Genomic DNA, 284,033 nt, shown 5'->3' with positions numbered 1-284,033 from the left:
AGCCGGAGGGCGGCAGGCCGGGGAAGGCCCGTGTGGGCTCACGGTGGCCAACCGGAGGCCCCTGGAAGGACCTCGGATGAGGCAGGGAGGAGGTGGCCGCCTCCGAGCGTGGCGCCTCCCGGCTTGGCTGGTAGGACTGAGGGCCACCAAGGGACCCTCCCCCCCGTGGGCCAGCCGGCCCCCTTTAGAGAAGCCCCTCAGCAACTGCATCTCGCGCGTGTGGACTTCCTAGCCAGTGGCATGGCCCTCGTCGGGCTTTGCTCTTCTTTCTTTCCGCCAGTCAGTGTCCCGGGGTGACTCTGAATTCTAGAGCTGTCCTTGCCTTTGCCTACTGTGGCGTGGCTGAGTGGCGCTGGACATGCGCGCTTCTTGAGGGTAGGGCTCCTGGTGGGAACTCTTGCACATCAGGAGCTAGCTGCCTTATCAACTTCCTAGAACCAGGACGCGCAAAGTGCCTGCCCTCTCCTGGAGCCGCACCACGCTCTGTGCCACAGACGTGGCATCTCCGCAGCCAATGCCATTCCGGCTCCTTTTCCTCCCCCCCCCTTGCATCATCCCACCTGTTGCAAAGGTCATGTTAGGTTTGCTGGGACGGAGCTGTGTGGAGAGCTGCTGCCAGTCACCATAGACTGTATTGGATAAAATGAACTGGGGTCTGACTCAGTAGAGCAGGGGTGCAGAGCCTCTGGCCTGGGGACCCGATCCAGCCTTGCAGAGTTCACCAGGCAGCCACACCCCTTTCCCCCCAGCCACAGATGGTTTGGTGTTTTCCCACCTGTTGTGCCATCTCCCCCCCACCCCCAGTTTGAAATGCACCTGGGAAAATGCTTCTGCTCATATATTGGTGAAGGGGGGAGGGATCCATGCTCTTGACAGCTATAGGGTCAGTCCCACAGCACATATCCGCCTCCCTTTTGTGGCGCACCTGCTGGAATCCGCGGGCCCGGTGGTGGTGAGAAGCAGAGGCATTGTTAGACTCGTGCCCTGCTCTTCTTCCGGCTTAGGTACATGACTCCCAAGGCAGTCCATCTCCCGCCAGGCTGTGCGCACGATGCCATGTGCCCTCCCTGGGCAATGTCTTTACAGGGCAATCAGCTGATGACAGACTTCCTTGAGAAATTAGTCTGGCGTTTAACCAACAAATTGATTAAGGTGGCTTTTTGAGGGTCCCAAAGATAGGCAAATTCTCCTGACCGTGAGGTATCTGCGGTTAAGTCCGTGTCAGTTTGCCGCCCATCATATTAGTTCTGCCATCTTTCATGTTTTCTTTTCCTCCAGATGGTAGAGCATTCACTGTTATGAGGTGGCACGAGAGCCAAAAGGGTTGCAAAAATAAATAAGTTCAAGGCCTATTAGCCCTGTGGTAGGTTTAAAAGATACATCGGTACTGGTTTCCGTGGCACACTGTCCACCTCTGGTTCTCACTGTGGGCAGAAAAGACACTATCAATACCCAAATGTGTCCCTGGCACCCCCACCCCACCAGTAGGGAAGACCTTCGTCCTTTTTCTCTGAAAGGCACATGGGGGGCTAGCTTTGAATATAAGCTGGAAAGGGAAAGGTTGGCTTGTCTGCACAGCAGGAATCCTGGCCAGGATATTGCCTTGCAGGGCCCCACTTATTCCTTGGTTGATTGCATTGATAAGCCACACTTCAGAGTAAAAATACCTACCGATTCAACAGCTTACTAGAGAAATGGGTACTGTTTAAGTGTGTCAACCCCTTGGCACTTTTGCCATTCTTGTTGGGGTCTGACCCGCTCAGGGGGCCATGCTGTGGCTCTGAGGCACAGCTGGTGTATCTTGGTCAGTTTCCATGGCCAGGCAGAGAAGATACTCCAGTGCAAATAACTGCAGTGGGTGGGCCTGCCTGGTGAACACACCCAGGCGCTGATCCTGGATGGGCCTGAGTCTGGTAGCTGGATTGGGTTGCTGGGATGCACCCGGGATCACCTTTGCGGGGAGGCAATTAATGGGCACCTCGAATAGGTACCTCCAGAGCCAGTCCTGGCAGAAAGTAGGAGCCTTCTATTAGGAAGGAAGGAAGACGGGCGCCTCTTTCTCCACATTTTGTGCCTGCGACATATCCCTCCGCTAACCTCTTGCTCACAGCGGTCCCTCTTCTTTGTCTCTCCCAGAAGATACTCTGCTGGAAGCTGCCCGGATCAACAGTATATCTGAAGTGGACAGGTGAGACACCCTTTAGGTCAGGGGTGCGTAATCTCAGCCCGTGGGCCAAATTCCATTTTGGAGAAGCTTTGAAGAAAAAATGGGGTGGGGGCAAAACACCAAAATACTCCAGCATATTTTAGCTTGAAGCTTTCCCTGCCAATGGCCGAGTAGCCAGACAGATGGGCGGCTAATAAATCAAATAAATAAAATGAAAAATAAATAAAAGTAAGTATGCCTGAGGGGAGGCATTTCAACCTTTAAGAATGTGGGGAAAGTGCACAAAAGCCGTGAAACCTCCCAATGAAAGGCGGGGGGGTGGGGGAAGGGGGGGCCTTCTGGGGAATCCCGGAGGGCTGTATTGAGTCCCTAGGCAGGCTGGATTTGGCCCGCGGCCTGAGGTTCTGCGCCCCTGCTTTAGTTACATTGCAAGCACTCTGAATTAGCCATGCCAGTTGTGTGAGGCATGCCTGTGGGATCACTGCTGGCTGTGTATACTCATCTCAAAAGGCAGGATGGAGTGTGTGTGTGTGTGTGTGTGTGTGTGTGTGTACAGAATTTCTCAGTGTTGGATCTGACTGATCACTGTGTGGAATTGTCCCTAGGACAGATTGGCTGGTCATGCTGTGGTGGGCTTTGCCTTCCCCTGAAGCTTATGGCTTGGCTTTTTGCTCCAGTTATTTACTTGTAGCTGGCTCTGATTTCTGTTGGCCCCCTTTTCTCCGACTTGTCGAATGCCACCCCCTTCCTCCTTCTCACATGCAGTTCCTTCTGGCTACCCTTTTTCCAGACAGACCCAGTGCTGCTGCTGCTGTCACCTTCCTGAGGCAAGGTCCCCCTGGCAGAAGGCACAGCAGCACACCCCTCAGAGAGATTGCAGGTGCAGTGGTAGCTCTCCAGTATCACCGTCTCCAGCTCCACATAGCTTCATATGTGACATAGCTGGTCCAAGCCACTCAGCTGCTTATGGAAGAGCTGTGGCTCAGTGCAGGGGGCCCTGCTTGGCATGCAGAAGGTCCCAGGTTCAATCCCTGGCATGTCCAAGTAGGGCTGGAAAGGATCCTTGTGCTAAAACAGTGGCTAGAATTGGCGGGGGTGGGGTGTCACTTCCATCTTGCGCAGTCTACATTTTGTTTTCTTTTTTTACGTGGAATCCCCATCATCCACCAATGTGTTGTAAATTTCCAAAGCAAGCGTGCCTGCTCAGAATCTCTTTGGTAGTCCTGATCACGTTCTCTTGCTTCCGAACATAGGGGGCTCCTTGCTGAAAGGATCTGATCGAGGTCCTGCACTCTTTGCAAGGATCCAAGCAACCAGCAGGCACAAGGTGGCCCTCCAGAAATGGGCCAGCGGTCCACCAACAGGGTAATACCAAACAGCTACCTGGGCCAGAAGGGAGGCTGAGAGAGGCTCCCATTTCATGATCAGATGTTGAAGTTCAGCATGAAGCCCCCTAAGTGTGAGTGTTTGGGGAGAGCAAGAAGGCGTGATCTCCACGCACTGTGGAGAGCAGCCTTTTGTGTCCCTTGTGCTGTCCGGTGTCTTCCACTGCCCAGCAACTGGGCTCCCTCCATGCGTTTCTCTAAGCCTCTCCACTCCTCTCTCTCATTCATGAGCCCCTGAACCTGTTCTCAGCCTCCTGGCCACGGCCACAGGCATCTCTCAGGAAACAGCCTCCTTATGGCGCAGCTGAGGTCTGGCCTGCATCACAGCTACTGATGGGCAGTGCACTGGCCCTTGGCAGTAATTGCAGGAAGCAGCATTATCTCTGAGTCAGCCCAGGTCCCTTGGCCTCCCACCCCAAATGCTCTGGCTTTTAACTTTCCCAGCTGGCACTTTTAGTGCGGTTGACAGACTGGCATGCCATTTCTCTTGAGATTGGAGTGGGGGGGGATCTCATTCTGTAGCTGTTGCTGACTTCTTTACAAAACCAAGGACACCTCCCAAGAAGAAGGGAGAACGTTTCCTAATGCATCCGCCACCCTCGCTGTTAAACAGTCACATATTGGGAGGGGAAGCAGCGTTTAACTGGCTGCCAGGAACAGAAGCTTTTGTTGTGGCCAAAAGTTCAAGTTTCCAGCTTCCTCTTCCTCCACCTGTCAGGGGGGTGAAGCAGTGGGCCCAGCTTGCAGACGCTGAGCACAAACTCAAACATGCCCTTTGGGCTCCAGCTTTTAAGCAGAAGCAACCCGGAGTCGCTCACCCAGAACTCATGGGATCGGCAGCTTGAATAGAAAGCCCATATGTCTGGGGGGGTAGTGGGGGAAGAAGCAGAGTGCCTGTGCTGCAACAGGAGATGCCCCAAGACAAGCGACTCGCTGGGTCGTCTGCCTTCACTCTGAATGGGGGGTGGGGGGTGTTATCAGGAGGCAGAAGCGCAGCTCTGCCTGAGATGCAGCCCTTTCAGCCGGCTGCCAGTACAGCATTTTGAACACCTTGTAAGTGGCCCGTCGCCAGAACGCTTCCTCTGGGTGTTGGGGGACTGTCTCTCTGTTGAGTAGCATTGATTTGGTGAGGTGAAACCCCCGATGGGGAGAGGCATGGGCCAGGCAGTGGGCTAGCCCTGCTTGAGGGCGGGAAGCCACTCCCGCTTCCATTCTCTCTCTTCCATAGACCACCTAGAGCCCCTGGGAGGCTTTGTCCAGTTGCCTTCTCGCGTGGTCTCGCTCACTCCCTTGCGTCATCGGGAGCTCTCTGCCCCGCAGACCCTGTTCTCCAATGCGGAGGGGAGATGAGCCCCTCCCGTTTAACCACGCCCAGTGAGGGAGACCTACCAGCCTAGTTTGTTCATTGAGTAGATGGCGGGGGGGATTTGCCCTTCCATAGAGTGGGATTGCGTGGGTTGGTCTGTGAGGGGCAGGCATCATCATTTGTAGAGTGCTCTGGAATAGCCAAAGCATTGCACGTACAGTACCCTGTTGCAACCATTGCAACCATCCTGTAAGGTAGATTGGTACTGTTATTTCCATCTTGCGGATGGAGTGGTGGTGGACCGAGGCTGTGCGGGTGTGGCTTACAGCCACTGAAGCAAATCATGGCAGAGGTGGGATTCAGCCCAAGGACCCCTTGATTCATAGTGCGTGCCCTTAGCTGTGTAGCTGCACCAGCTCTCATGGGGGCGGGCCTTCCTCCCTCCCTTCTTAGAGAGGGTTTGGACTTTACAACTATTTGGTCTATTCTCGTTTATTTCATCAAAGCCCAAATCAGAGCTTCCCCCGATGTGTGGAACCCAGAGCCTGCCTGGGGTTGCCTGCCTCCTGTTCATACAGGGGTCCTTGTGCAACATGGCCCTCTGCATTGCGAAGTTCATCATTGGCATGACCTTGAAGAGCAGGTCTCGCTGTACCACTGCAATTTACAGTGCAGCGAAGGGTGTTCAAGCAGAAATTTTGCCTTCCTGTCGGAATCAGTGCCACGTGCAGGTGGAGCTGGCCCTGTGCCATTCTCCTCCCCACCTTCCCCCCGCCCTATACCAGATGCTCCTGGGAAGCCCACAAGCAGGGCATGGAGCCAAGGGTCTTTCCCCATTGTTTGCCCCCCAGCAAGTGGTATTCTGAGGTGCTTCTGAGCATGGACGCTCCAGGTTGCTCCTGAATTTGTTCCATCCCCTTTTGAAGCTGGCTAAACTAGGGGCCACACCCTCTGGTACTGAGGTCGGGAAGTTAACTCTTGATTACATTGTCTGGCAGGGAACCTCCTTTTGCCCTTTTTGAACCTGCAGCTGATCAGTTTCATTGGTGACCCTGAGATCTAATACTATATGAGGTAGAAAAATCTCTCCATGCCATTCATAATTTCATAAGCCTCTATCATGCCTCCCCCTCCGGTCATATTTTTCTTAACTAAAAGTCCCCATGTGCTTTAGCCTTTCCTTGTAGGAAAGGCAGTTCAGCTCCCCCTGATAATTTTGGTTACGCGTTCCTACACCTTTTCCATCTCTGCTTTTTAGACGGGGTAGCTGGAACTGTACGCAGTATTCCATATGCGGGTGCGCCGTTGCTTAGCATAAAGGTATCTTGATACTGCCCATTTTATTTTCAGTTCTTTCCCTAATAATCCTAGCAAAGAATTTGCCTCCACCCGCCCCCCCCGCACACACCCTGAGTTAATGTTTTCACTGAGCAAGGTGGCCCACCCGCAAGATCTTTTTTTCCTGTTACGGAACTGCCAGCTCATTCCTCATCACAGTAATTCAGAGTCTGGGTTTGTTTGTTTGTTTTTGCACAGGCAGGCATCGCTTTACCTTTGCTTACATTGAACCACGTTGGCCATTTGGTGACCCATTTGCCCAGTTTGGAGAGATCCTCTTGGAGCTCTTCACAACCAGCTTTGGAAGCAGTGGTGTTGCGACAGCGGGAGGAGACTGAGGTGATGCAGTGAGGAAGGGCTTGAGAGAAGCAGACCTCTAGTAGGCCATGAGGAATCTACCAACCCTTTCTCCTCCTCCCTCTTGCCCCAGAGGAATTCTACTAGAGTCAGGTCCTGAGCATTTATGCAAATGGAGTTCCAAGCGCAAGACTCTGCGAGTCTCCAGTGCTCTTCGTTCTGTCAGAGCTGTGGACATGTGATTGTAAACACTGACACAATCATTAAATAGATTTAGGGTGCAATCCTTTGCATATTTAGATATGCAAAAAGCTCTACAACTCCCAGCATGCCCCAGCCAGCCATGTTGGCTGGGACATGCTGGGAATTGTAGGGCTTTTCTGTCTAAGCATACATAGGATTGTGCCCTTAATCTTTCGCTTGCAGATTCCTGATTCTAGAGTTTGTGTTGCTGCTCTACGTGTGTGTGTGTGTGTGTGTGTGTGTGTGTGGTTCTGCGAGTCTTTGGATGCCATTTAACTGAGCTCCTTGGGCCTTATTTGGTTAAAATGTGGATAAACATCCTTAAAGATTGATCAGAGAATTTTATTTAATTAGCAATAAAATACCCCTGCTGGTAAATACATTTGGTTGTCTAGGAGCTGAGCAGTGGTCGTCGCTTTATTGATTTGTTGTGATTAAATCAGGCTGGGAATATATTAATGATGATCACAAGTGCCCCGAACATAAAGTTCAGCCGTTTCACAAAGCTGCTAAGTTGCTCAGCACCAACGCGCTGATTTTAAAAAATGCCCCTAATTGAAATGTCGATGCAAGTTGTGCTCCTCGATGGTGTGGCGGTTGTCCTCCATTTGTGCTTTCTCAGTTCATCATTCTAGAGAGCCTTAAGCAATTTATGTTCCATTTCCATACATGGACCCTGTCTTCTCACGTGGTTTCTCTTGCTATTGGTGATAGGGGAGGGTTTGTGGTTGCATCTTGCTGTGGTGAACAACAAAACCTATCCTGGAACATCTTCTAAAGCATAGCTGATCCTGTCCCAGTCTTTGCAAGCTTCTCCACCCCCAACCCCCAGGCTGGGCTGTTCCCCCACTCCCACCCCTTTCCCCAGGTTTGTGCTGTTACGACCCTTCCTCTTCTTTTTGGGGATCAGTCAGTTGCCATAGGTGAACAACTTGCTGGTAGGGGAAGGATGTGAAGGAAGCACTTTCTAGTTTCCTAGCAACAGCAGTTGGTACTCATTGGGTAGCCAAGTTGGTCAAAGCAAAACCACATGGGTTCCTGTTCTGCATTCATTTCTGATAGCGGCTTCTCTGAAGACAGGCTGTTTGGTGGGAGCTGGAACTTTGGAATTGACCTGATAAATCTTTAGGCACCCATCGGAAATGGTTGCTGATCTTGTTCCATGTGTTAGGACCCATTGTCCTCGTTGCTGGTTGTCAGGCTCCCTTGTCAGCAGGCACAAAGTCACAGTTTCTGCTGGGGGGAAGGCAAAGCATGGACGTGTGGCTGAGAAGTCTGGGCCACAGCTGGCCTGAAAGGAAAAACATAGGGATGCACGAAAGTCACTTACCTGGTCTCGCAGCTTGCTTCGCGGTGGGGGGGAGGCGCTTTGCTGCTCCCCCTGAAGTTCAGGCCAGGGGGGGGGGGGGGAGGCTTCCCTCATCGCCCGGCCGAAATTCAGGCTGGGGAGAAGCGCCCCGTCTCCCCGGCCGCGAACTTCAAAAGAAAAAAAAAACAACAACGCCCCTGTGATAGGCTACGTAACGATTAACGTAGCCTATCACGGCTAGATTTGCAAAGTCAGCCGTGATAGGCTACGTTAATCATTACGTAGCCTATCACAGGGGCGTTTTTTGGGGTTTTTTACTTTTCTTGTAATGGTGGCGGCGGCAGCCGGTCAAAAGACCGGCTGCCGCCCCCGCCCCTGACGAAGACCTGCCAAACCGCCGCCGGGAGGGACATTCGTGAAAGGTAAGTCCCATCCCGGGGGGGGGGGGGGCAGGGGGGCGGAGAATTTCTCCCCGAACAACCTTCGGAGGACCGAATGTGTTGGCACTCGGCCCCCCGAAGTTTCGTGGAGAAATTCTCCCCCATCCCTAGAAAAACGGGGGCAGCTCAAGGACACATCGCATGCTTTGCATGCAGTCACCTGCATCTTGGCTGGCAAGGCTGGGGAGGGCCATGCACTGGCTTGGCGTCCTTCGATGCCGAGGGTTCCTGGCACGAGCCGTTAGACGCCCCAGCCTTGCTACCCAAGATGTTCTGCCCTTTTCTTCTTAACAGCTTCTGCAGTCCCTGACTGGAGATAACAACAGGGAGTCTTCCACACACACTCCTCCCAGCAGGGGTGGGGAGGGGCCTCTCCACCACCTAGGGGGCAGGTGGCCCAGCCTGGTTCGGGCAAGCTTGGCCCATGAGCTGGAGATTCCCCATCTCTGTTTTAACCTCAGCAGTTTGCTTTCTGGGAAATGTCTGTTTTGTGACTGGCCGAGGCAGCCATTTTGTGAATGGGCAAGCCCCCTGCATGGTGGCCATTTTATGAGAGTACCCATGGCACTCTCCCAAAATTCCAGATGCGCCCACTGTCCCAAAAGGGTTGGGGACCGCTGCGCTATGCCAATGCGGTGTTTGAGGTTATAGATCTGATCTCAGGATGCCAAGCCTTGGAGAAGTGGATAGGAACCATTTAGCTGCAGTATCTGCAGTTGCCTCCATTTCCCTCCCCTTCCTCTTATTGTTCCCTGGTGTCTATTTTTAGATTGTAAGCCACTTGGAGCATGGATCTGTCAAACCATTCTTTGTAAAGATGCCACAGATGGCACTATAGAAATAATAAATACATTTTAAAACATGAATTTCCAGGGCAGAGACTTTCCACAAGAACAGATATTCTTTTTCATCCCTTTCTTATGTATGTATTTATTCGAAATATTTCTATACTGCTTCTCATTTGCGCAACTCCCAAAATGGTTTACAACAGCACAATAAAACACCCCCCCCCCCCCAACAATCCAGTATTAGGGAAAATTTTGAACAGCTTGTGGTGGGAGGAAAAGAAACATTTTCAATAAACCCCTAAAACACACCAGCATTGAGGCTTGGCGTTCTGCAGAGGGGAGATCATGCCACGGGGCGGGCACCACCGTCTCCTTGTCACCACCAGACAAATCCGTAGGCTGCGGCACAGACCTCCCCTGAAGGTTGCAGTGGCCTAGGAAGCCAGTATAGCGGAGACATCCCTGAAGGTAACTTGGTCCCAAATAGTTATTATTAATAATGCCTTAATGGAGAGAGATAGTTCAAGGCATTTCAAAACGGTTGGGAAATACAGGCACGAGGGGTTAGTGAAGAGCCAAGAAGGTAGGACTGGGCTGGGGTGCAAGCTGGATTCTTTCTCTTTTTCCACTGGGAGTACCAGGGGGACAGACAGACAGACATCATGCAAGGAAAGCAGGAAGGATGGTTGGGAGAGAATTGTGAGAGAGGCTCAGAATGTTTCTCTTTTTGGAGATGTGATCACCAAAAAGATAAATGAGCCATGGCTGTGTATTACCAGTATGTGCATGTGGCAGAGGGCTGTACTCAGTAGCAGCAGCCCCTACCAGCACCCCCTCCCCCCAGCGTGATCTCACGTAGCTGAACTTTGCAAGCTAAAAAGAAGGGGGAAATTCAGTAAAATTTACCGAAGGGAGAGAGAAAAGAAATGATTTCATTCATAATCTGAAATAGAGGATACTATCAAAATATTTCAAGAAATATTCTCTCTCACTGATATATTGAAACATTCTGTTCATAAGAATAAGAAAGTTGTTTCTTTTCATGCAGTTTTAACCATATTTATGCATTTGCGATGTAATTACTAACTTTCATCTTGCTTGCATCTGTTTTGTTTGTAACTAATAAAAGTTTTTTAACACAAAAAGTCGAGGGCTTTTGCATCTGAATATGTGCATGAGCCTTGAAAATGTTGTAAATGTGTAAAATAAGATTAAACACACATGCTTCTTCTTGCATTAACCATTATTAAGTTTTATAGATGTGCAAGGATCACTGCTGTATCAGTATTTTAGCCAAATACATGCTGAAAATGTTATCCCTGTGGTCCTACACTGTTGTTGTTGTTGTTGTTGTTCAGTCGTTCAGTCGTGTCCGACTCTTCGTGACCCCATGGACCATAGCACGCCAGGCCTTCCTGTCCTGCGCTCTCTCCCGGAGCGTGCTCAAGTTCATATTCATTGCATCCGTGATGCCATCTAGCCATCTCATCCTCTGCCGTCCCCTTCTCCTTTTGCCTTCAGTCTTTCCCAGCATCAGGGTCTTTTCCAGGGAGTTTTCTCTTCGCATTAGGTGGCCAAAATATTGGAGCTTCAGCTTCATTATCTGTCCTTCCAATGAGCACTCAGGGTTGATTTCCTTTAGGATGGACTGATTTGACCTCCTTGCAGTCCAGGGGACTCGTAAGAGTCTTCTCCAGCACCACAGTTCGAAAGCATCAATTCTTCGGCGCTCAGCCTTCCTTATAGTCCAGCTCTCACAGCCATACATTACTACTGGGAAAACCATAGCTTTGATTAGACGGACCTTTGTCGGCAAGGTGATGTCTCTGCTTCTTACTATGCTGTCTAGGTTGACCATAGCTTTCCTCGCAAGGAGCAAGCGTCTTTTAATTTCATGGCTACAGTCACCGTCTGCGGTGATCTTGGAACCCAAGAAAGTAAAATCTGTCACTGCTTCCATTTCTTCCCCTTCCATATGCCAGGAAGTGATGGGGCCAGATGCCATGATCTTCGTTTTTTTAATGTTGAGTTTCAAACCAGCTTTTGCACTCTCTTCTTTCACCCTCAACAAGAGGCTCTTTAGATCCTCTTCGCTTTCTGCCATTAGGGTGGTATCGTCTGCATATCGGAGGTTGTTGATAATTCTCCCGGCAATCTTAATTCCGACCTCTGATTCATCCAACCCGGCATTTCTCATGATGTACTCTGCATATAAGTTAAATAAGCAGGGTGACAATATGCAGCCTTGTCGTACTCCTTTCCCAATTTTGAACCAATCGGTTGTTCCATGTCTGGTTCTTACTGTTGCTTCTTGACCCTCGTACAGGTTTCTCAGGAGACAGGTAAGGTGGTCTGGTACTCCCATCACTTTAAGAATTTGCCACAGTTTGTTGTGATCCACACAATCAAAGGCTTTAGCGTAGTCAATGAAGCAGAAATAGACGTTTTTCTGGAATTCTCTTGCTTTCTCCATGATGCAGCGAATGTTGGCGATTTGATCTCTAGTTCCTCTGCCTCTTCGAAACCCAGCTTGTACTTCCGGTAATTCTCGGTTCGCATACTGCTGAAGCCTAGCTTGTAGGATTTTGAGCATCACCTTGCTGGCATGTGAAATGAGCGCAATTGTGCGGTAGTTTGAACACTCTTTGGCGTTGCCCTTCTTTGGAATTGGAATGTAAACTGACCTTTTCCAGTCTTGTGGCCACTGTTGAGTGTTCCAGATTTGTTGGCATATTGAATGCAGCACTTTAACAGCATCATCTTTTAGGATTTTAAATAGCTCGGCTGGAATACTGTCATCTCCGCTAGCTTTGTTGTTACTAATGCTTCCTAAGGCCCACTTGACTTCACTCTCTAGGATGTCCGGCTCAAGTTCAATGACCGCACTATCATGGCTATCAGGGACATTCAGCTCTTTCCTGTATAGTTCTTCTGTGTATTCTTGCCACCTCTTCTTAATCTCATCTGCTTCTGTTAGGTCCCTGCCTTCTTTGTCCTTTATCATGCCCGTCTTTGCACAAAACGTTCCCTTGAGATCTCCAATTTTCTTGAAGAGATCTCTAGTCTTTCCCATTCTGTTGTTTTCCTCGATTTCTTTGCATTGTTCATTTAAGAAGGCCTTCTTGTCTCTCCTTGCTATTCTCTGGAACTCTGCATTCAGTTGGGTATATCTTCCCCTTTCTCCCTTGCTTTTCGCTTCCCTTCTTTCGTGAGCTACTTGTAAAGCCTCATCAGACAGCCACTTGGCTTTCTTGCATTTCTTTTTCTTTGGGATGGATTTCGTTGCTGCCTCCTGAACAATGTTACGGACCTCCGTCCATAGTTCCTCAGGCACTCTGTCTATCAGGTCTAATCCCTGAAATCTATTCCTCACCTCCACTGTATATTCATCAGGGATATGATTTAGGTCATACCTGAACGGTTTAGTGGTTTTCCCGACTTTCTTCAATTTAAGCCGAAATTTTGCAAGAAGCAGCTCATGATCTGAGCCACAGTCAGCTCCAGGTCTTGTTTTTACTGACTGTATGGAGCTTCTCCATCTTTGGCTGCAAAGGACATAATCAATCTGATTTCGATATTGACCATCTGGTGATGTCCATGTGTAGAGTCGCCTCTTGTGCTGTTGGAAAAGAGTGTTTGCTATGATCAGCATGTTCTCTTGGCAAAACTCTATTAGCTTTTGTCCTGCTTCATTTTGTACACCAAGGCCATGCTTGCCTGTTATCCCGGTGATTTCTTGACTTCCTACTTTAGCATTCCAATCCCCTATGATGAAGAGGACATCTTTTTTTGGTGTTAGTTCTAGAAGGCGTTGTAGGTCTTCATAGAACCGATCAACCTCAGCTTCTTCGGCCTCAGTGGTTGGGGCATAGACTTGAATTACTGTGATGTTGAATGGTTTGCCTTGGATTCGTACTGAGATCATTCTATCATTTTTAAGATTGTACCCCAGTACTGCTTTTCCCACCCTTTTGTTGACTATGAGTGCTACTCCATTTCTTCTAAGGGATTCTTGCCCACAATAGTAGATATGATAGTCACCTGAATTAAATTCGCCCATGCCTGTCCATTTGAGTTCGCTGATTCCCAAGATGTCGATGTTCAATCTTGCCATCTCATGTTTGACCACCTCCAGCTTACCTTGATTCATTGATCTGACATTCCAGGTTCCTAAACAATATTGTTCTTTACAGCATCGGATTTTCTTTTCACCACCAGACACATCCACAGCTGAGTGTCCTTTCGGGTTTGGCCCAGCCGCTTCACTCTTTCTGGAGCTACTTGGAAATACCCTCTGCTCTTCCCCAGTAGCATATTGGACACCTTCCGACCTGAGGGGCTCATCTTCCGGCGTCATCTCGTTTAGCCTTGTGATACATTCCATGGGGTTTTCTTGGCAGGAATACTGGAGTGGGTTGCCATTTCCTTCTCCAGTGGACCACATTTTGTCAGAACTCTCTGCCATGACCTGTCCGTCTTGGGTGGCCCTTCACGGCATAGCTTATGGCTTCATTGAGTTACGCAAGCCCCTTCGCCACAACAAGGCAGTGATCCATGAAGGGGATCAATGGCTACTATGCATGATGGTATTTGCTACCTCCTACACTGTGCGTGTGTGCATAAAAATTACATACATAAAGATTCATAGAATAGTAGGATTGGAAGGGGCCTATAAGACCATTGAGTCCAGCCCCCTGCTCAAGGCAGGAATCCAACTCAGACTTACGATTCAGACATCATAACGGTATAAAAAGCATTGAAACAGGCAGAAAGCTGACCTTTCGTACGGGTAGAGTCCAAGATGCACTGATAATGCCTGAAAATAGGATGTTCTTTATACATCTTTCTCTCAGAAGAGGGAAAGGACGAGAGTCCCCAGATAAAGTACTTCCACACCACCAAGAAAGCTGAAATGTGGCATGCACATAGCTCAAGTCATCCTTTTTGTTGGGAAAAAATCTGAAAAGGATTTACACCTAGTGGTGAAAACCTGGGGCATAAAGTTTTGCCTCATAATAGAGGCCAGACTGGAGCAGAATGTTGAGCCCTGGGAAATCTGTTGCTGCTTCCCACACTCGATTTGTGCTTGGACTCAGTGGGAAGGGGCATCCAGTAGCAGCCAGGAAAGTATGACTCTGCTTGCAGAAGGCAAGCTGTCACTGCTTGTAAACTATAAAGACACTTGGATTTCCTGCTTCAAGCAGGAGGTTGGATTAGATGGCCTGCAAGATGAGGGATCTCCAACTGGATGGTTCTGTGGTTGGGCTTTGCAGACATGGGGGCACGCGGGAAGTATTGGAAGGGCTTCCACAGCAGATGGAGGTCAGAAGTTCGGCCCATGTGTTGTTCAGGATATCCTGTTTACTTTCAAAGTCAGAAAACTCAGTATGTGAGTCTCCTGCCTGAGCATCACGTCATGATGTCTATAGAATCCGTACAGTGTAATATGGCCTTCCCCTACCGGGCTCCCTGCAGATGTGTTGGACTGCAACTCCTATCACTGCCAGCCAGCATGGCTGTGCTGGCTGAGAATTATAGGAGTTGCAGGTCAGCACATCTGGAGGGCATCAGCTCGGGGGAGGCTGAAGTAATGAATACCTTTTGGCAGTGTGGCTGTTTCTTTAAGGAAAAGAAGCAGCAATTGGCATCGTTGTGATGGGAAGCTGCCTATTCCCGAGTCACACCCTTGATCCATCGAGCCCAGTACTGCCAGCACTGAATGGCAGCAGCGGGTCTCCAGGCTTTCAGGCAGGAGAGTTTTCCCTGCCCTACCAGGAGATGCTGGGGGTTGGACGTGAGGCCTCCTGCATGCATAGCATGTGCTCTACTGCTGAGTGCTGTGGCTGGTACAATAAGAGCAGAGGCCAGCAGGATAGAGCAGTGCAGCCTGAATGAATGTGTACAGCACAGTCCTCCGCACACTGATGTGGCAGTAAGCCTTGTTGAAGTCAGGGGGTCGAGTAAACTTGGGTAGGGTTGCTCTGACAATGGGTAATGAGATGCGGACCAAGAAGACTAGACCTGGATAGGCAGCCTGGTGCCATCCAGATGTTTTGGACAACAACTCCCTTAAGCCCCAGCCACCATGGCCAACAGCCAGGGATTGTGGGAGTTGTAGTTTAAACATCTGGAGAGCACCAGGTTGCCTACTCTTGCTAGAGACAGCCAGGCAGGGGGAGGGACCTTTGCAGAGCTTCCAGATGGAGCAGTGGTGTTGGTTCGTGCTGTGGGCTATGCTGCTTTGTGCAAGACTCATCCAGCTGCAAGGCGCTCTCTTGTTACTACTGTAAACACAGCCCCATCTGCCCAGTTGACACCCAGTGTGGCCTTCCAGCACGCCGATGCAGCTTCACTGGGGTTAGCCTGTCACTCTCAACATGCTCCTTACTTTTTTTGTGGACAAGAAAAATGTGTTTAGTTTCAGCAGTGATCTGGGATGATGGGCCGCCCTTCTGAATGGGCAGCATCTGGCGATGACACAGAAGCCAGAATGGGGCTAAACTGGAGTTCTCTTCCTGGCAGAGGATCCTTGCCCCACAACCTATAAACCTGAATAGTCCAGTCCCTCCTCTTTCTCCCCCTGCCCCCAGTATTTGCCTAAAAATATTCTTAATATTGTTGAAACCTGGCTCTGGGAAGCAGAACCTGTTATGCATTCCTGTATTTACATCGTTGAATTATATATAAATAAATTACACTGTTATTATTGTGTGTGTGTGTGTTGTGCCATAAGTGTCTGTGGCCCTTTGCAGAGTTACAGATGGGTTCCTGACCCAAGGAGCTGATAGTTTAAAATTCAACTGTGGAAGGAAAGAAGCTGGGGACAAATATGTTCATGTTCTGTTATACATACATAAGCTTGGTTTCACTGTGTATGTGTGGGTGGGGTATCTTCTTGATCCTGTTGTATGCACGTTTTTAGTGAAAACATTTAACCGTTCCATCACACAATCATGGTTAAACAGTACCTGGTGTAGCTCAATGCCTAAGAGATTAGTGGGCCGGTTCACACGTGTCAGTAAACCATGGTTCAGTGCTATGTTGATGAGCCAGAATGAGCCCCAAACTAACAGTAGTCAGTGGCTAAACAAGCCAGTTGCAATCCATGGCTTCAGAAACGGGCTTCTTTAACTAGAGTGTCTTTTAAAGCAGTATTGCTGATTCAGATGTAACACTACACCAGGATTCTTTAAAAGTCAAACTAAACTGCCAAAGTTCGCCATGCACTGGCTGTGAGGGAGGAGGAAAGGGTAGGGGGAGTGCGCAAGCCCGATTCTTTGCCCAGGCTCTTTCAGGCTCGTCAACATAGCACTGAACATTTGGCGTTACATGGAAACCAGCACATAGACTCACTGGGCTAATGGGCATGTGGTGTGTCTGTCTTTTTGTTCAGATTGTTGCAGGAAGGAGCCAGTGTGAATGCCCGGCACAAACTTGGCTGGACAGCTCTGATGGTAGCAGCTATAAACCGAAATTCAAGGTAAGTGCTATTTATGTTTCCCTCTGCCACCTTTTTGCCAGTGCTCTCAGGGCAGTTTCCAATTTGAAATATTAAAACAAAACAACTGATAAAACGAGGCAGGGACCTTTTTTGGCTCGTGTGGTCTCCTAAAGTGCTTGTCCTCCATTCATATTCTCTCTCTCTCTCTCTCTCTCACTCACTCATGCATACAGACTCATAAACGGAGTGGGCTTTGCATGCTCCTTGCCCAGGCGAGCAGCGGGTGAAGCTCCCGCTGCTGCCATCTTGTGGCATGGCTCCTCAGGGTGCTGGCTTCGTCTAGCTCTGGCTTTGTCTGCCCCCACCTTCCTGGACTGGGGAGGGTGAGCGGTGGATGAAGCCCTCTGAGCCGAGGCCTCAAGGCGCGACTCCTGGAGGTGTCAGCTCAGATCCAAGGCCAGGGGCTGTGGTTTCGGGAAAGGGGTGGACTGGCAGAGAACAGGGTCAATTGGCATGGCTGGTGTGTAGCAATCCAAAGGCACAGTGCTTCTGACTGCCCCGCTTCCAACCCCCACCCCTTCAGCAGAGTGAGATCCCCCTGGGCAAGAGAAGGAGCGGTCGCGCTGCTCTGGGCATCCTGCTGGTGCCGAGGCGCTTCTTGAGGAACTGTCAGAGAAGCCCAGAGTTGGAAGGCGCCTCAGAGGTCACCTAGTGACCATCCTGCTGCCAGCTCCAGAAATCCACTGCAGCAACCCTATGTGGTTCCAGCCCAGTCTATCTTAAGGAGAGCTTCCAACAACTCCAGGGATGCCACTCAACGAGGTCAGCCTCAGTAGGCCTTCTATCTGTCCTATCAGCTAGGACAGCCAGGCTGGTGAGGCCTAGGGAGAGGGCCTTTTCTGTGGTGGCCCCCACTCTATGGAACTCCCTCCCTAATGACCTCCGCCATGCCCCCTCTTTGATGAGCTTCCGCCAGGCTTTAAAAACCTGGCTGTTCAGGCAGGCATTTGGGGTGGGTTACAGTTTTTTAGAGCAGTGTTGTTTTGGTATGTTGTTTTGTTCAGTTGATTATGTAAAATCGTTGTATTTCCTGTTGTTATTGGGATTGTACGCTGCCTAGATGGGCAGCTAATAAATCTAATAGATAATAATAATAATAAATAACAGCACCCATGATAGGTGGCCATCCAGCCTCTGCTCAAAGACCTCGAGAGAATCGTAGAGATGGAAGGGACCATCTTCCAGCAGAATCGCTTTAGTTAGAGATTGTAGAGCTGGTGTAGGTAGGTGCCAGGGATAAGGTGTGGAGGCAGTTTTGAGGCAATGGGCTACAACTGGGATGGGGGTGTTTCAGCATGGGGGGAAATCCAAGAGTGGCCATTGTAAGGCATCTAGTCAGTTACCAAGGTTATTATGGCAGACTTGACTTCTTTCTATTCCAGTTTCTAGCCACCCATTACAAATGTTGTAACAACACATTACAAAGCCAGGTATATTTGACAAGATGAATCAGCCAGTTAAAATAAGAAAGAGTGTGGATGGAAAAGGATCGAAATTCCCACCGATCTGCTTAACCTTAGTGTTTGTGATCCCTGCCAACTGTCCAGACTTTGGAATGCACCTCCAGGCTCCAGCTCTTGTGAGCTTTGGCAGAGAGGCATGTCGCACCTGTGAAGCACCTGCTAGATCTCTCCCTTGACGTGCCCTTGATGCCTGGACCTGGTGAACATGTGGCACTGTTCATCACAATGCTTCTTAACCTTCACAGTCCCAAGGATCGCACGCCCCAGGTTGGATTTGATTCCACAAACGACCGTGCCTTCAGGCCTCTTCTACAGCCGCCAAATGGAGGGGAGGGTCCAGCAAGCCAGCCTTTGCCCCCTGAGCCTGTGATCGAGAGAAGATCCATGCAGACGGAGGGAAGCACCCTCCAGCCTCCACCGCAGCTGATGGCAGGGCTAAATGTAGTGGCAAGCTGCTTTCCAGTGGAAACTGCGAGGCTTCCCTTTCACTGCGTGGAAGAAGCGTTCCTGGCTCTTTAGCACTTCCTTCTGTGGCTTTGAGTGTGGTCTCAGGGGCCTTCTGTTTAAGAGGATTTTCCTGGCCCGTAGTATTAGAGCAGTGGTCGGCAATGTGGTGCCCATGGACACTAGTGCACCCTGGGGCACCTTTCTTGGTGCCCGCCAAGGTTGTCTGCTCCACCTACTTTTTATTTCTCTTTTTTCTCCTAAATATCATAATGTCTTACTGGCAACTAGGATCACCACAAAGCAAAGTGGGAGCTCCTGGCTGCTCCTGGCCTCTTCTCCCATGAATGCCTCTGGGCCACACGTGAGGCTCCGAGAGATTCTTAGGAAATGGGGATGGCAGGTCCCTGCAGGCCGATGCTTTAATCCCCAGCGTGCTAATTTTGTGTTGGTGCCCAGGACGGTTTCTCAAATTGTTACATGTGCCCATGGGACCAAAAAGGTTGCCTAACCTGCATTAGAGTTTGCAATAAAACATCGGGGAGGAAGCAATACCTGAGGAATAAGGCACCCAAGTGACAGGAACTTTGAATAAGTTTCAGAGGTGTTGGAGTCTAGGAAGCTGCTTTCCACCATCAGCCCATTGGTTGGTCCAGCCCAGTGTTGTCTACATGGACTCTGGGTTGCTCCCCAGAGCTTCAGGCATGCATCCCTGGGATCGAACCTGGGACCTTCTGCAGGTAAAGCATGTGCTCTGTCCCTCAGCTTCAGGACAGAGCACGTGCCCCCCCAAGGCCTCTCCTGGGAGGCCTGGATGCCAGATGATTGGTACATGTCCTCAGTTATGCACCCCAGCCAAGAATCATAGAAACATAGAATAGTAGGGTTGGAAGGGGCCTATAAGACCATCGTGCTCAATGCAGGAATCCAAGTCAGAGCATCCCTGACAGGTGGCTCTCCAGCTTCATCTTCAGTGCCTCCAGTGTGGGAGAGCCCCCCACCTCCCTAGGCAATTGGTTCTATTGTTGCATTGCTCTAACAGTCAGGAAGTTAGAAAGTTAGGAATCTGGCTTCCTGTAATTTGAGCCTGTTATTCTGTGTCCTGCAGTCTGGGATGATCGAGAAGAGATCCTGGCCTTCCTCTCTGTGACAACCTTTCAAGTACTTGAAGAGCGCTATCCTATCTCCCCTCAGTCTTCTCTTCTCAAGGCTAAACATGCCCAGTTCTTTCAGTCTCTCTTCATAGGGCTTTGTTTCCAGTCCCCTGATCATCTTCGTTGCCCTCCTCTGAACCCTCTCCAGTTTGTCTGCTTCCTTCTTAAAGTGTGATGCCCAGAACTGGACACAGTACTCCAGATGAGTCCTAACCAGTGCTGAGTAGAGAGGAACTTGTACTTCCCAGGATTTGGAAGCTATGCTTCTATTAATGTCACCCAAAACAGCCGTTGCCTTTTTTGCAGACACATCCCATTGTCGGCTCATACTCAGCTTGTGATTGACAACAATTCCAAGATTCTTCTCGCTTGTAGTATTGTTGAGCCAAGTATCCCCCATCTTGTAACTGTGCCTTTGGTTTCTTTTTCCTAGGTGCAGAACTTGGCATTTATCCCTATTAAATGTCATGCTGTTGTTTTCTGCCCAGCGCTCCAGTCTATCCAGATCACTTTGAATTCTGTTTCTGTCTTCCAGGGTATTAGCTATCCTGCCCAATTTTGTGTCATCTGCAAATTTGATCAGCATTCCGTGCACCTCATCCAAGTCATTCATAAGAATGTTGAAGAGCACTGGGTCCAGGACTGAACCCTGCAGTACCCTGCTCGTTACCTCTCCCCATTTTGAGAAGATACCATTGATAAGCACTCTTCGAGTCCAATTCTGTAGCCAACTGTGGATCCACCGGATCGTTGTTTCATCTAGCCCACTTTGAGCTAGTTTGCTCATCAGGATATCATGGGGCACTTTGTCGAAAGCTTTGCCGAAGTCGAGGTATATTATGCCCGCAGCATTCCCACAGTCCACAAGGGAGGTTACCTGATCCAGAAATGAGATCAGATTCGTCTGGCAGGATTTGTTCTTGACAAATCCATGTTGGCAGCGAGTAATCACTGCATTGTTTTCAAGGTGCTCACAGATGGATTGCTTTATCATCTGCTCCAGAATTTTCCCAGGGATTGATGTCAGACTGACTGGTCTGTAGTTTCCAGGTTCCTCCTTTTTGCCCTTTTTGAAGATAGGGACAATATTACCCTCCTCCAATCATCTGGCGCTTCACCCATCCTCCGTGATTTCTCAAAGATAATAGACTAAGGATAAGAGGCTCGTCAACACTTCTCACCTTTTTGGATTTGAAATGGGTGTTGCCTGCTCTGGGCTTAAGAAATAGGATGGGATAGGAATCAGATCCACAGTGATCAGAGTTTGCTGGTCGACCCTCCATATTCTGTGGTGTTGCTGTAAGATGTGTCCCACAGAGCAAATTTGCATTTGTGTTTTGTGCCCTGCTTTTCTGGAGCGAAAGGGCTCCGAGCACTCTGCCCTAACATCCCTGAGGTTCCCAGGCCAATCGTTGTGTCTTCTTGTAACCTTTAAAGGCAGCTCCTCAATGTGTTCAGTCTACAACTAAATTCAATTAGTTTTTATTTAAAGATGAGGCAAAAGGAGGAGAGAGAAATCCAATTTTAGGAAACGTGGGACAGCCAGTTGGAATGGGCTTTGATGTTACAACCTCTCAGGGGCTCTTTACTTAGTCACAAGTTCATAAGCAAAAAAGGCCTAATTATTTGGGAAAACACAGGATTAAACGGGCGTACAAAGGCTGAATATCCGCTCTCGGGCGACACGATACGAATCCATGTGCCGAGTTCGTGTGTGGTGCAAACTTTGATGTGTGCTATGACAAGCTGAAAGTCGTGACCCCCTCGGGGAGCTCCTTAAAGCGGGCCAGGAGGTGGGGGCCTGGGTCTGTTTGTTTAACTTTGATGTCCGAGCAGCAACGGGCTCCCTTGTTTGCACCACTGCGGAGGGATGGGTTTAGCGCCCCCCGACCTTTGCTGATGGACAATGGCCAGCGATGGAGTGTGACGATTGTTGACCATTCCGAGTGACCAGTGGACCAGAACAAGGTTTTCGGAGGTGCAAAGATGTGGAGAAGACAAGGGAAAAGGCTGTTCATGGTACAGTAATTGCCCCAGATGGTTCTTGATCCCATCCTTTACCCAATTTTAGTCCCTTTATCTGCAGAAGTGGCTGAAAAGCTGCCTCTGAGCTAACCCTGCCTGATCGAACCAACGTGGTTCTTGCTTAAGAGCTGGCACAAAATGTTTATGGGAGTGGCTTTTAAATCAAATTACCTTATAATTTGTTCTTTTTTTAAAAAAAAGGAAAGAGTCCTTGAATAAATGGCATTCGGTGGGGCCAGGCTCTGAGAACATATTGGGAAGCTGATGAAGCCAATGAAATAGTTTCCCTCTTAAAGCCAGAGGAAAATGACTGGCTCTGCCCTTCTTCCTGGTCTGTTGATATCCCTGGGATTCTGATGATTTTGCTTGGGCCCACCTTCCCATCTCTAGTTTTATGTAGAACCTGGCCGGATTCCCTGGGCTTGAACTGTTCCTGTGAAATGCACTTTCAGTTTGCTCTTGGAAGCTTCTCCTAAAAAGGGATTCCCACAAGTTCTCTGGTTAGCAGCTTAGTCTCTTGCACAGCAATTTTTCACTGTAAAAGGTACATTGGTTTTTCTTACTGGCTGTCAGCTGGGAGAGAGAAGCTTTTTGGAAATTCCTGTTCTTCCTAATAATTCATTGATGCACTTCACATCCCATATCTCAGAATGTTTACAGCAACGCTGTCAGGTAAGCCAGTCTCCTCTCTCCCTTACAGACGGCGGGGCTGAGACAGAGAGTGTGGCTTTCCCAGGGCCGCCCAGCTTTATGACTGAGCTGAGATCGGAGCTGTGGAAGTCAAGCTCACAACTTGTGCTCTTAACCACCAGGAGACATCAGCTGACAACAAAATCATCCCCTCTGATGTGGACTCCTTTTGCTTAACACATTTCTTTTGCGACAGCCCTGTTCCTCAAAGGGCAGCTTGAGCACACATGTGTGCGCACAAACACACACACACATACTCTGCCCTTCCAAGGCTCAGCCTCTTTGGCTCTGCATCCTATCCCAGAATTGGGTAGCCTTCTCTTCCCTGCCCCTCTGGCGTGCTGCATCTCCATTGCTCTGGCTCTGCTCGTGACAGGCCGCAAGCGAGTCTGAGCCACCGCAGCGTTTAGGAAGCATGGATCCTGCAGTGGATTAAAGGAGTAAGACAAGATGACCATCCAGTCTTATCATTTCACACTACCTGACATGAAATGCTCTGGACCTCCAGGCAGTCAGGATAGGACCAGGACTGGACTGTGTACTGGGCTGATGTTTCAGAGCACAGGAGAATAGGACATCGCATGGCCCCTGGGATTGAGTGGGTCATATGTAACCTTACTCCCCCCCCCCGACCCCAGCTTTTACACTGAGCACTATCTAAAGTTAAGATACAACTACATGGAGGTTCTTTTGCGGGGTGGGGGCATGCAGATCTGCCACTGAAGCTCTTCATCTACCTCGTGCTTTTCAATTGGGGTCCACCTTCTTCAGCTCCAGCTGCTGTGTCATCAAGGCTCTGGAGCTGCTTCCCTCATATGCCCAGTCAAGTCCAGTTAGCACATCCCAAGCTTCTATGTGAGCGCCCGCCCCTAGCACCCACCGAACCACTCAGCAGAAAGCACTTACCATCATTGATTTAACTGCCTGGTGAACTTTAGTTAAAGGCCTGCCCTCTGGGGTCAATGCAGATTTATATGTGTGCACATGTGGAGTCTTGTTGCTAATACAATTAAGACCTGATCAGCAAATTAAACCCCTGGTTGGGTGAGGCGATGGAGCACCAGCTTGATCTCAACTTATTAAAGCTCACAAGGCTGCCTGCTTAGTAATGTATTTAGTGGGGGCCTATTACTGGAGGACTTGGCAGTCTGTGTTGTTGGATGTATCTGTCCAGGCAGTCACACACGTGCGTGCACACACATGCACCCCGTGCCGAAGTTCCAGGTCCCAAAGCCCTGTGGGACTTCATGCATTGTACAAGAACGTAAGAAAGGGGGACATATTTTTTCACCTAACCCCATGTATGTTGCATGTATGTGTACGCACTGAAGGGAGCTGTGATCCCTGTGGAGGAAGCATGTGGCCAAAACTGGGGTGTTCCTCACATTTCTGTAGTTGAACTTCTCAGTTCTCCTGAGCCAGCACTAAAGAGTATGTGCCCATTTTACAGATGACGAAACTGATGCACAAAAGATCCCATTTGCACTGCTTCTTTGTTCTTGCTGGCAGTAATTTGGAAGCACGATTGTTTCTTGTCCTTTGTTTAAAATGGGCCAGTGTTTTTAACCTCCAGTGAGTAGAGGACCAGGCATAGGCTACTCTAGAAGAATCAGAAAACTAGACACAAGAAGGGAGTAGAGGCTATGGAAGGAAAAGACTCTCCAGTGGTGGTGACCTGCGAGGTGTGTGCAGTGTTTGTTTTCTTGCCTGGGAACAACATGGCCTACCCGTGCAACAAGTGCAGGTTGATCACGCTGCTGGAAGAAAAAGTAAAAGGACTGGAGCGGCGAGTGTCGACCCTCCGGGGAATAAGACAAGACGAAGAGTTCTTGGACAGAATGGGGGGACTACAGCAGCAAAGGGAAGACCAGAAGCTAGAAGAGCAACAGCAAGCTGAGGCAGAAGAGGAAACTGCTGAGGTGAGGAAAAATGAAGTCAAGGATACTCCTTGGAAAAGGGTGACAGTGAGGAGCAGAAGATCTAGAAGACACTCGGCACCAGTGGAAACAATGGAGCTAGCGAACCGATTCCAGGTACTTGCGGATGAGACTGGAGGACAGCCTGCAGAGGAAGAATTACAGGGGAACCTACATGAGTGCGAGCAAGAGGCTGAAGGTCAGTCAAGCAGAGGCGATAAAACCAAGGCCTACAACAACAAGAAGAGAAGAGTAGTGGGAGTGGGAGATGCCTTGCTGCGTGGGACCAAAACCCAAGGATGTCGCGAAGACCCGTGGACTTGCCAGGTATGCTGTCTCCCGGGAGGATGGATTAGAGACGTGACTGAAGGGTTGCCTGCACTCATAAAGCCCACTGAGAGGGATCCGTTTCTTCTCATACATGTGGGAACAAATGATGCTGCCAAGCGGCGCTATGAAGAAAACACATCAGACTTTGAAGCTTTGGGAAGGAAACTCCAGAACTTTGGGGCCCAGATAGTTTTCTCATCCATCGTTCCAGTAGTTAGAAGAGGGATAGAAAGGGAACGAAAAATACTCCAGGTGAATGACTGGCTACGAAGTTAGTGCCGGTGTGTTGGATTCTAGGACCATGGGCTATACTTCCTGGAAGATGGACTGATGGCAAAGGACGGGAAGAATGTGTTTGGCCACAGCGTGAGGGACTTCATCAGGAGGGCTTTAAACTGAATCCTACGGGGGAAGGAGACGTAAAGTTGGGGGTAACAATGGATGAAGGCTCAAGCACCACAACGGAGAGAACAGCTCTAATAGCGCCCAAAAATAGTCTTCAGAAATGTAGGAGGAAAGCCAGACTATAAAGCACATGGTCTTCAATGTCTGTACACTAATACCCAGAGTATGGGAAACAAACAGAACGAACTTGAACTCTTAATACGAGAGAGAAATTCTGACTTGATAGGTGTAACTGAAACTTGGTAGGATGACTCCCATGACTGGAATACAGCAATGGAAGGATATAACTTGTTCAAAAAGAACAAAAGGAACAAAAAGGGAGGTGGGGTTGCACTGTATGTGAAAAATACATAACTTCTGAAATGAAATAAATAAATATAAATAAATAAAAAACAGCAACTGGTATTGTGGACTGCATTAATAGAAGCATAGCTTCCAAATCCCAGGAAGTACTAGTTCCCCTCTACTCAGCACTGGTTAGGCCTCATCTGGAGTCCTGTGTCCAGTTCTGGGCACCACACGTTCAGAAGGATGCAGACAAGCTGGAGAGGTCTCAGAGGAGGGCAACAAAGATGATCAGGGGACTGGAAACAAAGCCCTATGAAGAGAGACTGGAAGAACTGGGCGTGTTTAGCTTTGAGAAGAGAAGACTGAGGGGAGATCTGATAGTGCTCTTCAAGTACTTGAAAGGTTGTCTCAGAGAGGAAGGCCAGGATCTCTTCTCGATCAACCCAGAGTGCAGGACACGGAATCATGGGCTCAAGTGACAGGAAGCCAGATTCCGGCTGAACATCAGGAAAAACTTCCTGACTGTTAGAGCAATACGACGATGGAACCCATTCCCTAGGGAGGTGGTGGGCTCTCCCACACTGGAAGCATTCAAAATGAAGCTGGACAGCCACCTGTCAGGGATGCTGTGACTTGGATTCCTGCATTGAGCAGGGGGTTGGACTCGACAGGCTTATAGGCCCCTTCTAACCCTGCTATTCTATGATTCTATGATAACTAAATAGTTTTTTCTCCCTTTAAGCTTTCTGGTTGTATACTAACATTGTTTTAATTGCTTTGTTGTTGCTACATTCTTATAAGCCACCCTGGGTACCCATTGAGCCCTGTGGCAGAATATAAATACAATAGATAAATAAAAATGACTTTTTAATGGCTGGTTTGCTCCTCATTCACCTTTGCAAAGGCTAATTTGCTTGAAAGTTGGAGTATGTTTTGTTACCTGCAGATTGGACAGGGGCAATCAATATCTGTGATCGCTCAAATGTCAGACTGGCTCCGTAAAAGGGAAAGATGGTAACGTGAGCTGCCTGGAGGGGATGGCCTGCCATTTTGCGGGGATATTAGACTGAAAGGCAATTGCATGCGGAGGGCTTGGCTGAAGGGTCATTTATAGGCCCTGGGACTGTAGATCAGCGTATTCCCTTGGCGGCCTCTTTACCAAAGTTTGTAAGGAGTGGGGTTTGAGATGCGTGGCAGGGTGCTGAGTCCAGATCTTCGCATGCCACAAGCAGAAGCATCGGTGCACCCTGCCCAGGCGCCTGTGTAACCAAGGGCTCCCAATGACTCAAGCGAGCAAGCCAAGGAGCATGCTGCAAGGGGAGGCATAAACTATCACAGAGCCTCTCATCAGACTGACCTGGGTTCAGACAGATTGTACAAATGACCTTGCCAGAGCAGCCTAAGCCACCATTTAAAAAGAAAATCATTTATTGACTATATCAGAAACCAATCCATTAAAATGTTGAGGCAATTTAGTCCTGTAAAATAATGTTTAAAAGAGATAATATCAGCATAATAAAACTACTACAAGTATTATCAATCATTACTGATATCAGTTGTGAACCTCCCAAAGAGCTTCAGCTATGGGGTGGTAGAGAAATACAAGAAATGAAATAAAATGAAAAGCAGCCTCCCAAAAAATCTATTGGCTCTTTACGTTGAAATAGGAAGCCTTCTCTCTCTCCCCTCACTTTCTTAAAAAAATTGTCTTCATCCTTTGGTGGTCTTCTGTGAAAAATGAGGACTGGTTCTACAGTGTAGTGGCAACCACAGAAAAGTCCCTGCCCCAGTGGCACTCGCTCTGCAACAGCAACTAGTTGGATTCCCCTGGGATGCTTCCACGCAGGCAGTGAGGATGATGTCCTTTCCCTGTTGCTTTTCCCCAGGCTGGAGAGGAGAGCTGCTTAATTGGCTTGCATTTAACAGCTGTGGCAAATAGCCATTGATGCTGCCCTCATCATGGAACATGCCTCTTCCCTTTTTGGGAAGCCCCCTCAGCTACTGGCTGCCACCACACTGGGTGGTAGTGAATTCCATACATTTCCATAAAATGAATTTTCCAAGACTTTTCTCTGAGGGGAATTTTACTGGGGACAAATCCTTGTTGGTTCCCACAGGAACATACACATCAATTCAGTGCATTTGGCAGTCATCAAAATAGGAAACACCTTAAAAATATTGGGTTGGATCCAATGTTAGTCCTACTTAGAGTAGACCTATTGAGATGAATGGGACAAGTTAGACTAACATTGGATACAACCCATTAAGATGAATGGGACAAGTTAGACTAACATTGGATACAACCCATTGTTGATCTTGGCAGTGTCTGGCAAAGTTTTGCATTTGCTTATTATATTTGGAGGGGAATTCGCTACCATAGGAAGTAGTGATGGCTTCGGAGACACTGCTGAACTCATCTGGGCTCAGCTGAGCGCCTCCTTGGCTGCACAGAAATTGGTTGACAGTGGCAAGGACTAATCCCAGGTCCTCTGGCCTCCATACCTGAGTGCCAGATTTGGACAAGGGGGCGGGTGGGTAATGCATCGTTATGCCATCTTTTGGGGATCTACAGTATGCTCCATCCTCCAGTGTTCCCGGCTCCCCTCACCCCAAGGGATCCTTTGCATAGCTCTCCCTGAACAAGATCCCATATATTGAAGAGTATTCCACAATCATCTCTCTAACACCGTGGGGCTCTTGGCTGAAATGATGGGTGCTGGTGGAAATTTTTTGGACCTGTGTGTTAGATTCTGGAGTTCTTTGCTGTGCAAAGCCACAGGTGTCTCTGTTTTTCCATGCCCAAGAATAAAGCAAGCTGCCCCTCCCCTGCTGTCTAACCTAGTTTTTTCCTCCATCTCCAACTCTCCTTGAGGACCTCGTGTAACTGACACCACCGTTCCTTTTCATTATTCTTTTCCAACAGTGTGGTAAAGCTCTTGCTCACGGCTGGCGCCGACCCTAACCTGGGTGATGAGTTCAGCAGTGTCTACGAAACCGCCAAAGAGAAGGGGCTCCATTCCCTAGAAGGTAACGAAGCCCCATTGCCGCTATTGTTTTCCTGCTACGCTTCCTGGGACAGGGTTCACTTGTTGTTCTCCCCTCATCTCCTTTAACACCCCATTTGATATTGAAAATGTACCATATCTTTATAACTAGTCTGCAGTAAAAAGGATTTGTTGAAATCCCAGCCTTATCTGAGGCCCCAGCCTTATCTGAGGCCCAGGTCAGGATCCACAGGTTAGAATGGAGGCCCATGCTAGGCCTGCACACCAATTAGCATTCAGATTCGGAACTCCGAAGCATGGCAGCCATTTCGTGTAGTATCCACCATTTTTGTGTCACAGTCCTAAGGAAAAGGACTCCCCCTACCAGAGGGGAAGGAAAGAGAATTAAACCCAGTCCTCTCTTAGAGCCATAAGAACATAAGAAGAGACATGCTGGATCAGACCAAGGGTCCATCTAGTCCAGCATTCTGTTCACACAGTGGCCACCCAGCTGTCAACCAGGAACCCACAAGCAGGGTATGAGCACAACAGCACCCTCCCACCCATGTTCCCCAGCAACTGGTGTACATAGTCTCACTGCCTCTGGTACTGGAGGTAGCACATAGCCATCAACACTAGTAGCCATTGATAGCCTTCTCCAGGAATTTGTTTAACCCCTGTTTAAAGCCATCCAAACTGGTAGCCATCACTACTTCCTGTGGTAGCAAATTCCATAGTTTGCGCTGTGTGAAGAGGTCCTTCCTTTTATCTGTCCTGAATCTCCCACCCATCAGCTTCATAGGATGACCCCATTGGGTTCTAGTATTTTGAGAGGGAGAAAAATGTCTCCCTATCCACATTCTCCACACCATGCATAATTTTGTAGACCTCTATCATGTCTCTCCTGACCCTCCTTTTTTCCAAGTTAAACAATCCCAGCTGCTCTAACCTTCTCTCATAGGGAGATACTTCAGCTGTTTGATCATTTTAGTTGCCTTTTTCTGCACTTTTTCCAGCTCTACATTATCTTTTTTTAGATGTGGTGACCAGAGCTGGACGCAGTATTCCAAGTGTGGTCGCACCATAGATTTGTACAGGGGCAGTATGAAGGGGGGCAGGGGAGGTGGATGAGGGGCTGGCAGTCCCTATTCCACCCCTCGAACTTAGCAGTCATGGAATAAGAGGAGGGGTCCTCTTATGGATCAGTAACTGGTTAAAGAACAGAAAGCAGAGAGTAGGAATAAATGGTGAATTTTCCCAATGGAGGGAAGTAAATAGTGGGGTCCCACAGGGATCTGCATTAGGACCAGTGCTTTTCAACTTGTTCATAAATCATCTGGAATTAGGAGCAAGCAGTGAAGTGGCCAAGTTTGCTGATGACACCAAATTATTTAGGGTGGTTAAAACAAAAAGGGATTGTGAAGAGCTCCAAAAGGATCTCTCCAAGCTGGGAGAATGGGCATCTAAATGGCAAATGCGATTATACGCAAGTATACGCAAGTATAAAGTGATGCACGTTAGGGCAAAGAATCCCAACTTCAAGTATAGCCTGACGGGATCTGAGCTAGCAGTGACTGACCAGGAAAGAGGTTTTTGGGGTTGTGGTGGACAATGAGGATGTCAGCCCAGTGTGTGGCTACTGTAAAAAAGGCAAACTCCATGTTAGGCATAATTAGAAAAGGGATTGAGAATAAAACTGCCAAAATCATACTGTCCTTGTACAAATCTATGGTATGACCACACTTGGAATACTGTGTCCAGTTCTGGTCAGCAAACCTAAAAAAAGATACTGTAGATCTGGAAAAGGTGCAGAAAAGGGCAGCTGAAATGATCAAGGAAGGGGCTGGAGCATCTCTATGAGAGAAGGTTAGAACAGCTGGGATTGTTTAGCTTGGGAAAAAGGAGGGTCAGGGGAGACATGATAGAGGTCTACAAAATTATGCATGGTGTGGAGAATGTGGATAGGGAGACATTTTTCTCCCTCTCAAAATACTAGAACCCAACAGGGTCATCCTATGAAGCTGATGGGTGGGAGATTCAGGACAGATAAAAGGAAGGACTTCTTCGCACAGCGCAGAGTCAAACTGGAATTCACTACCACAGGCAGTAGTGATGGCCACCAGTTTGGATGGCTTTAAACAGGGGTTAAACAAATTCCTAGAGGAGAAGGCTATCACTGGTTACTAGTCTTGATGGTTATGTGCTACCTCCAGTACCAGAGGCAGTGAGACTATGTACACCGGTTGCTGGGGAACATGGGTGGGAGGGTGCTGTTGTGCTCACGCCCTGCTTGTGGGTTCCTGGTCGGCAGCTGGTTGGCGACTGTGAATAGAATGCTGGACTAGATGGACCCTTGGTCTGATCCAGCATGGCTCTTCTTATGTTCTTATGAATTACAAGGATAGCTCCCAACAATATATTCTTGAAAAATCCCTGTTACCTCCAACTGCTATGAGGATTGCAGCGAATCTCAGAGGGAACAGGGAAGCCAGAATAGGGTGGCAAATCATGCTATAGGCCCTGCTAATCAAAAAGTTGAAAAGCTTCAACCCTGCGTGCCCTGTGTCTCTGCTACACCAGTGCTGACAACTGAGAAGCAGATGAGATGGAAGTCTGGAGAGTGAATGGAGCTACTGCAGAGCACAATACATATGCATTAGAGGTTTTTCTTTTTCTCACTGAATTCCCCCTGCCCCCTTTCTTGGCTGTGCAATATAGTTCTGCTCCAGAGTTTAACTCAAGCAGCCTTCCCCAACCTGGTGTCCTCCAGATGTGTTGAACTACAACTCCCAGCATCCTCCAGACAGCCAGTTTGGGGAAGGCTAAACTAGAGCCATTAGGCATCTGTCACACCTGAATTTTTTTCCCTGTACCTGGATGTATTTTGCACATTTTGAACATACAAGATATGTGCAAGTCTTCGTCCATATATCACCTTGCATTTAGCAAAAGTTATTTTAACTGGTTTTCAAGGGAATTGAGGTATTGTGTACAGCCCTGTTTTTTCCCTAGTAGCCAAGGATCTGAGGTTTTGCAAAGTACTTTGCTTTGCTCCAGCAGTGTCACTTCTTTGGAAAACTCACTTGAGTTGCCATTAATTTAAGAAATACCAATGAAGGTTAAAAGCCAAGGCCAGAAATGGAAAGGAAGAAGCCTGCACCACTAGGCCTGTCAGCATGCATGCGCGTGCGCACACATGGGCAGCAGATCTCTGTAGTACTAAATGCAAAATGCATAAAACAACATTTTAAAACATGGAATACCGATACATAATGCATCTTGCTAGACTTTATTTAAGTCAAAAATATGACAACCAATAAAGTTCAATTTTTTTGTCTGCATTCTCTGCCCTTGCAACCAGTATATATTACTTTTGAGCTGAGAAGGGGAAGGGAGGAGAAAAACAGCTGGAGTGGAGGAAAATAAAGCCACTCAGAAGGAAGTTACATTAATTTTGGGGGGGAGGTTTGACATGTTTTATTAAAAAGAATAAATCCAGTTGCATTTTTTAAAGAGATCACGTGTGCAAGAGAGAAAAACTGCCTTTGTTTTGCAGGGTTATTTTTTAACGATTTGCATATTTTGTGTATAAATTTTTTTTTTCATAAAAACATCCAAATTGAGGGAGCCACACGACACAGCCGCCACCGCGCATGCCACACAAAATATATTACAGACATTTATATGGATGGCAGGGAGGGGAGATGGAGAGCTGAAAATTTCCAGGCTCCCCATGATGGATGGCGGACGAGGCCCCCCTTGACGCTTTATTGAGTTTCCGATGATTATCTCTCGTGGAGACATTTTTTACAGATGACGGCCAAGCTGTCATGGTGGACCACGGGGGGAAAGCAACCCAACAATAATAACACTTTAATCTTTTTACTGCACTGCTCCCTAGTATCTCAGATTCATCTTCCCTGACACCAGCCACTTGATTATCCTGCTCTTCCCTGGATAGGCAAAGGAGGGAAATAAATAAATATACATATCCCACCCCATGCCAAGCATGCTCCCCCAAGCATTCTTACACCAAAAAAAACCTAGATCAGAAAGGGAGGGTAGAGTCTGTCACACTGATTGGTGTTGCTGTAGGTGTTGAGGTCTATTAGCTGTGATGCCATTCTGGGGAGGGACTAGCTATTCATTACAGTATTTTAGATTTGGCTCATAAGATCGTAACTTCTTTTTTTAGGATCCAGCAGCAGCCACAGGAAGGTGGTGTAGCCGCCCTTAGCTGCTGAGGAGCCATGCTCCATTGCTGTTTCCTCCTCTTGCTAACTGCTGTCCAGTCCCAAGAACGGTGGAGGAGGAAGGGCTCAGCTTTGGGGACACTGCAGATGTGCAAACCAGTCTTAAGTGGCATTAACTGCCACTGCTCCTCCAAGAACCATTTTATGGACAGTCCCAAGGATGCCTTGTTAATTATCCCTTCCCCTTTCACAGAACGGCAGCTTCTGGAATTCCTTGGGGGTGCTTGAAGAGTCAGTCATAATAGTTACTCTAGTCTAACTCCAGTGGCAGCCTTGGACAGGGGATGGAGCATGGGGGGAAATGATGGCCGACCCTCGGACGATCTTCTTGTTTTAAGAGTGTCACGAGGGGGAGGACTGTGACTTAACGGTACCTCGTATGGTTTGCATATGAAAGCCAACAAGACCGAAAAGGACCCCGTCTGAGATCTTGGCACTAAAGCAGAATGGACCGTTGGTTTGTCTCTCCGTATATCCTGTCCTAAGATCCCTGCCCCTGTATTCCTGGCCCAGGAACTCAAAGCCATGGTTCTGCCCCTTAAAAAGAATGAGAAGCATTTTGCGTAGGAATTAAAAACACCAACACTTGGCTTCTTTTTATTTGCCCCGCCGTCGTGTGTTCAGATTTGTCTTTGCAACCATGAGGACTAGGAGCATTAACTTAATACCTGAAGTCTAATAAGATACCTGGAATTAAAAAAATTCCATCTGATAGTCAAAGAGCCACAGCTTCATTATATCTGGATCTGTTCTGTGCTTGGCTCCTGCACTGGACGTGGCTTTGTTAATTGTGGCATGTTCATTTCTGACATGCAACCCCCAAGCAATCTGGTTACATTAGAGGTGTGTGAAATGGTAGTGTGAGCAAGCCATGATCTCTGTCCAGTCGAAGCACTGTGGTGCTGGAAACTGTCTGGTCCCACCATGTGGCCTGGGACAGGACATAACTTTGCCTAAAGGCAAAAGAAGAGTAGTTGCTCATATGGAATTTGCTGCCACAGTACGTGGCGGTGGCCACTAGGTTAGATAGTTTTACATGCAGGTTAGATAGATCCATGGAGGAGGAGGAGAGGTCTGTCACTGAGTATTACCATTGTAGCTACGTGGAACCTCCATGTTCAGTGGCAATGTACTGCTAAATTTCATAGAATCATAGAATAGTAGGGTTGGAAGGGGCATACAAGGCCATCGAGTCCAACCCTCTGCTCAATGCAGGAATCCAAGTCAGAGCATCCCTGACAGATGGCTGTCCAGCCTCGTCTTGAACGCCTCCAGTGTGGGAGAGCCCACCACCTCCCTAGGGAATTGGTTCCATTGTCGTATTGCTCTAACAGTCAGGAAGTTTTTCCTGATGTTCAGCCAGAAACTGGCTTCCTGTCACTTCAGCCCATGATTCCGTGTCCTGCACTCTGGGATGATCAAGAAGAGATCCTGGCCTTCCTCTCTGGGACAACCTTTCAAGTACTTGAAGAGCGCTATCATGTCTCCCCTCAGTCTTCCCTTCTCAAGGCTAAACATGCCCAGTTCTTTCAGTCTCTCTTCATAGGGCTTTGTTTCCAGTCCCCTGATCATCTTTGTTGCCCTCCTCTGAACCCTCTCCAGTTTGTCTGCATCCTTCTTAAAGTGTGATGCCCAGAACTGGACACAGTACTCCAGATGAGGCCTAACCAGTGCTGAGTAGAGGGGAACTAGTGCTTCCCGGGATTTGGAAGCTATGCTTCTATTAATGCAGCCCAAAATAGCATTTGCCTTTTTTGCAGCCACATCACATTGTTGGCTCATATTCAGCTTGTGATCGACAACAATTCCAAGATCCCTCTCACTTGTAGTGTTGTTGAGCCACGTATCCCCCATCTTGTAACTGTGCCTTTGGTTTCTTTTTCCTAGGTGCAGAACTTAGCATTGATCCCTATTAAATGTCATTCTGTTGTTTTCTGCCCAGTGCTCCAGTCTATCCAGATCACTTTGAATTTTGTTTCTGTCTTCCAAAGTATTAGCTATCCTGCCCAATTTTGTGTCATCTGCAAATTTGATCAGCATTCCCTGCACCTCCTCCTCCAAGTCATTAATAAAAATGTTGAAGAGCACTGGGCCCAGGACTGAGCCCTGCTGTACCCCAGTCGTTAAAAGGTAAAGGTAAAGGTGTCTCCAACCAGTCGTGTCCGACTCTAGGGTGCGGTGCTCATCCCCATTTCTAAGCCGAAGAGCCAGCGCTGTCCGAAGACGCTTCCGTGGTCATGTGGCCGGCATGACTGAACACCGAGGTGCACGGAACGCTGTTACCTTTCCCACCGAGGCGTTAACTATCTACTTGCAATTTCTTGCTTTCGAACTGCTAGGTTGGCAGAAGCTGGAACTGAAGACAGGAGCGCACTCCGTCACGCAGCACTCGGGTCTCGAACTGCTGTCCTGCCGACCTTCCAGTCTGCAGTTCAGCGTCTTAACCACTAAGCCACCGTGGCCCTACGCCAGTCGTTACCACTCCCAAGTTTGAGAAGGTACCATTGATAAACACTCTTTGAGTCCGATTCTGTAGCCCACTGTGGATCCACCAGATCGTTGTTTCATCTAGCCCACTTTGAGCTAGTTTGCTCATCAGGATATCATGGGACACTTTGTCGAACACTTTGCTGAAGTCGAGGTATATGATGTCTACAGCATTCCCACGGTCCACAAGGGAGATTACTTGATCAAAAAATGAGATCAGATTCGTCTGGCAGGACTTGTTTTTGACAAATTCATGTTGGCTTCGAGTTATCAGTGCATTGTTTTCAAGGTGCTTACAGCTGGATTGCTTTATGATCTGCTCCAGAATTTTCCCAGGGATTGATGTCAGACTGCCTGGTCTGTAGTTCCCAGGTTCCTCCTTTTTACCCTTTTTGAAGATAGGGACAACATTAGCATTAGCAGCATTTTGAAGATAGGGACAACATCCAGTCATCTGGCACTTCCCCCGTCCTCCATGATTTCTCAAAGAGAATAGACAGCAGTTCTGAGAGTTCTTCTGCCAGTTCCTTTATTACTCTGGGATGCAGTTCATCTGGCCCTGGAGATTTGAACTCATTCAAAGTAATGAGGTGTTCCTTGACCATATGCCTATCGATCTCAAGCTGCAATCCTGCCCCTTCAGACTGTACTTTGCCTTTGCCAGGGGGTCATAGACCCTCTTTTGGGAGAAGACTGAGCCAAAGTAGGAATTGAGCACTCTGCCTTTTCTTTGTCATCTGTTATCGTTTTGCCATCCTTATTTAATAGCTGAAAAACCATTTCTTTCCTCTGCCTTTAACTATGCACGTAGCTGAAGAAAGCTTTTTGGTTGTTTTTAGCATCCCTCACTAAGCTCAGCTCGTTCTCAGCTTTAGCCTTCCTGACACCATCCCTGCAATTCTGTGCTACCTGCCTGTACTCTTCCTTTGTTACTTGTCCTTCTTTCCACTTCCTCTATGTGTCCTTTTTTGTTTTCAGGTCATCTCTAAGCTTTTTGTGAAGCCACATTGGCTTCTTCTGTTGTCTTCCACCTTTTCTTCTTGTTGGAATTGTTTGTAATTGTGCCTTGAGAATTTCCTTTTTTAAAAGCTCCCACCCATCTTGGACTCCTTTTCTCTTTAGCGTCGCTTGCCATGGGACCTTACTGATCATTGCTCTGAGTTTATTAAAATCAACTTTCCTAAAATCCAAGGTACACGTTTGGCTACACTCGGCTTTTGCTTCCCTTAGAACCAAGAACTGAAGTACAACATGGTCGCTTTCCCCCAGAGTTCCTGTAACTGCTACTTTATCCTCTAAGTCGTCTCTGTTGGTTAGGATCAAGTCAAGGATAGCCGATCCTCTAGTTCCTTCCTCTGCTTTCTGTAGGAGGAAGTTATCCGCCACACAAGTCAGGAATTTCCTGGAGGGGTCATGTTTTGCAGAATTTGTCTCCAAACAAATATCGAGGAAATTGAAGTCCCCCATTACTACTACATCATGCTTCCTTAAAACATTGGCTATTTGCTTTTCAAAAGTTTCATCCTCATCTTCTCCTTGATTGGGTGGCCGGCAGTAGACTCCGACCACCAGGTTCCTTTTATAATTTGCTCCATTTATTTTGAACCAGATGCTCTCGATGGGGCTACCAAGCTCCTCCTCCTGTCTTTCTGTGCAGAGATATGTATTTTTCACATACAGTGCAACCCCACCTCCCTTTCTGTTCCTCCTGTCCTTTTTGAACAAGTTATATCCTTCAATTGCTGTATCCCAGTCATGAGAGTCATCCCACCAAGTCTCAGTTATACCTATCAAGTCATAATTTCCCTCCTGTATTAAGAGTTCAAGTTCGTTCTCTTTGTTTCCCATACTCTGGGCACTAGTATATAGACATCGAAGACCATGTGCTTCATAGTCTGGCTTTCTTCCTACATGTGTCTGAAGACTATTATTGGGCACTATCAGAGCTGTTCTCTCCGTTGCAGTGCATGCGCCTACGTCCATTGTTACCCCCAACATCACATCTCCCTTCCCCGCAGGATTCAGTTTAAAGCCCTCCTGATGAAGTTCTTCATGCTGTGGCCAAACACATTGTTCCCATCCTTTGTGAGGTGCAACCCATCCCTTGCCAACAGCCCATCTTCCAGGAAGTATAGGCCATGGTCCCAGAATCCAAATCTCTCTCGTCGGCACCACCTTCATAGCCAGTCATTCACCCGGAGTATTTTTCGTTCCTTTCTATCCCTCTTCTAACTACTGGAACGATGGATGAGAAAACTATCTGGGCCCCAAAGGTCTTGAGTTTCCTTCCCAAAGCTTCAAAGTCTGACGTGGTTTCTTCGTAGCTCCGCTTGGTGGTATCATTTGTTCCCACATGGATGAGAAGAAAGGGATACCTGTCAGTGGACTTTATGAGTGCAGGCAACCTTTCAGTCACATCTCTAATCTGTCCTCCTGGGAGACAACATACCTGGCAAATCCACGGGACTTCACGACATACTTGGGTCTCGATCCCACGCAGCAAGGAGTCTCCCACTACTACCATTCTTCTCTTCTTCTTCTTGTAGGCCTGGGTTTCATCGCCTCTGTTTGACTGACCTTTAGCCTCTTGCTCACTCTCATGCAGGTTCCCCTGTGATTCTTCCTCTGCAGGCTGTCCTCCAGTCTCATCCGCAAGTACCTGGAATCGGTTCCACAGCTCCACTGCTTCCACTGGTGCAGAGTGGCGTCTAGTTCTTCTTCTCCTAACTGTCACCGTTTTCCAAGGAGTATCCTCTATTCCATTTTTCTTCACCTCAGCATTTCCCACTCCCTCGTCTTGCTGTTGCTCTTCAAGCTTCTGGTCTTCCCTTTGCTGCTGTAGTTCCCCCATTCTGTCCAAGAACTCTTCGTGTTCTCTTATTCCCCGGAGGGTCGACAGTCGCCGCTCCAGTCCACTTACTTTTTCCTCCAGCAGCGTGATCAACTTGCACTTGTTGCAGGTGTAGGCCATGTTGTTCTCAGGCAAGAAAACAAACATGGCACACACCTTGCAGGTCACCACCACTGGAGTGTCCTGTCCTTCCACTGCTTCTTTTCCCTTTTTGTGTCTAGCTTTGTGATTGTTCTAGAATTTCAGCCGCTGGGAAGCAACAACAGGGGAGGGTCCCTGCCTTTGTATCCTCCTTGTGGGCTTCACAGAAGCATCTAGTTGGGCACTGTGGGAAGGATGCAGGATGGTGGGCTAGAGGGACCTTTGGCCTCATCCAGCAAGACTGCCCTTACGTGCTAAAGCACCCCTAGCAGTATTTTGCACCTTGCCTTGAAAATATCCAGGGAGAGCCTACAACTTGCTGAGACGGCCTGTTCTGGGTATCTGGAACGATTCCTCCCTTTCAGAAATCTCAAGAGGAAGCCTTGATTGTTCTTTGGACAAGACTGCTTATGCACCACCCCAGTCCCACCACTGCCTCTGGTGCCCCCCATTTTGAGAAACTCTGAGCCAGGAATCTCGGCTCCTTTTGCTGCATTCTGCAATGTTAGTGACGATCCGTATTGGTATTCCCCCACCACCCCCTTTCCTCTGCAGTTCTGGTCACCCGGGAGGATGACTTCAACAACCGTTTGAACAACCGGGCCAGTTTCAAGGGCTGCACCGCTTTGCATTATGCTGTGCTAGCTGATGATTACCCCACAGTCAAGTTGCTTCTAGATGGAGGTAAGAGGAAGAGCTATAGCTGTTGGGAGCTGGGGTGGTTGGGGGCTTGTCTCTCACTCTGCAGTTGCTTCGTGGGGTTTTAAATCCCTTATTCACTGCATAATCTGATCACTGCTGCAGAATCTTCAGGCTGTACTTCCATTTCTTTCTGTTAAAACCCCCCACCAAGTTTCTAGTCAGCATGGTTAAGGGACAAAAATGGCACTGCGAAAGAATGTGGGTTGCTTTTGCAAAACTCTTAGCAATTCCAGGGGCTCGGGCAGGCTGTCCATAGCTCTTGTGTGGGGCTGCTCCTTGGGTCCTCATCGTGGCTCCATCTCTTCTCCTCTTGCTCCTTGTTTCCGCTTGTTTTATTTTACTGTTTTCACCCTTTGATGCATAAGGAGCAGTATGCCAGGCTCTATGTTGAGTAGGCTTCAGAGGCACCCCCTTGCAGCGGTGGTGTTCTCTGGCTAATAGTGTGCAGAATGCCATTCTTTTCCCTCTCTGGGGGCTTCGATGTCCAGCTTTTCAGGTTTTCCTTCGTCCGTGGTGTGAAACATAGAGCTGCCAAAGAGCAGGCATTATGGCGGGGAAACCCTTTGGGGATGAGTGAGGGCTCTTGGCTGTCTGGGGAAGGGCCCACTCCCCCAGCACCCAAAGCCCTGCTGCAGTCCTATATGAAGGAGAGCAGCAAGGGGCTGGTCGGGGTTTTCTTGTAAATTAATCTAGAATTCTGTGTTGCCTACAGCCACCGTGTTCAAGAAGAACCCTGGGGAGCTTCGGGGCAAGCAGCCTGTCCTCCTCCTGGGGTTCAGCAGGGACTTGTAGCTGCTTGAGAAGGTGGCCTGGACTTCCCGAACAGTGTGTGTGTGGGGGGGTTGGGGCTTTCTGTTATTAGAGCCCTAGACACAGTATTGTGGGAGGGGGGCAGCTTGGAGCTTTGCACGAGGGGGCAAGCTTTGAAAACATGCTATAAACATGATAGAGGTATATATAATTGTGCACAGTGTGGAGGAAGTGGATCTCGTAATACTCAAACCAGTGAGAGCCAGTGTGGCGTAGTGGCAAGAGTGTTGGACTAGGAGCTGGGAGATCCGGGTTCTAGTCCCCACTCAGCCATGGAAGCTCACTGGGTGACTTCGGGCCAGTCACAGACTCTCAGCCCAACCCACCTCACAGGGTTGTTGTTGTGAGGATAAAATGGAGAGGAGGAGGATAATGTAAGCCGCCTTGGGTTCCTTGCAAGAGGAAAAAAGGCGGGGTATAAATGCAATAAATAATAATAATAATAAACTCAGGGTCACCCCAGGAAGCTGATCGGTGGGAGATTCAGAAAAAAAGGAAGGATCCACCCAGAGAACATTGGTAATTGGGTGGGTTACAAATGTAACAAATACATGAAATAATTAAATAAATGAAATTACTTATTCATACAATGGAGAGTTAAAACTATGGAATTTGCTACCACAAGACGTAGTGATGGACCCTTGGTCTGATCCAGCCTCAGAGCTCTTACATCTTATGTACACTTTGCGGGGGGTGGGGGGAGCAGTTTGGGTCCTCTTTTAATGTATGTTTGGAGAAGCCTTTAGTCAAACAGACATTTGATGGACTGGGGTTAGCATCACAGGCCTCCTTTTGGGGGCTTGTTTAGTTCAGTGTACTAAACTCCACATTCTCATTGCCCTGGTCTCCCAGGCAGACTCTAGCCTCTGCCTTTCCTTTGTCCTAAATTTGGATTCCCTTCTTCAGCCACGTGTGCGCACGCACGCGCACACACACACACACACACACACGTGCGCGCACCCCTCTCCATGCCAGTGGTACAGTGATCCTAGCCAGGCACACATTCTTGTGTTTTCTCAGAGACCCTATGGGCTTGATGGCCTTTTAAAAGCCTGCTGCCCTCCGGCGCCTTTGTGAAGATAATGTGGCCATGTGCTGTGCCTTTGACATTCAAGCACGGGATGCTTCCTCTGCGCCTGCACTGAACAGGCGCCCTTTGCCCTCTCCTTTTCCACTCCTCCACACCTGCCTTTTTACAGAGTGCCCTCTAGTCTGGCCAACACTTCCTCCTCCCCCGCGGCTTTACCCTGGGGGCCAAAGCCATTAACCACCCAGGCTCGTCCCTTCCCTTCCCCATGCTTAAACAGCTCTCCCGCCCTCCAGTGGGGGTTCCCTTTCAGCCCTCTGCCTGGCTAGCGGCAACCTCCTCCTCACCCTTAACCCCACTGCTCTGGCCTTGGGCGGCCTCTGTGCTGAATCACTTGACCCTTCCTTGTGGTCAGTCTGTGTGTGCCCAGCAGACCGAGAGATGCAAGTCCCTTCTCTCTTGTCCTTCTCTGGGCCGCTCACGGTCTCCTGAACTGAGCTGACATCATTAGGAGCCGGGCCATCCTCCGCGCAAGGCATTATTCAGGCGTTACTTGGCCGGTTTCATGCTCAATCGATCCAGGGGTTTTGTCTTCCTTTTATTGGAAAAGGGGGCCTAGAGTGACCAGCACGTTGAGGTTGTTGAGGTTTAGTAATACAAGCTGCCTTTTGAAACCAGGCGTTTATTATTATGGCATTTCCATGGTTGGGGCGCCAAAGTTTTGTCCACCTTCTTGCTCTGGGGCATTTCACAGCCAAAGAGATGGAAGGGACTGTGAGAGGGAGGGCAGCATGTCCCAGCTTCATGAGGCTGAGTCGCTCTGTTCCTCATGTTGCAAAGTCACCATCGATTGAATGGGGCACAGGGATCTTTGATGTGGCAGTCTTGGTCTTGTGAATTGCTTCTGCTGCTGGTTGTCATTTCTGTAGCACTGTCCATTTTGCAAAGTGCCTTTAGGTCATTTATCATACTCCTATTACTCACTTGATGCTCTTTCTGTACATTCATATGGTATTTTGCAAAAGGCCTGTTCCCTGGTGTGCAAAAGTCATATGATTATCTGGCTGGGAGAAGCCTGAAGGCCGCCTAGTCATTCCCCCTCTCCAAAGGCAGTACACCGAACTGACTCCCCCATCTCATTTATGACTCAAGCAGAACTGGAAGAGTAGAGCAGGAGCAGGCATGCCAGACTGCAAGCCAAGGAAGAAAGGCTGTGTCCTCATTCGTCTTAATGGAACCATGCGCACCAGATGGTGCATAGATCCGCTGCTTCTCCATCCACACAGGGTGAAGGCCACTTGTGCACATCCCTTGATGCTGCTTCCAATTCATCTAAGGCCAAGGCAGCTAAAAGCCGTCCCCCCCCTCCCCCCCCCCCGGCTTAAGGGTCCTAAAAAAGGAATGGGAAGGGGCTTCAAAGGTTATCTAGTCCAATCCCCTGCTGATGCCAGAAGTCTGCTGTTACATCATTCCTGAGAGTGGCCATCTAGCCTCTGCTGAAAAACCCTCTAACAAAGAAGAGTCTGCCACCTTCCAGGCAGGCTGTCAAACAGCTTGTATTGTCAAGGTGTTCTTCCTATTGTTCGGTCAAAATCTCTCTTCTTAATTTGAAATAATTGGTTCAGGTCCTCCCCTCTGGAGCAGAAGAAAACAAATTTGCTCTAGCATCTGACTGCCTTCAAATACTTAAAGATGGGTATCGTATTACCTCTTTTCCAGGCCAAACACACTCGGATTCTTCAATCTTTCCGCAGAGCGCTTGGGCTCCAGGCCTCCCACTGTCTTTGTTGGTCTAGTGTGGACACGTTCCTCTTTGTCGATATCCTTCTTAAGCTGAGGTGCCCAAAACTGGATGCAGTACTCTAGGTGATGCCTGATCAGAGCGGAATAGAATGGAAACATGACTTCACGATCTGGACCATATACTTCTGTTGATTCGGCCTAGAATTGCATTAGTCTTTTTAGATGCAGTATCGCACTGCAGACTTGTGTTTAGCTTGAACTTTACTTAAAAAAAAACACCAACCCCACATCCATTCCAAATGTCCTGCTGTGAAGCCAGGTGTTTCCCTGGCAAACATAAAGTCATTTTAAACTCAGGGAGGGGGGTAAATGGTGTGGCACTCCTGCTGATGTAGGAACAAAGCATAACCCACCCACCTTGTAATTTTTCTTACCAAAATACAGAACTTCACTTTTATCTCCTTTGAAATTCATTTTCTTTTGACCCAGTTCCCCACCCTGTCTGCATCATCTTGAATCCCTCCCAGTTTGGTGTCATCTGCAGGTATCATGAGCATCCCCTCTACTTTGTCCAAGTAATTTATAATGATGTTGAAAAGCTCAGGACAGAAGCGTGCAGCACCCCATGGATGCCTTTAGGGCACTGAAAGTCATACAGCCCCCTTCTGTGCGAAAAGGCCAGCACACAGGATGGACCTCTCTGCTTCCTTTGAGGGCAGCTGGGTTAGCTATTGCCCCAAGGATCCATGCCATTCACCTCTGGCCAGGACACAATTCTCTCTTCGCCGCCTTTTAATTGGAAGGAATTGGGCTTCAGCGGATAAGTGTCTAGTCAAGGTGATCTCTGGGGAATGCGTGATGGGGAAACGAAAGAGACTACACGGTGCTGGCTAAGAGGGGATTGGGTACTCAGGAGGAGATTTCTGTCTTCCTCGCTTGTCTGTGTGCTATAAAACAAAAAACTTTTTTTTAAAACTGGGAGGCCCTCTGCAGCACCGTCTTTATTTGGGTTCAAAAGAGTGGCTTTATGTTTTGGAGCTCAGACCCATCTCTGCCTTATACTGAGGTTCTTGCACAAGGTACTTTCAGTCTCAACAGTTTGCAATCTGGGCAATGAGTGTTTTCTGACCAGCCATGCCCACCATGGCAGCCATTTTATGGATCATAGAATAGTAGGGCTGGAATGAGCCTATAAGACCATTGAGTCCAACCCCCTGCTCAATGCAGGAATGTAAGTCAACGCATCCCTGACAGATGGCTGTCCAGCCTCATCTTGATTGCCCCCAGGGTGGGGGAGCCCACTACCTCCCAAGGTAATTGGTTCCATTGTCGTATTCCTCTAACAATCAGAAAGCTTTTCCCTGATGTTCAGCCAGAATTTGGCTTCCTGTCACCTGAGCCCATTATTCTGTGTCCTGCATTCTGGGATGATCGAGAAGAGATCCTGGCCTTCCTCTCTGTGATAACCTTTCAAGTACTTGAAGAGCGCTATCCTATCTCCCCTCAGTCTTCTCAAGGCTAAACATGCCCACTTCTTTCAGTCTCTCCTCATAGGGATTTATTTCCACTCGCCTCCTCTGAACCCTCTCCAGCTTGTCTGCATCCTCCTTAAAGCCTGGTGCCCAGAACTGGACACAGTACTCCAGTTGAGACCTAAATATTGCTGAGTAGAAGGAAACTAGTACTTCCCAGGATTTGGAAGCTATGCTTCTGTTAATGCAGTCCAAAATAGCATTGGCCTTTTTGGCAGACACATCACATTGTTGGCTCATATTCAGCTTGTGATGGACAACAATTCCAAGATCCTTCTCGCTTGTAGTGTTGTTGAGCCAAGTATCGCCCATCTTGTAACTGGGCCTTTGGTTTCTTTTTCCTAGATGCAGAACTTGGCATTTCTCCCTATTAAATGTCATTCTGTTGTTTTCTGCCCAGCTCTCCAGCCTATCAAGATCACTTTGAATTTTGTTTCTGTCTTCCAGGGTATTAGCTATCCCAGGCCCAATCTTGTGTCATCTGCAGATTTGATCAGCATTCCCTGCACCTCCTCATTCAAGTCATTCATAAAAATGTTGGAAGAGCATTGGGCCCAGGACTGAGCCCTGCAGTACCCCCGTTCATTACCTCTCCCCAGTTTCAGAAGATGCCATTGATAAGAGGCCAATTCTGCAGCCAACCACGGATCCACTTGATGGTTGTTTCATCTAGCCTTAGTTTGCTAATCAGAATATCATGGTGCACTTGGTTGACAGCTTTGCTAAACTCGAGGTATATTATGTCCACGGCAGTCCCACAGTCCACAAGGGAGGTTACCTGATCCAAAAATGAGATCAGATTAGTCTGGAAGGATTTGTTGTTGACAAATTCATGTTGCCTTCGATTAATCACTGCATTGTTTTCAAGGTGCTTACGGATGGATTGCTTTATAACTGTAGATCCACCAGATCGTTCTTTCATCTAGCTCAAAGTGGGCTAGATGAAACAATGATCCGATGGATCCACAGTTGGCTACAGAATCAGACTCAAAGCGTGCTTATCTATGGGATCTTCTCAAAATGGGGAGAGGTAACGAGCAGGGTACTGCAGGGCTCAGTCCTGGGCCCAGTGCTCTTCAACATTTTTATGAATGACTTGGAAGAGGAGGTGCAGGGAATGCTGATCAGATTTGCAGATGACACCAAATTGGGCAGGATAGCTAATACTTTGGAAGACAGAAACAAAATTCAAAGTGATCTTGATAGGCTGGAGTGCTGGGCAGAAAACAACAGCATGACATTTAATAGGGATAAATGCCCAGTTCTGCACCTCGGAAAAAGAAACCAAATGCACAGTTACAAGATGGGGGATACGTGGCTCAACAACACTACACACGAGAAGGATCTTGGAATTGTTGTAGATCACAAGCTGAGTATGAGCCAACACTGTGATGTGTCTGCCAAAAAGGCCAATGCTACTTTGGACTGCATTAATAGAAGCATAGCTTCCAAATCCTGGGAAGTACAAGTCCCCCTCTACTCAGCACTGGTTAGGCCTCATCTGGAGTACTGTGTCCAGTTCTGGGCACCACGCTTTAAGAAGGATGCAGACAAGCTGGAGAGGTTTTCAGAAGCGGGCAACAAAGATGATCAGGGGACTGGAAACAAAGCCCTATGAAGAGAGACTGAAAGAACTGGGTATGTTCAGCCCTGAGAAGAGAAGACTGAGGGGAGATACGATAGCGCTCTTCAAGTATTTGAAAGGTTGTCCCAGAGAGGAAGGCCAGGATCTCTTCTCGATCCTCCCAGAGCACAGGACACGGAATAATGGGCTGAAGTGACTGGAAGCCAGATTCAAGCTGAACATCAGGAAAAACTTCCTGACTGTTAGAGCAATACGACAATGGAACCAATTCCCTAGGGAGGTAATGGGCTCTCCCACCCTGGAGGCATTGAAGACGAGGCTAGACAGCCATCTGTCAGGGATGTTCTGACTTGGATTCCTGCACTGAGCAGGAGGTTGGACTCAATGGCCTTGTAGGGCCCTTCCAACCCTACTGTTCTTTGATAATCTGATCCAGAATTTTCCCAGAGATTGATGTCGGACTGATTGGTCTGTAGTTCCCAGGTTCCTCCTTTTTACCTTTTTTGAAGATAGGGACTACATTAGCCCACCTCCAGTCATCTGGCACTTCCCCCGTCCTCCATGACTTCTCAAAGATAATAGACAGTGGTTCTGAGAGTTCTTCTGCCAGTTCCTTTATTACTATAGGGTGCAGTTCATCTGGCCCTGGAGATTTGAACTCATGAGTAATGAGGTGTTCCTTGACCATATGCCTATTAATCTCAAGCTGCAATCCTGCCCCTTCAGACTGTACTTTGCCTTTGCCAGGGGGGTCATAGACCCTCTTTTGGGAGAAAACTGAGCTAAAGTAGGAATTGAGCACCTCTGCCTTTTCTTTGTCATCTGTTATTATTTTGCCATCCTTACTTAATAGTTGAACTACCATTTCTTTCTTCTGTCTTTTATTATGCATGTATCTGAAGAAAGCCTTTTTCTTGGTTTTAGTATCCCTCACTAACCTCAGTTCATTCTCAGCTTTAGCCTTCCTGATGCCATCCATGGAGTTCTTTGCTACCTGCCTGTTCTCTTCCTTTGTAGCTTGGCCTCCGTTCCACTTCCTGTATGTGTCCTTTTTTGTTTTCAGGTCATCTCTAAGCTTTTTGTGAAGCCACATTGGCTTCTTCTGTTGTCTTCCACCTTTTCTTCTTGTTGGAATTGTTTGTAATTGTGCCGTGAGAATTTCCTTGTTTAATAACTCCCACCTATCTTGGACTCCTTTTCTCATTAGAGTCGCTTGTCATGGGACCTTACTTATCAGTGTTCTGAGTTTATTAAAATTGGCTTTCCTAAAATCCAGGGTACGCATTTGGCTACACTCAGCTTTTGCTTCCTTTAGAACCAAGAACTCAAGTATAACATGGTTGCTTTCCCCTAGAGTTCCCATCACTGCTACTTTATCCACTAAGTCATCTCTGTTGGTTAGAATCAAGTCAAGGATAGCCAATCCTCTAGTTCCTTCCTCCACGTTTTGTAGGAGGAAGTTATCAGCCACACAAGTCAGGAATTTCCTGGAGCGGTCATGTTTTGCAGAATTTGTCTCCCAACATATATCAGGGAAACTGAAGTCCACTATTACTACTACATCATGCTTCCTTGAAATTTGGCAATTTGCTTTTCAAAAGTTTCATCCTCGTCTTCTCCTTAATTGGGTGGCCGGTAGTACACTCCAACCACCATGTTCCTTCTATTCTTTGCTCCATCATTTTAACCCAGATGCTCTCAGTGGGGCCACCAAGCTCCTCCTCCTGTCTTTCTGTGCAGAGATATGTATTTTTCACATACAGTGCAACCCCACCTCCCTTTCTGTTCCTTCTGTTCTTTCTCAACAAGTTATATCCTTCAATTGCCGTATTCCAGTCATGGGAGTCATCCTACCAAGTTTCAGTTACACCTATCAAGTCATAATTTCCCTCTTGTATTAAGAGTTCAAGTTCGTTCTGTTTGTTTCCCATACTCTGGGCATTAGTATATGGACATCGAAGACCGTGTGCTTCATAGTCTGGCTTTCTTTCTACATGTTTTTGAAGACTATTCCTGGGTGCTATTAGAGCTGTTCTCTCTGTTGTGGTGCATAGCCTTCACCCATTGTTACCCCCAATTTTACATCTCCTTTCCCCATAGGATTCAATTTAAAGCTCTCCTGATGAAGTTCTTCGTGCTGTGGCCAAACACATTCTTCCCAGCTCTTGTGAGGTCCAAACTGTCCCTTGCCAACAGTCCATCTTCCAGGAAGTATAGCCCGTGGTCCCAGAATCCAAATCTCTCGCTTTGGCACCACCTTCGTAGCCAGTCTTTCACCTGGAGTATTTTTCTTTCCCTTTCTATCCCTCTTCTAACTACTGGAAGGATGGATGAGACAACTATCTGGGCCCCAAAGTTCTGGAGTTTCCTTCCCAAAGCTTCAAAGTCTGACGTGATTTCTTCATAGCTCCGCTTGGCGGTATCATTTGTTCCCACATGGATGAGAAGAAAGGGATACCTGTCAGTGGGCTTTATGAGTTTAGGCAACCCTTAGGCAGGTTCCCCTATAATTCTTCCTCTGCAGGCTGTCCTCCAGTCTCATCCTCAAGTACCAGGAAACAGTTCCATAGCTCCACTGCTTCCACTGGTGCAGAGTGGCGTCTAGTTCTCCTCCTCCTGTCACCTTTTTCCAAGGGCTATCCTCGACTTCATTTTTCCTCGCCTCAACATTTTCCTCTTCTGCCTCAGCTTGCTGTTGCTGTTCTGACTTCTGTACTTCCCTTTGCTGCTGTAGTTCCACCGTCCTGTCCAAGAACTCTTCATCTTCTCTTATTCCCTGGAGGGTCGCCACTCGCCACTCCAGTCCTCTTACTTTTTCTTCCAACAGCGTGATCAACTTGCACTTGTTGCACATGTAGGCCATGTTGATCTCAGGCAAGAAAACAAACATGGCATAGACCTTGCAGGTCGCCACCACTGGAGAGTCTTTTCCTTCCATAGTCTCCATTCCCCTTATGTTTCTAGCTTTCTGATGGTACTTGGATAGCCCGTGCTTTGTCCTCTATTCACTGGAAGCTAATAACAGAGTCCCACTGGTATGGAAGTGTGTGTTGCAAGAAAAAGATATTTTAAAAAATTGTTAGGGACCTCCCCCTTGACTTCTTCTGCCAAACTCCCCTTCCAAACTCCTGTTTGCTCTCCCTGTTTGCTTGCTCTGATCACTCGCTCTCTGGGAGCTTGCTTCCTTGTATAGTCCCTAGACCTTCCTCTGCTCTGCTCTGCTGTGCTGTGCTGTGCTGTGCTCAGTTGGGAGTCAAGAAACAACCCCCTGGGATGATCAGCCACCTCATTCCAGCCATTTTGTGGCAGCCATTTTGTTAGAGTGCCCACGACACTCTTTCAAAGTTCCAAATCCCCAAAACGGTTAGGGACTCCTGCATTGTCGCATTTGCCACACTGAAACAGAGATTTCATTTGACTCTCATATATGTGCCCACACATGAAACTTGAAGCCATTCAGAGCTCTGGGGGAGCGGGGAACATGGTGTGGCACTCCTGCTGAAGTAGAAACAAGCCAGAAACCCCCATTGCTGACACAGTCAGGTGGTCCCAAAGTTAATGGCATGCTAACTGTTAACATGTCAGCAGGAACACACGCACACTTGTTGCTTTGGTCTTGTGTTGCATCCACAACTCACAAGTCTTAATGGAACGTGATAAAGACTAATTTCCAAGGCTCCTTATCCAAAGAGATCACCATATTCTGGCTAGGAGTAGGATGTCTTGCTTCCCAAGTGCAGTTGCTGGTTGAGGCCCCCCTGAGGACCAAGCTGCTAATGTCACTCTTCCCTTAAAATTGGGAGCATCTGCAAAGGCCCCTCCAACCAGGGCCATCAGACATTTCCTGCTGTGTGCCTGGATCTCTCCCTCTCATTCTGCTCATATTTACAAAAGAATGTGATAAATTCCGTATTGATTCCTTCTGTTGCACTGTAAATTTTGCAAAAGATGATTAAATAGTGCAATAGTCTGCCTGCACCAGGGCTCAATATGTTGCAGGCCGGCAGTATCGACCCCCCATATCTGAAGGCAGTGAGCTCCAACGCCAGCAGCCCCAGACCAGTAATTAAACCCCTGCGAGACCAGGATGTAAAAGCCAATCATGTCACGGCACCGAGGGCTCCGCCGTCCCGACACAGGGAACGCAATAAGTGCCCGGCCAGCAGCAGGTTTATGTCTGTGTCGAAGCTTTTAAGAAGAGTTTCCCCACAGGGTGGGAAAAAAATGGAGCCCTCGAAAGTCTTTCTGGGCACAGAGGTTTTCACACTGACACAACCATTTGTAAAATATTTAATAGCACTACGTCAAGAGAGAGGGCAGCAGTACGTATCTGTCTGAAGGGCAGCAAAAGTAGACTGTTCTTTAGCTCATCTTTCCTTGCCCCACACACTGGGCCAAAAAGGAGTTGATTCAAACACAAAGGCTGTGGAGGGAGTGAAGGAGAGAAAAACACCTCCAGGAACTTCACTGCTGTGGAGTGGGGTGGGTGGGATGTTTGAACCCCCCTGCACTTCAGCATTCTACTAGGCCTGGAATGTTGACATAGAGAGACAGCAAGGCTCAGATCCTTCTCCCTGACATGCTTGGTTTCCATGGGCCAGGGAGTTTCCATTCAAACACCTTATCCCCTTGCTTGCTGTTTGGAAGTGGTCCAGTCACAGAGGAATGTATTGCATTGTTTTCCTGCACATGTGAAGGTCAGGCCAGCAGAACAGTGGGATGGGACATCATGGTGAGGGGAGGTTGAAATCTAACCCTTTGTGATCTCCTACCCCCACCCCCCTCAGGGGGATCTCTGTGCTACAACCACACACCCCTAAGATTTCAGATCAGGGGAGAGAGGAGACCAGAGATCCACTCCCTTCTGTAGTGCCCAGTGTTTCTTGGATTTTCTGCTTCCGAGATGGGGGGCCTTCAGAAAAGATAACTTGCCTTCTTCCTGTTCATTAGCCGTAATCACTAAATGGGAGCTCTGTTGAGAGGCAGCATTCCAGATTTTGGGGAGCAAACAGCTGAGGCGGGGGGAGGCCATTGCCTTCCTGCCCAGCTGGTGGTCTTCTTGGAAGCATCTGGCCGGAAACAGAATGCAGCCCTAGATGGACCCTGGGTCTGATCCTGCAGGCATCTCCTAATGTATATGAAGCCCTTGCTGATTTAGAGGCAAGACTATTCCCAGGCTACCTCCCATCTCTGATGGGTCATCCTAAGCTGAATGAGTCTCCTGTTGCCCAGGAAAATGGAAATCGGCAGTATTTCCCCCAGGAAGCCCTGGCCTTTGTTAATTTCACAGCTCTTCTCCACCTTCTGCAGTTTGTACTTGGTTGGATAACGCCCATCCTTGCCTTCCTTCCAGCATCCATTGGGAGTGCACAATAGTACTCAGCAGATCCTGGAAGGCAGTATTAAAACATGGTGGGTGGTGAGACGGAATCGTAGGCAGATTGAGAAAATTGTGTCAACTTCCATGAGCCTCATTTGCAGTCTCCACGGTAAAAACAGCCTCTTGGTGGTGCCCAAGTCCAAAGTGATGGAACATCGAGATGGGCTCTCCTAGTGGCTGCCCCCAGCTTTGGACGTTCCTTCCTTCCTTCCTACCTTCCTGAGTTCTGATACAGCTGAAACCTGAACATTTTCTAATTTAGGTAGGGGATAAGCAGAGCCTTTTTTTGTGTGAAATACCCGTCAAAATTAAAGCTGCAATCTTTATGCAGTAGGTTAATGGAAGTTTACTAAAGCATCAATTGAATATCTGCCAATTTTACCGGTGGAGGGGAAATTGTAACTGGTGGGTCTAAGAATTCAGGACAGGTCTGTTTATTTTTCAGGCTATTTTGTTGCTGGTGTGTTGCTGTAAATGAAAACAAAATATTGAAGGTGAATTTTTCTTCTAATAAATATTAGTAGGCTTTGTTTATTAGATTATAAGCGATTTCATATTTCTTTCAGGATTTCAGAGAAGAACTTTTATTGAGGATTTAGTAATATCAAAACTTATTTCAATGTAACCAATTAATTAATTTATCAATCAGTTAAAGGGCAGGTGACTAATTACCTAAAAATTCTTCAACAGGATGTTTGCATTAATAAAAATGCAAAATACTGAAAAATGAAAAAAAATCCATATCAGTGTAAGAATGTGAGAAGAGCTGTGCTGGATCAGGCCAAAGGCCCCTCTAGCCCAGTGTCCTCTTTCCCACAGCAGCCAATGGGATGCCCCAATGGAAAACCCATAAGGAGGGCCACAGCACCCTCCTGCTCATGCCTGGCATTCAGAGGCTCTGGTCTTGGACTTGATCTGCTTGAGCATTGGGCACTGAATACCAGCTAAAATGAAGGAATTAAACAGGAAATGTTCAGGCTCAGGCTCTTGTGAGGATCTGGTGGACAGGGTTCTACAGCTGTGGGCTGTTTTTGAAAACCCTTCTCTGCGTGCCCCTGCCGTATGTATGTATTGATACTGCAGTCCAGACGGTGTTCCCTACTCATCCTAAAGCTTGTGCCTATTAATAATGATCTACCTTACAGGTTGTTGTAATGATTACAGTAAGATAATATCTGAAGTGCTATATAAATAATTACTGCTATTACAAAAAACTTCCCTAAGGTCTGTGACTTTTGCACCTGGCTTCAGACTTGTGTCAAAATAGCTAGGAAAATAGGTGTAGACAAAAGAGAAGACCTCAAGCCTTTTGGAGCCAGTTTTAGGGCATCTAGTGCCCTAGGTATCTAGCCCCAGGACAGATGTGAAAATATACTTAGAGGGACTTTACACCCATCATCCCCAGTTGAAATAGGTGACATGTTGGCATGGGTGGAAACCATTACAAGCGTGAGCTGTTGGCAGGGAGAGCTGGATTTCTTGTGGAGCTAACACTCCCTCTGTTTTAAGAAGCTACCTGTGAAGTATTTTTGCTGCCCCGTATTGGAAGCACGTTTATTTTACTGGAAAAAAGGGTGATCATGTTAATTCAATCATGGTGAGGCTCAGGAGGACAGGAGTCTCTTTCTATTACTTTAACTAGCCATGTAGAGCAATAAGGATGTCGGGCCTTGTCAGAGATGATGGCTGATGACACAGCGTCATTCCTTGTACAGCTGCGAGGGCGGCTTCCTGCTGGCAAGTGCTGGACTGTTTTGGTGCTTGAGACAAGTCCTGCTGGCGGTAGCTGACATTTCACACGTGTGTGTGTGTGTGTGTCTTTATGCATACTTGAGAAGAGCTGCAGTGGCTTCCAGTGGCTTCAAAAATTGCACTCAGTTTATTCCTTGTAACTGATGAATGCCATTGCTGCTTTTGATATTTCATTTATAAATCAGTTTTTCCATGCACAGTTACTTCTGGAATCATGGAGCTGGGAGGGAGCAGAAGACCACCAAGCGCCACCCGCAAGGGGGGATTGTTCACCCACCAGAGCTCCACAGACCGACCCACGCCATCCAGGCTCCGTTGCACCACATGCCAGGCATACTGCAAGAGGCACCTGTTACCTCCAGCTGAGGCCAGCAAGGTGTTGCTGTGGAGTGGATCGCTTGCCACGCTTGTTTGAGTCAGCTGGACCTGTTGTTCCGTAAGTGAACAGAGCAATAATTCCAGCTGACTTGAGCAAGTGAGCCAAGCTGCATCCTTCATGCACATGCTGTAGGGCAGGTGGGGGCAACTTGTGGCCCTTCAGAGGTTTTGGCCTACAACTCCCATCATGCCTCACCATCGGCCATGCTGGCTAGGGCTAAAGGGAGTTGTAGGCCAAACATCTGTAGGGCCATAAGTTGCCCAGGGTTACTAGCCAGCATGACCCAGGATAAGGACAATCTTTAGTCCAAATAGGACGGTGTGATCCATTTTGAGCATAAGCAAAACCCATCCATCAGATATGCCAAAGAAAGCCCAACTCCATACCACTTGGCTCCCCAGTTCTGTACAATCCTTTCAACTATCACAATCACTTAAAGATTCAAAGTGCTTCTCATATATTATCTTTGTAATCTTTATGACAGTCTCAGAAGGCAGGCCAGTGTTATCACCTACCTGTTGCAGATAGAGAAGGGGCTGAGATGGTGAGAGCAATTCACCTAAGGCCAGTAAGTTCATGGTGAGGCAGGTTTGGACTTGAGACCTCTTGGTTCCCAGCTCAGTCACTTATGCTTCATTCATCTATTTGCTGAGTGCTCTTTAAGGCCTCTTTTTTGATAGAAGGAAGATGGGCAAGGAAGAGACAAGAGCTTGGTGGGCCGGTTGTGAGGTGCTGCTGCATCTTGTTGTTTAAATTGATCCCCTGCCTTTCCGCACTAGGTGCCCAAGGTGGCTGACAGCATTAATTTAGAGGTACAAAATAAAAGCAAATGTGGCAAACCAAAGCCAAAGTAAAAGCAGCAGCAATTAAAAACTGGAGCAGATACAGATGAGAATGGCACATTAAAAAGCAACAGTCAACAAAACTGAAAACCAGACTCCTGTCACATAATGAACATGTGGCAGCCTTCCCCAGTCTGGTGTGTTGGACTACAAAGCCCAGTGTCCCCCAGCCAGCCCTGCTAGCTGGGGGACGCTGGGAGCTGTAATCAGACACATCTGGAGGGCACCAGGCTATGGAAGGCTGACATATTGTGGCAATGGCTTTGAAAAGAGATTGGACAAAAGTCAAGGCAGGTTGGTCAAGCCACAGCTATTCTAAGCGGAACATCCATGTTCAAAGATAGCGCACCCCTGAGTAACAGATGCTAGGGAGAAACCATCACTGTGGGGACGGAGGGTAGGGGTCTGCCGCCATTACGGCCTGGTGGTGGTCTTCCTGAAGGCATCTGGCCGGCCACTGTTGAGGACAAGAAGCTGCACTGAGTGGACCTTCAGCCTGATCTTAGGCTTGTGTCTTACTTCGTGACACAGATTGGCACGCAGCCGTCTCCCATTTTTTGTATGGGCAGGGGGGTTGACAAAGTACCATCCCAGCAGAGTCCTCCTGCATCAGCCACTCTCTTTTTCGCACATGGTCCCGTTCTCCCTCCCCCTGCCCCCTTTCCTTGCCCCAGAGTTATTAACAAACCAGCAAAGTCACATCCATCCATAATCCCTTCCCTCTGCCTCTGTATTGACAGTTATCTGGAATCTGAAGGAATTCAAGACAAATGATTAAGAGGATAGAGTTAATAAAATTTGAAAAATTGAGACCTGTCACTCTGCTAAACTTTTTTCAATACCACCGACAGAAACATATTTCCCCAATGAGTGACCTTATGCAGCTGCTCCGGTTCTGCGTGGCTGCAGTGGTGCTAGGAGTGAGTCCGCTTGCTATTTATCAAGTATTATAAGTCGGGGCCTGCTAATATGAGCAAAGTTGGGAGTGGGGGGTGAGGGGGCCGGATGCGCGGATGCCTCGCACAGCCTCGGGCGTTGCCCAGGTGTTGATTCTGTGCCAGAGACAGCTAGTGGGAGGTGACAAATTGCCTCCCATCATGATTCTTAAAGGTTGGAGCCCTCTCAGCAGGCGCACAATAGCTCGCCAAGCCTGTGGCTGCGTTCAGGAGGGCTTGGCTCCTTGGGGCCAGCTGCCCTCGCCCTGAGGTCAGGCCAGGGCTCTTAGGGAAGGCAGTGGCCACCTCTGCGATGGGCTAGCAAGCAGCCTGACACCAAGTTATTTATTAAAGTATAATATTTTATTGTCGTTGGTACCAGAGGTGAAGATCGACCGGTTGTATGAGTCTGGTTCTATCAATTATTGCAGCAATTAGTCAAGTCGTCAAAGCCATTAACAGGGGGATTAGACCAATATTGGTTAGCCATTATTAATAGATCCACGGCAGGAAATTTAGGTCTTCTAAGATGAAGGCAGAGTTGGCCTCAAGGATGCCCTCCTGTAGGGGCAGAGAAAACTTTCTCCTCCTCCTCCTCCTCTCAAACAGTGCAAAGTGATGTGTAACAAAAGAGCTGGGGAGAAAACTGTGTTACGTGCAGGTCACTGTCTCTTTAAAAGATATTGAGTGGTCAGGGCAGGCAGTATATATTCTCGCCTGTTCCAGTCATATTCTGTATTGGATGCGACAAGGGCTCGCAACAGAAATTACTCTGTGTCGGATGTTTATGGAGCACATTTTTCATTCTGTAAGCAAATATAGATCTCTTTATGCTGGATCTTGGAAATGGCTAATTTCTGTCTGTCTCTCGCTCGCTTGCTCTTTCCTGGCTCTCTTGGGTTCATAGTAGCAGATGAGCCAGCACTGACAATCCAGTGTGCCTTACACAGGACAACAAGGAGAGCAGTGTTGTGGTTGTTTGGGGGTTTTAAATTTGCACGGCCAACATCATAAATCTTCAGTGGAAGTAAATGCAGTCCCCATGCCTCCTGTTGCTAATCCCCAAGACCTTTGGGATTATGAATATCTGAAGCTGTATCACACCAGAGTCAGGCCTCGCTCCATGGAGTGCACCAGGATTTCTTCTGATCTGCAGTGGAGAGAGGCCTTTGCCAGCCTTCTGTTTTGTTAATCCACGTCATTTAATCCTTTCAGTGCCAGATTAACTGGAAATGCTAGAGATTAAACCTGGGATTTCCTGCATGCAACACAGGGGCTTTGCCACTGAGCTGTGCTCCCTCCCCTAGAGTCATAGTAGATGTCTCTGAGAGAGTCCCCCCACCCACTTGTAAGCATGTGCTGGAAACATGCTCTTTAAAGTACGCCACATGCATGTTGAGTGGTATGTGTGAACTGCATGGTTTCTCATGGATGATTCTTGAGCAGTGTGTGACAAATACAGTCCTCCTGAGCAGCAAGAGGGGGTAAGGGGCCTTTCCTTTATCACCCAATTCTCAGTGCAAGCAAGGCAAGCTGCTACTTCTGTTTTTGTACTCCTGGGTGTATCAAGGAGGAGCAAGAGTAGCTTGGGCTCGCTGACGTGGCTCTGTGCGCAGCAGAGAAGGAGCTCTTTTACTGCTGATGTGAAATGCGAGTGTACATTACAGCCAGTTGCAAATACACTCTGGCACACATGTTGCTGTTTTCCAAGCCATACCTCCTTCTTCACCATCATTATCATCATTTATAAAGTGCCTAATATGCCCCAGGTGTTGAACAGAAATATACAAACTCAAGTCCCTGTCTGCAGGCTCACAATCTTAAAAAAAAAAATGAGACAAAGAGAGGGGACTTGGACAGAAATGGGAAACTTTGGGCAAGCTGGGAGATGGCAAGAAGGGGAAAAAAGTTAAAGAATACAGTCATTAACCTTGGAATAGGAAATTTAAAAGCCAAATAATACATCAGGAGGAAAATACAAGAGAGAGAAGTGTTTAATGTTTTCTTAAAAGTGAGACAAAGAGGAGGGCCACTAAATACTTAAAGCAGGGACAGGGCGCCTGCAGGCCTCAAGCTCACAGGGGTTCCCCATGCAACCCAGCAGCTTCTCCCCACCACGGAGGGGAAGGCTCTTATCTCTGATCAAAGATAAGTGCTTTTCTGTGGTTAGTACTGAAAAAGGCTCCCTTTCTCATTGCTTAGTGGGGGACAGCACTTCTCTCCGATCAGCTGCTGATAGGAGATAGGAGCTTTTCCCCACTGGGAAGAGGAGGTGGGACCAGCGGAGGAAGCTGCTGACTGATTCAGTCCTGCTTCTTTCTGAGCCTTGTCCTGCAGAGGCTTTTCCTACTTACTTCTGAGTAGTCATGCGGAAGCTTGCCCTGCTTACTTGCGAGTAGATAGGATGCTCATGCTTACTTGTGATTAGACATGTAGAGGTTTAGAGTTTGGAATGCTTTTTTAAAGTGCTGCTGAGTGATTTTTCTTGCTTACTTGTGAGTAGACATGCTTACTACTATAAAACTTTGTCTGTGGCCCTGCCCAGCACTGGAACACAATCCCCGAGAGCGTCTCTAAACTGAAATTCAGCCCTTGGGGTGAAAAAGATGTGTTACCCCTGATTTAAAGGAAATTTGATCCATGCATGAGTGTGGGGAGGCTGAGTTAAGAGGATTAGTGTTTGATGAACAGAGGGACTGAGGAAGGGGATACAGAGAAAGCAGTAAAGGGAGTTGCTATGGGGCAAGATGCCCTGCACGCACACAAGCACACGCACACAAGCACATGCGCACACGCACCGCTTTTCCAGTTTCCATTTGACATGTTGGGTATCACATGCCTCATGGGAGCCACCCTCAGGCGGCAGGAGTGCTGTCAGTGCGTGGAGGGATTGCTTTTCTGATGCTGCGTGGTCTCTGTCTCTCTCTCACGCCCACATAGCTCCTGTTCTTCCAGCAGCTTTTCCTTGCCAGAGCCCATTGTTCCTGGTGACATCTCCCTTTTGTTGTGCCCTTTGACAGCCATACGTATCGCCCCCGGTGCACATTGTCCCTTTCTGATCCAAGCCCTGCACAGAACAAAGGTTAAAGAGGACCCCAGATAGCTTAGAGGCTGTGCACTGCCCATCACCTGATTCTGTCCCACATGTTAAGTTCAGTTTCTTCCTTTTCAGGTGCCAACCCCCTGCAGAGAAATGAAATGGGACACACGCCCATGGATTATGCCCGGGAGGGAGAAGTCTTGAAGCTCCTGAAAGCTTCTGCAACAAAGGTGAGGGTTCAAAGATCCAGCTTTTCTGAGTTTCTCTCTCCAGCCCTAGAACTGGACTCTGGGGATGGGAGAAGAGCAGTCTAGGCTCTGGTCCTCAGAGAGGATCTTGCAAATGGTCTAAGTGCTCTGCAGGTCATCAGATCATCTTTGGAGAATGTTTTCTAGTGTTATTTGCTGTGTAAATCCCACCAAAAATCATTTCAGGTCACCCCTAATTGTATGTCTGAATAGCTGTTCTGCTGCCCTTTAAGTATCGTGGCGTGGAGAGGCAGGCAGCAAATAAAGCTGTCTTGTTGTCCAGCTCAATTTCTGCTGCGTCTAGACAAAAATACAGTGAAATGGAAATGCAGCTGCATTTTTTGAAACCGGCCAGATTTAAGGATGTTAGAAGGGCACTCCAAATACATACTGGACCCCATTCATGCAGTTTGGATGCATCCATAGGTCAAAATGGTTGGGTCCACCATGCTGCTTTGGGCACGAAAAGCTTACTCATTGCTGTGGCAGCTGGCCCCGCCATTGTCCCTGGGCGTGAGCATTGAGATCGTGGAGAGGCATGCTCAGTGGCAGCTCCCTAGCAGCTCAGTCTTCTCGGAGCAGAGGTCGGGTCTTATACCAGCGCTCTTACTGTTGGCCAGTAGGTTTGATGGGGAGCACTGTGGGTGAAGAGCAAAATGAGGAGGGCCTTCATGCCATGGCATAAATCACGGGTGGGCAAACTGCGGGGTGGGGGTGGGGAATAAACCCTGGATTGCGCTCCATCGCAGCTAGGGAGCAGCACTGGTTTCTGAACAGATGGGGGTGGGGTGTGGCGAGCTGTATGCAGCTTCCCCTGGCATAAAGGAACTGCAGCGATCTCCATGCGTCTTGGGGGACCTCAGAAAGGAGGGGGCAGATTGCAGAGGGTCTGGTCTCCCATAGCCCTCTGGAACCTGGGCTCCTAAACAGCAGTTCTTCCCCAGTCTCCCTTTTCCCAGCACTGCACGAGGACGCCAAGATCTGAGCTCTCCCCTTTGTGGAGAAGAGGTGCTCATCTGTGGAAGATCTGCTGAGTGTGCAGCAACCCACACCCATCAAGGGATAGACGGTTTGGAATGAGTTGTTGCCACCGGGACACTGTTTCAAATTTTTATAAAGGAAATGTCAGGAGTTGCCCTCTTAAATCTCTATGAGGAGAAGGGAGAGCAAATATCTCGGTAAGTTTAACGGGTCTCTGGAGCCTTCCTCCATCAAGCAAAGCAACCCTTTTACTTACAGATGGTTAGAGAAGCCACTTCGGCTTTCCTGTGTAAACCCTTTGGATGATGAGGAGAGGAGGAGTGCACAGACTCGTGCGTGGAGCACTGTTGCGGAAGGAAATGGCACTGGGTGTGCATAAGACGTAACACTCTTCAGGGCTGCTCAGGGATGAATACACTGCTGAGGAGGACATGGCGGCAGCGGCAGAAGGGTTGCCGGTCTCGCTCCCCAGTTTGCCAAGAGACTCCTTGAGAATCTTTATTGCCCATTTTAATCACTGCTGGAGAGTGAATTGGTGGCACTATTAATGGAATAGAAGTCCCATCTGTTTTATTTACATATGCTGGTGACAGAGCAACAAGGGGTGTTCATATATGAACTCAGTTTGTTTTGAGGAAGGGTCTCCTGCTCGCTGGTGCCAGGTGGGTCTCGCTCTCATGAACAGCCACGCTAACCATTGGAACTACCTGCCCTTGGGCACAGAAGAGCTGTGAGAGGCCCAGTGGCTTCCCCCACTCCGTCTCACCGTTGTAGCCAGCTGAGAGCCTCTGGCCAGCTGCCTGGCCTAGGGGGTCTCAGGCATGTGGTGGGCCATTGGCTTGCTCTCTTGGTGCTGGGTTTGGTCCACAGTCTGCTAGTGGCCTCCCACTGGTATAAGGAGTGTGTTCGTGCCGGGCAGTTTTCACTGGAGATGAATGGCCATCACTTTAGAAGGGGCCTGGCGGGACTTTTGGTCTGCCCTGAGATGGTGCCCATGCAGCCGCAGATCATTGTCTACAAGCTGCTGGAAGATCATAGATAAAAGTAGGTGTTCATCCTACCTCTCTTGTCTTGAGGCTTTTTGTAGCTCACCTAGGAGGCAAAGGCCCACCTTGCATCTTTTCTGGCTGCTACTCCAGCGGCAGCAGCTGCATCCTTTCCTCCTTTAGGAGATGGAATCCTTCCTGGGCAAGATTATACATTACTTAAGCTGCATTTAGCTTTTTCCTTGCTGCTTTGCAGTATGGATGTGTTAAGGCTCATTATTTGAGCTCAGGGTGCCCAACAGATAATGTTCTGGAGGATCTTGTTTCAGACAGCTTGCCCTTGCTGTGAGAATGTGACTGGTTTGCTTCCTTAAGCCTGAAAGAAGTGCTTTCAGATTCTAGTCAAGAGACCACAGGACATTTCTGTAGCTCATAGCAAGTGACAGGCCCTCTCAGTACCACATTACTCTTTGGCCTGTGATAACTCTGAGGACTTGCATGGTAACAGTAGCTTAGAAACATGGGAAGCTGCCTTATCCTGAGTCAGATCATTGGTCCATCTAGTCCAGTATTTTCAACACTGGCTGGCAGCAGCAGCTGTCCAGGGTTTCAGGCAGGATTCCTTCCTAGCCCTACCTGGACGTGCAGGGATTGAACTTGGGACCTTCTGCTTACAAAGCATGTGCTCTACCACTGAGCTGTGCCCCCCTGCCTAGCTGCTCAAGTATGAGAGGACATAGTGCCCATATTTTCACCCAGACAGCTGGCCACTAGTTGCAGCCTCTGTTGACAGTCTGCAAGCCTGTTGGAATTCTAGATACACTCATGAACGTTCACTCCCGGAGGAATAGCCTGCTAGTCTGTTGCAGCTAAAATAACCAAGAGTCCTCTGCGAGCATCTTGAAGACTAACAGATTTATTGTGGCAGAAACTTCCCCAACCTGGTGCCCTCCAGATGTGTTGGACTACAACTCCCAGCATCCCCCAGCCAGCTTAATGCACCTGGTGCATTGTGAATTTGAAGACCTTCTCAAAATGAACCTCATTCCAAGAGTCCTTTTTATCTGTTCTGCACCAGAGTAGTTTTGCTTGAGGAGAGGATGTTGAGGTAAGGGGTATCCATCCCAAGGCAGCTAGAGCAGTTCTTCGCCCTGTACATAAAGGACTGGAAAAGAAGCAATGGCTTTAAATCACAGGGAGAAAGACTGAGGATAATGTTAAGAGCAATGGAACAAGCTCCCTAGGAAGATGTATAACGAATTTCCTTACTTGATGGTTTTCATGAAAAGCCTGGATAGATCAAGACCTCTTTCAATTAGGGCATCCTGGGAGTGATCCATTTGTCTCTTTGCAGTCTAGCTGCAAATGTTACAGAACTTTTTCTAAAAGTTATTTTCTCTTCAAGGAGGTTAAAGGAGATTGTGGCCTCTGCATACCCTGATTCTTTGCAAAAACGCAATGAATGTGCTTTTCCTCCTCTTCTCTCAGCAAATCTTCCCGTAAATGGAGCTGTGACTGGGAGGGGTGCCAGGGTCATTGATGAGTATAAAAGGCAGAGAGCACAATTGCCTGGCCTAAGGAGGAGCTTGCTGTGGCTGTCTCAAGGTGAGGCCTCCTGGCAGAACTGACAGAGCGTCTCTCCCCAGCACTCCAGTAGACTTGGAATCTCAGTCAGAGAGGTTGGCTTCAGCTGTTGCACGGAACACACTGAGTCATACTCTTGGTCCCTCTAGTTCAGTACTGTCTACATGGATTGGCTCTCCAGGGTTTCAGACCAGGAGTTTTTCCATCCCTACTTGGAGGTGCCAGGGGTTGAACTGGGACCTTTTGCATGCAAAGTGGGTGCTCTGCCGTTGAGCTATGGCCCCTTACTGGGTCATCAGTGCCTTTTGTACTGCAGAAATGGTGACAGCTGTACTTGAGCTGACCTAACTGCTGTCTCCTTCTCTCTTATCTCCAATGATCTGGAGAACTACCCACCAATTTCTAAATTACTGTTTATGGGTCATTGAGTGGGTGGTGCCAAGTCATTTTCAGGTGCTTCTGGATTATGTTGATTAACTGAGTCCTCTTCAGTTTGGGTTTCAAATGACCTTCAGGACTGTGACACTATTTTGTGGCACTGATTGACTATTTTCCCCTGGTAAATGATAGGTGTGTGTGACCCTGTTAATTGTGGTGGACCTATTGGCAGCTTTTGGTTCAGTCCGTCATCAAGTTGTCCTGGGATGCCTGGATGGGCATCTGCTGTGTGGTGTTTTCTAGAGGGGCAGCTGTGTTAGTCTGATGCAGCAAAAACAACAAAGAGTCTTGTGGCACTGTAAAGTCCAACACATTTATTCCAGCATGAGCTTTCATGGACATCATCCACTTTATCAGATGCATGAGGTCTGATGAAGTGGACCATGTCCATGAAAACTTTGCTGCTTTTGCTTTGCAGATCCTTTGACCTATCTGGGTGACGTCTACCCAGAGAATTGTTATGGGTGACGTCTACTCAGTCCCATGGAGTGTGCCCTGCAGAGTTGCTCAAGGATCCCGCTTGCCACCACACTGTTTAATGCCTCTGTGAAGCTGGTGGGAGAGATGGGTTGTCCCTTTGGGATTAAGTGTCCTCGATCTGCTGAGAACACCTACCTCAGCCTTTTTTTTTGCCTAGTCCGAGTGCAGTGGTGGCCTTGAATGCCTGCTGGAAAGCTTCCTTGAATTGAAGGAGAGCAAGCCATCTCAAACAGAACCCAGACAGAATGGAGTAGTTGACGAGGGGAGGGGAGAGTGCCTGTCCTTGACAGTACCATGCTGTCCCTGAAGCATCAGGTTCACAATCTGGGTGTACTCCTAGATCCAGTCCTGCTCCTAGGAGGCTCAGGTGGCTGGAGTGGTGAGGGGGGCATTTTCTAATCAGTTATGTTGACTTTGCATCCTTCTGGAGAATAGAAAATGGGGCCATTATCATTCATTCATGGGTCATCTCTTGTCTTTCTTCCTGTCATGCTTTCGACATGGCGCTGCCTTTGAAGACAGCTTATCAGTGTCAGAAGTGCAAAATACAGCTTGGGATCCAGGTGTGTCGCGCTTATAGTACACCTATTTTGGCTGATCTGTACCAGCGGCCAACTTGCCTCTGGTCAAAGGTGCCGAAGATGGCCTTAAAGCTTTGTACGGCTGTGAGCCACCTGAGTCCCCTTCATGTGCTGAGGTCATCGCGAGAGGTTTTCTCTGAGGGCCTGCCGCCTGCAGGAGGTTCTCTTCATGAGCTCCCCAAATGTAGCAGCTTCGGTTGCAGCACCCAGATTAGGGAATTCTCTCCCCTGGTGGCCTGTCAAGCTGTGTTGCTGAATTCATGTTGGCTGGTTGTCAAGACATTCTTAATTTTGCCAGGCCTTTTACTCTTGGGAAGGGAAACGGGTTTGGCTGCTCTTTTGCAAGTTTGGGGTTGTTCTGCAGTAGAGCTGGGAGGGAGGGAGGGAGGGTAAGGTTCTAGGATTGAGGGTTTTGTTTTTCAGTTGTTTTATTGATTGTTTTTAGATTTTTTTGTATTGTTTACCATACAACGCTTTGTGCACCTTGAGTGCCAATAAAACATTTGAAGAACGTGGTTCTGTATGTGGTTCAGAATCTGGTTCTGTACAGGCACACTCAGAAATAAGTCTCACGGGGGCTTCTTCCAGGTAAGTGTGCATAGGATTCCAGCTTACCTTCGGTATTCTGGTTGCTGTCGCAACTCTATGTAGCAATGAGTATTGCAGCTTGATTGCACATTTTGCAAAGAAGCCAGCCCTCAGAGTTTGCCTGTTGGTTTTTGTATTTCGGGAGAGATTGTGCCTGATTCCTAAAAATTCAGTGTTTGTCCATTTCTGGAACTTCAGAAGACTCAGGGAAAGGAGGGGCCATTTTCTCACTGACGCAGACCTGCTCTTGAGCTTTTCCGTAACCCACTCATTCTCTCCATCAGTATTATCGGATAATTTATATTACAACTGAACTGCATTTATGTATTACTTTCTTTTTCAAAATGTAAAAAAAGAAAGGCAAGGGAAAAAAGAATTGGCCTATATATTTAGAAAGACATAGATGCATCGATGGGGCTGGAGTAGTTTGAGGCTGGTGATATATACAGAGCCTGGGGGAGCGACACCATTGGCGCTCTGGAGTCAGTCCCGCAAGTGCCATTCCGTGGGGATCAGCAAGAAAGTTATTGCTCCATATTGAAACATCAGGACTGATGTGGTGCCTCAGTTACACAGCAGACAGATAACAGCAGCCAAAATTGGATAGGTTGCTTCTTTTCTTTTTTTTTTACTTCTGTCAGGGTCACTACCAGCACAGGAAAACAGTAGCAAAACGGCCGATGGATTTTGCTGTTGGTTTTGAAGCTGGAGAAGCGTGGTGCACTTCCACTGTTTTCATGACAAGTGCCAGTGTTGGTTACATCACTGAGAAGGAAGAATTGCCATGCTGGATCAGACCAGGGAGGGTCCACCTAGACTGGCGTTTTGAGTCTGTCGGTGCCCAGTCAGATGCTTCTGGAAAGCATGGAAGCGACAGCCCTCTGCAGTTGCTTCTCCGCAGCATCTTCCGTTCCAAGGAACGCTACCTCTTTGGCCAGCAATAAGTTTTAAATCAAGAGGTTCTGCAGCTCAAGCTTGCCTGGCAGTCACAGCCTCTACCATGGAAGGACTGCTTCCTAATCCCACCAGAGTGGGGGCTATCTGTAATCATTCAGTAGGAGGTACACTTTGCACTTGTTCAAAGGCACTCTTTTCTTTACTTCGCATGTTCCAGGACTGAGCCCCTTGCACTGAAAACAGGTTTTGGGGTTAAGTTGTGAAGAGCCCTAGCTCAAATTAAGCCAAGCATGCAGGATTGTTCAGGAGTTGAGGTGAGGCTAGGATGCCATGAAACTTGCCCTGAGGATAGGGCAGGAAAGAACCCTGTTTAAATAAATAATCTGAAACAGGCTTTCGAGCCTTGTCACGGAGCTCTGTACAGTCAGGCATCTGGGAACTGGGCTTTGCCTGACACTGCATCAGACACATTTAGCTATCTTGGTCAATAGCTAAACATTGCTAGACGACTTCTCCTCCTTCATGAATTTGTCTCATCTGGGGGTACCGCCCTTTTTGGGTCTGTGGGGAACATGGAATTTTCCAGAAATGTTGGCACAATGGCTCCCACAGGGTGTGTGTGTGAAGTTCCAAAATGTTGGGAGTGCCCCCCCCCCCAGACACACACTATGACATGTCCCCAGGCTCAGCAACACCCCAAGGAGGATTCAAAGTCCAATGAGGCACTGGTTTCCCCACTTCAGGGAAAACCCTCTGCACCTGCTCATATACCTTCCATAGCCTGCCCTTCAGCCTCCGACTCTGAGGATGACTCCTCCCACAGCCTCTCCTGCCCCTCTTCCACATAGGAGCATGATGCTACAGAAATGGCCATGGGCCCTGAAGGACTATAGCCAGCAGAGGTGGAGCCTCCGAATGTTCTGGGCTTGACAGCCTTCTTAAGGCCTCGGTTGCTTGCAGTCTCTTGCTGGGACAACAACTCGCCCTTGCCGAGAAACACTCCAGGCAGTATCCCCTTCAGTACACTGTCCAGGGTCCTGACCATTCTTTACTCTCCTGGACCTGAGCATTTCCAGATGTGATCCCTCTTTACTTGATGCTGAAACTTCCATCAGTGCACATGCTCTAGGCCAAGGGTAGGCAACATGGTGCCTGCGGGCACCAATTTGCCCCCAGACACCTTAAAATATATTTTTATATTTTCCTTCTGGCAGCTGGGATTGCTTCAAAGCAAAGTGGAAGCCTCTAACTACTGCTGTCTTAATTTCCCATGAACACCTCTAGGCAGGTGACTTCTCATGCCCACCCATGGCAGCCATTTTATGGTTGTGCCCAGGACAGTTACTCAATTTCCAAATGTGCCCACTAGCCCAAAAAGTTTCCTACCCCTGGGCATCAAGCCAAGTCATTATCTAGACCCATTCCAGTCTGGGTTTTGATCTGGTTACGGGACTGAATCAGCCTTGGTCACCCTGATGGGTGACCTTTATCTGGAAGGGGACAGGGGGCACAGTGATGCAATGAGAGATCGGCTTTTGATACCATTGACGATGGTATCCTCCTGGATCAACTCCATGAGATGGGTATCGGAGGCACTGTGTTACAGTTGTTCCAGCCCTACCTACAGGGCCAATTTCAGAGGGTAACGTTGGTGAGTATTCCTCGGCCCCTTGGCAATTGAGCTATGGGGTGCTGCAGGGTACCTACCATCTTGTCCCCAATGTTGTTTTAACATCTCTATGAAGCCGCTGGGGGCGGTCATTAGGGGATTTGGAGTTAAATGCCATCAGTGTGCTGATGGCATGCAACTGTATCTCCTTGTGACATCTGAATCAGGAGAAACTGTGCAAGTCCTGGATCAGTGCCTGAACTCGGTAATAGGCTGGATGAACCAATAGACTGAAGCGGAATCCTGGCAAGACGGAAGCCCTGTGGGTGAGTGGTTTCCAGGTCCAGGAGATGGGCTCATTGCCTGTTCTGGATGGGGTTGCACTCCCTCTGAAAGATCAGGTCTGTAGTTTGGGGGTACGCCTAGATCCATCATTGTTGCTGGAAACCCAAGTGGCCGTGGCAGATTGGAGTGCCTTTTACCAGCTCTGGCTGGTTCACCAACTACGGCCTCTCCTGGACAGGGATAGCTGACCACAGTGGTATAGGCAATAGTAACCTCAAGGCTGGATTACTGCAACGCGTTCTGTGTGTGGGGCTGCCCTTGAAGCTGGTCCGGAAGCTGGAGCTAGTGCAGAATGCAGCAGCTTGGCTGTTGTCAGGAGCTGCCCCTTCTCAGAATGTATCTCCTCTGCTGAGGGAACTGTACTGGCTACCTATTTGCTACTGGGCCAGGTTTAAGGTATTAGTTGTAGTGTACAAAGCCCTAAACAGCTTGGGACCAGGATACCTGAGAAAGCGCCTCCTTCCTTACCAACCTGCCGGGTCACTGAAGTCATCGGAGGGCATGTCCGTGGTGGTTCCACATGGACCCATGGCCCAGTTGGAGTCCACCAGGAAAATGCCTTTAGTGTGGTGGCCCCCTTCCTGGTGAACTCCCTGCCTTTGCAGGTCAGGCAGGCGCCAACATTGTGTTGATTTTGGCGCCTCCTGCAGACATTGATATTTCAAGAGGCCTTCCTTGAGCGACCAGCCGCAGTTTATTAAGTTCAGAATCTGATTCTTTTAAAAAGTTTTAATTGTTTTAATATGGTGTTTTAATCTATTACCTCGTTCACTGCTCCGAAATGTTTGATGTTGAGCGGTATATAAATATTGTAAATGAATAAATTAAAAAAACTACAGTCAGGACACCCTGTGTGTGTTTTCTCTGTCTCTTTGTCTCTCTCTGTCACACACACACACACACACACACACACCACTGAGAGGGAGAGAGAACATGCACACAGACAGACAGACGGAATGCACCAAGAGCCCCGCCCCCAGCATTGACTTGCATATGTGGTGCGGGGAGAGCTGCACTCCTGAAAATGGCTGGTGCAGATCGCCCACCCCCTGCCAACGGCCCTCTGGGCAACAAGTTCCTTGGTGGGAGGGCTTTCTTCCAGCTCCCCAAACCATTTTTTGCAGTGCAGCTTATTTCCTATGTAAGACAATGGAGTGATTCTTCCTTGACTTGCACAGTGAGGGGAATCTACAGTGCTGAAAAATTACTGGGGGGAGAATCCTACTCCCCGCAAAGAACTCAGTTCCCCAGGGGTCCTTGGCAGGAAGCGGGCGTCTTCACCAAGACCTTTTTTAGAAGTGTAGCTTCCATTTTGCCATGCAAGTCAGTGGAGAAATTGCTCCACTAGCTTGCATAGGGTGGAAAACAGCAGCAGGAAGCAACAAGGTCCCGGTGGGCTCCTCTCATAGCCTTATGGGTGCAGTGGCACCCGTGGGCACTCCTTGGAGATAACAGGTCTAATCCTTTGTAAAAAGTCATCTATGCTGTTGGCCCTCATGACTGCACCTCGTTGTAGTGAATTCTATAAGTTAATTTCACTTTGTGTGAAGAGGTGCTCTATTGAAAACTGAATTCAGCTGCGAAAATGTAAAGATTAAAATGTAAACATGTAATGTATCCATAGTCAAAGAATTGGTCTTTCCCAGTTGTGGAACCTAAGCTTTCTACTTTCAGTAATCCAGAGCCTTCAATGGGCATTTTCCCAAGTGACACTAAAAACCACCTCTCATCCAGAACATTCAGCAGTGAATGTTTCTGTTTATAAGTTAATATTTATGCCTTGCTTTCCTATCAAAATAATTACAGGAACAGCTTGCAATGCAACATAGTTCAGTATAAGAAAGGTAAAATAAAATTACACATTCTATTAAAAAGAAAGAAAAAGCCATTAATGAAAATAACAAGAGGCACTGAGACTAACACTTCAACAAGAATATCATAAAACAGCTGGTAATTGATTAAAAGTTCTCCAGAATTTTAGAAAATCCTCTTTACTGTCTGCCTAATGATGGGCAGAGACAGAGCCTGGCGAATCTGCTGAGAAGGGGTTCCATAATATCCCCTGGGAGATTGTTCCACAGCACCGTGAAGGCTCTGTCGCTTGTACCCCCCTGCCTGTATACATATGACAAAGAGCAGGACTTGTGAAGCTGATCTCAAAAGCCAAACAGTTTCATGTGGGAGAAATGAATGTCGTTAACATGCAATAGCCACACTTGACTCAGATCTGCATTCTAGGAAAAGTAGCTTTTTCACTTAGTTCAGATATCACTTGTGAGAATAGCTTGACAGCAATGCACTAAAATGGGTTTCCTAGAGGAAAATACCCAAGGATTGGCTTATAGAAGCTTAGATTTGTTTGATGGATTTCCTCGTCTCACCTCCTGCCTGAAGCAAGTCAACTTATTCCCCAGTTACTTGCTTATCAAAGCTTTTCTTCAAACCTCAAAGGAAAGATCTCCCATGGCCTCCCCACGCCATTTGTTCTGGCACTGAAATGCCCAAATTTCTCAGCCATTTACGTAGAGAAGTATAATGTTTCCAGCAGATTGTATTATCTGGTCATGAAATTGTTTTGTTCCTTTGCATTTTCAGATGTGGGCCGCTGCTGCTCCAGTATTCAGCATGATTGCTTTACAAATTTAGCTAAAATTATGATAGCTTGGAACATGGCAGAGAAATTGAGGAGAACCCCCCCCCTTCCCATGCATTTCTCTGGTGAAATTGGTGATGCCTTGAATGGCACAGTGAAGAGGCATGGACAGCATGCAAAAGAGAAGAGTCAGGAGACTGCTGAAGGAGCATGGAGGGGGAGGAGACCGAATCTGCTCCCCAAGAAGGGTAGAGAGCATGGCGAGGAGGGGAGAGTCACTCACTGCCGAAGAGTGCTGAACAGCATGGAAAGGAGAGGGAGCAGACATAGCCAAAAAGGAATATACACACCCCCAGGCCACAGAGAAAAGAGAGGAGGCTCCTAAGGCGTAGAGAAGGGCAAGAGTGCCATCAGTATCATCCCTTTTTGGGTACCCATAGCTACCTTGCCATGCATTAGGCTCAGGCTATGGGGCCTGCCCCCCTCTGTTCTCCACCCATGCTCTGCAGGCCTCACCTATGAAGGGAAGTTAATGTGTGCGCAAAGGTTGTGCACATCTTATGTCTCTTGAACTTTTCACAGTTGTGGTCTGTAGCTTGGAGGGTCTGAAGTGCTGGCCACCCCTTCCTTAGGTCAGATTCCAACTTAGATACTGATAGCAACTTCCAACGCTTCCCCTTTTCATTCTGATGTAGTTGATTCTCCATTTTCTGGACCAAACCTGTCCAACATTTCTTGGTGTTGGATCTGATTCTCCCTCCACTTACCTTCAGAGAATTAGGTCAGTGGTGTCATGGACATTCTGAACCCTTGTCCTCAGAAGATTCGTAAACCTTGTCATCAGAAGAAAAGGCTCCAGATTTAATGGTTCCGGGAGAGGACTCAGCTGTGAAAAGGCATCCTGAAGCTTCTGCCTTCCCAGGGCCCAGTTCTCCAGAAACACCCCAGAGGGCAGCCCCCTGCATCCAGAGGAGGTCGTGTTACCATCCTCAGACTCTGAGGACTCAGGCCATACGGAAACTAGCATGCCACAGGCACTCACACGTTGTTGCAGCTTGAGATCCCTAAAGCAGTCCAGGCCCTTTAGGAGACAACGGTTGGCCCTGCCTCTGTATGGAGGCGGGGCCAACCAACCACAATGTAGCCACACTTATTTAAACCTCAGTCCTTGGAGCAACATACAGACAACCCTGTGGGGCTTCCAGCCCCAGCACCACTTGGAGCTTTCCGTGGTGCTGATCTCTTTCCGTCTTGCTTCCTTGGGAAACCTAACCTAACCCCTGCTCAAACTCTGATTCACAGCAGATCCTTGCAACCCAGGACACAGTGCACGGCCTCAACAGAACCCACAGCCTGAAATGGTGCAGGTGGATACCTAGGACAGGGTCTTCCTTTTCTGGCACATGCACACGCACACAGGCTTTGGAGCTTTCTCTCCTCTGGGATGTTCATCTGTCCCATTCCATCTTGGTTTTCTGCTGCAGTATAAAAACCTTTCTGTTTTGGAGGGCCAGATTTGTTTTTCTGTGTTCCTGTTGGTTTATTTTGGGGGCCTGTCAATGCCATTCTGATTATTTTTAATCCAATGTTCATTGTGTGTGTGCGCGTTACTCTTTTTTGTTAACTGCTTTGACTGTTCAGTGTGAACAGAAAAATGGGGTATAAATGTTTTAAAATAAATACTATGTTAATCTACGTCACTGGAAGGATTTGTATCCTGAAAGATGCAGGATATAAATAATTGTAATAAATAAATAAAATCCAGCTAACCTCAGAGCAGGTGATAAAAGGACCTTGCTTCATGGAACCACTTACGTTGTGGATGTCTGGATATCTTTTGAAGAGGACTGATGTTACTGTAGATTAGCACTTTTTTTCCTTTCCACAGTTTCAAGAAGAGCAGCACAAGAGAGAAATAGAGGAAAGGCGAAGGTTTCCACTGGAGCAGAGACTCCGAGAACATATCATTGGCCAGGAGAGTGCCATAGCAACTGTTGGAGCTGGTAAGATTGTTAGCCTGCTGCTTTATAAATCCTTTTGAGAAGCTAAAGGGGAAGTATGTATGTGTGTGCACAGGTGCATATATTTATTATTTATATCATCATTCTTATTGCACATTTTAGGACTAAGCCCTCACAAGGTTGCTCACCAAATAAAATATTTTAAGTATATCATTTAAAAAGTGAGCAAGACAAAAAAGTGAGTTTTTACAGCCCTCTTAAAAATATTCAGAGTTGAAGCTGTGCATGCCTCAGTGGGCAGAGAGTTCCGGAAGCTGGTGGCCACCAATGAAAAACCTGTTTCTTGTATGCACCAATCAACTAGGTTGTACAGGCGGACCAGTGAGTAGGGCCTCTGAAGCAGATCTTAAAGCATGAGCAGGTTCGGATGTGTGCTAGTGATCCTTCAAGCAGCCTGGTCCTAAACCATTTAGGGCTTTATAGGTCAAAGTGAGCGCTTTGGATTGGGCCCAGAAACACACTGGTAACCAGTAAAACTGCTACAGTATTGGTCTTACATGTTCTAACCACCCAACCGTAGCAGCAAAACCAAAATGGTGGCCTAAAAGGCTACATTTAGCTTTAAAGCCAAATTTGGCCTTTTTGGGCCACCATTGCGGTTTACCACCAAAATTCAGTGGCAAACAACCAATTGCTTTTAAGACTGCTGCCACCAAAATTTGGCAGTGCATGGCGGCAGCAGGGGTGCAGCCCCCAGGAGGTTGAAATTGACCCCTGGAGCCCCCATGGTTGCCCACCTCAGTGTGCAGTGTCCCACATTATACAGCCTTTTCATGCTTTCTTCACATGGCTCGCCTGTATGACCACTTCCTGTCGCTCTTCTCCAAATTCTTTCTACTCTGTCAATTATCTTCTCGAACTGGGATCATTTTCTAAAAGAAGTCTTAGCAATGCTGAAGAGAGCAGCATCGCTGCTGTGCAGGCTGTCTTGGGAAAGGCTACACCTCATCATACAGCTTGAGATGACACAGGCCTTTCTTACCATAACATCACATGATTGATTTCTGTTCTGGGTTGTTTATATATATATACACACACATAAAGCTACTGCAGCCCTAGATCTATCTTTGGGATTGCTTTGGGATAAAGTGCATCCCACTGTACTGATCAGATCAGGAAGAGGTGAAGAGGGTGTGGGAGAGAGAGAGGATCTATACACTGTATTTCAATAGTATCTACACTGTGGCGATGCCAGGGAGAAGGCTTCTCCCTTGCATGCTGGTTTTCTATGTGCAAGGTTCTGTCAGTTTCACATCATGTGGAAGGTGATTAGGTAATTTTGAGAGCTGATTCCAGCATAATGTTTTTCTGCCGTAGAAGAAATACATCCCAGGAGAGGAACACATCCTGTGAGAATCCAAAATTCATCTGTATTTTGTAGGCAGCACCCACAAGTAAGACACCAGATTCTTGTCTTCCACTCACAAAACATTCTTTAACAATATACCTGGGTGCGGGTTTTGCATTCTGGTGCAACATTTCTCCCTCTTTTTCTTCCATGAAGGAAAAACATTACATTGGGATTGCCCCTTAGAGTATATGACAGGGTCATGAATAAAGTAGAATCACAGAGTTGGAAGGGGCCATTTAGGCCATCAAGTCCAAGCCCCCGCCACCACCACCACCCCACCATCTATGCATGCCCATCCCTGGGGCCTGGTTGCTCTGCATTTGGACCCAAAGGGAGACTCTCCTGTCTGAGTGAACAGTAAGTGTGTTCTGGAACCTGTTGTAGGAGTCAGATCCCACTGTGAGACAGAGAGATCTTTGAAGCCTAGGACTGCACTAGAAGGCAAAAACAATTGAGGAACTTCAGCTTCTCAGAATGCATGTCTTAGCTCTTTCTCAGAGAGCATTGCATGGTAAAGAAAGAATATTAAAGCTCTTTGTCAGTCTTCTGTTACTAGAATTTCCTCTTGTTGCATTTATGAGACCATTAAGAGCAACAGATGGGTGTATGAAAGGGTGTGTGGGGTGGGGGAGTTATGGTGGCCCAAATGCAGTGCTGAGGAGTCCCCAAAAGACAGAGAGAAATCAGATCTGAGTGCATCTCAGCAGGCACTCATTTTCTGAGCCAGTTCACACGGTTCCTCAGCCCACTCTTTTGCACATTTTAACTATTCACACAAGCAGCCTGCTCTTCTGAGAAGTGGAGGGAACTCAAGTGAAATAAAGATCAGCCTTTTTGCTAGGGGGAAGTGCTTGAAGAATGGAAATCCCCACTCGCAGGACCTGATCTAGGCATCTTCTGTGAACACCTAAGTGTGCAAGAGAGTGTAAGATGCCTGCTGGCTCTCAGCCAGTCATTGCAAGGACAGGGAGCAGAGTGCAAAGGGAAGGATAAAATGTTTTGTTCGTATTGGAAGAAATAGTGGTGCCTAGTCGACATCCCAACCATCTTGGCTTTAATTTAGAGGTGGGGGATGTAGGTTTCTTGCTGTCCTAAGATAAGTCTGAAAACAAATAGACGGTGCTTATGAACTCCTGGAAGCCTTGAAAGGGACTGAGCGGAACTTCTCTTGGTCAGGGCTTGGGGTATCTGTATCTTCGGTAGCAATTTGCACTTCACCGTGGTTAGAAGTAGAATAAAGTAGGAAAAATGAGCATTGATGTGCAAATTTGATGAATTTGCATAATTCATAATCATATTTCTTATGTATTAAAGGCCTGAGCCGTCCTAGGCGCTGTACAAAAGATCTAATCAAAGATCTTTTGCCTAGAGGGCGAAATAATGCAAAAGCTGTCCTTTCTTGGTGTCAAATTAGCATTTGGGGGCAGGAGATGGTGGAGTGCGTTCATCAGTGGTAATTAAGGTTATTTGTGGCTCAGATTTGGTTAGGGACTCTGCCCAGACTGCAGATAGGAGAGGGGAAAGCAGAATGGTGCTGGTGGGACACTGGTGGGTAAAAGGCCTGGGAAGTTACAAATGAAACCAGCGAGCAGGTGAAAGGGAGAGTGAAAAGCTGGCGAAGCCCCTCAAGCCACTTCCAAGCCTTGATCTGGCACTGCCTTTGTCTTTTTGAGCATCTGAGAAGCATGTGGGCTGGAATCACTTTAAAAACAGAACCTAAAAAGAGCTTGGGTTCTCTAGAATTTGATGGGCCCACATGGAAAAGGGAACATAGCTTTGCAGTACACCAGGATCTCTGAGCATAGCTTCCAAGCGTGGGCCTTGGGCGGGGAGGATGAGCCTCCTGACAGCAAACACGCCATGCACTCGCCCTGGTTGGGAAGAGGCTGTGCCTGAAGGAAGGCAGGGGGGAGTGCTAATTAGGGAGCTTTGGTTAATGGCCAGGCCCCTCTCTGACACAGGTGGTGGTTGGGCCCATCAGAGCAGCTGCCTCCATGGAAGCTCCCTTGATTGAATTATCCAGGACCAGGCACTCTGCCTCGGCTGCTGCCTTGGGATATCGTGTTGGAAGAGAGACTCACTGCCCGGGCTTTTGCTGCTGTCTGCTCCTATGTTCCCACCTTGTTAAACTTAGCAGGGGGCGGAGGTCTTGACACCTCCCAAACTGCCAAACACAGGGCACATTTGCCATATTTCCTGATGCGGTGGGGCCGCAGTGCTGAAGGCCCAAATGCTTCAGTGTATGGCCCATCCTATGCCAGTTGCACATCGGGGGGGGGGAGTCCAGTGCGCAACCCTTAGCTTTTTGCCAGCTGTTTGATTCCAGTGGCAGTAAAGCACCCTCCCCCAACCTGGCGCCCTCCAGATGTGTTGTACTACAACTCCCAGCATCCCCAGCTCCAAGGTTAAAAGTCGTCTGAGGTGGTGACTTGTGAGCATGGAATGAGGGGCAGTAATGACTTCTTTACAAACTGACTAATCTGGGGTGGAAAATTCTGTTTTTGTGGATGTGGCACGATTGCTCTCTTGCTCCTCTTGATCAGTGTGGTAGTTCAGGGCACTTGATAGGGTAGACTTCCTTTGGAATGAGCAAAAAGGCCTTGTTGAGAGAGAACGGCAGGTGCAGCCGCTGCCAGTGCTGGCCAAGCTATCTCCAGGGTAGAATCGGGGTGTCTCAGAAGCTCAGGGCACCCAAGGCTCCTTCTGCCTCTGCTCACGGCAGTGTCCAGCTTGATTTCTGGGAAGCTCTTCCAAGCAGCCGGCTAGCCCTGTGCGTGAGAGCTTCTTGTTTCACTTAAATGGCTGCTTAACTTGAACTGGTTCCATTAGTGTCCAAGCTTTGACCTGGATAGCTAGAGCACCCTCCCCCAACCTGGCTCCCTCCAGATGTGTTGGACTGCAGCTTGCATTATGAGAAGAACAGGAAGTTAACAGATTGTGTTCGGGGAACCTGCAGTCTTTCACTTGGGGGAGAGGGCAACCCCCCACACCCCCACGTACCTTCCCCCCAGGATCTGTGTCGGAGATGATCATGGCCTTCCTCTGCTCTAGGGATGCAGCAGTGCCTTTAGGGCACCAGTAGCCACTGCACTAATCCCTACAGCAGATTTATTTGCATGCTGAACCAGCCAAAGGGTCAAGACTCGATGCAAACACCCAGAGACCAGAGTCGTAGCTGTGCCGCACTGCTTTCCCATTCTTTGGTCGGCATTTTGCTAGTAACAAATAAATAATGCGCATAATGGCACTTGGTTTAATGATTGGCACACAAGTTTCCCGGTCCTGAGCCAGCCAGAGGAGGTGTGGTTGGGCAGCAGGATTCTTGCTGTGTTTCTGGCGTGATCCATTAAGCTCCTGTGCCATCCCTGCCTGTGGATCTGGGCCACCACAGCAGTGGGAGAAGCCAAGCAGGCCTCTGGGGAGCCAGTGCAGTGGCTCGCTCACAAGGGCAAAGCTGGCCTTTGGCTCACGCCCGAAGGACATCACCCCTTTGGTATCACGAGCCCGGGCTGCCCAAGAAGCCCAACAGAATGAATTGATTTGATAAATGGACATTTATTACACTCACAAATTGGCTGAAACCAATTTTGGTCACGTCAACCCCTGATAACTGCTGGGGTATTGATTTGTGTAAAGTAATACAGTGAATTTATCAGTTCAATAGCAAGCTGAAAGGCCTCTTGGAGACCCAGCACCATGGCTTTGCTGTTACAGATGGCAAAATAAAGCAAAGGCTAGAAGCAGCTCTGAAGCAGCAGCCCAACATGGCATCATCTTGCTCGCAGAAACCCATTTGAGTTTCCATGGGATTTTAGCCATGGGATTTTAGCCATGGCTGTTGTGCCAGAATTCCCCCACAACCTTTCTGCTACAGTGAGAAGAGTGTAGCAAAACAGGAGGACATACTTTCCTAAAACAAGGATTGGATTCCTTGCATGACCAAGGATGAAAAATTAATGATGCAGTGCAAATGGATGTTAAGCTACTGAGATCTTCAATGCCACATCAGCTGGGGTTTGCTCTGTTGCTTTCACCTTCCAGTCCTGATGCTGAGGGTGGCTCCAGCCAATGGGACTGTTCACATGGCATGACAGGCCACCATGGGTTATTTAACCCATGGTTAGGCTGTTGCGGGGTGTGGGGGGCTGTCAGGTTGCATATTCAACCTCCACGCGGAGGTTGTTGTGTCGTGCAAACTCGGTGAGCGTGGGTTATGCGAGGGTTAAACAAGGGTTGTTTAGCCCTCTCCTAACCCACGCTTGCTGGGTTCACATGACACGCCACCCTCCAGTGGAGGTTGATATGTAATCCGCGGACATTGCAGCTCGCCGTGGGTTAAGTAACCCATGACGGTCCGTGGAGTATAGTCTGAATCTGTTTGGAGAAGACATTTCTGCATTCTTTAACCCACGGCTCCTCGTTTTGTGGGTGTCAGTGCCAAACAAATCACTATCAAGCACTTCTCATTTGCAAGATGAGTCTCACGGTCCTTATTGGGTTGTCTCGCAGCAATCCTGCAAGGTATTTTGCCCATTTTATGGATGGGGAAGTGAGGCTGAGACCACCACGACAAAGGGTGGCCCAGGCCTCACATTTGTAGCTGCTCCTGACTAACTGTGAGCCATGTTGTGTCCTTTGCTCAAAAACAGAATTCCCCACCCCCCACCCCAAGGGATCACTCTTCATTGCAGTAGAAAGTCACTTCCGGGTCTTAGACACGGTGGCCTTTTGGCCCCTTCGGACTTTGTCATTCCATGAAATCCTTTGTGACTCCAGGATTAGTCGGATCTCCATCTTGGCTTCATATGCAGCAAAGGAGAATGGCACGTGGGGAAAGAGAGCCCAGATGTTAACCTGGGCAGCCCCACTTTCCACCAGCAATAACCAAAAACAAAACCCCTTGGAATGCCTTGGCTTGCCTCTTTGAATGGCCTGCGCCAGTTGAGAGGGGAATCCAAGCAGGAGTCCCTTCTCGTATGCAGGTGTCCTGCTTGTGCCCTGAAGGGAGAGTTGATTACTCTCTTCATCTTAGCCACACAGATACAAATCACACCAGTGCTTGAGACATCTTTCTTCTTGTAAAACGGCCCACAATGGTTGACCTTTTAGGCCTTGTGGGAGGCCCAGGTTCTTGCATGTTTATCTCTCTGGGACTCTGAGTAGGACAGTCGGCGAAATTAACCGCTGAGTGAGGTGTGCTAGAAACAAGAGTGTATGCGCTCTGTACCAAAAGGAGAAAAACCCAAATCCTGCATCAAGGGGGCCTGATTTTGCCACATTCTTGAACTGGATGGATGATAGACCCAAAGGGAGAGTGCACGGACTGCTTATTGGCACAGCGGATGCTGAAGCCAGCCCTGGAGAGAAAGGCATAGAGGTGGTGTGGAGCACCCAGCCTCTCCTCCCTGCGGAAAGCCCTGCTCAGCAAGATTTTGCCAAGCTCTCCCCAAATGTTTTCACCCATCTTTCTACAGCCATAAAGGGCAAATATTTGCTTGCCTTAAAAAAAAATTTCTTCATATTCCAAATACCACAATTTTGCAGTGTTATTGTGGAGGGCACATCAAGCCACTGCTTCCTTATTTATTTATATATTTTATTATTTTAAGCATTCATGCCCCACTCTTGAGTCAGAAAGGCTCCCAGATCAATACAGTTGCTACCCTCTGGCTTGCATTCTAAGAAGACACAGCACAAAAGGAAAAGGGGATGGGGAGGGAAAAGGAAACCAAGAAAACTCGGGCACCAGTTCTTATGTTATAAGGTTATTATGCTGACCAGCTGTAATGCAGCTTTAATATGGTAACAGTGTAACGCTGCCAGACACTGTTGGTCATCTTATCACAACCAGCTGGAATGGAAAGCTCAAAGAGACAAGCCCAAAATGCCTGGTCTCTCAGCTGAGCCAATGGAGTGGCCCTGCTGGTCACAGGATTCATCTTGGAGACAAACTTTCCAGAGATCTCTGCAGGCATTTTTTCAGAAATATTAACCCCTGAAGAAGGCATAAATATGTGGTGCAGGGTCAGAATGCATTGGACAACTTCAAAGAACATCCTGAGACTTAGTCTCTTCATCCTCTTGCATTTTAAAAACAGGAATGTAAGGAATGAGCCAGAAAATCGTCAGAGATGCTCATCCTTTCTTTTGACAGAAGGGTTAGGAGACTCGCATCTTGCAAAGCTCCCAGGCTCTTCTCCAGAGATTATGTGACTCTGGGAACTCCTAAACATGCCATCCGCCTTGCCCTTCTCTGCCAGGGGCACAGTGGCACCATTTCAAGGTCCTGATGCTTCTCTTTCGCTCTCCATTCCTCATTCTTCCTGCCTTTCCCTCCACATCCGTTACCTGCTCTGGTATCACAATAAATATCTTTGCTTGTCATTTCTTTAAAGCTTGGCATTTCGCCTACTCTGAGCAGTGCTTCTGTCAGACATAATATGTTGCATTCCCAGTGTTGTGGGCCTCCGACAACTGCTGAGATGGGTCTGTGTGGAATTTAAAAAAGCAGGCTGTGCAGGTAAGCTGCACGTAGTGGGGGCCCATCATTTACAGCACAATGCCATTCTGAGTTCTCTGTGGCATCCTCTCCCTCTCTCTTTTTGCAAAAAATATCACAAAACACTTTTACCACTAGGATACCACTTTGAGAAGTGCAGTGGAAGGAAGAGGCTTTGACCACTGGGAAGGTCGTGGTTAGATGAGGCATTATTGTCTCTGTCCTTGATTTCAAAACACTTTAATATTTTAATTGGCCAGTCCAAAGAACATACAAAGCTGCCATGACACATGAAGCCAGGCCCTTGGTCCACCTTGGTTAGCTGTGCAGAGACTGAGGCCTGGGCCCTTTCCCAGCCTGGTTACCTGATGTCCATTAACCAGAGATGCTGGGGATTGAACCTGGGACCTTCTGCTGCTGGCCTTACCTTTCCGGAGCACAGTTTCACAGATGTTGCCAGGCAAGGATGGTCTCAGTATTACAACTGCAACTTGGAAGCCCGTAGAAAGAGTCTCTGGATCGTGGCTGTTCCAGGCAGTGATAGCTTGGCCACAGTGGTTCAGATATTGGTAACCTCAAGATAGGATTATTGTAATGCACTCTGCACCTGGCCTGGAAGCTGCAGCTGGTGCAGAATGCGGCTGTGAGGCTACTAACGGGCCTCTTTTGGCAGTATGTCACACCTCTGTTAAAAGAACCGCACTGCCTGTCAGTAAGCTACCAGGCCATGTTTAAGGTTCTGGTTTTAACATAGAAAGCCCGAAACAACTTGGGACCAGGTTACCTTAGAGATCACCTCACCCCTTGTGTCTCCGCCTGGTCCACAGACAGTGTTGCATGCTCCTGAGGTTCGCCTCAGGAGTACCTGTAAGAGAGCATTCAGTAGTGGAACAACCCACCCCCCAAATCTGGAACTTACTCCCCATTGACATTAGGCAGGCATCTTCAGTCTTGGTCTTTAGACTTTGCACAAGCCCAACCTTTCCATGCAAGCTTTCCCTGAAGGGTGACCCAGCCCGTATGGTTATCGTTGACTAGCAATTATTGTACTGTGCTTTTTTTTGTTGTACCTTATGTTTTCATCATTTCTGTAAACTACTTTGATAGCCCACTGGAAAGTGGTGCATAAATTTATGTAATAATATATGGAGCAGCATGCCATGGCCATGTGGAGGGCTGGCATTCCTTGGGGAGTCTCAGCACCATGTTTGCGTGGATTCTCTCCACTCCGTGTGGTCTGAATGGATCAACGCTGACCCTCCATGCCAAGCGAGGAAATACTAGGAGTTCCCCAAGGGTCAGTTTATGGAACCATTTTTTATACAGTGTGCAGACTTTTCTGGGTGATTTTGGCATATTGAAGTGGTCCCCTGAATGCTTCAGCACATACCAAGATGACAGCTCACCCCGTCCTGACTGAAAAATGCTTCTTCAACATTTTCCAGGATATGAGGAGTCATGGTCAGGATGCGGGTTGGCCTATTCAGGAGGTTGCTCCACCATGCCAGAATGACCCGGAAAAGTCACCCTGTGGTGAGTATGCCCCACCACAAGTTGTTCCCAAAATGAGGCAGATGTGGATTTTGGCTGATGGTATTCATTTTTGATCAAGGACTAAAAAGAGAGTTGGAGGATGATCAGGGGGCTGTAGGTCTCGAACATTCCAAGTTCCAGGAAAGTAGAGAACTTTGGTGGGGGAGCAGGGGATGTGCATTACATTAATGGTGCATTGCTACGATTGAGATACTGGTTAACCACTGAAAGCAGCAGGTCCCCAGGAAAAGTGACTGCCCCTGGTTGGCTGGTCAGGGGGGTGAGATTGCCCCCCCCCCCATTTTATGTGCTGCTACTATGTAGAGTAGATCTTACGTTAGGTTTTCTGAAATCCATCCCATGTTTCTCTGGCATCTCCTTTGCATCCTTCCCTCATCCTACCACCGGTATTTATGATGGCCCATGTGTCTATGACCTTGAATTCAAACCTTCCTTCCCGTTAGCATAAAAGAGGTAGCAAACTTCTCCTTGCCAGTTCTTTGTACACAGAGGTGGTGCTTGCAAGCTGAAGAGCTATTCAGCTTCCTGCGTCTCCCCCCCCCCCGCCCCCCGCTGCTTTACCTTCCCTCCCAGTCCACCCAACGGGTCTCTTTCTGGTTCATTCAGTGTCCATCCTCCCTTCAGTTTCCCTGGCAACCCTGAGTGCACATCCTGGAAAACTTTATCCGAAATCTGCTCTGGGCAGCTTTCCAAATCCATGCTAACCTGATTAGGTATCTCTGGGGGCCTTGCTGGCTAATCAAATTAGGTAGCTCTAATGGTAGCGAGGACTTTGAGTGGGCAGAGAGCAGTAAAACATAGTGTATACTTAGTGATAATTATACTTGCTGTTGTGTCATTGATTTATATGCCTTTCCCTTCTTTATGTGCCCAGATATATAACCCCTTCTTTTGTTTTTGTTGCGTTTCAATTGCAGCCATCCGGAGAAAGGAAAATGGCTGGTATGACGAAGAGCATCCTTTGGTTTTCCTCTTCTTGGGATCATCAGGAATAGGTAAAGTCAGCTTCCTTCTTTGCAGTGAGGATAGCCAAGATCCTGCCTGTGATAACACCCACTGACTTTTTCCATGTGTGGTCAGAAGAGAATGACTGAGGACATTGCACTACATATGGACTGGAGATCTCAGGGCTATTTAAGCACTCCTTATCCCAAGTCACATACAAGTTTTTCAGTCCCCTTACCTTGTCCCCCACTGTTACCCAAGCAGTAATGGTCCCTGGTTTGGGTTCTGATCCATTAGTTCTGTTGGTGAATAAGAAGCAGTTCCTTAATAGTTGCTGTGGACAACTTTTCTATACAGTTCCAGAAGAATACAAAGTTAGAAAATGGTCGTAGCTACAGTATATGCGTAAAACATAACAAATTGTCATTCCTACCCACCAAATAATTTTTAAAAGCATTTAAAAGCCTTCCTTATATCATCTCTGAAGTTTTCAGAATTGCGGCAGAGTCGCATTGTCTTTCGCACACTGTTCTCTTTTGCTGGCAGGTCGCACAAAGGATGCCACAGTAAGTCCTGTGTGTTGTCAAGGCACCCCTGGTCACACTGTGCAAATGCAGATTCTAGTACCAGCTTCCAAATTCACATCCTGAAACCTGTTTGCATTTTTTTACAAAAACAGAAGCAAGTTTGTATACCTTGTTGCAGAGGAAAGCTTGAAAAGGTAGCAATGTCTAGGAAAGGTTGAAAAACTTGAACAAGTTCAGCAAGAGCTTTCTTGGTCAAGCAAAACTGGATAGCAAGAACATGGGAACCCTATGCCCAGTCATATTCTGGGCCCCTTTCTTATCTCTGTCCTTTACAGTACATACTTTCACTTAAATTAATGTGCCAAAGCAGGCATATGTAAAGGCAGCAAAGGGTCAGGTCAGCAGTGCATTTTTAAAAAATTTATTTTATTAGAATTATACTCCACCTTTCTGTTCTGGTCCAAGAAAGAATGACAGGCTCTGTGCTCTGACTGCCATAGCCCTGGAACCTGCCCAGCTCAACACATGTTGTCATTTTGATCCATGTGATAGCCTGGTGGGGGTGGGCTTGGTTTGGTTGAAGCCTCTCATAGGTCTAAAGGCAGATTCTGTGAGGGCAGACTGAAGGTACTGGATGTGTTTCACCTAGCAAAAGAGGTGCAATTTATAGTACCTAAGAAGATCTCAGGACCAAAGTAGACATTATATTAAACATGTGGCTGATTCCCAGAATGGCACTACACACTTAGTTACACACACACACACCACTTCATAATGTCTAGGAGAATTTGCCTTACGGCAGCAGCATTCTTACTCCTCCGTCCACCCGCCCAGTGCACCCCATTGGCCACTGCTCCTATGCAGGTGTGTTATAACAGTGGGCTGCATCAGAGGGAGAGGCGAGACTGCAAGGCCAGCCGCATTGGCTTCTCCCTTTCTAGAACTGCCTCCACTTGCACTGGCCGTTTCATCATTATGCAATGTTACATATGACTTTCTGTGTCTAAACCATTTTGGAATGGAGTTATTAAAGCACCAAGTAAATAAATAATGATGTCACAGAGATGGTGACCAGGACACACAGCTGCCATTTTCAGCAGCAGCCACACACTGATGTAACACCTAGTTTGGCCCTCAGAAAGAAAGAATAAGGGGGGAATCAGTTGTTTCCCTTTTTCATTGAGAACAGGGCAAGAAGCAATGGGTCTAAAACGCAGGAAGGTAGAGCTACATCAAGCATTGGGAAGAACTCCCAGAGCAGTTCAGCACTGGAATAAAATTGTACTGGCAAGGTTGTGGGATCTCTTTTTCCTTCTCAAAAGATTTTTAAAGGTTTGGAAAAACATCTGTCAGGCACTATTTAGATATAAAGGAATGGGAGCATTTGCACATAATGCTAAACCATGGTTTAGCACAGCATGCATGAGCAGAAAGGAGCCTGCACAAAACCTCACGCTTGCCTCTCCCCTCTCTTTCTTCCATGCACCTGGGGTGGCGAAGAATAAACCAGAATTCAGACTTTAGCAGATTCCTGGCTTGTCATTACATGCAAACCAGGAAAGGTAGGTTAAAAGAATCATAGAATAGTAGGCTTGGAAGGGGCCTACAAGACCATCAAGTCCAGCCCCCTGCTCAGTGCAGGAGTCCAAGTCAAAGCATCCCTGGCAGATGGCTGCCCAGCTTCATCTTGAATGCCTCCAGTGTGGGAGACCCCCCCACCTCCCTTGGGAATTGGTTGCATTGTCTAACAGTCAGGAAGTTTCTCCTGATGTTCAGCTTGAATCTGGCTTCCTGTCACTTGAGCCCATTATTCCATGTCCTGCACTCTGGGATGATGGAGAAGAGATCCTGGCCTTCCTGTCTGTGACAACCTTTCAAATACTTGAAGAGCTCTATCCTATCTCCCCTCAGTCTTCTCTTCTCAAGGCTAAACATGCCCACTTCTTCCAGTCTCTCCTCATAGGGCTTTGTTTCCAGTCCCCTGATCATCTTTGTTGCCCTCCTCTGAACCCTCTCCAGCTTGTCTGCATCCTTCTTAAAGTGCGGTGCCCAGAATTGGACACAGTTCTCCAGATGAGGCCTAACCACGACTGAGTAGAGGGGAACTAGTACTTCACTTGATTTGGAAGCTATACTTCTATTAATGTAACCCAACACAACATTTACCTTTTTTGCAGCCACATCACGTTGTTGGCTCCTGTTCAGCTTGTGATCTACGACAATTTCAAGATCCTTCTTGCTTGTAGTATTGTTGAGCCAAGTCTGCCCCATCTTGTAACTGGGCCTTTGATTTCTTTTTCCTAGGTGCAGAACTTGGCATTTATCCCTATTAAATGTCATTCTGTTGTTTTCTGCCCAGCGCTCCAGTCTATCCAGATCACTTTGAATTCTGTTTCTGTTTTCCATAGTATTAGCTATCCCGCCCAATTTTGTGCCATCTGCAGATTTGATCAGCATTCCCTGCACCTCCTCCTCCAAGTCATGAATAAAAATGATGACGAGCACCGGGCACAGGACTGAGCCCGGCGGTACTCTGCTCAGTACCTCTCCCCAGTTTCAGAAGATCCCATTGATAACCACTCTTTGAGCCCAGTTCTGTAACCAACTGTGGATCCACCTGAGAGTTGTTTCATCTAGCCCCCTTTGAGCTAGTTTGCTCATCAGGATATTATGGGGCACTTTGTCGACAGCTTTGCTGAAGTTGAGGTATATTATGTCCACAGCATTCCCACAGTCCACAAGGGAGGTTACCTGATCCAAAAATGAGATCAGATTCGTCTGGCAGGATTTGTTCCTGATAAATCCATGATGGCTTCGAGTAATCACTGCATTGTTTTCAAGGTGCTTCCAGATGGATTGTTTTATAATCTGCTCCAGAATTTTCCCAGGGATTGATGTCAGACTGACTGGTCTGTAGTTCCCAGGTTCCTCCTTTTTGCCCTTTTTGAAGATAGGGACAACATTAGCCCTCCTCCAGTCATCTGGCGCTTCACCCGTCCTCTGTGATTTCTCAAAGAGAATAGACAGCGGTTCTGAGAGTTCTTCTGCCAGTTCCTTTATTACTCTGGGATGCAGTTCATCTGGCCCTGGAGATTTGAACTCATTCAAAGTAATGAGGTGTTCCTTGACCATATGCCTATCGATTTCAAGCTGCAATCCCGCCCCTTCAGCCGCCTTGCCAGGAGGGTCATAGACCCTCTTTTGGGAGAAGACTGAGCCAAAGTAGGAATTGAGCACTCTGCCTTTTCTTTGTCATCTATTATCGTTTTGCCATCCTTATTTAGTAGTTGAACGACCATTTCTTTCCTCTGGCTTTTACTATGCACGTATCTGAAGAAAGCTTTTTTGTTGTTTTTAGCATTCCTCGCTAGCCTCAGCTCATTCTCAGCTTTAGACTTCCTGATGCCATCCCTGCAATTCTGTGCTACCTGCCTGTACTCTTCCTTTGTAGCTTGGCCTATATGTGTCCTTTTTTTGTTTTCAGGTCATCTCTAAGCTTTTTGTGAAGCCACATTGGCTTCTTCCGTTGTCAAACAAGCCAACAACAAACCCTAGTTTGTTTTGCTGGCTTGTTTCTAGAGTTAATTTTAAACCACAATTCCTGGTTTGCACATAACAAGAACCCATGAGTCTGCTAAAGCAAAACTGAATTCTGGTTTATTCCTCTTCCCAGTCACATGGGAGGAGTGTGGGGGAAGCGCATGAGCCTGCTGCTTCACATGGGCTCTTTTCTTGTTGTGCATGTAGTGCTAAATTATGGTTTAGCATTGAATGCAAAAGCTGCCATTAGCTTAGTTCAGACAACACAATACACTATGGTTAAGGAAGGTTAACACTATGACTTGGTGGGATGTCTTGCCTGATAAACCATAGTTTGCAATCAGCCAGCAAATGAAAATCAGAAACCATGGTTTGAAGTGGATTTGCATACCATGGCTTCTGCCAACTGTGGTTTGAATGGATAAACTATAGTTACAGCCATCTCTCTGTGTCCAGAGGCTGCTGCATCAGGAAGATAGGAGTGAACTTAAAAAGCTGCAGGAACAGAAAACAAAAGCAGAGAATGAGCTTGAAACTAGGGGATTACCTACTGCATGTTCGGAAGCTCAAACCGTGCTTTGGGTTCTAAGCTTTGATTAGCACAAGCCATGGTTTGGCACAGGGTCCGAACTGCATCATCCTCTCCCGAGACTGGGAATTGAGCTAGACTGGAGGGCCAGCAAGGAGGAGTCACAGAAATTTTGCCGAGACATGACTGGTGTGGACAAGGGTTGTAGGCACAGGAAAGAAAGTGTGGCTTTTGGGGGGACTGAAAAAGATGAAGCAATGGGATGGGACAGCCCCTTGCATGTGGAAGGAGAACTTAAGAAAGAGGAGAATCAAGTGAAGGATTCTCCAGAGGGTTTACCTCTGATGTCTCCTTTAGGCCTGGCAGGAACTGGAGTGCCCATTCACCCTCAGGGCACCTGCCAGACCCCTGCAGGACAACCTCCTCCAACCGAGCACCCTCCAAATGTGTTGGACTGCAACTCCCATCACCATTCAGCATGGCTGTTGGCCATGCTGGCTGGGGATGATGGGGGTTGTAATCCAGCACATCTGGAGGGCACCAGGTTGGGGAAGGCTGCTGTAGGACATGAATTCCCCAACTGTTGTCGGGTGACATGCTTGTTGATACCATGTTGATGTAGATTTATTCCATAATATGTGTTTTGAATTATTGATTGCCTTCATGCCTAGACTTTTATGATAGATGTTGCATATAAATCCAGTAAACAAAGAATATCATGTTTCCGAGCAAATCTACTCCTTGTCAAGGACATTGCAGTGGGGAAAGGCTGGCTTGACTAGCCTGAGCAAGTTCCCACTTTTCCAATCTTGCAAAGCGCCTTTGCTGAGCAAATCTTTCAAAATTTCCTTTGGAGAGGGTGGCAGAGATCATCTTCCCTTAGAATTTTTTAAAAACAAATATATCTCATGAGCTGACAGTGCCTCGCTCTCCTTCGCATTCACTGCCCCACTCCCTCCCAACACCCGCATCAGGTGCTTTGCTAACAAAATAAAATACAGCCTCCTCTAGCACAGAAATATCTCTGGAACACAAATTGAAAACAATCAGAGACATTTTAAGAAGTTGTACAATAATTGTGCTCAGCTCTCCCATGTTTCAAGCTAGATTTTTTTGAAAACACAGGCACAATTCTAATGCTACCCCAGCAGCTACTGTGGGATATCCAGCGCCATGAAGCCCACACGGTTGCTCCTTCCCAAACAGGCATCAACCCTCTAGAAACTGGGTTGACTCTGATGTTGAAGGAAGTCCTGGTGTGGCCACCTCCCGTATCGCCCAGGTCTTCTCACATTATTTGGTGGGCAGCGTGAGAAGCAGTGGCACTCCTGAGCAAACTTAGCAGTCATGGAATAAGAGGAGAGGCCCTCTTATGGATCAGTAACTGGTTAAAGAATAGAAAGCAGAGAGTAGGAATAAATGGTAAATTCTCCCAATGGAGGGAATAGTGGGGCCCCACAGCGATCTGTACTAGGACCAATGCTTCTCAACCTGTTCATAAATGATCTGGAATTAGGAGTGAGCAGTGAAGTGGCCAAGTTTGCAGATGACACGAAATTATTTAGGGTGGTTAAAACAAAAAGGGATTGTGAAGAGTTCTAAAAGGATCTCTCCAAACTGGGAGAATGGGCATCTAAATGGCAAATCCGTTTCAACATGAGTGTAAAGTGATGCACGTTGGGGCAAAAAATCCCAACTTCAAGTATAGCCTGATGGGATCTGAGCTAGCAGTGACCAACCAGGAAAGAGATCTTGGGGTTGTGGTGGACAGTTCAGTGAAAATGTCAACCCAGTGTGCGGCCACTGTAAAAAAAAAAAAGGCAAACTCCATGTTAGGCATAATTAGAAAAGGGATTGAGAATAAAACTGCCAACACCATACTGCCCCTATACAAATCTATGGTGTGACCACACTTGGAATACTGTGTACAATTCTGGTCACTACACCTAAAAAGAAGATATTGTAGACCTGGAAAAAGGGCATCTAAAATGATCAAGGGGCTGGAGCAACTATGGGGGAAGGTTGCAACAGCTGGGATTGTTTAGCATGGAAAAAAGAAGAGTAAGGGGAGACATGATGGAGGTATACAGAATTATGCATGGTGTGGAGAATGTGGATAGGGCGACTTTTCTCTCCTGCTCTCATAATACTAGAACCCAGGGATCATTCCATGAAGCTGATTGGTGGGAGATACAGGATAGATAAAAGGAGGGACTTCTTTGTACAGTGCATAGTTGAACTATGAAATTTGCTAGCACAAGAGGTAGTGATGGCCACCAATTTGGATGGCTTTAAAAGGGGGGTGGACAAATTCCTGGAGGAAAAGACTTTCAGTGGCTACTAGTCCTGATGGCTATGTGCTACCTCCAGTACCAGAGGCAATGAGCCTATGTACGCCAGTTGTTGGGGAACATGGGTGGGAGGCTGCTGTTGCACTCATGTCCTGCTTGTGGGTTTTCCGTGAGCAGCTGGTTGGCCATTGTGTGAACAGAATGCTGGACTAGATGGACCCTTGGACTGATCCAGCAGGGCTCTTCTTATGTTGTTATGCAGTAGCACAATATGTGACTTATCAGAGCATTTCCTCCCTGAAAACCTTCTAGTTCTTTACTGCTATTTGAACAGGTAAAACTGAGCTGGCCAAGCAGACCGCCAAGTACCTGCACAAAGATGTCAAGAAGGTGAGTCCTCTGCTCTTCGTTCTCTTAATGGAACTGTTGTTTCCCCAGGTTTCCATGTATGAAGAGCAAAGATCCCAAGAGGCAGAGAGCTGGTCTCCATTTAACTTTTTCATCTATGGAACTGCTTTGGAATGATTCCCCTAGATGCAGCCTTCCCCAACCTGCTGCCCTCCAGATGTTTTGAACTGCAACTCCTATTACCTGTGGCCATTGGCCATTATGGCTGGGGCTGATGAGAGTTATAGTCCAGCACATCTGGAGGGCATCATGTTTAAGGAGTCTGCTGTGGTGTTTGATACTGTTGACTTCTGGACCCAAGGTGTAACAGGCCTGAGAATATTTTGGAATATCTCCCTTTTACACAAACTTAGACATTCAGGAAGGAGCTGACAAGTTCGTGGTGTGACCCCCAGACAGGGTGTGAATCCTGGGAAGCTGGGAACCGAACTGATGGATGGAACAGCCAAGGCTGTGTGGGGAAAAGCAGAGGGAGGTTGGAGGGGGCCAAGTGGGCAGGCACCTCATTGATGAATTGTGACCTGTGAGTTCTCGTGATGCTGCCTTGGTTCTTTTGGGGACAACCCGCTGCAAGCCCCTTCGTTGCTGCCCCAGCATTCCCTGTGTGTCGAATTAGGGGCCTGGAGCTGCTGATCCCCTGTGCTGGAAGGTGGCCTTCTCGGTGGTATTGGGGAAACTACCTCAGTTGTGGCAGACAGTGGGGGGCTGGGGTGGCGGTTCAGGACCCAAAGTCTCTAATGGAGACACATCACCTTGAAAGCATTAGGTTGAAATGGATTACTCACATGGGTTTTTCTGGAAAGGGCTGTGAACAGAACACAGATTCCTGCTGGTCTTGCTTGGAGGACCAGCCTTGCATAATCCACACAGGTGATGACCACTTCCTGCCCCTGATCCCATGAAGTCATTCCGGAAGCACTGCCAATGCTGTGGCCACCACGGAGGCTTCTCTGGGATCAACTGGCTTTAAGACGTTGCGGGTTTTGGAGCCCTCTTCAAGCAAAACTCCTTCCCTTTTTCTTTTTTCTTCACCACTGTGGTTACTGGCTCCACATCAAGTATCACAGCTGCCAAGGACAAACAGGCTGCACTAATTCATTGGCATGCACAAAACAAGCGGTTTATTAGTTCCTAATCGATTTGGTGGTTATTTAATTAATTAATGCACCGAACTGGGGGGGGGTGTCATGGAATGTGAAGAAAATTACTGAGGAAGGGTGGTGGCGCGGGGGGAGTGCAGCTGTAGCAGCAATTAGCGAATTAAGGAAGGCGTTGTCACAAAGATCTTGCTCCTGTGCCAGCGCTGAACTACTCTAAAACCATGAAATGATTCTTTTGGGTTTCTTTTTGTTTCTACAGGGTTTCATCAGGCTGGACATGTCAGAGTTTCAGGAAAGGCATGAGGTATGAAGTAAGAGAGGTGCATTCTATACTCTTGTGCCCCCCCCCCCACCTGCAGATCCCAGAATTGTCCCTTATGTTAGCAGGCTTTCTCCCCTTTACTGTTGCACGCCCCTTGGTGTCAAACACTCTCCAGTTACTTGGCTACATCCCTCTTTCCTCACCTATAAAAATAATAACATTTATACAACATGCTCTCTGGAACACTGCCCACCATATATTCCTCGCTGCCCCCTCAGATCAGAGGGAGGGCAGCTCTGTGTACCCTCTTTCTTGGATTCAAGGTTAGCTGGGACATGAGGTGGACCTTTTCCCATGGTGTCCCCCCACTGTCTAGAATTCCCTGCCTAGAGAGATTGGTCAAGCCATTTTCTTGTTCTCTTCCCACCACCAGGCAAAAACTTTTTTATACAGTTTCCCTTGCTATTAAAAGATTGGTGTAGTCAGAGAGTAGAAGTCTGATGTAGAATATAACTACATGGCTTTTTAAAGAAAGGAAGAGCAAGTCTCTCATCTGGGGGTGTGCAACTTTTTTGGGCTGTGGGGACATATCTCGCCTGTCCCTAATATCCATTCCCCCCCCTTCCATTCCTTCAGACTTGTCAGAAACAAACAAAAAACCCTGTGTGTTCTTTAAAATGTAAATTGGGGAGAAGAATATATTCTGCAACTTAAGCATCCATGTGCAAATGTGCCTAATTTGCATAATTTATTGCGATCTCAGTAATTGGATTTCCTCAGTTCTAAATGCAGTGAGTCCTGGACATTTAATCTTATCCTTGCTCCTAAATGTCTGGTGTTGTCTGTGAATTGAAATCGGATGCGAGTCCAAGTCCTTGTGCAGGCAGCTTTGCTTTTACCCACAGTCCCTTTCCCAAACAAGGACATGCACATTTGAGGTGATACTTGTCGTCTTCTTCTCTTTCAGGTTGCCAAGTTTATTGGCTCCCCACCAGGCTATGTCGGCCATGAGGAAGGTGGGCAGCTCACAAAGAAGCTCAAGCAGTGCCCGAATGCAGTGGTCCTCTTCGATGAAGTGGACAAGGCCCACCCGGATGTCCTCACCATCATGTTGCAGCTGTTCGATGAGGTAAGATCTTCTTTTAAAAAACCATCACCTCCAGGCTCCCTGAGGCCATTTCAGAGATTCACTCTTACCCCACTCTGCACTGTCAATTTGGAATCAGCAGACGTTGTCAATGTGAGATTCCAGTATACATAAGACGCTGCCTTATGTGGAGTCAGACCCTTGATCCGTCTGGCCCAGTATTGTCGACACTGATTGGCAGCAGTGGCTCTTTGGGGTTTCAGGCAGGGGGTGTTTCCTAGCCCTCCCTGGAGATGCTGCTGGGGATTGAGCCCGGGACCTTCTGCGGGCAAAGCGGGGGCTCCACCACTGAGCTGTGGCTCAGTATGATTCAGCCATCCATCCTCGCTGGCTATCTCAGATTGCTGATTCAGGGCAGGACTGTTTAATCGACCCCCCTCCATGGATACATCGAACAGGTGGAGGAGGCAGTGGGATCAGACCTGGTCCTAGCATCACACACCCTGCGTATTGTCCCCGACATCTGTGCATTCACGGCGATGTTTGAAAGGGAGGCCTCCATGCATACAGCTGTAGGTCTGTAGCTCCCCGTCACACAATTCTCAATCACCTGGAGAGCCTTTGTGTGCAGGATAGGGATGGCAGAGAATTTCTCCACGACTCTCCAGGAGGCCGAATGCCAACGCGTTCAGCCCCCCGAAATTGTTTGGGAAATTCTCCTCCACCCCCCGGGATGAGACTTACCTCCTGCGAATGTCCCTCTCGGCGGCAGGTCCCGGCGGTGTTTCAGCAGCGGGGGGGCGGGGGGGGCAGCCGGTCTTCCGACTGGCTGCCGCCACCGCCGCCGCCATTACAAAATAAAGTAAAAAAAAAAAAACATGATAGGCTACGTAACGATTTACGTAGCCTATTACAGCTAGGTTTTCAAAGTCAGCCGTGATAGGCTACGTAAATCTTTACGTAGCCTATCACGGCTGCCTTTGAGGGGGGAAAAAAAAAAGCGTGTACGCAAATGGCGGCGCCCATGGGCGCCGCCATTTGCGTAAGCGCTTTTTTTTTTTTTCAAAGTCAGCCGTGATAGGCTACATAATGATATACGTAGCCTATCACAGCTGACTTAGAAAATCTAGCCGTGATAGGCTACGTAAATCGTTATGTAGCCTATCACGTTTGTGTTTTTTTTTTCAATTTACTTTTTTTATTTCGTGGCCGGGGAGAGGGGGCGCTCCCCCCCGGCCTGAATTTCGGCGGCGAGGGATGGGGCGCCTCCCCCCCGGCCTGAATTTCGGCCGGGAGGGGTGGGGCGCCTCCCCCCCGCCAAGAATTTCGGGGGGAGAAACGGAGCGCCTCCCCCCCACTGCGAAGCAAGCTGTGGGACCAGGTAAGGGACTTTCGTCCATCCTTAGTGCAGGATCCCCGTTCAGATGTCGCACTGAACGCGCAGAGGTCAAGACCGTGCTGCAAGACATGGTTCTGCTCCCCCTCCAGTGCGTTGGATATATATGTGGAGGGGGCCAAGTGAACACTCAGAGCAGCACATGTCACTGTATTTGCACAGTGAATTCTGTTCCTCTGCCTATCAAAATTGACTCCTCTGGTATTGTTTCTGCTATTGCTTATCTATGAATGACAAAGAGGTGAGTTGAAACTCCTAGATTTAAGGAGTTATTTCCCCCTCTTTCAGCTCACTCTTTCAGCCCAATCTGCTCCTCTGGTGAAGTGAGTTCAGGGGGGCTCCTTAACTGATCTTCTAAACAAGGCCCAGAGTGGTTGTGTTGAAGGATGTTTCAAGATTTTAGCTTTGCAGCTACAAAGGCAAGAACCTTAATGTTGTAACAGTGGTGTTGAGAGACTCACTTTACCTAACTATAAAACTAGTCATGGATGTGGAAACTGATTCGTAGAAGTGAAATTCTGCATAATAATATATTGGACCTTTGGCTGAATTTGGGAGGAAGGGATCCTGGATGAGCTTGTGTCCTCTGCAGTTTAAAATAGTCCAAATTCTGTGCAAGTTTCTTTGATTGAACTAATTTAGGCAATTTTTTAAATTGTACCCACCCAGCTTCCTTTGTTTTCTGTAATTCTATTTCTGGTAGCCGGGAGGCGGGGATGGGATTGGAGCAAGAGTGCACAACCTCAGGACTAGGGGCCAGTTCAAGCCCTGCTGAGGCCCTAATCCAGCCCTCCAGGGTTCCCCAGGTGGCCACATCCACTTCCCCTTGCCCCACCCCCTTGCCCCAACTACTGGTCGTTTGGTGATTGTCTGGCTTGTGCATTTTCCCCCCATTCTAAAAGGTTGAGATGTCCCTCTTAAAGCTTAGCTGCTGGCAGAAAGAGCTTTAAGTTCATATAGGTGTTCTGGGCTCCACGCCTTTTGCCTTCGCTGTCCCGCCCCACACTGGAATGCAGCCCCCAAAAGCTTCTCTAAAATAGAATTCCGCCCTTGGGCTGAAAGAAGTTCAACACCCCTGGATTAGAGGCCTTTGGAGGGTCCTGGACCCCCATCTCCTGGTGACTAGAGGTTCAGCTTCACCCACCTCTGGCCCAGAGCTTTTACTGGACACTGCCACCATAAGGGCTACCAGCTTACACAGTTTTGGTTTTGCTTTTTGTTTCTAAAGCAAAGGATCCTAAGATGCTGCATTCGTGTCCCGCTTGTGGATTCCTGGTCAACAGCTGGTTGGCCACTGTGTGAACAGAATGCTGGGCTAGACGGACCCTTGGTCTGATCCAGCATCAGGGCTCTTCTTATGCCAAATGTCCATGGCCATGCCTGTGAGGTTTGGCATCCCTGGGCCCAAATGTCTCTTTGGGTTTGTGTGTTTGCTACTTGATCAGAAGGGTGTAGCATGCACAGCGCTGCCTTTGGGTGTCAGATGTCCGCATGCGTCTGAACTATGGGGAAGCAGAGCAGGAAACACCTCCAGCCTGAGTGGCTGGACCAGCAAGAGCAGCTGGCTTTCTCCTGGGGAAGGGTGAGCATGTGTGGATTTCACGCCCCTCCTGTGCCCACCCTTGGTTCTAGGCCACCTGAAAAAGCCGCCTGGCCTCGCCTAGTTCAGCCACTCAGACTGGAGGCATTTCTTCTCTCTGGCTGGGTTGTTCTTGGGAGGGGAGGGTGTTTCAGAGAACTTTTCTCCCAAGGATTAATAACACTGGTATTTTTCTTGCATAGATCACGGTGGCGGCCACTAAAAGCGAAATCAATTCCTGAACTGCCTGCCTGACAGAGCAATAACCGAAATGTTAATCCCAAGCACCCGACACGAATGTGTGTCGTTCTGCTGGGCACAGCTGCTCCTGGCAATGGGGTGGGGGGACTTTTCCTTTTGTTTTATCTCTCCCCCAAACTCAGTATGTTTGAAAGGTTCTTATTTTAGTGTTCTTGGGGGAAGGGAGATGGAGGAGGCGAGTGTTCAGAGTGGTGCCAATGGCTCTCCTGTGCAGCTCCTGCGTGCCTGGTGCCCTCCCCTCCGGTCAATGTGCTGTGTGCAGAATTAGAAGCTGTTATGATCTCGGGTCTTAGTGATCAGCTAGAACAATCCACCTGTACCAATGATGGTTCTTTATAGCTCACAGCAGCTTCTCAGTCAGTCTATTAAACTGGCCTTCCCCTGTGTGAATGAGCTGCCTTTCAGGAGGCACGTGCCCTCCCCAAACACATTGCTTCCCCCACCAAACCGCTGCAAACCTACATGCAGGCTGGAAGGGACCTTGGCAGAGGAGCAGATACACCCACCCCTCTTCCACAACAGGAAGCTTTGGGCCTCCCGCAGCATCCCTGACGGAAGTCTTCCAACCTCTCCTTGGAAAACAGAGTTCAAAAATAGCCTTGCAGTCCAAAGACTCAGCCATCTATCTAGTCCTGCATTCTGTCCCCAGGAGCAGCCAGCCTGATAGATGCCTCTGAGAAGCTGGCAAGCAGGACAGGAAGTCAACAGCCTTCCCCTGCTTGGATGCCCTGGCACCTGGGACTCAGAGGTGGACTGACCCTGAAGGAAGGCAAATCTTCAGTCCCTCTGCAGCAGCTTTTCCCAGGGCTCAAAGGCTTTTGTAGTCAGGAGGGGGTTCTTGTCCTTAAAGGAAAGCGTAAAATGCTGTGTCCTTCCCACAGTCATGGATAAGGTAAGGCTATCAGTGGCTCTATATTATCTCCATGGCTCTATATTATCTCCAGCATTGGGGATAGCGTGCCTCGGAATATCAGTGGTTGGGGAAAGCGAGTGGTAGGGTGCTGTTACACTTCTGTCCTGCTTGTGGGCTTCGTGTTGGGGCATCTGGTTGGCCACTGTGTGGACGGGAAGGAGGGTGGCTCAGTGGTAAAGCACCTGCTTTGCATGCAGAAGGTCCCGGGTTCAATTCCCAGCATCTCCATGGCGAGGAAAGAATCCTGCCTGAAACCTTGGAGAGTAGCTGCCAGTCGGTGTCGACAGTACTGGGTTAGATGGGCCAATGATTCAGACTCGGTATAAGGAAGCTCCCTATGTTCCTATTACCAGAGGGGCCTTTGGTCTGATCCAGCATGGCTCTTCTTACGTTCACCACCCATCCTCTAAACCTTTGAAGGCTGCAGCTGTCAAGACCCAAATCTTTTACCTTGGATGAGCATATGCAACCCTTTTCTCTATCTTTCATAAGCCTTGCCTTCTAGATTGCCCCCTTCCTCTTTCTCATCCTTGTAGCTCTCCTGTGAATCTGTGCCAGTTTTCTTACCATCCTCCTCTGACTCTCCCCAGTGCCCAGCAGAGCAGTAATGCAGATACAGCCAAGGGTGACCTTATCCTTGTCATGAGCCCTCTCGTACGCTGCAACCCTATTTTGAAATCCTAGTTTGAACTGGGATGTTTGTGGTTTTGCAGAATCTGTCCAGGGACATATCCTCTGCTGGTCATTTCTTGATAATTTCAGCTTTTATTTAAAAAAGACATCTCTGGTCCTTACGAAATATGAATATGCCCTGTACTGAGTCCAACCATTAGACCACCTGCCCCAGGACGTTTGACTCTGGTCAGCAGTGTTCCCCGGGGTCTCTGGCTGAGGCCCTTCTTCCCAGCCCTGCTACCGGACATCCTTGAACTGGAAGTGCTGGGGACTTCTGCGTGCCAAGCGCATGCTCTGCCACTAAGCTATCGCTGCGTGAAAGATCCTTACGCCACAGTTCAGACCAGAGGCTCTAATCCCCCTTCATATGATAACAGTGATAGGGGAAGGCTGGAGCAGGTCTGGTCAGTGCCTGCTAAAGGTTCAGGAGCTGGAAAGGGTGAAGGTATTCTTACCAGGCCACAGTCCTAGTCCAGTCATGTCACTTAAGTAGGGATGTACAGATTTTGATAAATCTGTTCCGTACATGTTGGGCAGATTGTCATCCGTCTTTCATTCCATGGGCTGCACGTTGACAGACTTGGATTATTTTTTACCAACATTTCATTCAACTTGCACTAATTCACATTAGTGCTAATGTACGAATTAGTTCATGTGAATTAGCAGTGATGTGCATTAGCACAAAGCCCCCTCAAAAGTGTGAAATGAGTCCACATGTCTCTGGAAGCCATGTGACTCGGAAAACCCTGGGCCGCTGCGGAACCTGCAGGCTGGATTCATAGAATGCCAAACTCATTCAAATCCATTGTGGATTCCTCCGACATCCCACACTTGAGTCCCACTGGAATGGACGAGCAAGGGCTTCAGTCCCATGGGTGCTCATTCCATTGAATTACCCAGGAACCATCCATGCCAGCTTCACTCTGCATTGTACCTCTATGGTCTTTACAGCGCCAGACTTCAGCGCTGGAGTAGCAAATGCTACATATTGGAAATATCATTATGCAAATATGGATCATGTCATCCTGACTGCAGAAAGTGAGTGTCCTTGTCTGCAGAATTAAGGGCTAATTGGTGCAGAAAAGTATTTGCAACAACCCATGGTAGCTTTGTTTTCTCATGAGGGGTTTTATTTTTATTTGGGCATAGCAAATTTAAATACGCTTTTCTGTTCCCACATTGTCTTCTCCAAACAGCTCATCATCATCATCGTTATACTTTATTACTTCTAAAGTTCTTTCAAAATGCATTGGGCAATAAGTAAAATTAAGGAGGGGCTTACAATGAATTATTTATCGGTGAGAGAAACTGAGGCACTAAAGAGGACTGTGCAACTACAAAGGGGAACAGATGTGTTGGGGTTTTGCCTTGCTTAAAACCTACCCAGAGGGCAGCATCATGAGCGCTGTCGTAAATTCCGTTGCGCTAGCGTCAGGGACTTTGAGCACAATGCCAGTAGCATTTCCTGGCATGACAGGTCTTCCAGGGAATCCCACTGCACCACCGAATGCTACTGGTGCTGCTCTGCTGGCCCCTGACACTAGCACAACAGAATCTGTATGCTAGCGCTCATGTTGCATTGCCTACTGCCTAGAATCTCACATCCAGGTTTTTCCCTTGGAGCAAAGAGACTGATACCAACGTGGTGTTTCTCTTCCACGGGATGACTTTGGAACCTCTCAGGGAAAATTGATGCAGGTTTTGCAAGCAAGACACACGAGACACACACCTGCACAGCACAGACTCTGCTCGCAGACCTTTCTGCCAGACCCATGTGGATCTCCCATTCTGCTGTCTTAGACCTGCCTTCCTCCATGGGAACCATTCCACAGCAGTCTTGGGGCAAGGAGAGAGTTAGAATCATAGAATCATAGAATAGTAGGGTTGGAAGGGGCCTACAAGGCCATCGAGTCCAACCCCCTGCTCAATGCAGGAATCCAAGTCAGAGCATCCCTGACAAATGGCTGTCCAGCCTCGTCTTAAAGGCCTCCAGTGTGGGAGAGCCCACCACCTCCCCAGGTAATTGAGTTGAGCCAGGATCAGCCCCCAGTTTTATTGCTTCAGAGGGAGGTCAACGCTTGCCCCTGGGTTTGGCAGACCTTGTCCCACACAGTGCCTAGTTGCTGTTTGTTGTCTTCTGAAGGGCCGGCTGACAGATGGGAAGGGGAAGACCATAGACTGCAAGGACGCCATCTTCATCATGACCTCCAACGTGGCCAGTGACGAGATTGCCCAGCATGCCCTGCAGCTGAGGCAGGAGACCGTGGAGCTGAGCCGAAAGAGGGTTGCTGAGAAGCTGGGTACTGTTTTCCCTCTATGCTGGGCTCCCCCATCTCATCGCCCTCCAGATGGGTTGGACTGCAACCCTCGTAATTCCCAGCCATCTAGAGGGTGCCAGGTTAGGGAAGGCCATTCTAGGCATTTGTGTTCTCCACCCCACGCCTGGTGCGTTCTCATATTCCTACCAAACCCCGGCTTCCTGGACACTTCAGAAGGCCCTTTCTGGATCAAAGATCCATCTAGTCCAGTATTCTCTTTCCAGCACTGCCAGCCGTGTCTCCCTGAGGAGCTCCAGTGCAGGGCCTGGAGGCAGTGGCCTTTCCCTCCTGTTTGTCCCCAGCAGCTGCTATCGAGAGTTAGACTGCACCCCCCACCCCCCTGCATGTGGCCATTCCATGGGGTGGCAGGGCATTGACTTCAGGATGATGCCCTCCACTATGTTAATTTTTTCAACCTGACAGCACTGTGGTGGATCCAATGAGACTTGCTGCACTTGGCCTCCGTGGCTTAGCCTTGTGAGCAAGCCATCATGTTGTGTGGAAACCAGCTCGCAACTCTCTCAGGATCCTGGAAAAGTGGACTGAGCCAGGCTGTGGTGCTGAGTGACCTTGGCGCGCAGTACAGTGGAGCTTCCAAGGGGCTGGGCTTTGCTGTCGAAACTGGGCGCAGAGCAATGCTGGGAAGTCCTGTGGAGCACAGACTGCCCAGCAGGCTTGTTCCTGAGTATGCAGCCGTGAGCACAAGAGGCGGCTCTGGAACCACAGGCTCCTCTGGCGTGGCTGCACACGGCATCTGCCTTTGGAGGTGGTGTGTGGCTTGTCTGTCTGGGGAAAAGAAAGCCCCATGGGGAAGCACCCTTCTCCTCTTTTGTAAGAGGCAGATATTGCAAGGGTCCCCAGCGGCTTTTGTAGCTGGTGAGGTGCTAAGAAGGGGCCTGGTAGAGATGGGGGCATTGGGCTCCTCTGGGGAAATATACGGAGTGCCTCGGTGTGCATTCCCATGAACTTGTGGGATAATTTACGCTCTGCCCCACGGAATACAGGGTCATTTGATCCTCGGCTATGGCCAGAAAGCCAAAGGAGCCTTACCCCTCCAGGTTGTGTAGAATGTCTGCACCAGGGTGAGTGGGAGGTGTGGGCAGGACTTACTAGTGATCTGTGGGGAGAGACCATGGGGCCCCATGGGGCTGCTTGGCCCTCTTCTCTTGCTCCTCTCTCCATTCTCCATCCATACCTGTCCTGCTTTTGGCTCAGTCCTTCCCCCATGAAAACAAACCCATTAAAGATCCTGGATATTGGTAGTAGCATAGATAGGTCTTCCCCCAGTCTGGTGCCCTCCAGGTGTGTTGTACTACAGCTCCCAACATGCTGCCTGGGGCATGCTGGGAGTGGTAGTCCAACCCATCTGGAGGGCACCAGCTTGGGCAAGGCTGGCATAGATTATGCAACAGGAGCAAGTCTGTTCAGATCTGCTTGGTTTGGTTTGCCTAATCATATACTGCCATTTTCCTGGGGGCAGAGACTCCTTGGTGGTGACCTTTATAGCGTGCCTTAACTGTCTCTTGGCATTGGATCGGCAAGGCTGTACATTTCTGTCCTCGTCTGGTTCTTCTTGAGTTCTGTGGGACCAAAGTAAACAGATCTGGGACAAGGCAAGAACACACACACACACACACACACACACACCCCGCTCCAGAAAAAAGCATGGTCAGCAAGGATGACGGACAGGCTTCTCTCTCACCCTTTGACTCCCTCCCATTGCAATGAATGTGTGCCCAGCCCTGTCCCCATGTGTGCCGCTTGCGGACCGAGAGCTCTGTTGAGCCCATCCGCTGCTCCAGAGCATGGGTGCCCTTCTGTCCCTGTCTGCTCACCTAGCTTGCCGGTAAGGAGTCTGGATCCAGGATGCAGCAGGGATCTGGGCCAGTGATCTGATTCAGGATTCCTAAAGGGAAGCGGGAGGAGGAAGGAAGAAGCAGGGAGAAAGAGAAAGCAGGACCTCCCTCTTACTTTGTTGTAGGGCGCAACGGAGCCCTGTCTTTGCAAAGTGTTTTGTTCTGGGTGCTTCCCGCGAGCGCTAGGCACTGAGCCTGCCTGTGTTTGCCCTCCAGATGACGTCCAGATGACAGACAAGATAACCATCTCCAAGCAGTTCAAGGAGAATGTTATTCGCCCGATCCTGAAGGTACAGATGGCTCTGTTTATCTCTGGCCCCACCCTTCGACTGTCTTGGGTTTCCGGAACGGAAGCTTCCTGAAGCATTGATGTTTGTTTTTAGTCATCCTCCGTGGGGCAGGGTGCTTGCATGAACGAATCAGGAGTGGAGCCCTAGTGTGAACCTTGTAAGTGGCTAGGAGGGCTTCTCAGAGTTGTCCCAAGTGAGCCTCTAGGACCAAGAGTGTTTGCGCCTTCCCAGGGGCCGGAGAAGACAAGGGCCCTGGGGCTGGCTTAGCCAGCTCCCCTCTCAGGCCAGAGATGCTTGTGGAGCCACACTCTGGGCCTTCTGGGAAAAGCCTCATGCTGCCGCACTGTTGAAGCTACGCAGGCGTGTCCCTGATCATGGCCTGGACGAGGCAGCCTCTGTGAGCTTCGTGAAGGGAGAGCTCTCCATAAATCTAATAAATAACAGGACAATAATCGGCGCCTGCTCTTTCTGCCATCCTGCTCATTTCTGTCTGCTTGCATGTGTCCCAGTCTGATTTTACCCTCCATGAAGAGTGATTTCGAAATGTGTGGTTTTGCAGAGTGCCCAGTCGTTATACAGTACCAGCCAACTCTGCTCCTCTGTCCTTTACCTTTCACAGGCTCACTTTCGAAGAGATGAGTTCCTAGGAAGGATCAATGAAATCGTCTATTTCCTCCCCTTCTGCCACTCAGAGCTCATCCAGCTTGTCAGCAAAGAGCTGAGCTTCTGGGCAAAGAGGGTAAGAACTACCGCCACCACCCAAATGGTGGAAAGTGTTGCTGGTAGAATACTTTCCACCAGTATTGCTGGTGGAAAGCAATACTGGTTTGCTTTCCCAGTATTGTTTTTAAATACTTATTATTAAAATAGTTAAAACATCTAGTCTTGAAACTTAATAAATTCAAAGACACCATTGATACAAACACAAATGTACAAACACAGACATATTGAAAAGTAACAAATGCAAAGAAATTGAATCAGGAAAATGGGAATATTAGAGAAAAGTATATAGATAGATGCAGTTCTATCTTGTTAATGAAGGTTTTGGCCAATTAGTCTTTCACATATCTTTGCACTGAATTTGACACAGTCCTGAGACTCTGAGCTTTCATTTTAAGATAAAAGACAAAGTGAGCTTCTAGCCCTCATGATGTTTGCAAATATGAAAAGGCATATTTGAAAACATTCAGTCAACTTTCTGTAAGTGGGGTCGGCATTCGGAGGGTGGAAGTTCTGTGCCCTGGCCCACTGCCTTCCCATCTCTCCTGGCCTCTTGGTACATGTCCCAATCCGAAGCCACTCTTGCCCATCGCTTCTCCATACATCCCTCTGAACAGATGGTGCTGTCACTCAGTGGGGGAGCCCCTGCTTTGCATGAAGGAGGTCCCAGGTTCAGTTTCCAGCAACAGCTCCAGGTCGGGCCAGGGGAAGCAGCTGTCTGAAAACCTGGAGAGCTACTGCCGGTCGGTGTGGACTAGTCTTCCTCAAGCTGGTGCCCTCCAGATGTGTTGGACTACATTGCTTATCAGCCCCAGCAGGTCACCAATGATGGGAGTTGCAGTCCAGCACATCTGGAGGACACCAGGTCGGGGAAGGCTGGCGTACACAATGCTGCGCTAGATGGACCAAGGCTCTGATTTAATTTACGGCAGCTTCACTTGTTTATATCAAATGGCTCTTCACATAAAACAAAAGTTCCAAAAACATTCCAGTCAACAAACAGGATCAAAATAAAACACTCAGATCAAGGAATTATATGCAGACCAAGAGCCAGTTTTGCACACAGATTTGCACACTGTATTTTGAATTCAGAATGTGGGTACTGATTCCTTGGTGTGAAGCCCAGGCATGGCGCAGAATGTTCTTCACTGCGCTGTGGAAGACTAAACACACAGGCAGCCATGGGCAGAGGCTGAGAAGGCTGCCTGAACCCTCTTGTAAAAACCCTGCTGGGAAAACCTTCACAGCTGAGGCTTTGGCACCCTTGGACGTCCCCCTCATTGACGTATTTTCTTCAGATAAATATGTGAAGTCCATCCATAATGTGGCACTGACATGATTGTGGAGGGGCAGCCTTGGCATTAGAACCTCTTCCCCTTTTGAATACACACAGCTCGATTGGCTCTGATGAAGTGGTTTACCTGGGGAAGGAAGTTGCAGGACTGTGCCCTGTATCTTCTCCTCCAACCCCCCCCCCCCCCATCACTTGTCATATAGATTTGGTGTGGGGTTGTACTTATTAAGAGGGTGCCGTCATTTCACCAGGATCATGATGGAGGGAGGAGGACATAAGAGGAGCTTTCTGCAGAGAGGCACTCCAGCTGAGAAAGTTCCTTGCCCCCAGTGAAAACTGCTACTTCAGGGAGCAAAAGGTTGGAGAATTCAAGGACTTGCTGTTTCTTCCTCCCCCTGCAGGCCAAGGCGAGACACAACATCACTTTAGTGTGGGACAGGGAGGTCATGGATGTGCTGGCAGATGGTTACAACCTGCACTACGGTGCCCGCTCCATTAAGCACGAGGTAAGTTGCGGGGGGGGGGGGGGGAGTGCTGTCTCTTGTTTCTCTTCATGTGTTGATTGAATTAGTAGGGACATACTCTAGCCTTCTGCCACAAGGCAGGGCCCTCCGAATCTCCCCATCCACCCCAAGACACACAGATCAACCTTCACAAGCCACACTACGGTGTGCCTGGTGCCATAGAGGTTGTCTGCAAAGACAAGAGCAAAAGACAAAATGGATTATACACAGATAACATCCTTCGTGTGTGTGTGAGACAGGGGGCATCTTCTGCTCTTAAAATATATAAAATTTAAAATAGATGTTCTAAAAAAAAATCTCTGCCGCCCGGTTTAATTCTGTTCATAGCCCACACCATTCTAAAGAAACAGGGTTGGTAGCATTAAACTTAAGAAGCCAAAATGAAATGTCCCATTAAAGTTCATTTAAACCACTACATAGGCCTCGAAGTCTCTCCCATCTTAGGCAACATTGCAGCAAATATATCGATGCCTCCTGCAGGTGGGAATCTGGGTAGAGATGACATGCAGGCATGGCTTGCTGATGTCTCTTTTTTGTCCGTATATGAATTTTTTATTTTGTTTCTCAATGCCGTCATTCAAGACCATGACAACACTTCAGCTTAACATATATATATAGTATACCTATAGTTACTAAATCAGTCACCTGGCTGGAACCTATTCCAATAATGTACAAATGGTATCCAACTTCTTTGGAAAGTCTGGATGGAGTTAATTCTTCCCTCCCATAAGAACTTATAACTAGTTGTTTTATTCATCACCATAACAGTCCAAATCTTCCTTCTCAGTTGTACCAGGGAAGGTATGCATGTCGATCACCAAACTTTGACTAAGAGGATCCTTGCAGCCATTAACATATAACTCACCATCTGGTGAGTTACATGTTAATAGCTGGAAGGATGTCTTTCTTGAATGTGCAGAGCAGCTCAGGCAGCAGTGACTCGAAGGCTTGATTTCTGTGATGACTCTTCTTTCTGAACCTCAGGTTGAGCGCCGAGTTGTCAACCAGCTGGCTGCTGCCTACGAGCAGGACCTTCTGCCACGTGGATGCACGTTGCGGATCACGGTGGATGACTCGGACAAGCGGCTCCTGAAAGCAAGAGACAGCTCGCCAGCCAAAGAGGGCCAGAAGAAAGGACCAACACTGAGGCTGGAGATAGTCGAGGACAGCAAAAGCCGGAAGCTGGACATTCAAGCCCCCCTGACTCCCGATGAGATGTCCTATCCCTTGTAGACATCATAGTCGCCGTGGACTGCCTGCCACCCGTGGGTGCCCACTGCAGTTTCAGAATGTGTGGTCAGTAATAAAACAATCATGAGACCTAGACAAGTTGAGCGTAGGTGGTGATGTGGGAAGCCCGGGTTTCTCTGGAGGCGCAGGTTTCCTTGTGGCTCACATCACAGGTGCAGCATTGCTGGGCCAGGGCAACCCTGCAGAAGAGAATGGGAGCATCCAGCCTGCTGCTAGGGGGAAGAAGTGGGTCATTTGTGTTCTTTCCTCAGGGGGAGGGAAAAAAGAACTTCCTCATTTCATCCAAACTGCTGTGCCTGCCTTCGGGCTCCCCCCACCCCCAAAAATGACACTGCAGAATGTGTTGGACGTTGACTCGTTGCTCAAGGAGCTGCTTTTTCTAATGCTGTCCTCAGCTATGAATTGGTTGATAAAGGTGTAGGATGTTCTTTCCAGCCATATGGGCGCCATCTAGATCTTTAATTTATTGCAATAAATGTCAAGTGTACATCACATAACCTCTCTCTCTTTCTGTACATCTTGGCATTCAGGCCGCAATCCAGTGAAAGATCTCTGCACAAGCCCCACTGAAATTAATGGGAGCTGTGCAAGAGCACAATTCGTTTTGTTGGGGCTTGTGCAGGAAAACTCCCCATTAAATTGTGCCCTTAGACTTTTCTGTAAGAGTATGGCCACACCAGCACTCTTAGTTACAGTGGTGAGCATTTTGGTTTGTCCTTCATTGTCCTTTGATAGGGCCAGCCCTGAGCCTCAGAATATCATTAGGCAGAGTGACGCGGCTGTCTCAGGCAGTGGATGCCAGGGAACTGAGAGTAATCGTGATGGGCTGGAGGACAGCGCTGTGTGCTGTGTGGCTTCCCCTGCACGCGCACACACACACCAGCTATCCCGCTGCCCTTAGGTGGGATGGAGGAAGCTCTCCCATCACCAGTCTTGCAGTAAGATTCAACAGCCAGTCCAGTTGGTTGGTTTGTTTATTTATTTATTTATTACATTTATATCCCGCCTTTTTTCCTCCTTAAGGAACCCAAGGCGGCATACATAACCCTCCTTCTCTCCATTTTATCCTCACAAGAACAACCCTGTGAGGTAGGTTGGGCTGAGAGTCTGTGACTGGCCCAAAGTCGCCCAGAGATTGTCCATGGCTGAGTGGGGACTAGAACCCGGATCTCCCAACTCCCAGTCCAACACTAGCTACTACACCACACTGGCTCTGTTTGTGGGGAGGGGGGCGCCATCTTTGCCTCCAGTAGGGATGTAGGAGGAATTTGCTTCAGTTGGTTTTTGATCAGGATTTACCCAGTTTGCACCTTCTGGACCAAACATGGACTTGGATGCAATCTGCGGTTGAAGTCCGTACTTTTCTGAGCTTGCAGTGTGACCAAGCAAAATGTGTTCAACAGCATGTGTACGTTTGAAAAATGTGCATGAAAAATGCATACTTTTGAAAAATGCACACAAATATGCTTTAATCCATGGGAGAATAACGTGTACATTTCAAAGATGCTCAAATTTGGAAAATTTGCACAAAATTATGCACGGATTTTCATGCGGGAAAAAAAAAACAGCTCACAATCTGATACGGACTTGAGTTGGAATGAGCTTGGAAATGGAATTCGGCGAACTTCATTGAGCTCGGGTTTTGCTGATTTGCACATCCCTAGCCTCAGGCCGCAGAATGTCTTGGCCAGCCCTGTGGAGGAAACTTCCTGCATTTCCCAGATGTGCTTCCTCACGTAGGATTGTGGGCTGCTCTTAAGTAAATTTTTATTGTTGCAAAAACAGTCCTGAATATTGTACAAAGATGGGAAGGAGGTCGGAGACAATGGTCAGTAAAATAACATCACAGGAACTTCGGCCAAACATCCAATGGTATAATGGTGTGATGGCTAGTCCCTCTTTATGGAAGTCCTAACCTGTGTGCGAAGATACTCAGAAATGCACCGCTTGTTGGCAATGTCAGGAGGAACCAACTGGGGACTGTGCCAGCTTTCGCACAAGAAACTCTGGGTGCAAACATGCTTTGAGTGTGGATTGATAGATTGATCGCCAGTGAGCATATATAACTGATAAGCATGCACAGCCTCAGCCTATTGATTGAGTTTGCCTCAAGGTTTTGGCTGCTAATTGGATTAGAGCCAAAGGATTGAGAACAAGGAAGAAGCGGAATAGGAATACCTTCATTATTATGAGTATTTATCAGTTTTAGCACTTTTTTGGCATCCGAAAGCACTCTGCATTTCTTATTTATTTCGTGGAGCAACAGTAGCTCGCAGGGCAGAGGATCAGCCTCATTAAGCTCAGCAGAAGGGTAACAGATTTGTCAGCCTTGTCAATGATTTCATTTGCAGCAAAAAGAAGGGAGATAATAGGACGACTTCCCCCAGCCTATTGCCCCCTAGATGCGCTGGACTGCACCTCCCAGAATTCCCAGCCAGCATGACCATTGCTGGCTGGGAATTCTGGAAATTGCAGTCCAGCGCTTCTGCAGGGCACCAGGCTGGGGGATGCTGCAATCTGAGGTTGCCCTTTGCCTTGCTTTGCTGAGAGTGGAGTCTGGCTTCTCCTGCACCCAGAGTTCCTGCCCGGATCCCACCATAAGAGTTCGTGCTCTCAGCATGGCTTCTTAAAGCAACCTCTGGAGTACAGTTGCCTGTGAAAAGTGCCTTGAAACAGCCGTTAGGAATGGGAAGAATTCCTCCCTCTTCCCTGTGGTCTTTCACCACTTCCACTGGGGAAGTGGGAACTGACACAGGAACAAGATGTTGGGGTTCATGGAGATGTGCCTCATGGAATTCTTCGTGGGATAACTCAATGGATGACATCCGATGGTTTCCAGTGTTTGTGACTGGGGGGGAGTTTTCCCCCCCACCCAGGTTAGGTTAGCAGAGGGAAGTGGGCAGCTTCCCCCAGCAGTAGCTGGCTTTGCTTGCGATGGTGCGGGTCCTGTCCAGCCTTTTGCTCCGGAAGCTGCATTAGCAGCACGCCTCTTCCCTGCTTGTGGCCCCACTGGGGCCTAAAATGTTGGGTGCTCCACAGACCCGCTCGTCTTTCCCTTGTAGGTAGCAGAGACATGCCCTTCAAGAGGCAAATTGCTAGCTGCACCCCAAAGTATTTGGCTTGCAGAATTGGCCATTCCTGCGTGTGGAATTTGCAGGTGTTTGCAGCATCAGGCTTTTGATAGTGGTTTTCCCTCTGTGAGGTCCAGAGTCCCTCTTATGCCGCTTCTTTTGAAAAGCCAGGATCTTCGCTGTTGTTTGCTGCTACCTGAAGCCTTCCTCCCACCTCACCATTCCTTCGCCATGCTTCTCCTTCACCCTTGGTCCATTCCTTGTAACTTACATTGGTAAACCCACCTGGAAGAACCAGGGCACTCCTGGTTTCTGTACAAGACTTAACACCATACTGTTAAAATTCCAGATATTTAATTAATAAATCTGTGTTTATTAAGAAAGCCATAAAGCTCTTGATTTTGGTGCTTCACTCCTCCCTCCCCGCCACCCACCCAGTCATCAGACGAAGACTGGAATCTGTGTCAGCTTTGGAGATTTCATCTTTCCCGTGGGGCTGGGGGTCCTCCACTCTACTGTTGATGAAGAGCTGTGGTATGAATGTACAGATGGAATGACATTGACCAGCCTCCATCGTCCTCTTGTTCTTTGGTCAGCTTAATGGGTGGGTCTTTTGCATGGAACGCTCACTAGGAGCCTGGTTTGAGCTCATCCGAAAAGTCAATAGCAAAAGAGTGTTCCAAGATAGAAAGGGAGGCTTACGTCACTTCTTTGCCTAGCCAGGTGATGACTACAGTTCCTCTATTGCTTTGTCTCCCAGTGTACAGAAAAGTGTGTGTGTTTGTGTATGTGAGCTCAAGGAGCTCAGAGTGGCACACATGGTGTGTCCCCCCCCCCCCCGCTTGTTTTAGCTCACAACAAGCCTGTAAAGTAGGTTAGGCTGTGAGATCATGAGTGGCCTCGGGTCACCCACTTGAGCTTTGTGGCTGAGAGGGGATTTGAACCAGGGAGTTGCCAGTCCTGGGCCAGCACTCTTAACCACTGGGGTCTTGTGGCATTTTTGTCTTATTGCCTTGTATTAGTGGGGAGGGTTCCTCTTAAAAGGTGCATTCTGCCCAACCTTTTTTGCTCAAAAGGAGTCATTCTCCACTGACACTCTCGTAAGCATCCTACGGGAAATGTAGATAAGAACATCGGTTCCTCCCGGTCTAGCACCCAGTGAGAAGTCCGTGAGCAGGGCATGAAGGCAGGGCAGCCCTCCCATTATATATCTCTCCCCCGCCGTCCCCGGCAGCACCAGTGTAGCACCAAATTGCCACAGGGCAAGGGCAACACCGTCCCCTGGCGGTCAGAACACAATCCCGCACCAATTCCGCCAGTGTAAATGTGCTTCTTGGCCCTGAAAGGAACAAAGAATTCTGCGGGGGAAGGCAATGATGTACTTGGAAAGCAGGGGACCCATTTTGAGCCCACCAGGTTCTATGCAAAGGGTTGTGCAAACTGCCAGACACCACAGTTCTGAAAAGATGGAATGGTATGGGATGCCAGCTGGAGTGCTGGGCTTGAAAAACCTGGGTTCAAATCCCCACTCAGCCACAACGATCACTGGGTGGACTCTGGTGAGTGGTTGTTGTTATGCTAAACGCATGAGCTGCTTTTGGAGAACCAGTGTGCAAATGCCTTGCCTCTATTTTTCTCCCACCTTTCCATCTAAAACTGGTGCAGAATCTCAGGCCCGGGGTCCCAATCCAGCCCTCCTGGCATCCCAATCCAGCCCTCCAGGGTTCCCTGTGTGGTCATGCCCCCTTTCCTTGGCTCCCCCCTTCCCCCAACCACAGATCGCACCACCCCTTTTGCCTTCAGCCCTGCTCACCCGTGGAATGCGGCCCCTGAAAGCTTCCCTGAAATGGCATTTGGCTCTTGGGCTGAAAGAGGCTCTACACTCCTGATCGAAAAGATGCCCAAAGCAGCTAATACTATAAATCAAAAACAGTTTAAAAACAAACTGGTGCAATTAAAAAAGAGTTAAATGCAGAGAGGGCAGTGGATCAAATGCCAGCATAAAACTAATAAATTAAAACACTGGCCAGAATAAGCGAGTCTTAAGGAAGCAATGAAGCACCAGCAAAGATCACACCAGATTGATCTCCTGGGGCAAGACGTTCTCCAACCTGGATGGAGCCACAAAGAAAGATTTTTAATACCCAAGAAGGTTCACAACATGCCGGGTCGAGAGTCTCCATGTGGCCGAGGGATGGCATGGCTGCTCCAGGCCATAGCTGTAGCATAGCTTCTCGGCTTGATACGTGTGGGCCAAGCGGGAAGCTGGCCAAGTAGGGATCTGGACGGAGCTCCAAAGCCCATGGTGACTGCCGCAGCCTCACCCAGCCTCCTGCTTTGATGAGGCTGTAGAGATGTGCTTGTGTTTTGGAAGCCAACTATCTTTAACTCTCACCTTCATGTAGGGATGTCGGAGAAATCCGGAACCAAATGAGCTTGGGTTTTTATGAGTCTGACCAGCAGATTCTGCAGTGGACCGGCTTTTCCCGTCGGGTGGATTCCACAGGCTTGTGGACCATTTTTCTAACTTTCCCAAATTTTGTACAAATTTTGTTGTAGAAAAATAAACATTTTTTAAAACCCCGGCCAAAAATATGTATTTCCCCCATAGGCTAAAGTGTGAAAATGCACATTCTGGGGGAATTTGCGCATTTTGGGGGAATGTGTGTATTTTTGCATGAGCAAATTTGCGCAAATTCACGCAAATTCAGAAACCAAAAAAACACGATTCCATCAATAGGCATACAGCAGAATGAAAGGTGCTTGATAATCTGTGAAACACAGATGGAATGGATTTTGCACAATCCCCACCTTCATGTAAGGCAGGTCGACATGGTGCCCTCCCATGCAACCAGCCCATGCAATGGAGCATCCTGTCTATTCATATGAACCTCCCCTTGTTTTGAGATGGTCTTCGGAGTCCCTGCTTCATGTGCCGTCCCCCATCTGAGGTAAAAGGAGTGCTGATGTGGGATGGGGCCTTCTCTGCGGTGGCACCAAAGCTGTGGAGCTCTCCCTTCCCTAGTGCAGTTTGCTTGGCTCCTTCCTTGCTGGCTTTTAGACACTAGGCCAAGGCAACCAAAGCCCAAGGGGCTGTTGAGTTGCCCAGATTACTATTTTCTCTGTTTCTGCTGCTCTGGTTAATTACGATTAATTTTATTGGGGTTTTTTATGTAATTGCTTGGATAAATAAGTTAACTTAATGAAGTTCCCAGAAGGGTGTTTTCCCATCCCCATCTCCAACCTGCAGACCAACTGCACCCCTTTAAAATACCTCTCTAGGGTTGGGGGGCCCTCTGAACAATGTGGGATGGTGTGCGGAGGCTGCTTCGGGGAGGAGGGGATGGGAAACTCCTTCTGGAAACTTCCTCAAGTTCATATTGCTGGGATCCAGGCTTGATTTGGGGCAACTCCTCCCTTTCCCAGCAGCCTCCCATCCTATCCCATGTTGTTCATGAGGGATGACCCCATGGAGAGGCTTTGGGGGGCAGAGAGGGGAGGAGGGGGCAGGAGCTCATGCTCCTTCCATGAGCATCCTCAAGTGAATTCACTGTAGGATCCAAGCCAGTGTGTTTTGATATGTGTTGGATTGCAAAGCTCCCATCGTTCCCAGCCAGCACAACTGGAGGACTCCAGGTCAGGGAAACCTTGTCTACCATATAATTGGAGACTTTTAATGGGCCCAATTCTCACCATTTATTTAAATATCTATATTCCCTTTTCATTAAAACGTGTGTGTGTGTGTGTGTGTGTAAGACAGAGAGAGAGAGAAAGAGAGAGAGAGCGCACACCCAAACCTCAGCACAAGTCCTCTGCTAGGTGACACAGTGAAAGGGCGCCCCATTTCTTTGGAAATGATCAGGCTTGGACATCTACGGCACCTGTTCACTTTGCACGGAGATGTGGCAAACCCAAACAGTGTAAGCATCTCTTCAGAACTAAACCAGCCCCAAACATTTGGGTACCTGAGCTGGAAAGCCCAAATGCTGCTCCCCACAGCATGCCGATTAATGTGGGGCATATGCTGGCGGGAGGTCCTGCCCATCTAGATGACCGGGAGCCGTGCAAGAGCATGATCGATTCATCCTCCTCCCATTCTGTCCCTCTTAAGCGTGCCCAAATCCAGCCCCGAAGCGGCCAACTCCCTTGCTCTCTGAGGGAGCTACCTCTGCTTCAGAAAGCAACCCCACCCTACTCCAAGCCCCAAAGCTGGGAAGAGGCCCACCGTTCCATGAATGTTGCCTCTGCTTTGGGGAGCTGTGATCCAGGAAGTCACTGATGTACAAGCAAGCTTGGCTAAGAAGGCGCCATGCATGTGTTCCCACAAGGGATGATGGCTGAGGCACAAAGCACCCACCCCGATTTGTTTGATTTGTTTTTAATTGTGTTGGGGTGGGGGTAGAAAAGCAGGCAATGGCGTGCCTTTAAGCAAACTGGCGAGGGTGAAAGGGCTCCCTGTGACAGATCAAATAAATGTGCCTTCGCAGTCGAACCAAGAAACAATAAAAACCAGGCAGAGGCTGGAGGAGAGAAACAGCAGCCTGTGACGGCAGAAATTCAATTACGGGCAGCCTTCAGCCCCGTGCCGGGACGGTAATTCAATTAGGACCAAGTAGGCTCCCACGAGCAGAAGGGGCTGTTGAGCAGAGGGTGGGCCAGCCCCACGCCAGGCGGCTTCATCTGCCTGTAAAGCAGACGAATGCCACAGAAAAGTGGAAGTGGGGGTGGCTGAGAAAGAGACCAGCACAGGCTCGGTGATGGGCCAAGTCCGCCTGTGTTAGGAGCGTGCAAACGTCTTCAGTAGCATCGCACTCACTTGTGTCTTCCTGAGATGGCTTAGGCCTGGGACAGGGCTGGAAGAGAAAACAAGAACCTTGCTGGATCAGACCACCTCCTCCAATGTTTTCCTTCCCCCAGTGGCCAAACAGATGCACAAGCAAGACATATGGGGATGATGGGGAGTGTAGTACAACACCTGGAGTGCATCAAGCTGGGGGGTGGCTGATTTGTGCAGTCCGGACACGGAGATCCCATCACTTTACAGATGGAGCTTCCCTCATCAGCTCGAGTTGTCTTGTCAAAGCAGGATGGCTTGGGTCATTTGGAGAAGCTGCACCCCTCCCACATCCTGTGGTTAGGCCCGAGAGGACACAGAGCAGAACTTTCTCTGGTGTGCCTCAACAGCCCTGCCCTGCCCCCCCCCCCCCGCCGCCACCCAGGAGATTAGGCTGCCTCCTCCCAGTACAGTTTTTGCCACCAGGTGACAAAGCCTTTCTGTTTTGTCAAAGCTCTTGATGGGGTCTGTTGAGTTGCTGCGCTGTGTTTACGGTGCTGTATCTGAATTTAGTCTGTTTTTAGTTGATCTTATTGTGATAGCTTTTAGATTGTTGAACGCTGCTTAGAGATCCTTTGTTGCTGGAAGAGTAACTAAGTGATTTTACTAAAAAAAAAAAAAGAGAGAGATAGGTCTATGTGAGCATGAGGAGGGGGGATTCCTTGTACTGGGGACTGCTCCAGTTGCTGCCGTTTTTGTGCCTATCACTGCACACTGGTGGCCATTAGGACTAACAGTGCCCAGAACAGCAGCAGCCGCTGTCCGCATCTGGACTTCTAGAATGCTGCTTCAGGTTACCCAAGTCTTGCAAAAAGCCTGTCTTTGGAACCAGCCAGGAAAAGAACCTGCTGAAGGAAGCACATACAATAATACCAACAGAGATTCCAGTAGGGAGGGGCACATCTCTCAAGCTCGATTTCACTCAAGGTTTCATGTTTCCAATGCTAAGTTTGTTCCATTCCAATTCCGTGTCAGGTTGCAAAAATGTGTACACACTTTCATGCACATTTTTTTAAATCTGCATTTTTGTTTGCGTGTTTGTGTGCACTTCTACAAATACACACATTTTCCCCCATTGAATAAAGTGTTGGCATGTTATTTTTGCAAATATACATTTTTAACGCATATGCTGACCAGCCAGTCTCTGGGAAAGAGCTAAAACCATCCACAGAGTCTTTGTTACTCCACATCTTTATCTTTGCCCCCCAGATAACTGGTTGGGAGATGAGGGCGATTGCCTGGTGATTCCAGCCCAGGAGCTCTTTACTGGGGTTTGCCCGTTTCCTCACCCACGGAAGTGTCAGGCAAGCCCACTGGGAGCTGGGCCAGACCACTCCTTATCCTGCCCTGCCCTAGAGGATGCGCTGCTAGCCTGTGCGAGCACTCCCATGCCAGCAACAATTGGGGCCCATGGCCATGCTGGGCGTGCAGAAAGAAAGAGGCCCGGTGGCTGGTCCTGGCCAGCACAAGCAGCAGAAGGGTCAGGAGCAAAGGCAGATGGGAAAGGGGTGGCCTGGGGAGTCCTGGCTGGGCTGGGCTGGGCTGGGCTGCCATGTGTGGCGAGGAAAAGGATGCTGTGCCCACCAGTGCTTGAGTGCACTGTGTAGATGACAGCGAGAGTCCTTGGCTTGTAGGAGATTCAAAACTTGTGCAAAATGTGGCAGCCAGACTGAGAACAGGGATGAGAAGGTCCAAAATATCACATTGCGTCAGGCCCGCTTGCACTGGTGCCTGTATTTTTCCAAGCCCAATTCAAAGTGCTGGCTTTGACCTATGAAACCTTACATGGCTCACAACTGCAATACCTGGCAGAGCGCCTCTCCTGACCTGAACCTGCCCGGACACTACAATCGTCATCCAAGGTCCTACTCCAAGTGCCACCTCCGTCGGAGGTTTGGAGGACAGCAATAAGGTGGAGGTCCTTCTTGGTGGTGCCCCCCCAATTACAGAACAATCTCCCCAGTGAGGCCCACCTGGCGCCAACATTGCCATCTTTCCAGTGCCAGGCTAAGCCCTTCTTCTACTCTCAGGCATTTGACAGCATATAATAGGATTTTTAATGGGTCCTGGGATTTCTTATTGTTGATCGTTAAAATAGTTTGGCTATTGGATGGTATAGAAATGTAATAAATGAAATGAACTCAGATTCCCTCTGTAGTGCCATTTATTTGTTCCATTTGCCCTTCCTCTAAAGACCTTCCCCTTCATGGATCACTGCCTTGTTGTGGCGAAGGGGCTTGCGTAACTCAGTGAAGCCATAAGCTATGCCGTGCAGGGCCACCCAAGACGGACAGGTCATGGCAGAGAGTTCTGACAAAATGTGGTCCACTGGAGAAGGAAATGGCAACCCACTCCAGTATTCTTGCCAAGAAAACCCCATGGAACGTATCACAAGGCTAAAAGAGATGACGCCGGAAGATGAGCCCCTCAGGTCGGAAGGTGTCCAATATACTACTGGGGAAGAGCAGAGGGTATTTCCAAGTAGCGCCAGAAAGAGTGAAGCGGCTGGGCCAAAGCCGAAAGGACACTCAGCTGTGGATGTGTCTGGTGGTGAAAAGAAAATCCGATGCTGTAAAGAACAATATTGTCTAGGAACCTGGAATGTAAGATCAATGAATCAAGGTAAGCTGGAGGTGGTCAAACATGAGATGGCAAGATTGAACATCGACATCTTGGGAATCAGCGAACTAAAATGGACAGGCATGAGCGAATTTAATTCAGGTGACCATATCTACTACTGTGGGCAAGAATCCCTTTGAAGAAATGGAGTAGCACTCATAGTCAACAAAAGGGTGGGAAAAGCAGTACTGGGGTACAATCTCAAAAATGATAGAATGATCTCAGTACGAATCCAAGGCAAACCATTCAACATCACAGTAATTCAAGTCTATGCCCCAACCACTGATGCCGAAGAAGCTGAGGTTGATCGGTTCTATGAAGACCTACAACACCTTCTAGAACTAACACCAAAAAAAGATGTCCTCTTCATCATAGGGGATTGGAATGCTAAAGTAGGAAGTCAAGAAATCACCGGGATAACAGGCAAGCATGGCCTTGGTGTACAAAATGAAGCAGGACAAAAGCTAATAGAGTTTTGCCAAGAGAACACGTTGATCATAGCAAACACTCTTTTCCAACAGCACAAGAGGCGACTCTACACATGGACATCACCAGATGGTCAATATCGAAATCAGATTGATTATGTCCTTTGCAGCCAAAGATGGAGAAGCTCCATACAGTCAGTAAAAACAAGACCTGGAGCTGACTGTGGCTCAGATCATGAGCTTCTTGTTGCAAAATTTCGGCTTAAATTGAAGAACGTAGGGAAAGCCACTAAACCATTCAGGTATGACCTAAATCATATCCAGTATGAATATACAGTGGAGGTGAGGAATAGATTTAAGGGATTAGACCTGATAGACAGAGTGCCTGAGGAACTATGGATGGAGGTCCGTAACATTGTTCAGGAGGCAGCAACAAAATCCATCCCAAAGAAAAAGAAATGCAAGAAAGCCAAGTGGCTGTCTGATGAGGCTTTATAAGTAGCTGAGGAAAGAAGGGAAGCGAAAAGCAAGGGAGAAAGGGGAAGATATACCCAACTGAATGCAGAGTTCCAGAGAATAGCAAGGAGAGACAAGAAGGCCTTCTTAAATGAACAATGCAAAGAAATCGAGGAAAACAACAGAATGGGAAAGACTAGAGATCTCTTCAAGAAAATTGGTGATCTCAAGGGAACGTTTTGTGCAAAGACAGGCATGATAAAGGACAAAGAAGGCAGGGACCTCACAGAAGTAGATGAGATTAAGAAGAGGTGGAAAGAATACACAGAAGAACTAAACAGGAAAGATCTGAATGTCCCTGATAGCCATGATAGTGCGGTCACTGAACTTGAGCCGGACATCCTAGAGAGTGAAGTCAAGTGGGCCTTAGGAAGCATTAGTAACAACAAAGCTAGTGGAGATGACAGTATTCCAGCTGAGCTATTTAAAATCCTAAAAGATGATGCTGTTAAAGTGCTGCATTCAATATGCCAACAAATTTGGAACACTCAACAATGGCCGCAAGACTGGAAAAGGTCAGTTTACATTCCAGTTCCAAAGAAGGGCAACGCCAAAGAGTGTTTAAACTACCGCACAATTGCGCTCATTTCACATGCCAGCAAGGTGTTGCTCAAAATCCTACAAGCTAGGCTTCAGCAGTATGCGAACCGAGAACTACCGGAAGTACAAGCTGGGTTTCGAAGAGGCAGAGGAACTAGAGATCAAATCGCCAACATTCGCTGCATCATGGAGAAAGCAAGAGAATTCCAGAAAAACGTCTATTTCTGCTTCATTGACTACGCTAAAGCCTTTGATTGTGTGGATCACAACAAACTGTGGCAAATTCTTAAAGTGATGGGAGTACCAGACCACCTTACCTGTCTCCTGAGAAACCTGTACGAAGGTCAAGAAGCAACAGTAAGAACCAGACATGGAACAACCGAGTGGTTCAAAATTGGGAAAGGAGTACGACAAGGCTGCATATTGTCACCCTGCTTATTTAACTTATATGCAGAGTACATCATGAGAAATGCTGGGTAGGGTTGGCGGAGAATTTCTCCCCAAAACTTCGGGGGGCCGAGCACCAACGTGTTCGGCCCCCCGAATAAGTTTCGGGGAGAAATTCTCTGCACCCCCCCGCACCCCTCCCGGGACGGGACTTACCTTTGGCGAAAGTCCCTCCCGGCGGCGGGTCCGGCCGGCAGTTCGTCGGGTCTTCGTCCGGGGCGGGAGCAGCAGCCTGTCTTTCGACCAGCTGCCGCCGCCGCCATTCCAATAAAAGAAAAAAAAAACGCCCCCGTGATAGGCTACGTGACGATTAACGTAGCCTATCACGGCTGGATTTGCAAAGTCAGCCATGATAGGCTACGTAAATCATCACGTAGCCTATCACGGGTGTCTTTAAAAAAAAAAAAAAGCGCATACGGATAATGGCAGCCCCCATAGGGAGCTGCCATTCCCATTCCTTATGTGGTTGCTGTAGTCTACGTAAAGGTTTACGTAGACTACGGCGAAAATAAGGGCAACGCTATTTGCGTTGCCCTTATTTTCGCCGTAGTGTACGTAAACCTTTATGTAGACTACAGCGACCAAATAAGGAACGCGATTGGCGGCTCCCTATGGGGGCCGCCATTTGTGTACGCGCTTTTTTTTCTTTTTTTTTTAAAGTCAGCCGTGATAGGCTACGTGACAATTTACGTAGCCTATCACGGCTGACTTTGCAGATCTAGCCGTGATAGGCTACGTTAATCATCACGTAGCCTATCACGGGGGTGTGTGTTTTTTTTTTAACTGTTTAGTTCGCGGCCGGGCGAGGCGCCTCCTCCCTGGCCTGAATTTCGGCCGGGCGAGGCGGGAAGCCTCCCCCCCCCGGCCTGAACTTCGCGGGGGGAGCAGCGAAGCGCCTCCCCCCCACCACAAAAAGCTTCGAGGACAGGTAAGGGACTTTCGTGCACCCCTAATGCTGGGTTGGATGAATCAGAGGTCGGAATTAAGATTGCTAGGAGAATTATCAACAACCTCCGATATGCAGACGATACCACCCTAATGGCAGAAAGCGAAGAGGATCTCAAGAGCCTCTTGTTGAGGGTGAAAGAGGAGAGTGCAAAAGCTGGTTTGAAACTCAACATTAAAAAAATGAAGATCATGGCATCTGGCCCCATCACTTCCTGGCATATAGAAGGGGAAAAAATGGAAGCAGTGACAGATTTTACTTTCTTGGGCTCCAAGATCACCTCAGACGGTGACTGTAGCCATGAAATTAAAAGACACTTGCTCCTTGGGAGGAAAGCTATGGCAAACCTAGACAGCATAGTAAGAGGAAGAGACATCACCTTGACGACAAAGGTCCGTATAGTCAAAGCTATGGTTTTCCCAGTAGTAATGTATGGCTGTGAGAGCTCGACTATAAGGAAGGCTGAGCGCTGAAGAATTGATGCTTTTGAACTGTGGTGCTGGAGAAGACTCTTACGAGTCCCCTGGACTGCAAGGAGGTCAAATCAGTCCATCCTAAAGGAAATCAACCCTGAGTGCTCATTGGAAGGACAGAAATATTTTGGCCACCTAATGCGAAGAGAAAACTCTCTGGAAAAGACCCTGATGCTGGGAAAGACTGAAGGCAAAAGGAGAAGGGGACGGCAGAGGATGAGATGGCTAGATAGCATCACCAATGCAATGAATATGAACTTGAGCACGCTCCGGGAGAGAGCGCAGGACAGGAAGGCCTGGCGTGCTATGGTCCATGTGGTCACGAAGAGTCAGACACGACTGAATGACTGAACAACAACTAAAGACCTTGGAGCAGCAAATGTGGGGTCTACCATTTTTTCTTCACAACAACCCTGTGATGTAGGCTAGTCTGAAAGAAAGATAGTGACTGGCCCAAGGTCACCCAGCAAACATCATGGCCATACAGGAAATTGGACTCAGGACTCCCCAATTACAGTTGATCTACACCAGGGAACACGTGGCCCTCCAGATGTTGGACCCTTATGATTGGCTATGCTGGCTAGGGTTGACATCTGGAGGGCCACACGTCCTCACCGCTGATCTACGCCAGGAGTGGGCAGAGGGTGGCTTGCCAGATGTTTTGGCCTTTATCTCCCAGAAGCCCCTGCCAGCATGGCCAACAGTCAGGAATGCTGGCAGTTGAAGTCCAAAACATCTGGAGATCTCCTTTCTGCCCATCTTCCTGCTGATCTATGCAGTAAGGAAGTATATCGGGGATTGGACTCATTGGTCTTATAGGCCCCTTCCAACCCTACTGTTCTATGATATGATTCGTGAATGCTCTTTACTCCATTTTAAAATGTGATTTTTGATTCTGCATAACCCAGCAAATTGTGCCCGAGACCACCCTAAGCATTGCCCAGGGGGACCATTCCCAGGCAGGTTTGGGCATCAACATCTCTTAGCCAGGCCCTCTTTCCTCACAGGTTTCAGGATAATCTTGCCCCAGTAGCTGCTGGTCACCTTTTTCTCTCTCTTGGTAGCCTGTTTTGTATTTTCTTTCCATCTTTCCATCTTGCCCCCTTGCTTTCCCTGTTTTTCTCATTTCGTCTCTTGATTTGCTTTCCCCCTTTTTTTCTCCTCCTCCTCCAATTTCCTTATTGGCTCCTGCTGGTTTGTTAATGTTCTCCAGCTTCTTATTCTTTTCCTCCTTTCTCTTCTCCCTCTCCCATTTCCTGACATTTCCCCCATGTTCTCCTATTTTTATTCCTCCCTTTCTCTTCTGTCTTTTTTTTTTTACCCAGCAACCCATCCATAAGCATGATTCATCATTTCAAACATTGCAGCTGCTATAATGCTGTTTTTTAACATTGCATCAGTGCAGCGCACGCACACAAGCAACGCCCCATATGCAGAGTTTTAGCATGATTTTTAGACACACACGCGCCTGGTTTCTAATTAGACTTTCTCCAGCTCTGACTCCAGCTGCTGGGCCTTTTTCTGCTTGCTTTCAAAAGCCCTTTAGAGCTCACTGCTTCCTCCCCAGGACAGCATTTATGCTGCCTAATCAAGTTACCTCTTTGCTCTCTCTGATAAACTAAATATGAGTTCCTTAATCTCAAGCGCTGAGCCTTCTTTTCCAGGCCTCAGACAGGAGACTGTCAAGCCCTCTGGATTTCACCGAAGGGCTCTTACCCTGAGGATGGATGCAGCACCCTGCTGCCTCTGACCAAAGGCCCAGTGTTTCCAGCTGTGGTCGTCCAGATGCATCCGGGAAGGTCACTTGCAAGCAAGCCATGAAGGGAGGAGCCCCCTCAGCATTGGTTGTCCTCAGCCCCTGCTGTTCAGAGATTCGCTGCCTCTGAACATGGTGGTTCCTTGTTTACATGTAGGCTTACTGTGTTTTGATTAATTGTAATATTGTACGTAGCAATGGGCGAGAATTCTGTTTGGCTCATTTTTTGATAAGCTACCAGAATTTACTGATTTCTGCATAAATGGGGCAGAATAAGCTTGAGATTTCTTTCAAAGAACTCAATGCAGGAGAAAGCAAAAATGACAGATTCGTTCATCCAGGCAGCGGGGCTCTGAAAGCTTCACTCTTAAAAGTCTAGGTTTGAATCCTCATGCATTCAAGCATATTTGTGGCGCTGAGGTAGGGTGGCCCGCTGTTTTTTCTGACCAGCTGCTCATCTTTAACTGCTCTAAGGCAGGCGAGTACAACATGGTCCTCTGGGAATAGCTGAACCTGTTGAATTTGGCTGGTGCAGATGGGTGAGAATTTTGTTCAGTTCATTGTTTAATAAGGACATGCCAGCACTTGCAAGTTTCTTTATGAACAGGATGGAAAGAACTTGCAATGAAAGAAAAGCAAAGATGGGAGAAAGGCAGATGGCCAGATTCATCCATCCATAATTATAAACTGTTTTCAGAGCCAATTTGGCCTGAAAAGTGATGTAAAAATGAAAGAAACAAATACATTTTGGTATCCTAACTAATAGCCACTTATCGACCTGTCCTCCTTGAATTTGTCAAGCTGGATGGATGTCATCAGGCTGCTCATTGTCTCCCTTACTGAAGTTCTGCAGACACTTAGCCTGCATGACAAATTTCAGAGGATTGTGCCATAGATCCAGACCCTTCAGAGATGTTGCTCTCTCTTGGGACTGGGAGTTTGCTCTACCAGTCTGCAGAACCTTTATGAGTTGGTTTAACCCAAGCCTCTTCATGGCACTACATACATAAATAGTAATATTAAATCTAAAACTGAGGCCTCAGCATTCCCAAAAGAATGACTTTGTAGCTGCTTTGTAGTTGTATTCCTTGAAATCTCAAGGGGTGGGGGATGAAAGGGAGAATCATCACAGCATGATTCACACAGGATTTTTCACAGTACTGGAACCCAAGGGGTTCATCGCATCAGGCTGATTGGTGGGAGATTCAGGACAGACAAAAGGAAGTCCTTCACACAGCGCGCAGAGTTAATCTATGGAGTTCACTTCCTCAAGATTTACCGCATCTCTACACCAGACTAAAATCCTGCATTTAAAACGGGGCTTTCTGCTTCCGTTTTAAATGCATGATCACAATGACTCCCTTTTTCACCCGCTCCCTTATCCTCCTCCCCTTTCCCGCTCCTTCTCCAGGTATCTGAGACTTCATAGAATAGTAGGGTTGAAAGGGGCCTACAAGGCCATCGAGTCCAACCCCCTGCTCAATGCAGGGATCTAAGTCAGAGCATCCTTGACAGTTGACTGTCCAGCATCATCTTGAATGCTTCCCGTGTGGGATAGTCCACCACCTTCCTAAGTAATTAATTGGTTCCATTGTCGCATTGCTCTAACAGTCAGGAAGTTTTTCCTGATGTTCAGCCGGAATCTGGCTTCCTGTCACTTGAGCCCATTATTCCGTGTCCTGCACTCTGGGAGGAACAAGAAGGGATCCTGGCCGTCCTCTCTGGGACAACCTTTCAAGTACTTGAGGAGCGCTATCCTGTCTCCCCTCAGTCTTCTCTTCTCAAGGCTAAACATGCCTTGAGTTCTCTTTCAGTCTCTCTTCATAGGGCTGTGTTTCCCATCCCCTGATCATCTTTGTTGCCCTCCTCTTCCATTATCTTTCACTGATCTCGCTCCTCTTCTTGCCACTTTTCCGCTTTTCACGGAGGGAATTCAAGTGGAACACAACGAGGTAATTTGATAGCTCATTATCTGCAATCTATTTAAAAACGGAACAAAGGGCATTTAGTGCAGGAGACACCTTGGAGGGTCACAGTGTCATGTAAAGAGCCTACAAACGTCCGTGAAGGAGCAATCTCAGTCACAGGATAAAAGCTCTGTGTGAAGAAAGCCATAATGACGGCCACCAATTTGGATGGCTTAAAAAGGGGTTAGACATCTGATGGCTATATCCCACCTGCAGGCCTGTAGCCAAGGGTGGGCTAGGTAGGGGCTGGCCTCCTCTACATTTTCTCTGCCCCCCTAATTTCTTTTACAAACAAATTATTAAAAAACAGTTTATAATTATGTCTTTAAAAAGCCTGCAAACCAGATAAAATGCCCCCCATACTCCCCCCCTCAGAACGTTTAGGCTGGCTACAGGCCTGGCCACTTCCAGTACTGGAGGCAGTGAGCCTATGTACACCAGTTGCTGGGGAACATGGGTGAGAGGGTGCTGTTGCAGTCATGTCCTGCTTGCAGGTCTCCCAGCAACAGCTGGTGGGCCACTGTGCGAACAGAATGCTGGGCTAGATGGACCCTTGGTCTGATCCAGCCTCAGGGCTCCTCTTTTGTTCTTAATGGTTTTTAACATGTGATTGAAGGTTTTAACACTGTTCCTTTGGATTTTAAGTTCTTAGTTTTAATTTTTGTTATTTGGTGCTGTTTGGTTTTGTTATGTAAACTGCAGAGGGGGGTTGTTAGGGCTGAAAAGCTGTATAAAAATGCTTTGTAAATAAATTCTCTCTCTCTCTCACACACACACACACACACACACACACACACCCCTGTTTGGTGCTGGATATCAAACTACTGGTCTGTGTAACGCAGGATTGCCTGCTTCAGCCATCCTGTGGGTTCTCCGGCGGAGAGAGGGCAGGAGGTGGGGGGGGGGGCTTTCACCATCACCTGCTACTTGCTGAGATCCTTTACAGGGAAGATGGGAGAGACCCAACCTGGGACCTTCCGCATGCAAAGCAGGTGCTCCTACCGTAGAGCTCTGCCCCCCGCCCTCGCCCCCCGCCCCATCTTCTCCCTCCCCTCCAGCCTTTCTTCCTCCCGCTCTTTTCCTTTGTCAGACCCCCCCCCCCGCTGCATGTGCCCAATTCTGCCCCCGGCTTTGGGCAAGCAGTCGCTCCCCTCCTTCGCGTGGCAGCCTGCTGCCTAATTAGTTTAGAGGGGAAACTTAATCGAATTAGCTTTTTCACAACTCCCGCAGCCTGACAGTCGGGGCTCTCTTTCACCGGCGCCTTGATCGAATTAGCTTGTTTAGCAACCTGTCCGCCTCCGGAGCCCGCGCGCGGGGAGGGGGCGGGGGCTTGCAGCGGGGGCTGCGCACACGTCTGTCGCGGGCCCTCTGGCCGAGGAGAGGGCTCCTTCCAGCGGGGCAAAGGACCGCGGCCCCCATCCGGGGCAGGGCTCCCCCTGCGGAAGCGCCGCGCGGTGGAAGCGCGCCCCGCGGCGCGCAGGAGCCGGGACCGTCGGCTCGGCCATCGTGGATCCGACCCCGGATCCCTCTGAGCAGCGCAGCACCGTCCCAGGCCGCCGCTCCAAGCCAGACGCTTCAGTGAAGCACAGCGGAGACGCAGCTCTCTTCTGCATCTGGTATTCCAAGATACACTGCCTCCGAAAATGGAGGATCACAGGACTGCATCAGCGCCCCTCAAAGGCCTCCTGCTAGTTTGCAGTGAACTGTCTCTCCATGCAATGAACCTCTCGCAAAAGACTAGAACCCAAAGGGGCCCTCCCATGAAGCTGATGGGCGGGAGATTCAGGGCTTCTTCACACAGCGGTAGTTAAACTTCGGAATTCGCTACCACAGGAGATAGGGATGGCCTCCCGTTTGGATGGCTATAAAAGGGGAATAGACAAATTCCTGGAGAAGGCTATCAATGGCTACTAGTCCTGATGGCTCTGTGCTACCTCCAGCGTCTGAGGCAGTGAGCCTCTGTACACCAGTTGCTGGGGAACATGGGCAGGAGGGCGCTGTGGCTCTCATGTTCTGCTGGTGAGTTTCCCGTGGGCGACTGGTTGGCCACTGTGTGAACAGAATGCTGGACTGGATGGACCCTGGGTCTGATCCAGCAGGGCTCTTCTGAGGTTCTTTTGTTCTGATCGTTCCAAGTATTCAAGGAACTCCACATACTGATCTCAGGAATCCTCACAGCAGCGCTCTATTATTAGCAGCTGATAGTATCCACCATAGTGAAGATTGGGGGGGGGGGAGGCTGAGACAGAGGGAGTGGCTGTAGCCCAGTGGCGGAGCCCCCGCTTCGCACGCAGAAGGTCCTGGGTTCAATCCCCAGCAGCATCTCCAGGAAGGGCAGGAAAAACTCCTGCCTGAAGCCCTGGAGAGCCGCTGCTGCCAGTCAGTGACACAACGCAACAGCCCACCATGGCTTAATTTACCTGCAGGGGCTGTTGCGCTGTGCTGGGCACCCACGGGTACAACTTTTGCATGCCACCCACTGGTGCCTCGCTTGCTGTGGCTTGTATCGTGTGAACCCAGAAGGCAGGGGTTATTTGAGGTTTGGACAACCTTCAAATAACCCATGGTGTATTTTAGGGTTATTTCAGGGTTGCCTAACCCACAAACAACCTCTGCTGCCTGGTTTTGCATGATATGGCAAGCTGGGGACCTGTGGGTGCTATTTAAAAATGGCATCCATGGGCATCCAGCACAATGCAATGGCCCCCACAGACAAATTAAGCCATGGTGGGCTGTTGTGTCATGCAAAGCAGGTCGATGTGGACAGTACTGGGCTAGAGGGACCGAGTGGGGCTGACTCAGCACATGGCAGCCTCCTCTGCTCCTGAGCCAATGGCAGAGGCAGGATTCAGACTTGGGACATCTGGTTCACCGCTCAGTCTCCTAACCCCTATGCTACGCTGGCTATGAATCCAGGAGGGATTTTGGCCACAGTTTCACTTCCAAGGGGGGGGATGCTGTTGTTCTCCAAACGTTAGTGCAGGAGTGGGCAGCTCCAGATGTGGTCTGCCACTCCCGTGATCCCTCAGCACTGACTGTGCTGGCTCTGGCAGATGGCAGCTATAGGCCAAAACATCTGGAGGGCGACAAGTTGCCCACCCCATGTTGGAGTCTTGTGGCAAGACTCCGACTTTTGTTTCTGGCATCAGCATTCCTGAATGGTAGCCCATTTCATCAGACGCATGGAGTGCTATTGAGAGTTTCAGGTATATGTATTGTACATGTGGTTGCGGGGAAAGAGGGAGAGCAGTCAGCAGTGAGGCCAGAAGGAACGTAAAGGCAGAAAGGACTGGCAGGGGCAATCACATCATTAACAGTAGCCGTTCACGTTGTTCCACAGGACGCCACCACATTTCTCTCTGGCTGTGCAGTGGTGGCTTATTTGGCTGTCCGCCCCCCCCCCCCCCAGCAGACAAAATCCTGAGCTGTGAGATGGGTTCAGGGCCTGACCTCGAAAGACTGTGGTGTTCTACTCAGTTCTCATGCAGCTGAGTTAACACCAGAAGGCTGCTTTAGAGAGCACTGTCTCTTCCCAGAAGAAAAAGGGGCGGAGAGAAATGCATGTACCTCCTGTCTTTTAAGGACTGGGAAGAATGCTCTGAACTTTGTTGTATTAGAAACTATGAGAGCGTCTTTCCTGTCCTTATGTGGCTCACCTGCAGAGAAAAACCTTGTTCCCTGCTCCCCTTTGCTGCATCAGAATGTGCAGAACCACCTTCCTGGCAAACCACATGCCTTGCGCTGTCAGATAGGGAAGCTCACTTTTGGCTCACCCCCTCTCTCTGGGGAGGGGAGGGAGGAGCCCAGACTCTTGGATCCTGAAAGAATGTGTGACTACATTTCTCTTTCAGTGGAGGCTGGTGACTCCAATGTCAGTGGGGCGGTGAATCCACTCCGGGTTTCAGTGAGAGCTCTGAAGGTGCTCTCCTGGGTGCTCTGCTATCCAAGAGTTCCTTTGGAGTTCTGACTGAAACTTGGAGCAGAGGCACCACCCCACTGACATCCCAGCCGCCAGCCTCACTGTTCCCTTTAGTCCCACAAGCAGACCCAATGGCATGAGAATTTTTTTCATTTTTTATTTTATTTTATTTTTAACTAACTTTTTTCCATTTATTTGTCTTGTAACACACACTTTCACACCAGTGGGACTCTGCTTTTAACCTCTACTGAGTAGAGAAACAGGCACAGGCTAGTCTAGAACCATCATAAAGCTAGACACAAAAAGGGAAAAGAGGCTATGGAAGGACAAGACTCTCCAGTGGTGGTGACCTGCAAGGTGTGTGCCATGTTTGTTTTCTTGCCTGAGAACAGCATGGCCTACACCTGCAACAAGTGCAAGTTGATCACGCTGCTGGAGGAAAAAGTAAGTGGACTGGAGCGGCGGCTGTCGACCCTCCGGGGAATAAGAGAACACGAAGAGTTCTTGGACAGAATGGGGGAACTACAGCAGCAAAGGGCAGACCAGAAGCTTGAAGAGCAACAGCAAGATGAGGCAGTGGGAAATGCTGAGGTGAAGAAAAATGGAATAGAGGATACTCCTTGGAAAACGGTGACAGTTAGGAGAAGAAGAACTAGACGCCACTCTGCACCAGTGGAAGCAGTGGAGCTGTGAAACCGATTCCAGGTACTTGCGGATGAGACTGGAGGACAGCGTGCACAGGAAGAATTACAGGGGAACCTGCATGAGAGTGAGCAAGAGGCTGAAGGTCAGTCAAACAGAGGCGATGAAGCCCAGGCCTACAACAACAAGAAGAGAAGAGTGGTAGTAGTGGGGGACTCCTTGCTGCGTGGGATCGAGACCCAAGTATGTTGTGACCCGTGGACTCACCAGGTATGTTGTCTCCTGGGAGGACGAAATAGAGACGTGACTGAAAGGTTGCCTGCACTCATAAAGCCCACTTCTCATCCATGTGGGAACAAATGATACCGCCAAGCGGAGCTACGAAGAAATCACATCAGACTTTGAAGCTTTGGGAAGGAAACTCCAGAACTTTGGGGCCCAGATAGTTTTCTCATCCATCCTTCCAGTAGTTAGAAGAGGGATAGAAAGGGAACGAAAAATACTCTGGGTGAATGGCTACGAAGGTGGTGCCGACGAGAGAGATTTGGATTCTGGGACCACGGGCAATACTTCCTGGAAGATGGGCTGTTGGCAAGGGACGGGTTGCACCTCACAAAGGATGGGAACAATGTGTTTGGCCACAGCATGAAGAACTTCATCAGGAGGGCTTTAAACTGAATCCTGCGGGGAAGGGAGATGTGATGTTGGGGGTAACAATGGACATAGGCGCATGCACTGCAACGGAGAGAACAGCTCTGATAGCGCCCAATAATAGTCTTCAGACACATGTAGGAAGAAAGCCAGACTATGAAGCACATGGTCTTCGATGTCTGTATACTAGTGCCCAGAGTATGGGAATCAAACAGAACGAACTTCAACTCTTAATACAAGAGGGAAATTATGACCTGATAGGTATAACTGAGACTTGGTGGGATGACTCTCATGACTGGAATACAGCAATTGAAGGATATAACTAGTTCAAAAAGAACAGGAGGAACAGAAAGGGAGGTGGGGTTGCACTGTATGTGAAAAATACATATCTCTGCACAGAAATACAGGAGGATGAACTTGGTAGCCCCATCGAGAGCATCTGGATCAAAATAAATGGAGCAAAGAATAAAAGGAACCTGGTGGTCGGAGTCTACTACCGGCCACCCAACCAAGGAGAAGACGAGGATGAAACTTTTGAAAAGCAAATAGCCAATGTTTCAAGGAAGCATGATGTAGTAGTAATGGGGGACTTCAATTTCCCCGATATTTGTTGGGAGACAAATTCTGCAAAACATGGCCCCTCCAGGAAATTCCTGACTTGTGTGGCAGATAACTTCCTCCTACAGAAAGTAGAGGAAGGATCTAGAGGATCGGCTATCCTTGACTTGATCCTAACCAACAGAGATGACTGAGTGGATAAAGTAGCAGTTACAGGAACTCTGGGGGAAAGCGACCATGTTGTACTTGAGTTCTTGGTTCTAAGGGAAGCAAAAGCTGAGTGTAGTCAAACACGTACCCTGGATTTTAGGAAAGCTGATTTTCATAAACTCAGAACAATGATAAGTAAGGTCCCATGGCAAGCGACGCTAACGAGAAAAGGAGTCCAAGATGGGTGGGAGCGTTTAAAAAAGGAAATTCTCAAGGCACAATCACAAACAATTCCAACAAGAAGAAAAGGTGGAAGACAACAGAAGCCAAAGTAGCTTCACAAAAAGCTTAGGGATTACCTGAAAACAAAAAAGGACACATAGAGGAAGTGGAAAGAAGGCCAAGGAACAAAGGAAGAGTACAGGCAGGTAGCACAGAATTGCAGGGATGGCGTCAGGAAGGCTAAAGCTGAGAACGAGCTGAGGTTAGCGAGGGATACTAAAAACAACAAAAAGGCTTTCTTCAGCTACGTGCATAGTAAAAGGCAGAGGAAAGAAATGTTTTTTCAGCTATTAAATAAGGATGGCAAAACGATAACAGATGACAAAGAAAAGGCAGAGGTGCTCAGTTCCTACTTTGGCTCCGTCTTCTCCCAAAAGAGGGTCTATGACCCCCTGGCAAAGGCAAAGTACAGTCTGAAGGGGCAGGATTGCAGCTTGAGATCGATAGGCATATGGTCAAGGAACACCTCATTACTTTGAATGAGTTCAAATCTCCAGGGCCAGATGAACTGCATCCCAGAGTAATAAAGGAACTGGCAGAAGAACTCTCAGAACTGCTGTCTATTCTCTTTGAGAAATCATGGAGGACGGGGGAAGTGCCAGATGACTGGAGGAGGGCTAATGTTGTCCCTATCTTCAAAAAGGTTAAAAAGGAGGAACCTGGGAACTACAGACCAGTCAGTCGGACATCAATCCCTGGGAAAATTCTGGAGCAGGTGATAAAGCAATCCATCTGTGAGCACCTTGAAAACAATGCCGTGATTACTTGAAGCCAACATGGATTTGTCAAAAACAAGTCCTGCCAAACAAATCTGATCTCATTTTTGGATCAAGTAACCTCCCTTGTAGACCATGGGAATGCTGTAGACATCATATACCTCAACTTCAGCAAAGCTTTCAACAAAGTGCCCCATGATATCCTGATGAGCAAACTAGCTCAAAGTGGGCTAGTTGAAACAACGATCCGGTGGATCCACAGTTGGCTACAGAATCGGACTCAAAGAGTGCTTATCAATGGGACCTTCTCAAACTGGGAAGAGGTAACGAGTGGGGTACCGCAGGGCTCAGTCCTGGGCCCAGTGCTCTTCAACATTTTTATGAATGACTTGGAGGAGGAGGTGCAGGGAATGCTGATCAAATTTGCAGATGACACAAAATTGGGTGGGATAGCTAATACTATGGAAGACAGAAACAAAATTCAAAGTGATCTGGATAGACTGGAGCGCTGGGCAGAAAACAACAGAATGACATTTAATAGGGATAAATGCCCAGTTCTGCACCTCGGAAAAAGAAACCAAATGCACAGTTACAAGATGGGGGATACGTGGCTCAACAACACTACAAGCGAGAAGGATCTTGGAATTGTTGTCGATCACAAGCTGAAGATGAGCCAACAATGTGATGTGGCTGCAAAAAAGGCAAATGCTCTTTTGGGCTGCATTAATAGAAGCATAGCTTCCAAATCCTGGGAAGTACTAGTTCCCCTCTACTCAGCACTGCTTAGGCCTCATCTGGAGTACTGTGTCCAGTTCTGGGCATCACACTTTAAGAAGGATGCAGACAAACTGGAGAGGGTTCAGAGGAGGGCAACAAAGATGATCAGGGGACTGGAAACAAAGCCCTATGAAGAGAGACTTGAAGAACTGGGCATGTTTAGCCTTGAGAAGAGAAGACTGAGGGGAGATATGATAGCGCTCTTCAAGTACTTGAAAGGTTGTCACAGAGAAGAAGGCCAGAATCTCTTCTCGATCATCCCAGAGTGTACGACACGGAATCATGGGCTCAAGTGACAGGAAGCCAGATTCCGGCTGAACATCAGGAAAAACTTCGTGACTGTTAGAGCAATACGACAATGGAACCAATTCCCTAGGGAGGTGGTGGGCTCTCCCACACTGGAGGCGTTCAAGACGAGGCTGGGCAGCCATCTGTCAGGGATGCTCTGACTTGGATCCCTGCATTGAGCAGGGGGTTGGACTCAATGGCCTTGTAGGCCCCTTCCAACCCTACTATTCTATGATTCTATGAGTAATGCCTGATGGACACTTCTCTTAATGGCTCGCCCCTGAACGGCACTCCAGTGGAAAGCACCGCAAGGTGGTTTCTGAACACACGCAAGTCAGGTCAAGGCCTTTGTGCCAAGCAAGAGGCCTTGAAGTTCAACACAGGCAGAATTACAGACACATGGAATGGCATCTAGGGCTGAGGCTTCTGCCTGGCAACTGAACTGGCCCCTTCCCTGCACAGACTCAAAGGCCTCAGAGCCTAGTTGCCACTACCAAGGAGGCCCTGCCTCGCCTTGGGTGGCCACCCACCATTTTTTCTGACAACACAGGGGCCTACAGAGTCAATGCAGTTAGGAGTGTCTACATCAGCCTTCCACACCTGGTTGGGGAAGACTCCCTCTCAGAACATTAGATACTACTATTCCCATCAACTCATCCCCTGAAGCTGAGTGGTGGGAGATTCAGGACAGCCAAAAGGAAGTCCTCCTTCATACAGCACAGAGTTAAACTATGGAATTCACTCCCACAAGACATAGTGATGGCCACCAAATTGGATGGCTTTAAAAGGGGAGTGGATAAATTCATGGAGAAGGCTATCAGTGGCTACAAGTCCTGAAGGTTTTATGCTACCTCCCTGATACTTCTCCCTTGTCAGAAGCAGTATGCCTATGTACACCAGTTGCTAGGGAACATGGGCCAGAGGGCTCCTGCTTGTGGGTCCCTGGTCAACAGCTGGTTGGCCACTGTGTGAACAGAATGCTGGACTAGATGGACCCTTGGTCTGATCCAGCAGGGCTCTTCTAATGTTCTTATGTACATCAGTGCTCACATTGGGGGGGGGGGGCAGATGGGGACTGTCTCTCATTGTGACGGTCCCCTTAGCTATTTTAGAAGGCTATAGGGTATATGATTTGGCTACAATTTAAGAAAGTGGAAGTGAATTTATGAATTTCATTAAGGGGGGTCCTGAAAGGGAGCCAGGGGTCACAATTTGCTGGTAACATTTTCTGTGCATGGAAATGAATGGGAACTGAACAAGCACACAGTAGCACCCACTCCTGTCATGTGGCTTATTTTATGTATTTGTTACGTTTATATTCCACCTTTCCTCCAAGAAGACCAAGGCAGCATACGTGATCCTCCTCTTCCCCTCCATTATATCCTCACAACAACCTTGTGAGGTAGGTTAGGATGAAAATCAGTGGCTGGCCTAGTGAGCTTTGTGGCAAAGTGGGGACTAGAACCAGGATTGCCCAAGTCCCAGCCCAACACTTAAATGACTACACCACACTGGCATACACAGGAGAACTCCCCCAGACTGCACCATAAATCTCCCTTCTTTTGAGATGTCCAAAAGTCCAACAGGAAGTAGTGACCAGGTTGTGGTTTTGGTCCTGAGCTTCGGTCAACCTGATTTATTCTCTGAGTTGCGACATCTTCTCATTTCTCTGGATGGAGAAGTAGTGGTGACTTGTTTGTGTTTGTTTTTGCCTGTTACGCAGGTGTTAAGGGTGCACGAGCTCTACCCGACCCCCAAAGAAAATAAGTTGGCAACCTGCAACCTCCCAAATTCTCTTAGGTGCTTCCTAAGGAAGAATTGCCCCATTGAAGCCTGCTGACAAAAGATTCCAATGCCAATTAGAGTTTTAAATCCTCTTTAGTGAAAGTGTTTGTCTTGAAAATGTCCTTAATCCTTCTGCCCTGCCCCCACCCTCCACTCTACCTTCTCATGTTCCTCAAAAGCAGGAGGGGGGTACTTGGACTTTAAAATGCATTAATACCCAGCAGGGCTTTAGTGGGGGGGGGGCTTTTACATTCATGGAGGAGGTCTAGATAAAGGGGAGAGGCAAAGAGAGCACAGTTCCTAAGACCATGGTGGGGTGGGGGCAGTTAGATATTTTAAGACCTACCACACCCTTCCCAACCTGGTGTTCTCCAGATATGTTGGACTGAAACTCCAGCAGCCATTGACCATGCTGGCTGAGGATGATAGGAGTTGTAGTCTAACACATCTGGAAGGCCCCAGGTTGGGGCAGGCTGACCTGTCATGACCCACTGGCCATTTCATCCCCCACATCCAGCAGTGAGTCTCCAGGTCCCTGATCTGGACAAACAAGAGGAGGGGGGCACTTTGGCCGCCCCTCCCATGCCTTTTTCTGCCCAGGAATGGGAGGTGCTCGAGCCTCGCATGCACCTGCTCGTTCCCACGTTGATTGAGTTGCCGGCACCCGCCTCCCCACTTCAGTGGGAGCGCTCAAGGCACCTTGCAATGCAGAACACACCGAAAATGGTCGCGATACACCAAAGGGAGCCAGAGCGTAGCAAAGCCATCAGAACACGTAACAGGGAGGCTGAGCGAGAGAAGCCGTGGAACGGAAAAGGGCTCACTTGACAGCAAGGCCATCGGAGAGGGGCCGCGGGGAGGGCGGCAGTGCCCTTTGCCCTTCTTCCCGATAACTAAACCTGAGGTGGGGGGCACAAGGAAAGAACTCTCCAGCAGCTGACGGCAGGACCTTGCGGAGCAGAGCTGCTGCCAGCCTCAGGAGAGGCATTTCAACTGTGCGGGGGGGACAGGACTGCACAGCAGCCTGGAAACCACCAAAGGATCAGTGACACCCCAAGGGGGCTGGGTTTGGCTCCAGGCCTGAGGTCCCTCGCCCCTGATGCAGAGGGATGTGGCCTTGAAGGTCCATGGTCCAGAGAGGTCCAAATGCTCTCAGTTCAGGGATCCTTTGCTTTCTGCGTGGATGTCTCTGAGTCTACCACAGAAACTCTGCATCTTGCAGAACCTTGTAGGGTGGGAGGCATGAGAGGATGCATGGCCTGTTTCTATGGTGTGCTGGACAAACCTTCGGGGCTTCCCAGCTGCCTCACTTGGGCTGAGATGGGGTATGGAAGTGCTCCCTCTAGGCATTGCAAAAGAATATTTTCCTTGTTTGATTTCCTCACCCCCAAACAGTCCCAATGGGGAAAGCCAAATTGATGTTTATTTGGGGAAAGTGTTGAGATAGGACAGCCTTCCCCAACCCTGATGCCTTCCAGATGTGTTGGACTACAGCTCCCAGCATCCCAGCCATGCTATTTGGGGATGCTGGGAGCTGTAGTCCACATCTGGAAGGCGTCCGGGTTGGGGAAGGCTTGAGTGACTGTTCTGCTTCAGCAGAAACATTGATGTTGGTGCATTAATATCTCACTTCACATTTCCTGGGGCTCAGGCAGCCATGGCATGACTCACAGCTTCTGGGACTGGTAAGCCCCAGAAGAGAAGTGTTCTATGAAAACCTCCAGCCAAGAGGGGCAGCTGTCTTAGATGGAGCCGTCTTTGATTAATCCCGCATTGCAAGATAAAATGGAAGACAACAGGACAATGAAGCGAAAAGCCAGTGGGAAGAGATGTTGAAAAGCAGGAGGCCGAGATGCAGATGTCTTTGCTGACAGGAACCAAGACAGATTTCCTGGAGATGCGGTGAATAGAAACCACGGTTGAGGAGGATGGGTGGATTGATGGATCGGGAGGCAGGAGGGAGAGGATGAGCCATCCGAAACTGCTGCTGAATCAACCAGCCCAAGACAATCTGGTTTCTCCCTCTCTGGTCAATTTCATGTGGCCTCAAAAAGGGCAATTAAGACATAGGGAAAAGGGACAGGTCAGGGGTGGCCCGAGACAGTTTGCCCCACACATCCTGAGAGATGTGCCTCGCAGGACTGGAGCATCACAGGCGGGATGCTGAGGCCTCCTTCTCCGGTTGCTCACAGCTTTACTACTGGTGCCCTTAACAATGTCAGCACTCCAACTTCAGTGACTCTTTAGACTGCCTGTGCAGGCTGCCTGGCCCTGAAAATGGGGACCTGTTGTACTTCCCAGCTCCTCCTAAACTGACAACCTAAAATACACCAGACTTTTGTAGCAGAGCATTCCATTGGTATTAATGTGTGCATATGTGTGGGTGCATTTTTCCTCTGCCCTTCATTCAAAAAAGATTCCCAGAGAAGCTTGCAAAGATTCATAATAAGATAATCCCTGTCCTCAGATTTACAATCTAAAAGACATGACACAAAAGGAAAAGGGATTGGAAGGGAGGAAAAAAACCAAAACGCAAACTCGGGCACTGGTCCTTAATTACAAAGTTCTTATTAGATATTCTTTCTGGCAGGGAAGGGTAAAGAAAGATCCCTGCAGCTGTTCCTCCTCTGGCCAATGGATGGGGCCAGGTTGATCTCCCTTTGCAGTGATAGTCTTTCCGGGAGGCAGGGGTACCGCCTCCCAGTGTCCTTAACCCACTCTGTTTTTAATAGTGGCCATGCAAAGTAGGCCCCTTCATGGATCACTGCCTTGTTGTGGGGAAGGGGCTTGTGTAACTCAGTGAAGCCATAAGCTGTGCCGTGCAGGGCCACCCAAGACGGACAGGTCATGGCAGAGAGTTCTGACAAAATGTGGTCCACTGGAGAAGGAAATGGCAACCCACTCCAGTATTCTTGCCAAGAAAACCCCATGGAACGTATCACAAGGCTAAAAGAGATGACGCCGGAAGATGAGCCCCTCAGGTCGGAAGGTGTCCAATATACTACTGGGGAAGAGCAGAGGGGATTTCCAAGTAGCGCCAGAAAGAGTGAAGCGGCTGGGCCAAAGCCGAAAGGACACTCAGCTGTGGATGTGTCTGGTGGTGAAAAGAAAATCCGATGCTGTAAAGAACAATATTGTCTAGGAACCTGGAATGTCAGATCAATGAATCAAGGTAAGCTGGAGGTGGTCAAACATGAGATGGCAAGATTGAACATCGAGATCTTGGGAATCAGCGAACTAAAATGGACAGGCATGGGCGAATTTAATTCAGCTGACCATATCTACTACTGTGGGCAAGAATCCCTTTGAAGAAATGGAGTAGCACTCATAGTCAACAAAAGGGTGGGAAAAGCAGTACTGGGGTACAATCTCAAAAACGATAGAATGATCTCAGTACGAATCCAAGGCAAACCATTCAACATCACAGTAATTCAAGTCTATGCCCCAACCACTGATGCCGAAGAAGCTGAGGTTGATCGGTTCTATGAAGACCTACAACACCTTCTAGAACTAACACCAAAAAAAGATGTCCTCTTCATCATAGGGGATTGGAATGCTAAAGTAGGAAGTCAAGAAATCACCGGGATAACAGGTAGGCATGGCCTTGGTGTACAAAATGAAGCAGGACAAAAGCTAATAGAGTTTTGCCAAGAGAACACGCTGATCATAGCAAACACTCTTTTCCAACAGCACAAGAGGTGACTCTACACATGGACCTCACCAGATGGTCAATATCGAAATCAGATTGATTATGTCCTTTGCAGCCAAAGATGGAGAAACTCTATACAGTCAGTAAAAACAAGACCTGGAGCTGACTGTGGCTCAGACCATGAGCTTCTTGTTGCAAAATTTCGGCTTAAATTGAAGAACGTCGGGAAAACCACTAAACGGTTCAGGTATGACCTAAATCATATCCAGTATGAATATACAGTGGAGGTGAGGAATAGATTTCAGGGATTAGACCTGATAGACAGAGTGCCTGAGGAACTATGGACGGAGGTCCGTAACATTGTTCAGGAGGCAGCAACAAAAGAAAAAGAAATGCAAGAAAGCCAAGTGGCTGTCTGATGAGGCTTTACAAGTAGCTGAGGAAAGAAGGGAAGCGAACGGCAAGGGAGAAAGGAGAAGATATACCCAACTGAATGCAGAGTTCCAGAGAATAGCAAGGAGAGACGAGAAGGCCTTCTTAAATGAACAATGCAAAGAAATCGAGGAAAACAACAGAATGGGAAAGACTAGAGATCTCTTCAAGAAAATCGGAGATCTCAAGGGAACGTTTTGTGCAAAGACGGGCATGATAAAGGACAAAGAAGGCAGGGACCTAACAGAAGCAGATGAGACTAAGAAGAGGTGGAAAGAATACACAGAAGAACTAAACAGGAAAGATCTGAATGTCCCTGATAGCCATGATAGTGCGGTCACTGAACTTGAGCCGGACATCCTCGAGAGTGAAGTCAAGTGGGCCTTAGGAAGCATTAGTAACAACAAAGCTAGTGGAGATGACAGTATTCCAGCTGAGCTATTTAAAATCCTAAAAGATGATGCTGTTAAAGTGCTGCACTCAATATGCCAACAAATTTGGAACACTCAACAATGGCCGCAAGACTGGAAAAGGTCAGTTTACATTCCAATTCCAAAGAAGGGCAATGCCAAAGAGTGTTCAAACTACCGCACAATTGCGCTCATTTCACATGCCAGCAAGGTGTTGCTCAAAATCCTACAAGCTAGGCTTCAGCAGTATGCGAACCGAGAACTACCGGAAGTACAAGCTGGATTTCGAAGAGGCAGAGGAACTAGAGATCAAATCGCCAACATTCGCTGGATCATGGAGAAAGCAAGAGAATTCCAGAAAAGCATCTGTTTCTGCTTCATTGACTACGCTAAAGCCTTTGATTATGTGGATCACAACAAACTGTGGCAAATTCTTAAAGTGATGGGAGTACTAGACCACCTTACCTGTCTCCTGAGAAACCTGTACGAGGGTCAAGAAGCAACAGTAAGAACCAGACATGGAACAACCAAGTGGTTCAAAATTGGGAAAGGAGTACGACAAGGCTGCATATTGTCACCCTGCTTATTTAACTTATATGCAGAGTACATCATGAGAAATACCGGGTTGGATGAATCAGAGGTCGGAATTAAGATTGCTAGGAGAATTATCAACAACCTCCGATATGTAGACGATACCACCCTAATGGCAGAAAGCGAAGAGGATCTCAAGAACCTCTTGTTGAGGGTGAACGAGGAGAGTGCAAAAGCTGGTTTGAAACTCAACATTAAAAAAAGAAGATCATGGCATCTGCCCCCATCACTTCCTGGCATATAGAAGGGGAAGAAATGGAAGCAGTGACAGGTTTTACTTTCTTGGGCTCCAAGATCACCGCAGACGGTGACTGTAGCCATGAAATTAAAAGATGCTTGCTCCTTGGGAGGAAAGCTATGGCCAACCTAGACAGCATAGTAAGAAGCAGAGACATCACCTTGCCGACAAAGGTCCGTCTAATCAAAGCTATGGTTTTCCCAGTAGTAATGTATGGCTGTGAGAGCTGGGCTATAAGGAAGGCTGAGTGCCGAAGAATTGATGCTTTCGAACTGTGGTGCTGGAGAAGACTCTTACGAGTCCCCTGGACTGCAAGGAGGTCAAATCAGTCCATCCTAAAGGAAATCAACCCTGAGTGCTCATTGGAAGGACAGATACTGAAGCTGAAGCTCAAATATTTTGGCCACCTAATGCGAAGAGAAAACTCTCTGGAAAAGACCCTGATGCTGGGAAAGACTGAAAGCAAAAGGAGAAGGGGACGGCAGAGGATGAGATGGCTAGATAGCATCACCGATGCAATGAATATGGACTTGAGCACACTCCGGGAGAGAGCGGAGGACAGGAAGGCCTGGCGTGCTATGGTCCATGGGGTCACGAAGAATCGGACACGACTGAACGACTGAACAACAACAAATGCAAAGTATGGCATCAAGGTAATGTCCTATCCCTGTGGTTTGCCTGCCCCGCCCCGCCCCTTCAACATCTGGTGTTCAGAGGCAGGCTGCTTCTGAACATGCAGGTTCCATGAACATGCTCATCACTACTGTAAAACCACCTGAGCTCATGGCCACGTCTAGTGGGGCAGTGAATTCTCTAAGTTAAAGTATGCATTATGAGGAGGAGGACGTCTTCTTACCTGTTCTGAGCCTTCTTCCCATGATCCTGGATTCTAGTGTTATGAGAAAGAGTTTGACTTGGGCTTTGACTCTTGACTTGGGCACACCTTGACTGCTGTAGTCAGAAAACCTCTCTCCTGGGTGGGGCTGCCTGGCCATCTATTCCCCACCTCATGTGTCTGCAATTTGTTGGCTCTTGAGAGGGCCTCATTGGTGGCCACTCCCAGGTTGTGGGACTCCTGGCTGAGGGAGGCAGGGTTGGCTCCCTCTCTGCTGTCCTCCCTCTGGCAAGCAAAGACCTTTTTATTCAGGCAGGCCTTTGCTGTATATGCTGATCTTTGGGTCCAGTGCTGTTTCTATCCTGTTATTGCTGTGTTTTTAATACTGTTTTCTGAAAACACCATTAAAAACACATCAGTAAAACAATGATTGTTTTACCAAGTTTTGATTGTTTAAGTTTATATTTTGATTACTATTATTGTTAGCTGTCTTGAGTGTCATTTCTTTGGTGGAAAGGTGGGGTATAAAGCAAATAAATAAATCAAACTGATTCCTACGTTGACCACGTTCCATTTATCTTGGCTGAGTTCCATTTTCTTCTTATCCATCCAGTTCTCCAGTTTATTATTAAGCACATTCGGAATGTTTATCCTGTCTTCTAATGTGTTTGCAGTCCTGAGCAGATTTTCATCCCCTGTCCCTGAAATCCCACTTATGGGATTTTATTATATTAAGCAGTATTACAAATACATAAATAAACACCAGGACAATGCCAGACTTTAAAGTGGTGCTTGTTGAATTACATTCCCATCATCAGCCAAATCACAGCTGAAGGGATTTGGCAGTGGTGGGATGGAGGGAGCACCAGCATTTGGAAGAGCAGGATTTGGCCAAGTGAGGGCCTGGTGACTCAGAAATATTACAATAAAATATAGTGTTACGTCTACAGATAACATTTTGCATACGTGCAGCTCACTCATTGAATTGTTCACATTTTTGTTGTTATGTTTCCTTGAGCCTAAACCCCACTGGGTCAGGCTTCCCCAACCTGCTGCACGCCAGATATGTTGGACTACAACTCCCAGCAGGCTGCAGCCAGACCGTCTAGACAAGCTAGATGGACCAGTTGCCTGACTCTATATGGCAGCTTTTGATATTCCTCAGGTGAGGATGGAGGATATTTCTGGAACTGACACGCGAGTGACAGGGAGAGGAGGACCCTGGCCATGAAGGGGCAGATTAGGGGGGGCTGGGATGGTCCAGGAGGAGCCTCTTTGAAGAAATACAGCTTGAGCTGGTTGGTTCAAGGGAGCCTGGCACCTGGGAGGCTGGCCTGGGCACTACTCTTTGCTTTCTCGTTAGCAGAAGCAAAGCAGCAGGATGGTGAGGCTGGAAAGTGGGAGCTGGCAGAGCGATGGGACTTTCCTCTTCTGCCTTATTAGTTATTTTAAAATGTTATATATGTTTTTAACAACAAAGCCCCCCTCCCCAGGTGTCTTGTGACCAATTTAAGAAGACAATCATCAAATGCCGTTAATAGCAATTAAGGCCTGTGCTGCACCCCAAACCGTAACTCCTTCTCTGGCAGGTGCCGGGCTGGGGAAGAATGGGAGAGGGGTCCCCCCCCGCACCCGCCCCCCGTGTGCGTCAACCAAAGGCTGGGATCTGAACTTCTACAAAAGCGTCCTGGGGTCCGATGGGATGGGAGGGGGGATGATTGAATTAGTGGGCGGGCCATAGCTGCTTATGCCGAGACTGAAAGGCAGATATTTGCTTTTAAAAGGAATTAAGGGGAACCTTAACCAGTTAATGATCAGAGGGGAATGAACTTATTCTTCTGCTTCCCCAGCTCCAGGCATACAGACACCCTGGCCACCCATTTCTGACATTGAAGATGCGTTTTGCTCTTTTGCATTCGCAGTGACCAAGGGCTCCCCTGCAGATAAAGTTAACTATTTCCCGTGCCAGATATGCAGGTCGACATTTAAGGAAAGGCCTGGGTGAGCTGCCCTGTGAGTTCTCTTCATTTTCTACATCAAGACGTGTATGTGAAGTCCATATACTTTTATTAGGTAATTTTTTGCCACATAGACATATGGACATCAAAAAAGGAGAGGTTTTGATAGCATCAAGAAAAGCAAGCAAGCATCTGTATCCCACTGGGTGTGATAGTGGGAATGAGCGATGTGTGTTAACATACATATGCCCTGACCACCCTTCTCAAAAGCGCCCCGCATTCTTATTCCTCCAACACCCATTTCTTTTCCTGTGTAAAAGGTCTTCAGCAAAAGAGAGGTGATTAAGCAAATGTGAAGCCTTCACTTCTTTGTCTGATCAAAAGTTGCGTTATCTCTGATGCACCCCCCTTCGGTTACAGCAGTAGTCCCCCCACCACCACCACACACACACACCCCTTCTAGCTTCCCCAACCCTCCACATTTAGTTGGCTTTCTCTTTGGGAGTGCCCGCCAGTCCAGCCCCAGACTGGAAGCCATACTGTCCCCGCCCCCCTTGCATCCACACACCCCTAAGGAGAGGACCACAGTGTGGGGGGGGGGTCTTTTCAAGCCAGTTTTCAAGAACAGTTGCAGGACCGCCCTAAATGTGGCCCCTTGGAGTGGGTCGTCAATTTGGGGAGTGCCAGTAAAATAACAGCTCACACCCCCCCCAGAAACCACCCCCACCACCCAAAATTTAACAACAACACCAAAACAGCCAAGAGTCCTGTAGCCCCCTAATAATGAGCAGACTTGTTGTTGGCTCTACAGCTCAGTTGCCCGGATGCAAATTTCCCTCTGGAACAACACACACTCATCCTCCTTGGAGTGTAGGGCACGTTGAGGACGCGGGGAGGGGGGCCTTCAAACAGGGGAGAAGAGAGAATAAAAAGAATGGCTGGAGGCAAGTGCTGGATGGATAAAATCTAAGAAGGAAAGAAGGAACGGGAAGACTGCCGGAAGGAGCTGGTCTCTGGGAGCGAGACAGCGGTGTCTTCTCTCAGAGGCTGCTGTTTGGCCACTTGTGAACTGAATGCGGGACTAGATGGCTCAGGCTTCCCAACCTGGCTCCTTCCGGAGCTGTTGGGGCTGCACCTCCCATAATCCCTAGCCAGCAAGGCCAGGCCTGGAAGGCGGAGATCGACCCTTGGTCTGATCCAGCATGGCTCTTCCTGTAGTTTCCCAAGTTCCCCAACACTGGCTATTCATGTGCCCCTGCACCAGTAACCCAACAGCAAAAGTGGGCAAGCTCGTGACAAGGAGCCATCTGTGTAGCATCTGCCCCTGGTGCCGTCTCGTACATGAGCCGTGGGGCTTCTAGTCTGGTATTCTCTGCCCTGCCTTGCAGTGGCTCCCTAGGGTCTCGGGCAGAGAGGGTTTCCCCCCATAACCTATGGAATTCACTGCCAAAAGATGTGGCGATGACCCCTAACTCGAAGGGCTTTAAAGGCGGCTGAGACAAACTCATGTTCATGGCTACCAGTCAGGACAGCTGCATATTAGCACGGGTATCCGAGGTGCTGTCGCGCTTGCATCCTGCGTGTGGGCTTCCCCGTGGAGCACCTGGTTGGCCACCGTGTAAGGAGAATGCTGGACTGGACAGGCCTTGGGCCTGATCCATAAGGTCAAAAGGAGAGCCTTGAGGCTGGGTCAGACCAAAGGCCATGTCATCCAACATCCTGTTCACACAGTGGCCAACCAAATATCCGCGGGAAACCCCAAGCAGGACATGAGTGCCACAACACCCACCTGCCCACGTTCCCCATCAAGTGGTGTACAGAGGCACACTGGATCTGACACTGGAGGCAGCATACAGCCACCAGGACTAGTAGCCTTGGGCAGCCTTCTCCTCCTCCAGGAATTCGTCCAATCCGCTTTTAAAGCCATCAGTTGGTGGCCATCAAAGCCCTTGTGGAAGCAAATTGCTTAGCGGAACTGTGCACTGTGTGACCCCCGATTTTCTTATGGAACAAGCATTGGGGGCTCTAACGTCCTGCTAGCGGGCTCCCCAAAGGTTGGCCACTGTGGGAACAGAATGCTGGCCCAGAGAGGCCTGAGGGCTGATCCATCTTCAGGGCCCTTCTCGCCTGCTCGCTGATCCTTCCCGCTGGAGTCGAACCTGCTGCGGGCTTAACAGTTCCCCGCCCCCGCCCCACTCAGAAAAGAGAAAGGGCGAACCCGGAGAGCGCGAAGCGTCCCCGTTGCCTGACGCCAAACAAGGGCGGCCCCGCCCCGCCCCGCCCCGCCCTTGAAAGAGGGGCGGCCTGGCGGGGGGCTTGCAGCCTTCCCCAAGCTGGTGCCCTTCAGATGGGTCGGACTACAAACTCCGTGATGCTGTATGGGGATGATGGGAGTTGTGATCTAACCCGTCTGAAGGCCAGACGCTTGGGGGAGGCTAGGCGGGGGCGTCAGATATTACCAACACTAAAAAGGACGGCAGGGGGTGGGGGTGAAGCCCCCGTCCTGAGCACACCCCGGCGGTCCCGTGCGGGTGGGGCAGGCCAGCCCCAGTAGGGGCGGGTGGGCAAGCAGACCGAGGCTCCCCTCTCGCGCTCGCACGTCGACTGAATGCTGCTCCTCGAAGCGAGGCCTCAGCCCAGCTCTTCTCGCGCACAGCGCCCGTCTACGGAAAGCGACGCACGTGCTACTGGTATATAACTTTATCATACATAACATTAAACTTGCAGTGGTCAGGTCACAAGTGGGGGATCAGCAAAGGTTGTAGAATTGGGGGGGTTGTTTTTAATAAACCGACAATTTCCTGCCCATCTGGCCAGATGGGAAACACGTCTTCACTCGCACACACGAGTTTCTCCCCTCCAAGGGTTCTCCCTGAGCACAGGCACGGCTGTATTTGGACAGTTTCAGTAACCTTGCCGCCCCCCGCCCTGCAACGCCTATGGCCTGACTGTCTGGGAATGATGGGACTTGCAGTCCTACCCATCTGGGGATCACGGGGGGGGGACTGAATGAAAGAGAAAGGTATACGCAAGCTTGTAAAAATCCCGCCGCCACCCCCACCCCCCGTCCATCCGTTTCCTTAGACACGCCGGGAGACACACCTTCGCCCCCCCCCCCGCCCTTGGCTTCCCATCCCATCTTTTGGGGGGACCCCTCCTGGATCACGGGAGGGGGGCCGTCAGTTGGGCAAGTCCTTCCTTAGTCAAGAAGTCCTTCCTTAGTCAAGCAACACCAGACAGGCCGCTTAACAAGATCAGCCTCGGATGGCCTTCTCTCTGTCCCATCAGCCAGGACAGCTGGACTGGTGGGGACGAGGGAGAGGGCCTTCTCTGTGGTGGCCCCCACTCTGTGGAACTCCCTCCCTAGGGAACTCCGTCATGCCCCCTCTTTAATGAGCTTCCGTCGTGCATTAAAAACGTGGTTGTTCAGGCAGGCATTTGGGGTGGGTTAGGGTATTTTTTTAAAAAAAAAATTATGGTAAAATTTTATTGTTTTAAATTGTTTATGGTGGGTTGTACATCGCCCAGAGTGGCTGGGTGACCAGTCAGATGGGCGATTAATAAATTTAATAAATAAATAATAAATAAATAAGAAGGAGAAAAGAAACAGGCAGAAACGACTGCCGAAGAACCCCCCTTGTCTCTTTCTTCCTTTCCTTTGGCGAGACGGTGGCAACAGCAGCCTTCCCCGGCGCTCCAGGACTGAGCAGTCTCTGGGTCGTCTGTGCAACAATAACCTTGCCAGGCAGGCTACTGTGACCTTCCCCACCGAGAGAGGCCGAGAAGATGCAGGAAGGGCCTGGGGGGTCTTTCTTATTTGCACTCGGGATAGAGGAGGTTAGGGTCGTCCTGCTTTTTTCGAGGGGAAACAGCGTGGAGAAAAGTTGCAGGCGGGGGGGGGCACACGACAGCCCAACCCCTCTGCTAAGCCTGGGGCTTTCCCAGGCCAGATTCTCTCCGTCTCCTCCTTGACACCCCCCCGCAACTCTCCGACCCCTTTCCAGGCCGCTCTGCACCCCCTGCCGTCCACAAACACCTCAAAAGAGGGCGCGGGAGAAAGCTTTGATTGGCGCCCCAGAACAGGCATCCTTGACGGAAGAAGAGGCGGGGGGCTGGCCCCTCCACTGGAGAGCTAAGCCCCCCCGCGGCTGGGGAAAGAGGGGGGACCCGCCGCCTCCTTCGCTCGGCGTCGGGACGCGCCCGAAAGGGTTAAGGCTGGCGGAGTGATGGGCGGGGTGGGCGGGGCAGTGGGCAGCCCCCCCGCTCCTGCCCCCATAGGCTCCGGGAGAGGTTGTCACGCAGAGGATCCGGCCGCCTCGTCCCTCGCCTTCCCCGATCGCGGCCAGCTATATCATCCGCCCGCCCCGTCGGTCCGGCAGCACAGCGGCGGCGGGAGCGGCAGCAGCGAGGAGGGCCGAGTCGAGGGGACCCGGCGGGCTGCAGGGGCCGCCCAGAGAGCGCCCGATCCCCGCCGCCGCCACAGCCCCCGCGCCCCTCTATGTACGACATGGATTACTCGTACCTGAACTCGTACGACTCGTGCGTGGCCGCCATGGAGGCGTCGGCGTACCCAGACTTCAACTCGTGCAGCCAGCCCAACGCCTTCCAGTACAACCCCATCCGGAGCAGCTTCGCCGCCAGCCCGGGCTGCCCGCCCCTCGGCACCGCCAGCTGCGCTCTGGGCGCCCTGCGAGACCACCAGCCCTCGCCTTACTCCACAGGTAAAGCCGCCTCCCCGCCAGGCCCGGCCGAGGCCGACTGCCGCAATTCCCGGCACTCGTTCCCCCGCCCCCGCAGAACTCCCCAGGCCCTCGAGATGTCCGGCCCAGCTGCTGGGCCGCTCGAGGAGGGCTCACCTCGGTGGCCAGCTGGGCGACAGGGCGGAGCAGGCCCGCCAGGGGCGAACAGAAAATGCCGACGGCTTTTCCCCGACGGCTCCGGATGCTCCACCGAGCGCTCTCCAGATGCGGTCGGGGGGAGGGTCGCTTCCTCGCCAAAAGGCGGGGCGGTGTCTCCCTTCAGGCCCCACGAAGGGATCGAAGAAAGGGCGTGCGTGGCCCGGGGGGGGAGCAGGTCGGCCACCCGGCGGAGCTCCTAAGCCCACATCTGGAGCAGAGGGGAGAGCTGCTCCGGCGACTGCCCCCTTGTTTTGGTTTGCGATCCGCAAGACCCCGGCCCCTTTATTTCCTTCCCGCTTCGGAGGGAGAGAGAGGGGGGAAACTAGCAACCCGCCAGGTATAAACCAATTTTGTAAAATGCAGTTATAAAGATATAACATTTGCGCCTAATCGAGTTACACACTCCGTACCCCTCTGTTCACAGCCAAAACAAATTAATGGGTAATCAGGTTATGGCAAATGGAGGGATTAGATCAAGAAATCTAATTTGATATTTTGCAGAAATAGCTCCTAGAAATATATATTTTTATGGAAATTATTAATCTGGAGGAAGAGCCGGGCGTTTGTGTTTTCAAATTTACGGGGGCAGATTGAGCTCCACACCAAGGGTGCAATCCAGTTCACACTGGAAGTATCAAAGACCGACTTTCTTTATTGACCATCATGGATCAAGGTTGCAGCCCGAGGCGAAAAATATCCACACCTCTTTGCCTTGTGCAGCGATCCTATTACAGTCATTTACAAAGCGAAGGTGTAACTGACCAAACTGTGCTGGAAACTGACCCGGCAGAGAGTTTGCGAGGGTAAAACCTCCCCTCGGAATGCGGGATTCCGGGGCCGCGCTAGACCGTGGTCACAAAAACGGCCAAGAGGTTGAAAAAGGACAGGTCGGCTCTGCACTGTCCGCCTTTAAGTTCGGATTTCTCCTGGTTTCTCTCTCCGCCGACTCTCCCTCCCTCCCGCTCCTTACCTTGCAGAAACCACCTCTGTCTTTCGGGTCCTCGGCTCCAGCGCTTTGGACGGATCCTTGCTCGAAAACCCGTTCTGGGTTGGACTCGATGGCCTTGTAGGCCCCTTCCAGCCTTACTATTCTGTGATTCCTCGGAGGGCTGCCTTTGCGCTGCGCACAAGAGAGGAAGGCAGGTGGTTCTCCTGCGCAAGCCAGCCCCACTGAACTGAAGGGCACCTGCGCGGGACGGTCTCCGTAAAAAAACATGCGCCCGCGTCTCAGTTGCGCGGCAGCCCCACACGCTCTGTTCCGCGGGAGTCCCATTGAACTGAATGGGTCTTGCTGCCATGGAAGCGTCAATAGGAATGGCAGTCCTAACACCTAAAAAATATGCCTCCTAACCATTCCCCCGCCGCGCCTCCCTGCAATACTCGCGGAGGAAGAGGAGTGCTGCCGCTGCGCCCCGAGGCGGCCCTTCCCTCTCGCAGCCCGTCCTGGACCGGGGGACGGGGCAACTCTTTTGAGGCCAGCCCGGACGGAAGCAGTAGCAGGTTAATATTATGTCCAAGAGGAAATCCCAGGGAAGCCGGAAGAGACGAGACCAGCGTCCTCCGGTCTTTCTTCTCCTTTCGGGGCGTTCTCCCAGCGCCACCCCCGCTCCCGTTTTCTTTTCGCTGCGGGGGGGGGGGGATGGGGTCTCCTCTTCCATGGACACTTTTTCTTTCGCTCGGCCTCATGGAGCGAGGGTACGACCCGTTTTGAACCATTTGGGCGCGATCCAATCAGATGAGGCCCGATCCTATCATGTTTTCTCTGAAGGGAGTCCCGCTTTGTTCTATAGCACTTCTATAGCACTTACTATAGCACTTCCCAGTAAGTGGGGATAAGTTGTCAGCCTTAAAGTCCCACTGAATCCAAGCGGCAAGGCAGGGGGAACAGTGGCGGCCGGGGCTCCGATTTCGGTGGGGCTATGGTTCCGTTCTGGGTTTCAGTCAGAACCAGCCAGGACTTTAAAGGAGCTCTCCATCCTATCCCCAAAATAGGTGCATCACCTTGGATAGTTTCTTTTAGGGTTCTGGTTCTGGCTGAAACCTAGAATGGATTTACAGCCCCTCCGAAAGCGGAGCCCCCGGCCGCCACTAGGGAGCGAAGCTCCGCCCTGGAATTCGGGCCAAAACAAACCTTACTTTTAATCCGCATTTTACTCTCTCGCTCCCACTTTGACTCTGGAGCAGGCGCAGGGAGTCCGATCCTGATCAGGATCCTATCGGGAAGGGGGGGGCTTCTAGGATCTGGATCGACCCCTCTAAAGTAAACATTACAAAATGTAGTTGTTGGACAGATAGAGATTTAAAGTAAGATCGGTTTTGGCTCTGAAAGTCTCGTACACGGCCCTGGGAAACGACGAGCGTCTCCAAAATGCCTCCCAAAGCGATCACGACTTCGGGTGATAATATCGAAATGAATTCATATCAGAAATTAATGAAATCGGAGGAAACGCAATCCGGATTTGTTCGCAATGATTAAAAAAGAAACTCAGTGGAATGGGCTGCTGATCTCTGCGTATGGAATGAAGGCTTCGCTGACCTTTCAGAACTCTCTCCCCCCACACCCTCTGATCCACTTTCAAAATAGGACGCGAATCAGGATTTAGTACTGAAGATGAGAACCTTGGTTTGAGTTTGGGTCCTGAAAGAACAAGAGGGCTCTGGGATAAGGGGAGGTGGGGTGGGGGGAGAACTCCGCCCTAAGCGAAGTCCACTTTATCTAAAGAGTTTCATTGAAATCGAAATTCTAGGCGTTTTCACCAGGAGATACAAACCTGAAAATGGACCCTGGTTTGGAGTAGGGTTATAGGAACTTCGTCGGAGATCCTATTCTAATTATTTCCTGGTCGATTTCAGGACAATTTTGTAAATGTCCAAACTGGGTTTGAAATCGGTCAGAGAAAATTAGATTACATTGACAAAAGATAACCAACAAAGGGGGGGGGGGGGATACGACCGAAACAACAACAACAATACAATTCAGGGTGCAATCCTAAACGCGATTTATTGCTGGAGATTAAGACCCGTAGAACTCCGTGGGCCTTGCTTCTGGGAGAACCTGGTCAGAACGCGCCTTGTCAGTGGCTTGAATTCGAAACAGAAATGACTCGTCTCCACTAGCACTCCGGTGAATTGACACAGGGGCGATGCTGTCTAATTATTGCAGTGTTACATAACGGCTAACGTTGCCTGCTGCTAAATGATTAAATAATTATGTAAGGAAATGTTAAATGCTTCAATACATAAATAATGAAAATACGAACTGATGCGGTATGTACAAATCTGCCCGCGCTGTCTGGACAATCGGGAACAAGGGTACGGGAGGGGTCCTCTCGTTCAGCCTTCCCCAATTTAACACTTTCTAGCGAGGTCGCTGGCATAGTCTGTCGCTGCAAAACAACAGAGAGACTCGCGGCACCTCCGGAAATAACGCCTTTGTTCTGGCACAGACCTGAGGTGTCCAGGAAGCGCTGCGCCAGAATAAAGGTGTTGCAGCGAACAAGGCCCTTTGTTGTCTTCCCCAACCTGGTGCCCTCCAGATGTGTTAGACCACAACACCCAGTAGCATGGTGACATTTGCTGGTGGGATTATGGGTGTTGCAATCCAACACATCTGGAGGGCACCAGGTTGGGGAAGGGTGTTCCAAAGTAACGTCTAAATTCCCAGCTATCAGAAAAGGGTTGTCCAGAGCGGATGTTCATGATCAAACTGTTTAATTTTTCTCAACTGAAACAACTATTGGGACAATAAATGCCCAACCATCAATGCGACCTTCCCCAACCGGGCGCCCTCTAGATGTGTTGGACGAACCGCTGCCTGGGGATGATGGGGATAGTAGTCTAACACATCTGGGGGGCGCCAAGTTGGAGGAAGACTGAACCATTTCCACGAAGTACCTTAACTGAAACCCTTGGAAGTGGGAGAGATTTCAGTGGGTTCGCATTCAATCCGCACGGATGGGATTTGGCTAAAGACAAAAGATCTACAGGACAGTTGAGCCTCTGTTTGTGTTCTTAATCTGTTTTTGAAGGCGCCATCAGTCCCATGAGAATCAAAAGGACTCGCGCGTCCACTCCGAAGTCAGCCCCACCGCTTCCAAGGGAATGTTGCTGGCAAGCAAGGGCGCTCAGACAGCTTCTCGTACTGGTTTCAGCGGGAAAGGTTTCAGCGTGTGCTTCCTAGAAGGCTCGTAGCCCAATCCCTATACGTGTTTACTCGACCGAAGTCCCACTGAGTAGGACCTACTCCCTTCTAAAGGGCAATAGGGTCAAAGGGGCTTAAACAGTGGAGGCTGGTGGCTCCGACGTCGGTGGGGCTGTGAATTCATTCTGGGTTTCAGTCAGAACCAGCCAGAATTCTAACGGAGCTTTCCAAGGTGCTGAACCCTATCCCCAACATAGTTCCAGCACCTTGGATAGCTTCTTTAGAGTTCTGGCTGGTTCTGACTGAAACCCAGAATGGATTCACAACCCCGCTGAGCTTATATGAGTCTGGATCGTGCCCCAGGGCTGGATTCGCATCCAGGGCCGACTCAAATTTTCTCCATACCCAAGGCAAATTTTTAAAATTGCCACTATAATCCCCCTCCTCGCCGCCCCATCCCTTGTGCGACCTCCCATGCCGAGCCTCAGCAGCATACGCATGCCCGCTCACTTGGGAATCAGCCTTATGGCGCTCAACGGGAGTCTGCTCAACTTACTTTTGAGCAGACATATATAGGATTGCGCAGTAAATGTAGAAGGATGACGTTGCAGAGACACAAACTGGGACGGGTGTGTGTGTGTGTGTGTGTGTGTGAGAGAGAGAGAGAGAGAGAGATCTCGCCCGCCCGATGAGCGCCTCCTTCCAAAAGCGCATCCCGGGGTATCCGAGCTGCTGAGTCGGAGCCCCCGGGATTTTGGCTCCTTCCAGCTAGCTTTTATGACGGGGCCTGCCCGAAACACAAACGCGCTCTTCCAGAGTCACGGAGAGGCAGCGCAAGACTATGTGTGTCTCCTCGGAAGTACGTCTCATTGGGATCAATGAAGCTTACTCCCTGGAAATTGGGGATAGCATTGCAGCCTTAAAATACAATTCACGAGCCAGTTAAGTCTAGACAGACAGACAGGATCTGAGCCAATAAAATTATAGATTAATTCGTGAACTGTAGCTCAGTGGAACGTACTCCGAAGTTCCGCGGAGTTACTCGAGTTTATCCCCCAGTAACTTTGCATGGGAGCGCAGCTCGAACCCCTGAAGCGCCTTCCCCGTGCAGGAGGAGGGACGAGCAAGGCCTGAAGTCGGCTAAGACAAGGGTGCGGGGAAGCCATTCACGGCCGCGCAAGGCGGCCGCCCCTGACCCCTTCCTCACGTCCCCATCCAAGCCCGGGGAACTCCAGCCGCGGTCTTGTGCGCCCGGGAGAACGCCCCCGCCCCGCCCCGCCCCGCCCCGCCCCGCCGCACAGCGGGGTTCATTCCCCTTGGCGCGAACCACGGCCACGATCCGGCTGCGCAGAGCGTGAAACCCGCCGGCCCTTGCCTGAAGACTATGAAAGAATGCCACCTGGGAATAAAGGCGTGCCGTTTACTCTGAAGTAAGACAGCGATGGAGCGAATCGGACGGGCTTCCAAGACAGCGCGGTTCGCACGTCCGCGGTTTGCCGTCTTCGGGACGCACAAGAACCCAGCTAATTCGGAGTGAGGTCAAATGTGGTCTAACTCAGTGGAAAATCAGCGGAGCTCACGCCGCTAATCGCACACCCACCAAGTAACGTAACTGTTATGCAGAGCGAGATTCAACCGACAATCGACGGAGGGATTCCACCAGCACAACCCGGAGTCACTCCGGATTCTCGCTAGTGAAAACCCCCTCGCGCCACCCCCCGCGGCGGCAGTGCGGGCGGGGCCCGAGGCTTGGCTTGCTTCGCAGTCCCTCCCGGCGCCCCATTTCTCGGCGCGAATCAGGTGCTAATTGCAGGGCTCTTTCTCCACCGGAATCACAAAGCCGCCGACCGGAGGCGAGGCCGGGTCGCTAAAGGCGGGGCGGGGGGCCGTCCTGCGCGGGTCCCGCTGGAAGGCACCCGAGCGCCGCTTGCGCCGCCGCGCCGCCTCGTGGCGCGGCCGGGCCGGGCTTGGAGCCGACGTCCTCCTGGCCCCGCAGCCCACTGCGGAGCGGGGAGCGAACGGAAGGCCAGAGCGCGGCAGGCGCTGAGGGCAGCGGACGCGGACGCGGCGGCGACTCCGGCGCCATCCCAACGTGCGTCGCGCACGCTGGCAGCGGCGCTGCTGCTCGAACAAAACTGGCAAGCGGCGCCGTCGTTGCTCGAACTCGTCCGGAAGAACTAAGGCGGGCGGGTCAGCCGCGTGCGCCACAAGCGCAGCAATGCAGGTGGACATTTGACCCCCCCCCCGCCTAAGACGATTGGGTCCGGGGCTTAAAACGACCTCGCGGCGCCGCGGAGCCTGGCAGGGAAGGACGAAGGCCCCGCTCCGAATCTCCGCTCTGAGCAAGGAGTAAAAACTGGGCTTTGCCCAGCCGGGTCGGTCTCCTGACCTAGCGGCACGGGGAAACACGCGCTTTGCGGGACCGATGCATCCGAGGCACTCCCACGGGGACGGTGCGGGGAATGCCGGAGCGGAGCGGGACTTCGCTGCTTCGGGATGAAGTCTGTCTAGATGGAATGAGAGCTTCTTTCTTGCTTTCTGTTGTCTTTTCTTTCTCATTATGCTGTAGAGCACCATGATAATCAGTGGCACAATGTAAATAGCAGCTACATAAATACTGATGTGTATTTATTTCTATCATTTATCATTTCCAGAGGGGTTGCCGTGATAGTCTGTTGCAGCAGAAGCAACAAAGAATGTTGGACACATTTATTTATTCCGGCCTGAGCTTTCGTTTACACTTTCCACTTCATCAGATGCATCTGATGCCTTTAAGGTGCAACGAGACTCTTCAAAAAGTATAGCCCACTCTTCTCTGTCAGCATGTACACAGGGCAGCTTACAAACTTCAAACAATTAACAATAAGACAATGTATTAAATTATTGGAGCAGAATAAACCAACAAAGTGATACCCCTGGTATATCTACGTACCTCACTTATGATTGGCTGCAAACAGTACTGGATTAATTTAAAATTATTGTCTGTCAGACACCTGCAGGTAGAGCTATAGGCAAGGTTTCAAGATTCATTGTGCATAACAGTTCTGTGTAACTCTGAAAGATTGCATACTTCTTCAAGAATAGCCAGCGGCGCAGATTCATCCCTTCTGCTCTTCTTGGCATGAAGAATTTTGAAAGGTGTGTGTATCTGTGTGTGGAATTTAATGAGTATATGCTTTAAAAATACTCATACGGTTTTGAAATGTTGTGCAAGCATACTTCTAATGATAACTCCTCCACTCTGTAAAGTACACAGAGGAACATCCTTGTTGCTCGAGGAGTACCTTACATCACAGCTTTTGCTTCCCCAATGTAATAATGCAACATCAGCATATGAGGTTTTCAGTTTAGCTTCCCAGTTCTTAAAATCTCATTCTTCTATTGATGGGTGGGGGGGGGGGACACCTACTCTGATTAGGCTGCGATCTGTTTGCAGGATTGTATCCGAAATTCTCCGCCATCCTGCTGCTCTGACTACTAATACTTTGCACTTAGAACGGAGCACTTCATCACTGTGTCCAAAAGGCTGCATATGCGCTGTTTCTGTGATTGCCACAATAGCCCTGAATGGTGGGTTGTTTTATTATCCTCATTCTGCAGACTGGGAGCAGGGTGGGGAGGGGGGACATCGAGGCTGAGTAGCAGGAAGGCGAAGTGGGCACTTCTTCCAAACCAACAATACTGAAAAGGAACAAGGAGCAACCGCAACAGCGAGGGGTACGGGGCGGGGGGCAATTGGCCACTTGGCCTAAACATCTGGTTGTGCCCCACCCCAGCCACCAAGATGCCCCGGCCCCCATCTCCCCCCTGCTTCTAAGCTTTCCTCTGTTTTATACCCCAACCAGTTCCCTACAAGTTCTTCTCGGACCCATCCACCATCAACGAGAAAAGGAAGCAGCGCAGGATCCGTACAACATTCACCAGCTCACAGCTGAAGGAGCTGGAGAGAGTCTTTGCAGAGACCCACTACCCAGACATCTACACCAGGGAAGAGCTGGCCCTTAAAATCGACCTCACCGAAGCCAGAGTTCAAGTAAGTGGCTTATGGGTGTCGGCCACACCCACCAATCCACCTCCCCCCCCCCCGCCCCCCGCGCCAGTTAACCTGTTCCCAGCAATAGGTGGGCAGTGGCAGATCTGCTCAGGGTCCTTCCATCTCGCCCTCCCATTTCCTCCATTGCATTGCACTGCTGCTCAACCAGCTTTAGGAACAGAGGGAGCGTGGTCCACCTGGCCCAGTCTTGTTGACACTGACTGGCAGCAGTGGCTCCCCTTCCTGGAGGTGCCGCAGGTCGAACCTAGGCCCTGCTGCATGCAAAACAGCGGCTCTGCTGCAGGTGCGCATGCAAGAGAGGGGCTGCAGCTGCATGGCGAGGTCCCTGCTTTGTGCACAGAAGGTCCCAGGCCATTCCGAGTTAGAAAGAGGATCCAGGGAAGCCCCTCCTCTACCTCAGACCCCAGAGAGGTGCTGCCAATCAGAGTGGGCAACACTGAGCCATAGGGACCAGGCAGGTGACTTGATTTGGATGAACTGCCTCCAGTGTTCCTTCTGGAGCTTGCTCTGGCATGACACATCCAGCTGTGTGTGAGGGACACCAGTGTACAAGGAGAGCCCAGGACTGACCCAGGTAAATAAATAGCTTTGAGCCCCCACCCATTTAGAGTGCCAGCGAAATTCACCAGGAACATGTCTGATGACGTGCTTCATAGTCAGGTACAAATGCTTGTGGAAAGATACACCTTGACCATGTCAATTATGGAGACTCATTTATGCTGCAAATGTGCCTTTTTCTTTTAAAATACTCACAAGTGTATTTACTAATGGTCACTTATGTTTATTTTCAAAGGAAATACCACATTTGAAGCATGCAGGAACGCTTCATAATTGACATGAAGCAGGTATAACATATATTGTGAGAAGTAGAACATTGTGCTTTACAAGGAATGAGAGGAGCACTCCCTGCCCTAAGGAGCTTGCAATCTAGAAAAGGGTGACCACAGAGGAAGGGCACAAACAGGGCAGAAATATGCAGCTACTCTAGTGACATGGACTTAAGCACAGTGAGAATAGGGTGTTGTTGTTCTGTGCTTTTTGCTGAAAAGCCACCAAGGCCGTGAGTGCACAAGAAATCTAAAATAAAATAATAAACCAGAAAGACCAAAACCCCATAAATAAAACCATTAAAACAATAGCACATTTAAAATAAATTAAGCGGCTAGGGTAAAGAGATGTGTCTTTTCTTCTGAAAGCCAAGAGTGTGGGCGCCGGTGGAGGGTGCTGGCTCTGATTTCGGTGGGGCTGCGACTTCGTTTCCATGGATTATATGTCTGTGCCACCCCATAGTACACCCCACGTCATTTCATTTCATTTCGTTTCGTTTCGTTTCGTTTCCATGGATTATATGTCTGCGCCGCCCCATAGCCGAAGCTCTCCGGGCGGGTCACAGGAGCTACGGCGCTGGCCGCCTCCGGGGGACAGGGCTCGGCACGCTGGAGAGCTCCCTCGGCGGTCTGGCTGGGTCCCGGGATGGATCCGCCGCGCCTCGCTCACGGCCGGCCCCTCTCTCCTCCGCCTCAGGTCTGGTTCCAGAACCGCCGGGCCAAGTTCCGCAAGCAGGAGCGCGCGGCCAACGCCAAGGGGCAGAGCGGCGGCGGCGGCGGCGGCGGCGGCTCGGCCGGCAAGAAGCCCGAGCCCCGCTCCTCCTCGGAGGACGACGAGTCCAAGGAGTCCAACTGCAGCCCCACGCCCGACAGCACCGCCTCGCTGCCCCCGGCCGGCGGCCTGAGCAGCCCCGGCGGCAGCCTCAGCCCCAGCCCCGGCGCGGGGCAGCCCGGCCTGGGCCCGGGCCCGGGCCCGGGCCCGGGCCACGCGGCGCAGGCCCTGAAGGCGCCGCTGTGGGCCGGGCTGGGCGCCGGCGCCGCGGCCGGCAACGCGGCCGACCTGCTGAAGGCCTGGCAGCCGGCCGAGGCCATGCCGGGCCCGTTCTCCGGCGTGCTCTCCTCCTTCCACCGGAAGCCCGGCCCCCTCAAGGCCAACCTCTTCTAGCCGGGCGCCGCGGCGCGGCCCCTCCTCCCGGAGCCCGCCGCCCGCCCCTGGACCGGGCCCGGGCGTGGCGCGGGGCCCCCGCGGACAGGCGCCTCTCGCCGCCCCCAGGGGCCCGGCCCGGCCCGCGGGCCGCTTCCCGAGCGAGGCCTCGAGGCCGGCCCGGCGGGGCCCCTGGCGCGCCGCGACCGCCGCGTGCGAAGGCACGGGCAGACGGCCACGTGCGCCCTGTCGCCGCGGCGCGCAGCCCGCCGTCGGGGCCGCGTCTGTCCTCGCCGAGGGCCTCCCTGGGCCGCGCTGGCACCTCGGGGCAGGCGGGCGAAACGGCCCGGGGGGCGCGGAGGACCCACCAGCGCAGGAGGCTCACGCCCCCCCTGGCCTTCCCGCCCCGCCGCGCCGCGCCGACGGGCGGCTGTGCAGAACGCGCCGGTCTCCGGGGGGAACGAGAGCGCCGGAGGCCTGAGGAGAAGCGGGTGCCAGGGCGAAGCTGCTCACGTCCCGCGAGCCCGTCGGGAATACCGGACTGAAGGCGAGAGGCTGAGCAGCGCGGAGGCGCGAGAGGGCTGGGCCGCTCACCGGCAGCTGGAGGATCGATCTTCCCCCCATCCCACAACTTCCGCTCCTCTGCTTTTGTCCGTGGAGATTTGGGGGCTTCCGTCTGACTTACCAATATTTGGCTGTCGTTTGTGGCTCCAGCGCAACTCCACCCTCCCCACGGCAGGAAGGCGGAGACAGGTGCCACATTTGTGTCCTTCATTCACACCTTAGCAGGGGCCTCCCCAGCCTGAAATGGGAGGGCATCCTTTTTGCGAACTCTCTGAGGCCTCCGGGGGGAAAAGCCGAGGCGAGAGAGAGAGATTCGTCTGGGACGGTTGAGCGACACGGTCGCAGGCTGGCTGCGCCTCCTTGCAGCCAGACGCACGAGATGGCCTGAGGTGGTCAGGTGACGACGAGGCAGAAGGCGGCTCTTTTGGCCAGGGGCAACATACAGCCCCCGCTCTCACTCCCTTTGCTTTCTTGCCGATGCCTAGTAGTAGTGGACTGTTATCAGATCGCAGGGAAAGCCCTTTAAGCTGGAATTTCTCAGCCTCCGGTGGATCACAGAGATGTGAGCAGTGGTGCCGTCAAGGAATTCTAGACTTATGGCTGTATGCCTCCTCCTTTTGGGGGAAGTGGAGGCTGGTGGCTGCAATGTCAGCGGGGCAGTGAATCCGCTCTGGGTTTCAGTCAGAACTCTAAAGGACCTCTCCAAGATGCTTCTCATAGAGACAGTGGTGCTTTGCACCTTGTGGAGCTCCTTTAGAGTTCTGGCTGAAAACCGGAGCAGATTCACTGACCCACTGCCATTGGAGCCACCAGCCTCCACTGCTTCAGATGATAATGTGCATGGCATCGCTTACTTCAACATGTGGTAAGCCAGCTTGGCTGTGTTTGGGGCCCTCCTCCTCATTCTGCTGAGGAACCCTGGACTTCAGTCCCAAAGTCCCACTCTGCTGGCACCACTGGATGCGAATCATAATCAGGAGGGCGAGCATCAGTGTAAGAAGCTAGCCAGCTCTTAAAGAAATGCTTTGCCCTGGTCATCTGGAGCTGCAATTCCCCCTTGCATAATCACAGAGATCCTGTGAGTCCCCATGGGAAAAATAAGCCTTGCCCAGCACTGAGAATAAAAACCATCCTCAGTCTGTTGGTCAAAGGGGTGCCCACCTCAGGAAACAAGGGCATCCCCCACAGATTGTGTAGGTAACTGTGCTGCCAGTATCTTAAAACGCATGCCCATCTATAGGCAGATTATCTTGTTCACAACAAGGTAGGTTTAGATGCTGAGAAGATTCTCCGTCTGCTTGGGTATGAACTCACCTCCCATCTGGCAGGCAAGTTCCATACACTTGACCAGCAAGGGAAACCAGCAAGTCCCATTCTCCACCTTGACGCTGTGGGAACACTGGCTGTAAATTACCCTAGTCCTGACTTTCCCAACCTGGTGCCAATGGCCATGCTGTGTGGGGGTGATGGGAGTTTTATTTCCAACATCTATGGAAGGGCATCGATCTGTCTTAGTCCCACAAATGGATGGACTCATGAAATGGACCAGCCTGGCTTGCAGGCAGCTCCTGGTCTAGTCAGTTTTGACTCCCTTAAAAAAAGAAATGGAAGAATGGGGCTTGTGGAGGGGGAGACGTAGCCTTTCGTGCATTTCGGGTATTTTCTCTCCCCCCCCCCCCGCAACTCCCACCTTGGAAAGGCCGACAGCTGCAGGTATGGGAATAAACACCCCGTGATGCTGCCTTCTAGTGAGTCCGAACATTAGTCCAGCCCCCGTTTGACTGGAAAGATTACCAGCTGAGACTCCTGGCTGAGAGAGCCTTTTAGCCTGGATGGTGGGGCCATTCTGCACTCACTGCCCACCCTCTGCCACTGAGCCCTCACAGCCTCTGATCGACTCCAGCTCCAGAAACAGCTCCCAAACTGCAAAGGCACTTGTGACAACAGCTGCCCCCAGATGCACACACTCCTCTCTCTGCGGAGTGGCTGGCTGCATTGCTACTTGGAATGCACTGTGGGCCGGGGGGGGGGAGAGCAGGGATCTCACACCAGGGTCCGGGGCCCCAGGAGCCCGACACCTCGCATCCAGGCGCAGCCTGCCAACGGCAGCGACAACAGGCCTGATCTTGACTGCAGGCTCCGATGCTCATGTAGGTGTTACCCTGAAAGGTGCCAGTTTGAAGCACTACAGCAGCCTTCCTCAACCTGGTGCCCTCCAGATGTGTTGACTGTAACCCCCAGCATCCCCAGCCAGCACAGATGCTTGTGCTTGGTGGCTGGGGATGGTGGGGGTTGTAGTCCACCATCACCCCCCAGTCAGGTTAGGGAAGGCTGCACTACAGCAAACTGCAAAGCGAGCTTGACAAGGTAACACGAGAGGCAGGCATCCCCCCACACAAGGTATGAACAGTTGCAGCGCCACCTCCAGCTCCTTGGAAAGTGACTCCCTGAAAGTGCTGCTGGCCTGCCCTGTGGGAGGGTGCAAAACCCCCTGCAATCAGAAGAAAGCTCTGGCTGCTTCAAATTGAATGTTGCCATGTCCTGCCAGGGGAGCTGAGAGAAGTCTGCCTTTTGCCCCGGGACAAGGCCGCGAGGGCTGGTGCTGCCCAGGAAGGCAGCTGTCGTCCTGACCACCTGCTTCTCCTGCCAGCCCGCTGGTTTTTGCCTTCCAGCATAGCACTTCCCCTCCGAATCAGCAGCCCAACCCCGGCCTTCCCTAGGTGTGGAATTTGGGCCATCCCAGCTGGATCAGGCCCAAAGGTCCAGCTCTCTGCTTCATACAGGGGCTAAGCAGATGCCCCTGGGAAGCCAGCCTTCCCCAGCCTGGCACCCTCCAGATGTGTTGGACTACAACTCCCATCACTCCCAGCTAACAGGGAGTTGGGTGGTGGCTGGGGATTACGGGAGTCATCGTCCTCAAATCTGGAGAGTGCCAGGTTGGGCAAAGCTGTCCTAAGCAGGGCAAGACAGAGAGCCACCTGGTGACCAGAGGTGCTGGAGGCTGCCTTTGGCCTTCTGGCTAATGGCCACTGAGAAAATCATCTGTGAACCTGGGTCTCCTTCAGCAAAGGGGGAACAACGTGTTTTAACTGGAACGACTTGTCAGGGCTCGCCTACACATAAGGATTTCTGTTCCCTAAGGTTTAATAGCTCTTCCCACTGCTAATGACCCAACCTTGGGGTCTGTTGTGCAAGACAAAGAGAGCAGGACCCAGCACCAGTCCCCCTGCATAAGCCACAGGGAGAAGAGGCAGCGTTGTGCAGGCACATGGTGGAGCAGTTGCCTCTTCCCTTTGGTGGGTGTTGTGCAGGAGAACACCCCACGGGCGTGCCCACGGGTGCTGCAGTGCCTCAGGCAGGTGTAAAGGCAGCATTTGAAGCAGGCTTCCCCAACTTGGTGCCTTCCAGCGGCCATGCTGGCATAGTTTCATTTCAAAACGTGCACCCCCCACCCCACTCACTTGCCTCCATGTCCCAAGCCATTCCTGCTTTACATCCTTTTGGCCTAGTTTGCAATCTGCAACCTCTTGTCACACCTACAGATTGGTGGGAATAAGGGGTCCTACCCGGAGAAATTTAAGCCGCCTTTGCAATGGGGGGGAATTAAGATGGGGTTAAAGCACCCTTCCCCAACCTGGTGCTTTTCAGGTGTTTTAGACTTCAACCGTCAATGGTCTGGAATTTTTTATTTGTTACATTTATATCCCGCCTTTCCCTCCAAGGAGCCCAAGTGCGTGTACATGGTTCTCCTCTCCATTTTATCCCCACAACAACCCGTTGAGGTAGGTTGGGCTGAGAGTCAGTGACTGGCCCAGTCTCACAGTGAGCTTCATGGCAGAGTGGGGGCTAGAACCCGGGTCTCCCAAGTCCCAGTCCAACAATCTGACCACTACACCACACTGGCTCTCACTGGAATGCTGGGGGTTGCAGTCCGAAACATCTGGTGGGTACCAGATTGGCAAAGGCTGCAATCCTGTGCCCGTTCAGATGGAAAGAAGTCCTATAACTCCCAGCAAATGCTGGGAATTGTAGGGCTTTTTCGGTCTAAATAGGCATAGGATTGCACCCTTAAACCCTCATTGATTGGTTGGAGTTAGCGGAGAGGTTTCTGTTCCATATCTCAATGTTCAGACCTTGTTTGGGTCACCTTAGATTACTCTTAATTAAGTGGCAGCAACCATTCATGAAGAAGGCTGCAACCCCACCTTAGCAGACTGCAATTTACTTGGGAGAATGTATGCACGAGTGTGTTCTTAAAAACTGTATTCTAGCTGTGATCTGATGTTCGGATCCAGAGAACTAACCCACCAGCTCAAACCTCTTTGTGAATTTCAGCCCGCACCCCGTCCTTGTGCCCACCCGCCCCAAACCCTGGCTGTGCTCCTCAAATAGCAGTTGACACTTACCTCTGAACAACAGGTAATGGTGAAGACAAGCAGGAAGGGGCTCTCATCGTGCTTGTGTCTGGCTCACAGCTTTCCCATCGGGGCATCCGGTCAGCCCCTGCGAGAATGGAGTGCTGCACTCGGTAGGCCTTGGCTCTGGCCCAGCCTCAGGGCTCGTCTTACGAAGCCACGGCCTGCAGAATCCCAACGCTTGGTCGGGCCACAGCTCCCGAGCCGCCCGCAGCGGCTCGGCCAAGGCGTGCCAGAGGCTCCACCCCTGCGACGGCAGCACAGTATGCTCCCTGGGGTGCACGCTCCTTGCTCGGGGCGCCACATGTGGCCCTGGAATCAGGACCACCCACTCACATTTTTGTTTCGTGTTCCTAGTTACTTCCCAAGGCAGAAGCAGTAGCTAGATTACAGTGTTCCCCAGCCTGGTGCCCTCCAGATGGGTTGGGCCATGACCCCCCGCCAGAAGGTGGCGGGAGTGTGGTGCAGGTGTGGGAAATGACTGAAGCTCCTCATGTCATGAAAATGGGGTTCCAAGCCTCCCAGTGGAGAGAGAAACAGAAGGCTGAGATTCTGATGTCAGCTTGACAGTATCACTGTGGAAATGTATGAACATCTGGGCCTCGATGCGGCTGCAACTGAGCAACATCTCATGGCCCAGAGAGGGGTTTGTTTGGGCCAAGAGGATAGTATTCTGTAAAAGCATATAGCATCTTCTGACTCCGTTAAGGTGCAACCTCTTTGTCACCTGGGTCACCAAATTAACCTGTTTGGATGCTGTATGACTGTTCTTCAGAATTGTTTTGCTTGTTCTTTTGTTTTTTTAAAAAAACTGTTCTGTAATTTATTGAACTCATTTGCAAAATATGCTAATCCAAATAAACTTAATTTATTGAAGAACTCTCAGAAAGGTCACCTTAGACACCTTTGAGAGGGATTTGCAAGGTTAAAGGCTCGCACAATATAATATTGGACCCGAACGCAGTTGCAGGCAACTGGCTGTACGGGGAAGAAGCCATCCCATCACTAAGGCCGCTGGCTAATCAGTTGATCTCCACTCCTCTGGTGTGTTCATCCAAATGTAGATTAAATGAGGGGCAAGGAACTCAAAACCTTTTTGAGTTAGTGGGCACATTTGAGAGAGCTTTGGCAATTGGGCCGTATAAAAATGTAATAAATAGAACTTGGAATTTTGAATGTTGTGGATGCTCTCACAAAATGGCTGCCATGGGGGAGCTGGCCCATTTATACAATGGCTGCCATAGTGGGCATGGCCAGTCACAAAACACATTTTTCAGAAGGCAAACTGGTGAGATTAAAATAAAAGAACCGAAGTATAAGGCAGAGGTGGGGGTCTGAGGCCCAAACCACAAAAATGTTATTTTGAACCCAAATAAAGATGGTACTGGAAGACAACTTCACTTTGCCGCATGCCAGCCTCCCTAATAAAAAAAAAATCAGGAGGGTCGGGGGGCCTGGTGGGGGTTGAGGTGTTGCAGTCACATGGATGACCACGTTCACCATGCTGGAGACCCCAGAAAGGGGGCGCGTAAGATGTGCACCAAGGGAAGTGGACCGTTTCTGAAACCACCTACAGTTTTCTTTAAAAACTTTTGTCTCTCTCCAGTTTCTGGGTGGGAGCAGATGCACAGTTCCTGGCTCATTCCGCACTCCTTTCCATGGGATTGCACATTGCTGGCAGAAGCACAAAGGTTTCTGCTGGTACATGAGCTAGTCTGTAGGATCAGCATCCTGTTACACAAGAGGAGGACCACAATAAGCAAGAGACATTCTGTCAGCAAACAAGCCCTTTATTGCATTGCAACGTGGTAAACTAAGACATGAAATGTGAACATTTGGAGGAGGCGGGGTTGGGGTGGGGAAATAAACAGCGACAATTCCTGCCTCAGCCCATGAAATATCAAGCATAAAACGGGAGTTTCAAATAACAATTAAATTAAACATTTAAAAAAATCCACACACGCATTGGTATAAAATACACCACAGTAGAATTTAGTAGGGTTAAACTCACACCAAGCACTAATCATAACTGGAGAAAGGGAAGAAGTGGCGGAGGACGTGATGCGATGCGCACCATCAGCTCCTCCCCACACCTGATGGCGACATCACAGGGGGAACAAAACAAGAACAAAAACCAGACTTCCTTCATTTCAATTTCAGAGAATTTCTTTGCAGAGGAGTGAAAGGACCGGAGGTTTTGCAGATAGGAAGGCTGACCCCACCCCCCTCTCAAACCCCTCCTATAAAGTAAGGCACTGGGCGATTTCCCAAACGCAATGGAGAGCAGAACTGGGGCTGGGACCCAGAGCTGCCTCTTGACATCTGCTCTTCCGTGGTCATGATCCAGGTTCCCGCCCTAGGTCACGTTGATGCTCCCTGCAGGCACCTCGGTTTGCATTGGAACAGGAGGACATTATCTCAGCAGCCTTCCCCATGCCAAGAAAAGCACGGCAAGTGCACCAACGGATCTGCTGGGGGCTCGCTCCTGTAAAAGGCGCGGTGGGGGAGGTGACTCTCTGGGGAGGGTGATCAGGCCATCCTGACATTCCGGCCATGTGTGCCTTTGAGCCCCCCCCCCCCGAAAGAAGGAGACAGGGGACTCCTCCTCAGTCAGACTCCAGCACTAATCAATACACGCAGGGACAGTTTATTGGGACAGGAGCCATCTCATGATCTGACCAAGACCCAAAGTCTGCCGCAGAGAAGAGTGGGTCAGGGCCCTCGCCCCCGCCCCTCCACGCCGGCCACCACCACTGCACGGGGCCTGCCCGCCTCTCACTTTCAGCCCCAGGCGGGCGGCATCTTGCACTGCCTGGGTTCTGCACTGCAGCCACGCCCCTCACTTCCCATTGGCTGGCCAGAGCCTTACATGATTGGCTGCTCTGGGGCATAAAAAGGGGTCTCCTGGGAGAAAGGATGCAGGCCGGCCGGCCTCCCCACCCTGGCACCCTCCGAACGCACTGGGACCACAACTCCCACCATCCCCAGCGAGCATCTGGAGGGTGCCTGGCTGGGGAAGGCTGAGGTCTTGCTGGTTTGGTGGCAGGCAGGCTGCCTACCTGCTCTGCTGTTCGAACCCCTGGGTCCCTCCACAGCCCTGCAACCCTTCCCGCACGATTTGCCTCCTAAGACCTTTGGCGAGCTAATTCACACGTTCCAGGTTACCTGAGCTAATTTGGGAGATTGTCATCCACGGGGTTCTCAAGACATTGAGGTGAGGAGCTGCAGGGGGTGGGGTGCTTAAGGCCATGTGCTTACAAAGCAATAGACATGTCAGCAAAACAGTCTTGGCTGCCTGGAGGGGCGGCGGGAGGGCCGCACAAGAGCCGCCAGGTCGAGAGAAATCCTTGGGACGGGCGGGGAGGCCTCCCATGTTCCGTCTGGTCACAGAAAGAAAGGCCTTGCCGTGGTGGTGATGATTCCTCTCCTGGGGGCAAACTGGTGCTGGAATGCCCCACTCCTTTGATCATCTCTGGCAGCAAAATAATTCCCAGTGCTGGACCAACGGACCCGCCGAAATCCCACCTCCTGGGACTTGACACTCGGACAAGCCATGCCCTCGATGGCCTGCGGCCCCTTCAGGGCCGGCAGGGCAAGCGGCTCCTTTGAGGCGGCTACTCAGGCTTGTGCTGAGGCTGCCAAGAGGGCTGCCCATGGCTCAGGCAGAATCGCCAGCAGACATCCACGGTGGGGGGCACTGCCACGGAACAAGGATGGGTGGGGCGCAGCACACTTTGGGAACCCCCACAAGCAGACACGGTCCAGAGGCTGCCAGGGGCAAGGGAGGAAAACGTGGCCATCGTAAAGGAAGAGGGAGGACAAGGAGCCCTTCTTCTGATGCTAATAAATAAGAATAACTTAACCAGCAGCGTGGGGGTAAGACTGGCAGAGGGGTGAAGGCGGAGGCTGTTCTTCTGAAATGCTTGGCCTGGGCCACCCTGGGCTGGCCCTAGCCTGGACCGCTTCTGCTCAGTTGCCCCTTCCCTTTCCCCTCCCAACGGGTGAGTCCCCATTTCTCCAGGAGCACAGGGGGCAGCAACATGCCGACCCCACGTGCTGAACCGTTTGCTCCCGGCTCCAGCCTGGCCCCCTCTCCAATGCCTGTGCGGCTGGGCCGCCGTTCCTCCCCTCCAGGCGGGACCCGCTTCTCAACTCTCCCCACGTCACGTGTGGCAGGAGTGGGTGGGTGGGGAAGGGGCTCTGAATCACAAGGGGGGAGGCACACCAGAGGGTGCACTAGGGCCCCCCACCCCAGCTACTTCCTAAGCCTCAGGTTCTCCAGCAGGAGGCGCTTGTGGCCGGGGTCCATCACGCCAACCTCCTCCAAGTCCTCATCGGTGATGTCACTGCAAGGGGCAGAAGAGGGGGGGCTTCAGCATTCGGAGGCTGCGAGGATCCGCTGGTCAACCCGATGCTCGGCGTGCCCCAAGATCCCACGTCCAGCCCCAGAGGAAGCCCCCGAATTCCCTGCTCCCTGGCTCAACGGCCCCTCTAGAGCCTTCGTACCATCGTCCGTAGTGGGGAGGGGCCGCGGCTCAGCGGGAGAGCCCCTCCTTTGCACGCAGAAGGTCTCGGGTTCAGTCCCCAGCGTCTCCAGGCAAGACTGGAAAAACGCCTGTCTGAAACCCTGGAGAGGAGCTGCCATCCAGCTATGCCTGGTGCAGGGATGTATCAGACTGCAGCTCCCACCACTGGCCATGCTGGCTGGCTGGGGCGGATGGGAACTGTAGTCCAAAACATCTGGCAAGTGCCAGGTTACCTACCCCTGGTGTAGACAGGACTGACCCAGGCAGCGCTACGGTCCGAGCTGGGATCAAGGAGCGTCCCGCGCCCCTCCACACTCGGACCCACACCCAGCAGCGATGCGGAACGGATGCTGCGGGCTGTGCAAGGTGGGCGCACCCCAGTGGCCGGAAGGGCTCAATGGCCAGCATTTGCTCTTCCAACCGGCCTTTCCACCGGGAGGGGAAAGAGACAGGGAAGATGACAGAACTGGGAAGCAGGTCTGGCGGACCCACGGGGCGGAGTTGCAGTGCTGCAGGCCCTCAGAAGAGTCCACAGCCCTGGAGTGCAGGGCTGGGAAGCACAGGTTTCCCTCCCTGCTCGGCTGGGACCGCTCTTCTTCTCAAGCAGTGGCATCAATCCTCCCTCGTCCCAGCGCCCACCTCTCTGCTCCTCACCATACATTCACCAGCGCCTCCGGCGGCATCCCTCTGCGCCCCTGGGTCTTCTCCTCGGTGCCGTCTGCGAACTGCTCCCTATGCCTGAAATGGCCCTCCCTGCTAAGCCACCAGACTCAAGCTGCCAGCCCCCCCCCCCCCCGCCCGCTCTGTGATAAGACCTTCTTCTCTTCAGGCCCCAGCAACCAGCCTTCCCCAAAGCTTGAGGGGAGTTGCACTCCAAGACATCTGGAGGGCGCCCACTGGGGGAAGGCAACCGCTAGCCCCACAAACGTTGAACAGCACTCATCCTGGCCTCTGCTGGTTCCCCCGTTTCTGCCCATCCAGCCCAGATCCCTTGCTCTTGCGCTCTCCCTTGGAAATCCCAGCTCCCCGTGGGGCCTCTGCCATGCAGGCCAGCTGGCTGGCCACGCTGCCTTTGTCAGCCCAAGCCTGCAGGCTCCCAGGAGACCCACCTGAGGAACTCCAAGTCGTCCCAGCCGTTGTGGATCAGCCCCGCCTCATACCTCTCCATGCCGATAGCCCGCAGCCACTCCCCCACGCTGGACTCGCCCTGCCTGGAGAGGCTCCGGCCATCCTGGCCCAAAGTCTGTGGAGAGACGGCAGGAAGAGGGGCTCAGGGGGCCCATGCTAGGCCCACACCAGCCACAGCCAGGCAAGTGCCGCAAGGATGCACGGGCCTCCCTTGACGGGCTCGGACTGGAGGTGGAAGCCGCGCTTGGATCCATTTGTGGCTCATCCGGATTACAGGCTGCTTGGGGGCACCGCACCGGGTGAGTTGCAAAGCAAAGGGGGCGGGGAACCAGAGCCCCCGCCCTGTCTACCAAGTCCCAGGTTATGCACAGGGGCATCCTTGGTGGCTGCTCTCCAGCTTTGGAACTGCTTTTCCCCACCGGCCTGACAAAGCCGGAGTAGCAAAAATCCCTCTCGGGAGCAAAGCCAGCGCTTCACGTTCAGCTCTCTTGATGGGGACAGGAGGGGAGGCGGCAGCTACTCAGCCAGCCCTGGCCACTGTTCTGCTCTGTCTCCGCGGTGTCTGGATACTGTCCGCAGAACACCAGAACAGCCTGGCACAGCACAGGCCGCTCTAGTGTAGCACTGGGTTTCCTGGGGGAACTAGATGCCTCCACGAAGCCCAGCAGGGGGGCATGAGGGCAAGCCCCCCCACCTTCAGAGGGACGCTGTCCTGGCCCCTCAGCGTCTCCCCACGCCCCACGCCTCTGCCCCAGAGTCCGCTGGTGCCAGCAGGAGGTTTCTTCCTCAGCTTAGCTGTCACGTGAGGCAGGGTTCTCCTGGGGGAGCAGTCGGGGAGACAAAGGTCAGCCCTCCCCACCCCGTGCCCCCACTGCTCCGCTCCGTGCAGCACTGAAGCTTAGGGGGAAAAACCCTTCCATGGATGCCCATGGAAAGATCAGGCCACAAATCATTTCCGTCCCCAGCAACGCCCCTGTGGGGAGGCGCCCTACAGACAGCTGTGGAAGGGTCGGAGGGCCTGGCCACGGCTTCCAAGTTGAGAAATATTAATCCTCCCGCGTGTGAAATGTCTCTCCATTTTGGGTTCCCTCCCAAGCACGTCACACTTGTTCTCCCTCTCCTGTTTTAAACAGAGAAGGAGATTTTGGCAGCAGCACTTCTTCACAGCCTCCCCCCGTTATTTTGAGTTGTGAGGGGCAGTTTCCCCCCGCTGGCCAGCTAAGCCTCCACTTGGCAGACAGAGGGCTGTCCTCCTGCCCTCCCCGCTCCCTCCAACAGCCAGTCCCCCTGGCTGGATGCCTCCAAGGCATACCTCCTCCGCCAAGTCCTCTTCGATGCTCTCGCGGATGGAGCGTGGGGGGAATGCGAGGGGGCGGCTGTAGTCAGGGTGCATGCACCGGTGGGGGGGGAGGTCCAGCCTCACTTTGGTCAGGGGGTGCGCCGGGGGACGGCCTGGCTGCTCCCTCCCCAGGCCCGCTCCACCGCTGCTGCCGCCGCCGCTGGAATAGTCCACCTCGCTGAGCGTCTTGGCCATCTGGAGTACAGAGCACGAGCGATCGTCCAGCAGGCCCCCAGGAGCTGGCGGGGCACTGGGCGGCTCCATGAGGAACCCGGGCCCCGGCCTGGGGTGCAGCTTTGGGGGCTTGGGCTCCAGGGGCTCGCTGAAGGCCACCGTGGCCCGCGCCTTGCTAGCCCCGTGCTCCTCGCCCAGGACAGCCGCAGACGTATAGAAGGAGCTGTCCGTCATGTCAGACTCCACTGACTTGGGCAAGGGAGGTGGCGGGAAGTCGGGGGGTGGCAAATTGAGGACCCCCGGTTCCTCTTCCTCAGAGCTCTCCTCGGCTCGGGAGGGGGGGTGCTGCTGCTGCGGGCGCCGGAGCTCGGGCTGCATGGGCACCGTGATCTGGACTTTGTTCCTGGGGGCCGGAGGCTTGGCCGCTGCGGGGGGCAGCTCTGTCACCAGCAGCTGGTGGGGGACACCCTCCAGCACATAGTAGGCAGGGTTGTTGAAGCTGTTCTTCAGAGGAGCCCCCTCATCCATAGTGGCCGCATCCAGCTTGGACCTGAGCACAACAGAGGGTGGGGGGACAGCTCAGCCATCCGGGACGTCTGCAAGCAGAAGCTGGGCAGAGCATCCGCAGGTTGCTCCCATCCCGACTGGCTCTTTCTAAACGTACCTCTGGGCTCCCCGTCCGGCCAAAGGTGCAAGCAGGCGTCTTAAGGGAAGAATACCAAAAGCGTCCTCTAAAGCTGAGGGCAGACACAGGCGGGGTGGGCCATGGCCAGATGGGCCAGCACTGCACACCCCCTCCGGACAAATTGAGCGGAGGGGGTTTGCGCTGGGATTGACAGGACAGCCCCATGAGAGGGAGGGCCGGGCAATGCCTGAGGGAGGCTCCTTTCTTCCCCCCTATGCGGCTCTGCAGGGGACAGGGCAAGATTCAGGAAACGGCCCGGCAGGCCCTGAAGATCAGCTGCTGGCTGGAGAAGCCATCCCCCTTTAAGGTGCTGGGGGAAGGAGAGGGAGAAGGTGACCCACATGGCTGCTAGGGGACAAGGGAGGAGATATTCAACAGCAGGGACTAGAAGCTTGAAGGTGATGTCAAGAACAAAAGGGGGCAAGCATAAGGTCTTCAGGAAAGGAGTAAATTGATCGCAGCAGCTGAGGAGAACCAATGCAGTAGGAGGCAAAGTCCTGCGCTGACTAAAGAGGAGCGATGAGCCGAGAAGCAATGCCAGGCAGAGCAGACAAGAATGCCAGAGATCCGCTGCCCGTCCCCGGGAGCTGACGCGGCTGCCTGCCCGGGACTGCCGCAGCACAAAGGGGGGGGGGCTGCACTGGCCTGTCGCCCCCGCTCACCTGCCCTGCGCGGCCTCGTCTTTGGAGGTCCCACGATGTGGAGCGGGGGGCCGGCTGGCCGTGAGGGCGCCGGGCTTCTCCAGGTCATCCATGGGCTTTCCCACGGGACAGGCTGCCATGGCCACGGCATCCCCAGGGGAATGTTTTCTCCCGACGGACCTAGCAGAGAAGAAGATGGAGGCTGTGAGAAGCTGGCAACAGCCCCCGGAGCACAAGAGAAGCTCAGCCCCAGAAGGAACTGTGTGGGGAGGCTGGCGGACCTCTTTCCTGACAGCACTCTAAGAAAAGTTAGCTGGGGATTGCTCTGGAAATAGAACAAGGGTGGGCGAACTTTTTCAGGTGGCGGTGTTGGGTGACCTCTCGGGGGCTGCACGCCATAGCCAATGAGGGGCATTAGCCAAGCACACACACACAGACACCCTCCACCTCCTCTGTCTCCTCCCCCAATGACTGGGAGCACCAGGGTGAATTGAAAGCCTTCCCCCCTCCCGGCGATCCTGATGAAGACCAATATTTCCCCGCTGCTCACAGCAGCGCCAGAACAGCGATCAGTTCCCGCCACCCAGCTGATGGCTGATCAGCTGGGCGGCAGGGAAAAGTAGGTGGGGCTCACCTGTGGGTTTCCCGCCTGCCATAAGAGCACGTGTCATCTTTTTCTCTTTAAATTTTAGGTATTTATTTAACTACAAAGATTCTAACACAAAAACAATCAATCCATTACCCCTGAAAGAAACAGAATTGGCTTCTTCTAATTATGTCAGATGTTCTGTCCAATCATGTATGACCACAATTAGTATTTCAATATAGCATCAAACTATTCCATTTAGCCACAGTATTAATTCTGATGTGAATTTCCCACACTTCTATGTACCGAGAATGTGCCGTCTTAGGGCAGCAGGCTGCACTGAGTGGTTGTGGATGCAAAAACCTGGTTGCCACCAGATCCTTTTAGAGCTGGGCCTGGCATCCAAGTCCCCGGCTTGTTCATGTCATCCACCAGTGTGGGTGCAAAACAGGGGTTCTGCTTTCCCCATGGATCCCAGCTTCAGTCTCCTTTCCTGCCCAGCTTCCCTTGACCAGAACCAGCCCTCAGACGTTCAAAATCAAAAGACGTATCAATGGGACCTTCTCAAGCTGGGGAGAGGTAACGAGTGGGGTACCGCAGGGCTCAGTCCTGGGCCCAGTGCTCTTCAACATTTGTATTAATGACTTGGAGGAGGAGGTGCAGGGAATGCTGATCAAATTTGCAGATGACACAAAATTGGGAGGGATAGCTAATACTTTGGAAGACAGAAACAAAATTCAAAGTGATCTGGATAGACTGGAGTGCTGGGCAGAAAACAACAGAATGGCATTTAATAGGGACAAATGCCAAGTTCTGCACCTAGGAAAAAGAAACCAAATGCACAGTTACAAGATGGGGGATACGTGGCTCAACCACACTACGAGCGAAAAGGATCTTGGAATTGTCGTCGATCACAAGCTGAATATGAGCCAACAATGTGATGTGGCTGCAAAAAAGGCAAATGCTATTTTGGGCTGCATTCATAGAAGCATCGCTTCCAAATCCCGGGAAGTACTAGTTCCCCTCTACTCAGCACTGGTTAGGCCTCATCTGGAGTACTGTGTCCGGTTCTGGGCACCACACTTTAAGAAGGATGCAGACAAGCTGGAGAGGGTTCAAAGGAGGGCAACAAAGATGATCAGGGGACTGGAAACAAAGCCCTATGAAGAGAGACTGAAAGAACTGGGCATGTTTAGCCTTGAGAAGAGAAGACTGAGGGGAGATATGATAGCACTCTTCAAGTACTTGAAAGGTTGTCACAGAGAAGAAGGCCAGGATCTCTTCTTGATCATCCCAGAGTGCAGGACACGGAATAATGGGCTCAAGTGACAGGAAGCCAGATTCCGACTGAACATCAGGAAAAACTTCCTGAGTGTCAGAGCAATACGGCAATGGAACCAATTACCTGGGGAGGTGGTGGGCTCTCCCACACTGGAGGCCTTCAAGACGAGGCTGGACAGCCATTTGTCAGGGATGCTCTGACTTGGATTCCTGCATTGAGCAGGGGGTTGGACTCGATGGCCTTGTAGGCCCCTTCCAACCCTACTATTCTATGATTCTATGATAAAAGGCGCGCCTGCCGATCGCCAGCCTTCCGGCCCTGGAACCTCAGCCGCTCAGCCCTGGATTTCTTTCAGGCTTCCCGGTCCCTGTAGCCTTACTTGGTGTATTCCAGGCTGGTCCGCGCCGCTGGAGGCGGCAGCTTCCCCTTGGCAGCTCCCGTCTCATCCTTGTCGATGCTGATCCATTCTGCGGGAAGGGAGATGCACAGCCACTCAGTGGGGGCGGGAGGGGGGCACCACTGCAGCAACCGTCAGCACAAATGGGCGGATGGGACACTGTCCCCCTCTCCCGCCGGACATGAGAACCAGCACTGCCAGCCAAAGGAGAAGGTTTCCAGCGAGACCCTGGGCGTGGGCTCCACCCTGTGCCCACTCCTCCGTAACAGTCTCTGCTGAGGAAACCCACATTTCTGTTCATCAGAAAATATTGGCGCATCAGGCAAACAAACAGGCATTGCGTTGCGTTAGAGCGGCCTTGCTCAACAGACTAGCTAGGGATGATGGGAATGGCGGTCCAACACATCTGGAGGGTGCCAGGTTGGGCAGGCTGCTCTAGAGACCGGCTGATGCAGCAGGAGGGAGACAGCTCAGTCACACACTCAGCAGGTGGCAGAGCCCCCCCCCACCTGATCCTCCCTCTTCTCCTCACCGTAGAGCCTCTCGCGGGTCCCCATCCGCTCTGCCGGGACCCGAACCTTCATGGAGCCACGGATGTTGCCCGTCTCCTCGCCACGGTGGGACAGGTAGGTGAGGAACTGCTGAGCAGTGCTTCCAATCATGGATTTGAGGGCAATGACGCACTCACCTGGGGGGGAAGAAGGCGCCATATCAGCGGGGGCAGTGTACAGAGGCCAAGGGGGTGCATGCAGCCTTCCCCAACCAGATGTGTCAGACTACAGCTCCCATCATTCCAGCCAGCGTGGCCCTTGCATGGGAATGATGGGAGTTTCCGCCCAGCACTCCAGAGGGCGCCCGGTTGGGGAAGGCTGAGCTACGGCATTGGGGTTGGCCACGGGGCAGCCATCTTGGAACCCCTGCTCAGCCATGGCTCTCAACGGATGGCCTGGGACAAGCCACTCTCTTCCGGTTCAACCTCCCTCCCAGGGCGGGTGCGAAGGCAGCACTCTCAACCCAGATCTGTGTGTTTAGAACCGGGGGCGTCACTAGGAGCACCCTCCAATTAAAGATACCTTTGTTCAGGGGCAGGCAACTGGGGCAGAACCTGGTTCCCGGGGACTTCGCCCAAACACTGTTCTCATTAGCAGGGATGCCCTCCTCACCCCCGCCCCCCACGGAACTCCCTCTTCCCTCTGAGCTTGGCTGCAGTCCGCACAGGCGGCTGGGGGAAATGGATTTTCCCAGCAATAGCGCACGGTCCCCTGTTGTCATGCAATGCACTCTGGGCCATTCAGACCCATCCACTTTGCCAAAGCCCTGCTCTGGGGGGAGAGGGAAAGGGTTAGGTCTGGTTTGTGGATGTGGATCAACCTGAAACTTTGGACCCTCTGGGGGCGGGGCTCTGGGGACTCTCATGGCGACCGTTGTGCTTCCGAATGTGCCACTGCAGCCCGGCCGGCGTGTCCCCCCAGACACCTCCCTTGATGCACACCCAGACACCCCATTTTTAGTTTTAAAATAGTTTCGTAGTTTCCTTCTGGCAGCTGGGACGGCTTCAGAGCACAGTGCGAGCCTCTAGCTGCTGCTCTCTTCATTCCCCGGGAAGGCCTCGGGGCAGGGGACTTGTCCATTGTGGCTCGCCATGCCCTCCCGCAGCACCAGGACCGTTTCTCAAATCCCCAACTGTGCTCACCGGCCCAGGAGGCTGCTTCCCGCCCCCCTGCCCCGCCTTAGCTGATCTATCACACAGGTTTGAATTTTAAAAAATCAATAAAATCTGCCTGTATTTCTAGTTCTGTACGACTAGAACAACACTGACGACACCCTGGAGCAGTGTGCTCTTGAAGCTGGAGGCAGGAGGGTCCTTGGCCCTCTTGCCAAGAGCGGCACCCCTGCATTAAAGGGAGGCGCTGTGGGTGTCCGGCTCTAAGGCTGCTACCTGCTTCTGCCCCCCCCCCTTCCCGGCACATTTCAGCTGCCTACCATAGGATTCGTAGCCATCCAAAGATTTGACGGTCAAGAGGATGTGCTGGTCCTGCAGGTACTCGATGTCAGATAGGATCGGCTTGAGCTGCAGGCAGAGGAATGAGAGGAGAGGTGCCTCAAAAATCCAGCCATTTGAGGGAGGGCCATCAAAGGCCTCCATTTCACGGATGTGGGAAGTGAGGCTGAATGGCAGCGGCATGCCTTGGTCAGACTGAACGGCTATACAGAAAAAATGGCTACGGGTAAAACTCATAAGCTGAACCACCTGCTCCTATACTCTCCTCCTCGTGCTCCAGCGTCTTCCTTGGAAGCCTGGCTTCACATGACCCCCTACCCCCCAGCACCCAAAGTATGGTAGAGGCAAGGAAGACATGGCCTTCTCTCTGGTGGCTCTGCAACTGCGCAGCTTACCCATTAGATGGGATCATTTTGCTCTTGCCCTGACTAGTTTCCTGTCTTATTTCTGTTGGCACCACTTTCCAAATGTCCAGTAATTTACTGCGGAGAAATCTAGAAATGTTCACACAAGCGTGTGTGAACCAGTACATAGAGCAGGGGTTCCCAACTTTTTTGGGTTGGTGGGCACATTTGGAATGGGGGAAAGAGTTGTGGGTGCTGTCACAAAATGGCTGCCATGGAGTCAATGCCCAGTCACAGACGACCCCCAGTCCTAAAATGCCCATTTCATGGAAGGCAAACCAGCAACACTGAAAGACAAGTCATTTGCACAAGAACCTGCATACAAGGCGGTGGGGGGGGGGCTGAGCCCCCAAACAAAAAGACACTCCTTTGAACCCACAGTTTTCTGCTCCAACAGAAAACCCATTTCACTAAAGGCAAGACAATTCATTTCCCTAAATAACCTCTACATTGTTGTTGTTGTTCAGTCGTTCAGTCGTGTCCGACTCTTCGTGACCCCGTGGACTATAGCACGCCAGGCCTTCCTGTCCTCCGCTCTCTCCAGGAGTGTGCTCAAGTTCATATTCAATGCATCGGTGATGCTATCTAGCCATCTCATCCTCTGCCGTCCCCTTCTCCTTTTGCCTTCAGTCTTTCCCAGCATCAGCGTCTTTTCCAGAGAGTTTTCTCTCGCATTAGGTGGCCAAAATATTTGAGCTTCAGCTTCAGTCTCTGTCCTTCCAATGAGCACTCAGGGTTGATTTCCTTTAGGATGGACTGATTTGACCTCCTTGCAGTCCAGGGGACTCGTAAGAGTCTTCTCCAGCACCACAGTTCGAAAGCATCAATTCTTCGGCGCTCAGCCTTCCTTATAGTCCAGCTCTCACAGCCATACATTACTACTGGGAAAACCATAGCTTTGATTAGACGGACCTTTGTCGGCAAGGTGATGTCTCTGCTTCTTACTATGCTGTCTAGGTTGGCCATAGCTTTCCTCCCAAGGAGCAAGCGTCTTTTAATTTCACGGCTGCAGTCACCGTCTGCGGTGATCTTGGAGCCCAAGAAAGTAAAATCTGTCACTGCTTCCATTTCTTCCCTGTCTATATGCCAGGAGGTGCCATGATCTTCGTTTTTTTAATGTTGAGTTTCAAACCAGCTTTTGCACTCTCCTCGTTCACCCTCAACAAGAGGCTCTTTAGATCCTCTTCGCTTTCTGCCATTATTTCTGCCTCAGATACGTCTGCGTATCTGAGGTTGTTGATAATTCTCCCGGCAATCTTAATTCCAAGCTGTGATTCATCCAACCCGGCGTTTCTCATGATGTACTCTGCATATAAGTTAAATAAGCAGGGCGACAATATGCAGCCTTGTCGTACTCCTTTCCCAATTTTGAACCACTCGGTTGTTCCATGTTGCTTCTTGACCCTCGTACAGGTTTCTCAGGAGACAGGTAAGGTGGTCTGGTACTCCCATCTCTTTAAGAATTTGCCACAGTTTGTTGTGATCCACACAATCAAAGGCTTTAGCGTAGTCAATAAAGCAGAAATAGACATTTTTCTGGAATTCTCTTGCTTTCTCCATGATCCAGCGAATGTTGGTGATTTGATCTCTAGTTCCTCTGCCTCTTTGAAACCCAGCTTGTACTTCCGGTAGTTCTCAGTTCACATACTGCTGAAGCCTAGTTTGTAGGATTTTGAGCAACATCTTGCTGGCATGTGAAATGAGTGCAATTGTGCGGTAGTTTGAACACTCTTTGGCATTGCCCTTCTTTGGAAATGGAATGTAAACTGACCTTTTCCAGTCTTGCGGCCATTGTTGAGTGTTCCAAATTTGTTGGCATATTGAATGCAGCACTTTAACAGCATCATCTTTTAGGATTTTAAATAGCTCAGCTGGAATACTGTCATCTCCGCTAGCTTTGTTGTTACTAATGCTTCCTAAGGCCCACTTGACTTCACTTTCTAGGATGTCCGGCTCAAGTTCAGTGACCGCACTACCATGGCTATCAGGGACATTCAGATCTTTCCTGTTTAGTTCTTCTGTGTATTCTTTCCACTTCTTCTTAATCTCATCTGCTTCTGTTAGGTCCCTGCCTTCTTTGTCCTTTATCATGCCCGTCTTTGCACAAAACGTTCCCTTGAGATCTCCAATTTTCTTGAAGAGATCTCTAGTCTTTCCCATTCTGTTGTTTTCCTCGATTTCTTTGCATTATTCATTTAAGAAGGCCTTCTTGTCTCTCTTTGCTATTCTCTGGAAATCTGCGTTCAGTTGGATATATCTTCCCCTTTCTCCCTTGCTTTTCGCTTCCCTTCTTTCCTCAGCTACTTGTAAAGCCTCATCAGACAGCCACTTGGCTTTCTTGCATTTCTTTTTCTTTGGGATGGATTTCGTTGCTGCCTGCTGAACAATGTTACGGACCTCCGTCCATAGTTCCTCAGGCACTCTGTCTATCAGGTCTAATCCCTTAAATCTATTCCTCACCTCCACTGTATATTCATAAGGGATATGATTTAGGTCATACCTGAATGGTTTAGCGGTTTTCCCTATGTTCTTCAATTTAAGCCGAAATTTTGCGACAAGAAGCTCATGATCTGAGCCACAGTCAGCTCCAGGTCTTGTTTTTACTGACTGTATAGAGTTTCTCCATCTTTGGCTGCAAAGGACATAATCAATCTGATTTCGATATTGACCATCTGGTGATGTCCACGTGTAGAGTCGCCTCTTGTGCTGTTGGAAAAGAGTGTTTGCTATGATCAGCGTGTTCTCTTGGCAAAACTCTATTAGCCTTTGTCCTGCTTCATTTTGTACACCAAGGCCATGCTTGCCTGTTATCCCAGTGATTTCTTGACTTCCTACTTTAGCATTCCAATCCCCTATGATGAAGAGGACATCTTTTTTTGATGTTAGTTCTAGAAGGTGTTGTTGGTCTTTATAGAACCGATCAACCTCAGCTTCTTCGGCATCAGTGGTTGGGGCATAGACTTGAATTACTGTGATGTTGACTGGTTTGCCTTGGATTCGTACCGAGATCATTCTATCCTTTTTGAGATTGTACCCCAGTACTGCTTTTCCCACCCTTTTGTTGACTATGAGTGCTACTCCATTTCTTCTAAGGGATTCTTGCCCACAGCAGTAGATATGATGGTCACCTGAATTAAATTTGCCCATGCTTGTCCATTTTAGTTCGCTGATTCCCAAGATGTCGATGTTCAATCTTGCCATCTCATGTTTGACCACCTCCAGCTTACCTTGATTCATTGATCTTACATTTCAGGTTTCTAAACAATATTGTTCTTTACAGCATCGGATTTTCTTTTCACCACCTCTACATAAACACCTCTAAAACTATTCCACCCTGCAATTAATAGGGAGATCACACCCAAATCAATTCCCAGTTCATTATCCAACCAGATTCTGCCCGAAATCAATCCCTGTTCAACTCTCAGTCCGCAAACGTCTCCTCTGCCAGCCAGCCCGCCCACCCCACCCCTTTCCTGGTCCCCCTCCTGCCCCCGCCCTGGTGCCCCTCAGCATCCCCAGTGCTCCTCTGCCCCTGACACCTCCCTCTAGCTTTCCAGGGGCTGGCAGAAAGGTGGCCCTTAAGAAGGAACTTTTCTCTTTTTCCCAGGGCAGCTGGGCACGCTGTGAAGGGCCGCTCCTCCTGAGGGTCCAGCAGCCTACCCTTGGGATTTCCCCAGAGCACCTCTGAGTCCAGCTCTGGCTGGTGCTGCATTTCATGGCACGCCCAAACACCCTGCACAAACTTCTTTAAAAGACAGGTGGGTTGGGTATTTATTCATTATTACATTTATATCGGCCTTTTTCCCTCTTGCAAGGCACCCAAGGCAGTTTACATGGTGGTCCTCCCCTCCACTTTATCCTCACAACAACCCTGTGGGGTAGGTGAGGCTGAGAGTCGGTGACTGGCCCAAAGTCACCCAGGGAGCTATGTGGCCGAGTGGGACTTGAGCCGTTTTCTCCCCAGTCCAGCTCTCTAGCCACTGGGCTGCAAGGGGAGCCCGCAGGATAGCCTCGTGGGGGCTGCAGCACCGCCCCGCAGGTTGGTGATGACCGTAGGCGCCCCGCTGGGGAAGCCTGCCCTAAAGAGCGGCCCGACAGAGCAAGTCCCCGAGGCTTTTCCCAGCCCTGCCTGGCCAGCAGGACGTGCTGAAATGTCCTCTCCGCTTAGCCAGGCCGTCCGAGTTCCTGACGCCTCCCGAGGGTTTCTGCCTTTCCTCCTCTGCCTCTTACAGGCTCCCCCAGCCCAGCAGACTTCTGCTTCCTCAGATTTAGTGCTGGCGGGGAGGAAGGGCTCCCTCACCGTGGGCAGCTGCCTGGACGACCACTGAACCTTCAAGAAGTTGATGTTGTCACTGCTCTGGGAGTCATTCTCAAAGCTCTTTTTGAATTCTGGGAAAACAGCAAATAAGAGAAAAGAAAGATGCAAAGGGCTGCAGACTTGGACCCTGGCTGCAGCCGCACGAGGACGCCCCCCTCCTGTTCTGGACCGTTCACACAAACATGCTGGGGCCAACCAGACATTCTTTTAAACCCATATCTAGCGGCTACATCTCTCCCACACCCCATTATACTCTAGAGTAGTTGCAGGGCCCCCCAATCCAGATCTTAAAAGCCCCCCTTCTTCCATGCTAGGGTCCTGATTCAGACTGGGCCCCCCAAAAGACGGAGCTGCTCAATGGGATTCAAAGCACCGCCTGCTTTGGCCCTCAGCACTTCCCCCAAAGGAGGGGCAATGCCTGGCGAAAGCACCCCAGAGTTCTCTGCTTTGTAGAGGGGTGGGCCCTCCCCGCTGGTGGGCCACGGAGCCCAAGGAAGGCTCTGCCTGCGTAACACTCCCATGAGCCACAGGTCGGGAGGAGCGGGGCAGCTGCGCCGCCGCTGTTCCCAACACTCTGCTCCAGACTCCTTCTGCCTCTGAGGGTCAAACTATGTGTTAGGTTAATTGCGTAGGATGTCGCTGAGGACTTTCTTTTTTTTAAACTGTAGAGCAGGTGCGTGTAACCCCAATTTGGACAGAAACCACCGTGCATGAGGAAGGAAGGATTAAACCGACCCCCTCCCCACAGTTCGCTCGCTCTCTGAAATCCCCCCCCCCGGAGGTTAAAAGAGAAAGGAAGCCTCTGCTGATGCCCACTGTGGCTTTTTGTCTGTTTTAAAACCCCACGCAGGGAATTTCAGGAGGCAAACTGGAGTTGGGGAAGGTTTAATCCTCCCTTCCTGGTGCACAGTGGTCCTAATCCAAATTAGAGCCAAGCACATTTACTCTAGAGTAAAAAGAAAAATAAGTCTCAGCTACACACTAGGCAATTAACGTCCCGTGTAGCTTGACCTCAAAGAGGAACACTGTCAGGGAAAAACGGCATGATGGGTTTGTTTACCGGAAGGGCAAACAAGCGCTGCCGTGCGTAGCTACAAGCGTAACGAACCCGTCGCGCGCTTCAGCTGGGAGGATTTTAATCAGACTTCCGAATGGGAAATGGTTGCGTGGGGAGGGGGAGATTGTGCATGCGTGCAGAGCGAGGAAAGTGCCCAGACGCTTTGGGGCAGCACCAGCTCACATGCTGATGATCGACTAGCCAGGGCTGCGTGGCGTCGGGCACAAGGGCAAATCATGATACAAGGAATGGAAAATGACGGGGGTGGGGGGTGGGGAACACAGCCCACAGGATGCAGGCCTCCTCCTGCAGCGGTGACTCCCCCATCCCCACATCCTGCTGCAGACAGTGTTTCTGCCAGATGCAGGTGGGATGCTGTTGGGGTGCCGGGAGGTTCAGCAGCAAAGCAGTCGGTGCTGTGCAACATGCCATTGGCCTGGGGACAGTGCCAAAAGGCCCCAGTAGCCACCTTGGCATCTTTCATTCCCCAGAGCTGCTTTAAGCCCGAAACAGAGGCCAAGGCAGGCTAGTCCAGACGCGCAAGCGACAGCCTTCTAGAGCGGGTGACGGGAAAAGGCCCCTCCCGCTCCGTCACTTACACACCTTCAAGGCATGTAGAGTAGAACTCGATGAAGAACTTGGTCCGGCTGGCCGTCTTCACAATGGCCTCGACACTCTCGAACTCAATGTAGGCCTGGTCTGAAGACTTAGATAGACCTAGAGACAGCAGGGGGGGGGGGGATTGCATGGGACAGACCTTGGAGGAACACCCCACTCCCTCACCATGGGAGATTTACTATGTATTTCTCTTTGCTGCACTGAGGACTAGAAGCTTGCTTTTTTAGACTAAAGAATCCAAAAACTACCATTCAAGAAGGTATCGGATTATTATGCACCCTATACAGAGCTGAACTCGCTCTCCGCAGGGACTTCCCATGATGGGCTCTGGCAGGGCTGTTCCCACTCCTACACCCTAGTGACCCAGTTGGATCTTGGCTCTGTTCACACCATTGGAGTGCCTCTCTTCCCAGCTATACACCCCCCGCCCCCAAGGCATAAGGCTCCCACTCTTTCCCATGGAGGTTTCAGCATGCCACCCTCGGCAGCCCAACAGTCCCGCCCCTGCCAGAGAAGCCTCTGTGCCTTTGGGCCAGCGATACTGGTCAAGGCTGCAGGCCGGGCATCTGCAAGAAAAAGGCACAAAACCCAAGAGGGTTCAGGCCCACACTAGCTGGGCCAGGGGGTGGTGCCCCAAGTTTGTGCCTCCCCCCAAGTGCCAGCAGCTAGGGGGAAGCATTCTGGTGGGGGCCCTGAGAAGCAGGGAGGGGTGCAGAGAGAGCAACCCGCCAAGGGCAAATGGGAAATGCCGAGTGGAGACGGCCCTTCCCGCCTGCCCAGGGTAACCCCCATCCGTCCCCCACTTTGTCCTCTCCCCGCCAGTACCTTTCTTAGACACAAACTGGGATGTAACTCCAACTTCAAAGGCAGCAAAGACTGGGGAGTGGTCGCTGCTCACGATGTCATCTGTGCAGCCTGGCAAAGACAGAGAGATCTGAGACTGTGGCAGGGGCTAGAAGCTGGTGGGCCAGCAGCCAGCTTTACCCGCCAGTCACTTTGAAGGGTGGGGGGCTGGCCGAGAGGCCTGACATTCTCCCCCAGCGGACCTGAACCAGTTCAGTGCGTGAAGGAGACCCCACAGCAGAAGGAAATGGAGGTTCCCACGTCTCAGGATGCTGGTGGAAGCTAACACAGCACTGGGCCAGTGGTCCGATCCTGCTATTTGCCAGCCACTATCACATCCAGGGAGAAGGAAAAAACAGCCTATCCCTGGAATCTCAACAACTCCATGGAACTCACCGTAGGAGTTGCTATTGATGTGGGTCTCCGGGTATGACTTCCAGAGGATGCGATCACACCACGAGGGAACGTTTGTCCTCACCTGGGAGCAGGGAAGGCCAGGTGAAATCTGGCACACTAGATCAGGAGCCCACGCCATCCTATTTGCAAAATCAACCAGCCCCTTGACTTATTTCTTGCCGCCATGCAGCCCCAGAGAGAGAGACTGGAACTCAGAGGAAAACTTCAGAGGCCTCAGAAAGCTACCAGTCCTCAGTAAGGAGAGGTCCACAGGCTGCCTCAGATCTAGCAACTCCTGCTGACTGGCTCAATGATCCTCCGCCACCCACTCTGCTGCTGTTGCCATCCACCATTTTCTGCTGCTTCTGCATGACAGTCGGTGCCCCGATCCGGGCCACGCTAGGTCACAGGAGAATAGATAGTCTCAGGGAGGCAGATCAGGAAGACAGGCCTTCTCAGCTTGGGAATTCCATTATATAAGACAGTGCCAGTTGATGATGCCCCTTCTTAAAGAGCCAGGAAGACCCAACAAGAGGCTATCTTTCCTTGGCCCAACTGGATGCATAGGAAGTCACATGGAGGGGCTGGAAGGGCAAGGACGTGGAGCCATGGGGGGGCAGCGGGGGTACAAGAACCTCTGTCCACAATTTGTGTCTGGACTCTTTTTGATTAAATGGCACCAATGGAATGTCACCAGGCAGCAGCATGTAAACGGGGCCTTCTCAGTGGTGGCACCCACCCTTTGGAACACTCTCCCAAGTGTGGGTCGAGAGGCAGAAACAGTGGCAAGTTTTAAATGCCTTTTGAAAACATACCTGTTCACACAGGCTTTCCCTGACTTGTAAGGGACTCTGTTATTAACTATCCTGTTTAATTGTTACATTATGTTTTAAATTATTATTTTTTATCTTTTAAAAATACTGTTATATTGTACTTTCAACATGAACCACTTAGGGATTTTAGTATATTATGTAATATAAAAGTATGACTGATTAATAAATGATCTGCACCCAAGCTGGATAAACTGCAAACCCCCTCCCGTGTTGTTGTTCAGTCGTTAAGTCGTGTCCGACTCTTCGTGACCCCGTGGACCATAGCACGCCAGGCCTTCCTGTCCTCCGCTCTCCCCCAGCGTGTGCTCAAGTTCATGTTCATTGCATTGGTGATGCTATCTAGCCATCTCATCCTCTGCCATCCCCTTCTCCTTTTGCCTTCAATCTTTCCCAGCATCAGGGTCTTTTCCAGTGACTTTTCTCTTCGCATGTGCCCCCTCCCATAGCCCAGTACATATTCCCCCCCCATCAACTATTTTCAACATTCCCCTTCCCACTGTCACACACACACCCCGCCCAAAGCAGGCCGCCTCTCAGGCTCCAGGCACCTACCCCAGTTGGCTTCTGCTTATGCCACACATAGGTGTCGCGGGAGCCTCTCTCGTAGCGGTATGTGGGAGGGAAGGTGATCTCCTCCTCACCTGGGGAAAAGTGGAAGACAAAACCAGAGACGGGCTGAGCGCGATGGGACCCCCGCCGTCAGCCTCAAGCTCTAGCGCGGCCTTCCCAAGCTAGGAGAGCCCGTCGGGGTTCCGTTTGGAAAGAGAGAGAATACTAGCAGGGAATGGCTGCTTAAGCAAGGCAGGGATCCCTCCAGCTTTACAGGGATGTCGTTGGGTTGCTCCTTACAGCAGCTAATGGAGAGACTGGGAGCTTCCTGTGCTCAAGGGATGGTGTAGCAAAGCAGGGAGGGCTTCAGTGATGGGCGGGCTCAGATTTAGGTGGCCATTAATCGCAGACATTTTAGAGGAACACTTCCCGTCTCTCTCCTACGTGGGCACGGGAGGGCTTAGGTTAAGCTCTGTCCTCATATTATAACCACCTGCGGAGGACTCCCTGACACTGAGGTATCGTTGGCTGAATATCAAATCGTTTACTAATATGTTGCTTTACACCTACTGCTGTAGCTGTGATTGGCTTTTTGCCGTTGCCTATTTCATTTGCTGTTTATTTTGTTATCAGAAGTCCTCATGACCTAGCATTTTATGCTGCATTCACAGGTTTTATCTGTGTAGCCTCTGGCTTTACCCTGTGGTTTGCGTTATGGCTGGCTGCTGTGATCTGGGCTACCGGAGGAAGCTTCGGTGGTGGGGGATCAGGACACCTGCTGAAAGGCGGCCGGATGAGAGAGAAACGTGGGAGCCACCCTCCCATTAACTGTGCGGGGGGAGGAGCCCACGGAGCAAAGAGCGCCATGACTGGCTAGCTGCAGCGGGACACTGCGCAGCCTCCCAAGCAGCCCTGGTGGCAGTGGCCGGGGCCCAAGTGGCTCCAGCTGGAAAAAACGTGGGAGCACCCGTGTGCTCATCTTCTTAAAAAGGCATTTCGAAGTTGCTCAGAACCACCTCTGCCTCTGAGCACTGGCCCTGGTCCTAGAGAGGGAGAGAGCCAGCCAGTCCGTCACGAGGGGAGCGGGGAAATCTGCTCACTGAATCTCAGGAAGATCTTGTGTTTCTCCTTCTCCAGGTTGAGCTGATCCACCTTGAGGAGGGGCTCAAACTCCTTGCGGTTGATGTAGTTGAGAATTTCCTGGCCAGGGAAGGGGGGTGGGGTGGAGAATACAACACAGCAGTGGTTTAGTGCTGCAGCACAAGAACGGCCCGGAAGCCAAACGTTCCAGCCCAGAGGGCCGTTCTCACACGTCCCGGGGCCAGCCTCATCCCCGTGCATCGCGTCTTGCTTGGCGCTCAGATAAGCAGAGCCGGGCCGTAAGTATGTGGGGGCCCTTTCCACATGCTCAGAGGCTCTTCTCCTCGTATAATTTGCGAGGACCAAAGATGAGCCCTGCCCCTCCACAGAGCTCACAGCCCACCACCACACTCCTTCCTCACCTGGACGTCCATGTCCAGACGGTAGTTCAGGTCCCCGAACCAGAAGAGATGGGTGAAGCGGAGCGAGATGTCGAAGGAAGTGAGCTGCTTGTCGCCCAGGGAAAGGAGGCGCAAGATGTCCAGGTAGTTCTGGTTCCTCCTGGAAGGCCGGGGGGGGGGGGGTAAGGTGGCGGAGGAAGACAGTTATGTACCTCTTATGCGGTGCTCATAGGGCCCGAGCTGCAAAGAAGCGAACTAGCCACCTTCATGAGCTCTGGAGGCATGCATTACCCTACCAGAGAACGTTACAAAAAAACTAAGAGCAAAAATGTTCTACTCAAATCAGCAAGTATGAGTCATTCAAAGCACGTGGTACAGTCCTCCCAGGGGTGGCTGGGAAGGGGAGAGAACTACATGCTGCTCATCTACATCAAAATTTCCCCACATATAGAAAGCTAAGTTGTTACGTCAGGAAAAAGAGCCACAACCTAGCCTTGCTGCTGTTGTGCTAGCTTTCAATGGATATTAGGTTGTGGGTATGGGGGAGCTGTCAAACAACACAACCTCTCTCCACCGCCACCGCCCCGCCCCCAGCACCTAGATCCTGCACATTAAGAGGCGGTGTGCTACTGAATACCAGTTATTGGGGAGAAACAGGGAGAGGGCAATTGCGTTTATGCCCTGCTTGGGGGCTTCCTAGTGGCAAGTGAAGTCCACTGTGGGATACAGGATGCTGGACGTGATGGATTTTTGGTCCAATCCAGAAGGGCCCTACTTATGCTCAACTTCAAAAACACAAGTTCCCAGGAGGACTGGACTACATTTTTTTTCCTGCATGTTCAAATGAGCTCTGCACCTTCACATCTGAGTGTAAGAATTTTCTTTGTCTTGTTAGATGTACAACGTCTCAAACCTAACCAACTACTAGAACTTCCAGAATGTTGAAATCCTGGATGTACTAGCCAAATGGCGAACTTTCATTCTCAACACACTGATCATATCACTCAGACAGGTACTGTAGGCATGTAAGCACCAGCAGTTGGCATTCACATGGCACGCACTGCCAAGCATGAAAATATAACTGGCACCACTCGTACGGAGTGAAGACAGCTGGCGGGCGTGACAGTGGATGCTGCAGCTAGTTGAGGATGGATCTGTTGATTTTGGTTTCTCTCAGTTTTTTAGTTTTCCAATCTTAAATTCAGTTTGTCTTGAACTTGGAGAATTTGTTTTTTAAAGTGTGCATGAAAATTCATAAGCACTTTCGTATACATTTCCCCTGATACATTTATGTTTGCATTTTAGCCAAGATACCATTTTTTTGTTGTTGCGAGCAATCTTCCTAACATAATGCACTTCTGACCTTCATTTTCCCTAATATACACATTTTTGCAAGCACTTCTTTATTGGAGAAGTCCATGGCAACATTTGGAGAAGTGCAAATTTCAAAGGATAACTGAGTCTTGGTTTGTACAGTGGTGTGAAAGTGTGTAATTAGGGGAGTTTACATTAAAATGCAAACTGAACTAATTTCTCCACCCTCCCTAGCTTGCAACCGTGTCTCCAGCCAAGCATGGGAACAGTACCCAGCCAGTTTTTAGTTTAGCTCCTCCAGCCCAGCGGTTTTCTCTGTCATCCTGATGTGCCCAAGAGCCCTCCAGCTGACCCCCTCAGGAAGGGGACTCACCTGGCTGTCTTCTCATTGCCCGAGGTGAGGTGGCAGTTGACAAACCCAAAGGATGTGCCATTGAACATGAATGAGACGCCCACAGCCCCTTTATTTCCTGAGAAGCAAAATGGAGGCACGGTGAGTTGCAAGTATTGAAAAACAAATACTGGCTCCTCCAATCACAAAGGTTTCGCCAGAACTTTTCTGTCTCCACAAAACCTCTGCTGAGACCCTTGGCCTTACTCTGGTCTTGGCCCCTTTGCCTGACTAAATCATAGAATCGTAGGGCTGGAAGGGGCCTACAAGACCCTCGAGTCCAACCCGCTGCTCAATGCAGGAATCCAAGGCAGAGCATCCCCCACAGATGGCTGTCCAACCTTATCTTGAACACCTCCAGTGTGGGAGAGCCCACTGCCTCCCAAAGTAATTGGTTCCATTGTCGCACTGCTCTAACAGTCAGGAAGTTTCTCCTGATGTATGTTACAGTCATGACTATTGCAAGGTGAAAAAATACCAATCCTTGGTATGTGGTACGAGTACACACAAACACACACACAATGTCCCTGTCACCATCTGCATCATTTTGGCACCAGCAAGGAAGGCCATTTTTAATTTTCCCAGGCCTTTTAACCTGTTTGATCTTTGCCACTTGTTTTTATGCTGCTTTTACGTTTTTATTATTGACCTCTTTTATAGCATACATTTTTAATTTGCTTCTATTCTCTGTGTCAGCTGCCCTGAAGCCTGGGATACCGAGCAGCATATAAAGGCCTAAAACAAACAAACATAAACAGATCTCTCAAATGTTGAGAGGGGGCATGTGTCATGATCGCCCAGGCCCCCGCTGCCTTGCAGCCTGGTCTTCTGGCTAGCCAGGGGCTCTGCATCAGCCCTCCCAAGTCAAACCAGCCTCAGTCTATTCTCTTAGCAGCTACAACCAGGGAGCCTGACCTGCCCCTCTACAGCATGGGTGGGGAACCTGTGCCCCTCCAGGTATTGCTGGACTATAACTCCCATCATCTGCTGGCTGCAGCTGATGGGAGTTGTAGTGCAGCAACATCTGGAGGGCAGCCGGTTCCTCACCCCTGCTCTGCAGCTGGGTTCTCATCCTCCTGTCTGGGCTCCTCTCCGTACTGCTGAACTACATCAGATCCTTGCTCCAGCTTCCACCCACTAGATCTACAGAGCACACCCACAGAATGAGTCCGGAGGGGCCGTAGCTTGGTGGTAGAAGCACCTGCTCAGCACGCAGAAGGTCCCGGGTTCAATCCCTGGCATCTCCAGTTAACAGGCCCTCAGGTAGCAGGTGATGGCAAAAGTCCCCTCCCAGCAGCCTGGAGGTCTAGGTTCTTTGCCAGTCAGGGAAAGAATAGGGGGCTAGTCTGACCTGGTATAAGGCACCTTCCTTACCCTTTTCCTCCCTCTCCCCCAATATCAGGATCCAGTGGGGTCATCCCATGAAGCTGAGTGGTGGGAGATTCAGGACTGATAAAAGGAAAGTCTTCTTCATGCAGCGCAGAGCTAAACTATGGAATTCGCTACCACAAGATGTAGTGACGGCCAGAACTTTGGACAGCTTTAACAGGGGATTCATGGTGGAGAAGGCTACCAATGGCTATTAGTCCTGATGGCTATAAGCTACCTCCATGCCTATTTTATACCGGTTGCTGGGGAACATGGGCGGGAGGGTGCTGTTGCACTTGTGTCCTCCTTGTGGGTTTCCCACTGGGGCAGGTGGTTGGCCGCTGTGTAAACAGAATGCCGGACTAGATGGACCCTTGGTCTGATCCAGCCTCAGGGCTCTTCTGACGTTCTTATGGTCCCCACTTAGCCCTAAAATGGACTCAACAGGAAGACTGCAGAAACTCCCCCCGATTTCTGCTGGGGGAACCCATCACAGCCCCCCGCCATGACAGGGCTCCTCCCCTCTTACCAAGAGTGTTGGCGATCCCCGTTTTCACACTGGAGGTGCTGACATGGCTGATCCGGTTCTCATGTTCCGGTTTCACCAGGACAGCTATTTTAATGTTCCACAGAGACTGCATGGCGATCTGGAAGGCAACCCAGGAGATGAGGTTCTTCATCGGAATGAGACCTTTCGGGCACTGCTTTTGGGCCCGTAGCTCCCCATTCCCAGAATTTGCAGTGGGCAACATTTGTGCAAATGAGCAAGACTTTGCTCGTCTCCACAGAGGCTCTTCTCTCTGGGCCACGAATGCAAGGTGGTGGTGGTGGTCTACGGAAAACAGTGCTGGAGATTTTTTAACGTTTACATGTTTTGGCTTCCGTGGCCTGGTAAGGAACAACTGGAAATGCAAGGAGAGAAATCAAAAGAAGCTGTCCTATGAAGCACGCTCGCAGGCAGGGACCACAACTCTGGCTTTGCATTCTGAGCGCCTTGGGTTCAATTCCTGACATCTCCAGTTTGGAGGGAAGGGAAGTCTTCCTCACATGCTCCCTTCCCTAGAAACCCGAGTTCCTGCCTGCTTGCAGGCAGCTCCAGCCAGAGGTGGCTCTTTGAAGCAAACACTGCCTGGACCTAGTCTTTCCTTGCAGCTGCACCTTCTGCCTGGAAACCCCCTCCAGTGGCCTCTGGCATTCTGGAACTGGCTGCAGCAACTTGGAGACAAAGGCAGGCGCTTTGCACATGCACAGAGACACGCCACTCCTTGTGAGGTTTAATTCCACAATTCACACACTGGAAGTAGATTCTGGGGCTGAGACCTCAGTAGAGCAATCCCATCGCAGGCAGCAGCGACAGTAGCTCAGCGGGAGTTCCCAGTGACAGAGGTGGGGGCCTATTTATTAGGTATGTGGTTTATTTAGGGTGTTTGTATGCCGGCCCATTGGATAAAACTCTTTGGACGTCAGACGGTAAGTCTTCGGCTTCCTCCCCTTCCTGCTACAGATACTACAAGCCAGCCTTCCCCAAACTGGTGTCCTCCATTTGTCTTGGACTACAGACCCCATCATTCCCAGCTAACCATGCTGGCTGGGAATGATGGATGCTGTAGTCCAAGGCAAATAGAGGACACCAGGTTGGGGAGGGCTGCACTGTGGCAGCCTCCCCCCAACCGGTGCCCTCCAACTGTGTTGGCCTACAAAACCCATCATCCCCAGCAGCAGCAGTCGTTGTCCGGGCTGGCTGGGCTGCCGCCGCCACGGTGTCCCCAGCCTCCTGCCCCCGTGCACCTACCGGCCGGTAATCAATCTCCGTGAAGTCCTTCAGGATGCCGCGCATGAAGTCCACCCACTCTTTGTCCCCCGTGGAGTCCTCCTGGGTGCCGAAGACGTAGATGTCGTGGGGGATGGCGACGGTCATCTCGTCCAGTGTCTTGCCCAGACCCTTCGAGGCGAGCCAGGAGGTGATGTGCTTGGGCGGGGGCACGCTGCCTGCAAGGGTGCAAAGAGCGGCCCATCAGGGAGGGAGACTCGGCCAGCGCCAGAGTGCGGGGTGTCCCCCACAGCCCCTTCGCCCGGGAGTGTGAGGCTCCAGCCCAGCATCGTGCAGGGATGCGGCTGTGATGGTGACGGGAGAGGGGCAGTTTAGCAGAGAGCAAGGAGACAGGAACCCTGCGAAGAGGCTGGAGGGGCAACGCGGGAAAGCAGCAGCGTGGAACCTGTTTGGGGAGGGGGATGGATGACCCCCCACCCTTCCACCGGATGGCTGTGGCCCCAGGCGCACTTTGGTCTCCGGCGCAAGCGCTGGGTGAGCACCTTGGGGCAGGGGGACCAGGCCTGGCTTTCCTGGTCAGGGAGGCGCTGCACTCAGCACAGCTGCCTGGCTCTGCCAGCCCTGCACCCTCCCGCCTCGGTAGGACACGGGACCGCGAAGGCGAGCCAGCTCCGCCCCTTCCCGCCTTCCGAGGACAGGAAGGGACTGAGCTGACTCAGGTTTACTCCACCCAACCACGAAGTCAGCATGCTGGGGAATCCCCACCATTATCGTCAACCCGTGACTGGAGATAACAGCAGGGACTCTTCTCCCTGGCACCTCCCCAAGCCCCCGGTAGCACCCAGGAGGAGGGGTTGGGGAGGGGCCCAAGCCTCCGCAGGCCGGATGGGGAACCTCCACAGGGCAGATCAGGCCCCTGGGCCGGAGGCTCCCCATCCCTGCAGTAGAGAGAGGGAGGCCGCTTGGCGAAGCACACGGGCTCGAGCAGCCACCATGGCAGGGGCACTGCCCAGGGGTACAGCACATGCTTTGTGTGCGGAAGGTTCCTCCTGCAGCATCTCCAGGGAAAAGGAGATCAGGGCTGGGAAAGGCCAGGGAAGAGCGGCCCGCCAGGGGCAGACAGCAGCTGACTCGAGGGCAATGACCTGCGCAGGAGGCAGCAGCTGCACACGCTCTGGCCTCCCTGGCCCCAGGACAGGGGGCAGCCGGGAGAGGCCCCGCCCCTCGCTCCAGACGGCAATGCTCACCCATGTTCCACGTGCCAATGAAGACGGAAATCATGTCCGGCTCGTCCTGGTCGGAGTGTCTGTTCTTCATCAACTGCAGGAGCTGGCAGAAGGCCTCCCGCTTCTGGAGGGGGGGGCGGGGGCGCAGAGAGCCGGCCATCAGCGGGGGGACACACGGACCGCTCAGGGTCCCCCGCTGCTCAGCCCCCACCCCAGTCCTGTCGCTGAGGCTTTCAACCATAAGCTGCTAGGCCTCATGGCTACGGAGAAGGCTTGGAGGTGCACCAGCTGCACCTGCGAAATCTCAACAACGGTGCTATATTTCGTGATGGGTCTTATCTTATTATATATTGTTTTATTGAACTGTATATTTATGTTACGTGGAGGTTTCGGTAAAGGGTGGGAGATGGGTCCCTAGAATAAGTCAGTGAAGTCAAAGGACTGCCAGAGGCAAGGGGCTTCAGGGCATGGCTCCCTCCTCCTCTCCCCTGGCTGATGTGTCCCCCTCCCTCCTTCCTGCCCCCTTTCTCCCCTTGCATCCCTGGGCTCCCCCACTCCAGGCACAGCACGTTTCTCCTCCTCCGCAGCTCTGAGGCACGCTGCTTCCTGGAAGCCCCTCAGAAGGCCCTTAAAGGAAGAGAGACGCTCACACGTGGAGGCTGAATGCAAGTCTGCAAGGCCAAGGCAGAGCTCAGCGGGAGTCAAGGCCAGCACTACACCATGGGGAGGAATAACGAAGGGCCTGCCCCTGAGCACATGCAGAGTATGATATGCTCGCCACACCAGCCCACCCTCAGGCAACTGGGACTAGAGGCAGAACATGGATCCCAGGTAGGTGTGAGTCTGGCCACTTCACTTTTTTGGATGGGGCAGGGGGGAGAGGCACCGTTGGGATACCCATGCAATGTTTCTGTGGCATCCCTCGCTGACCTTAACCTGGCCTGCACTACTGCACCCTTCCTGGAACCCGCTGGATCCTCAAAGACTGAAAGCCAGGGGTCTCCAGGGACCTTATAGGCCACTTCACCTGCTGCACAAGTCCTGCCCAGAGAAGCCTTCCGGTACGGAGATTACTGTGACACCCTCCTGCAGAGCGCAAGGCAACGCAAGCACACCTCCACATTTAGCACTCCAGCTGGGGCTGGAAAAATGGGCGTGCAAGCAGCCCACTGGCCATCTGCCTGTGGATTTCGCTTTAGATCTGAAATCACCTGCAGAATGCCTCTTCCCCTGCCATACATCAAGAACGACAACTCAGGAGTATGCCTGTAGCTAATAGGACAAACACCCATTCATTTTTTCCAATGACCAACCTTAGCAAGAGGGTGAAATGTGATACAGGGCTGTTTTCTCTTTCTATTTCAGAGCTGGTCGGAGAGATGGACTTATTTAAGACATGTTAATCACCCTTCTGCCACCAGAGGCCCAAGGCAATGCCCAATTTCCCCGAGTGCTACTCCGACTCCGACACCTGCCACAGGGGCTCTTGCTCCAGGGTGTGTGACCTCCCCTGTACTCCAAAATGGGGGTGCACAACAATGCAGACCCCTGGACGCTCAACCTGCAAGTTGATGCCATGTTTCTGCACACCAGCGCCTCCAGGGCACAGGCCTTGGCTGAAGGCCCTTCTGACTCACCCTGGCACTGACAAAGACAAAGTCCTTCCGCTGCGTCTTGTCCTTCTCCTTCTCAAAGACGATCCCCAGTTTGTTTTGCACCCGCTGGGACTTGATCAACTGGCGGACTGGGGAGAGCAGGAGGAGACGATGGGAGATCAAACAACGGGCTGAGGGGAGAGATCCCACTTAACCCGCCCCCGGGAATTCTCTTAGGGCATGGATAGATAACCTGGCACCTGCCAGGTGTTTGGGACTACAACTCCCATAATCCCCCATGCTGGCTGGAGTTTCTGGGAGCTGTAGCTCAAAACATCTGGAGGGCACCAGGTTGCTTACCCATGTCTTAGGGCCACCTTTATCCACTCTAAGTCTCTACTCAGAAGGGGCTTCCATGCAGGGCCTGGCACGATGCCTCGAAGCACAAGCAGGAGTGTTGGGATGCGCGAGGTGGCTCATGCTGCCTGTCCGAGGGCCAAGTTGCACTGCCAGTTTCGCGGCACCCAACAGTGACACCTCCCCCCTCGACGTCCACACAGGGCGCTGGGTCTTCTGAAAGGGCTCCCTGCGTCAGCCACACAAAAGCGACGCCATCCTGGACAACCCTTCATTGAGGCGGAGACTGGGGCCCAATCAGACGGGGAGGAGAAGGAGCGCTGTGGGTCAGCGGAGAGGCAGGTTCAGCGAGGGCCACTGAGAGCATCTCCCCGAGAGACAAGTGTGGGGGCCTCCTTACTCTTGTCGTGCGTGAAGGTGTTCCAGTCCTCCTGGGAGTCCTTCTGTTTCTTCAGCACCACCAGCTTCCCACCCTCCACATCCACACTTAGGGTGTACTTTTGCGATTTCCCGATTTTGGTGAGGTCGCCCAAGGTGAGGTCCAGCTTCACCTGAGAAGAAAGCGGGGGGATCTGCCATGAGATGCTCCTCCCCACACAAGGCGATGCACTGCTGGGATGGGGAAGAGCAGAGTCAAGGGGTGCAGTCCAGCACAGACATGCATCTGATGAACCAGATGGTGCCACCATGGCCGTTCAGGCCAGAAGAAATAAATGCATCAGTCCTTAAGGTGCCACAAGGCTCTTTGCTGTTTTTGCTGCTACAGACTAACATGGACTGCCCCCCGCCCCGAAATTATTTTATGTTAACTGTTTCTTTAGCAGTTTTAAATTGTTTTAAAATGTTGTAAGTTAACGATTTTATATTACGTTTTTATTATGCTGAATTTTGGGTTGTAATTTTTGTAAAGCACCGAAGAGCTTTGGATGTTGGGCAGTACAAAAAACGAAATGAATGGAAGGCTGCTCTACACCAAGAAAAGATTAATCCTGCAACCTGGTGACTGAGAAAATATGGGAAAACTGTGTACATTCTCTTATTTTCCATCAGCAGTGTTGCTGGTCAGGCAGAAAGAGTTACACAGGGTGCTGAATCTTTGTCCCCTACAGCCAAAAATGCTATTCTGCCATCAGACTGGCTTCTGGGAATTTCGGAAAGAATTGCTGAAATGTGTTGCAGTCTTGAGGATTAAAAGCCTAAACCACATTCTGCACCTTTTCTGCATTCCCACAGAATCATGGCCTAAACAGACCCTAAACCTGCCTGAGGCTGAACCTGAGGGGTGACTTGAAAGACTGGGATGCGGAGTGGAGGTTTACCTCGAACGCTTGAACAGGAATGCTCTTTGCTTTGCGACAGGACGGCTGGGCAAGTCCAGACTGTGCTGTGGAACTCATGTCCTGGAGAGCTTTCAGGGCCTGCAAAGGAGCAGAGGGAAGATCAGGATTCATGCAACCACCTCCATACTGGGACCCTACCCGCCCACGCAGAGGCCTTGGCTGCCCTTCTGTCATACACCTTTCAGATTTCTTCTACCTCATCACTTCAACGGCGTGTGGACACCCCCCCCCCCCGGCCCCCAGCCCCTCTGTGCACTTTGCCCCCATACAAATTCTGCTCCAAGTAAATACATAATTGGAGAATGGTAACTAACACCGATCCATACGTTTGTGTGCTTTGAAGAATTAGATTTGTTTTCAAGGAATTTTATTTCATTTCAGAAGAGGGGAGACCTGGGTGCACAGGTGTGTCTTCTGCAGGATTTAGAAGAGCATTCAGTGTACTCTGAAATGGCTTTTAACCCTTCCTGAGATGTGCCCATTTCCTGCCAGGTGCCTCCAGTTTCTTGAGATACGGCAACGGCTCAGCCAAAAACAAGTTGAATGCTCTCACTCGTTACGCCCCCCCCCCCCACACACACAATCCCCAACTCACAAGCAATGCCAGGGTGGGGCAGGGGGATGTGCTCCCCCTGCCGCGCGCGCACACACACACACGGTTACTTGAAGGATAGATGCTGTTCACAATAAAAAATTATAGGGGATTCAACCACTGGGAATTAAAATAAGGCTGCAGTTTAAGTTCGTGAAAGCGAACCACACTTACAGGAGAGAAAATATGTTTAGGATGGGAGAGCTCATGGGAAAGACCCCGTTATTTCTCTTTCAGAAACTGGACATGTGACACAAAGCTCACTCCCCCCTGCAGCAATGCATTTTGCCCCTTCTGTGCACCCCCATTATTTTTACTGGGGCCGCCAGTGCCCCGAGCCATGCTGAGTTAGCTGACAGCACTTGGCTGGGGAGCGCCATCTCCCGCCTGCCCCTCCCAGCTCTATTCTCCAGCCACATGGCTCCTCTGCTGCCCCCCCATCCCAGTCCGGAAAGTCAGATGGTAACCAGTCCAAAAGTAGATGGCGGCTCCCTCTTGTTGGTGCTGGGGCTGCCGTTGACGCTGCCAAACAGCCAGCTCCTCTGAACCCCGGTCTACGGAGGCAGCCAGAGAGACAAAGCTCTGAAGCACCCTGGAGGAAAAGCCGCCCAGAGCCGCCTCCTGCCCCTTGGGAGGCGGTGGGAATGGGGGAGGAAGAACGCCGACAGGCAGGTCCCCAGTGGACCATGTGCGCCAAGCCACTCCCTTGCAAGCTCCCCTCTGAGGGAAAAGAGGAAGGGTACAGCTGGATGCGGCCCAAGTCCCTTCTGGCAACGGAGGCTGGGAACAGAGCAAGGCCTCTGCCTCACCGCTGCCCTGGGCCCAATGCTGAGGAAGGGGAGGCAGGGAGAGTGCCTGGCCAAGTCCCTGCACTGGTGGAGGCGCCTCCAGGCCCCCGCCCCCGCCCAGAAAAGCCACGGATCGCTCAGAGCCCTGAGCCTCAAGGTGCCCTGTGCCGAGGAAGCTTCCCGCGGGGCCTTCTCTCCCCACACCCACCCACAGCAGTGCACAGGCCAGAGGGCAGGTCCTGGGATGGACACAAGAAGAGCCGTGCCAGATCAGGCCCAGGGCCCACCTCATCCAGCCTTCTGTTTGTACCGTGGCCAACCGGCTGCCCATGGGGAGCCCACAAGCAGGGCAGGAGGGCAACAGACTCTAAGGGGGAAAGTGGCAAGGGCAGGGGAGGGTTAAATCTCCCCCCACCAGCATTTGATGGTCCTGCTCCAGACTGGGACCTGCATGCTTACTTCAAGGGGAAAAAAATGGTGAGGATTAGTTACACGCTGCGTATTTCACATAGCAGGTACGTTTGCCCCAGGGGCCACCTGCTCAGCAGGGCTTGCTGAGATTAAGCCAGGAGGCTGCGGATGCCGAGGACGCCACACTCACCTTCTTCTCAATGCCAGATAAGAAGTCCTTCAAGATGGAGAGTTTCAGGACCAGGCTCTCCAGCTCCTGTTCTCCCGTTTGACCAGCAGTCTGGAAACCACAAGGCGGAGTTTGAAAACAGAGGCCCAAGGGGAGCTTGGAAGCAGCAGCCCAAGGGGATCTTTCTGGCACCAGGGAGGAGGGTTGAGGGTGCCCTGAAAATTCTGGGGAAGCCAGAATCAACCCCCCACACCAGGAATGGACGGAGCACTCCAAATCCGGCCCCTGGAGCTTCAAAGCAGTGCACTCAGAGAACACAAGTAGGGCTGATCCTGGAAATGAGAGGACCCCACAACACCGCAGGACGTTTGCTCCCAAGAAGGGGAATTTGCAACGCTCTGTTCCTTCCAAACCTGGAGATACGAATCCAAAGGAATGCACATTATCATCATGGCATTCCCCCCGGGAAGACCAGGCAAAGAAGACACATGCAGCCCTTCGTCTACCCGGCAGTGGCTCTCCAAGGACTCAAGAACACAATGAGGGAGTTGTGCTTGGACTCATGTGTCTGAGAGCGTCTCATTTTCTTAGTTTAGAACCCAATGAGACTGCACGGCATCATTTACAGAGGCAATGGAGAGGGAGGGGGCAGGGAAACCCCACGGGAAGCATCTCAGGCAACAGAGTACCCAGACGGTCATCCTCAGTAGGGGGGATAAGATGAAAAGACAATGGAGACAGTTGCCAGCCTAGCTGCCTTGATTCAGGACTAACCCGCAACAGCAGGCACGTGTGAATCTCCTACAGAACAGCCTCCCCCACCTCGGTGGCCTCCACACGTACAGGACTGCAACTCCCGTCATTCCCAGTCATTAGCCAACCTGGCTGGGAATGATGGGAGTTGCAATCCAACACCCCTGGAGGGCACCGGGTTGGGAAAGGCTGGTGTAGAAGTTGTACTAAATTAGCTTATGTCTTGGATATTAAAAAATACTGCCTCAATAGCCCAGAGCAGACCTTCAGGAAGGGGCGTGGCTACATGGTGACCTGGGGAAGATGATTCTGCGCTTGGGCAGACAACTGATCGGCGAGGAGGAGGGGCTGAAGCCATGCCTGCCCGATCAGCCCTCGCCTGCTGCTTGAGGACAGAGGAAGAGCCCAGTCAGGTCAGACCAAAGGCCCATCTAACCCAGGATCCTGTTTCTAACTGTGGCCAGCCAAATGCTTCCAGGAAGCTCCCAAGCTGAGCAAAGAGGCAATTGCCTTGCCCCACTGGCTGTTTGCCCCCAGAAACTGATACACACAGGTACACTGCATCTGATCACCGCTCCTAGCCACAGAGGGACCCCTCCTCCTCCTCCTCCTCGATTCTGCCAATTCCCCCGTTAAGATCATCTAAACCAGCGGCCTTCCTTGGGGCTGCAAATTCCCCAGGTCACTATGTGAAGCCGTGTGAAGAAGGGCTGCCTTTGGCTTGACCCAACTCTACTGCCCACCAAATTGACTGGACGGCCTCAGAGAGTCCTAGGATGAGGGAGGGAGGGAGGCTCCTGCCATTCCACTTTCCCCAGACTTCCTGGCTGGGAGTTGGAAATCCAACTCATCTGGAGGGCGTCGGGTTGGGGAAGGCTGCTCTGCTGTGACCCCTCTAACCAAGGAGGCCCTGAAATGCGTTAAACTTTCTTGCACCAGGGAGTGCTCCAAGCCCTCATCCGTCTTGGGTTGGAACAAATCCCCTGGCATCTTGGGTCGCCCTCCTCTTCTCCTGCCAGCCGCACTGACCTGCTGCAGGATCCGGGAGACCACAGGGGAGCTCTGCTGGTCGAACACCTTTGACAGGATCTCCAAGCCTGACAGGACCTTGTCCAGCTCGCTGGAAGGAGAACCAGATTTCAAATGGCGATGTGGCATTCTGTTGCAGCGTGGCACGCCCCTGCTCAGAGGCCCAACCAGACAAGCCCTTTTCCAGTCTACTCCATTCCATTCCCCCTCCCCCTATTTTCCAAGAATAAATTAGCATTCCATGGCTACTGGGCAGGTTCAGTCCTCACTGGGTTTGTTCCCTTCCCCCCTGGGGGTTTGTCTCATAAATCTTTTTTGTACTTCTGCAAACTTTGGGGTTCCCCAAGCTGGCTGATGCCTCCCTCTTGCGCATGGATGGTGCTGTTTTGGCTACATAAAGGTCGCCCCTTGGAGAATTAGTGTAGATGGGGCATTTATTTGTATTCTTTCTTCCGCTCCCCACGTTCCCCTCTGGAACTCAAGTATCAGTGGCCAATTTAGCCATAATAAGAATATCCCAACCTCCAACAGCCAGGCTCATTTGTCAAGGAGCACCTATGGGAGGTGGGAGAGATTTCTGTGGGAGAGAGCGCACGCGCTTTGCACGCAGGAGGTTCCACATTAAGTCCCTGATGGCGTCTCCAACTTAAAGGGATTTCTTCTCTGCCCAAGACCTTGTAGTGTTGCTGATAATCAGAATGGCAAATTATATCCTGTCATTTCCTTACTACCACCTGGTATTTCTCCAAAATTCTGTCCTTATAGGTAGCAATGCTAAAACAATCATCCAGTAAAATAAAAAATAAAAAAGTACCTACCCAAAATTAAAATATAAAATACAGCATGTTTTATTAAATAAGCCAATTCCTGCCTGATGTTGGGCATTAAAAGCCTGTCCAAATAAGGTCTTTCTGTGCTTCTGGCAAGCACTCAGGCTCAGACTTTGGTGAGTCTCTAGATAAGAGTGTTCTGCAGACCCCAAAAGCTCCATAATTGTATTTTTTCCCATCTGCCTCATGAATGGGACTGAATGGAGATGGACAGGATCAGTGGAACCCAGCTCTGCATGCACTCGCACTCATATGCATGGCTCCCCATTCCCCACTTCTTCTTACCTGTGCAGGCGCTTGCAAGAGGTGACAAGGGTTTTGTTGAGGTGGGGCAGGCTGCTGGCACCAGCTCTGACTGCCTCCAGATCCAGGGAGTAGCTGCCTTTCAGATACTCATGGGAAACAGTGCTGAGCCCATTCGTGGTACTGTAAGAAAAAGGAGCACGGATGAGGAAAGCCACAAGGGCTGTGCAGGAGGGTTCTCAGTTCAGATAGAGACTGAGGAAAATACTCATTATCCTCCTTAGTCTTTATCCCAAACCAAAATAAAATCTGCAGGACGTAATTGCATTGTGCATGTCTGTGTCATGAGCTACCCATCTGCACTGCACACATTGGCTGGGTTCACACAGCATGACAAGCCAGAGTACAGGCTGAGTGTGGGTTGACATTGAATGGTGCATTGTTGCGGAACCTGTGGGTTGTTGTGCTCTGTGAACCCAGCCACGCTAACAAACCATGGCTTGTTAACCATGAACAACCCATGAAGAGAACCCATGGTTTGTTGAATTGTGTGGGTTGTTTCTGGTTAATGGTTTGTTAGCATGGCTGGGTTCACACAACACAACAACCCACAGGTTCAACATCAACCCATGTTTCAACAGCCATACTCAACCGTACTCTGGCTTGCCCTGTTGCGTGAACCTTGTCAGTCAGTCTGTCGGCATCTCCGTTTCCCTCTCCTGTGCCTCCAGCCCTTCTCTTTCCCCCGCAGTTCACCTCTGGCCCTCTCCTCCTCCAAGGCTGACACAGGCTCTGTTTGTGGCAAGGCTTCACTGCAGTACCGTAAGAGCCCTACCTCTCCCCGCAGCTTCTGAGATTTCACCAGGTACTGGATGTATATTTGTAGGGCTATCTTTGTGTGCATAAGGGCTAGAAACTTGCTTTTAAAAAAAACAAAGTTAAAAGCAGAGATTCTCCAGATGTTGAATCCGCTGCCCCAAAGCAAAATCCATGCTTATGCAGTGCACTTGTACAGCTGCAGCACAGACCCCCGGCTGGATGGCAGCTCCTAGTTAGCAAGGCCCAAGAAGCAGGAGCCCTGCTAGGCCTGGGCCCCAGATCTGTTACCCGGATCTCTAGGTATCCACTGGGGCTAATGGTTTTTTTTTAGCTTAATTGCTAGGAAGGAGGCAATTTTCAGAGGGGACTGCAGCTGGGGAAGGAAAGGTTACCCTGTGCTCCTCGTGTGGGGCAGCCCCCACTATCCAGCCCTCGTTCCTCCCACCCCCACCCAGCATTTTGACCCCCCACCCACCCCACCCCATGGGACTGAGCACCACTTTATTTTTATTTTGAATTTAATTTATGGAGGGAATGGTGACTGGTGTATGGGGAAATACATTGAAGGGGAATTTATTGCACTTTGGAGTAGGGGCTGGGTGGGAATTGAGAAATGAATTGGCAGCAGCTCCTGATTTGTCTTTGGCTTGCTTTTGGATTAGCACTTTTCTCACATTTTTGAAACTCCCATTTTGGTGCAAAACTTGCCCTTTTTAGTGTGTGTAAAACGGCTGAAGAGAAACCTACCAGCCACTCTCTGTTTTGCATTTTTTTCCACATCACTGTGAATTGACTGTACCTGAGGAGGAGCTCTGGGTTTGGGATGATCTCAGACAGGGTGCAAATGAATGGCTGCATTTTAATTGAGGCGATTGAAAGTGCAGCCCTGTGCATGTTTAGACAGAAAGAAGTCCTTCAACTCCCAGCATTCCCCAGCCAGCCATGCTTGGAGTTATAGGAATTTTTTTCTGCACTCTTGAGATGTTCTGCCCTCTGCGAAGCTTAACTAGTAATTATTATTTCTAAATATGCGCATATAGATACAAATTAGCGTATGCACATGGTCTGTACATGTGCATCCCATAGCCCCCCCCCCCCCGAATTTCTTGAGTGCCTCACAATGGCCCTGCCAAGAAGGGAGCTGTCTGATGGCTGCAGAAGCGCAAGGCAACGTCTGTGCATCGGAAGTGAGGCAGAGCGGCTGACCTGGGGTGTGGGGGCACCTTACGGGGAAAGAGCAACAAGGGAGCTGCGGGCTGAAAGAGAGGGGACGCAATAGGCCAGGGGCAGAGAATGAGGAGGAACACTCAGGCACAGAGCACTGGTGGCGCGGAGCATCACCAGGGCCTACGGGCTTTAACGGGCAGGGGGCTCTCAGAATGCCGTCAAGCGAGGTGGGGAGTGGGAGGTGCTTACGCTCAAAGAAGGAGGCCCAGCCCCCTCCCCTCAGTCCAATGGGCATGCGGGACAGTTCCGCTTGGTGGCGAGGGAGATGTCCTCCACCTGCGCTCAGTGATGCCTTTATTAGATGATCGTATGTCCTATTGATTTCTGGGGGGGTGGGGGAGAGAAGGAGCTTGGCCAAAGTTGGGAAGGGTGGTACTAGAAGATGAAGACTGACAACCCCTGCATGATACTCCAACCCCTGCCCTGCCCCCCCCCGACCTGCACCACTGCCACAGACCCATGTCCCCGTGGGGATTACAGCAGGAGATTCATTGGCACGCATGTGGTTTACCTTTCAAGAGCTCCGTCCTGCACAGCAGGGGTATTGCTGGCACCACCGGGGATGGCGCTGCCAACAGGAATGCTGGTGGATCCAGAGCGGGGGGGCAACGGGGGCTTCTCATCCTCCCCATCTGGAACACAGAAGGCAAGTGGGACCAACCGGGACCAACTTCCCCAGATGCACGCATGGGCAGGGGGGAGGTCAGCACAATCTTCACCGTGAGAAGAGGGGAGAAGGGGATCCCCCAAGCTGGTCAGCCAAAGATCTCTCCCTACCTCACTGACTGGCTTCATGGTTTCCTGGCCTCTGTGTCTCCTCCACCCCCCACCCCCCATTCTAAAAGGCTGAAATGCCTCTCTTAAGGCTTAGTCACTGGCAGTCAGAGCTCCCGGGATTTGGGGTGCTTTGGCCTTGCCCCGCTGCCTCTGGCTCCATCCTGTTTTGCCTGTGCCCCTCCCCCCGGGAATGCAGCCCCCAATAGCTTCTCCAAAGTGGAATTCGGTGCTCAGGCTGAAAGGGGTTCAACAGCCCTACAGAGTACTGAAGGGGCTGAAGACTCGGAGGTCCCTGGTCCCCCTCCCCCGCTGCCCATGTGTATGTCATCCCTCAGAAAAGGCACTGGGGTTCAAGGCTCCCCAAATCCCCAAAGGCACACGCTCTGCCTCAGAAGCCCACCTCCCGACTTCTAGACGTTCAAGCCTCCTCGAGTGCCATTTTTCCTGGTGGGGCACAAATCAAATAAAGACACCAGCCCCCGTGGCTGCAGTAACCTAGTGGTAAGGAGAAGGCCTCTGGCACAAGCCCCGACCCACCCTCTTGCTTCCCATGTCTTCAGGACTGAGGTCAGGTATTGAAAATAGGTTCTGGGGCATCAAGCTGGGGCATCATTTCCTGCTGCCCTCCCAGCTCAAATTAAGCCTTGGATCTCGCTGGGTGCTCCCCTGCACCCTTGGGAACAGCCAGCCAGCCTTTGCCAGGCCAGAATGCAAGTGGCTCCGTGGCTAGTGGGGCGGTGAATCCACTCCGGGTTTCAGTCAGAACTCTAAAGGAACTATCCAAGGTGCTCTGCACCTTGGACAGCTCCTTTCAAGATCTGACTGGTTCTGACTGAAACCTGGAGCAGATTCACCGCCCCACTGACCACGGAGCTCCCAGGCCCCACTGCCAGAATGCAAGCCCACAAACCAACCACTCCGCCCCCGGCCCCACGGGGGGCTACGGCACCTACCTGAGTAGTCCCTCTCCTCCACGCTCTCCTTGTCCTTCTCCCGTTCCACCGGGAAGAGCAGGGTGCAGACGAGGCCCTGGTTGGGCTGCAGGTACAGGGCAATGAGGTCAGCCAGGGTCTTGAACCGCCGCACCTGGACCCCCTGAGACGTCTGCAGGGAAGGAGAGGACACGGTTGGGGTGGACAAGGACACCTGAGGCTGCTGGGTCACCAGGTGCGAGGGCCCCTGCCCAGGAGCTGTGAGAAATGGGGAGCAGTGGAACTGAGCAGGAAGCCGAACCGGAAGCCGAACCAGGTCATGCTCTGCTGTGGGGGGAATCCAAAATGGAGCTTTGGGACTACAACACCCATCATCCCATATCCTGAGAAGGATACGGGACCACAGCCCCGCTGGGTCAGGCCAAAGGTCCATGCAGCCCAACTTCCTGCTTGCAGCTGTGCCACCAGGTGCCTCCAAGAAGAAAATGGCCTGATGCCCAGAGGAAGGCGGCCTCTGAATGGGGGGGCGGGGGGACGCTGAGGGCGCTGAACTTTCGTGGCTACTGGCCTGTCACAGACTGCTCAGCTAAGGGGCCGGAGCCGAGCAGGAGAATCCCTGCTTCGCACACTGAGGGTCCCAGGTTCGACGTCGGCATCATCCCCAGGGAGGGCAGGGAAGCCCACCAGAAACCCTGGAGGGAGCGCCAAGGCTGCCAGCCAGCGCAGATTCTACTGGGCTGGGTGGGCCATGGGTCTGATCCTGTGGAAGGCACGTTCTTATGACTCTTCTCAGGTACGTTTATTTATTATATATTACTGTTTATTGTATTTATAACATTTCTATCGCACCTTTTCCTCCAAGGAGCCCAAGGCAGCATACATGATCCTCCTCTCCATTTTATCCTCTCAACAACCCTATGAGGTAGGTTAGGCATGTTGGCCCGAAGTCAGCAAGTGGGGACTTGAAGTCGAGTCTCCCCTGTCCCAGTCTAACCAGTGCACCACACTGGGTCTCTCTACCCTCCTTTTAAAGTCACAGCGTGCATCTACCACAACAGTGAGAGGCCAACATGCACATGAGAGACCACAGATCCATCCAGCCTGGCATCTTCCTTCCCTCTCCCGAGAAACTAGCTTTCCAAGGGACACTGCCTTGGAGTATGGACGCTCCACTGAGCTATCGAGTCCAATATTATGTCCCCCAGAAATGTGTCTACTTCTAATCCCCTTTCAATGCCATCCAAGTTAGCTGCCATCACCATCGCTTCGAAAGCAGAGCTCCAAAAACAAATGACTTGCTGTGTGAAATACATTCTTTTGTCTCTCCTGCATCTCCCACTGTTCAGCTTCACCGGATGACCCTGGGTTCTGGTATGATGAGAGAGGGAGGAAAACATCTGTTCCTCCCATCTCCATAGCAGGCATCGCTTTGCAAGTTTCTACCACAGCCTTCCCTAACCTGGGGCCCTCCACATGTGTTGAACTATGACTCCCAGCATCCCCCAGCCAGACCTGCTGGCTGGGGCATGCTGGGAGTTGCTGCTTACCTTTTTTTTCTAAGCTAGACAACCCCAAGGTCAAGCCTTTCCTCACAGGAACGTCCGAGGGACGTCGCAGAGCACCAGGGGGCGCCACAAACACACGCCACTGTGCCTCCAGAGCCCGCGGGCTGCGCAGACAAGGTTCACGCAAGGATCTTGCCACATGCCACACACTCTACACACAGCCGCTGGAGACGAGTGCGCAAGGGTCTATTTCTCTGCATGTACACAATGCAGGACGCTAACGCCCATCAGGGCTTCCCAAAGACATGGACACGCAAGGAAAGAGACTCTTCATGTATACGGGGATCCATGCGGTTTACAACACTGTAGTAAATGCCCACATCTGTGCAGAAAAAATCTCTCTTTGGAGACCACCCTGAGAACTTGTGCGGACTCTGTTCTTAAACTTTTCTCTTAGCGCCGTTTTCGAGATCCAGCAACAACAGCAAAATCTCCTGCTCTCATGTGATGGGAAGGGAGGCAGGATGGCTGCCGCAGGTGCAGCAGCTGGGCGGGGGGAGCAGAGGAAGAGGAGAAACAGCCCCGCTCCCGCATGCTCTTTGCTTTGGCTTGAAACAAAGAAATACGAGGCAAGATGCTCACCCCAGCAGCAGAGAGGGGGAACAGAACCTTCAAAACAATTAATGGAAGGGGGGGAGCGCTGTGAATTACAGGGCTTTGAACATTAAAAAATGACAATAAAACAGGATGTGTTAATCTGGTGAAACTGAGCGCTCTTTAAACCTTCCAACTCCTGCATTCATTCATTGATTTAATTCATTACATTTCTGCCCCACCTTTCTTCCACCGTGGAACTCAAGGTGGCTACATGTGGTTCCCAGGTGGTCTCCCCTCCAAGAACCGACCAGACCCAGACCTGCTGAGCTTCAGCAAGGTGGCTGCCTGAGGGGCCTTCAGACCAGGCCCTGGCATTTTAAAGAGAGACTGAATTAACCCTACTGTCAGCCATCTGGCCTCACTGGCAGGGATCACGTTGCACAACCTCCCCCCACCTGAAATATTTTTAAAAGGAGGAACTCAAAACATTAGACTGGAAGGCATCTATCTATCTTCCTATCTATCTAGACGGAGTCATAATTTGGCATCTTGATTGAAGTGGCCGTCGATCCTGCAACGGAAGAGGGGAGCTGGGTGCTGCGCATCTGTAGTAGTAGAGAACTAGAAGCAGTGGAAGCCAAAAGGTTTATTTTTACAACTATGCTAAATGCTGTCTACGAATTATAGATGGAAAATTACACAAGATCCTAACAAGATTATTGAAGAAAAGATTTCATGAGGTCGAGTGGTACGGGAAGGAATGGATTGACCACAAACAGCAAGGTGGACAGACTAGTCCAACCTCTCCTGACCTGGTGCCCTCCAGATGTGTTGGACTGTGACTCCCATCATCCCCAGGTGGTCGGACCAGCCTGTTGAGAATGGGCTTGTAGCAACCAGCCCTATGCAGAGACCATTATGCTTTCTTCATGAGGCCAACCCACAGCAGCTTCCCACAGGCCGCCCTGGTAAGAGTGCAAAGGTTACACAGTCTATTGCGCGCCGAGAGGATGCAGCGCCATAGCAGCACTTATTAAGAGCTTGCACAACGCCCGGCACGATGAACAGGGTGTTCCAGAAGTCCGAAGCCACAAGGTTATCCCGTGGTTTGGGCCTTTTGAGAGGATCTGATGGCCAGCACAAAGGCAACAGGCCTTTCTTCATCCAATCATGCAGCGTTACTGTTGTTCTCCCAGGGTGCTGCTTTGAAGAACCCCTGAACCAAACTCAGTGTGTGTTTCATAAGCCATCAGTCTGGATCCTTTGACAGTAACCTCAACCGTACGTGTGTTTTAAGCCCCCGGAGCTAGAAATGCATTAGGAAATAATTTTATTCACAGCCATATACAGCTGTTCAAATGAAGAAGGGAAGGGCTGTAGCTCAGTGGTAGAGCCCCCGCTTTGCAGGCAAAAGGTCCCAGGTTCGATCCCCAGCTGCAGCTCCAGGTAGGGCTGGGAAACCCCGGAGAGCAGCTGCTGCTGCCAGTCAATATCGACAACACTGGGCTAGGTGGACCAAGGGTCTGACTCTGAATAAGGCAGCTCCCTAAAATACATTGGGAGGCAGAGTAGGATCGGGGCTGCACCCCAGAATGCCCCTTTAGGGCACCCCACACTGCACACCGCAGGGAGACTGCGCTCTACACAGTCCCCTCCAACCTCAAGCTTTGATGTGAGGCAGCAGTGTTCTCAAGCCGAACAACTCACTTCTGAGCCGAGCTGCTCCAGCCATCTCCAGAAGCTTCAGCAAGAGTCCCTCCGGGAGAAGACCATACGGTGGACAAGCACCCAGTGAAGCGGCTCACCTGCGCTTCTTCCTCCGCCCATGCGAGGTGAGACAGCGGGATTGACCGAGGGAAGCCCACACGCTGACTCCACGGGAAGCTTGCCCAGCGTTACGGCGCTTCCCAACGAGAAGCTCTGGAGAAGCTTCCTGGAAAAGCTCCCTATTACAGTGGTCTCAAGAGGGAAGGACTGCGGCTTCGCACGCAAAGAGCGCCAGGTCAGTCCTGCCATCTTCAGGTAGAGAAGCGTGTGCTTGCTGGGGATTATGGGAGCTAAGCCCAGCAGATCTGGAGGACACCAGCTTGGAGAAGGCTGCTTTCAATGCTGCCTTTACACCTGCTCATCCTGGGCACAACCCACAGTACGTTCCCCTGCACAAGACCCACAGAAACGGCAGCTGTTCCTTCCTGTTCATGTTCTCACGCAATGCCTCTTCTTTCCGCTGTGGCTTATGCGGGAGAACCCCCACGAGGATGGCCATGATGGGGGTTGTTGTCCAACACACCAGGAGGGCACACACCTGGGGAAGGCTGGAGGGGACGATATTGGGCTAGAAGGGTCGGCAATCTGACCAGGACGAGGCAGCTTTGTACGTTCACAACGCCAGGCTGCTGAATGACTTCACTTATTGGCGGCCGATTAATAGAACGCCCTAGGCGCCGTGGACTGGAAGCCAGCCAGGGAACCCCCAAGGCAGGCAGCTCTTTGCCGTGCGAGTCACGATGTGGGGAGCTCCCCAAATGGTAGGAAGGGAGTCTGAAAATCACAGAGGTCGTCTGCACGCCCACCCTGGAGTCTCTGTGGCCTTGAATAAGGAGCCAGGAACTGTAACCAAAGCCCAGGAATGAGGCAGCAAGTTACCACCAGGGCATGGCAAGACTGCAAAGCGGCAGCAGTGATCAGACTCCGCCTTGTGTAGTCACACACACACACACACACACACACACACAGGGAATTGTCCCTCCTGCACCTGTTCCACAGCTGCACTGATCCACTTTCGGACCGCAAACCATGTCTCGGCATCTGCGGGAAGGAGCGGGGGCTTCTTTCTGCGCCTTACATCTGGATCTGGAAATACGTCTGCCCCCAAGGATTTAAAAATAAGGGAGGCGGGAACCTCCCTTTCCATTCAGCTCCTACCTTCCCTCCCATGTTAACTTCTGCTCACAGGGCTGCGCCAAGGCAGAAACCCAAATGGCAGTGCCCTCCCCCCACCTGCACACACATTGGCAGGGCCCCCAATCCCCCAGGGCAGCGGTGGGCAGCTCTACCAAGCTCTGCTCAAGCGTGATCAAAAGCACTGTGCACACCCACGATGCTCTTGCTGCAAGAGGCTGTCAAGCCTTTATCGTGGTGCTTGATGAGAGCTGGCGGGCCGGGGGGTTACAAGGCAAATGTGCTTTTCAGCTGCAGCTCGCTCCCTTGAGGACAGAGCTGCCCCTCAAGAGGACAGAAGTGGGTCAGCCTTAAGGTCGACAACAAGGGAAAAATGATTCACTCTTGTTCAGGAACGCAAGACTTTGTGGCCACCCAGTCCAATTGGCAAGCAGCCGGTCTAAGAGTGCCGTGGCTACCTCACAGTGTGCCAAGAGCAGTGCAGAGATGGCAGAGTCCCAGGCTGGAAACAGAGGGTTCACAAGACACAGGGCCGCGGCACAGGGGCCGCCAAACAGAAGTAGTTGGAGCTAAACCGCACAAGGACTCTGGAATCTGGAAAGAAACCAGCACCTTGGAGGGCCAAACACGACATTACAGAATTCCTAACACCGTAACAAAAATACAGAACGGGGGGGCGCTTTGCAGGGGAGAACCAGCAGATGGGGGGTGTAAAGCCTTCCCCGCCTGCCAATTCTCCCCTACAAACCCTCCCCAAGCACCCCCACCACCAACCCTTTCTTATAAATGCCCCCCACTTCCCTTTTATCTTGAGACCACGTGTTTGCCAGGATTAACGCAGAGCTGGGCCCAGAGGATCTCTGCTTTCATTTGTAAGAACAGAAAGTGAGTTCCCGGCCCCTCAGGTTGCAAAGAGCAGAGCACCTGGCAGTCAGGAGGAAAAGGTTCAGGCCTTGCTAGAACACTGCCCTCCGCCAGGGCATCCCATGCCAAGCAAGCCGAGGCCATGGCACGCTGCCTCACCACCCGTCCCGTCCACACTCGGCCTTCCCAGGCAATCGACCTGGATGATATCTTTGCCTGCCTGCAGCCAGCAGCCCCACGGCTGATGCTCTCTGGGCAGCTCACAAAACAGGTCTGCCAGGAGGAGGCAGCCTGGGGCCTGCCAGGTACTTTGGAATGCAACCCCTATCCTCCCTGACCCTTTGGCCATGCTGGCTGGTGCTGATGGGAGTTGTAGTCCAAAACCTCCAATGGAGACCAGGTTGCCTATGCTTGATTATTGGGTAGAAAATGTGATTATTTTGGCGTGTGGAGCCCTGCCCGCTGGTCTGACTTGGGATGGTTGCTTGTGGAGGCTTTTATTCACGATAAAAGGGTAACAAAACTTATTTCTAGCCACCGTTTCAAAAACAAAAAATGATCAGCCACCAGGGCGGCTGAAGCCCAGCTGGGTGCCCTCAGATGCGTTGGGCTTAGCGACTTCTCCGCACTCCCAGCACAGTCGGCTTGCCAGACTCGCCAAGTGGCCCGTGCAAGATATGCAGCATGGCTCGCCACCGTGGGGCAGGCCCAGGGTAACTTCCTGGCCATGCCAGACCCCTGGCTGCGGCACGAGTCAGGGGTTGGGGAGCCCGTGGGGGCTGAGGAATCTCCTCCCTTCTCCTGCCCCCCTCCTCCAGGGCTCGCTTTTTCCTGCCTGCTGGGAGAGCACAATGAGGGTACTGTCGCACTACAAATGAGCCCACACATGGGCCGGGCTGACCCCCTGCCAAGATCAGCAGCGTGTGGGCATCTGCAGAGCTCTTGCCAGCCTGCGTTGCCCTAGCGGTGGAGCTCGGCGGAAGGACTGCCTGCTCGGTGCACCCAAGGAGGAGAGAGACCTGCTTCTCTGGGGACCAAGCGAACCTCGGCCCGTCGTCTGTCGCGCACGTGCGCTGATCGAGCCCTCGATTTCCGTGCCTCTCCTGCCGGCCCCATCCACGGAGGAGCGCAAAGCTCCCTTCCAGATTGGCACACGCTGCAGCGCACAGAGCAGCGGTGGGCAACTTCTTGGATGGCGTCTGAGACTGATCCACCTGAAGTCCTCCTGCAATCTCGGATGCGCGCCCTGTTTGCACACACATTATGGGCGGCAGTACCTCTGCGCCTGGGCTGGGCAACTTGTGGCCCTCCAGGTGTTTTTCTTCCTGATAGGCTCCTATCTCTAAACATTCACGTGGCAGACAGGCGAATTTCATGCTGGGAATGGTGCTTCCCACCAAATTTGGCTGGTGCAAACGGGCGAGGAGTTCACTGCACTGTTTTTTAATAAGAAAGTGCCCAAATTTGCTAACTTCTTCATATCTGGGAGTGAATGAACCTGATTTGCAACTATTTGAAACAAAAAATGCAAATGAGGGGGAAAGCAAAACCGACAGATTCACAAATCCCCACCCTGAGCTACTATTACAAGGAGAGGAGCTTTTCTTTACACACTTTCTCAACAATATGAAACTGTATTTTTTCAAAACCATGTCACACATCGCAAAAGATCTGGCAGGATCCAAATCTTGAAACAATTATAGCTAATGAGATCAGCCTACATTACAGGTGGGGGGTAAGCATTACCATCAGTGCAACCCTATACGTGCTTACTCAGAAGCAAGTCCCGCTGAGTTCAGTGGGGCTACCTCCTGGGCGAGTGAGCTGTGAAGTGCTCTGTAAGTTTCAGAGAAGAGAAAAGCACTCTGCAAGCTTGAGTCATCATTGTTACAACCTACCTTCCGAGTCTTCGGCTGCTGAATGCAGCGGGACTGCGTAACTACGCGCAGGACTGTGCTGCTGAGGTACAGCAAGGAGCCATCCATTTGGCAGGACTGGCGTGAGAAGCCCCCTCTGCCACCAGCAACGTCCACTTGCTCCCCCCGCCCCCCGCGACCGCAAAGACAGCGGAGGCTGTGCCCAGGAACGCCGATGTCTTAGGCACAAACCACCGGAATGCCTCCTGCGCAAGCCGCGAGCACTGCTGAAGCCAACAGCGCTCACGCAAAAGCAGGGGCGGCTCATCCTTGCCGGGGAAGGAGGCAGAGAAAGTTGCGGAGCTCACCTGCACAGCCAGAAACTCCTCTTCATCTGGCAGAATCCGATAGGTGTGGACATGTTTCTGGAATCTACGGCAATTAAAAAAGAGGGGTGGGGGAGAAAGGGAGGTATAAAACCGTGGAAGCACCAGATGTACCTCTCGGGGCCCAGTTCTCAGTGACCAGAAGGAGCAGCGCCAGGGCTTCATTCTGCCTTTGGTGGCTGAATCCCAGGGCGAGGAAGGCATGGTGGCTGCTGACACCAAACCATTTTTACTCACGAGCTGAGATTTGGAAATGGAGTCATCATGGACATTTTATAACACATGAAGCAAAATCCAGTAGGAAGGACCAGCCTTCCCCAACCTGGTGCCCTCCAGATGTGCTGGACTGCAACTCCCATTATTCCCAGGTGGTTGGGAAAGGCTGGCCTAGATTTTATCAGGCTGCAGGTGGTGGGATTGCATCTCTGAATGCTGCTCTATGGACAACACATCTCCCCGCTTTCCCCCAAACCCCCAGTGTGTCGGGGAGGAGGCTACAACACAGCCTCCCCAACGTGGGGCCTTCCAAAGGTGTTGGACTGTGAATCCCATCATTCCAAGCCAGCAGGACCAATAAGGAACATATCTGGAGGACACTGGTTTAGGGAAGGCTGCCACAGGACCATAGTAAAAATAGCCTGGTATTAAAATCAGATCATTGGTTCATTCAGTCCATTGCAGCCCAGTCTGTCTGACAGTGGCTGTCCCAAAGGTCTTGGGTATTCCCTGGCCCTGTTACTGGAAATCCTTTTTAGTGAGAAGTCTAGGCCCTGAGCTTGGGCACTTCTGTCCAAAAAGCATGTGCTCTTACACCTAAGCTACAGCCTGTCCCCCAACTCTTGCCCCCAAGACGCTAGTTTTCTAAATGCAGAGGGAGGGTGGATTTCTTCTTTTTAACAGATGGTGCAGCTAGGTAATTTTAGGCCCTGGGCTTAGCTAACATTTCTCTCCCCACCCCCCTGCCCCACAATCCCATCCTTTACAACTGCTTCCACATTCCTGACATGTTAGAGCAAAAGAAAGAAACAAAAACTCTTTGCCAACCCTGATTTAAAAAAAGAATAAAATATTCCGAGCTTATGCTGTTCTGCAGTTTAAACTCACTTAAAGCATGGCACTATCATGAATACAGGAATAAACTGCTGTTTGGTTTTGCTGCCCTGATGTGAAACATGTTGACTCGGGAGTAAGTGGCATTTTGTTGTACAAAAGGATAATATTTTAAAAATATTTTTAAAGTTACAAATCATAAAATGAACACCGGTAACCATGTAGATGCCCACCTGGCTGTCCCCTTATAAAATGTTTTAAAAATAAGAAGGAAGGAAGGGATGCTGTGCCAAGCAGCATTAGTCCTGATGCTGCCCCCCCCCCCCGTCACCTGCTGCGGGAGGGGGGGAGGTCTTGTCCTAGCTGCAGGAAGCACACAGACACCCTACAGACACAGACACACACTGATGTAATATAGTCCTGAAAAAGCTTGTATATTTAAGTACTGGTATCCTGCATTTCTATGCCAAATTCAAGGTGGAATTCTATGCGCGCACGTGCACACACACACATGCAATTAAAAACAAACGGACAAAACCCATTGCAGCAATAAAACAGCACAACAAAACACACCAGGAACAACAAGATAAAAAAAAATCATCTAGGGGCTCAAACTTCCTTTTAAAAAAATGCCCACTGAACTAAAGCAGTCTAACGAGGGTGCCTCAAAGAGAAGGCCAAATGAACCCCTTTGGGAGGCTGCACCCTAACGCAGGACGGCAGGGGGAGCTGGCTGGGGGCGGATGCAAAGGGCCCTGCACAGCCAAGCGGAGATCCTGAGCCGCTTCACGCAGGAGCGTCACTGCTTGCGGCTGCTGGTGCCAGATGCCGCTCCCGGGCCTGTGCCAATTCAGCCTTTAGAATATACAAAAGAGGGGCTCGTCCTCCCCCTTGCAAATAAGAGGCAAAGGATGCAGCACTGACCTCTCTCCCTCCACCAGGGCACAGACGCTCTCTCTCTCTCTCTCTCTCTCTCTCTCACATACACGCATGCGCGTGCAGAAAGTCACTTGTGCTACAGAGCGGCTGGATGGGAGAAGAAGCCAAGATCAGGCTTCCCCAAAGTGGTTCCCTCCTGATGTCTTCACTACAAAACAGGTGCACAGCCTGCAAACATGGGAGCCACAGCCTGCAAACATGGGAGCCACAGCCTGCAGCCCCCAAGGCCTTTTCTGCGCCTCCCAAAGGTGCCCTAATCCGCCCCCACTGCTGAATCCCCCACAGCCACCACCAATTTCCCAGCCACCTGCACTCTCCGCCTCCAACCCTGCACATCCCGACAGAGACTGCTCCTTCTCTGGCTCGGCTAGCAGGTATCCCTTTCTTCTCATCCATGTGGGAACAAATGATACCGCCAAGCGGAGCTACGAAGAGATCACGTCAGACTTTGAAGCTTTGGGAAGGAAACTCAAGAACTTTGGGGCCCAGATAGTTTTCTCATCCATCCTTCCAGTAGTTAGAAGAGGGATAGAAAGGGAACGAAAAATACTCCGGGTGAATGACTGGCTACGAAGGTGGTGCCGACGAGAGAGATTTGGATTCTGGGACCACGGGCTATACTTCCTGGAAGATGGGCTGTTGGCAAGGGACGGGTTGCACCTCACAAAGGCTGGGAAGAATGTGTTTGGCCACAGCATGAAGAACTATATCAGGAGGGCTTTAAACTGAATCCTACGGGGAAGGGAGATGTAATGTTGGGGGTAATAATGGACGTAGGCGCATGCACTGCAATGGAGAGAACAGCGCTGATAGCGCCCAATAATAGTCTTCAGACACATGTAGGAAGAAAGCCAGACTCAATGAAGCACATGGTCTTCGATGTCTATATACTAATGCCCAGAGTATGGGAAACAAACAGAACGAACTTGAACTCTTAATACAGGAGGGAAATTATGACTTGATAGGTATAACTGAGACTTGGTGGGATGACTCTCATGACTGGAATACAGCAGTTGAAGGATATAACTTGTTCAAAAAGAACAGGAGGAACAGAAAGGGAGGCGGGGTTGCACTGTATGTGAAAAATACATATCTCTGCACAGAAATACAGGAGGAGGAGCTTGGTAGCCCCATCGAGAGCATCTGGGTTGAAATAAATGGAGCAAAGAATAAAAGGAACCTGGTGGTCGGAGTCTACTACCGGCCACCCAATCAAGGAGAAGCCAAGGATGAAACTTTTGAAAAGCAAATAGCCAATGTTTTAAGGAAGCATGATGTAGTAGTAATGGGGGACTTCAATTTCCCCGATATTTGTTGGGAGACAAATTCTGCAAAACATGGCCCCTCCAGGAAATTCCTGACTTGTGTGGCGGATAACTTCCTCCTACAGAAAGTAGAGGAAGGAACTAGAGGATCGGCTATCCTTGACTTGATCCTAACCAACAGAGATGACTTAGTGGAGAAAGTAGCAGTTACAGGTACTCTGGGGGAAAGCGACCATGTTGTACTTGAGTTCTTGGTTCTAAGGGAAGCAAAAGCCGAGTGTACTCAAACGCGTACCCTGGATTTTAGGAAAGCTGATTTTAATAAACTCAGAACAATGATCAGTAAGGTCCCATGGCAAGCAATGCTAGCGAGAAAAGGAGTCCAAGATGGGTGGGAACTTTTAAAAAAGGAAATTCTCAAGGCACAATCACAAACAATTCCAACAAGAAGAAAAGGTGGAAGACAACAGAAGAAGCCAATGTGGCTTCACAAAAAGCTTAGGGATGACCTGAAAACAAAAAAGGACACATATAGGAAGTGGAAAGAAGGCCAAGTAACAAAGGAAGAGTACAGGCAGGTAGCACAGAATTGCAGGGATGGCGTCAGGAAGGCTAAAGCGGAGAACGAGGTGAGGTTAGCGAGGGATGCTAAAAACAACAAAAAGGCTTTCTTCAGCTACGTGCATAGTAAAAGGCAGAGGAAAGAAATGGTTGTTCAGCTATTAAATAAGGATGGCAAAATGATAATAGAGGACAAAGAAAAGGCAGAGGTGCTCAATTCCTACTTTGGCTCAGTCTTCTCCCAAAAGAGGGTCTATGACCCCCCTGGCAAAGGCGAAGTACAGGCTGAAGGGGCAGGATTGCAGCTTGAGATCGATAGGCATATGGTCAAGGAACACCTCATTACTTTGAATGAGTTCAAATCTCCAGGGCCAGATGAACTGCATCCTAGAGTCATAAAGGAACTGGCAGAAGAGCTCTCAGAACCGCTGTCTATTCTCTTTGAGAAATCATGGAGGACCGGGGAAGTGCCAGATGACTGGAGGAGGGCTAACGTTGTCCCTATCTTCAAAAAGGGTGAAAAGGAGGAACCTGGGAACTACAGACCAGTCAGTCTGACATCAATCCCTGGGAAAATTCTGGAGCAGATCATAAAGCAATCCATCTGGAAGCACCTTGACAACAATGCAGTGATTACTCGAAGCCAACATGGATTTGTCAAAAACAAGTCCTGCCAGACAAATCTGATCTCATTTTTTGATCAAGTCACCTCCCTTGTAGACCGTGGGAATGCTGTAGACATCATATACCTCGACTTCAGCAAAGCTTTCGACAAAGTGCCCCATGATATCCTGATGAGCAAACTAGCTCGAAGTGGGCTAGATGAAACAACGATCCGGTGGATCCACAGTTGGCTACAGAATCGGACTCAAAGAGTGCTTATCAATGGGACCTTCTCAAGCTGGGGAGAGGTAACGAGTGGGGTACCGCAGGGCTCAGTCCTGGGCCCAGTGCTCTTCAACATTTGTATTAATGACTTGGAGGAGGAGGTGCAGGGAATGCTGATCAAATTTGCAGATGACACAAAATTGGGAGGGATAGCTAATACTTTGGAAGACAGAAACAAAATTCAAAGTGATCTGGATAGACTGGAGTGCTGGGCAGAAAACAACAGAATGGCATTTAATAGGGACAAATGCCAAGTTCTGCACCTAGGAAAAAGAAACCAAATGCACAGTTACAAGATGGGGGATACGTGGCTCAACCACACTACGAGCGAGAAGGATCTTGGAATTGTCGTCGATCACAAGCTGAATATGAGCCAACAATGTGATGTGGCTGCAAAAAAGGCAAATGCTATTTTGGGCTGCATTCATAGAAGCATCGCTTCCAAATCCCAGGAAGTACTAGTTCCCCTCTACTCAGCACTGGTTAGGCCTCATCTGGAGTACTGTGTCCAGTTCTGGGCACCACACTTTAAGAAGGATGCAGACAAGCTGGAGAGGGTTCAGAGGAGGGCAACAAAGATGATCAGGGGACTGGAAACAAAGCCCTATGAAGAGAGACTGAAAGAACTGGGCATGTTTAGCCTTGAGAAGAGAAGACTGAGGGGAGATATGATAGCGCTCTTCAAGTACTTGAAAGGTTGTCACAGAGAAGAAGGCCAGGATCTCTTCTTGATCATCCCAGAGTGCAGGACACGGAATAATGGGCTCAAGTTACAGGAAGCCAGATTCCGACTGAACATCAGGAAAAACTTCCTGAGTGTCAGAGCAATACGGCAATGGAACCAATTACCTGGGGAGGTGGTGGGCTCTCCCACACTGGAGGCCTTCAAGACGAGGCTGGACAGCCATTTGTCAGGGATGCTCTGACTTGGATTCCTGCATTGAGCAGGGGGTTGGACTCGATGGCCTTGTAGGCCCCTTCCAACCCTACTATTCTATGATTCTATGATTCTATAAGGAAAGAGCAACCTGCCCCGGGATTGCTGGGTGGTGCATGCATCTCCCAATACCTGAGCCAGTGCTACATCCGGCCCTCCAAGCCAGAAAGCTTCACAACTTTCCTGGTTCTAAAGAAGTGGCCACTGCTTTGATATTTTACATCAATTCCATTTGAGAGCTGATGCGTGAGAGTGGCTAAGGGTACGATCCTATGCACACTCGCTCACCTGGCAGTAAGTCCCAGTGGACATAGTGGGGCTTACTTCTGAGTAAACGTGCATAGGATTACACTGTCAGAGGCACAAATCATCAGGAAGCCCTCTTCTGGAATCTCCCATCTGCCATGAACTCACTTGAAGGCTTTAGGCAAAGCTCTCTCGCTCCCCCCCGCCCCCCCGCCTTCCTATCTGCAATATGGGCATCATAATACCGACCCACCGTTCATGGTTGTTGTAAGACCACCTCCCCCGACATGGTGCCCTCCAGATGTGTCGGCCGTGCTGGCAGAGCCTGACAGGAGTTATAGTCCAACACATCTGGAGGGAACCAGGTTGGAGGAGGCTGCTGTAAAACTATAGAAGTCATTTTTCAGGAAAAGCACAGCATACCATCCTGCGCTAAAAGGCCGGGGCACAGAAAGTTGTTTTCACTGGTTACCTAAAACTTAAAAGAGTAGAGACACAGACCTGGTGAGGGCCCAGGTGCCACAGCTAAGACTGCCTGATCCTCAGTCACCGTCCACCTAACTTCGGCACGTGGGAGCCCCTGAGGGAGGGCCTCTGCAGGTGAGGCCAATTATGGAGCAGACCCCTGAGAGTGGGGTGCAGCAGCCACACTGGCACAAACAGGGGAGGCAACCCCCTTGCTGACGAGCCAACCTGAAGGCCACACAAGGGCACCCCGACAGTTCTACGCAGCTCTCACCCAGGCGGTTGCTCAAAGCCAAAACAAATTCAGGACGTCACGGGCAGGTGATGGGAGACGGGCAAAGCGGAGCACCCCAATCCCAACAACAGATCGGGGGGGGGGAGCATGAGGAAAGGTTCAGTTCCTCTCCTGGACAAGGAAACGCCAGCCTGACACACACAACACACAGATTAATTAAGTGGATGAGTAACGGGCATCCAACCATTTGCAGGCATGAGCACCAAGCAGAAGCAGGAGGGCAGGGGATGAGGGCGTGTTTGGCTCCAGGATGTTGTGAGTGGAACCAGATGCCTGGGCGGCGGCTGTGGACTGTACACAGAACCCTCACAAGGAGAGCGGTGCAGCTCCCCTCCATCACACCCCACGCCCCGCAGACAACTGTTTTTCTTTCGTATCGCTTTAGAGACAGGGAAAGGCTGCGGCTCAAGGGCAAAGCACAGCGCAATCCGCGCTTCTCGTTAAAATGCATTTCAGGGAGCAGCGGTGGGAAAGACCCTGGTGAGCCGCAGCCCATCAGAGCAGAAGACCATGTGCTTGACCGACAAGCTGAAGGACCCTCCCTCAGGTCTTTATACCACCCAAAGTTCTCTGGGCGGTTCACAAAACAAAACGTAAAACCATTAAAAAATCATAGTAAAACGTACTATAAAAACATTGATTTTAAAACAGCACAAACTCTTCATGAGGCCCTTTCATATGTCCTGAGCAGGTCAGCAGTTTGAGACCCGAGTGCCGCGTGACGGAGTGAGCTCCCATCTTCAGTCCCAGCTCCTGCCAACCTAGCAGTTCGAAAGCAAGAAATTGCAAGTAGATAAATAGGCACCGCCTTGGCGGGAAAGGTAACAGCGTTCCGTGCACCTCGGTGTTCAGTCATGCCGGCCACATGACCACGGAAGCGTCTTCGGACAGCGCTGGCTCTTTGGCTTAGAAACAGGGATGAGCACCGCACCCTAGAGTCGGACACGACTGGTTGGAGACACCTTTACCTTTTTAATTTTACCTTTGCATTTTATTTAACTAGGCACTATATATTTACAGAAACCAAAGTTACTTGAGGTCAGGAAAGAATTTCTGGCTGCTTCCCTCTGGTCCCAACTCATATTGGACTGCACGCACGCATGTCCGTGTGCGTGTGCATGCATCCTTCTGTGCTCTTCTGCAAGGTGTGGCTTGGCTCACTTCCTTGAGTCATCCGGAGGCCCCTGTTCAAAAGCCATCTTTATGCAGTGTGCCCTCTTAGCTCCCACCAACAGTGCCCTGCTGGACCACAACCCTGATAACACTCCCCTCCCTGGCTGGATTACACCAAGATGGAATCACTAACCAAAGGAAGGATCCAGTCCTTAATGCTGGTATCATAAAGCACCCCCTGGGACAAACTTACAATCAGCCAGAATTATGTCCAAGTTTCCCTTGCATATTATTTTGAAGGAGAAAAGGAATTATCCAAAATATCCTAGGAGGAAGGGTCCCCCATTTTCCCCTATGTTGCTTGCAGAGAGTCCAATTTGGCGGGGGGGAGGTAGCATCCCCCAATCAAACTTATTACCATCAAAACAGCTCTGACATAATTACTCCTCAGTACAAGAGGGCTCCCCTTCATGGATCACTGCCTTGTTGTGGCGAAGGGGCTTGCATAACTCAGTGAAGCCATAAGCTATGCCGTGCAGGGACACCCAAGACGGGCAGGTCATGGCAGAGAGTTCTGACAAAATGTGGTCCACTGGAGAAGGAAATGGCAACCCACTCCAGTATTCTTGCCAAGAAAACCCCATGGAACGTATCACAAGGCTAAAAGAGATGACGCCGGAAGATGAGCCCCGAAGGTGGCCGAAGGTGTCCAATATACTACTGGGGAAGAGCAGAGGGTATTTCCAAGTAGCGCCAGAAAGAGTGAAGTGGCTGGGCCAAAGCCGAAAGGACACTCAGCTGTGGATGTGTCGAAACACAACATTAGAAAAACTAAGATCATGGCATCTGGCCCCATCACTTCCTGGCATATAGAAGGGGAAGAAATGGAAGCAGTGACAGATTTTACTTTCTTGGGCTCCAAGATCACCGCAGACGGTGATTGTAGCCATGAAATTAAAAGACGCTTGCTCCTTGGGAGGAAAGCTATGGCAAACCTAGACAGCATAGTAAGAAGCAGAGACATCACCTTGCCGACAAAGGTCCGCATAATCAAAGCTATGGTTTTCCCAGTAGTAACGTATGGCTGTGGGAGCTGGACTGTAAGGAAGGCTGAGCGCCAAAGAATTGATGCTTTCGAACCGTGGTACTGGAGAAGACTCTTACGAGTCCCCTGGACTGCAAGGAGGTCAAATCAGTCCATCCTAAAGGAAATCAACCCTGAGTGCTCATTGGAAGGACAGAGACTGAAGCTGAAGCTCCAATATTTTGGCCACCTAATGTGAAGAGAAAACTCTCTGGAAAAGACCCTGATGCTGGGAAAGACTGAAGGCAAAAGGAGAAGGGGACGGCAGAGGATGAGATGGCTAGATAGCATCACCAATGCAATGAATATGGATTTGAGCACACTCCGGGACAGAGCGCAGGACAGGAAGGCCTGGCGTGCTATGGTCCATGGGGTCACAAAGAGTCGGACATGACTTAACGACTGAACAACAACAAGAGGGCCGTCATCCACTGCGTCTCCATGGCTCAGACAGCACAGCAGCAACTCATCCAAGAAGACCAAAGAAAGGCAATGTCCTTTAGGATAGAGAAAGGATGTATTGACTAAAAATGCCCCCTTCCCCCCACACCATCCTAACTAGTAAAAGCCAGCTCAAACTACAGACTCTTAAATGCTTTCTGAAAGTCCTCATGGCTCAGACTTTGGTGAGCCTCCACAGTAAGGGCATCAGATCATCAAGAACGCCTCGCTCACCCCATCGAGGGTCACGGGGAACTGCCAAGAGAAGCACCTATTTTGTACAAGAAAATACTTCGCACTTAGATAGCACTTTGTGAATCTTTCCATACTTTATTTCATAAGCCTTACGACAGCCCTGCAAGGAAGTTCAGTATTACCACCAGTCCCATTTTGCACATGCAGAGGGCGGGTGGGGTTGAGTCCAACAAGATCTGCGGCTTGCCTGTTTGGCCCCAGGCACCCCTCAAACATGCAGCATGGTTTGGGAGAGGAGTGCCCCCTTTCTGGCCCGGGTCCCCTCGCCACACAGGCAGCTCTCCCTGCAGGGCCACAAGGAGTGGCTGAAACCCAGGGGCAGAGCACCCTCCTTGCATACAGAGGGCCCTGGGCTGGGTCCAGGTTCAGGGACATCTCCAGTGAACAGGATCGGCTAAAGAGAGGACAGACCAGCCTTCCCCCACCTGGTGCCCTATGCCGGGTCCAGGTTCTGGGGGTCCTTGGCAAGGCACCCCCAATGGCCCTCTCCCTTGGCAAGTCCATCTTCCAACTGCTGCTGCCCCCGCTGCTCACACTCGCCTTCCTCACCATTGCTCCCACTTGCTTGCGGGACGGGCAGAGGCCCAGGGAGCAAGCAGACCGTGGCCACCGCTGCTGCTCCTCACCCCCATCCTCACCTGGGCCAGAGCGAGGGGCAGGTGGGAAAGGAGGCTGCCCTGGGGAAGCGGAGGAGCCACTCCGGGGGCTCTGGCCGGGGGCCCCTGCTCGCTGTGGGCCCTCGGCAGGTGCCCAACCAGGCCGACTCTGAGGTATATTAGAAATCCTTATATTCCGTTTAACGTAATAAAATTTCACACTGGCTGGGAAAGGTAGGTGCTACAGCCCAACACATCTGGAGGGAATTGGGTGGCGGAAGCCTGGAATAGACAGACTATCATGGGCTGGATGAGGCCATGGTCTGGAAGCAACTGCAGAAGGCTGTTGCTTAAGCAGTGGAGGCTGCTGGCTCCGATGTCAGCGGGGCAATGAATCCGCTCTGGGTTTCAGTCAGAACTGCTCTGCACTTTGGAGAGCTCCTTCAGAGTTCTGACTGGCTCTGACTGAAACCCAGAGTGGGCTCACCACCCCACTGCCATCACAGCCCCAACCTCTGCTGTGCTTGAGTTGTCTCCAGTGCCCGGGCTAGTGTGTGGCTGAGGCGAGATGCAGCCTGGGGCACTTGCAGCTGGGGCCTCTGAGCCACAACGCTGCCGGATTCAGCGCCCTGCACCCAAGTCAGGAGACGTCAAGCAAGAAGCAGCTCTAGGCTACTGCACCCTCTTTTTGCCAACGAGTTTTGAAAGCAAGCGAGCAAGGTCCTGGCCTTTCATCAAAACTGAGTGCCTTTTCATTGACCAGTGTTCCTGCTGTGCTAAATTGGACCGGAGGAGTATCCGCTGTTTTGCTGCTGTTTTGCTACTTCCTTCCTTCCCCCGCAACACTTTTTCTGTGCCAGTCCCTTGGACAGGGCACAGGGCCAACTTCCTGCCCCCCCCCCAGCGCTCTGCATCCCACCCTCCCTCCCTGCAATTGCCACAGAGAATATTTCCCAAGGACAGAGATAGGTGAGGTCAGGAGCTTCGGCCCTCCCAAACAAGCACCTCCGCAGTGTGGTCCCAGTCCGAGCATCCTCTGGCATGTTGTAAAGGGCCACAGCTGGGACACAACCCTAAAAACCCCCAAACCCCGGGTGCTTCATTGTTGTCCCACCTCCCCGCCCCCGGGGAAAATACAGTGCTGCGTTTGTAGTTGAGCTGCCCCTGGATTTGGAAGAAAGACAGACTTCTGAGAAAGAGAGCCATTTGGTGCAGGACGTGGAGAGGGTGACTGGGCAGCTGGCAAGTTCTGAGTCAGGCCCCTGGCCCAGGGGAGCAGCGGCTCAAATGTGGCTCTGAGTGAAACGTCTAAGCCAGCCTTCCCCAAGCTCGTGCCGTCCAGAGTGGTCAGACTACAGCTCCCATTATCCACGGCCAGCACCTGGAGGGCATCAGGTCGGGGAAGGCAGATCTACGCTTTGTTCCCTTCCAAGCGTCCCAACTTTCCTTTTCCCCTGCCCTCCACACGGCCTGAGATCGTTAGTCACTGCAACAGTCTTATTTGGAAAGGGTTACACACACCCTGAGCCCTAATGGGGTTTTAAAGGGGCAGCCATCCAGCTAGACAGCCTTTAACGCTGCTGCTGCACTTATTTATTTACATTTCAGAATATACAAATCAACCCATCACATGCCAACTGTTATATACAGGAAATGTTCCCATGCCTCCCACTGAACTGATGCCCAAGGGCACAGTATGGTCTGGGACCACAGACCAGCCTTCCCCAACTTGGCACCCTTAAGATGTGCCGGACTACAACTCTCATCTCCAGCCAGCACAGCCAATAATGGGAGTTGTAGCCCAACACATTCATTTGGGGAAGGCTGCCATTGACTCTAGTATCCCGGGGCGCCAACATGGTGCCCATGGGCACCCAAAAGTATTTTTAATGTTTTCCCTTTTAAAATATACATACATGGATTTCTGTGAAGTGTGTACAATGATACATCAATGATACATAAGCTTCAACACAAGCAGACCACCAAATATCCAAAAAAGTACCCATTTGAAGGTGGCATCTCTATGCCACCCAAATACTGAAAATGTCATAAGGTCCTCCATCCACTGCACTGCAGGAGGTGGGCATTTATCCTTCCAATGTTGCAATATTAGTCTTTTAGCTGTCAAAAGGGCGTGGAGAATCCATTCACACTGACCAGGTGTTAATTTCCATGAAGCAGGTAAATAATTTAAGAGTGGTAACATCAGTGAATATTAAAGCGAGTTCCAGCACAAAGGTCCGTCTAATCAAAGCTATGGCTTTCCCAGTAGTAATGTATGGCTGTGAGAGCTGGACTATAAGGAAGGCTGAGCGCCGAAGAATCGATGCCTTAGAACCGTGGTGCTGGAGAAGACTCTTACAAGTCCCCTGGACTGCAAGGAGGTCAAATTGAGTCTGTTTCCTGCCTCCCAGCTGAGCAGAGCAGAGCAGAGCGGAGCAAGCTGCTCCAGCTGGTCCAGGGACTACAGAAGCAGGCAAGCTCCCAGAGAGCGAGCGAACAGAGCAAGCGGACAGGGGGAGCAAACAGGAGTTGGCCAGGGGAGTTTGGCAGGGGAGGTCAAGGGGGAGGCCCCTAACATTTTTTTTCATTTTTTATTTTATTTTATTTTTAACTAACTTTTTTTCCATTTATTTGTCTTGTAACACACACTTCCACACCAGTGGGACTCTGCTTTTAACCTCTACTGAGTAGAGGAGCAGGCACAGGCTAGTCTAGAACAATCACAAAGCTAGACACAAAAAGCGAAAAGAGGCTATGGAAGGACAAGACTCTCCAGTGGTGGTGACCTGCAAGGTGTGTGCCATGTTTGTTTTCTTGCCTGAGAACAACATGGCCTGCAGCTGCAACAAGTGCAAGTTGATCACGCTGCTGGAAGAAAAAGTAAGTGGACTGGAGCGGCGACTGTCAACTCTCCGGGGAATAAGAGAACACGAAGTGTTCTTGGACAGAATGGGGGAACTACAGCAGCAAAGGGAAGACCAGAAGCTTGAAGAGCAACAGCAAGATGAGGCAGAAGTGGGAAATGCTGAGGTGAAGAAAAATGGAGTAGAGGATACTCCTTGGAAAAGGGTGACAGTTAGGAGAAGAAAAACTAGACGCCACTCTGCACCAGTGGAAGCAGTGGAGCTGTGGAACCGATTCCAGGTACTTGCAGATGAGACTGGAGGACAGCCTGCAGAGGAAGAATCACAGGGGAACCTACATGAGAGTGAGCAAGAGGCTGAAGGTCAGTCAAACAGAGGCGATGAAGCCCAGGCCTACAACAACAAGAAGAGAAGAGTGGTAGTAGTGGGGGACTCCTTGCTGCGTGGGATCGAGACCCAAGTATGTTGTGACCCGTGGACTCGCCAGGTATGTTGTCTCCCGGGAGGACGAATTAGAGACATGACTGAAAGGTTGCCTGCACTCATAAAGCCCACTGACAGGTATCCCTTTCTTCTCATCCATGTGGGAACAAATGATACCGCCAAGCGGAGCTACGAAGAAGTCACGCCAGACTTTGAAGCTTCGGGAAGGAAACTCCAGAACTTTGGGGCCCAGATAGTTTTCTCATCCATCCTTCCAGTAGTTAGAAGAGGGATAGAAAGGGAACGAAAAATACTCTGGGTGAATGACTGGCTATGAAGGTGGTGCCGACGAGAGAGATTTGGATTCTGGGACCACGGGCTATACTTCCTGGAAAATGGGCTGTTGGCAAGGGACGAGTTGCACCTCACAAAGGCTGGGAAGAATGTGTTTGGCCACAGCATGAAGAACTTCATCAGAAGGGCTTTAAACTGAATCCTGCGGGGAAGGGAGATGTGATGTTGGGGGTAACAATGGACGTAGGCACATGTACTGCAATGGAGAGAACAGCTCTGATAGCGCCCAATAATAGTTTTCAGACACATGTAGGAAGAAAGCCAGACCATGAAGCACATGGTCTTCGATGTCTATATACTAATGCCCAGAGTATGGGAAACAAACAGAACGAACTTGAACTCTTAATACAGGAGGGAAATTATGACTTGATAGGTCATAAACAATAACTGAGACTTGGTGGGATGACTCTCATGACTGGAATACAGCAATTGAAGGATATAACTTGTTCAAAAAGAATAGGAGGAAAAGAAAGGGAGATGGGGTTGCACTGTATGTGAAAAATACGTATCTCTGCACAGAAATACAGGAGGATGAGCTTGGTAGCCCCATCGAGAGCATCTGGATCAAAATAAATGGAGCAAAGAATAAAAGGAACCTGGTGGTCGGAGTCTACTACCGGCCACCCAACCAAGGAGAAGACAAGGATGAAACTTTTGAAAAGCAAATAGCCAATGTTTTAAGGAAGCATGATGTAGTAGTAATGGGGGACTTCAATTTCCTCGATATTTGTTGGGAGACAAATTCTGCAAAACATGGCCCCTCCAGGAAATTCCTGACTTGTGTGGCGGATAACTTCCTCCTACAGAAAGTAGAGGAAGGAACTAGAGGATTGGCTATCCTTGACTTGATCCTAACCAGCAGAGATGACTTAGTGGATAAAGTAGCAGTTACAGGAACTCTGGGGGAAAGCGACCATGTTGCACTTGAGTTCTTGGTTCTAAGGGAAGCAAAAGCCGAGTGTAGTCAAACGCGTACCCTGGATTTTAGGAAAGCTGATTTTAATAAACTTAGAACAATGATCAGTAAGGTCCCATGGCAAGTGACTCTAACGAGAAAAGGAGTCCAAGATGGGTGGGAGCGTTTAAAAAAGGAAATTCTCAAGGCACAATCAAAAACAATTCCAACAAGAAGAAAAGGTGGAAGACAACAGAAGAAGCCAATGTGGCTTCACAAAAAGCTTAGGGATGACCTGAAAACAAAAAAGGACACATAGAGGAAGTGGAGGGAAGGCCAAGCAACAAAGGAAGAGTACAGGCAGGTAGCACAGAATTGCAGGGATGGTGTCAGGAAGGCTAAAGCTGAGAACCAGCTGAGGTTAGCGAGGGATGCTAAAAGCAACAAAAAGGCTTTCTTCAGCTACATGCATAGTAAAAGGCAGAGGAAAGAAATGGTGGTTCAGCTATTCAATAAGGATGGCAAACAATAACAGAGGACAAAAGGCAGAGGTGCTCAATTCCTACTTTGGCTCCGTCTTCTCCCAAAAGAGGGTCTATGACCCCCTGGCAAAAGGAGAAGTACAGGCTGAAGGGGCAGGATTGCAGCTTGAGATCAATAGGCATATGGTCAAGGAACACCTCATTACTTTGAATGAGTTCAAATCTCCAGGGCCAGATGAGCTGCATCCTAGAGTCATAAAGGAACTGGCAGAAGAACTCTCAGAACCGCTGTCTATTCTCTTTGAGAAATCATGGAGGACGGGGGAAGTGCCAGATGACTGGAGGAGGGCTAATGTTGTCCTTATCTTCAAAAAGGGTAAAAAGGAGGAACCTGGGAACTGCAGACCAGTCAGTCGGACATCAATCCCTGGGAAAATTCTGGAGCAGATCATAAAGCAATCCATCTGGAAGCACCTTGAAAACAATGCCGTGATTACTCGAAGCCAACATGGATTTGTCAAAAACAAGCCCTGCCAGATGAAACTGATCTCATTTTTGGATCAAGTAACCTCCCTTGTAGACCATGGGAATGCTGTAGACATCATATACCTCGACTTCAGCAAAGCTTTCGACAAAGTGCCCCATGATCTCCTGATGAGCAAACTAGCTCCAAGTGGGCTAGATGAAACAACGATCCGGTGGATCCACAGTTGGCTACAGAATCGGACTCAAAGAGTGCTTATCAATGGGACCTTCTCAAACTGGGGAGAGGTAACGAGTGGGGTACTGCAGGGCTCAGTCCTGGGCCCAGTGCTCTTCAACATTGTTATGAATTACTTGGAGGAGGAGGTGCAGGGAATGCTGAACACATTTGCAGATGACACAAAATTGGGCGGGATAGCTAATACTTTGGAAGACAGAAACAACATTCAAAGTGGTCTGGATAGACTGGAGCGCTGGGCAGAAAACAACAGAATGACATTGAATAGGGATAAATGCCCAGTTCTGCACCTTGGAAAAAGAAACCAAATGCACAGTTACAAGATGGGGGATACGTGGCTCGACAACACGACAAGCGAGAAAGATCTTGGAATTGTTGTCGATCACAAGCTGAATAGGAGCCAACAATGTGATGTGGCTGCAAAAAAGGCAAATGCTCTTTTGGGCTGCATTAATAGAAGTATAGCTTCCAAATCCCGGGAAGTACTAGTTCCCCTCTACTCAGCACTGGTTAGGCCACATCTGGAGTACTGTGTCCAGTTCTGGGCACCACACTTTAAGAAGGATGCAGACAAACTGGAGAGGGTTCAGAGGAGGGCAACAAAGATGATCAGAGAACTGGAAACAAAGCCCTATGAGGGGAGTCTGAAAGAACTGGGCATGTTTAGCCTTGAGAAGAGAAGACTGAGGGGAGATATGATAGCACTCTTCAAGTACTTGAAAGGTTGTCACAGAGAAGAAGGCCAGGATCTCTTCTTGATCATCCCAGAGTGCAGGAGACGGAATAATGGGCTCAAGTGACATGAAGCCAGATTCCGGCTGAACATCAGGGAAAAATTCCTGACTGTTAGAGCAATATGACAATGGAACCAATTCCCTAGGGAGGTGGTGGGCTCTCCCACACTGGAGGCATTCAAGACGAGGCTGGGCAGCCAGCCATCTGTCAGGGATGCTCTGACTTGGATTCCTGCACTGAGCAGAGAGTTGGACTTGATGGCCTTGTAGGCCCCTTCCAACCCTACTATTCTATGATTCTATGAAATCAGTCCATCCTAAAGGAAATCAACCCTGACTGCTCATTGGAAGGACAGACACTGAAGCTGAAGCTCAAATATTTTGGCCATCTAATGCGAAGAGAAAACTCTCTGGAAAAGACCCTGATGCTGGAAAAGACTGAAGGCAAAAGGAGAAGGGGATGGCAGAGGATGAGATGGCTAGATAGCATCACCGATGCAATGAATATGGACTTGAGCACACTCCGGGAGAGAGCGCAGGACAGGAAGGCCTGGCGTGCTATGGTCCACGGGGTCACGAAGAGTCGGACACGACTGAACGATTAAACAATAACAAAAAAGAAGCAACTACTGGACACTGCCAAAACTTACGTTCAAAAGAAGCATTAGCTGTACTGAACCACCAGCAATTAGCCAAATTAGACAATCCCTTATTAATGAGACGTTGCGGTGTCCGATAAACATAAAACAAACATCTTTTGCTGAATAAGACGCAGCCTAAGATCCCTAGACATGACAGGCAGACGCCAAAGCGGTGATCCACCGATTAGGCATTTTGTGGCGGTGCCCATGGCATTTCTCAAATTCCCAAATGCGCCCATGGGCCCAAAAAGGTGGGGGACACTGCCTCAGGGACATCTGGAGTAGAACTAGGAAGCACAGTGTAGCAGCAGCTCCGGATTTTTCTGAAGGGGGAGACCCAGAAGATGGTGCCGGGGGACCACTGTTCCACCTCGTGGCTGCTGATGTCTGCGGCACCACAGGGTTCCATCTTGTCCCCCGTGCTTCTTAGCATCTTCGTAACAGTGTACAAGATAAAAAAAAATACAAGCCAAATCAAAACAAGTATCTCTTGGAATGACATTTGTTCACTCAGGCTTTGCCTGACTTGTAAGTGACTAGGACACTGCTCTGTTTTACTGCTTTTGTTGTAATGTTTTTTAAGGTATTTATTGTTTTATACTGGTTTTTACATTGTATTGACTGTGTTCTTATGCAAACCGCTTGGGGATCCTGGGATATCAAGTGGTATAGAAGCTGCATGCATAAATAAATATATAAATCAATAAAACTCAATGAAAATATTGAATTAAAATGCTATTTAAAAAACAGATGTCGCCACAGAACCTGCACCCCACAGACTATGGAGAGGCCAGCAAAAACAGGTGGGCCTTCAGGGCCTTCCTGAAGAGCGCAAAGAAGGGGCCTGGCAAACCCTCTCGATGGAAGCCAATTTATTATAGTAAGATATCTATAACAAACAAACTAACCGACTAGACCAGCCTTCCCCGATCTGGTGCCCTCCAGATGTGTTAGACTAAAACTCTAACAGATGTGGCATTAAAGGTCCCAGGCGATAGTCAAAACTTACCAGAAGGAGGACCACACATCAAGCCCTCAGTACAAGGCCTGTCACTTAATTGGGGTAGAGCTGGAGGGGGGCCTGGCTTAGGAACTGTGGCTTCTACAACCTGATGGGTGGTAACACTAACAACAATAAACGCCTTGTTCTAAAGTAACAGTCACTATAAGCTAATACGCTTCCTTGTTTCATTATCTCTTTAATAATAAAGATACGTCCCAAATCTTTATTTACTCGTCCTGTACCTCTCATCTGTTTGCCTCATGCCTAACGACCAGCTACCTTAGGTAAAAATGGGATGGTAGCACCGGGGTGTAATTTTATGGCGCAGAGGAAGTGAATAGTGGGATAACCTACTTCAGTTAGTGCAGAACAGAGTAGCGAGGTGGCGTACTGGGACTGGCTGTTTCACGTACATTACTCCCGTGCTCCGTCAATGGCACTGGTTGCCAGCCAGTTTCCAGGCCCGATTCAAAGTGCCTTGGTGCTGACCCTTGGTGGCTCAGGGACCAGTCCACCTGAAGGAGTGCCTCCTCCCATAGGTCCCTGCCCGACCGCTAAGATGGTCTTTGGATGCTCTTTTCGGGGTGCTGCTGCCCAAAATGGTGCAACGGGTGTCTGCCAGGAAAAGAGCGGCCCCCTTTCATGGAGTGCCCTTCCCAGGGAGATCCACCTGGCATCTTCACTGATGCATCTGGGGCACAATCCTATGTGTGTGTAGGGTGAGAAAGGTCCTACAACTCCCAGCCTGGCTGGCTGGGACATGCTGGGGGTTGTAGGGCTTTTTGCTGTCTAAACGTGCACAGGGTTGCACCCTTAGAGACCAGGTTCAGGCCTTCCTCTTTAAGCAGCCATTTAACCTTCCATCTGTTGCTTGATTATTAGTTTTACTGTGGGCTCCTCAGCAGTTGCAATGGTTGCAGTGTGTCTTATTATTTTGTCACTTTGTCGCTGTTGTTTGGTTTTATTACTGTAAACTACCCCGAGGGCATTTGCCAGTTGGGTGGCATACACACCTAAGAAATGCATGAACAAACCATCCTGGGGTCGTTCGCATTTTGGTGCTAGTAGCAGTCGGATGCCCCCATGAAGGGTGCTCCCTCCACATTTACCTCCTTGTGCTGGGAGCTGCAGTCCCATGAGCCTGGGGAAACCAGACTGGAGAAGGCTGCTCTGCGGTCCACTTCCCCCCTGCAGTGACAGCAGGAATTCTTCTGGCAGAAAAGAGTAAGAGTGACGCAGGCTCCCACCTTAAAACGCCCACCAGACTGGTCCGACCCAAGGAGGCAGTGTTGCAGAAGCCCTCTGCTGCACATCCCCGCGTCCGCCAGGCCTCTGAGAGCATGCGAGCGATAGCCACAGTGGGGCAACGCACATTCCAGAGGCTCCGGTTTCCTTTCCCCTGACTGGGGCGTTTCGGGTGCCAGTTGGACGCCGCTGCCAGTGGGCTCCAACTCTTTTGAGGTTTGGGTTACGGCTAGCCTGGTGACTAATCCTGCGCAGACAGCCCAGCTCCATTCCAGAAGGCAGCCCAGCCAAGCAGCTGAGGAGATGCACAAAGACCCATTGTGCGGAGGGCCAGCTTCCCAGGAATGACCCCGGCCAGCCACAGGAGGGCCTGTGCCGGTCTATTTATTATAGCCCCCCCCATCTTGCCAGAGCTCAGAGGCAGCCACGGGGGGTGGGAGGGAGTGGGGACAGGATTACTGGCATGCGCCAGGGAGGCTGGGCTATTCTGGACACTCTCTCACTCTCTTGCCTCCTGCTCTTTTTTAGGAGTATGCCTGTGTGATGGAGGGAGGGGGAGAGACATCTGTGCAAAAGACCTCTCCCACACACAAAACAAACATCCTGGAAAAGTTACAATACCAGCAATAATACTCCAGTTTGAAATGTTGCATAAATTGTGTTTTGCCTGTATTATAGGAACTGGGATGTTCACCATTATATTTTCATAAGCTGCCCAGAAAGGGCCTTGTCCTACGAGGCACCCTAAAAATCTTTTAGATAAATGCATGGTACCTTCCACCTACCTTCAAAAGAGCTACTAAGGGGGCTAAATGCAATCCACACTGCAAAGCATTTTGACAATGGACCATTCTAGATACACTCCAGTCAAGGTATGGCTGCCGCTTTCAAGTTGTAGGAAAACGACGGCAACTTTGGGGCAAAGGGCTTAAGTGAAATTGTACAACCTTCAACCACAGAAGGAAACTGAAGCGTCAAGACCGCCTTTCAGTTTCCTGTCCTCGCCACAAAAAACAAAACAAAAACACCACCGCCACACTTCCCAGAACACATGCACCCCTTTCTGATTATGCCCTCTCAGGAAGGAGAAGAATGCAGAACAAGAGAACAGGTCTTAAAACTGAGCCAGGGTCTTCCCCCAGCTTCGAAAATGCGGGGTGCCAGAGTTCCAAACCCCTCAGGAGCCCATGTCCTGTGACCCAAATCCCCCACCTTCGCTTAATTAGCAAACAAAGGCACACCGCGCTGTGCATGGCCAGAGCGACGCCCCTCCCTTGAGACCTTCACATATTTAGCAGAGCTTAAAGTTAGCACCCTCCCGGTGTATCTTGGGGAGAAGACTCCAGACTTCGGTTCCTGATACACAAAGGGTTAAGACCCATAAGCGCCTCCACAGACAGCAATAAAGTTCATTTTTCTTCCTCCTGGCGAGAGTTATTTATAGTTCATAGTGGTGGTTTGTTTTCCCATCTGCACTTGAGGCACACAGAAACGCACACAGCAGCGTCAGTTGGTGCTGCCGGTGACTCAGTGAAAAGCACACAGAGTCAGAAGAGGATGCCAAGCGGTGGCTGGCGCTACGGGGGGCAGGAGGGAGACCTATCTTTAGACAGCGGGAAACCCAGCGCAGGCTGCAGCCCTCCCACAGGGGGGAGCTTCTATTTTCACAGATTAGCAGCTGGGCAGCACTAGTTGAGAAAGGCTGAAAAGGGGAGAGAATGGGGAAGGGCTGGGAGAAAGCGAGGCTGGTGGACATGTGCACGCAGATGTGCAACTGTGTTCATGCGCAGAGATGCGAAGGCCCTGGAAAACAGTTTTCCCCTTCTTTCCAAGCACCATTTTTGTTTTTTTCCCAAAAAATTGAACACCTTTGGATTATGAAATCTTTTCTTTTAGAATTCAAGACAAAGTGTTTATACGTTGTTACCCAGCCTTTACTCTGCACAAAATGATTTCTAAAAACTATGTAATAAAGAACAATTTTATAGAAAGGCTAGAGATGTAAAAGGCCTGGAAATAATGAAGCCATGGGGGAATTTTTTTTAAATCCTCTCTGGCAGATTCCCAGCATAGTTATTTCTTCTATTCCTTATTAAAATTATTGATCTAAATTATATTTTACTGATAGATATTTATGCTTAGTTTCCCAACATGTGAGTAGAGTCACCAGTGCGCATTCTTGACAGTAAATGTGCAGTCTTGACAGTTGGGGTTTTGTTCTACAGTTCTGTGTTTCTGGGCTTGTTCTGGTTAGATGCGTAGCAGGCAGTTAATGCAGTTCTAATTTAAAATGCTCATATGAAAAAAACACTGAAGGTTATCTTGCCACTGTCACCAGATGCAACAGAACAGCATGTGGGTTATCCCATCTATGGTTCTTTTTAAAAAAATAACTTCGAAACTTGGGTCTATAGAACTCACTGCCACCATTTTTAATAAAGTTCTCAATTAGACCTCACCACTAGGGAATGCTTCCTCAACTATAAAACCTGTTAACTGCTAACACTAGAACAAACCCTCTCTAACTAAAAGAAACTCAGTAGCCTATGGCGTAGGCATACCTATGGCGTAGGCATGGGATTGACACTATCACTACAGACAACCTTTCAAAACGAACAAAAAATAAGATGTTAACTAACAGAAATTGTTTACAAAAGTGAATATAATGTCACTCTTCAAATAAGAGGTTGAGATTCCTTAAAGGATCTTAAATTAAATATGGTTGCTTACCATTCTTAACATTAGTCTTTCTCTGCTAAATAAAATCTCAAAAGCTTTTCCTTCCAATCAGATTTCCCTAAGCTCTCCCCCACAAACAGGAACAGGTCTAGGAATTTCCCTAAACTTCCTCACAAACAGCAACAGATGCTGTACACCACCCTTCCTCTGCCTCCAGTTCTTCCCGCTCCTTCTGGCTTCTAGGATGATCCAGTTCTTTCAAGGACTACTCGCTGATGTTCCCTCTGCTCAGACATTAAATCGGAACCTAAAATGTGTTATGTATATCTCGGTTTGTTCATAAAATTATCATGTTCGGTATATTAAATGTAAAAGTATAGTTTATCAGACAATAACTACAATTTTACTAACTGGATTTACTTTTAAAAGTTTTAAAATATGATACTTTTAAGAGTGCACCAAGTTCTACAAAAAGTAACTTTAGGAACAGAAAGGCTGTTTTATGTTCCTAAAGCAGCCCTCCCCAACCTGGTGCCCTCCAGATGTTTTGGACTACAATTCCCAGCATTCCTAACCATTGGCCATGCTGCTTGAGGCTGCCAGGAGCTGAAGTCCAAAATATCTGGTTGGGGAAGGCTGTCCTAAGGCAACAAAATGACTTCAGATCTGTAAAGAGCACTAAAAAAATAATTATTGCTTCTTTTTCAACCCTCCCCCCCCCCCCATGGGAAAAAGCATTTTCTTCCCATGGCTTTAAAAGTTCTGGAAATTTTACATTCTCTTCATGCACAATGCAAACTTCTTCCCATCTAAAGCAATATTCACAAAACTTCTCTTATTCCTCATGTACTCAACCTATGGAATGCCCTCTCATCAACAGCGGTGCAGAGTGGATGCATGGCTTAACAGCATAATTCCCAGGCTCTACAGTTCCTGAAATGCCTGGGAAAATAAAAAGGTCTTCACCTGGTGCTGAAAAGACCTCAATGCAGGTGCCAGGCGAGCCTCTCTGGGGAGAGGTTTTTCACAACCGGGGTGCCACCACTGAAAAGTCCCTCTCTCTTGTAGCCACCTGCCTCGCCTCATGTGGTGGGGGCACCAGCAGAAAGGCTTTGGATGATGACCTTAGGGCCTGGACAGGTAAATAGGGGAGCTCGAGACACTCCTTCAGGTAACCCGCTCCCCAGCCTTTTAGGGCTTTAAAAGTCAGCACTTTGAATGGGAACCAGAAACGAACACAGCAGAATACTGGCATACAGCGATTGCATCGGCCAGTCCCCCGTAACAGCCCAATCACCCTGCTTTGGAGTAGCTGAAACTTCCAGGCCATTTTCAAAGGCAGCCCCATGTGGAACGCATTGAGTAACCCAAGCGGGAGGTGACCAGACCATGAATGACTGTCGCAAGGCTGCTGCAGTCCAGGTGGGGCCACAGCTGGCACATCGGCCTCAGCGGAGAAAAGGCGTTCTGGGCCACTGGGGCCACCGTGCATCTCGTGACAAGTGTGGGCCCAACAGCACCCCCCGCTAGGCATCTCATGTTTTAGGGCAGGGTGCAGATCCTCAGGCTTGCAAGCCAAATCTGGCTTCTCCGAATGGCCATGCCCCCTTCCCAAGGCCCCATCCCTTTCCCCCTGACCACAGAACATTGAGTGGTTTCCTGGCTCTTGCAGGGTTCCCCCCCCCCATTCTAAAAGCTTGGAATGCCTCTCTGAAGGCTCAGTTATTGGCAGTGAGAGCTTTAAGCGACAAAAGGCTGGCCTGTTTTGTGTTTTGGCCCCGCCCCTTTTGCCTTTGGCCCTGCCCACACCTGGAATGTGGCCCCCGAGAGCATCTCTGAAATGGAATTCAGTCCTGGGGCTGAAAGAGGTTCTGCACTCCTGCTTCGGGGGAGCAGCAGCCCCTCCATAGGAGAGTAAACACGACTCGCCTGGACAGTTCCAGAACAAACTTCTCCTTCTTGTCTGGGCCGAGTCTCAGTTTGGCCCTCAACCTGCTTAAGCCCTGGTTCAGAGCATCCCCTGCATTAGATTAAAAGGAGAAGTAGTGCTGCGTGGCATCCACCTCTCGGCAACACCTCAGCCCACACCCCTGGATAAGCTCTCCCAGCGGTTTCATTCAGATGCTGAAAAGCATGAGGGATAAAATATAGCCCTGTGGAATCCCACAGCACAACTGCTGTGGGGCCCAGCAATAATCCCCCAGCACCACCCTCTGGAATCGGCCAATCAAGCAGGAGCGGAACCACTGCACATCCTAACCCAGATCCCAGCACAGACAGCCTATGGTATCCATGGGGCTCAACAGCAGCTTACCCCAGCTTGGCTCCCTCCAGATGTGTTGGACTGCCACTCCCATCATTCCCAGCCAGCTTTATGGGAGTGGCAGTCCAACACATCTGGGGAGAGCCAGGCTGGGGAAGGCTGGTCAATGGTATCCACAGTCACAGAGTGGTCCAGGAGAACCAACAGGTCACGCTCCCCCTGTCCTTCTCCCAGCACAGGGCATCCCACAGGGCAACCAAGGCAGCTTCTGCCCCAAAGCCAGGTTTGACACTGGACTGAACCGAATCTAGGGCATCCGTTTCACCCATCCATGCCTGGGGTCGATCAGCAACCACGAATTCGCACTCCACCACGCAGGAGCAAACCTGGATCAGGAAGGAAGCCTTGCCTTGCAGCGCTGGCTGGAAACGAAGCCACGCGCCCAGTGGGATCAGGCACAGAGGACTGCTGCGTTGCCTCGGCACTTCGCACACAGTCCTTCGCTCCCCACCCCTCTCCATTCACAGCGAGGTCCATGGGAGGACTCAATTTGCCCTCAGTCATATCAGCACACAACAAGGTCGGATGGGCGCCATGATGCCGTCATGTTCACTATCCCAACGGGCCGCCACGGGGAAACAAAAATGGCCCCAAAGCCGCAGCAGATCAGGGGCACAATGGATACTCCAGATGCAGAAACAGCACACAGAAGAGTGGGAAGCTGGTTTCCCCACAGACCCCACCCCCACCCGCCGTGGCGACTTTTGCATCGGAGCCTGGACTTCATAGCAGTTTGGCACAGCATAACGAAACCAGTGTTTTCTGTCTCAAGCACCAACATTATTAATTCTTGCTACAGAACACAATCCAGTATAAGGAGTAATCTCATTCCGTTTCATACCATGTGATGGCCAAAAAGGAAGTCCATGTTCAAACAAGGCTTTGGTTATTTCAGGAACTCACTGCCAGAACACTGCAGGTCAGATCCCTGAAGTATGTGCTATGCATACATGCCTAAAACAACCACGTTTTTGGAATCTGATCCTGAGCCTTGCATTTGATTGCAAAGGCAGAAGCAGGTCCACTTGTGTCCAAGGAGCCTCACTTCCCCTCTTCTCCAAAAAACGCACACACACACACACACACACACACACACACACTGTATTTCCCCTAAAGCACAGGGCAATGTATCTTGCACCACCTCCCAAACTGAGAACGACTGGTTTCCAAATAGATCTCCAACACCTTACTTACTACAATTTTGATTCTATAAAATAGCAACAACAGGTCCTTTAGGACTATTCTATTTTACAGAATCAAAAGCTCGGGGAGGGGGGACACCTGAATTTGGAACAGGCCAGGGCGTGTTCACACTAGCCATTAAGTGCTGATTTGACTAGCAGCAGGCTGGATTTTGACCACATAAGCAAGAGTTGTTGTTGTTCAGTCGTGTCCGACTCTTCGCGACCCCATGGACCATAGCACGCCAGGCCTTCCTGTCCTGCGCTCTCTCCTGGTGTTATTCCAGCATAACCAAATGTATTCCATTTACTTATTTCCATAATCTCAACCATCCATGTAGATTGCAAATGTCTACCCCAAGTGTACATTAAAGCATTAATTCAAGGTAACTCATTCAAGGTAGTTGCCACCACACTCAGGTTCCATAATGAAAGACATTCGCCTGCAAGGGTTAAATATCTGCACCACATCTTCACTGAGAGAGAGAGAGAGAGAGAGAGAGAGAGAGAGAATATGAGAATTCACAGGAGGGCTCTCAGTTCCTGTCTCTCCCTGGGCTGTCCCTCCTTAAAACAAAGAGGCACAGCAGCCAGCAGCTTTCTGCTCCTTTGTTTTAAGGAGCACTCCCCTTTACCAAGTCAACAGCAACTTAGGCTACTAACATCACCTTGAGGCTTTTTTCTTTGACGGAAGAGTTCAGCATAACTCAAAAGCTTGTACTTCCACAGCATTTGGGGCTTGAGTTGCCTAAAAAACTAAATAAATTACAGTTTACCCTGTTTAAATTGACGATACTTCTATCTGGCTCTAAGTTTAGAAAGCTCAAAGCAACTTACATGCTTTGGTTTCCCGTTTTGGCACTCAGTGACCACGACCACACACTAAAAGCTCTGGTACTGGATACTCCAACATCATTCACTGGTTTGAACCCGGTTTACATACATCAGGAACAACAGATGGGGAACCAGAGAGGACCATAGAATAGTAGGGTTGGAAGGGGCCTACAAGGCCATCAAAATTGGTACGCTAAAATTGACCGGTCGCTGGGGCTTCCTTGCCACTCTTTAGCGTACCAATTTTGAGTGCAATTGTGTTCACAAGTAACTAGACCACATTAAAGGCCAGTATAGCCTCTTTCTTAAAATATGGTCATCTCTTCAGAGTGGTGCCAGGTCCCCAGCTGAGCCAGGGTTCTTGACTACAGTGTGAAGCCTCATTGCCTGGAGTGAAAATATAACAGAAGACACTAAACACACAAACGTGATGGCCACATGTTTCAATGGCTTTAAAACGGGATTAGACAAATTCTTAGAGGAGGAGCTGGGGGAGGAGAGGTTGGTCAATGGCTACTCGTCATGATGGCTGGAGAGGCAGTGGACCGTAGAGTATCAGTTGCTGTGGGCAAGCACTGGAGGAGGGCTTCCCAGACGCATCAGGCTGACCCCTGTTGGAAACCGGATGCTAGACTGCACGGGCTGTTGCTCTCCTTATGCTCTTAAGATCCCCAAACGCAACGCTGAGAGCATGCTGCAGTGTGCGATGTGGGTGCTGCACCCCGGTGTCCTTTGGCAACATCACGAGCACATCGGGGGCCCTTCTTTCAGACTGCAAGCTCTTGGGCAGCAAAACATCTCAGCCCACGACCCACTGCACAACAGCACTGTGGAGAAGGGCGAGATGCTCCAAGGGGGTCTGGAGAAGGCATCCCCGCCCTGCCTGCCTGCCTGCCTCCGCCTGGCCTCATCATCAGGCTCTGAAGAGCTGCCAAGGGGAGGGCAGCAGTCCGGTGCTCTCTGTGGGAGGCGTGGGCGAAATTCCTGACAATGAAAAACAGCCCTGTTCTCCTTGCTGGGACAAGAGCTCCTGGGCACAGCGGAGCCTCCGAACGGGCAGGTCTCCCAGGACAGCCAGCAGGGCAGGGGGCAGCACCTGGGGCACTTTTAGCCAAACAGGAGTGAGGGGATCGCTCCTCCAGCCGCAGACATGGGGATGTCCTGGCAGGCACCCACAAAGGCCTATGAGGAGGAGGAAGAGTGCAACGCCAGAAAGGGAGCTCATGCTTCTCCTTGCTAGGGGCACCGCCTAGAACTTCTGGATTTTTAAAACAAGGGATTTGTTTGTTTAGAAGTACTAGAGGCATTCACTTTGCGGCTCAACTGGCTAAAACAGCCTTCTCCAACTGGCACCTCCAGTTAGGTAAGACTACAAATCCCAGCATCCCCTAGCCAGCTATGCTGAGATTTATAGTCCAACACATCTGGAGGAGGTGGCTAAAGAATTTTCTCTGCCCCCTCAACATGACCCCCCACCCCACCCAATATGTACAACCAGCTTCCCTAGCAAACCTAGGGGAAAAACGCCGTTTCATCCCTGCCGCACGTTCAGCAGCTCAGACGCAACATGCGCTGGCTAACCCTGCGCTTCCTGCGCACATGCAATAAACGTGGGCACGGAGAACCACCACATACGCATGAACCACAATCCTCCGCATTCTTGCTCAGAAGTGAACCAGCCTGTGCCCCTGGAGAACCAGGACTGCAGCGAGGGAAGGGGAAAATATCCAGGGGGCCGGGAGATGGGGATTCGTACCCTTTCTAGACAAGCAACTATTTTTGGATGGAAAAGTGGAGCGGCTCCCTAGGTTTAACTGAGAGAAAAAGAGCGGGCCTCAGCATTTAGCCATTTGACAAATGCACTGTCCACTGTTTCGTGGGACTAGCGGAGAGGGTGCAGGGTCTTAAAAGCCACAGTTAAAGCTCCTATGAAAGCCACACCAACTGCCCTCTTGACCAGACTCTCCAGGTTTATCAGGAGCAGCCGGATGCCGTGAGATTTCAGTGGGGTTTGCGTAGGAGAAATCACAAGTGGACTGGGCCCCACCAGCTTACCCTGGCCTTCCGGCTCAGAGCTGGTAAACATCTTTATAAAGCACAACTTTCAAAGGAGACAGAAAATTTGTCACACACAAAGCTGCAACTATAAATAACATACCACTGAAATAAACCCACATTTATCTGTTGCCACTAAATAGGCCCTTCCGTAAGACGGCCTCCCATCAATTGGCGGGAAGGAGATGTCCAGGCTTGGACTTCGGCAGAACATCTGGAGCTGGCATAGTCACAAGCCACAGTGATGCATTATTTTGCATACACACACACACACACACACACACGTCTTTTTTCTTAAAAAAAAAAAAAAAAGAGGTTCAGGGGCGCAGGAAATCACACCCACTGACCTGGGAGCCCAGCCCCCAACCATAATGTGTTCATTGACAGGCTACATTTTCTCAGCAATTACGAAAGTTTACTCTATTTAGTCATTACATTCCAAGTTTCTTCAAAAAGAACTCTGCACATACCCAGAGGTGCACTCTTTATTGCAACTTCAACCAAAGCTGCATCCTGGAAATAGGTTTGGGTGCCCAAACTAGGCTCTGATAAACACCCCTCCCTCCCCACCCTGCAAATTCATGCGCAGAAACACTGTTGAAATCACTGCAGGTTCTTTTTAAGACAGCAGCACAAACAGGGAGGCTGCAGCAAACACAGATGTCAGCTGCTGTGCCCCAAATCCCCAAATTACCAGCCTCTCTTAATCACAGCTCCAGATCTACCTCTTAATCCTGGGAAATGAAATGTTCCCGAGGAGGTTAAGGTCTCGCTTGCCTCCACCCCACAATGCATACGGGGCGGGAGAACCCAGACACAGAAAACATTCCAGCCCATGCAAGAGCGCCAAAGCAGAGGGGATTAAAACCGGAGGCTGGATCTCAGGGCACGGGGAAGGCCAGTCAAAGTATCTCTTGGACATGGGCAAGACACAGAGAGTGTTTTTGGAGAACATGTGAGGACGGTTACCCCTAAATAGCTTTATTTTCAACAGAACCTGTGAAGTAAGAACAAGAGTGCATCTGAGCATGTACAGCAGGGATGTTGAACCTCAGGCCTGCAAGGCCAATCTGCCCAATCCTGCCCTCGGGGTGCCCCAGGTGGGCCCACCCCCCTTCCTCGACCACCAGTCATCAGGTGGCTGCCCAGCTTTGATGCAGTTTTCCCCCATTCCAAAAAGTGGGAACGCCTCTCTGCCCAAGGTTCTGCTGCTGGCAGCCAGGGCTGTAAGCTAAAATGGGCGGGCATTTTACCCCACCCCTTTGCCTGTGGCCACGCCCATCATTGGAATTCCCCCACCCAAGCGCTTCTTCAGAATCGAGTTTGGGACCACACCTGTGACACACATGGCTCCTTTTCCCTCCTCGCTAGCCACCCTCGCCAAGAACACACCCCACATAATTAATGTTCATATAGCTCTTCACAGAATACTGTTTAAATAAATACTCTTCATGGAGGAGGGATCAGGTTAGCAGCCGCTATAACCATGCGAAGCCTCCATCTTCAGAGGCATGGTACCCCCTGAATAACAGCTGCTGGGACACCAACACGAATGGAAGGCAACTGCCCTGCTTGGGGCTTGCTGGAGACATAGGGCTGTCCCCTGCTAGAAGCAGGGTGCAGGGATGGATGGCTGGGCGGATGGGCATTTAGTCTGATCCAGAAAGAACTATTATGCTCACCAACACCTAGAGAAACCTATTTTAGGAGGCACTGAACAAATAATAAAATAAAAATAAACTTATGAACGCATTTATGCCTTTTCTTTAAAGCAGCCATCCCCAAACTGGCACTCTCCAGATACGTTGTCCCCAGCTGGCTGGGGGATTATGGGAGTTGTAGTCCAACACCCTGGAAAAGTTGCATTATGGCACAATCCTATGCGTGTTTAGACAGAAAAAAGTCCTACATCTCCCAGCTTTCCCCAGCCAGATTGCACCCTTAGAAGCTTATGTTGTTGTTGTTCAGTCGTTCAGTCGTGTCCGACTCTTCGTGACCCCATGGACCATAGCACGCCAGGCCTTCCTGTCCTGCACTCTCTCCCGGAGCGTGCTCAAGTTCATATTCATTGCATCCGTGATGCTATCTAGCCATCTCATCCTCTGCCGTCCCCTTCTCCTTTTGCCTTCAGTCTTTCCCAGCATCAGGGTCTTTTCCAGGGAGTTTTCTCTTCGCATTAGGTGGCCAAAATATTGGAGCTTCAGCTTCATTATCTGTCCTTCCAATGAGCACTCAGGGTTGATTTCCTTTAGGATGGACTGATTTGACCTCCTTGCAGTCCAGGGCACTCGTAAGAGTCTTCTCCAGCACCACAGTTCGAAAGCATCAATTCTTCGGCGCTCAGCCTTCCTTAGAGTCCAGCTCTCACAGCCATACATTACTACTGGGAAAACCATAGCTTTGATTAGACGGACCTTTGTCGGCAAGGTGATGTCTCTGCTTCTTACTATGCTGTCTAGGTTGGCCATAGCTTTCCTCCCAAGGAGCAAGCGTCTTTTAATTTCATGGCTACAGTCACCGTCTGCGGTGATCTTGGAGCCCAAGAAAATAAAATCTGTCACTGCTTCCATTTCTTCCCCTTCGATATGCCAGGAAGTGATGGGGCCAGATGCCATGATCTTAGTTTTTTTAATGTTGAGTTTCAAACCAGCTTTTGCACTCTCCTCTTTCACCCTCAACAAGAGGCTCTTGAGATCCTCTTCGCTTTCTGCCATTAGGGTGGTATCGTCTGCATATCGGAGGTTGTTGATAATTCTCCCAGCAATCTTAATTCCGACCTCTGATTCATCCAACCTGGCATTTCTCATGATGTACTCTGCATATAAGTTAAATAAGCAGGGTGACAATATGCAGCCTTGTCGTACTCCTTTCCCAATTTTGAACCAATCGGTTGTTCCATGTCTGGTTCTTACTGTTGCTTCTTGACAAATTAAAACATAAACCACCTCTGAAAACATTCAATAAAAGACCTATCCAAGAGCCAGCCCTGCCTAATTATGATTTTCCTGAGCAACAGGCCAGAGGTAACACCTGAAAATGAAGAGCGGGAAGCATGAAAAGGCCTTAACCGGGCAGCGGAAGCTGCACAAAGAGGTTGCCGGCACATCCCCCTCCCCAAGGGAGAGAATATCCCATCATTTGCAATTAAAAATTAGCCAAACAATTATGGCCCTTCTACGATGACAAACAACCATAAGAAGAAAAAATATTCCATGCATAATATTTTTGTACGATGCACTTGGAGAATAACGTTGTGCTCCACTGGCACCCATTTCCATTTTTTGCAACCCAAAGAAATCAGAAAATGTGACTTTGGATACATGTACCAGTGTATGACCTAACTGGAGTGCTTCTGTTCAGTATTCCAGCAGCCAGGCAGGCAGGCCTTTCTCCCAGATACTAAAAGCTGTTAGGAGCTGAAGCAGATAAATTCACTCCCCCCGCAGCCCGCCCGTTAGTTTTTTCTTTTCAAACCACCACTCAGTATTATATGGAGACTGGTGTCCACAGAGCATGCCCAGTCTACCTGGCTGTTCACTGTGTAGGAGTGTCCTCTTTATACTTCTCCAAACCTTATGGTTCCCCCAAGCCTGATGCTACCCGCCTCTCATTTCTCAGTGGCCCCATTTTGGCTGAAGTGCTGTCAGCGCTCCACCATTGGAATTTGACACTAGAGGGAGTTATATATTCGAACAGTGCACTTCTAATGTGCTCTTCCCTAGGGAAGCTCAGGGTGGCATTCATGGGGACCCCGAGGTCACCCAACGAGGCCCCAGCCAGGCTTTTACCTCCTCAGTTCCAGGAACGCCCCCCCCCCAAGTCCCCCTGCCCACTGGTGGATTCGGTGGATGCCAGGGCTCGCCTACCTCCAGATGCAGACCAATTACCCCGTGCTTAATTCTGCCTTTGAAATCAGTGGGAGTTTGAAGTGCTTAACTCTGGCTGGATCATGCCCACAATCATGGTGACATTTTGACCCTGATCTGTCTAAAATTAGGCATAACTAAGTCCCTTTGAAACCAAGCTGACCGTGACTGATTTACTCCCAGTATTTCAGCTGGCCTTTCAAGTTACCTGCGAGAGGTGAAGTCTGAGTATTGCCAGAGGCTCTAGGAGATTCACAGCACAATCCCAGGCACATGTACTCAGAAAGAAGCCCCACTGGTTCTCTAAGGCTTACTCCCAGGTAAGCATGCATAGGACTGTGCTGTCGGACATGTGGCTTCATCATCATTACACTTTAAATCCTGCCTTTTCTCTAAGGATCTTGGGTTGGGGCACAAGATTCAACCCCCCCACACACAAAAAAAACCCTGAAAGACAGAGACTGGCCCCAGGTCACCCAGTAAGCTTTGAGGCTGTATGGGGATTTGAACCCAGAGCTTGTCTGACACTCTGACCACTGCATCACACACTGGCTCTGCTTAATGCTGACTTTTAAATGTCCAGGGCGAACAAACTTCTACCCATTGCTTTGCCTTTTCCGGGGCTTTGTGCAATTAGAAACTTCCCAGCACTGCCAGTTTGTCACCCAATTGAAGCTGCCATCCTAAGCACACTTACTCAGGAGTACTGATTGCCAGTAGAAGTACTTCTGGGATTCGAACACAGCACTAGGCTTAGCTGAGTGCAGAACACTGCTCCCCACTTGGTGTGAACCCAAACTGCCCTTCTCTTTGTGCAGAGAATTGCTGATGCACTCAGCCACACTCTCTCTGCCTTTCAGTATAACGATGGCCTGGAAACTTTAGGAAAGGGCCCACAGTATGCAGGCCCACAAGTATGCAGGTGTCTCAACCCAATTATCCCAATTACTGTAAGTGTGGTGATTAAGCATTGCTTCCCAGAAGCAACAGCAAAGACATTCCAAGAGGATGAAAAGTCCCACATAGTTAAGTGTAACAAGACCCGGAGCTGCTTGATAACTCAGTTTCCTGAGAACACAGCCGCTCATTCATGACCGCTGTCCCCGCTCTTCACTTCCGGTTTAATTCACTTCCCCACCCCCCACTCCTGGCTGCACAGAAGCATGTGGAAATAAATGGGGAGAAGCGTCTCACCCATTACGTACACTAGATCAGCCTTCCCCAACCTGTGCCTTGCAGATGTGTTGGACTACAAGGGAGTTGTAGTCCCAATACATCTGGAAGGCACCACACTGGGGAAGGCTGCCCCAGATTGTACCCTTGCATACAGTAGTTAGCCCAGAACAACTACCACCCTGTGGCTCTGTACTTGCTATAGCTAACACGGATAAACAGCCTTGTTCCGTGTGCATTGAAAGAGTGAGGAAAATACATGCTTTTACCATTCTTTAAGTGCCTCTGTTGCAAATATATGCAACAGGGAATTTACAGGATGTTAAGGGCAAGGTTATTACCGCTAAAAGTCATAAGTGATCTTTCTAAACAGAACTGGCAGAAGCACAGCAGCCACGAGTGCGAGCCCATAGGTATAAACCTCATCTCAGCTGTGGACATCAGCCAAGGTGGTGGAAGGCAAAATTCTACCTCTCTCAGCCCAAGTCCCAATCTGGAATATGGAGATAACAACACTAGTCTACCTTACAGAGCTGTCACAAAGCTTACTGAAAACATGCCAGCACCTTTCATGTTTCTCACAGATGTTGCACTGGAACCTTCTACCGCTAACACATTCGCACAGGACAGTTTGCGATGATTCCATGACATCACAACAGCTCTACCAATAGGGCAGGGTTGCCAAGCAATGCGGGGGAAAGAAAGCTTAGCAGGATTTGTGGGTGGGGTTGCTTTCAGAGCTAATAATACAAACTGAGTATGTCTGTCTAAATTTGCACAATTCATTCTGATTGTACAACTACGGGGAGCAGAGAAGAGGCGGCACGTAAATGTTTAATTGCAGACTTTGGGTTAAGTTGAGGGTGATAATGTGAAAAACTGTCACATTATCCCCAAGGCTGTTAGCTTATTTTGCCCTCCAAAGCCAGCCTGAGCAACAAGCTGGTTGGGGAGATGGAACGTGCCTGGCGCCACCCCGTGAGCCTGGGGGGGCAGTCAAAACTGGGTCTCCCACAGCCAGTGCAAATGTTCCTTGGCCATATGCTCTCCATGCTTGTTGGGTTGTACTGAATTCAAGGTAGAACTTGCTCCAGCCACAGGGCTCATAGCAGCTTAGATTCTGAAAGCGCATCTATGAAATATCTAATTAAAAAAAAAATAAAACTACAAGCCAGCCAAAGCTAAAACAAGTTCCTGAAGGGCTCATGCTGGCCACCAGGACCCAGTCTGGTCTCCAGCAGGGCTTCTGCAGGAATACTGCCGCTTTAACTGCTCTTGCTGACCAGCCTGTCTGGCATGAGGAGCAATTTCTTTCTGCCAGGAAGCCCCAATCCCAGGCAAGGGAGGATGGCCTAGAGTTCCCTATCGGGTCGCCCCATGAAGCTGAATGGTGGGAAGGTCAGGACAGATCAAAGGACGTCCTTCTTCACATGGCACATGGCTAAGCTAGGGAACTGGCAACCACAGTCGGTAGTGATGGCCACCCATTTGAATGGCTTCAAACGGGGGTTGGACAAATTCCTGGAGGAGAAGGCTATCAATGGCTACTAGTCTGGATGGCGATATGCCACCTCCAGTCTCAGAGGCAGTATGCCCGTGTACACCAGTTGCTGGGGAACATGGGTGGGAGGGTGCAGTTGCACTCGTGTCCTATTTGTGGGTTTCTTGTGGGCAGCTGGTTGGCCACTGTGTGAACAGAATGCTGGGCTAGATGGACCCTGGGTCTGATGCAGCCTCAGGGCTCTTCTAATGTTCGTTTCAGGAATCCATCCAGAGCCATCAGCCTCCTGGGAGTGGCCCATTCAAACAAGTCCCCCACCCCCCAGCAGAGGGGAGCTGTGGCCTTGCCAGGAGTTCAAGGGGGGAGGGGGTGTCTATCTCCAGACTGCTCATCTCCTCCTGACCAAGTAAGAACACAACATCCAGGGTGTGACAGTGACAGGCATCATGCATCAGGCCTGTAACACACCAGGCAGCCCCGTGGTTACGACGGCAGCCACGAAGTCCTGACAAGACAGCCGCTGCCTGGGATGAGGTGGGGGAAGGCAGAGCAGTGTGAACTACCACAAGAGGGGGAGGGCAAGGTTGATGCATGCAAATTGCAATAATTACATAAATATTTAAATGTTCCTGACATGCACTCAAATATGCAAATTAACAGCAGCCTAGCCCTTCGTCATTTGTTTGTTTGTGCAGCCCCCCCCCTCCCCCACTAACTAAGATGGCTCACCCTGGTGTGGTCCACACTTCCGTTCCCTGTACATCTGACAAGGCATTACATGCTCCAGGTAGGTCTACTCTGAACATGCACCAGGCTGAGAAGCACATCCAGTTGCCATCACCACCAGCCCTAGAACCCAAAGACCTCACTGGCTGCACATTCTGAACAGGGGTCGGTAACTGGAGGCCCCTGAGCCAAAGCTGGCCTCCCATTACTAACTGAGAAGCACGCAAACAAGGAGGAAGAAGGGCCAGGAGTCACCAGCAAGTCCTGACAGGGAGGGTGGGGTGGGGGTCTCATTCTGTCATCCGCTTCTCAGCGGCCCTCTGACACAGCACATCACTCATCAGGCCGTTAAGATACAGACTGCTGCACTGCCCCATCTGGATCAATGGGGGCCCTGGGCGCATTGTCCCGCAGACACAAGACCAGCCCTTACCCCACTGTCCCTCCACAAAGACATTCCCAGCTGCCAGGCCTTTAATGGCCAGTTTCCCAGAGCATTTCCTTCCTCCCCTGCTGTTACCACCGTTCCACCACCTATTATTTATCTGCAGGACTACCACGCTGGCTTACACATCCAGTGGCCATCTAACGCCACCCACACCCGGTGCTCACACCTGCAGCAGTGTGAGGGGAGGACGTCCGCCAGTGCAACGCGCCTGCTGCTGCTCCCAGTGCCAGGGGACAGGCGAGAACCACAGAGCTGTAAACCAGGGCCTGCCCAGCAACGTAATCAACACCAAAGCACAGTTCCCACAGCCAGAAAAGGGGAAATCCATGGAAGAGCACATGTGGCAGAGAAAAACAGCTGTGCCGAAAGGAGTCGTGCTCCTTCAAAGGCGCCTGTGGCATATCTGCCCGTTCTCACTTGCCCCCATGACCATGGCTCCCCCTCCACTCGCTGCACCTTGCTGCACCTACGAATGCCAGAGAAATCCAGGACGGATTCAAATGACTTCAGATTTCTATGAGCCTGACCTGTGGGTTCCGATGCGGAGCAGCCCCGTTCCAGTCGGGCGGATGCTGTGGATCCGCAGACTAATTTTTTCCTTTCCAGAATTGTATGCAAATTTAATCACACAAAAGTACAAAAGTCACTGGAAAATAGGCTAATATATATGCCATATAAAAAGAACAACGTTTTATACATCTCTGATCTCTCTTCAGCCTCCGTTCTGTGGCACTAAGGGGAAAAAAAGCACATATTTTCGCTTACCAGCAAAAGTTACGTAAATTGCAGCTGAGGTTTTTGCATACTTTTCTGAAGGGAGGAAAGATCCAATTCTGTCAACAAGCAGACAGTGGAACAAAAGATATCTGACAATCCAAGAAAACACACACGGAACAGATGAAACAAAATCCATACATGTGCCTGGCCGTACCCCAGTCCAAGCCACCACGACTACTCCTGATATCACAAAGTGCAGCCGTGGGCATTAATCATGGGGAAACACGGCAACTGGCATTGGCAAATCCACCGGGAGCAGCAGGTGCATGGGACAGGTGAGGCCACAGGGGCTCTCACAGAGTGGGATGAAGCTGGACAGCTGCAGACAGTTTTGTTGCGCGTCATCGCCGTGAGGTTACCTGCATCTGTGGAAGACGGGGGCGGCGGGGGGCGTTGCTCAACATTTGAAACTCCCTTGTACTAAGAGTTGTATCCAGTGCTAGTCTATCTAACTTAAAGTCCAATTCCTTTCAATGGGTCTACTCCCAGTAGGACTAACGCTGGATACAACACAATGGCCCGTCTAGCACAGCAGTCTATGCCAGCTGCCCCCCCCCCGGTTCCCTCCAGAGGCGCTGGACTACAACTCCCATCACTCCCAGCCAGCGTGGCCCATGCCAATCCAACGCCGCTGGAGGGTGCCCAGCTGAGGCAGGTGGGGCTGCACAGGCCTTTGGACAGCTGCTGCCTGTCATTCTTACCACCTGCCACCAGATCCTTTTAAATGGAGCTGCTGCTGGCGCTGGAACCACTAACCCTTGACCCAGGAAGCGTGTGCTCTGGCCCTGAGCTGCAGCCCCCACTGAAGATATGGAGCCAGGCCAATGGTCCAGCTACTCCAGAATGACCTACTCTAACAGGTAACAGCTCTCCAGAGTCCTGGAAGGAGACTCTGAAATGCTTTTAACTGGAGTCGTCTGCCATCAGGATTCAAACCTAGGACCTTTTGACATGCAAACCCCTACTCACTCCCTTTCCCCTAGATGATGTGCTTGTCTCAGAACTGAACTTTGGACCTTTAACACCCAATGCAAAATACATACCCCTGGTCTTACATTATATATGTTCAGCCAGGCTCGCCAGGTTTTGTGTGGGATTTGAACCCAGGACCAGATGCACTCTAAATAAGAATCATATCTCTAGAGCACAACAGCAAGACACACAACCTTGCACAGGGAATGTCTGATGTTCCGCTATGGCTGCAATCCTATGCACACTTGGATCAAGGGACAATTAAGACCCAGCAATTCCAGCGGGGCTTTCCTCCTGAGTAAACCTGCACTGGATTCATCTATGAGAAACTTTACTCATGAGGATCAGAGTCACCCTTCTTCCATTAAAAAATGTTATACTCAGAGGCAAAAATAATTCCCTCTCATCTCTTTCGTCTTGTTTCACGTCTTTTTAGATTGTAAGTCTCTGGGCGAGGACTATCCTTTTTGCTGAATGATTGTAAACTGCTCTGGGAGCATTTCTGGCTGCGGAGTGGGATAAAAATACCTTAAGGGCGCAGTCCTATGCACGTTTGGACCAAAAAATGTACCACAACTCCCAGCATAGGTTGGGAGTTGTAGGACTTTTTTTTGTCCAAACATGCATAGGATTGCACCTTAAACAAAAAAGGGGCAGCATCATTGTTGGCACCCACAAAACATTTCGCACCCAAACCTCATCTAATTTATCCTGATGACAAGCCTCATCTAAGTGAGGACGACAGAGAACAGAACCAAAGCCTCCAGCACTCCCGTCCACTGTTCTGTTCTGGATCTGTGGCACATCACTGTGGTACCAAGGAGTTATGGTTGGGCCACCCCTCCAAACAATGCTTCCCCAACCTGGTAACCTACAGACGTGTTGGACTGCAACTCCCATGGCCACTGGCCATGCTAGCTGGGGATAATGGGAGTTGTAGTCCAACACATCTGGAGGCACCAAGTCAGGAAGGCTGCTCCAGCCCCGGGAACTCCACTGTCTCTTGCCTCCTCTTGGGGAAGATTGTGACAGTGAAACACACTGAAAGCTGGCTTGTGCTTGACATACAGATGCGGCCAGTGCAAGAGAGAGGGGATGAGACCCAAATGCAGCACTCCATCCCCCATCAGGCTTTGGTCCAAGAAAAGGAGATCACCTGCTTAACCTCTGACAGTCTCAAGTTCACATGAACACAGAGTTACTCACTTCACAACATATCTTGATGCTCATTTGGTCAACACAATCAGGAGGGTGGTAATTCAAGCCCAGCTGTGTCAGCGACTGGACGCCCACAGGTCCAATCCAGCCCATCTGCAGAACTCAGTTTGTTGTTGGGTTATGAACTGCGGGTTGTTTGAGGTTAACAAACAATGGTTTGTTAGCACAGCTGGGTTCACACGCCACACCAACCCATGATTCAGCAACAACCCACACTCAAGCAGCACTTAACTGATACAGGGGCTTGTCGTGGTTGGCGACCACTCAGTTACGTTTACTTCTGAGTAGTCACGCATACCATCACACTCTAAAGCACTCAGATTTTGAGGGGACTCTTAAATGTCTCTGGTGAAGTTTCACATTTGGAACCTGAATAGCAAAACCCGAAGCAATGTTCCTGCCGCTAACAAAGCATTTTTGCAGAATATCAATTTCGCTTTGGTTCAGCTGTTTTAGGCAGCGCAAGCTGGGCGGAGCCGGTCTCGCCTATGGCCTCTGCACAACATCTAACACACCGGCGGGATGCAGGGCAAGAACTGCGCCGCGCCTCGCGCGCCCGCAACGCGCGGCAGGGGCGCCTGGCCACTCCGCCCACCACGTCAGGACGGCATCGCCACGGTACGCGCGTGCACAGAGCGCAATAAACCCTCAGCTGGGGCAGCAAGAGAGGGAGACGCGCCGGCCCGGCGCCCGCTGCCCCGCCCCGCCCCGCCCGCTCCCGAGGCCCGGCGCTCTCGCGCCCATCCCCGCGGCTTCGCGCGGCCCAGACTCACAGCACGCAGAGGGCGTAGGCTCCGGCCACGCTTTCGCTGTCCCGCACCAGGAAGCTGCCGTCCCTGCCGGCTCGGGCCAGCAGCTCTTCGGCCGCCGCTCGGCTCAGGTCCTTGTGGCACCACGGCGGGGCGGCCGGGACGGCGGGAACGGACGGAGTCGGAGGGCCCCCGGCGGCGCCCCCTCCGCACGCCATGCCGGCAGCCGAGGACGGGCAGGGCAGGCAGCCGCCAAGAGCGACGCGCCTAGCACCGTCCGAGGCAGGGAGCCGGGCGGCCCGCGGCGCGCTCCGAGGGCCGCATGGCGAGGCGAGGCGGTGCGGGAACCCGCGAAGGCGGCCAGAGGCTTCCTGCCGGCGAAGGCGTGTTCAGCCCGACGCCGCTTCCTCCCTCCGGGGCATGCCGAGCGGCGGCCGATCCGAGCCCGGGCAGGCCGGCTGGCTGCCTCCGAAGCCGACGAGCCTCCCCCGTCTGGGCTGGGCCGGGGGTCCCGCGCGCCCGCCCTCGCCGGCACACGGAAGGCGCCCTGGGCAGAGCCCGGAGCCGCGGCGGGCAGCCCCCCGGGCGCGCAGAGCAGCGAGCAGCTCCGCCGTGCGAACTAGTCCTGGGCGTCGGTGCGCGCACAGCCGCCCTCCTCAGCCCTCCAAGGCGGGGCGGCCGCGGGGGAAATGCCTGGCGGCGTCGCGCGGCCGGGGGATGGCCAGCAGCAGCAGCGCGGAGCAGTCCGATCGAACTTTGGTCCGCCGGGGAAGACGCGTCGGGCGGGGCGTCAAACCGGGGCTTTCCGCGGCCCCGCCTCTCGGGGGGGGCTCCGACGTGCGCGGGGCTCTCCTCCTAGGCCAGCGGGGGGGCCGCCCGCGGATCCGCCAAGCGGGCTGCAGCCCTGTCCGCGCCCCGTTCAGCGCGCCTGCGGCTCGCTGCAGGGCCGGATCCGCCGCCAGGTCGCCCTCGCGGCGGCTCGGTGCGCCGCCCCCTCGGCGGGCTTGGCTGCGGCGCCTCTCGGGCCGAGCCAGCCCTTCCTGCTGCACGGAGTCCCCCGGCGCGCCACTGAGCATGCCGGGCCGGGCCGGGCCGGGCGGGGGCGGAGGAAGGCAGCGCCGCGCTTCGCTGGCCAGGGCGGCCTCGCCGGGCCCGAGGAGGCTTCCGAGGGCCGCCCTCGCGCGCCCTGGCGGCTCTTAAAGGGGCCGAGGCCGCAGCGTGCGCCAGCGTGGGAGGCGCGGGCACGGAGCTCCGGCCGGCGCTGCCCCGAGAGGCGCTCCGGGGCGGGGGGAGGGGCCTTGCGCGCGCCCGGCGCAGCACGTCCCTGGGGAGCGGGAGCCCGCGGGCGGCCCTTTGCCCGGCCCGCGCCGTTATTCGCGCAAGGGCTGGCCCGCTCCTCGCCTGCCGCGGGGCCGGGGGAGCGCGCCTGGAACGACCGGCTGGCGCCTGCCCTCCCGCCTTACTGCTGCGCCGCGCACAACTCCGGGGAAGCAACGCGCCCCGGCCCGCGTTCGAGTTCCGCGTGCAGGACGAACGTCGGTTTCTAGGAGCCCCTGGAAGCCGGAGGGGGGGGGCGGTGCCTCCCGGGGCAGCGGGTGTAGCCGGGTGCCCCCCGGGCCAGCCTGATGGCCGAGCTGGAGCGAAAGCTCGCCGGCCAAGCAGGAACCACCCAGCCTCCGCTACCCGTGGCTCCGTTGGAGCGCCCCGCCAATGGCCATGCTGGCGTGGGTGATGGGAGCTGTAGTCCAACACATGTGGAGGGCACGAGATCAGGGAGCAAACGCTGAGGGCCTCGTGCACTGCCCTTGCAAAAAGAACAAAGGCGGCATGGAACCACTCCTGCCCACACCAGGGCCGTACGTACGTGCGTGCATGTTCATTTTTATAAAATATTCATATGCACCACTCTTCATTACCAAATACCAGGGTGGTGTACAAAATTCATTTAAACAATTAAAATACTAAGAAACAAACAAAAATGTACTAAGCTAGGCACTGTTGTTGTTCAGTCGTTCAGTCGTGTCCAACTCCTTGTGACCCCATGGACCATAGCACGCCAGGCCTTCCTGTCCTGCACTCTCTCCCGGAGCGTGCTCAAGTCCATATTCATTGCATCGTTGATGCTATCTAGCCATCTCATCCTCTGCCCTCCCCTTCTCCTTTGGCCTTCAGTCTTTCTCAGCATCAGGGTCTTTCCCAGTGACTTTTCTCTTCACATTAGGTGGCCAAAATATTTGAGCTTCAGCTTCAGTATCTGTCCTTCCAAGGAGCACTCAGGGTTGATTTCCTTTAGGATGGACTGATTTGACCTCCTTGCAGTCCAGGGGACTCGTAAGAGTCTTCTCCAGCACCACAGTTCGAAAGCATCAATTCTTCGGCGCTCAGCCTTCCTTATAGTCCAGCTCTCACAGCCATACGTTACTACTGGGAAAACCATAGCTTTGATTAGACGGACCTTTGTCGGCAAGGTGATGTCTCTGCTTCTTCCTATGCTGTCTAGGTTAGCCATAGCTTTCCTCCCAAGGAGCAAGCGTCTTTTAATTTCACGGCTGCAGTCACCAGCTGCGGTGATCTTGCAGCCCAAGAAAATAAAATCTGTCCCTGCTTCCATTTCTTCCCCTTCCATATGCCAGGAAGTGATGGGGCCAGATGCCATGATCTTTGTTTTTTTAATGTTGAGTTTCAAACCAGCTTTTGCACTCTCCTCTTTCACCCTCAACAAGAGGCTCTTTAGATCCTCTTCGCTTTCTGCCATTAGGGTGGTATCGTCTGCGTATCTGAGGTTGTTGATAATTCTCCCGGCAATCCTAATTCTGACCTGTGATTCATCCAACCCAGCATTTCTCATGATGTACTCTGCATATAAGTTAAATAAGCAGGATGACAATATGCAGCCTTGTCGTACTCCTTTCCCATTTTTGAACCAATCGGTTGTTTCATGTCCGGTTCTTACTGTTGCTTCTTGGCCCTCGTAAAGGTTTCTCAGGAGACAGGTAAGGTGGTCCGGTACTCCCACCTCCTTAAGAATTTGCCACAGTTTATTGTGATCCACACAATCAAAGGCTTTAGTGTAGTCAATGAAGCAGAAATAGATGCTTTTCTGGAATTCTCTTGCTTTCTCCATGATGCAGCGAATGTTGGCGATTTGATCTCTAGTTCCTCTGCCTCTTCGAAACCCAGCTTGTGCTTCCGGTAGTTCTCGGTTCGCTTACTGCTGAAGCCTAGCTTGTAGGATTTTGAGCAACACCTTGCTGGCATGTGAAATGAGCGCAATTGTGCGGTAGTTTGAACACTCTTTGGCATTGCCCTTCTTTGGAATTGGAATGTAAACTGACGTTTTCCAGTTTTGTGGCCACTGTTGAGTGTTCCAAATTTGTTGGCATATTGAGTGCAGCACTTTAACAGCATCATCTTTTAGGATTTTAAATAGCTCAGCTGGAATACTGTCATCTCCGCTAGCTTTGTTGTTAGTCATGCTTCCTAAGGCCCACTTGACTTCACTCTCGAGGATGTCCGGCTCGAGTTCAGTGACCGCACTGTCATGGTTATCATGGACATTAAGATCTTTCCTGTATAGTTGTTGTGTGTATTCTTTCCACCTCTTCTTAATCTCATCTGCTTCTGTTAGGTCCCTGCCTTCTTTGTCCTTTATCATGCCCGTCTTTGCACAAAACATTCCCTTGAGATCTCCGATTTTCTTGAAGAGATCTCTAGTCTTTCCCATTCTGTTGTTTTCCTCGATTTCTTTGCATTGTTCATTTCAGAAGGCCTTCTTGTCTCTCCTTGCTATTCTCTGGAACTCTGCATTCAGTTCGATATATCTTCCCCTTTTTCCCTTGCCGTTCACTTCCCTTCTTTCCTCAGCTACTTGTAAAGCCTCATCAGACAGCCACTTGGCTTTCTTGCATTTCTTTTCCTTTGGGATGGATTTCGTTGCTGCCTCCTGAACAATGTTACGGTCCTCCATCCATAGTTCCTCAGGCACTCTGTCTATCAGGTCTAATCCCTTAAATCTATTCCTCACCTCCACTGTATATTCATAAGGGATACGTTTTGGGTCATACCTGAATGGTTTAGTGGTTTTCCCTACGTTCTTCAATTTAAGCCGAAATTTTGCAACAAGAACCTCATGATCTGAGCCACAGTCAGCTCCAGGTCTTGTTTTTACTGACTGTATAGAGTTTCTCCATCTTTGGCTGCAAAGGACATAATCAATCTGATTTCGATATTGACCATCTGGTGATGTCCATGTGTACAGTCGCCTCTTGTGCTGTTGGAAAAGAGTGTTTGCTATGATCAGCGTGTTCTCTTGGCAAAACTCTATTAGCCTTTGTCCTGCTTCATTTTGTACACCAAGGCCATGCTTGCCTGTTATACCGGTGATTTCTTGACTTCCTACTTTAGCATTCCAATCCCCTATGATGAAGAGGACATCTTTTTTTGGTGTTAGTTCTAGAAGGTGTTGTAGGTCTTCATAGAACCGATCAACCTCAGCTTCTTCGGCCTCAGTGGTTGGGGCATAGACTTGAATTACTGTGATGTTGAATGGTTTGCCTTGGATTCGTACTGAGATCATTCCATCCTTTTTGAGATTGTACCCCAGTACTACTTTTCCCACCCTTTTATTGACTATGAGTGCTACTCCATTTCTTCTAAGGGATTCTTGCCCACAGTAGTAGATATGATGGTCACCTGAATTAAATTCGCCCATGCCTGTCCATTTTAGTTCGCTGATTCCCAAGATGTCGATGTTCAATCTTGCCATCATGTTTGACCACCTCCAGCTTACCTTGATTAATTGATCTGACATTCCAGGTTCCTAAACAATATTGTTCTTTACAGCATCGGATTTTCTTTTCACCACCAGACACATCCACAGCTGAGTGTCCTTTCGGCTTTGGCCCAGCCGCTTCACTCTTTCTGGCACTACTTGGAAATTCCCTCTGCTCTTCCCCAGTAGTATATTGGACACCTTCCGACCTGAGGGGCTCATCTTCCAGCGTCATCTCTTTTAGCCTTGTGATAAAAACCAGCAAATGCCTGGGTAAACGTGAGTTCTTAACAGAGGCTGAAACACCATCAATGATGTTGCCTGTCACACAGGGGACCACAACCAAAAAGGCCCTCACCCTTCTTGCCATCAGATGTGCATGCGCACACAACAGAACCACCAGGAGGCCCTGCTCCATAGACCTCAGTGGGCAGATTGTATAACAATCTGGAGATTGATGGAGAATTCGCAAGAAAGGGGGGTCATTTTTTTTTAAGCAATGGCAAAGGTTTATTAATTATTCTCCAAGGCATAAGGCCGTTAGAGTGTTTAGTCAGTATATCCAAAAGTCAACAACAACAAAAAACCAAAACCTCAACGAACCTGTTTGAGACATTTCAGTTGAGAGGACTACAAACTTTCAAGCTTGGAACTATTTCCAAAAGAAAAACCATCCAGGCCTGGGACACTTGGAAGCAAGAGAGGACATCTGGGTTTTGCACCCACACCTTGTGCTTTTCTGGAACTGTAGCACGCGTACAGCCCCCAGCTCTAATACTTGAGCTTGTGGAATCTGAAAGACTATCATGTTTACTGTGGGATGAGGTTTTGTGGGCTGAGGTCACTTTGGTTTTAAGATCAATAAGAAGAGAACATGAAGAGGGCCTGGCTGCTGGAGCAGTCCCTTGGCTTCTCTGTTCCAACACTCTGCTCCTATCATGGCAGGCCAGATACCCACGAGAGGCGTACAGGCAGGATATGACTGCAATGACACCCTCCTGGTCGTGTTTCCCAGCAACTCATTTACAGAGGCACACTGCCTCTGATACTGGAGGTAATCTCTAGCTACCCTTCTGACTAGTAGCCATTGATAGCCTCCTCCATGAATTGGTCTCTAATCCTGTTTTAAAGCCAACTGCGTTCATTGACATCCCCACATCTTGCAAGAACAAATTCTATAGATTAGTGAATGATGTGTCATGTGGAGATACACTGCCCCTCATTCTTTCAAGGCACCGATGCTTTGAATTGTGCTCAGGAAGGGACTGGAAGCTGCTGAAACTCTTTTAAGTGTTTGCACAATATGTTCTAAACATCCATTCCCAGTGAGTAGCCCCATGGCTGTGTTTGGAACCAAGTGCAACTTCCAGGCGGTATTCAAAGGGAGCCCCATATACGTTAAAAAAAAAAAAATTACCGTAATCCAGTAGCCTTCAGCCTTTTCAGACCTGGGACCCACCTGCAGACCAAAAATATATTTCGGGACCTGCTTCGTTTTATTTAATAAAATATATGATATTGCATATAATACTATTAACTGAATGTAAAAAAAAGGATGTCATTTGCAGTATGTAGGAAAAACTACAACAGACCTAAGAACAAGATTCTGTAACCACAAAACTGCCATTCTTATTTAAAAAAACAACTACAGCAGCCTGTTGCAAGATATTTCAACTCACCTGCACATAGTCTCCCAGATTTACAATTGATTCCAGTCGAACAAACAAAGGACACTGGCATGCTTGATGGAAAGGAAAACTTCTGGATCTACAGACTCAGAGCTCTTAGTCCAAATGACAATCTGGAGGACAGTTGTGAACTGCCCAGAGAGCCTCATATATTGGGAGTATATACATTAAATAACTAAAAATAATAAACTTCATACTGCACATACCTGTTTTTTTTCTCCTTAGGGATTTTCATGTGCCAGCATTCCAAACTGCCAGTCTTGGTATGCATTTCACATCACAGCTACTGATGAGGGCAGAAGCTGAAATGTTTAGCTCTAAGTACACTTTGTACACTTTATACATGGACTTCACCAGACGGCCGACACCGAAATCAGATTGAGTACATCCTTTGTAGCCAAAGGTGGCGGACATCTATGCAGTTGGTAAAAACAAGACCTGGAGCTGATTGTAGTTCAGATCACGAACTTCTTATTGCACAATTTAGAATCAGACTAAAGAGAACAGGGAAGACCCACAGATCAGTTAGATATGAGCTCACTAATATTCCTCATGAATATGCAGTGGAGGTGAAGAATAGATTTAAGGGACTAGATTTAGTAGATAGGGTCCCGGAAGAACTACGGACAGAAGTTCGCAACATTGTTCAGGAGGCAGCAACAAAAAACGTCCCCAAGAAAAAGAAAACCAAGAAGGCAAGATGGCTGTCTGCTGAGACACTGGAAGCAGCCCAAGAAAGAAGGAAAGCAAAAGGCAACAGTGATAGGGGGAGATATGCCCAATTAAACGCTAAATTCCAGAGGTTAGCCAGAAGAGATAAGGAATTATTTTTACACAAGCAATGCGCGGAAGCGGAAGAAGATAATAGAATAGGAAAGACAAGAGACCTCTTCCAGAAAATTAGGAACATCGGAGGTAAATTCCAGGCAAAAATGGGTATGATCAAAAACAAAGATGGCAAGGACCTAACAGAAGCAGAAGAGATCAAGAAAAGGTGGCAAGAATATACGGAAGATCTGTATAGGAGGGATAATGATATCGGGGATAGATTTGACGGTGTGGTCAGTGAGCTAGAGCCAAACATCCTGAAGACTGAGGTGGAATGGGCCTTAAGAAGCATTGCTAATAACAAGGCAGCAGGAGACGACGGTATCCCAGCTGAACTGTTTAAAATCTTGCAAGATGATGCTGTCAAGGTGATGCATGCCATATGCCAGCAAATTTGGAAAACACAAGAATGGCCAACAGATTGGAAAAAGTCAACCTATATCCCCATAGCAAAAAAGGGAAGCACCAAAGAATGTTCAAACTATCGAGAATTGCCAGATGTACAACCTGGGTTTCGAAAAGGCAGAGGAACTAGAAACCAAATTGCCAATATCTGCTGGATAATGGAGAAAGCCAGGGAGTTTGAGAAAAACATCTATTTCTGTTTTATTGACTATTCGAAAGCCTTTGACCGTGTGGATCATCACAAATTGTGGCAAGTTCTTGGTGGTATGGGGATACCAAGTCATCTTGTCTGCCTCCTGAGGAATCTGCATAACGACCAAGTAGCAACGGTAAGAACAGACCACGGAACAACGGACTGGTTTAAGATTGGGAAAGGAGTACGGCAGGGTTGTATACTCTCACCCTACCTATTCAACCTGTACGCAGAACACATCATGCAACGTGCTGGGCTTGATGAAGCCAAGGCTGGAGTTAAAATTGCTGGAAGAAACATTAACAATCTCCGATAGGCAGATGATACCACTTTAATGGCTGAAAGCGAGGAGGAGCTGAGGAACCTCATGACGAAGGTGAGAGAAGAAAGTGCAAAAGCTGGGTTGCAGTTCAACCTCAAAAAAGCCAAGATTATGGCAACCAGCTTGATTGATAACTGGCAAATAGAGGGAGAAAACGTGGAGGCAGTGAGACTTTGTCTTTCTAGGCGCAAAGATTACTGCAGACGCTGACTGCAGCCAGGAAATCAGAAGACGTTTACTTCTTGGGAGGAGAGCAATGACAAATCTTGATAAAATAGTGAAGAGTGGAGACATCTCACTGACAACAAAGGTCCGCATAGTTAAAGCAATGTATTCCCCATAGTAACCTATGGCTGCAATAGCTGGACCATAAGGAAGGCTGAGCGAAGGAAGATAGATGCGTTTGAACTGTGGTGCTGGAGGAAAATTCTGAGAGTGCCTTGGACTGCAAGAAGATCAAACCAGTCCATCCTCCAGGAAATAAAGCCAGACTGTTCACTTGAGGGAAGGATATTAAAGGCTAAACTGAAGTGCTTTGGCCACATAATAAGAAGACAGGATACCCTGGAGAAGATGCTGATGCTAGGGAAAGTGGAAGGCAAAAGGAAGAGTGGCTGACCAAAGACAAGGTGGATGGATGATATTCTGGAGGTGACGGGCTCGACCTTGGGGGAGCTGGGGGTGGCCACGGCCGCCAGGAAGCTCTGGCGTGGGCTGGTCCATGAAGTCATGAAGAGTCGGAAGCGACTGACTGAATAAACAACAACAACACACTTTGAAAGTACTCTGTTAGTTTATCTTTCATACACACACACTACATTTATCTTTGTATGATGTTAGCATTTCTGTTGTGACCCACCAATGCATCCTTCCCCAAACGGGCACCTTCCAGATGTGTTGGACTGCTGCTCCAGTGTTCCTGGCTGGTGCCTGTCCAAGACATCTGGAGGTCAATGGGATGCAGATGGCTTCAGGACTGGATCCTAACCCACCTGTCAAAAACCAATTCTATAATCCAGCCTTCCCAAGCTGGTGCCCTCCAGATGTGTTGGACTGCAACTCCCATAATTCCCAGCCATGAGCTGGGAATCATGGGAAGTGTAGTCTAATACATCTGGAGGGTGCCAGGTGGGGGAAGACAGCTGTCGCCAGTCCTGAGTTTTCCCAGGCCATGGCTTCCTGGGGCTGATGCCATGTGTCGACAGCCCCGATGCCTCCCATGTCCCAGCCCTCCTGAGCAGAAGGGCTCCGCTCTCTCCTTCATAGGTCACCACAAGGCCCGCTGGATGGCCCGAGCCAGCCACAGTGGCTCATCTTTGCAGCCTGTTCCAAGGGGAGCCTTCTCCCTCCATTCTCTTAGAGGATCCAGCGGGGAATCTCCCTCCCCTTCCTCACCGCTGCCTCCAGGGCCCTGGCAGCAGAACCCCTTTGGGAATCCTCCCTTCAGGGCTGGTGTTGGGCATGGGGTGGCTGTACATGAGGAAACTCCTTCTGCTCAAGAGTATGTACATCCGTCCTCCGTTCACATATACTTTCATTTTCCAGCCAGACCTAACAGCTGAGTCCTGATCTGGCTCCATCTATTGGCCTTCAGAGCAAAAACATCCTGACTGTTAGAGCAATACGACAATGGAACCAATTGCCTAGGGAGGTGGTGGGCTCTCCCACACTGGAGGCGTTCAAGACGAGGCTGGATAGCCATCTGTCAGGGATGCTCTGACTTGGATTCCTGCATTGAGCAGGGGGTTGGACTTGATGGTCTTGTAGGCCCCTTCCAACCCTACTATTCTATGATTCTATGCAGAAAAAGCCACAGAGAAGGTCTAGAAATATTCCAGAGGTGGGGTACAGCTGGAACCCCAAGGATACACTGCAACTTCCTTTTAAGTCCCATTTGTTTGCCTCCTAGCCCTAAAATTCCGTAAGAGCCATGCTGGATCAGACCAAGGGCCCATCTAGTCTAACATTCTGTTCACAGAGTGGCCAACCAGCTGTCAACTAGGAAACCACAAGCAGGACATGAGTGCAACAGCACCCTCCTGCCCATGTTCCCCAGCAACTGGTTTACATAGGCATCCGCCTTTGATACTGGAGGTAGCACAGAGCCAACAGGGCTAGCAGCCACCAATAGCCTTCTCCTCCAGGAATTCGTCTAGCCCCCTTTTAAGGCCATCCAAATTGGTGGTCATCTTGGAGTAGTGAATTCCATACTTCAACTATGTGCTGTGTGAAGTATTTCCTTTTATCTGCCCTGAATCTCCCACCAATCAGCTTCATGGGAGGACCCCTTTGGTTTCTGGTATTATGAGGGAGTAAAATGGCTTCGTATCCACTTTCTCCACTTCATGCATAATTTTGTACACTTCTATCATGTCTACCCTTACTCACCTTTTTTCTAAGCTAAACAATCCCAGATATTGTCACCTTCCCTCATAGGGGAGATACTCCAGCCCCATGATCATTTTAGTTGTCGTCCTCTGCACCCTTTCCAGCTGTACAATACCCTTTCTTGGGTGAAGTCACCAGAACTGTACACAGTATTCTTAAGTGTGCCCTCACCAGGGATTTGTATATGGGGAGTACAATTTGGGCAGTTTTATTTTCAATTCCTTTCCTAATTAAGCCTAACATGGAATTTGCCTTTCTCACAGCAGACACACACTGGGCTGACATTTTAATTGAGCTGTCCACCAAAACCACCAAGATCTCTTTCTTGTGGGGGATCTTCACGACAACAGAATGAGTGCATTGGAGTATTACGCATGTTTTTCATGGAATCAGCTTTGGTCTGACATACGGAGCAAGAGAAGCTGAATGTACCATACCTTTAAAATCTGGTTTTCACGTGTCCCACAGTGCTTGGAAGGACCATACTTCTGGGTTGGGTGGGGGGAACAGAACTGAATGTCATCAACTGGGCAGGGGCTGATCAACCAATGAGAGAGGCTTGTTTCCTGGCCCATATCCCCCTTGCTACTACATTATTATGGAGAGTAATTCACTATTCTTTAGAAACAACCCAATTATCCAGTAGAGTATCTATGACAGCATCCCACCACCCCAATTTTGCCCCCTTCCAGCAAACTGTCACAGACTTATTGCTCTCCCCTTCCCCCAATGTGCTCACTTTTCAATGAAGAAGCCAAAATCCCTTATTCTCAAGTGCAGCATCTGAAGGCTCCACCTCAGAGCATCCCACCATCACCACCCCAGTTTTGCCTCCTTCCAGAAAACTGCCACAGAGCTATAGCTTCCACCACCTTTTCTCCTTCTCTGGGCACTTTTTCCCCGCTCACAATGACAGATGCCCTTGATCCTGAGACCTCACCAAATCGGCACTGTGATAAAGCTCTTATGCATCAGAGAAGTGACCTTAAACAACATCGGGGAAGTAATTTAACACATCAGGGAAGTGAAGCAATGCAAACATCAGAGAGGTGCATCATCATGGAGGCTAATTGGTCCCACTGGCGAAAAGGAACTGCAGGGCAATTCTGAAGGCTTGAAAGTGCGCTCTAGGGGTTTGATGTGTTGGAAAGGCAGGCAAGTTATTTTAGTTATCTAGGTTATTGAGGGCAAGGCCAGGTGAAAGAGACACCCCTAGGAACACCCCGATCCTACTGAATTTAAAGCAGAGGGATGGGCACACAGCAGCTGAACCACAGGGGAGCCAAATTAAAGAAAAACAATGGAGTAAAGGTGCCCTGAAAAAATGCAGCTTCCCCACAGGTGAACTCCGGGGGTGGCTGCAGAGTGGCCATGACATCATGTGTCCCTAATGACTTTAAGCCACAGCAGCATTGGAGAAAACGTGCCATGTAGATGGGCACTTGCCAACATTAAACCACATTTGCCATTTCTGATGCCCATTCTCCTTTCGAAGCTCCTCACAATCCCTTTTTGTTTTAACCACCCTAAATAATTTGGTGCTATCATCAGACTTGGCCACTTCAGTGCTCACCCCTAATTCCAGACCATTTATGAACAAGTTGAAAAGCAATGGTCCCAGTACAGATCCCCGTGGGACCCCACCTTTTACATCCCTCCCCTGGGAGAATTTTCAGTTTATTCCTACTCCGTGTGTTCTGTTCTTTAACCAGTTACCAATTCATGAGAGGACTTGTCCTCTTATTCCGTGACTTCTATATTTGCTCAGGAGTCTTTGGTGAGGGACTTTGTCAGTATGCCTTATCCAGTCCTTCCTGTAGAGTTTATATCGAGAGATGACCATATCCCACTGGTTCTCTCTGTTCCACCAGGTTTCTGTAATGCCCACTGTGTCTAGGCTCTCCTTAAAAAACAGGCACTCCAACTCTCCCGTTTGGGCTCAAAGGCTTCTAGCACTAGCATAGAAACACCTATACACGGTATCCGGCCCCAGATGCCTCTGGCATGTGCATTTCTGTTATGGCACTTAATCCTCTTTGACTGGCTGTCTTGTTTCACTATGTGCTCCTGGCCTATTTTCTCCCCTTCTACATTTGGGCAATTGGAAACATTTTCATCTTCATCCCCTAAGGATGATTCAACCTGAACCAGATGCTTCCCAGTTCCTGGCGGCCTTTCCCCAGAGTTCAGTTTAAAAGCAGCTGCATTAGTTTAGCCCCCATTGCGGGTAACTTCGCCCATCCATTGGACTTGATGGTCTTATAGGCCCCTTCCAACCCTACTATTCTATGAGTCTATGATCCTGCAAGACTGGATCTCCCCCGGATCCCCGGCCAGCCTTCCAGGGTTCCCTAGATGAGCATGCCTCCTCCCCTGTTACCGGGATCATTGATCATTGGGTGGTTTCCCAGCTTTTGCACAGGCCTTCCCCCTTCTAAAAGGGTGAAATGCCTCTCCCAAGGCTCAGCTACTGGCAGTAGGAGCTTGAAGCCACTGCAGTACGCCCGGATTATTTGTATCTTAGCCTCGCCCTTTCACCTTTGGCCCCACCCACCAGCAGAGTGGAGCCCCCCCCCAGAGCTTCTCCAAAATTGCATTTGGCCCTCAGGCTGAAAGAGGCTCTGGCCCTGCCCCAAGGAAAGGACAAGGATACAAGAGCAAATTGACTGAAGGGTCAGGCTTTTATTCTTCCGTCCATTACGTGGCACATCCACATTAGAGGGTCAACAGCTCCTTCCTGTCACATCCACCACAGCAGAGTGAGCTTGAATGGGCCGGAGCAGCCCACAGATGGTGCACTGGAGGAGAGGCGCCTAAAAGCAGCTGTCAAGGCAAAGGGCGATTTTCTGCAAACCTAGAACAAGAGCATCCCCACTGTGAAGGAGGAGGTGGGGAACCTCCCTTGCAAAGGCTGCAGGCAACGTATTTACGAGGTAAAAGTCCTGGGAGCAGAAAGGCCTGGCCAAGTTCACCACAGGGCCAGGAGTGCTGGAAAAAGCAACACCAGCAGTGCCCATGGCAGGGGGGTGGCAGCCTTGGCATAGTACCGTGCCACAGCCTCATTGGGGTTGCCTTGTGTGGCGTTAAACCACATCTGGATGCAGCGCCGGCTGCCCCTCGTGAGGGTGGTGTATTTGTATGAGTAGCTCCAGATCTTCTCACACAGGTCTTTGGGGCGTGGGAAGACCATCTTCATGGACTGGCACATAGAGCCCAGGGGGCACTGATTTATTCCTGGAATTAGAAGGAAGGAACAGCGGCAGTCAGTGGCAAGACGAGGTTCTCCCGTCCAAGGGGCCAGGTCTCCACGTATCCAGGGGAAAACTGCAGAGCGTGCGTGCGCGCGCACGTGCGCATGGAGGGAGAGAGAGAGAGAAACCCCTGCCCTCGCCCAATCAAAATCCAAGCTCCCCTGCAGATACTATTTGCTCTTAGATATACATCATATATCATGCACGGAGGCCATGAGCTGAGCGTGCAACCCTGCCGTATATTGAGGCCGACTGGGCGGGCTCATCAGAAGGAGACAATCCTGGGCCAATGGGCCGCAGATCGCGTAGCCTTTGCCAGCTCTCAGGGATTCTTTCAGCTCACACGCAGGCAACCAATGGCCTTTGGCCATTTCCTGGGCAGCCCACAGGTCCCCAGGGCCCCTCTGCTCAGCTGATCAGCCATCAGCTGGGAGGCAGGGAACAGACCAATGCTAGAAGCAAGGGGGGGGGGCAGCAGTCCTGACCAGGCTCTGACCTCCCCCACCTCTCCCCGCAAATATCTGGATGAAGAGCGATGGGGTGGGAAGAAGTGTGAGTGAGTGAGTGAGTGTATGTACACATACAGGAGGGAGAAAGAAAGAATATGAATGGGTGTCCTGGCCCCACTCACCACCAGCACTGCCCACTCATGTGGCTTCCAAAGGGCTCTGCAGGGGCTAAGGCAGGCCCCAAGCCCCAAAAGGTAGCCCTCCCCTGTTTTAAGTGGAGAGCTGGGGCCTTCTGCATGCAACACGTGTGCTCCACCACCAACTACAGGCTCATCAGCAAGAAAGTTGGAGAGGGAGGGAGGGAGAGAGAGAGAGTCAAGCCCTCCTCTCTCCAGCTCACCCTGTGGGCTAGAAGCAGCACACATCTAGTTCTCCTCCTCCCCAAGGGCGGGGGGAGCGCAGCAGGAAGCCCAACTGACCTGTGGACCAGTCCCAGCCTTTGTGCCAGTTCTCCTTGCACGTCAAGTCATTCTGACAATCTTCCCACCACGCTTCACAGTCTTCCTTGCACAGTGGCACATCCACAATCCTCTCTTTGCGCCAGCTCTGATCCACCTGCATGTGAGGCAGACGTTCAGGGGCAGGCGGGCGGGCGGAGCAGGTGGGGAGAGAGACCGGATGGGAACCCTGCATCCAGGGAGAAGGCTGCACAGGCCCTCAGCCTACAACTCCTCTGCTTGAGGCTCAGTTTCATGAATTCCCAAAATCAAGACTGAAGCTCAAGAATTACGCTGGAGTTTGAGTCCAAATAATGAACACAAGACCAGCCCAGGTGGACCCATCAAGTCCTGTACCCAGTTCTCACAGACACCTCGAGGAAACCCACAAGCAACACATGAAGGCAGTACCTCCCCCCCCCCCGGCCCCCAACATCTTTTACTTTGAAGCAGGCTCCCACAAGCTGGTGCCCTCCAAATGTTTTGGACTACAACTCCCATCAGCCTCAGCCAGTATGGACAATGGTCAGGACTGCTGAGAGTTGTAATCTAAAACATCTGGAGGGTACCAGGTTGGGAAAGGTTGTCCTAAAGTTAAATAAATAGTTTAAGGCGCAATCCTATGCATGTTTTGACAGAAAAAAGTCCTACCGCTCCCAGCATGCTGGGAGCGGTAGGACTTTTTTCTGTCTAAACATGCATAGGATTATGTCCTTAGATGACTGAAATAACTGTTCCCAAACGTGAGCAGGCACTGCATTTTAAATCTGGCTTGTCTGGCCTTAAATAAAACTACTTCTCCACTTCTTTTTTATCTTGCATTTCTGTTTGTATGTTTTCCAATTATACATTTATACATATATGCCAAAGAAAACAGGATAGTGAGGAGGCTTGGCTAAGCTAGGGAAGGGTAGGTGGGCAGGGTACCTTCTTCCAATGCCCATGCTGGCTGGGAATGATGGGAGTTCCAGTCCAATGCATCAAGAGGGCACCAGGTTGAAGATGGTTGGTCTAACTCCATCCCCACCATGGAAAGTCTCTGTTTCAGAAACATGATGGAGACGGCGACCCTCAGGGGATCCTTCCTCTGTGAATTCATCATCTCCTTTTCCTTAGGAACCGCAGAAGCCAAGGCACCAAAGCCCAGCAAACCCTCTGCTCAATTCTAGGGGGTGGGGGGATGTACACAGGTGCAACCTGAGCCCCGCTGCCCACTGTGGCATTCCTGCCTATTTCACAGTGCAGACACCTTTTCAGTACGGCCTTTCCCATAGCAGGCAACCCCCCCCCCCCCAACATACAGCAACGCTGCCACCAGGACCTTTCCCTCAGGTCCATCCTTGTTCGGGAGATGTGAGGACACGCTGGCCTATGTTATTCTCTTTATTACTGCACCCTTTTACAGCCACAAGCTGTAGGCACAGGATTTTATAAAACAAAGAAATATGTATTAATTACTGCACAGAGATGTTAAACTGTAAATAAGTAACTTTAAAAGCACACACACACACACACAATCTCCTCTCACTCACCTGCACACTTAATTACCACTTTAGTCCTATACACACTTCACAATATACCTCTTCCCAGACCCTATCCAAGCCCTGACTCGCTCTCCCCCAAGCCCTAACGTGATCTAAACTTTTCCCTGTCTGAACTACACAAGCACAGCTCCCTGTTTATATAGCACACACCATTCCACTCCCCCTCCTTCACTCAGCCAATCATCTCACCTGAACAAATACATCATTCCTCCCGTCGCTCATCCCACTCTCACTCTAGATCTACTTACCATAAACATATAGTGTTGTAACATTAATACACATATACAGCCACAGGCCCACGATATACATACGTGCGACAGCACACCCACCTGTTTAATCCAGGGCCCCAAGTTGGGCGAGCATTCGTACAGGCAGGTGTCCTGGATGAAATGCCGCTTGCACTTCTCCGACATGGACCCACAGTGGTTCCAGTTGAACTTGTACAGGTAAGACGTGTCCAGGTGAGCCTCCTGGCTAGTGTTGACAGTACAGCAGGCATTGTTCTTCCACGGAGAGCACTACAGGAGTGGGGGGAGATGCGAGAGTGGGAGCGCATTTCTCCTGGAAAAGGACCAATGCCATCCCAGTATGGGCCCCCCAATGGAAATGCTCCAATTTGCCCACAACAAACATCCCCAACCTGGCACCCTCCAGGTATATTGGACTACAACTCCTAGCATGCCCAGGAAGAATGGCCTGGCTGGGGATGCTGGGAGTTGTAGTCAAACACATCTGGAGGGTTCCAGGTTGGCGAATGCTGCCCCACAACAAACTCATGGTGGTGTATTGAATGTATCTTGAGGGCCCTGCAACAGGGCAGTCTAATTCCCTCTCCGATACTTTCCTGGTGTGGTTCAGCCCCACTGGGTGTGCTTGGGGTTGTTCCATCTCTGTGTGCATGCTGGAGCAGGTGGAAGTCTGCATAAGTGGCTTGGCTTTGCTACCTGAAGGGGGCATTTCCAGGTGCCATTCTTGAGAAGAATGATGAATTATCAACCTACCTGTCTCTGCCGAGTGCTGGCCTAGGAGCAAAACCTGTCGGGTCATGGAAGCCTAAGTAAATATTCCATCCCTTTAATCCAGTTTTCCCCAACCTGGTGCCCTCCAGATGTGTTGGACTGTATGGCTGTTATGGCTGGGGATGATGGGAGTTGCAGTCCAACACATCTGGAGGGCGCCAGGTTGGGGAAGGTTGCTCTATCCAAAGAGTCAAAGAGGAATTATTATGCTAGGAACTTAGGAAGCTGCCTTATCCGAAGTCAAGACCCTTGCTCCTTCTAGCCCAGTATTGTCAGCACCAACTGGCAGCAACAGCTCTCCAGCGTTTCAAGCAGGATTCCTTCCTCACCCTACCTGGAGACGCCAGGGATTGCTTGGGACCTTTGGCCTGGAAAACATGTGTTCGGTCCCTGACTTACAGACCCTCCCTCCCCTCCCAAGTTGTTCCCTTCGGTCATATCCTGCACACACCTTCCCATAACCAAGACTCCCGAGCATTAAGGTCTGCTCAGCTGGCCCAGTCGAGATTCCCAGGAGGGCCAGACTATGGGGACCCTAAACGGAGCTGCTCTGTCGTGGCCTCGCAGTGACAGGACTGAGTGCCACGGGCAGCCCACCCAGCTGTCTTAGGAGCTCCAGCAGTTCAAGCAGAAACTTTCATATTCGGTCAAGCTTTTCCAGCAAAGTACTGAGCTGGCTGTCTCTCAAAAGTCAGATTCTGAGGAGGACCCCTAGCCCACTATCCCGGGACTAAGCTTTCATTTGGTTACAGGCACGAGAAGCCATTGCCTGTGCCCCTAGAGATGGAGCCCGCCTTTGCTAGGAGCATTTTTCTCTGTGCTCTCAGCTAGTAATAAGGTTCTGTCTGCATCTCTATGGAGCAACACTCTCTGGGGCTTTTGCTATTCCTTCTCCCCTGTGCTCATCAGTTAGCAAGATACTTTTAGCAAGTTTAAGACATTCTTAAAGAGCTAGTACCCGCACAAACGGGAGAGAGTCCTGGGCCAAGACCAGCCATATCCATCAGGAGCACCTTAAAGCTCTGCGTCACCAACTCTGTGGCCACGGAGGTATGTGGAAGGAGCTGCCACTGCAGCAATGGGGCGGCACTGGGGGGGAGCCAGGCCTTTCGCCCACTGGTCTGCCCCCTTGAGCAGGAGGACCACTTCAAGCGGCTGGCCCTGGCGTGCTTCTCTAGCTGAGGGGGCCCATGTTGAACCAAGCAAGGGCCAAGAGGCCAACTACGCTCACGGCTCCATCCACCATCTGACTCCCCTTCCTGGCCCCAGCAGCAGTAGGAAAATGAGACAGATCGCAATGCACTGCTCCTTCAGCCGTAGGGCTGAGGCATCGCCTATCAGCCACTTGTGTCAGAAGAAAATTATGTTTTATTGGCTGGTTGTTTAAATTTGCTTGCTTTTGAAAATAGAGAAGGGAAACTTCTCCAGATTCCTAATTTCAGACAAACTGTCCTGCTGGGATCTGGCCTGCCACATGCACCCAGCCACCAGCTCCCATGCGTGGAGAAGGGGAGGGCTGCACCTAAAGCAGCCTTCCCCACCTGGGTGCCCTATAGATGTGTTGGACTACAACTCCCATCACCCCTAGCCAGCATGGCCATTCTGGGAGTTGCAGTCCAACACACTTGGAGGGGACCAGACTGGGGATGGCTGGTCAAAACCTTCCTTGCTGTCCACACATGGTGGGAAAGGGGGAGTGGGCTGGGGGCCTGTTGGCCAGTTGTCCAACTTGGTCAGGGGCTGCTCCCTAGGGAGAACCCTGCAGCCATCAGACTGGCCCAAAATTATCTATTTCCATGGAGGGGGAGCGGGTTCTGTGGTTTCCAGCCCTATTTCCAGACAGCCCCCAAAATGGACAGGCTTTGGAAGCATAGGGGAAGTTATCTCTCTCTCAGAAAATCAAGGCCTTTATAGCCCTTCTCCCCCCCATACCAGCCCAGCAGAAAGAGAGTTGAGCTCATGAGCCCACACCTGTTTGTGCAGGTTGTCCTCTGGACCAGGTGTGGTTTTCTGATGCTTGGCATTGATGCAGATGTTCAGCACAGATTCTTTGGCAGCCACAGTGGCCAAGACAGGAAGCAGCCCCAGCAACATCCAATGGCCCGCCATCATCCTGCAGGCAGGCAGAAAGGGAAGCAAGAGAACCCAGGTGAGGGGAAGCCCCCAGCCCATGAGGCCTCCCCACCCCCAATGTGATGCCACATACCCTCGTCTGTCCTCATCAGGAGAACCTCGAAGTGACACCTCATGAGGACACTGGAGCTGGCTCCGTGTGCATGTGTGTAACTGGGCACGTGTGTGACTGAAGGAGGGGATGCATGGGAAGGAGAGTGGGGCACCCATGGCCTTGCCCACTGCTGGCATGCAGCCCCCTATGCAGCCCCTTGGGCCAAAACAGGCATCCCACCCCTGCAATAAAAGTTAAGTAGTGAAATTGTTGCCACTGCACAAGAATTCACCTTGCTGGTCAAGTCCAAAAAGTGTGGCTTAGTTTGAGCTGCATCCTCCCAATACCAGGCTAACACGCATGCCTGAGCATTGCTCTGCATGCTTGCAACTTCCAAAAGGAGACTGCAGCTGCCACATCTTGCACCCACCACCTGAGTCATCTCTCCATTTTTTCCACCCAGCCAAGAGTGCAGCAGAGAACAGAACTGCCCCCTTTTAAACACGGCCAAAGTAAACTTTGGTATCATGTAGTCCATTGCAACCCAGTAAGATCAGGGCGTCTAGTCACACCCCAGTTTGCTTTCATATTTTTTTATGAGTGAAAGCATAATTAGCTTGAGGTTCTTCCAGACACAAATTATGGGCAAAGCTGTATGTATATTGTGGGTATGCAGTTACAATAGTGCTCCAACTACTAGACCAATAAAGTCTAGTTGTTATCAGAAGCTGGGAGCAGGCAACACTGTCAGCGCTCATGACTTTGGGGAGGGAGGATCCAGGAGCAGCACCACAAGGTTCAGTTTCTTTTAGATGCTAAAGCACACACCTGCGACTTCCAGCACCTTTGTCATATTCTTGTAATATCCATTTCTTTACAGATAGATAACGCAGAGCTCTTTGGGAGCAAGAGATTCCTAAGGCAGACAGCACACCCGCTCACCTGCATTCGGTTCCCAAGGAGATCAATTGCACCCCATCCCAAGGATGGCTAAAATCAATACAACTTCAGCTCTCAGCTCAAGAACTCCTCCTAGCCAGCTCTGTAATACTCTCTGGCCCAGTTGCATACATCTCCAGGATGCTGCGGACGCACCCGGTCCTTTTAGTAAGCCTCTCACCGCCCATCAGATTAGTCAAGCAAATCTTTGTCATAGAAAGTTGCGTACTCAAGAAAGTCAAATTCATAATGCTTTTGAAGAAGAGCAGAATGTGGCTTGTGAGATATTTTGCCAGTGGGGGCTGGTGGCTCCGATGTCAGTGGGGCAGTGAATCTGTTCCGGGTTTCAGTCAGAGCTACTCTAAAGCAGCTTTGCACCTTGGAGAGCTCCTTTAGTGTCCTGACCGAAACCCGGAGCAGAATCACTGTCCTGCTGACATCAGAGCCACCAGCCTCCACTGGCAGAGACAGCCTCTGCTTGGAGAACTCCAGCAAGGGCGAGCCCCCCCCCCCCCGCAACGGGACATGTCTCGTTCAACCTCACCCTGCACGCCACAGCAGCAGAGAATAAGTCTTTGCCCTGCCTTTGCGCGCAGTACGCGCACCCGTGGCCATGCAGATTGTGGAACAACGCAATTCCCATGGAAACGTACGAGCTCCCAAGCAACAGCCCAGCCAGTCCGGCCTTCCATGCACACAGCAGCCAGCCAGACGCCCCGTGGGAAGCACGCGTGTCTGACTTGTGGGCAGGAGCTCCCCCTGCTTCTAGGGCCCAGCAACTAGCACTTCGGGACACCCTGCCTCTGGCACTGGAGGGAGCATGGAGCCTTCAAGACTAGTGACCATCGATAGCCTTCTCCTCCAGGAATATGTTGAAAGCATCCAAAGTGGTAGCCATCACTGCATCTTGTGCTAGCAGATTCCATCATGGCAACCCTGTGCCTTTTGTCTGTCCTGAATCTCCCACTATTATGGTTCATGCTATAACTCAAGTCCTAGTATTAGGAGAGAGGGAGAAAAACCATCTCCCTGTCCACTTTCTCCACACCACACACGACTGTGTCTCTGCTCACTCACCTTTTCCCCCAGCTGAAAAGTCCCAGACGTTGCAACCTTTCCTCCCAGGGGAGTTCCTCCAACCCCTTAACCAACTGAGTTGCCCTTCTCTAACTGTCATCAAAAGTGGATATGGGAGGGGCTGTCCCTCCTTATCAAAGACCCTCAACCCTATGAACTATCACGTCTCCAGGCAGATTCCAGACTGCGAGATCAACCTTCTTGAGAGCAGAGTCACAACAATATGCACCCCCAAATCCACAAGCAGGCACATGACAACAGTACTGTGGTAAGATGGTCAACCTCAGGCAGAACAGGAAGTGCCCGGCAAGCCCCAGAGAGTCATAGCTTTCTACACAAAGCTGTTAATCTCTGTATCTGCTCTTGGTTTCATTGCAGCATTGAGATCCAAGCTCAACACAGAGCTTTTCCTTTCCTGCTTTTCTGCTACATAACCTCTAAGTGGAGCTGTGCTATAGTAGAATAGTGCAAATACACAAGGAGAAGCAGTGCCATTTTCCCCATTCTTAAAAAAAACCTGGGAAAATGCTCTGAAAAAAACAGAAGCAAAACTGGAGGATCATGATGTTGTCTAAAGAGCCCATAAATAAGGAATCATGAGTGCACAATACATGCCTTAGGTAAAAAAGCTATCAGAAATAGAGCAGTGAAGGGAGCTTCCACAATGACACTGAGCATTTCTACATGAGGCTTTTATTGCATGTTGGTGATTGGTCACTCATAGAAGTCTGTGGGTCCATTACACAATGTCGTCAACCTCCAGGGCGTCTCCCTCAGTTTTTGATCTTTATCCTACTTTTAAAAACATCTGATCTGAGATAACGCAATATTTAAATGTAAATCCGCTTTATCGGCCATGTGAAATTGCACAGTTTCGCTATAACCACAGTACCACGAGGTAAATATAGAGGGGCTCCATATGATAAGCTACTCCATCATGCAAGAAGGGAAGATACTCTAGGCGAGTCTCCCCCCACCCCACCCCACCCACACACCCCTCCTCTGCCTAAGCTACCTTGCAGGGTTGTTCTACAATGGAAGGAGACATGTATGCTGCTCTGAGATCTTTGGAAGAATGGCAGGATAAACATGTAACATCGAGCTGATGGAGTTATATATTCTGGGTGGTCCTGTCTGGGTAAATTGGGGTGCCCTCTCCGCTACCCCAGTGGAGTCAGCAGGATGAGGAGAAAAAGAAAAAGCATAGCAAATGTTGACAAAGCATCCCATTCCAGCATTTTCTCCCCCCACCATTTCCCCCAATTCCTAGACCAAGCAGAGAGGCAGCAAATTCTGAGATGGCGAAGACACTGCGGGGTACTTGCCAAGACACCCCCGCACAAACAGCCCATGTCAGCCTGTGTAAGGATCCTATCTTAATCCCACAGAGAATCTGGAAGCAGAAACTCCAGTAAATTGAGGGATAAAAAACCTGGTGTGGTGGGTGAAGCCCACCATGTTCGAGGGACAATTCTACTGCCAGTTACTTACTACACTCTTGCACTTATCCAGGCATAATATACCTATACTTGCAACAAGTAGAATTCCGTTTTCAGGGATGACCTGAAAACCATGAGAAACCCTGGAGTGTGTCCTGTCCAGACACACAACTCTATGATCCCTGTTGGTCAGGGCTCAGGCCTCCCAGAGGCAGAGGGCAGATTTTGCCCCTCAGTTCAGCTTGCTAGTTTCTCCCTTGATGCCCAGCTCCTCTTACTGTCAAGACATTTATAACGTTCAACCAAAATCTGCCCTCCTGTAACTTATGCCCATGAGAACTAGTCCTGCCACACGTATGTGTGTGTGTGTGTGTGTGTGTGTACACACGTGCAGAGAACAAGCTCCTGCTCTCCTTTATGTAAGTAATAGACCTTCAAGTATTTGAAGAACGCTGTTATTATGCCTTCCTGTCTTTTCTCTTCCAGACCTGTTCCCTTTCACCTTTCCACCTAGACCTTGCTTTGGGCGTGTCTCTAACCATCCTTGCTGCCCTCCCTTCACCCTGTTCCAGTTCATTTACTTCCTTCTTAGAGTGCTGTAGGAGAGAGTGAAGGGGAGGTGTCACCTGGGGACACCATGGAAATGCGGGCTACACCAGCACCCAGCTCCTTGTCACCCAGTGCAGCATCCACGTTTGGCATCCTTCTAACTCTGGCCTAGATTGTGTCTCACAGCAATGCTAAAACACAACAGAAATGGCTCCCATGCTTCATAATACCATTAAGGGTGCCACCCTCTGCATTTTTAGACAGAAGAGAGTCCTATACCACCCAGCCTGCCCCAGCCAGCCATGGTGGCTGGGGAACGCTGGGAGTCGTCAGACCTTTCTCTGTCTAAACATGCAGAGGGTGGCACCCTAAATGTTTGCTCTCTGAATGGCCGATCAGGAGCTTAATCAGAGCAGCTGGGGGGCCCCTCAGATCCCCAAATCTCCTTTTCAGTCTTTACTCCAAAGCAATATTATGTGCGAAGCTGGACTACAGCACATCTGGAGGCATCAGCTCGGGGAGGCCTGTCCAGTGCCAGACAGGGGCTTGGAAGGAGCTTCTGCTGGCTGGGGTTTGGGCAGAGACTGAGCTAGCAAAAACTCTGCATTTCAGAGCAGCTGGTGTAGGGCAGCAAGGCCCCACTCCTGCCCAGAGCACGCCCTTCTAGCCACTACATCCCAAGCCACAGTTATCTCCACACCCTCACAAAACCTCAGTTCTTGAGGTCATCTCAGAGAAACCCTAACCATGAAACAGCTTTGAGTCCATGTTAAGCCAGCAGTACAGGCAACCCCCAAGGACAGCAGCAAAACAGGTGACTGAGCACCTACCTGAGCAGCCCACCGAACGACTCTCAGGACGAGCAGCCTCCCAGCGCCGCTTTAATAGTGCAGCTTCTTCAGCTGCCAATGCGTCTCCGCTTTCTGCACCATTGATGAGGGTCAGGTGTGAGCAGCACTCATGTGCTTTTGCACAGCTGGTTTGTGATATGCCTGGTTGTCTTTTCACCAGGGAAGTTGTTCCAAAGATCAGTCGAGAAATCTTGGGTCAATGATTGTACAAGGACAACTGAGCACCCCTTTTGCAGCGGACTTTTTCCTTTGTCCTGCCCAGCTGTGTGCCATAAAGGAGCCAAGAAATGCCGCACTCCCAACTGTTCACAAACTCACCTGAGGCAGGCATGTAATTTAACCAACTGGGGATAGCTCAGGGGAAAGAGACTTCCAGATCCTTCACACAGCCGAATCCTATGCATGACTAGTTCTATGGGGTGCATGGGGGCTTATTCCCAAATAATTGTGCAAAGGATTGCCATCTTTGGCCACTACACATTCAGGTTGCAACCACTGAAGCTGAACTTAATCCCAATGAAAAGGATAACAAAACAGGCATCAGGGGACACAGCTGGTGTCCTTTGTGCCCACATGTGAGAGTAAGTCCCATAGGATCTGGTTGATGTATTAATGTGCATAGGATTTTGGCTTTACTGTACTTTGTGAAAACCTGCTCATTGAACTGAGTATATTGGCTTCCTATTCTGTGGAGTTCTGTTGGGGTGAACAGGGTTTCACATCTATCCACACCTTGGCAACTGCTGATTCACTGACAGCTCAGACTTGTGCATGTTTACTCAAAAGGAAGTTCTGCTGAGTTCAGTGGGACTTATTCCCAAGGATGCCTCCACAGTGGTGACAGCAAGGCAGAACTTTGGGGCAAAAGTCAGAGGCCCCGCTAAGGATGATGATCACGAGGGCTCCCAACTGCAGCAGGGACATCTTATCACTTTTAAAGTGAAGACATGTTATCATCTAAAGAGTCCCATCCATAATAACACTGAGTCTAGACTCTGGACTTCATAACTAAGTCCTAAATTTACCTAACTGCACCACTGGGACTGCAGCCTGAATAAGATGGGAGTCAAACCGCATAACTAATTTTAAAAGGCTGGACAGAGGACAGAGTCCAGGCCCCATATCCAAAGCTGGCTCCAGGTTTTTGAGGGCCCTTGGGCAAGGCACGCTCCATGCCCCCCCCCCCCGCCCTGCGAGTTTACTTTCTCACTGCCACTGTCATGAGCTGCTGCTCCTCCTCACTCCTGCTGGCTTGACAAGCAGCCAGCCAGTGAGCAAGCAGGCAGGGGCGTCTCCTGCTCCTCCTCACCACTGCCTGGGTCAGAGTGAGAGGCAGATGGATAAGAGAAGGCGATGGTGAAGGGTAGGTGCAGCTCCAGGGGGCTCCTGTTTCACTGGGCCCCTGCCGGGATGAGCAGGAGCCTGGCCAGGCCTACCTTTGGCGCCAGCCTTGCCCGTATCCAGATGGGGTGACATTCGCTGATCTTCATATGCTGGGCCCAGAGCATTTTTTTAAATGAATTTTTAATTTCTTGTTGAATGTATTACTATCACAGTACTGGAGGCGGGATGCCCATGTGCACCAGCTGCTGGGCGCATGCGTGGGAGGGGGCTTTGGCACTCATGTCCTGCTTGTGGGCTTTCCTGGGCATCTGGTTGACCACTGTAGGAACCAAATGCTAGATCTCCGATTGGATCCAGCACCGTGCTCCCTATGTACACTCCAACCCCAATGTCCAATGAGTAAAATTTAGTCAAGGGAGAGTAAAACAAGAGGGTAGAAGAAAAGCAAGTAGTACTGGTCTACCTGAATCTACACTGAGCAATCTGCCAGAGCAAATGAACTTACATAGACATAGATTTACATCCCTCAGGCATTCAGAAGAGCCTCTCCTCTGGATGGATGAAAGGGGACAAATCATATGGGCCATTATGGCAGGTTCAATTATGTTTAATTGGGGTGACCATGATTGGCAGCCAACGGGTGATTGGCCAATTACAGGAGGTCCATCTAGACATGGGATGCTCAAGGTAAGGCAGTTGGTTTAAGGATGGGTCTCATCTTTTCCTGTCCGACAGCCTTCTGGCATTAAAGGTGACGCTCCTTGGGATGTGACTTGGAGAGGTGCACAGAGGAGGGTGGGGCTGCTACTCCTGCCACCATATGGAAGAGTCAAAATGTCCAGCTTCTCAGCTTTGATATGTTAGGGACTGAACCTGGGATCTTCTGAATATAAAGCATGTGCTGTGCTTCTGAGGCCTGAGCCCTCCCGGAAGAAAGCTCATTAAGCAGATTGTGAATAACGGAGGCAAGAGACCTTTGGACTTATTTGAGCTGGAAACAATTGATGGCTTCAAATTCCAGAAGGGTGTGGCTTGCTTATTGCAGAACTGCAGGGCTTCAGGCTGCCTCCACACAAGGCATCTATTGTGAAAGCACAATGGCTTGTTCTCTCACCTGGGGTGGGGTGGGGACACCACATCAGCATCAGTTTGTCATCTTTTCCCAATGCTGCTTCCATATTTTTTCTTACAGCAGAAAGACCGACCCTTTTCAGAAGTACGAACGAGTAATGCCATCTTCACAGATGTAGGGGCCCACTTTTTAAAAAGGTGTGGTTTTGATGTGGACAGTGACCTATCAGGCAGATGAACCTATCACAGCTCAGTTATATATTCAGTATAACCTTTGCGAGGAGCTCCAATTTTACTACGCGTTTATTTGTTTTTAATCGATCTTTTAATAGTGCTAAAATGTCTAACTATATAAATTAAAATAGCAAAACACCACTTAAATGAGAGTCATGATGCTACACCCCTATAATAGTCTGCTGTGAAGTTCGCATTACTTAAGTTTTTAATAGTTTGACAGGAAATAATATTTCCTAAACATTTCTTGTTATCAAAGACTTTCAAGTCTTAATAGAGCTTTCACCGAAGTACTAAGTTTCCTATTCAGCTCTGAGTAGGCTGTTCAGCTGACAGGTTGGTTCACAGGTCTGGTGAGCCTCTAGATAGTAAGAAGCTACTCATTTCAAAATCAGAAGACACACTAATGATGTAATCCTATACATGTTTACTCAGAAGTAAGTCCCGTTGCATTTTTTCCCAGGTGAGTGGGTGCAGGACTGCAGCCTTAGACAGTTTCTGTGTAGAGATGATCTCATAGCGAACAGTATCTACTGGGCCATAAATTAGGGCCCACAGTCTTAATTATCTCATTGTTACTAAATATTCCTAAACAATTAAAACAAAGAAAGCTTAAATATGCAATCTTCAAGCTAGATAAAATCAATTCTGAATCATACCTTTGAGAAGACAAATCCTTACTCAAAATTTGCTAATTCAATTGGTGTATACATTTTTCTAGAGATCTATGTATCAAGGCTTTTTTTTATACCTTATACTTTTTAATTTTTGCTCATTAATTGATAAGTCAAAACTTTGAGTATACTTTTGACCTTGAAGAATACAGTCTCACACCTGCCCATCACTCAAAGAACTCTTTCACCCCAGTGACAGGGCTTCACAAGCCAACCCTCTTTCTTTGGATACTGTGCCACAGCCCTTGAAAAAGACAGAAGTGTAGTGCTAAGGACACTGGTGTGAACAGAACATAATGGGATGTACAAACAGAAACTACACAATATAGTGTATATGATGTGGGGAAAGTCAGCTGAAATTCCACTTGTAGCTTATGAAAGAGCAATGATGTATTAGGGTTAAGCGCCATCCCATTGGACATACCTATAAAACACTGGGTGGTTCCAGATGAAGCTTTTGTCACGCCATAACCCTCCCTCCCTCCTAATGTGAAGAGAAAACTCTCTGGAAAAGACCCTGATGCTGGGAAAGACTGAAGGCAAAAGGAGAAGGGGACGGCAGAGGATGGGATGGCTAGATAGCATCACTGATGCAATGAATATGGACTTGAGCACGCTCCGGGAGAGAGCGCAGGACAGGAAGGCCTGGCGTGCTATGCTCCATGGGGTCACAAAGAGGCGGGCACGACTGAACGACAACCCCCCTACCTCATTCATGGAATTTTACAGGGCTGGGGGGGGGCGATCTTGACATTGTCATCTTCTACTTGTGACCCTTCCATGTTTCCCCCACTGCTTCTACCATCTTTTTTCTTACGATGGAAAATGCGTTAATGAGGAAAAGACGGAACAGCTGCATGATGCTGTCTACTTGGTCGTGCTAGGAGCCTCTGTCTGGGGGGCTTTGAAATCTATTTGAATGGTTTGCAGCTTTGAAGAGATTTGTCTTCCTGCCATTCGTTGACCACTGGAGGAATTAGTTTCTAAACACAGAAACAAGACGTGGCAGGGAACGTTTCATCCGAGTGGCTCAGATGCGATTTACTCGCTCGTCAACGGGGAGGGTAGAGGCTCTCTGCACACGCCTTTTGGATGCGGCTGTTTTTACGCTGCTCCTTCACGCGTGCCCCCCGGGCCTAGGGCTGAAAACCGACCCCCCGGCGCGATGCCCAGCCCAGAAAGCAAGGAGGGCGGAGAACGCCACCTGTGGGGCGGGCTCCGACGTGGTCGCGCGGGCGGCTGGGCGCGATGGCCGCGCAGGCCCCCTCCGGCCCTGCTCGTCTATGAGCCTGCGACGCTGGAGGCCTCTCCTGCTGCAGCAGGCCGGAACTGAGGCGCCGTTCACACGTGCGCATGCAAACCGGCGGGCCAGGCGCAGGCGAAGCGGAACAGGCGGCCGCCCGGGCTAGGCGAGGGGAGGCGCGCGGCAAAGCGGGAGCCGAGCGGGGCTGCAGCCGGACGGGGCCCGGACCATCGCCGCTTCAGCGACTGAGGCCTCCTGGCCCCTTCCAACCCTGCTGTACTGTGATTCTATTGGGGCGGCGCCCGACAGTTTCGCGGCGGCTGAGCGACCCAGGGCGGCGCAACCGGCGCCCGCGCCAGCCTCGCCGCGCATGCGCGACAGGCGCCGGAAGCGGGCTTTGCGCGCCTGGAGATAGTCACGTCGACAACGACGCACTTCCGGTGGACGTCGTAATCTGCGCATTGGACGCTGGGAAGCCGGGCAGCGGCAGCGGGGGGTGCCTCGGGGCTGCGGAGCGGGCCGTTGCCCGGGCCGCCTCTCGTCTCTTTCTCGCCTTGCACGCTTGGGAGGCGAAGCGAGGCCGCGAGCCTGCGTCTATGGCGCGGTGAGCATCGCTTCCGGGGCATCGGGAGATTCGAGCCGGGCTAGGCTCTTCCCGCCGCTCCAGTCTTCGCCCGCCGGCGGCGGCAGGTGGGGGCACAAGGCGTCGGCCCAGGCCTGACCCGCCAGTTCAGCCCCTCCCCCGCGCCTGAGCCTGGGGGTCATGACCTTTGGTCGGTGAGAGGAGCCCCCCCACGGGCCCTACGGGGGCGACCCCCGCGCACATGCCCTCCTCGATTGCGGGAGGGGTCCCCTGCAGGGCCTGCCTCAGGATGGCCCCTTCTGCCCATCCTGCTCCTTGGGAGGTGCCGAGATCTCTCCCGGCGTGTCCCGCTGCCTCAGGCAGAGGATGAACCCTCTGACTTGGATTCCTGCATTGAGCAGGGGGCTGGATGTGATGGCCTTGGAGGCCCTTTCCAGCCCTACTGTTCTGTGATTCTCCCTTCGCCTGTTGCCGGATCCTTTTTAGGCACAGCTGGCAGCAGGGGCCATGCCTGGCACCTTCTGCATGCAGAGCTGGTGGTGGGTGGCAGGAGACCCCTCGGGCCCCCCAGAAGAGGACACCCACTGCATCGTGCATAGGAAGCCACCTTCTACTGAGTCAGACCCCCTCTTGGTCCGTCCAGCCCAGGATTGTTGACACTGACTGGCAGGCGCGGCTCTCCAGGGTTTCAGGCGGGGGTCTCTCCCAGCCCTGTCCACAGGTGTTTGGGGTTGAACTTGGGACCTTCTGCATGGTGTGCAAAGCAGGGGCTCCGCCACCGAGCCATCGCCCTTCCCCCATGAGTTGTGTGTCACTCCCTTGTGCGCTGCCTGAGATCTCGTGAAGCATCCACGAGCTGCTTTGAGTTTCTCTGCTGGATTCACGTGAGTCTGAGAGAGAGGAGCCATCCAGCCCAGGGTTGTCTCCTTTGATCAGGTCCCAGGCAGCAAAGGGTCTTTCCCCTCGCTTGCCACCCAATCCTTTCAGCGGGAAGTGCCGGGGATCAAACCTGGGACCTTTTGCATGCAAAGTAGGGGCTCCACCACTGAGCTGTGGCCCCTTACCTGGCCATGCTTGCCAGCGATATCCCCACCATGCAGTTACATGGTTGCATTTGCTTGCTATCTTGTGGGTTTCATTTGGACACCTGCACTCAGTCCTCCAGAATGGGCAGATCATTAGACCCAAAAGAATGCAAAATTGAATACATGTCAGTTTCCTGACTTGCATGGAAACATTTTGTTTAAATCCCCCCCCCTTTCCCCCCCTAGAACTGAGGGATTGATGGGTGTTTGTTTGGCTTAGCTGTGGAACCCTTGGCATCATGCTGCTTTTTTCCACGTGTGGCGTGCTGGGTTATATGCATTCATCAGGGCTGTGAGGCTGATGTGCAGGGGATCTTTCCTTGGGGACAGGGGAGTGGGTTTGATGTGTCCTTGTCCCATGATTAACTTCTGTGCAGCTCCCACCCTTTTCTCCCAGACTGTGACTCGCATCTCCCCTCAGCTCTTACTCTCTCATCCTCAGGAAGACATGTCCACACTCTTTCCCTCCCTCTTCCCACGAGTCACTGAGGCGCTGTGGTTTAACCTGGACCGGCCCTGTGTGGATGAAAACGAGCTTCAGCAGCAGGAACAGCAGCATCAAGCCTGGGTGAGCAGTGCAGAGAACAGAGACTACTTTGTATGACCAAAGGGAAGGGAAGCTTCAGTGCTGTAAATCGGATGAAGAGAGCCTTTCCCCAAGGGCTATCCCATACATGGTATAATGTGAATCCTTTCCTGTTTCAACAGCTAGCATAGCAAGAAACAGGTTCACCCTGCCAAGCCTGAGCCTGTCTTCTGAATGTCCTTGATAACCTCTCTGTACTCATTGTTGTCTTCTCTCTTATCACAGCTGCAGAGCATAGCAGAAAAAGATAATAACTTGGTCCCTATTGGGAAACCTGCTTCCGAGGTAACAGCCACATTGCCCCTTGGCACGCTCGGAGGGGAGGGGGGTTGTGCATTGATGAGTAAGGGACGTAGTATGGATGGATGAATATAGGAAGAGCCAGCTTGTGGCTCACTAGCTAGCATCGTCAAAGCCTACAAGATGGTTTTTCCTGCTCCCCCAAATCCCTGTCACAGGGCAGCATTCAAGTTCCTTGGGTGCTGCAGAGTCAGACTGGGAAGCTTGTGTGTCATGAGTTTCCAAGATCACCACCCATTACAGCCAGAGAAAAGGGCTATGTTGCACTGGGGTTCAGCTCATGCTGGCCACTGGCTTCCAGTGCGCCTAGTGATTTGGCTTGTTCCTTTGGGTCCTTTTCCCTCTTTTAAGGGGTGCCGATTTGGAGCTGAAGAAAAATTCTGGGCTCTGAAAAGATCAGGATGTTTTTATAACAGGGGAAAAGGAGAAGCATGCTCATGCAATTTAGATTATGAGACTTTGGGCTAAAGATGCATTTCCAATTAAAATACATTTTTAAAGCTGTATTTCGTCACGAACCCTTAAGACAGGGCGAGATGTAAATAAAATGTAATATTGTTCCACCATAAGTACCTGGGACTGCCTCAAGGGCTTCCAACTACATTCGATAAGACAAAGATGGGTGGTGGGGGGGGAACACTCAGTGACTGATGCTGGCAGGTAGGGAGAGGATCCATTGTTAGTGGTGGAGCAGGTGAGGCAAGGCTTCTTGGCTGAAGAAGTGGCTGCTGGTCAGGGAGGGACTGGATGCAGAAAGTGAGGAGGAGAATCCCAGACTCTGGACAAGGACTCCGTGGACAGCAGGAGGAGAGACAGGCAAAAACCGCCCAGAGAGCTTCAGCTATTGGGCGGTATAGAAATAAATAAATAAATAAATAAATAAAGAATGGCGGGGAAGTGACGCCTGTGCCTGTGCTTTGCCTTAGCAGACTTACGATGAGGAGGAAGAGGAAGATGATGAAGATGACGAGGACAGTGAGGAAGACTCTGAAGATGATGAGGACATGCAAGACATGGATGAGATGAATGACTACAATGAGTCTCCAGACGACGGGGAGACCAACGAGGTTTGTGGGGAGGACGGAGCAGGGGGGGGCTCCTTGCTGGGCTTCCTTCCCCGTTCTCACATTGAGATCTGGGCAAAACTCTGTGGGCTTCTCTGCGGGACAGGAGGTGGGATGTTCTCCTGTCCAAACAGCAGCGTGCTTCGGGGAGACGGCGCAGCAACTTTGGGATGCTTCAAGAGGCCTGAGGCAGCCCACAAGGAAGCAGCACCTGTGGATCTTGGCGGGATTCTCCAGCTTGAAAGCCACAGGCAGCCTGTTGGTCCCTTCACAGAGATTCAGGCCTTTGGTTAAGAACATCAGAAGAGCCCTGAGGCTGGATCAGACCATCATTCTGTTCACACAGCGGCCACCCAGCTGCCCATGGGAAACCCACAAACAGGACACGAGTGCACCAACACTGTCCCACCTATGTTCCCCAACAACTGGTGTGCATAGGCCCACTGCCTCTGGTACTGGAGGTAGCACAGAGCCATCTGGACTAGTAGCCATTGATAGCCTTATTGTCCTCCAGGAATTTGTCCAACCCCCTTATAAAGCCAACCAAATTGGTGGCCATCACTATGTCTTGTGGTAGCAAATTCCATAGTTGAACTCTGCTCTGTGTGAAGAAGTTCTTTTATCTTTCTGAATTTCCCACCAATCGCCTTCATGGGATGACCCCACTGGGTTCTAGTTTTATGAGAGAGGCTGTAGGTTCCTGCATCTCTCCTTGGCGGCTGCAGCTGGGTTTCCCCAGTCTGGAATATTTCCTTTGAGAAAGAAGATGGGCTGATGCGTTCACAGCCTGAGTGAGTCTAAGCTGCAGTTCTGTGCATGTTTACCTGGAGTAGATCCCATTGTGTTCAGCGGGACTGGCATCTGAGTAAACGTGGTTTGAGTCAGTCACCCTGCATGCACTATTTCCAACAGTTAACTGGCTTTCTGCCTTTGCTCAAGTGCTGAGTTCTGCCCTCAAAGGCTTTTGAGCAAAGCTCTCTATTCCATGACCACAGAGCCTAAGAAAAGCAGTATTGGGTGTAAAATTCTTCACGGTGTGTGTCTGTTTTAACTCTTAAAACTGGTTTCTAGTGCTTAAGGCTGAAAGTTGGCTTCAATGCAGGTGGCAACTTTCTTGCCACATGAAACTTCAGAAAGAAGTGAAGGAGACTGAGCAGGACTCCCCATTCTTGCAGGGCAGGGCTGGCAGCTTACTTAGTTAAATTCCAGCTCACATCCTCACAAGAGTCCTTCCATTCACAGAGGGTGTTCCGTTCAGCTTTGCCTCTGAGTTCTCTCTCTCTCTCTCTCCCCCCTCCCCCCACCCCAGGTGGATATGGAAGGAGCTGAGCAAGATCAAGACCAGTGGATGATCTAGACTTTGAAGTAAAAGGGGCTAAGGACATGTCTATGGAGCAAGGAAACGGGGGGGATGTCTCCCCACGCTAGCAGACTGATGTGGGTGTGCCAAACCTGTGCTGGATCTGGGCTGGAAAACAGGTTGCATGTCTGACACCATCCCTACTGTGCCCCAGTGGGTTCTTTTGTTCTTATGGGCCAGCTGAAAACTCGAGAGAGAGGAAAGGATTTTGGCTTCAGCACCTAATTTTTGCAGCAAGACAGCCTGGGCGCGTGTGGTGTGTCTGTAGAAAGTATTTTGTCAATAAACCTGTCTATTATCTGACCCGTATATTTTATCTTATTCTCCTTCTGGTGTGACCTGAGGTCCCATCACTGTGGCTATGGAGGTCTGCTGTGTACCTTGTTGCTGCCTTCTGTGGCCAGGGGCTTGAGATGGTTAACCTGGGTTAATGCGGGAGGGAAGAGCCCCCGTGGGGGAGCTGACCCATTCTGAGGCCTTGAGATACGGTAGGAGCAGGATTGCAACAATAATGCTGTGGGGCATTATTAACAGAAGATGGAATCTTCCTTCTCCCCACAAGATGGTAGGAATGAGATGCTGCTAGGGTTGGGAGTATCCGGAAGTTACCCAGAAGTGGGTCTGTTGGATTGGGTGCTGTTTTTAATTATTACTTTTAGGGGGGAAATCTGTAATTATGTTTTTATTGTATTTTAAAGTACTGTTTTGTTTTAATCAATTTTAATTGTGCCTCTAAGCCACCTTGAGTGCCATTTTTGGGTTAAAAGGCAAGGTACAAATCAAATAAATACATCTGTGTTCCACCATGTCTGCATGTTCAGGTGTGTTTTCTTGCTTTG

General features: G+C 50.4%; 5 protein-coding genes across 19 annotated transcripts in view; 3 read left to right on the top strand and 2 right to left on the bottom strand.

The window, feature by feature from the left end:
• Positions 1-106,042, top strand: part of CLPB (ClpB family mitochondrial disaggregase) — a 106,987-nt gene extending 945 nt beyond the window's left edge. The window contains exons 1-16 of one of the 3 annotated variants that reach the window (XM_084842316.1): positions 1-130; positions 2,137-2,188; positions 16,667-16,753; positions 28,413-28,516; positions 38,761-38,889; positions 58,065-58,162; positions 71,151-71,265; positions 81,605-81,682; positions 88,854-88,909; positions 90,287-90,331; positions 91,257-91,418; positions 98,344-98,500; positions 100,591-100,664; positions 101,284-101,403; positions 103,080-103,184; positions 104,187-106,042. The exon at positions 1-130 is cut by the window's left edge and continues 847 nt beyond it. In XM_084842316.1, the coding sequence (XP_084698442.1) occupies positions 16,725-16,753; positions 28,413-28,516; positions 38,761-38,889; positions 58,065-58,162; positions 71,151-71,265; positions 81,605-81,682; positions 88,854-88,909; positions 90,287-90,331; positions 91,257-91,418; positions 98,344-98,500; positions 100,591-100,664; positions 101,284-101,403; positions 103,080-103,184; positions 104,187-104,435 (1,521 nt within the window). In that variant the 5' untranslated portion in view covers positions 1-130; positions 2,137-2,188; positions 16,667-16,724 and the 3' untranslated portion in view covers positions 104,436-106,042. Of the gene's footprint in view, positions 131-2,136; positions 2,189-16,666; positions 16,754-28,412; positions 28,517-38,760; positions 38,890-58,064; positions 58,163-71,150; positions 71,266-81,604; positions 81,683-88,853; positions 88,910-90,286; positions 90,332-91,256; positions 91,419-98,343; positions 98,599-100,590; positions 100,665-101,283; positions 101,404-103,079; positions 103,185-104,186 lie in introns of all 3 variants that reach the window. The other 2 variants (XR_014788922.1, XM_084842315.1) reach the window with 2 other exon arrangements.
• A 38,365-nt stretch (positions 106,043-144,407) lies between these two features.
• PHOX2A (paired like homeobox 2A) lies at positions 144,408-155,045 on the top strand. Its single transcript, XM_084841574.1, has 3 exons — positions 144,408-144,649; positions 152,813-153,000; positions 154,546-155,045. The coding sequence occupies exons 1-3, from the start codon at positions 144,427-144,429 to the stop codon at positions 155,011-155,013; spliced, it is 879 nt and encodes a 292-aa protein (XP_084697700.1). The 5' UTR covers positions 144,408-144,426; the 3' UTR covers positions 155,014-155,045.
• Positions 155,046-161,744: 6,699 nt separating this feature from the next.
• On the bottom strand, positions 161,745-249,935 carry INPPL1 (inositol polyphosphate phosphatase like 1). The gene is made up of 28 exons (XM_084842314.1): positions 249,298-249,935; positions 209,254-209,317; positions 201,184-201,334; positions 199,965-200,085; positions 197,450-197,590; positions 196,335-196,425; positions 194,574-194,663; positions 192,572-192,670; positions 191,653-191,803; positions 190,938-191,044; positions 189,322-189,424; positions 188,096-188,292; positions 186,833-186,950; positions 184,918-185,014; positions 183,252-183,390; positions 182,850-182,949; positions 181,753-181,841; positions 180,368-180,449; positions 179,954-180,043; positions 179,114-179,227; positions 177,436-177,524; positions 172,713-172,800; positions 171,262-171,417; positions 170,712-170,799; positions 168,486-168,644; positions 166,938-167,688; positions 165,607-165,740; positions 161,745-164,317 (listed from the first exon to the last, which is right to left on the bottom strand). The coding sequence occupies exons 1-28, from the start codon at positions 249,489-249,491 to the stop codon at positions 164,227-164,229; spliced, it is 3,894 nt and encodes a 1,297-aa protein (XP_084698440.1). The 5' UTR covers positions 249,492-249,935; the 3' UTR covers positions 161,745-164,226.
• A 12,596-nt stretch (positions 249,936-262,531) lies between these two features.
• On the bottom strand, positions 262,532-278,623 carry LOC146349246 (folate receptor alpha-like). Of its 2 annotated transcripts, none has more exons than XM_084842300.1 (5): positions 278,178-278,623; positions 268,600-268,741; positions 265,939-266,127; positions 264,048-264,183; positions 262,532-263,102 (listed from the first exon to the last, which is right to left on the bottom strand). In XM_084842300.1, the coding sequence occupies exons 2-5, from the start codon at positions 268,738-268,740 to the stop codon at positions 262,837-262,839; spliced, it is 732 nt and encodes a 243-aa protein (XP_084698426.1). In that variant the 5' UTR covers position 268,741; positions 278,178-278,623; the 3' UTR covers positions 262,532-262,836. The 2 variants fall into 2 exon arrangements, with proteins under 2 accessions (XP_084698426.1, XP_084698425.1); XM_084842299.1 differs by lacking the exon at positions 278,178-278,623 and adding an exon at positions 273,630-273,822 and having other exon boundaries at positions 262,533-263,102.
• Positions 278,624-278,674: 51 nt separating this feature from the next.
• ANAPC15 (anaphase promoting complex subunit 15) lies at positions 278,675-283,497 on the top strand. Of its 12 annotated transcripts, XM_084842312.1 has the most exons (6): positions 278,675-278,820; positions 279,286-279,683; positions 280,327-280,452; positions 280,696-280,755; positions 281,700-281,837; positions 283,144-283,497. In XM_084842312.1, the coding sequence occupies exons 3-6, from the start codon at positions 280,333-280,335 to the stop codon at positions 283,189-283,191; spliced, it is 366 nt and encodes a 121-aa protein (XP_084698438.1). In that variant the 5' UTR covers positions 278,675-278,820; positions 279,286-279,683; positions 280,327-280,332; the 3' UTR covers positions 283,192-283,497. The 12 variants fall into 12 exon arrangements, with proteins under 12 accessions (XP_084698438.1, XP_084698437.1, XP_084698431.1 ...); XM_084842311.1 differs by lacking the exon at positions 279,286-279,683 and having other exon boundaries at positions 280,331-280,452; XM_084842305.1 differs by lacking the exon at positions 279,286-279,683 and having other exon boundaries at positions 280,331-280,452; positions 281,697-281,837.
• Positions 283,498-284,033: the final 536 nt, after the last annotated feature.

This window comes from Heloderma suspectum, chromosome 3 (genome assembly GCF_057233095.1).
Source record: "Heloderma suspectum isolate Gila_16-S chromosome 3, 16-S_ref, whole genome shotgun sequence".
Taxonomy (NCBI): domain Eukaryota; kingdom Metazoa; phylum Chordata; class Lepidosauria; order Squamata; family Helodermatidae; genus Heloderma; species Heloderma suspectum.
Note: the sequence above shows the minus strand (reverse complement) of the source record. Positions and strands in the feature narration are given on the sequence as shown.

What these genes read in the sequence shown, in the direction of transcription:
- PHOX2A (XM_084841574.1), top strand. Translation starts at nt 144,427, where the DNA reads ATGTACGACATGGATTACTCGTACCTGAACTCGTACGACTCGTGCGTG. An exon ending in GCCCTCGCCTTACTCCACAG is followed by an intron (nt 144,650 to 152,812) that starts GTAAAGCCGCCT and finishes TACCCCAACCAG; the next exon opens with TTCCCTACAAGTTCTTCTCG. An exon ending in TCACCGAAGCCAGAGTTCAA is followed by an intron (nt 153,001 to 154,545) that starts GTAAGTGGCTTA and finishes CCTCCGCCTCAG; the next exon opens with GTCTGGTTCCAGAACCGCCG.
- ANAPC15 (XM_084842301.1), top strand. Translation starts at nt 280,186, where the DNA reads ATGTGCAGGGGATCTTTCCTTGGGGACAGGGGAGTGGGTTTGATGTGT. An exon ending in TTGGGAAACCTGCTTCCGAG is followed by an intron (nt 280,756 to 281,696) that starts GTAACAGCCACA and finishes GCTTTGCCTTAG; the next exon opens with CAGACTTACGATGAGGAGGA. An exon ending in ACGACGGGGAGACCAACGAG is followed by an intron (nt 281,838 to 283,143) that starts GTTTGTGGGGAG and finishes CCCCCACCCCAG; the next exon opens with GTGGATATGGAAGGAGCTGA.
- INPPL1 (XM_084842314.1), bottom strand. Translation starts at nt 249,491, where the DNA reads ATGGCGTGCGGAGGGGGCGCCGCCGGGGGCCCTCCGACTCCGTCCGTT. An exon ending in GTCTGGACATGGACGTCCAG is followed by an intron (nt 182,950 to 183,251) that starts GTGAGGAAGGAG and finishes TTCCCTGGCCAG; the next exon opens with GAAATTCTCAACTACATCAA. An exon ending in GACGACTTGGAGTTCCTCAG is followed by an intron (nt 164,318 to 165,606) that starts GTGGGTCTCCTG and finishes TGCCCCTTGCAG; the next exon opens with TGACATCACCGATGAGGACT.
- LOC146349246 (XM_084842300.1), bottom strand. Translation starts at nt 268,740, where the DNA reads ATGATGGCGGGCCATTGGATGTTGCTGGGGCTGCTTCCTGTCTTGGCC. An exon ending in AGGACAACCTGCACAAACAG is followed by an intron (nt 266,128 to 268,599) that starts GTGTGGGCTCAT and finishes CCACTCCTGTAG; the next exon opens with TGCTCTCCGTGGAAGAACAA. An exon ending in TGGGGCCCTGGATTAAACAG is followed by an intron (nt 264,184 to 265,938) that starts GTGGGTGTGCTG and finishes CCTCACATGCAG; the next exon opens with GTGGATCAGAGCTGGCGCAA.